The sequence below is a fragment of the Adiantum capillus-veneris genome, chromosome 8 (genome assembly GCF_014529385.1).
Source record: "Adiantum capillus-veneris isolate H3 chromosome 8, ASM1452938v2, whole genome shotgun sequence".
In the NCBI taxonomy this organism is placed as follows: domain Eukaryota; kingdom Viridiplantae; phylum Streptophyta; class Polypodiopsida; order Polypodiales; family Pteridaceae; genus Adiantum; species Adiantum capillus-veneris.
In genome coordinates this window covers 148,746,123-149,034,480 of record NC_140938.1, presented here as the reverse complement: position 1 = coordinate 149,034,480, position 288,358 = coordinate 148,746,123, and the positions used below count along the sequence as shown (strand labels likewise).

Sequence of the window (288,358 nt, the reverse complement as noted above, 5' to 3'; positions counted from 1 at the left end):
GTGTGCATTTCTCTGCAACCCTAATTCCAACAATTGGTATCAGAGCAGGTTACGTCCTCTCGAGCTTAGTCGCCAACTGCTCCAGCACACGCCTACTCACTTTCTCCAATTACAGTGAGGTTTGGCTCATTTTGGCCTCCGTTTCCACTACAGGCATGTATGCACATGCAATTTTGACATTTTGTGCAGAATTTTTGTCAGTGCCGATTTCTGCATAACAGGTGCCTTACAGTCTTCTATGGTTTGTGCTATATAGCAACGTTGTTCCCGCTTTGTTTCTCCTCTTTCTGGGAATTTTTCACATCAGGTGCAGCGTTGGAGAGGGGGAATGGGGGAACACGCCCAGCACAAACAAAAGGGCCTCTCTATAGCTCAGGGCACACACAGCACCCCAATCCACTTAGTGAGCACCTTCGACTCACAGAATTCACACTATCGCACACACGATCAAACACTGCTTGACGCACCGCAGCGTACATGCACTCAAATAGACCATCAATCAACCTTCACCCACAAAACGGCTGCAATCATCACCTACCCTTGCACACGTACCACCCTCTCTCTCTCTCTCTCTCTCTCTCTCTCTCTCTCTCTCTCTCTCTCTCTCTCTCTCTCTCTCTCTCTCTCTCTCTCTCTCTCTCTCTCTCTCTCTCTCTCTCTCTCTCTACACACACACTCATCGGGGGGGCGCACACGCCATCACACACCCGGCATCACATGCAACAGATCAGAGCAGGAGAAGGGGAGCGGAAGGAAATAGCACGATAAGAGACGCCCGCTTTCAATGGGGGGAACTCACTCTCTGCTCAAAAAAAACATTATAGCCGCACTCGGGTTCACAAAATACATAGGGGGAGGCGCCCTCTCGGCCCTTTGCAAACAAAAAACACTCTTGGCTCTTTTCCCTGTGGCTCCCAAGCCTCACGAGGTGACAAAAAGCCCTTCAAAATGATAAAAATGACTCTTTTATAGAAGGGGAGCACCTGTTTAGCCTCTTTCCGACACATGGCGGGATCTTTATCTCATTCTTTCACTCTTACTTGCTTTGCTCTGCTCGACTGTTGTGGGACCCTACCTTTACATGAAGGGGGGAGGGCAATAGCGATGTCGCTATTGCTCCCCTTCCTCTCTTTCAAAATTTTGGCCGCGGGACCACCCCCCCACATGGGCTACCACGTCATCAATCGGCTTTACAAGCGCCCAGCGCTCCTTCAGCCCCCGCGCCACTAGAGCATGGCGCCTCCGCCACTCTCCTCGTCCAAAACAACCGCGGGCGCGCCCACTGGCCGCCTTGCACCGCACGCAGAACCACCGCCACCATCGCCATAGCTGGAGCTCCAAGCTCCCCACGCTTTCTCGTATGCCACTGAGCTCTCACGGTGCAGCCCAAATAGCCCGAAGTCCGCTGCTCCTCCATCGCATGTGGGAATTCCAAGACTTCCATGTGGCAGCCCTCAATGCCAAGGGCTTCCAAGGCTCTAAAAAGCTTCACTTTACCTTTTTTTTAAAGAACTTTTTGGTTTTCCTTTACCCGGCTCTCATATTCTGCCTCCATACCAATTTGTCAAGCTGTAAAACTCGGCTCATAGAACAGGTCATTGACCTTGAAATCCCCTGCGCTCACTGCACTTTAAATTCTCCGGGTCCAAGATTCGAGCCCGCAAAAAAAGGAAAATTATCTGCCGATCTTTCACTAATGTCCCGGGCTCCCAACTTCATCTTCATGTATCTTGCCAACCGAATCTCCGATTGACGTGCAGTCGACTTCGGCTAACTCCGCATAACTCATACTTCCACTGAGAACCTTGACAAGGCTCAAAAAACGCCAGATGGCACATTTTTCAATGCGGTCAAGTGGGCTCAGACCCGGCCCCTTGAAAATCTCCAACTGGCCATATTTTGCTATCCAGAGCTCCGATTCGCAATCCGACAAGACAGGAATGCTCCACAACTCGAGCACTACACACATTTACACTGACATCAGCCCGGGCCACCTGTCCCCAGCTGCCCTGCCGTCGGGGATCTGCTACACATTTTACCTTTAAACCACAATATCTCGAGCACCGAGCCTCCGTTTGACGAGCCGTCTGGACTGGCTTGAAAAGCGCATTGAAGACCACATTCTAGGACACAAAACCCACATCTCGGGCACAGTAGGCCATCAACCTGCTTGGCTCTTTGCAGCACACCTTTGGCCTAAAAAACCACTTTGAACATACACCTCCGCTATCCTTGGGCTGCCTAGGACTTTGGTACCTGCTCTAGCCTTCTGCACTGCACTCAGCTGCTGCCCTTGCCTGGCATACACCATCTTCTAGCTTGGACCAACTTTAGCTGCGCCATCATTGCCCACCCCCTCGTTGAACATTTATGTTCAACCACACATGGCCTTATTGCACTAAAAAAACACCTCACAAACAGACTCACTGTACACTGCAAAACCACCATATGTACAAAGTTGTCACCTGCTACTCGCTGTCTTTGCTCATGCGGGTTGCCCAACCCCCTGCTTTACCTGTAATCACCCTCCTGGGTCGAACACTTTGCATTGGTCTTCTCCACCCACCTGCAACAACTTTGCATAGTGCCACACCAAGGCACATACCCAACTGCATAGCCAAACTGCCATCCACATGCTTCTACCACTCCAAGCACTCCTTGGCAAACTGTCCACTCACAAAACAACTCCTCCAAAAGCACCAAATAGAGCACCTTCGTGCTCACCATTCAAAGACCTTGATTAGCATTCCCTTCAACCACCACTCACAGATCTCTTTACAAAGCTTGGACACCACCTCGGAATCCGCATCACCTGTCATAGAGGGCACCCACTGCATAGGAAGCACCTCTAACTTTGACTCCACTTTGCCTTTCTCACCTGCCATGAACTCAATTCCAGCATCGTCGAGCTCCTCCTCGTCAACTGGCCCTTCAAGGTCAATAAGCACCGCTTGCTTGTCGACTTCAACCACCTGCTCTTCTACTACTGCATCCTCAAGCTCTGCCAAGGAAGAAACAAACTCGTTCTCTACCGCATCCTCCTCGTTCTCTTCCATAGGTACCGCTGCTCTGACCCTTTTGGCAAAACTTTGCACCTGCTGCACCACCATGGCATACTCTACTGCTACCTTCATCAACATGGCCATTAGCATGGCACTACACACCAATTTTACCTGCTCTTCACCACATGTAGGGCTAAATTGCTCCACTTGGTCTCCACTAAGCACTTCGGCTTGCACTTCCTGCTGCTCCACGCACATATTCACTGCTTCTCCACTCACATGTAGGAGGTCGAACTCATCATACCTGGATTGGGATGACTCGGTCTCCCAACTCGTATCTGCGTCCATAGAGCTACTCTCACTCGACCCAGTCTCCACTTCGGTTTCAATCTTAGGAACTTCCTCTAGCTTCACCATTTCAACCTCGTCTACAAACCGTACTCCTTGCTCTTTACTACACTTCAATGGAGCTTCAACAGCTACACTTGAATTTGACAGCACTTCCTTTGCCCACTCTGGAACCACCTTCACTTCCTCCACAATTGGAGCCGCTCTAGCCGGCATCTTCGGCATAGGAACCATCATGTCTCTTTGCAGCCAAAGGACTATTGGTTCTTCTCGCACCTGTACTTCGCTTTGCACCACCTGTGGCTCGGCTACCACCACCTCACACTGCTTTGGCATCACAGCACTTTGTAAACACCGCTTAGCTTCTCGCTTCTTCAAAATCTTCTTGGTTCGCACTTTTGCTAGAGCTACCACCTCTTCATACGACATTGGTTCATCTAACTCCACCTTATCTCATACTTCCTCATGCAAGCAATCCATGAACTTACACAACTTCAAAAAACTGGCATTTTTTGCAGCAGTTACCTTGATTAATTTTCCCCAAAGGGCTTCGAACTCCCACTCGAACGCTTGAAAATCTCCCTCCAAGCTTTGCTTCAAACTGTCCAGCTTCCGCTTTACTTCATCTAGCTACGCATCCGCTACGAATCTGCTTCGAAAAGCCGCCTCCAGGGCTTCGCAATCTGCTTTTTCTTCTTCACCAAGGCTATCGAACCATAGCTTTGCCTTACCACGAACTAGGAGCGGGAACACCTGTACCGCACCATCTCCTCTCGATAAACCGCTTTCCAACACGAACAACCCATAGTCTTGAAGCCAAGTTTCCACATCTTCAACCCCAGTGAAAATGGGAAATCCCGCCCAAGCCATCACTAGCAGCACCTGCTCTTCAAAGGTCGCACCTTTGGCATCACAAAAATCACCTCTTTGACTTCAACTAGGAGCATCAGCATACTCCTCAGTGGGGGCACCAGAAGATGGAGAGGGGGAATGGGGGAACACGCCCAGCACAAACAAAAGGGCCTCTCTATAGCAGGGCACACACAACACCCCAATCCACTTAGTGAGCACCTTTGACTCACAGAATTCACACTATCGCACACACGATCAAACACAGCTTGACGCACCACAGCATACACGCACTCAAATAAACCATCAATCAACCTTCACCCACAAAACGGCTGCAATCATCGCCTACCCTTGCACATGTACCACCCTCTCTCTCTCTCTCTCTCTCTCTCTCTCTCTCTCTCTCTCTCTCTCTCTCTCTCTCTCTCTCTCTCTCTCTCTCTCTCTCTCTCTCTCAGTGCGGCCGTTTTTTGACCTAGTAGACAGCAGTACACTCTTTTGATCATAACTTCTTCATCCGAACTCCGATTTGGGTGATCTATAGCCTCAATCGAAGAGCACAAAGTCCTCTACGCATTGATGTAAAGACAGAAATTTTCAGAGTTATGGAAGGCGTTTCTGTAGCAGCATTTCCGAAGTGAACAGGTTCAACAAAATTGATTCTCATCTCCTATTTTACATACAATGTCTTCCGGCACTCGCAAGGGTTCTTCTTCTTCAACAAGGTCCACAACCATTGTGGAAAATGATCCAAAATCTCTTAAGTGTGGAGATAGCAACACAACCACCCAACCAACGACATCGGAAACCATGATCATGGCGTACTTGGTATCATTGCAAGAGACCGTAAACAAACAAGGCGAAGACTTACGAGCACTTGCAATGGAGAATGGCACACTAAGGGTACTTGTGGTTGAGAATGAGAATCTCAAGAGGACACTTGAGATGCAAACAACACGTTTGATGCAACTTGAAGAGGAAGTCAAGGAATGTAAACGCTCTCTTGTGGACTTGAATGCTTTGAAGGAGCGGATGAGCAAAGTAGAGCATGACCATGTATTGAAAGAGGAGAAATTTGACACTATGAGCCGGGATGTATGCGACATGAAAAATGTATGCACAAACAAGTCTTGGGCTGATGTATGTGGTAGCAATGTGGTTTCTAATTCCTCACTCATGCAAGTTATGGTTCGAACAAAGAATGTTGAGAATGTAGATGTGGAGGAGTTGAAGGAACGGGAGCGACGTTCCAAGAACATTGTTATTCGTGGAATTCCCGAAGAGAAGTTAGAGACACCTCCTTCTCTTGCCATTGTTATTGAAGATTTCTTCAAAACCCACTTTGGCATGTCCGGAGTTATGGTCTATGGAGCACATAGAGTGGGGAAGCAAAGAGCTCCTCGCTCGGGAGAACGGCCAATTGTATGCACCATGCCGGATGAGACCAAACGAAAGATTATCCTTGATAATAGTTGGATCTATTTGAGGAATACAAAATGTTTTGTATGTGAAGATCGCACTATTAAGCAACAAAATATGCGTCGCAAGGCATATGAGGAAAAGAATAATAAAAACAAGGAAATCTCTCATGAAGAAAATGTCCCCAAGGAGGAGGCAAGTCTCTCAAGCAAATAGGGATGCGTGACCTATGAGACCGAGTTACAATTGAAAATATGCTTTTGGAATTGTAATGGATACCCATGGAATGCGGGGGTTGGCATTGATGAACTAACAAGCAAAGCCGATGTTGTACTTCTTGTTGAAACTTGGGAGCATGATACACAAAGGATTAACGGCTTGGAGGATTACAATGTACATTCATTGATGTGGTCAAAGAATCTCAAGCAACGAAGAGGACAAGGAGGGTTAGCATGTATGGTTAAGAAAGGATTGGAAGATTTTGTATCAATTGTGAAAGATGACAAGTACAAACGTTATGTATGGCTGAAAATTATGACACCAAAAAGAGCACCCATTTTTGTAGCCGGTTGCTACATTCCTCATCATGATTCTCCGTTTTATGCTTGCATGGATAGAGATCAACCATTTTCTGATTTGGAAGAGGACATTGCTTATTTCAAAGGTGAAGGTGATGTTATTGTATTTGGGGATATGAATGCTCGCACAAAAACATTGCAACATGATACTCAACAATTTGATATGCCATACATTTCAAGGGAGTTGGAGGAAGTTCACTTGTATGATCGTACTTCAATGGATGAGAAAGAGCCGGATCACTATGGAAAGTTACTTTTACACATGTGTAATAGCACGGGTATGCTCATTGCCAATGGTGTATCTTAGTGGAGTGGAACCAATGGATTTACATGTAGAAGACATAATGGGGATAGTGTGATTGACTATATGCTACTCTCTGAAGCCATCATGTATCGCATAAAGAGTTTTATGTTTGGTCAATGGACCCCGGAATCCGACCATCGCACCTTATGTATTGACCTTTCATGTGGAGAAGCAACTAAGCACGATAATCTCAGCCAAAGGAAAGAGAAGTTATCACTATGTATGGATTTCAAACGGGCACCAATGTACATTGAAATGGTTGAGCAAAAATTATGGATGACAAAGCTTCAATGTGATGCACCATTGGAAACTAAATGGGAAGCTTTCAAGAAAGCTATTTGTTCTTGTGCGGAAGAATGCTTTGCCATAAAGCATCTCCATGGTATCAACAAATATAGATCACGCAAAAGGTGGTTTGATAAAGAATGTCAAGATGCTCGAAAGTCCTTGATAAAGCTTGATGCAACTATGGACAAAGACAACTATCAAAGTCATTTGCATACATACAAGGCATTGATTCAAAAGAAGAGAAGAAGATGGGAAGTAAAGCAACAAGAATTTCAAGTCCAAGAAAAGGCACATGCATGTGGAAGATTTTGGAGAAACTTGAGAGGCAAGCGGGTTGAGAATTTTGGTAACTTGAGTCTAGTGGATATGTACACACATTGTAGGCAATTATATGAGCAAGAAAATACTGAAAAAATGCCATTTTATGGTTCACTCCCATGTATGCCGTCTTTTTTTACTATTGAGGATGTATGCGGTGGGCTTCAAAAGATGGCCACTCGCAAAGTGGGAGATCTTCAAGGTATCAAGCCGGAGATGATCAAATGGACGGGAGATTTTACCCATGAGTGGATGTGTGATATGTTCAACCTTGCACTTCAACATGGTATGCCTTATGATTGGAGTACTAATTGGGTTAAGCCTTTGCATAAAGGAGGGGATGTAAAGAATGTAAGCAACTATCGGACTATAATGATTGGGTCTCTTATGGCAAAGTTATTTGGGTGAATAATGGAGATGAAATTGAGTGATTGGGCTGAAGAGAATGACAAGCGTGCAAAGGGACAAGCGGGTTTTCGTCGATGCCATAGCACCATTGATCATCTTGTCACTCTTCGTGTTCTCATGGAGGAAAGTCGGTTGAAAGGCAAGCGATTGTATTGTTGTTTTGTGGACTTTAAGAAAGCCTTTGATATGATTCCACGTAACAATTTGTGGAGAAGGATGGAAGAACTCCAAGTGCCAAGTGAGTTTATGCTTGCGGTTTCTCGAATCTATGAGAAGGTGATTTGTCAATTGCGCATGGGAAGAGAAATTTCAGAAATTTTTGTAAGCACTATTGGGGTTAAACAAGGATGTCCATTGTCACCAACTCTCTTTGGTCTATGCATCGATCAATTGGAACCGTATGGTACTTGACTTTATGCAAGAAGAAGGCATTGAAGAGGTCACTATTTGCAATGCGGTAATCATGCTTTTGTTGTATGCGGATGATGTAGTGCTTCTAGCACACACTTTAGAAGATGCACAAAAGCTTATGGTTGTCCTTGAGAACTTTTGCTTGCATAGTGGGCTGATTGTAAATGAATCCAAAACAAAGGTTATGCTTGTGAAAACCAACCATAAGAAGAAGCCATGCATTGTGTACAACAACGAGAAACTTGAAGTTGTTGAGAGCTTTAAGTACCTTGGCCTTGAGGTTCCATCCAATCACAAGTGGCATGAATGTGCTATGCGTCGTTTGGAAGCGGGAAAGAGAGCATATTATGCATTTGAGAACATGTGTAATGCGGGAAACATCAAGTGTTGGGTTCTCAAGAAGTATCTTTTTGATCCATTGGTGACACCGGTTCTTCTTTATGGAGTTGAAGTGTGGGGTGGGAGCATCTCAAAGTCTACTTGGAAAGAGTTTGAGAATGTCCAAAAGCGTTTTCTTACAAACTTTCTCCAAGTTAAGACACAAATTACACCATATATGCTCCTACTTCTTGAGTCGGGATCTCTTCCAATTGAGGTTATGGGCATGGAAAGGGTTGTGGAGTACATGATAAAGATGCGTCAAAACCCCTCACATCGACTTCCTACAATTGCATGGGAAGCAAGCAAAAAAGTTCAAAAGACGCATAAAAGCAAGATCTTGAGCACGGGATGGATGCAAGACATAAAGAAGTGGTTTGGGAGATGGGATGCATTACACTTGCTACATGATGCTTCAATTGACTCTCAAGTGAATGAAGCTTTTCTACAACGCCAATGTATTACGGCTTGGGAGAAATCCGGTGGGTCACGCTTCATACATTACACCACCTATATTGCCCCCAACTACAAAACCATGTTCTTCGCTGAGAGAGGAAACCGTACTCGCACTTACATGCTTGAGCCTATTCCCTTGTCCGCGATACGCTCTATCGCAGCAATTCGGCTTAGCTCCCATTTCCTTCGATGCGAGATAGGGCGTTGGGGCAATGGAGAAGAGTCAAACCTCCGAGGACGATAATAAAATCTATCTATCTATCTATCTCTCTCTCTCTCTTTACACACACACTCATCGGGGGGGCGCACACGCCATCACACACCCGGCATCACATGCAACAGAGCAAAGCAGGAGAAGGGGAGGGGAAGGAAATATCACGACAAGAGACGCCCGCTTTCAATGGGGGGAACTCACTCTCTGCTCAAAAAAAACACTATAGCCGCACTTGGCTTCACAAAATACATAGGGGGAGGCGCCCTCTCGGCCCTCTGCAAACAAAAAACACTCTTGGCTCTTTTCCTTGTGGCTCCCAAGCCTAACGAGGCGACAAAAAGCCCTTCAAAATGATAAAAATGACTCTTTTATAGAAGGGGAGCACCCTTTCTTACCATGTTTGGCCTCTTTCCGACACATGGCGGGATTTATCTCATTCTCTCACTCTTACTCGCTTTGCTCTGCTCGACTACTGTGGGACCCTACCTTTACATGAGGGGGGGAGGGCAATAGCGATGTCGCTATTGCTCCCCTTCCTCTCTTTCAAAATTTTGGCCGCGGGACCACCCCGGCACATGGGCTCCCACGTCATCAATCGGCTTCACAAGCGCCCAGCGCTCCTTCAACCCCCGCGCCACCAGAGCATGGCGCCTCCGCCACTCTCCTCGTCCAAAACAACCGCAGGCACGCCCACTGGCCGACTCGCGCCGCACGCAGAACCACCGCCACCATCGCCATAGCTGGTGCTCCAAGCTCCCCACGCTTTCTCGTATGCCACTGAGCTCTCACGGTGCAGCCCAAATAGCCCGACGTCCGCTGCTCCTCCATCGCATGTGGGAATTCCCAGACTGCCATGTGGAAGCCCTCAATGCCAAGGCCTTCCAAGGCTCTAAAAAGCTTCACTTTACCTTTTTTTTAAAGAACGTTTTGGTTTTCCTTTACCCGGCTCTCATATTCTGCCTCCATACCAATTTGTCAAGCTGTAAAACTCGGCTCATAGAACAAGTCATTGACCTTGAAATCCCCTGCGCTCACCGCACTTTAAATTCTCCGGGTCCAAGATTCGAGCCCGCAAAAAAAGGAAAATTATCTGCCGATCTTTCACTACTGTCCCGGGCTCCCAACTTCATCTTCATGTATCTGGCCAACCGAATCTCCAATTGACGTGCAGTCGACTTCGGCTAACTCCACATAACTCGTACTTCCACTGAGAACCTTGACAAGGCTCAAAAAACGCCAAATGGCACATTTTTCAATGCGGTCAAGTGGGCTCAGACCCGGCCCCTTGAAAATCTTCAACTGGCCATATCTTGCTATCCAGAGCTCCGATTCGCAATCCGACAAGACAGGAATGCTCCACAACTCGAGCACTACACACATTTACACTGACATCAGCCCGGGCCACTTGTCCCCAGCTGCCCTGCCGTCGGGGATCTGCTACACATTTTACCTTTAAACCACAATATCTTGAGCACCGAGCCTCCGTTTGACGAGCCGTCTGGACTGGCTTGAAAAGCGCATTGAAGACCACATTCTAGGACACAAAACCCACATCTCGGGCACAGTAGGCCATCAACCTGCTTGGCTCTTTGCAGCACACCTTTGGCCTAAAAAACCACTTTGAACATACACCTCCGCTATCCTTGGGCTGCCTAGGGCTTTGGTACCTGCCCTAGCCTTCTGCACTGCACTTAGCTGCTACCCTTGCCTGGAATAGACCATCTTCTAGCTTGGACCAACTTTAGCTGCGCCAGCGTTTACCATGGCTGACAACAACACATATTTGTTCAAGATGTATGTTGTTTATGACAGGTTGGATGGGGACAATTACCCTATGTGGGCTTACATGATGCAACATATTCTTGTGTCAAAGGGCGTCTGGAATATTGTGCAGGGCATTGATGTATGTCCTGGTTCTGAGGATGCAAGCGATGTTGAGGATGTTGCAGGTCTTCCTGCAAGGATTGCTGCTATTACATTTGTTTTTCCTACAGTAGAACAATCTGGTTGGGATGTAAAGGATGCGCAGGCTCATGCATTGATTGGGTTGTCTGTGAAGTGCACCATTGTTCCTCACATTCGTTCAGTAAAATCTACAAAACAGGCTTGGGATATATTGGCTAGTCTTTATGCAAATCGCAATGAGGCTAAAATTGCTTTGCTGAGTAAAGAGTTGGAGTCGAAGATTATACATGAGGAAGATGATATGGACACTTTCCTTGCTGGTGTCAAGGATATCAATGAGCAACTTATTTCTGCAGGTGAAGTCATTCCAGACAGTTCCCTTGTGCAGACTGTTCTTGATGCCTTGCCAGATTCCTACCAGACTTTTGCTAGTACTTGGAGACTTATGACCCAAGGAAATCCTGAAGTTATCAAGTTTGAATCATTGTGCACATTGCTGTTGCAAGAGTCACTTTCTAGAAAAAATAGGACTAGGTAGCGTGCAGTTGAACAGGCTTTTATTGCTTCTCAAAGAAAGGGTGGTAACAGCAATGCAGCCACTTCTTATGGTTTTGCTGTGAGTGGCAAAACTTCTGTTCCTAATGCTTCTACTTGCAGCAATTCGTTTGGAAAATTGGGGATAATGGCAAAAAGAAAATGTGTTGCCATTATTGTAAAGCTAATGATCACTTGATCAAGACGTGTCCTAAGTTGAATGCCAAAGAGGCTAAGAAGAAATAGGGTGGTTCCACTACAAATGCTGGTTCAACTACAAATATAGCCATTGTTGAGTCTTTTGTGAGAGGAGACTGTGTTTTTGATGTTGATGCAGAATGGGCTTTTAGCGCAGAGTGCACTTACAATCCTGATGTCCATGATGAATGCTTGTCAGTTGCTGCAAATTCACATATGTGGTATTTTGACAGTGGTGCTACCAAGCACATTACCTCACATCGTGAATTGTTCACCTCTCTCGAGTCTGTCCCTCATGGGAATTTAGTCACTTGTGCCAACAACGCCTCTTATCCGGTTCAGGGAGTTGGAAAGATTGTGCTTACTCCTACTAATGGCAGTTCTTTCACACTTGTTGATGCACTTTATGTACCTGGGATCAAAAAGAATCTCTTGTTTGTATCCGCACATGCTAGACTTTGACTTGTAGTCAAATTTGTGGATGACAGATGTACAATTCATGATCTCACTTTTGGTGATGAAATTGTTGCATTTGGCCTTTTGTGCCGAGGGCTATATAAGCTCACTTTGTATGACAAGTGTGGACAAAATTTTGCAAATGCAGTTGCAGATTCAAGGGCTATTTCAAATGCAAAACATTGGCATGCACATTTTGGTCATCTGAATTTTGCCAGTTTGATGCGTTTGCAAAAATCTGATATGGTTTCTTCTTTGCCGCCTCTTGAAGCACCTGTCAAACATGTTTGTGAAGGCTATATTCTGGGTAAAATGCAGCATTCTAAGTTTCCAAAGGATGGTTCAGTTAGGGCTACATGCAAGTTGCAGCTTGTGCATAGTAATGTTTGTGGGCCCATGCAAACTCCGTCCTTGGTCAATTACTTGTACTTTGTGACTTTCATTGATGATTACTCTAGGCATGCATGGGTATTTCCGCTTAAAGCGAAGTCCGAAGTTTTTATGTGCTTCAAACAATTTTTCGTTATGGCTGAAAATGTCTCAAAATGTATTATGGGCACCCTCCGTTCCGATCGAGGGGGGGAGTATATGTCTCATGAATACAATGCATTTTTTGCTAGTCGTGGGATAAAACACCAATGTACAGTGCCTTATACACCTCAACAAAATGGTGTTGCTGAGAGGAAAAACAAGTCACTTACGGAAATGGCACGATGTGTGGTCAAAATTCAAGCTTTGCTGCATTCTTTTTGGCTTGAGGCCATCATGTGTGCTACTTATGTACTAAACAGGTGTCCTACAAAAGCTTTGCAATCTATTACTCCATATGAAGCATGGCATGATAGAAAGCCTTCTATTGAGCACATGCATGTTTTTGGCTGTTTGGCATATGCTTTGGTGCCAACAAAACAGTGCAAAAAATTGGATGATAAGGCTGTCAAATGTATTTTTGTTGGTTATAGTGATGAAAGCAAAGGTTACAGGTTGTATCATCCACAAACAAAGCGTATTCTGGTTTCACAAGATGTAGTGTTTGTGGAAGATTCTGTTCAGCCCTTGCTGTCATGTACTAGAGACAGTAATGTAAGCTCACGGGACATTTATTACACTTTGTTGCCTCTTTTCGGTGGTGGAAATACGAATGTCCCCCCCGATGAGGCAAATGTAAGCCGGATGGTGAGATCGATCGCCATAAGGCTCGACTTGTTGCAAAGGGTTATGCACAGCAAAAAGGCATAGATTATGAAGAGACTTTTTCTCCCACTTGTCGTATGACTACTGTGCATTTTCTATGTGCATTGGCATCTCATTTTGGTTGGGATGTACATCAATCAGACATTTTTACTTCTTTCTTGAATGGTGACATATTTGAGGAAGTTTATGTAACGTAGCCTCGCGGTTTTGTCATAAAAGGACAAGAGGACAAAGTGTGCAGATGTAACAATGCTTTGTATGGGTTGAATAAATCCCCTCATGCTTGGTATAAGAAAGCTGACACTCATTTGGTCAAACGAGGCTTTCGTAACAGTCCAACAGAAAGCACATTGTATGTAAAGCGTGAGGGTGATGTACTTCTCATTGTGGTTCTTTATGTTGATAATTTGCTGATCACTGGACCAAATGAGAGACATATTGCTAAATTTAAGACTGATTTGAATGCTACTTTCAAGATGAAAGAATTGGGGTTGTTGCATCATTACTTGGGTATACAGTTTAAGCAGTGTGATGGTGGTATTGCCTTGTGTCAGAAAAGTTACATAGAGACATTGCTATGTAAGTTTGGACTTGAGGATTGCAAACCTATTTCCACTCTCATGGAAACAGGTTTGAAGTTGATTCTACATGATGCTAGCGATCCTGCTGATGTCACTCTTTATCAAATTGTTGTTGGCTGCCTCATTTATGTATGCAACACGCAGCCGGATATTCAGTTTGCAGTCTCACAGGTCAGCAGATTTATGCATAGCCCAGACTCTAAGCATTGGCAGACTGTTGAGAGGATTTTTTGCTACCTTAGTGGCACTTTACATATTGGCTTGTTTTATCCCAAGGGGGGATCATTACCGCCAGACTTACATGCTTTTCGGTCTCAGATTGGGGTGGTTGTTTTGACATGCGAGTGTCCACAAGTGGTTTTTGTTTCATGCTTGGCAGTTCATGTATATCATGGTTGAGCAAGAAGCAACCTACTGTGGCCACTTTGAGTTGTGAGGCTGAGTATAGGGCAGTCTTCACAGCTACGGTTGAGTGTGTATGTCTCAACGCCTTATGGCTGATTTGGGTGTTGGACAAGACACTACCAACACTATCTACACTAACAGTCAGAGCGCATTGGCACTTGCAAGGAACCCAGTTTTTCATGCTCGCACAAAGCACATTGGGGTGCATTACCACTATGTGAGGGAGAGGCTCTTAGTAGGAGAGATCAGCTTGGCTTATGTGCCAACACAGGACAACCTTGCAGATATTTTCACAAAGGCATTGTCTTGTGAGAAGCTTGAAGCTTTCCGCAAAGCTTTGGATTTACTCCCCTTTGTGGACTGATCATGTCCTCAGGGCATGGAACTTCCCTATACTCATGTGCCAGCTCTCATTCACCGCATCACTCCAAGGGGGATTTGTTACCATATACATGTGGTAGTGATGTGTGTGAACACACTAGGACCGTCGGGGCATTTTTTCCCTCTTTAGGAGGTTAATTCCCCCGAGCATTGTATATACGCCCTTCACTCTAGGGCTATCTATCTTTCCATTTGCACACCAAGTAACATACTCTCCTTTGTGTGCCTTGAGCTTCCTTTGTCTTCTCCAAGCTGTGTGTGTTTCTCTGTAACCCTAATTCCAACTATATATGTTGTTGTATGCGACCATCTTTGTACTAGACATTGTAGATCCTCCCCTTCACATTAACCTTAACAAGATATGGCATGTATCTTTGGATAGAAACAAAGGAGTTTCAAGTTTAAAGAAATCTAGCACAAAATCATCCAGGCAAAGCAACCAGTTTTGTTGTATTTGATTCTACACAAGGCTATCTGGATCGAGATTAAGATCAAGAGAGTTGGTAAGAGCAATGGAGTGTGTGCAAGATGCAACCATTCCATTGAAGGTATTCCCCATTTGTTCCTGAATTGCTTAACGAACTCCCCAATTCTCAGACCCCCACTACAAGAGGTTGTGTGCACTTGTGACGCTATTAGCGACATATATACATTGGGTTTTTATACTCCCCGGTGTCGCTACGAGCGTCGCTACGGGAACATCGCTATGAGCGTCGCTATAATGTGTTGGAATTAGGGTTGCAGAGAAACACACACAGCTTGGAGAAGACGAAGGAAGCTCAAGGCACACAATAGAGAGTGTGTTACTTAGTGTGCAATGGAAAGATAGATAGCCCTAGAGTGATGGGCGTATATACAATGCACGGGGGAAAAAACCTCCTAAAGAGGGAAAAAATGCCCCGGCGGTCCTAGTGTGTTCACACACATCACTACCACATGTATATGGTAACAAATCCCCCCTGGAGTGATGCGGTGAACGAGAGCTGGCACATGAGTAAAGGGAAGTGCCATGCCCTGAGGACAGGATCAGTCCACAAAGGGGAGTAAGCCCAAAGCTTTGCGGAAAGCTTCAAGCTTCTCACGAGACAATGCCTTTGTGAAAAGATCTGCAAGGTTGTCCTGTGTTGGCACATAAGCCAAGCTGATCTCTCCTGCTGAGAGCCTCTCCCTGACATAGTGGTAATGCACCTCAATGTGCTTTGTGCGAGCATGAAAAACTGGGTTCCTCGCAACTGCCAATGCGCTCTGACTGTCAGTGTAGATAGTGTTGGCAGTGTCCTGTCCAACACCCAAGTCAGCCATAAGGCGTCTGAGCCATACACACTCAACCGTAGCTGTGAAGACTGCCCTGTACTCAGCCTCACAACTCGAAGTGGCCACAGTAGGTTGCTTCTTGCTCAACCATGATATACATGAACTGCCAAGCATGAAACAAAAACCACTTGTGGACACTCGCGTGTCAAAACAACCAGCCCAATCTGAGTCCGAAAAAGCATGTAAGTCTGGCGGCAATGATCCCCCCTTGGGATAAAACAAGCCAAGATGTAAAGTGCCACTAAGGTAGCGGAAAATCCTCTTGACAGCCTGCCAATGCTTAGACCCTGGGCTATGCATAAATCTGCTGACCTGCGAGACTGCAAACTGAATATCTGGCCTCGTGTTGCATACATAAATGAGGCAGCCAACAGCAATTTGGTAAAGAGTGACATCAGCAGGATCGCCAGCATCATGTAGACTCAACTTCAAACCTGTTTCCATGGGAGTGGCAATAGGTTTGCAATCCTCAAGTCCAAACTTACATAGCAATGTCTCTATGTAACTTTTCTGACACAAGGCAATACCACCATCACACTGCTTAAACTGTATACCCAAGTAATGATGCAACAGCCCCAAATCTTTCATCTTGAAAGTAGCATTCAAATCAGCCTTAAATTCAGCAATATGTCTCTCATTTGGTCCAGTGATCAGCAAATCATCAACATAAAGAACCACAATGAGAAATACATCATCCTCACGCTTTACATACAATGTGCTTTCTGTTGGACTGTTACGAAAGCCTCGTTTAACCAAATGAGTGTCAGCTTTCTCATACCAAGCACGAGGAGATTGCTTCAACCCATACAAAGCCTTCTTACATTTGCACACTTTGTCCTCTTGTCCTTTTATGACAAAACCGCGAGGCTGCGTTACATAAACTTCCTCAAATATGTCACCATTCAAGAAAGCAGTAACAATGTCTGATTGATGTACATCCCAACCAAAATGAGCTGCCAATGCACATAGAAAACGCACAGTAGTCATACGACAAGTGGGAGCAAAAGTCTCTTCATAATCTATGCCTTTTTGTTGTGCATAACCCTTTGCAACAAGTCGAGCCTTATGGCGATCGATCTCACCATCCGGCTTGCGTTTCAACTTGTAAACCCACTTCGTACCAATGGCCTTTTTGCCAGGAGGCAAATCACATAAAGTCCATGTGTCATTCTCTATAAGTGCATTATATTCTGATTTCATGGCAGCAATCCAATTTTCTGAATTCTGTGCTTCATCAAAAGACAGAGGCTCCTCAACATCATGTAAACTAGACACAGCCAAAGCATAACAATCTGATGCATAAGATGCATGGCGAGAGCCTGAACGAGTACGACTAGATAAAGGTGCATCCAATTTACTGTCACGCAAAGTGTGCACCAACCATTTTGGCATACCTCTAGCCTGCTCATTTTCAGCCCTTTCCTCATCAAGTACATCATGTACATCTGCATCAGTAATAGGCTGTTCTAAAACATTTTCAGAAACCCCCATAGGCTGTACATTTGCCTCATTGGAACTTACATTCGTATTTCCACCACTGAAAAGAGGCAACAAAGTGTCATAAATGTCCTGTGAGCTTACATTACTGTCTCTAGTACATGACAGCAAGGGTTGAACAGAGTCTTCCACAAACACTACATCCCGTGAAACCAAAATACGTTTTGTTTGCGGATGATACAACCTGTAACCTTTGCTTTCAGCACTATAACCAACAAAAATACATTTGACAGCCTTATCATCCAATTTTCTGCACTGCACTTGTGGCACCAAAGCATATGCCAAACAGCCAAAAACACGCATGTGCTCAATAGAAGGTTTTCTATCATGCCATGCTTCATATGGAGTAATAGACTGCAAAGCTTTCGTAGGACACCTGTTAAGTACATAAGTGGCACACATGATGGCCTCAAGCCAAAAAGAATGCGGCAAAGCTTGACTTTTGACCATACATCGTGCCATTTCCGTTAGTGACCTGTTTTTCCTCTCAGCAACACCATTTTGCTGAGGTGTATAAGGCACTGTACATTGGTGTTTTATCCCACGACTAGCCAGAAATGCATTAAATTCATGAGACATATACTCCCCCCCTCGATCGGAACGGAGGGTGCCCATAGTACATTTTGAGACATTTTCAGCCATAGCCAAAAATTATTTGAAGCACATAAAAACTTCGGACTTTGCTTTAAGTGGAAATACCCATGCATGCCTGGAGTAATCATCAATGAAAGTCACGAAGTACAGGTAATTGCCCAAGGACGGAGTTTGCATGGGCCCACAAACATCACTATGCACAAGCTGCAACCTGCATGTGGCCCTAACTGAACCATCCTTTGGAAACTTAGAACGCTGCATTTTACCAGAACGAGGACGTACATCAATGCCCTGCACAATGTTCCAGACACCTTTTGACACAAGAACGTGTTGCATCATATAAGCCCACATAGGGTAGTTGTCCCCATCCAACCTGTCCTCAGCAGCAAACATCTTGAACACATCTGTGTTGTTGTTGTCAGCCATGGTAAATGCTGCACCTGATGTGAAAACTGCCCGAAAATAGGAGAAATGGAGCGGGAACAACTTGTGCTATATAGCACAAACCGTAGAAGACTATAAGGCACCTGTTATGCAGAAAACGGCACTGACAGAAAATCTGCACAAAATGACGAAATAACCTGTGCAGTACTGCCCGTAGTGGAAACGGAGGCCGAAATGAGCCCAAATCAAAATTCTGAGCAGACCAAGCTCTTCGAGCTCTCCCAAAATATTTGTCGACTTGCGAACGCTTGCCAAAGCTCACTGAAATCGGAGAAAGTGAGCAGGCGTGTGCTGGAGCAGCTGGCGACTAAGCTCGGGAGGACGTGACCTGCTCTGATACCAATTGTTGGAATTAGGGTTGCAGAGAAACACACACATCTTGGAGAAGACGAAGGAAGCTCAAGGCACACAATAGAGAGTGTGTTACTTAGTGTGCAATGGAAAGATAGATAGCCCTAGAGTGATGGGCGTATATACAATGCACGGGGGAAAAAACCTCCTAAAGAGGGAAAAAATGCCCCGGCGGTCCTAGTGTGTTCACACACATCACTACCACATGTATATGGTAACATAATGGTCGCTATATGCGTCTCTATATTTGTCGTTATATAGCGACGCCTATAGCAACGATCATAGCAACGTTTACAGGACACCGATAGCAACGTTTATAGAAACATAGCAGAACCTGATATAGCGACGGTCAAAGCGACGTCCGAGAGAAAACAAATTGGTGGTAGGGCATTCACCCATCAACCATATTGAATGTTTCATTAATTTATTCACTTTTGAAAGAAAGTGCAAGCTTAGATATAGACCCAAAGTACTCACCCACAAGACAATATAACCATTACCTCCATCATCCATAATATTGTTTTCATAATAAAGATACAAAACTAACAAAACTAAATTGATGAAAGTAAATCAATGACAATTGTACACACCATAGGCAAAATCACTTGATTGTTAAACTTTGCAAATGTAATAGTTACAACATCATTGTCATTATTGAAAAAATATACATGGTTTTCAAAAAGACGTATAAACGTCATCTCATGATACATATGCTATGACAAAAGAAAACTAATGGTATCTAGCTACGGCTAAACTAACGTCGTCTAACCAGACGTCTCATCGCGTCCAAGCGGCGTATATGTCGGATTCAGCAAAAAAAAAAACATAACATAGCTTTCTGTAAGTATAAACATATAGCGACGTTTATAAGACAATACAAAAAATAGAAAACAGTAAACCCTAATACTAACCATGCCACCGCGAGAACTCAAAATGTCCATCAGGGCGTTTAGACAATGATCGTACTCACTACGTTTGTAGCCTTGAGAAAGCATAAACTGGTGGAACTTATGGTACCATGCCCTCAGTGATTGTTGTAAGCCATAAAGACTCTTTAACAACTGGCATACCAAATCGTCCTTGCCTTTCTCAACAAACCCTTCTGGCTGCTGGATGTAAATTTCCACATCTAAATCACCATGCAAGAATGTTTTCTTGACATCCATTTGGTGCAACACCAAATCCAATATGGCAACCAATGCAAGAAAGCATCTCAATGTAGTCATCTTGACCACTGGAGAGAAGACTTCATCAAAGTCAATGCCTTGTTCTTGCTTAAAGCCCTTGGCAACAAGCCTTGCTTTGTACTTTGGCTGACTATCATGAGCGGTGATCTTATACCTCTAAAGCCATTTACAAGGTAGAGCCTTTTTGCCCTGTGGTAATTTTACTAGCTTCCATGTCTGGTTTTTATGCAGAGCTGTCATCTCTAACTGCATGGCCAACTGCCATTCTTTCGACTCAACCACTTGTAATGCTTCCTTGTAACGAGATGGTTCTCCGCAATCTGTGAGCATGACATAATTTAGAGATGGCACATAACGATCAGGTGGTTTGGAGACACATTCTCACCACAACTGATTCTGCCTCTCTAGCCATTATAGCCTGTTCCTGAGCCTGACCATGTTGTCTTGGTGGGCTAGCACTAGGTCCATCTTCCTTGAAGACAACTCTTCTGATCTCCTCTATCTTCTCTGGCTTAGCGTGAAACTTGGCTTTTTTGAAATGCATATCATTGCTACGAATAAGTTTTCTAGACTCAGGATCCCAAAGCGAGTAACCCATCTCGCCTGATTCTCCGTAGCCAAGAAATATACACTTCTTGCTCTTTGGTTCTAACTTATTCCTGAACTCCTTAGGAATATGGCTATAAGCTTCACAACCAAAGACTCTGAGATGCTTATACGAAGGTGCCTTGCCTGTCCATAGCATCTTGGCCACTACACTCTTATCCAGAACCCTACTAGGAGACCTATTGATCAAATGGACTGCTGTAGCCACTGCTTCCGCCCAAAATCCATGAGGCAACTCAGCATTTGACAACATGCTTCTGAACTTCTCTTGTATGGTCCTATTCATACGTTCTGCAACTCCATTTTGTGAAGGATTGTATGGTGCAGTAAGTTCCCGCTTTACCCTTTTGCTTTATAAAACTCTTGAAAAGCTTTGGAAACGTACTCTCCACCATTGTTAGTTCTCAAGCACTTCAGCTTCTGACCACTCTGATTCTCCACAAGCTGCAAGAATGTCTTAAAGACCTTGAGCACCTCATCCTTGTGCTTCAAGAAGTAAACCCTAACTTTGCGATAATAGTCATCTATGAATGTACAAAAGTACACTGCTCCCCCTAGTGATAAACTAGGCATTTGTCTGCATAGATCACTGTGCACAAGAGCTAACCGTTCGTCCCTACGATTCCTCTTTGATCTGTGTGGTTCCTGTGTTTGCTTACCATAAACACAATGCTCACAAAACTCGAAATCTTGAAATGAAAAGCCATGCAAATAACCATAATGAGAAAGTATTTCCATTCCTCTTTTTGACATATGTCCCAGCCTACGATGCCACAGTGACACACTTGGCTGCTCAAGCACATTAATTACATGGTTTTTAACCTCTGAAACATGTAAAGTGTACAGAGTTTCTGACATGATGCCATCAGCTACAGTCATCGAACCTTTGGAGATATATCTTCCAAGCTTTGTTCCCAAAGACTGTCACATAACCCGCATCATCCAACTTCCCTGTACTGATCAAGCTCTTTCGGATTGCTGGAACATGTCTGACATTCTTGAGCCATAAAGAAGAGCCATTCTGAAACTTCAACTGCACATCTCCCACTCCAAGTATGTCACAAACCTACTCATTGCCAATTCTGACATAATCTTTAGTAGTCACATATAATGTAAACCACTCTTTGTGTGGAGAAACATGTAAAGATGCCCCTTAGTCGATAATCCAATCACTCCTAGCATATCCATCCTCTGCAGTTACAAAAACAGAATAAAGATTGCTTGTGAGAAAGATGTCACCAGCTGCAATACCAGAATCACTGTCTGAACCAGATCCTATTACATTCACCTCTTCAATCTTCACTGAACTCTTCTTTTCATCTTGCTCAAAACTCTTTGTTTTGCCTTTTTCTTGTTTCCACTTCGTATAGTCTCTCTTCATGTGACTCTTCTTGCCACAATGGTAGCATTCTATGTCATCCTTTGACTTCGAGTCACGAGACTTACTTCGTTTTTGTGCTTCTTACCCTTCTTCTCTTTAGATTGTTGTCTCCCTCGAACCACCAAAGCACTATTGCCTTTGCCTTTGTCAATGTTCTTCCTGTTCACTTCCTCTGTGAGAAAGCTGCCTTCTACATTGGCACTTGTAAAACCTTCTGGCACGACAGAATTACTTAACGTTGTACGAAAAGTATCCCAACTATTTGGGAAAGTGATTAAGAGAAACATAGCCTTCACTGAATCTGGAAAGACTATCTCGTGTGCTGTTAACTGGCTAAAAAAGGTGTGAAATTCATTGAGATGATTTAACATGGCTATCCCTTCCTTCATCTTCAAATCCACCAATTTCTTGAGCCAGTAAATCTGAGAAGCAGCACTTTGTTTCTCGTACTTACCACATAGCTTTTGCCATATGCCATACGTTGTAGTCTCTTCTGCTACGTTGAAGTTAACATTTTCTGCCAGTGTCAGCATGATTGTGGAACAAGCTAACTCGTCAAGCTCTTCCCACTTATCTTCAGCCATACCTTCTGGTCTCTCCCCTTTGAGCTTCAGTGGATTCACTTGTTTTTTCTGCACCAAAACCTGTCAAATCTACTTCTTCCAGAATGGAAAGTTTGTGCCATCCAGCTTCTTTATGTTGTAAAGAGTCTCACTCTGAGAAGATGCCATATCTGCCAAACTGTTTACTTCTGGGAAAAATCCGACAGAGTTTCCCCTGTAAACTGGCCTCTGTACACAGTAAACAAGCTGTAAACAACAAGCTGAACACCTTTCCTCAGGAACTGTCAGTATTTTGGAAAACTTTTGACAGAGTCTCCCCTATAAACTGAGCTCTGAGAACCAAAAGATAGCTCAAAAACAATCATAAATAGCTGACCAGTGACAAATCTGAAAATCTATGTAATATGTTGTCCTGTAAGCATACACTATCTCCTATCTGGGCGATCACAGAACCTATATGTGTCTCAAGACTGAACCCTGAACAATGCCTCAACGGCCCGACGCATAAGATGCAATACAGTTTCTACACAAAGTCATATATCCTATGGGATAAAAGTCACCGACGAGGATGCGTGTAGAGGGGAACTCCAGCAACCTAATCCACCTCACACTGGGTAACCCAGCCCCCAGTGCTTGGCTTCAAAAACCTCACACACGACCCTCACAGATGACTCAACAAATTGCCTAGAACTAGCATAAATCTTACAATAGACCAATCATTGTCCTATGACCGCTGCAGCGGTCTATCTGCTAGCGTGACTCACAACTAGCATACCCACAATTGCAATACATCAATCTGCAATACATGCCAGTGGTGTCAAGCCGTCGTATGGCCACACCTCCCCTAGAACCTGGCAAGCACAAGAAGTAGCAATGCAGACTGCAATATATATATCTGATGATATATATGTGTACGTGGTCTATAGATGATGCTTTGAAGATGACTGAGTGATGTATGACGATGCCGATATCGATGCCGACCACCTCCTGCTTGCCAATCTACACAAGACGGATTTCTTTGCGGGGCTGAAATCTATCTTCTGTTGTAGTGCTCAGAACGAAATTCTGAGGGCATAAACGGCTTCGAAAGGGGGGTAAACCAGGAGGTCACCTAATGGAAATGCTCCCGGAACGCCGAGTGTAAATTTTCGAGCTCTGAATCCAGAATCTGCCTGAAAAGTGCGCACGCGCGCGATTACGCAAATATGCACTGAACTTGGCTCTGATACCAATCGAAGTCTCGAAACGGAGCGTGGATCGAATCACACACACACACACACACACACACAGATACACAGAGAGCTTACACAGTTTGCAGAGAATTCTGTTTGAAGGGTTATCTCGCAAAACCTTATTATCCACAAAAGTATAAGTGAGTATATACAAAGAGTTAGTATTAAGTGAGTTAGGCGGCCGGCCGGCCATATCCGTATAAGAGGCCACTTGGTCTTTAATCCCAACAGTTATAGTTCCAAAAAAACTGGGGGGACTTACACTTTTTCTGGGGCATGGCCATACTTTTGGGGTGGTGAACGTTCAACTTAACATTCTACAAAGAAAGGGACTAGTTTACAAACTTCAATAGGAGAATATGAGGGTCTTAATATTACTTCACTCAGTGTTTGAGTTTTGCAAAAAAACAAAAAGAATAACAAGTAAAAGGGTCACGATGGCTTTCTAAGATAATAAGAAAGTGGGACTTACACTTTTTTTGGGGTGTGGCCCTACTCACAAACTTTTTGGGGTGGAGATCGTTCAACTTGACATTCTACAAAGAAAGGGACTAGTTCACAAACTTCAATAGGATAATATGAGGGTCTTAATATTACTTCACTCACGCCTTTGAGTTTTGCAAAAAACAAAAAGGATAACAAGTGAAAGGGTCACGATGGCTTTCTAAAGTAATAAGAAAGTGATAAAAGCATTAGGTTGAGTTCAACTGGAATCAGTATTCGAAAAAGGATTGCCTCAGCTTAGCTTTGAGCCAGTTGAAAATCAAAACTAGGCGGTTGCAAACCATGGTATAGGGAAGAAAAACCGGTGAAATATGTGAGTAAACATTTTAAAAGTCATGCAAATTTAAAAAATTTACTAGTATTTTCAGTTTGCTTTTTTGGCCGACGGCCAAAAAAAAGACTTTCTCAAATATTGACTAGAATTAGGTTATAGAATGTAAGAAAAGTAAAAAATGTGAGGGTATGAAATGAAATGTGAAATAAAAAGAACTCATCAATATATACACATGTGTGTACACGCGTGCGCGCGCATCTATAGAATTTACTAGAACTAGAATGTGACCCGCACGTTGTTGCGGTCAAGGAAATATGGCATGTATTCTCATAGGGCTATCTTATGTTCCAATTAGAACACTATCAATACTCTCTTTCTACATTTATAGTCTATTGTATTTCTAAAAATGATGCATGACACAACCTCTTGATAGATTTTAACAAACATGAATAAATGTAAGATACTGCAAAGCATTCTTTAAAACCAAGCTTGGGAACTTCTCATAAACATTATCTTTCATGAGGTGCTAGCCTTTGTTCAACAAACTTAGGAGTGCTCTCCTTCTATTCGGGTGGGTAGAGAGAGAGAGAGAGAGAGAGAGAGAGAGTCCTCCTTTTGGTCTATCTGTAAGATGATGCAAAGCATACTTTAAAACCAAGCTTGGGAGCTTCTCATAAACATTATCTTTCATGAGGTGCTAGCCTTTGTTCAACAAACTTAGAAGTGCTCTCCTTGTATTGGGGTGGGTAGAAAGAGAGAGAGAGAGAGAGAGAGAGAGAGAGAGAGAGAGAGGAAGTGTCCTACTTTTGGTCTATCTTGATCTAGCAATGCTACCAAACTTGATGATAGAGATTAGATAAGTTAGCATGGCGTGAAGAGATGAATGCTAAGAGAAATCAATGTGAATAAAACTTTTTTTGAAAACAGAGTGGGTTCTAGAATCGGTTTCAATGATAGGAACACAATTGGATTCAATGTCTCTACTCCACTCTCTTACTTGCTTTCTTGGTCTACCTAGGGTTGACAAAAGTGCTACCAATTCAAGAAGTACAAAGTGGGTAAGCTAGCAAGTTGTTAAAGATGAGGACCAATGACTACTATATTGTGTAAGAAAAGATTTGGGCTCATAGTTTCCAATGTACCAAGAAAGTCTCAAGTTTCAAAGAGATTTTTTGGCTTTCTATTAATATTAAGAATGTGATTGACCCTTCCATCTATGTTTCTCTCTAGATATGGTTTAAATCATCTCCTAATCACAATAATGCATAAGCAACTTAATACAATAAGATTCGCACTATTTGTTCATTTACACTTTCACGTCATTTGCATCTTTTAATGTGATAGAACTGAGATTAGAATAAGGTTGCTTGTTGGGGTATAAAGCCCAATGTGGTCGCCCAGGTAAGTGGACGGGCCGCCAGGTATGTACACATATTCTTTTGTAAAAACCTAATAAGAACTCACAATGCTCTACACATTACAGTAGAGCGAGTTCACCATATCGTCGTGCTCTTCTTCTCGCACTCTCTCTCGTGTTGCACTTCCGCTCGTACTCCTTCAACTGGTATCAGAGCTCAGATCGAGGCTCGGGGGTAGCATTTGCAGGTAGCCAAAGTCACCTGCTCAGATTGGAGTGAAATTCGACAGGCAAAGACACGGCCCCAAATCCTATGGGCGAGCCCGAAGGGCTCGGTGTTCTCAGAATTTCATTCTAAGGTCATCTCGGCCACCGTTCGGCTTCGACAAAGTTCTGCGCAGGCCATTTTCGACTACGTGGTCTCAGCGGATGCAGATTCGACTCTGCAAATTTGGGGTTTCGGCCTACCACTGCAGGTGCTAAGGATATCGGCCTCCCAGAGTGTTGATTTGTGGTTTTCTACACATCGAAGGACGGCTCACAGTTCTTGGAAGCGTGTCACATACGACACGGGCGCATCTACACACAGACTGTAGGCGACATCCACTAGTTCATCAGGTAGCTTGTGTTTGCTGCTTGATATTCCAGATTTCATCCTGACATTGCAGGTACTTCCACATGGGATGTATTTTCAGAGATGATGTATGTGTGTTGAGGGTTTGCTGGGTGTGAGTCATGCAGCAAACAACCGCCGCAGCGGTTACAGCATATAGTGGGAAATTTGTGGATGTATGACATTGTGGGAAGTCTATGTATTGTCAGATTTATTGCAGCCTTTTGTTGAGGGTCGAGTGAGGTTTTATTGAGCTGGGGGATTCTCGAATGTTGAGATCCTTTCGGTGATACAGGTTTGGAGCGATCCCTCGAGCACCCTTAGATAGGCAGCTAGGATGTATTGACTGTGAGTTAGACAGTTGGAATTGCATCTTTTCTTTACTGCCATTGAGGCATTATCGCAGTCTATGCTTACAGGACAGTGACAGGACAGTGAGAGACAGTACAGGTGCAGGACAGGTTTACCCGTAGCTTATAGTGTTAGAGAGACTGTTTTTTGAGCTGTTTTTTTGGTCTGTTTTTTAGTACACCAGAGCCATCTTACAAAGGAGACTCTGCCAAAATTTCTGCAGAATCTGAAGCTTTCTTGGTTCATTTGACAGGTTGATATTGGTTCAGAGGTCAGTTTACAGGGGAAACTCTGCCGAATTTTTCCCAGGAAAGTAAACTACTGTGAAGCATAGCTATGGCTGGATCACAGGACACTGCTCTTTACAATATCAAGAAGCTGGATGGAACCAATTTCCCATTGTGGAAGAAGCAGATTTGGCACGTGTTGGTACAAAAGAAGCAGATAAAACCTATCAAGCTCAAGGGGATAAAACCACAAGATATGGACGAAGATGAATGGAGCGAAATGGATGAATTGGCACTTTCTATCATTATGCTGACTTTGGCAGAAAGCGTTTACTTCAATGTAGCAGACGAGATGTCGGCTTATGAAGCATGGACAAAGCTGAGTGATCTTTATGAAAAGCAGAGTGCAGCTTCACAGGTATACTAGCTTAAGAAGCTTGTTGACTTGAAGATGAAAGAAGGGACACCTATGTCCAATCATCTGAATGAATTCAACACCATCTACAGTCAGTTGTCAGCTCAAGGTGTCAATTTTGATGAACCTGTTAGATCTATGTTCCTGTTGATTACATTGTCGGAAAGTTGGGACACTTTTCGCACAGCTTTGAGTAATTCTGCACCTCCAGATGGTTTGAACATAGCAGGTGTAGAAGGAAGTCTGCTTACTGAAGAAACCAATAGAAAGACAATGGACAAAGGCAAAGGAACAGCCTTAGTTGTCAGGGGAAGGACCAAAGAAAAGTACAAAGGTGGAAAGAGGAATCAGTCTCGTAGCAAGTCCCACAGTGCTAAAGGCAAGAGTGACATAGAATGCTACCATTGTGGCAAAAAGGGTCACATGAAAAGAGACTGCAGAGAATGGAAAGTAGAAAAAGGCAAAGAGAAAGCTGAAGACCATGGTGAGAAGAACAAGTCCTCAGTGAAGATTCAAGAAATAAATGTGACAAACACTGTTGCAGAGGATGACAATCTAGTGTCATGAGACATCTACTTCTTGAAGAATACAATGGACTCAGCTCTTCTTACAGCATCTGATGAAAATGCACTGAGTGACTGGATTATAGACTCAAAGGCATAACTTCATGTGTCTCCAAACAAGGAGTGGTTTACCTCTTATGTGACCACTAAAGATCATGTTCGGCTAGGCAATGGGCAGACATGTGAGATCTTAGGTGTTGGAGATGTTCAATTGAAGTTTCAAAATGGCTCTTCTTTCACGCTGAAGAATGTGAGACATGTTCCCGCAATTACAAAGAGCTTGATCAGGACAGGTTTGCTTGATGATGCTGGCTACGTCACCACTTTTGGACAAAACATGTGGAAGATATCCAAGGGTTCGATGACAGTAGCACATGGAGTAAAGTTTGGAGGACTTTACATGATTTATGTATCAAATGTCTCTACAAATGTAATCAATGTAACCGAGCAGCCGAACGTTTCTTTGTGGCATAGCCGGTTAGGACATATGTCCAAGAAGGGAATGGAAATCTTGTCTCGTTCTGGTTATTTGCCTGGCTTTTCATTTAATGATTTTGAATTCTGTGAACATTGTCTGTATGGTAAGCAAACACAGCAGCCACATAAGCGTAGAAGCAGTAGAAGAGATACACATTTGGCACTTGTTCATAGTGATTTGTGTGGACCTATGCCTAACCTATCTCTAGGGGGAGCTTCTTACTTTATGACATTTATAGATGATTACTCGAGTAAAGTATGGGTTTACTTTCTCAAGCACAAGAATGAAGCGTTTAGTGTTTTCAAAACGTTTGTGACACTTGTGGAGAATCAGAGTGGCAAGAAGCTTAAATGCTTACGCACTGACAATGGTGGAGAGTATGTTTCAAAGGCCTTTCAGGACTTTTGTGAGTCAAAAGGTATAAAACATGAACTTACTGCTCCTTACAATCCTCCTCAAAATGGTGTTGCTGAGAGGATGAATAGGACCATACAAGAGAAGGTCATAAGTATGTTGTCTAATGAACAACTGCCAAATGGGTTTTGGGCTGAAGCTGTATCAACAGCTGTTCATCTTATAAATAGATCTCCTAGCAAGGTTTGCAGAAGGATTCAGTGCCAGAGGTGGTATGGTCAGGCAAAATTCCCTCATACAAGCATCTCAGAGTCTTTGGCTGTGAGGCATATACTCACGTCCCAAAGGAATTTAGGAACAAACTTGAGCCAAAGAGTAGAAAGCATCTTTCTAGGCTATGGTAATTCTGGTGAGATGGGGTACAGACTTTGGGATCCCGAATCCAGAAAGGTTATCCGCAGCAATGATGTTCACTTTAAGGAATCCAAATATCATTCTAAACCAGAGAGGGTTGAGGAGATTAGAAGAGTTGTCTTCTAAGAAGATGGACCTGCATGTGCAAGACAAAATGTCAGGGCTCAAGAGGAGCAAGGACAGGATAGATTGGAACCACAGGTTGTGGCTGAGCCTGAGCCACCTATTTTGTGTAGATCTGGACGTGTCACGCGACCTCCTGATTGGTTTTTTCCATCTATGAACTATGTCATGCTGACTGATTGCAATGAGCCTTCATGTTACAAGGAAGCAGTGCAAATGAAGGACTCCGGGAATTGGCAATTGGCCATGCAGTCAGAGATGACAACTCTACATAAAAACCAGACATGGAAGCTAGTTGAATTACCACAGGGCAAAAATGCTCTCCCTTGTAAATGGGTTTACAGGTATAAGATCACCGCTCATGATAGTCAGCCAAAGTACAAAGCAAGGCTTGTTGCCAAGGGCTTTAAGCAAGAACAAGGCATTGACTTTGATGAAGTCTTCTCTCTAGTGGTCAAGATGACTACATTGAGATGCTTTCTTGCATTGGTTGCCATATTGGATTTGGTGTTGCACCAAATGGATGTCAAGACAACATTCTTGCATGGTGATTTAGATGTGGAAATTTACATCCATCAGCCAGAAGGGTTTGTTGAGAAAGGCAAGGAAGATTTGGTATGCCAGTTGTTAAAGAGTCTTTATGGCTTAAAACAATCACCGAGGGCATGGTACCATAAGTTCCACCAGTTTATGCTTTCTCGAGGCTACAAACGTAGTGAGTACGATCACTGTCTATATACAAAGAAGGCTAAGGATGGCAGTTGGCTGATCCTTATTTTGTATGTGGATGACATGTTGATTGTTGGCAAGCACTTGGAAGAAATTTCAGCTTTGAAGTCAAAGATGGCAAAATCGTTTGACATGAAAGACATGGGTGAGGCAAGTCATATACTTGGTATGCGCATTGAGAGAGACAGATCAAAGAAGTTGATTTGGTTATCTCAAACAGAGTATATTGACAAGGTTTTGCAACGTTTCAATATGGAGAAGGGAAAGGCATTGAGTGTTCCATTGCCACCATATGTGAAACTTAGCAAACAAGATTTTCCTATGTCTGAGGAAGAACAGGCTGAAATGGATAAGATTCCATATGCGTCTGCAGTGGGTAGTTTGATGTATGCAATGATTGCTACTTGCCCAGACATTGCATTTGCAGTGGGAGTAGTAAGTCGATACATGTCAAGCCCAGGAAAGAAACATTGGGAGGCAGTGAAAGGAATATTGAGATACCTGAAATCTATAAAGAGTATGCGTATATGCTATGGGAGTCAGGAGCTAACTGTAAAGGTTTTTACAGACTCAGATTATGCAAGTGACTTAGACAATCGAAGGTCTACGTCAGGGTATGTCTTTACATTGGCTGGTGGAGCAGTATCATGGTGTTCTAGATTACAAGATTGTGTTACTCAGTCTACTACAGAGGTTGAATATGTTGCAGCATCAGGGGCATGCAAAGAATCAATTTGGCTTAATCGACTAGTAACAGATTTGGGAATCAAAGAAGAGATGCCTGTGTTATATTGTGATATTCAAAGTGCTATACAATTGGCTCGCAATCCAGTTTATCACTCAAAGCAAAAGCATGTGGATGTGAAGTATCATTTCATCAGGGAAATGCTTGAGGATAAGCAACTTCAGCTTGTCAAGGTTCACACCATAGAAAATCTTGCTGATCTACTTACAAAAGGACTTCCCTTAGAGAGCTTTGCGCATTTTCGCAAGCAATTAGGTGTAGGGTAGTACATCACTTCTCTACATCTCTTCTATAGTAGCTTGTATAGTAGCTTCTCTCACACTTAAAGTACCACATTGGACTTTAAGTGGGAGGTTGTTGGGGTATAAAGCCAAATGTGGTCGCCCAGGTAAGTGGGCGGGCCGCCAGGTATGTACACATATTATTTTGTAAAACCCTAATAAGAACTCACAATGCTCTACACATTGCAGGAGAGCGAGTTCACCATATCGTCATGCTATTCTTCTCGCACTCTCTCTCGTGTCGCACTTCCGCTCATACTCCTTCATTTCTTAGTTGTTTATTTATGTAAGAGTTTTGGCCATTATGTTAAATTGAAGGATGTGGTGCAATAGGAAGTGGATGACTTGAAATCATGCATGCCATTGATCTTTCTCTCCCTCTCTCCCCAAATTACAAAAGCATTTTCCTCTTTGTGAGAGCATATTGTATTCAACCATTTACATGCTTGAAACTATTCCCTTATGCACAATCTATTCATATCAACCATTTGGCTTAGCTCCTTAGCTCTAGCTCCCTTACATGTGAGACCAAACATTGAGGCAATGTAGGAGAGCATCTTTTTGTATGCACATTATATCCTTTGAAAATTTGAGAGTACGAATATCAAACCCTTCTTTAGTGTTTGACATCAATAAAGAAGTTTTATAATATTCTAACATCATAGAAAAAACCTCAAATTATTTCAAAGATTTGAAGCATCTAATAAAATTGGAATGATATAGAAATGATACACATTAGTCTCTCTCTCTCTCTCTCTCTCTCTCTCTCACACACACACACACACACACAATGTGTGCTTGAGTTCAAGACTCTATTAATAGATACTAGTATGTGACCCGTGTGTTGCTGCGGCCAAAGAGACATCTCCTCTATTTTTGTAGGCCTATATTATCTTCCAAGTGGAACACTGTCAATATTCTCTTCCTGCATGTATAGTCTATTGCATTTCTAAAAGTGATGCATGACACAATCTCTTGATAGATTCTAACAACAATGAATGTAAGATGTTGCAAAGCATTCTTTGATACCAAGCTTGGGAGCTTCTCATAGACATTATTTTTCATGAGGTGCTAACGCTTGTTCAACAAATTCAAAAGTGTTGTACTTCTATTGGGGTAGTGAGAGAGATAGATGGATGGATTATCGTCCACGGAGGTCAGATATGACCTATGGGACCAAGACAAAACATTACATCTATTCTTTTTTGAGGTGAGGGCGTTGGATACATATCAGTTAGGGACTGAGGGTCCATCAAGGGGGAAGGAGGATGAGATCAAGAGAAGAACCCTAAGGAGGGTCATGTGGAGGGGCGACTGGCTTGCGAGTTCGAAACTCCTGAATGATGGCTTTACCACCGTGGTAGTCGCCCATTTATCTTGCCTACGTGCGTCATGCACCTTTTTGAGCTCGCTTGCTTTTTGCTTGAGTTGGTTTGTAGTCAATTCCTTGGCAATCCAGAGCTTTATCCCCTTGAGATGGTGGGATTGGCGTAGCAGCCTTGTCCGTTCTTCTTTGGTTTTGAAAGTGAGGATACATTGGCCAAGTGGTATATGCCTATGCGTGTCGTTGATCCAGGAGATAGTATCGGGCTCGATGTTGATTGGTTGAAGGGTGTCATTAAGCTTGGTGATGGCTTCTTCAAGGGTGTCCTCCTCGGTGCACCACGGTGAAGAGAGTCCTCCAATTCTGATCTTGAGGGCAAGGGAATCTTGTAGCCGGCATTCTTGTAGAGCTGCTTGGATTTCGATGTCCATCTTCTTATGTGCTGCCCCATTTGCTTCTTGTTGAGCCGCCTTGACAGTCTCATTGAGGGAAGCTTCAACTTCGTGTTTCTTTGCAAGTAGAGTTGTGTTCTCCTTTGTCGCCTCCTCGAGCTTATTCAAGCGTTGTTTGAGTGCATCGTTCTCTGAAACAAGTGCTTGGATCTGAGCCTCGAGGGCTGTGATCCTCGCGTCTTGGCAAGCGATGAGGTCTTTCCCGGGTGCAGCTACCACCACAGCAAGAAATCTCTTGCGTGTGCTAGGGGTCGGCGTGTTGAAGGAAGACATGGCTCGGTGGGTAGATCTTTAAGTGTTGTGTGGGCAGTGCATAGACCCTAGAATTTTGGCTCTCTGTACCCCCGTGAGGTGTTGTGCTTGTGGTTTTTCAAATGAAGAGAGTCGCTCACTGCCCTTGCGTTGGGGCCACTCACTGTGTAACCAAGCCCCGAGTAGACATTGTTGATGCAGCTAGTAAAGAGAGAAAAAAGAGAGGAAAGAGAGGAAAAATAGCCTCTATCGACAGAAATGGCGGGCTCTGTGCCGACAACAGGATTGCGAAGTAGGTGAGCACACTGTCGCATGCCTGGTTCGTAGTGGGCTGTGTTGTGTAGGGCAGGGCTAGGCTCGGACGCCCTCCCACAGGACTGGCTGGGCTGCGCTGTGTGGGGCAAGGTTGGGCTCGGACGCCCTCCCACAGGGCTACCCCTCACCCAGGAGAGAGAGAGAGAGAGAGAGAGAGAGAGAGAGAGAGAGAGAGAGAGAGAGAGAGAGAGAGAGAGAGAGAGAGAGAGAGAGAGAGAGAGAGAGAGAGTCCTTTTGGTCTTTCTTCGTCCAGCAATGCTATGAAACTTGATTATACAGATTAGATAAGTGAAACATGGTGTGAAGACCAAAAAAGCTACTAAAACTTCTTTTGAGAATGGAGTGGGTTCTGGCATTGGTTTTAACAATAGGAATACAATTGAATTAAATTTCTCTACTCTAGCTTCTATCCTTGCATCTTTCTTTTGATCAAGGCTTGGTAGTAGTGCACATCATAATCTCCTACATAGTAAGAAGGACGTCTTTCCCTTGGTCTACCTAGGGTTGAGAAAAGTGATACCAAGTCGAGAAGAACACACTCGATAGCCAAGAAGTTTTTAAACACGAAGGCCATAACTGCTACACTGTTTAATCACAAAACTTTTCATGTCTAAGAGTACAGTTGTGAAAAGATTAGGGCTCATAGTTTCCAATATACCAATAAAGCTTCAAATTTTAAAGAGATGAGTATGGTAATGGCTTACATCATCACCTAATCACAACAATGCAGAAGCAGCTTAGTACGATAAGGTGCATACTATATGTTCATGTACACTTTCACATCATTTGCATCTGAAATAAAAATAACTTCGTGTAGTTGTTTATTTTTGTAGGAGTTTTGGCCATTATGCTAAACTACAGGATGTGGTTCAAAATTGAGATTGTGACCTAAAATCATGCATTTCATTAATCTCTATCTCCCTCTCCCCAAATTACAAAAGCATGTTTCTCTTTGAGAGAGCAGATTGTATTCAACCATTTACATGCTTGGGACTCTCTCTTACGCACAATCTCTACCATACCAACCATTTAGCTTAGCTCCTTGGCTTAACTCCTACTCTCTTAAATGTGAGACTGGACATTGAGGCAATGTAGGAGAGCCTCCTTTTGTATACACATTATATCCCTTTAAAATTTGAGAGTATGAGTATTATACCCTACTTTAGTGCTCATCTTTTGATCACATCAAATTTCTTTTCTGACAATTTAGCATGGACCATTGCCTACATTTCTTTCTCTCCCAAAACCTCCATGGATTATATTTTTCATCTTCAACCATGCTACATGTTGAATTTAGTCCCATAGGTCAATCTAATATTTAAGGATGCAATGGCAAGTCTCTCTCTCTCTCTCTCTCTCTCTCTCTCTCTCTCTCTCTCTGTCTCTCTCTCTCTCTCTCTCTCTCTCTCTCTCTCTCTCAAATAATAGGTCTTGAGTTCAACTCTCCTTGTCAAATAGACCTTTAAGGTCTCTTGGCATAGTTTCCTACAACAATTCCCTCTTCTTCTTCTTCTTCTTCTTCTTCTTCTTCTTCTCTCTCTCTCTCTCTCTCCCTCTCCCTCTCTCTCTCTCTCTCTCTCTCAAAACTCATTTGATAGTATGTCTCCCTCGATTATTTATTGTGGTAATGTGTGTGTGTGTGTGTGTGTGTGTGTTTTAATTAAGCTATGGAATAAGATAACTCCTTGTGAGTAGTGTTTGGAGAAGGTTTACCTAAGCTTAGCCATTAAGATTTTAGATTAACCAATTGCAAACCGAATTAAAAGGAAGCAAAGTGAGTAAAAATAGTCCAAATGCTATAAAATTGGCGATTTTAGAGACTATTAGTACTTTTGGTGTGCATCTTAATTGAAAGGAGATGGGCATTGTAGATACATCAATAAAATGAAGGCCATTTTGGCTACAAAGAGCAAATGCCAAAAGGTTCTTGAGGGATTGAGAGAGAGAGAGGGAGAGAGGGAGGGAGGGAGGGAGGGAGAGGCACATCGCCTAGTCAAGGGGACACACACGGGGTCACTGCTATTTGTTGATACGCTAGACTATCAACATCTTCTCTCGATGACACGATGCATAGGTAGTGAGGGCGAGCTTTTTGAAATGGGGCCTCTAAACCCAAACCAATGGGCCTACCCTCACAAAATGTTCGTAAAGAGGTACGCACACTACTTGGGGCACCACCTTCTTTTGGGAGTGGAGAAGGAAACCAATCATAATAACACTTGCACTCACCCACTCAAGCAACACACTTTGAAAACCCCCTTACTCTATATACACTTTGGACATTTGAACACCATCAACGATTATGCAACCCAATGCCGTGCATTAAATGAAATATGCAATTTGTGGAATAGCATTCACCTTCTCCCCATAAGAATACCCATAATACATCCAAACTCCTCCTCTCTCAAGCACTCATCAAAAAATCATGGGCACAAGACTTGCCTCTCAAACACACAAGAGAATCACTTACAAACTAACACACTTTGCATAGAGAGCTCATCTCCATCTATGCAATGCCGTGACACAAATAAAATCACCATGAGAGGTAGCCACATGCATTTGTAATGAAGAAAAAGAGAGTTAGAGTGAGAAATTTCTTTAGACCAATTGAATAAGTGTGGAGAAACAAACCAATGGTAAATTGAGAATAGAACACTTACTTGATTTCTCGCACACCTTTTAAGGGGAGGACAGACGCTGGCTAACCATCACGAATTGCGACACTTGAAAGTTTTGAAGATGACTTAATGATCACTAACATAACCATGAGAGAGATCATGATGTATTTACAAGTTATTGAGGTGCTACAAATGATTTATTGGGTTGAAGGAGTAAGAGATTGTAGAATAGAAAGAGTGGAGGATAGAGTTGCACTTCCTCCAAAGAGGATGGTTAGGAGGGAGGATGTGAAAGAGGGAGAGTTGGGGTTTTCTCTACTATTGATCAAGAAACAACATGAAGTTGAAAATATAGGTGTGTGTCATTGAGTCTCTCCAAGGGGGCTATTTATAGTTGTGTAGGAGTGGGATTATGCTACACTTAATTAGGGTGAGTGATTAGCTCTAATTAAGTGTCCTTTGACCACTCATTGAATATTGGACATAAAAGGGACTATTTTTTCACCAAAAATATCATTTTAGACCATGAAGGCTCCATAGGGGTGCATAATGTAGGTGGGCCCCACCATGAGGCCCTACGGGTGGCTCCAGCAGGGTATCTCAACTTCTTTTGAGAATGTTTCACCCATCAACCATATTGAATGTTTCATTAATTTATTCACTTTTGAAAGAAAGTGCAAGCTTAGATATAGACCCAAAGTACTCACCCACCAGACAATGTAACCATTAACTCCATCATCCATAATATTGTTTGCATAATAAAGATACAAAACTAAATTGATGAAAGTAAATCAATGACAATTGTACACACCATAGGCAAAATCACTTGATTGTTAAACTTTGCAAATGTAATAGTTACAACATCATTGTCATTATTGAAAAAATATACATGGTTTTCAAAAAGACGTATAAACGTCATCTCATGATACATAAGACAGCTTTCTGTAAGTATAAACATATAGCGACGTTTATAACACAATACAACAAATAGAAAACAGTAAACCCTAATACTAACCATGCCACCGCGAGAACTCAAAATGTCCATCAGGGCGTTTAAGCCCTTCCTGCCTGCTTACTCGCGCTCGTACGGTGTGGGGTCACATCCTGTCATCGACCACTGTCAAAACATACAAAGAATCCATTATGTTAGAATTTAAAAACCCCTTAACCCTAAACTATCAAACCTAAAGAGCAATGCGAAAACACTTACAAAATCGGCCTCAAATAATGCCCACCCGCCGCTCCCCACGTGGTGCGAGCTCCCTGCCTCTACTCGCGCTTTGGCTGCCTCCTTTTGTTGCTTCCACTTGTCGGGATTCTCACACACTGCTTTCTTCGCATTCTTCCAATCTTCTTTGGCCATCCAATTTGGTTTGTTCCACCCATGCTTAATTGCTTTTTGCACTTCATGAGAACGCTTGTGTTTGTAGTATTCGCGCATTTGAACCTTCATCGGGTCTTCATTGAAGCAGTCATCCCGTGTTGGAATGAGAAACTCGTCATGAAGCATACTAATGACTCTGTCTTTTAAATCACTTGGTACTTCACTCCAGGTGTTTAGTATGTAGTGTCTAAACACCTGAGAGCAAAGACCGTATGGGCGACATCACCTTCTTGCCTTCATCATCCAAGATGATGCCGCCGTTGAAGTCGATAGAGTAAGGCAAGCCCTCTCGCCGGTGACACATGAACCTGGGTGTCCCGGCAGGGGTCTCTAGCGGTGTGTCGACGGGGGTACAGACGTCAGGTGTCTCCACTGGAGTCTGGGCCCCGAAGCGAGGAGTGTCGAGACTGGAGTGACTCCTGGAGGAGTAGCTAGTGGTGTGTAGCCACTAGGAACATCCATCAGCCGCACAAAACCTGGTGTCAATGGCGATGCCGTGGCTGGTGTCGGGGCGGGCAAAGAAGGAGAGGGTAAAGAGCCTCAACGTAAATCTAAATCTAACCTAATCTTAAACGATAAAAAGAGGAAAACGGTATAACCTTTCTATCACCCAAGTGTGGTAGATTGGTTATGCCATTTCCCTCTTGAATAACAGGTCTTGAGTTCAACTCCTCGTCGACTAGATCTTTAAGGTCTCTTGGGATAGTTTCCTACGATGTTAAAACTTTCTTCTTCTCGGGTGTGTGTGTGTGTGGGCGTGTGTGCGTGCCAATGAAAAGAGGAAAATGGTATAACCTTTCTATCACCCAAGTGTGGTAGATTGGTTATGCCATTTCCCTCTTGAATAACAGGTCTTGAGTTCAACTCCTCGTCGGCTAGATCTTTAAGGTCTCTTGTGATAGTTTCCTACGATGTTAAATTAAACTCTCTTCTTCTTGGGTGTGCGTGTGTGGGTGTGTGTGCGCGCTAATAAAAGGAGTAAAATGGTATAACCTTTCTATCACCCAAGTGTGGTAGATTGGTTATGCCATTTCCCTCTTGAATAACAGGTCTTGAGTTCAACTCCTCGTCGACTAGATCTTTAAGGTCTCTTGGGATAGTTTCCTACGCCGTTAAAACTCTCTTCTTCTTCTTCTCTTCTCTCTCTCTCTCTCTCTCTCTCTCTCTCACTCTCTCAATGTGTGTGTGTATGAATTCTTTGTTTATGCATGTGTGTGTGTGTTTTGTTTATGCATGTGCTCTCTCTCTCTCTCTCTCTCTCTCTCTCTCTCTCTCTCTCTCTCTCTCTCTCTCTCTCTCTCTCTCTCTCTCTCTCTCTCTCTTTCAAAAACACAATGTGTGTGTGTGTGTGTGTGTGTGTGAGAGAGAGAGAGAGAGACAGAGATTGAGAGAGAGAGAAAGAGGGGAAGGGAACATGAGAGAGAGGAGAGCGAAGGAGCATACCTGGCTCTCCTTTCTCTCCTCGTGTATGTGTGTGTGTGTGTGTGTGTGTGTGTGTGTGTGTGTGGAGAAGAGAGAGAGAGAGAGAGAGAGAGAGAGAGAGAGAGAGAGAGAGAGAGAGAGAGGGAGAGCGTGGGTTACCTTTGCTTGCTTGAGCCCCAAAAACTCAAATCTGAGATCTGAGCTTTCGGATGCTCTCAGTTATTTTTTTACCCCTGTCGACGTCACTATAGGCATCGCTATGAGTGTCGTTAGTTTACTTGTAACTTAGCAACGCCCATAGCGATGCCGTGGGTTTTCACTTTTGAGCGTCGCACTGCGAGCGTCGCTAATATTAAGTACCTCTTGTAGTGTCCTTTACAAAACCTTAGGATTTGTGTCTAACTGGAAGCAACTGTTATTAGGAGACTCTGTTTCCATCCTTATATAATTTTGAAATAGATGTAGGGCTGAGTTTCTTTGGGTTATTTGGGTTTTTAGAAACTCCTCCTTGTGTATTAGTGCTTACCAGACCCTTACTATTTTTTGGATGCCATGTGCAAGATGCTTCTCTCAAGCTTGACAAGATTAGGATATATAGAAACAAAATGGCAGTGATCAAAGATTCTTTACAATACCACAACTTGTTGGACCTTAATGCACAATAGAACCTGATGGCACTCTGGACATGACACATGAATGGTTGTAGGAGATGTCTGATGAGGTTCATGATCTAGCTAGGAAGTTTGAAGTGGCCTACTTTGTATCTCAGCTCCAAGCTGAAATTGATAATTTGTAGTATGTTCGCTTTTGGCCCTTGTGATTCTACCCACAGTATGGTTGCTAGTGGACCATGTGTTCCTATCCATAGTTCCTCAAAGGTTCTTTCCCTTGTATTTATCTTTTTGCCCCCTCCTTGGGTGATCTGATGTAAATTTTGGCTCTCTTATAAATTCAGATGCTTACTTGGGTTTGTTTTTTTAATTATAAAATTTTAGATGAGATGCGCGACGTTCTAGTACATCTAAAAGTGATTTTCTTTCACACCCCTTCATTAAAGGAAGCTATACCTCTTTCATCTTGTCCTTGTTTTCTCAACATTCTTGTCACTGAAACTCACCGCTTCATCTCCATGATGTCATCAACAGAATCACTCGTCTTTCATCTTTTTTATATATACTTAACAATCACGCAACCTTATAACCAGTCACCCCTAGAACTTGTCTAGAATGATTGATTCATGCTCTTGCCTTTCATCCTTTCTTTTTTATATACTTAACAATCACACAACCTTGTAACCAGTCACCCCTAGAACTTTCCTAGAATGATTGACTCATGCTCTTGCCCAATCTCTCTCATCTCCTCATTATCTCACTAACATGAACAATACCCCTATCCATAGACTTCTCAACATAAAGCAACTTTCTTAACTACTTTTTCGTGCTTCAATGTTACCCATCTCACTAATTACAATCTTGACCCATAGAGTTTAAAATTTATGTCTCCAATACCATAGTCTCCAACATCCCACAGCAAAGATGACTCAACTTTGACTAAGTTATTCCCTGATTGTGGACTCTACTTTCAACTAACACTAGGTTGGTAATGGGACACTTTTATGTCCTGGGACACTTTTATGTTCTGTTAAGTGACCATTTTCCTTGAATTATGTCAAGAGTTTCAAAATGGATTTTGAGGTGCTATCTGTCTAGAAAGTTGTCTCATGAGCTGAAAAAAACTCAACATTTTTTTGGAATATCAATTCCATCTTTAACCTTGTCCTTGCACAACATTTCACAACCTAAACTGTGTGAAAAAACGGGTCCTGTTTTTGGCTTTTTTCAACTTTTTGCAACTATACCACTCTAGAATTCATGTTTGTGAGGTCTATAATGCTAGAGAACTATCTTTAGTAGTCCTCAACATGTCCTGATGCTTCTAGGGAGAAATAAATGTTAAAGTTGTAACCAAATTACAAAAATTGTCAAATCCTGTTTTTTAGCCAATTTTAGCTCTTCTATGATTTTTTTGGTGGCTTTCATGATATCCAAATGTAGTTTTTATTTTCTATGTTGCATATTGTAACATAAAGCTAATATTCCTTGAGTTTTGGGGCACCTAATACCCTATTTTTCATAGTATACAACGATGGTTGATTTTTCCAATTACAGAAGAAAACGAAACATTCTAGTATATCAAGTATAGCTTTTTCAATATTGTTAGTTTCTTGTGACAACTACATGCATTTTGTAGGTAGTAACCATATCTAGTCTTAAGGATCAAATTTGGCTAGATACTGAATACTTTCTATGGGATTCTACAACTCATAATGTTGAACCCAGTTTTTTCATGTTTGCTGTATTTAGCACTTCATCTTTGTCCCCAAGATTCCCCCTGGTAAGAGATGTATTATTCTTTGACATGCTCCATGGCTCCTTATGAACCTAAAGGACAATACGAAACTAAGAAAACATGCATATATTATTTGTATTGAGCGTGGCTATAGAAACTTTGATGATAGGTCTGCAGAATGGTAAAAATTCAACTTTTTGTACCTATTTCTTTCGGCAAAACAAAAAATAGTGAGTGAGAAGCAATCATATGTTCTGATCACCAACCCATTGAAGTTAACTAGGGAATTTATCTCAAGCCCTACAAAAATTCCTAATCTTATTTTTATGCAACAAAACATAAGAAATGACTGTTTTGATGAAAATGTACTGGTCCATCAACTTTGGAGGCTTGGTGTGACCAAAAGATGAGAAATTTTTACAAGTTTCTTATTTTTTCCATGTGTAGTAGGCCTTGAACTATAAGCTCATGAAAGGATTTTACAAAATGAGTGGATCTACTATGGTTTTGGAGGTTTTTTTCAAAACCCTGAAAGGACACTTTTATGTCCTGTTAGATTACCAACCTAGTGCTAAGCTAGAACCCAAAATGGCAAGCCTTATCTGCAATCTCTTGTTGCCTCTACTCTGATGCAACATTTCCTCCCAACAACAAATGCACAGAAGGAGAAAAAGATGCCAACCTTATTTTTAGACACTAAGAAGAAAATTTGAAATGTGTGTCCATTAAAACACACAGCAACCCACTCAAATACCAATGATATACAATTACAAATTATTCCAAAAAGGATGTAACCTTAATTTTAGACATCAAAAAGATATTTTGGATTGAGTATCTATTCAAACACATAGGAACCCATTGGAATAATCCAAAGAGCAATTATGCATACTTACAAAATAAATCAAATGTCAGAAAAAGTGGCGCAAGCCAGGATACTCCAATGGGCTAGTCAATTGATGGATGATAACAACTTCATACCCTGTGTAATAACCTTTGTGATATTTGTATGTCCAGTAGTCCATAAAAATAAATCGAACTTGCTAGGTATAAAAAGTAGTGTACAAAGAAAATGCAAAACACGAAAGAATAAACAATGCATATTCTTGTGACACATACCAAATACATGTTCAGCCCATACCTTCACGAGTCAAATAAGTCTCACCTTACAAAATCAAAGAAGGTCCAAGCATTAGAAAAAAATGCAAATTCAAGACAAAAGAAAGAAATAACATTAAGGTGAAAATTCATTATGGCCTGCATAAGGCTATCGAGAGGAATATAATAATAAGAGACTTCTGTATGAGAGATAAAGTGAGAAAATGACACTAACATTTTAAAACATTTGTTATCACAATAGAATATTACCTCTTCTAGAAAAAAGTGTAACGATGAACTATTTAGACCACAATATATTCTAAAAGCATTATAAAGTAATGATCGAAAAAACACTTGATGCATTACAAGAAATTGAAAAAAAAAACAAAGTGAAAGAGGATGGGAAAGATTGTGTGTGGCACAATACCCAATGCCCTTCTTTAAAGAGGCCCGCTTTAAATTGGGAGGTAAACAAATGTCTGACATGGGCTTGCAAAGGATAGTAAAAAAAGAAGTTTGTCAACATTAGTTTACAATTTTTCACTAATCAGCAAGCTTTATCCAATGGTCCACAATTTCACACAAAATGAAATGCTTTACTAAGGACTTACATAGCCCAAAAAATAAAGGCGAGAATATGTTTACTTTTGAATAGTAGTGGGCATTGTTCAACCTCACTAAAGTGATATTGCTTTCTATTCCTATAGAATTTCAACTTCAAAAAGAGTACTCAATGTCAATAGCTAGTGGGATTGCAATCCATCACCACCATAAGGATTCAGTGTGTTCACTTTGCCAAGGTTTCTTACCCACATGACCATAGCATGGGCCTTTACATTTAATTTTGAGTTAGATAGCACACAGTAGATCTTGTCCCTATAACTCTTTTTTAGTTCATATGAAAGCACGATAATTGTTAAACACAAAAGTTTTCTTTCAACATAGTATGTTCACCGGCCAAATGAAAGGTTCTAAGCTTTAGGGTGGAGATAAAACTCAAAAGAAAATAATCTACCCTCATTGAAAAACCTAGTAAGTTATATATCCAATGGCTAACTGGAAGAAAGCATATAGAGGGAGGAAGTTATTGAAATCGCAGAACGGAGCGTGGATCGACTCACACACACACACACACACACACACACACACACACACACACACACACACACACACACACACACACACACACACACAGATACACAGAGAGCTTACACAGTACGCAGAAAATTTTGTTTGAGGATTATCTCCCAAAACCTTATTATCCACAAAAGTATAAGTGAGTATATACAAAGAGTTAGTAATAAGTGAGTTAGGCGGGCGGCCCGCCATATCCATATAAGAGGCCACTTGGGCTTTAATCCCAACAACCGCCCACTTAAAGTCCAATGTGGCACTTTAAGTAACTGAAAATCTATGAATATAAATGTACAAAGATTTACATGGCTGCCATCTATCCAATGCCCAATAACTCACGGCAATGCACAAAGCCCTCTCCTGGAAGTCCCTTTGTGAGTAGATCAGCAGGATTGTCCTTGGTGTGGATCTTCAGCAGTTGTATCTGCTTGTCTTCAAGTACTTCCCTAATGAAGTGATATTTCACATCAATATGCTTAGTCTTCGAATGGAACACTGGATTCTTTGCCAATTGTATAGCACTTTCACTATCACAATATAACTCTGGCATATCTACTTTGATTCCCAAGTCTGCTACCAATCTACCAAGCCAAATAGCTTCTTTGCATGCCTCATTTGCTGCAACATACTCAGCTTCTGTAGTAGACAATGTAACACAATCTTGTAATCGAGATCGCCATGATATGGCACCTCCAGCCAATGTAAAGACATAGCCTGATGTAGATCTCCTCTTATCCAAGTCTCCTGCATAATCTGAGTCAGTGTATCCTCTGACACTCAAATCCTGACTACCATAGCATATGCGCATACTCTTTGTATGTTTTAAGTATCTCATGATACCTTTCACTACCTCCCAATGTTTCTTGCCGGGATTTGACATATATCTGCTAACCACTCCCACTGCAAATGCAATATCCGGACGTGTAGCAATCATTGCATACATCAAACTACCCACTGCAGACGCATATGGAATCTTATCCATTTCAGCCTTTTCTTCCTCAGACACAGGACAATCTTGTTTGCTAAGTTTCACATGGTGGTAATGGAACACTCAATGCCTTTCCCTTCTCCATATTGAAACATTGCAAAACCTTGTCAATATACTCTGTTTGAGATAACCAAATCAGCTTCTTTGATTTGTCTCTCTCAATGCGCATACCAAGTATATGACTTACCTCACCCATGTCTTTCATGTCAAACGATTTTTCCATCTTTGACTTCAAAGCTGAAATTTCTTCCAAGTGTTTGCCAGAAAAATCAACATGTCATCCACATACAAAATAACGATCAGCCAACTGCCATCCTTAGCCTTCTTTGTATATAGACAGTGATCGTACTCACTACGTTTGTAGCCTCGAGAAAGCATAAACTGGTGGAACTTATGGTACCATGCCCTCGGTGATTGTTTTAAGCCATAAAGACTCTTTAACAACTGGCATACCAAATCTTCCTTGCCTTTCTCAACAAACCCTTCTGGCTGATGGATGTAAATTTCCACATCTAAATCACCATGCAAGAATGTTGTCTTGACATCCATTTGGTGCAACACCAAATCCAATATGGCAACCAATGCAAGAAAGCATCTCAATGTAGTCATCTTGACCACTAGAGAGAAGACTTCATCAAAGTCAATGCCTTGTTCTTGCTTAAAGCCCTTGGCAACAAGCCTTGCTTTGTACTTTGGCTGACTATCATGAGCAGTGATCTTATACTTGTAAAGCCATTTACAAGGTAGAGCCTTTTTGCCCTGTGGTAATTTAACTAGCTTCCATGTCTGGTTTTTATGCAGAGCTGTCATCTCTGACTGCATGGCCAACTGCCATTTTTTCGAGTTAACCACTTGTAATGCTTCCTTGTAACAAGATGGTTCTCCACAATCTGTGAGCATGACATAATTTAGAGATGGCACATAACGATCAGGTGGTTTGGAGACACGCTCAGAACGTCTCACCACAACTGATTCTGCCTCTCTAGCCAGTATAGGCTGTTGCTGAGCCTGACCATGCTGTCTTGATGTGCTAGCACTAGGTCCATCTTCCCTGAAGACAACTCTTCTGATCTCCTCTGTCTTCTCTGGCTTAGCGTGAAACTTGGCTTCATTGAAATGCATATCATTGCTACAAATAAGTTTTCTAGACTCAGGATCCCAAAGCCAGTAACCCATCTCGCCCGATTCTCCGTAGCGAAGAAATATACACTTCTTGCTCTTTGGTTCTAACTTATTCCTGAACTCCTTAGGAATATGTCTATAAGCTTCACAACCAAAGACTTTGAGATGCTTATACGAAGGTGCCTTGCCTGTCCATAGCATCTTGGCCACTGCACTCTTATCCAGAACCCTACTAGGAGACCTATTGATCAAATGGACTGCTGTAGCCACTGCTTCCGCCCAAAATCCATGAGGCAACTCAGCATTTGACAACATGCTTCTGAACTTCTCTTGTATGGTCCTATTCATACGTTCTGCAACTCCATTTTGTGAAGGATTGTATGGTGCAGTAAGTTCCCGCTTTATCCCTTTTGCTTCATAAAACTCTTGAAAAGCTTTGGAAACGTACTCTCCACCATTGTTAGTTCTCAAGCACTTCAGCTTCTGACCACTCTGATTCTCCACAAGCTGCAAGAATGTCTTAAAGACCTTGAGCACCTCATCCTTATGCTTCAAGAAGTAAACCCATACTTTGCGAGAATAGTCATCTATGAATGTACAAAAGTACACTGCTCCCCCTAGTGACAAACTAGGCATTGGTCCCCATAGATCACTGTGCACAAGAGCTAACCGTTCGTCCCTACAATTCCTCTTTGATCTGTGTGGTTCCTGTGTTTGCTTACCATAAACACAATGCTCACAAAACTCGAAATCTTGAAATGAAAAGCCATGCAAATAACCATAATGAGAAAGTATTTCCATTCCTCTTTTTGACATATGTCCCAGCCTACGATGCCACAGTGACACACTTGGCTGCTCAAGCACATTAATTACATGGTTTTTAACCTCTGAAACATGTAAAGTGTACAGAGTTTCTGACATGATGCCATCTGCTACAGTCATCGAACCTTTGGAGATATATCTTCCAAGCTTTGTTCCCAAAGACTGTCACATAACCCGCATCATCCAACTTCCCTGTACTGATCAAGCTCTTTCGGATTGCTGGAACATGTCTGACATTCTTGAGCCATAAAGAAGAGCCATTCTGAAACTTCAACTGCACATCTCCCACTCCAAGTATGTCACAAACCTACTCATTGCCAATTCTGACATAATCTTTAGTAGTCACATATAATGTAAACCACTCTTTGTGTGGAGAAACATGTAAAGATGCCCCTTAGTCAATAATCCAATCACTCATAGCATATCCATCCTCTACAGTTAAGAAAACAGAATCAAGATTTCTTGTGAGGAAGATGTCAACAACTGCTATACCAGAATCACTGTCTGAACCATATCCTGTGACATTCACCTCTTCAATCTTCACTGAACTCTTCTTTTCATCTTGCTCAGAACTCTTTGTTTTGCCTTTTTCTTGTTTCCACTTCGTATAGTCTCTCTTCATGTGACTCTTCTTGCCACAATGGTAGCATTCTATGTCATCCTTTGACTTCGAGTCACGAGACTTACTTCGGTTTTGTGCCTTCTCACCCTTCTTCTCTTTAGACTGTTGTCTCCCTCGAACGACCAAATCACTATTGCCTTTGCCTTTGTCAATGTTCTTCGTGTTCACTTCCTCTCTGTGAGCAAGCTGCCTTCTACATTGGCACTTGTAAGACCTTCTGGCGCGACAGAATTACTTAACGTTGTACGAAAAGTATCCCAACTGTCTGGCAAAGTGATTAAGAGAAACATAGCCTTCACTAAATCTGGAAAGACTATCTCGTGTGTTGTTAACTCGCTAAAAATTGTGTGAAATTCATTGAGATGATTTGACATGGCTGTCCCTTCCTTCATCTTCAAATCCACCAATTTCTTGAGCTAGTAAATCTGAGAAGCAGCACTTTGTTTCTCGTACATACCACATAACTTTTGCCATACCCCATACGCTGTAGTCTCTTCTGCTACGTTGAAGTAAACATTTTCTGCCAGTGTCAGCATGATTGTGGAACAAGCTAACTCGTCAAGCTCTTCCCACTCATCTTCAGCCATACCTTCTGGTCTCTCCCCTTTGAGCTTCAGTGGCTTCACTTGTTTTTTCTACATCAAAACCTTCAAAATCTGCTTCTTCCATAATGGAAAATATCTGCCATCCGACTTCTTTATGTTGTAAAGAGTCTCACTCTGAGAAGATGCCATATCTGCCAAACTGTTTACTTCTGGGAAAAATCCGGCAGAGTTTCCCCTGTAAACTGGCCTCTGTACACAGTAAACAAGCTGTAAACAACAAGTTGAACACCTTTCCTCAGGAACTGTCAGTATTTTGGAAAACTTTTGATAGAGTCTCCTCTATAAACTGAGCTCTGAGAACCAAAAGATAGCTCAAAAACAATCATAAATAGCTGACCAGTGACAAATCTGAAAATCTCTGTAATATGTTGTCCTGTAAGCATACACTATCTCCTGTCTGGGCGATCATAGAACCTATATCTTTCTCAAGACTAAACCCTTAACAATGCCTCAACGGCCTGACGCATAAGATGCAATCCAGTTTCTACACAAAGTCATATATCCTATGGGATAAAAGTCACCGACGAGGATGCGTGTAGAGGGGAACTCCATCAATCTAATCCACCTCACACTGGGTAACCCAGCCCCCAGTGCTTGGCTTCAAAAACCTCACACACGACCCTCACAGATGGCTCAGCAAACTGCCTAGAACTAGCATACATCCTACAATAGACCAATCATTGTCCTATGACCGCTGCAGCGGTCTGTCTGCTAGCGTGACTCACAACTAGCAGACCCACAATTGCAGTACATCAATCTGCAATACATGCCAGTGGTGTCAAGCCGTCGTATGGCCACACCTCCCCTGGAACCTGGCAAGCATAAGAAGTAGCAATGCAGACTGCAATATATATATCTGATGATATATATGTGTACGTGGTCTATAGATGATGCTTTGAAGACGACTGAGTGATGTATGTCGATGCCGATATCGATGCCGACCACCTCCTGCTTGCCAATCTACACAAGACGGATTTCTTTGCGGCTGAAATCTATCTTCTGCTATAGTGCTCAGAACGAAATTCTGAGGGCATAAACGGCTTCGAAAGGGGGGTAAAACATCAGGTTACCTGATGGAAACGCTCCCGGAACGTCGAGTGTGAATTTTCGAGCTCCGGATCCAAAATCTGCCTAAAAAGTGCGCACGGACACGATTACGCAAATACGCACTGAACTTGGCTCTGATACCAATTGAAGTCGCGGAACAGAGCGTGGATCGACTCACACACACACACACACACACACACACACACACACACACACACACACACACACACACACACACACACACACAGAGATACACAGAGAGCTTACATAGTACGCAGAGAATTCTGTTTGAAGGGTTATCTCCCAAAACCTTATTATCCACAAAAGTATAAGTGAGTATATACAAAGAGTTAGTAATAAGTGAGTTAGGCGGGCAGCCGGCCATATCCGTTTAAGAGGCCACTTGGGCTTTAATCCCAACAGTTATAGTTCCAAAAAAACTGGGGGGACTTACACTTTTTTTGGGGCGTGGCCATACTTTTGGGGTGGTGAACGTTCAACTTGACATTCTACAGAGAAAGGGACTAGTTTACAAACTTCAATAGGATAATATGAGGGTCTTAATATTACTTCACTCAGTGTTTGAGTTTTGCAAAAAACAAAAAGGATAACAAGTAAAAGGGTCACGATGGCTTTCTAAGATAATAAGAAAGTGGGACTTACTTTTTTTTTGGGGTGTGGCCCTACTCACAAACTTTTTGGGGTGGTGAACGTTCAACTTGACATTCTACAAAGAAAGGGACTAGTTCACAAACTTCAATAGGATAATATGAGGGTCTTAATATTACTTCACTCACGCCTTTGAGTTTTGCAAAAAACAAAAAGGATAACAAGTGAAAGGGTCACGATGGCTTTCTAAAGTAATAAGAAAGTGATAAAAGCATTAGGTTGAGTTCAACTGGAATCAGTATTCGAAAAAGGATTGCCTCAGCTTAGCATTGAGCCAGTTGAAAATCAAAACTAGGCGGTTGCAAACCATGGTATAGGGAAGAAAAACCGGTGAAATATGTGAGTAAACATTTTAAAAGTCATGCAAATTTAAAAATTTTACTAGTATTTTTAGTTTGCTTTTTTGGCCGACGGCCAAAAAAAAGACTTTCTCAAATATTGACTAGAATTGGTTATAGAATGTAAGAAAAGTAAAAAATGTGAGGCTCTGAAATGAAATGTGAAATAAAAAGAACCATCAATATATACACATGTGTGTACACACGTGCGTGCGCACATCTATAGAATTTACTAGAACTAGTATGTGACCCGCACGTTGTTGCGGCCAAGGAAATATGGCATGTATTCTCATAGGGCTATCTTATGTTCCAATTAGAACAATATCAATACTCTCTTTCTACATGTATAGTCTATTGTATTTCTAAAAATGATGCATGACACAACCTCTTGATAGATTTTAACAAACATGAATAAATGTAAGATACTGCAAAGCATTCTTTAAAACCAAGCTTGGGAACTTCTCATAAACATTATCTTTCATGAGGTGCCAGCCTTTGTTCAACAAACTTAGGAGTGCTCTCCTTCTATTCGGGTGGGTAGAGAGAGAGAGAGAGAGAGAGTCCTCCTTTTTCTCTATCTGTAAGATGATGCAAAGCATACTTTAAAACCAAGCTTGGGAGCTTCTCATAAACATTATCTTTCATGAGGTGCTAGCCTTTTTTCAACAAACTTAGAAGTGCTCTCCTTGTATTGGGGTGGGTAGAAAGAGAGAGAGAGAGAGAGGGAGGAAGTGTCCTACTTTTGGTCTATCTTGATCTAGCAATGCTTCCAAACTTGATGATAGAAATTAGATAAGTTAGCATGGCGTGAAGAGATGAATGCTAAGAGAAATCAATGTGAATAAAACTTTTTTTGAAAACAGAGTGGGTTTTAGAATCGGTTTCAATGATAGGAACACAATTGGATTCAATGTCTCTACTCCACTCTCTTACTTGCTTCCTTGGTCTACCTAGGGTTGACAAAAGTGCTACCAAGTCAAGCAGTACAAAGTGGGTAAGCTAGAAAGTTGTTAAAGATGAGGACCAATGACTACTATATTGTGTAAGAAAAGATTAGGGCTCACAGTTTCCAATGTACCAAGAAAGTCTCAAGTTTCAAAGAGATTTTTTGTCTTTCTATTAATATTAAGAATGTAATTGACCCTTCCATCTATGTTTCTCTCTAGATTTGGTTTAATTCATCGCCTAATCACAATAATGCATAAGCAACTTAATACAATAAGATTCACACTATTTGTTCATTTACACTTTCACGTCATTTGCATCGTTTAATGTGATAGAACTGAGAGTAGAATAAGGTTGCTTAGTTGTTTATTTATGTAAGAGTTTTGGCCATTATGTTAAATTGAAGGATGTGGTGCAATAGGAAGTGGATGACTTGAAATCATGCATGCCATTGATCTTTCTCTCCCTCTCTGCCCGAATTACAAAAGCATTTTCCTCTTTGTGAGAGCATATTGTATTCAACCATTGACATGCTTGAAACTATTCCCTTATGCACATTCTATTCATATCAACCATTTGGCTTAGCTCCTTAGGTCTTGCTCCCTTACATGTGAGACCAAACATTGAGGCAATGTAGGAGAGCATCTTTTTGTATGCACATTATATCCTTTGAAAATTTGAGAGTACGAATATCAAACCCTTCTTTAGTATTTGACATCAATAAAGAAGTTTTATAATATTCTAACATCATAGAAAAAACCTCAAATTATTTCAAAGATTTGAAGCATCTAATAAAATTGGAATGATATAGAAATGATACACATTAGTCTGTTTGTCTCTCTCTCTCTCTATCTCTCTCTCTCTCTCTCTCTCTCTCTCTCTCTCTCTCTCTCTCTCTCTCTCTCTCTCTCACACACACACACACACACACACACAATGTGTGCTTGAGTTCAAGACTCTATTAATAGATACTAGTATGTGACCCGCGTGTTGCTGCGGCCAAACAGACATCGCCTCTATTTTTGTAGGATTATCTTATCTTCCAAGTGGAACACTGTCAATATTCTCTTCCTACATGTATAGTCTATTGCATTTCTAAAAGTGATGCATGACACAATCTCTTGATAGATTCTAACAACAATGAATGTAAGATGTTGCAAAGCATTCTTTGATACCAAGCTTGGGAGCTTCTCATAGACATTATTTTTCATGAGGTGCTAACGCTTGTTCAACAAATTTAGAAGTGTTGTACTTCTATTGGGGTAGGGAGGTCAGATATGACCTATGGGACCAAGATAAAACATTACATCTATTCTTTTTTGAGGTGAGGGCGTTGGATACATATCAGTTAGGGACTGAGGGTCCATCAAGGGGGAAGGAGGATGAGATCAAGAGAAGAACCTTAAGGGGGGTCAAGTGGAGGGGGGGCTGGCTTGGGAGTTCGAAACTCCTGAATGATGGCTTTACCACCGCGGTAGTCGCCCATTTATCTTGCTTACGTGCGTCATGCACCAGCTCGCTTGCTTGTTGCTTGAGTTGGTTTGTAGTCAATTCCTTGGCAATCCAGAGCTTTATCCCCTTGAGATGGTGGGATTGGCATAGCAGCCTTGTCCATTCTTCTTTGGTTTCGAAAGTGAGGATACATTGGCCAAGTGGTATATGCCTATGCGAGTCGTTCATCCAGGAGACAATATCGGGCTCGATGTTGATTGGTTGAAGGGTGTCATTAAGCTTGGTGATGGCTTCTTCAAGGCTGTCCTCCTCGGTGCACCAGGGTGAAGAGAGTCCTACAATTCTGATCTTGAGGGCAAGGGAATCTTGTAGCCGGCATTCTTGTAGAGCTGCTTGGATTTCGATGTCCATCTTCTTATGTGCTACCGCATTTGCTTCTTGTTGAGCCGCCTTGACAGTCTCATTGAGGGAAGCTTCAACTTCGTGTTTCTTTGCAAGTAGAGTTGTGTTCTCCTTTGTCGCCTCCTCGAGCTTATTCAAGCATTGTTTGAGTGCATCATTCTCTGAAAAAAGTGCTTGGATCTGAGCCTCGAGGGCTGTGATCCTCACGTCTTGGCGAGCGACGAGGTATTTCCCGGGTGCAGCTGCCACCACAACAAGAAAGCTCTTGCGTGTGCTAGGGGTCGGCGTGTTGAAGGAAGACATGGCTTGGTGGGTAGATCTTTAAGTGCTGTGTGGGCAGTGCATAGACCCTAGAATTTTGGCTCTCTATACACCCGTGAGGTGTTGTGCTTGTGGTTTTTCAAATCAAGAGAGTCGCTCACTGGCCTTGTGTTGGGGCCGCTCACTGTGTAACCAAGCCCCGAGTAGACATTGTTAATGCAGCTCGTAAAGAGAGAAAAAAGAGAGGAAAGAGAGGAAAAACTTCCTCTGTCGACAGAAATGGCGGGCTCTGTGCCGACAACAGATTTGCGAAGTAGGTGAGCACACTGTCGCATGCCTGGTTCGTAGTGGGCTGCGTTGTGTAGGGCAGGGCTAGGCTCGGACGCCCTCCCATAGGACTGGCTGGGCTGCGCTGTGTGGGGCAAGGTTGGGCTCGGACGCCCTCCCACAGGACTACCCCTCACCCAGGAGAGAGAGAGAGAGAGAGAGAGAGAGAGAGAGAGAGAGAGAGAGAGAGAGAGAGAGAGAGAGAGTCCTTTTGGTCTTTCTTCGTCCAGCAATGCTATGAAACTTGATTATACAGATTAGATAAGTGAAACATGGTGTGAAGACACAAAAGCTACTAAAACTTCTTTTGAGAATGGAGTGGGTTCTGGCATTGGTTTTAACAATAGGAATACAATTGAATTAAATTTCTCTGCTCTAGCTTCTATCCTTGCATCTTTCTTTTGATCAAGGCTTGGTAGTAGTGCACATCATAATCTCCTACATAGTAAGAAGGACGTCTTTCCCTTGGTCTACCTAGGGTTGAGAAAAGTGATACCAAGTCGAGAAGAACACACTCGATAGCCAGGAAGTTTTTAAACACGAAGGCCATAACTGCTACACTGTTTAATCACAAAACTTTTCATGTCTAAGAGTACAGTTGTGAAAAGATTAGGGCTCATAGTTTCCAATATACCAATAAAGCTTCAAATTTTAAAGAGATGAGTATGGTAATGGCTTACATCATCACCTAATCACAACAATTCAGAAGCAGCTTAGTACGATAAGGTGCATACTATATGTTCATGTACACTTTCACATCATTTGCATCTGAAATAAAAATAACTTCGTGTAGTTGTTTATTTTTGTAGGAGTTTCGGCCATTATGCTAAACTATAGGATGTGGTTCAAAATTGAGATTGTGACCTAAAATCATGCATTTCATTAATCTCTATCTCCCTCTCCCCAAATTACAAAAGCATGTTTCTCTTTGAGAGAGCAGATTGTATTCAACCATTTACATGCTTGGGACTCTCTCTTACGCACAATCTCTACCATACCAACCATTTAGCTTAGCTCCTTGGCTTAACTCCTACTCTCTTAAATGTGAGACCGGACATTGAGGCAATGTAGGAGAGCCTCATTTTGTATACACATTATATCCCTTTAAAATTTGAGAGTATGAGTATTATACCCTACTTTAGTGCTCATCTTTTGATCACATCAAATTTCTTTTCTGACAATTTAGCATGGACCATTGCCTACATTTCTTTCTCTCCCAAAACCTCCATGGATTATATTTGTCAGTATCTATAATCTTCAACCATGCTACATGCTGAATTTAGTCCCATAGGTCAATCTAATATTTAAGGATGCAATGGCAAGTCTCTCTCTCTCTCTCTCTCTCTCTCTCTCTCTCTCTCTCTCTCTCTCTTTGAGGTCATTTTCTAAGATATTAAAAGTCCCACCCCCTTTCCCTCCTTCGGAAAGTATGTGTGCATGTAAGTGACTACATTCAAGAATTAAGACTTGTTCTTTATGTTTCTTATGTATTTCTTCTCCTCTCTCTCTCTCTCTCTCTCTCTCTCTCTCTCTCTCTCTCTCTCTCAAATAATAGGTCTTGAGTTCAACTCTCCTTGTTAGATAGACCTTTAAGGTCTCTTGGCATAGTTTCCTACAACAATTCCCTCTTCTTCTTCTTCTTCTTCTTCTTCTTCTTCTTCTTCTTCTTCTCTCTCTCTCTCTCTCTCTCTCTCTCTCTCTCTCTCTCTCAAAACTCATTTGATAGTATGTCTCCCTCGATTATTTATTGTGGTAATGTTGTGTGTGTGTGTGTGTGTTAATTAAGCTATGGAATAGGATAACTCCTTGTGAGTAGTGTTTGGAGAAGGTTTACCTAAGCTTAGCCATTAAGATTTTAGATTAACCAATTCCAAACCGAATTAAAAGGAAGCAAAGTGAGTAAAAATAGTCCAAAATGCTATAAAATTGGCGATTTTAGAGACTATTAGTACTTTTGGTGTGCATCTTAATTGAAAGGAGATGGGGGCATTGTAGATACATCAATAAAATGAAGGCCATTTTGGCTACAAAGGGCAAATGCCAAAAGGTTCTTGAGGGATTGAGAGAGAGAGAGAGAGAGGGAGGGAGGGAGGGAGGGAGAGGCACATCACCTAGTCAAGGGGACACACACAGGGCCACTGCTGTTTGTTGATACGCTAGACTATCAACATCTTCTCTCGATAACACGATGCATAGGTAGAAGGGGACGGTTATGTGTGGAGAAGTCAAGAGTTTAGGAAACTTTTCATTTCAATAAAGAATTTATAGAATATTATAACCTCATAGAAACAATAACAAATTATTTTAAAGATTTGAAGCATTTAATAAAATTGAAATGATACAAAGATGACATGCATAAGTTGAGATCTCTCTCTCGCACGCACACACACACACACATATATATGTGTGTGTGTGTGTGTGTGTGAGAGAGAGAGAGAGAGATAGAGAGAGAGAGAGAGGCCTCTTGCTATTGTTCCAATACAATACCCCCCTCCCCTCGCACCCCCAAAAACTCTCTCTCTCTCTCTCTCTCTCTCTCTCTCTCTCTCTTTGATTTTTTATGAGCACCCTTGCATGCCAAAATTTAGAGAATTTATAAACTTTTAAGCATAACCCATAGTTTAACTCTTGAAAATAAAAATGACAAAATATCTCAAAATTGGTAAAAGCCCCCTCAATTGGGCAATCTCTCTCCCCGTTTGGGGTGACAATGTGAGTGTTTGTTTTTGTCAGGTATTTTATCTATTTTCTACGGGTGAAAAAAGTTAGCTACTCTTTTGAAAATACACTATAATGCCAAGAAAACCATAATATCTTGGATATTGAAGGGTTTTAAGGGTGCCCTTTGTGAGACAGAGTCCCTATGAGCTCGAAAGTAAAATCTCTCTCTGTCTCTCTCTCTCTCTCTCTCTCTCTCTCTCTCTCTCTCTCACACACACACACACACACAGGCAATGTGATGGTCTCTCTCTCTCTCTCTCTCTCTCTCTCTCTCTCTCTCATGGCCAATAATGTGAATAAGGTCCCCTTTATTTGCATACACATCCTCAAAGTGAGACAACCCCAAGTCGATGCTAATCGAGTTTTTTTTTCAAACTCTTTAAAGCAATACAACCTTTCAAATTTTTTTATAATATCAATATTGATTTTGAAAAAAAAAACCCTTGAAAAAATAAAGCCAAATATATTTTCCAAATTTAAATTCTCATTAAATAAAAAAATTTCTACTAAAAGTATTCCTTTTTTGTTATGTGAATTTAAATTGTAACATTTCTTCTCTGTAGAGTACAAAGTCATTTGACTTTAGAGTCTTAAAAGCTAAAGCTTGTCTTTCTTGCAATGTTACCCTTCACTTTTGCATTTTCAATCTTACCCTTTACTTTTGCATGTTATAGCTTGTCATTTCTTACAATGTTACCCTTCACTTTTACATTTTGAGTCTTACCCTTTACTTTTGCATTTTATAGCATATGTTTGTAAGACTTTCTATCAAGTGAGCCAGTGCAATGTTACCCTTCACTTTTGCATTTTCAATCTTACCCTTTACTTTTGCATGTTATAGCTTGTCATTTCTTACAATGTTACCCTTCACTTTTACATTTTGAGTCTTACCCTTTACTTTTGCATTTTATAGCATATGTTTGTAAGACTTTCTATCAAGTGAGCCACTGCAATGTTACCCTTCACTTTTGCATTTTCAATCTTACCCTTTACTTTTGCATGTTATAGCTTGTCATTTCTTACAATGTTACCCTTCACTTTTACATTTTGAGTCTTACCTTTTACTTTTGCATTTTATAGCATATGTTTGTAAGACTTTCTATCAAGTGAGCCACCGAGTGACATGTGGATAGCCTCTCTTTCCTTGAAAATTTTAAGCTGCATTATATATAGTATAGATTTCATTGAAATTATGGTTGTTTTTAAGCACACGCACACACATACATATGCATGTGTCTATGTATACAAATAAATAAATAAAATTGGAATGATATAGAAATGATACACATAAGTCTCTCTCTCTCTCTCTCTCTCTCTCTCTCTCTCTCACACACACACACACACACAATGTGTGCTTGAGTACAAGACTCTATGAATAGATATTTCATTAAATTATGGTTGTTTATAAGACGTAAGCTCTCTCCCTGTATATATATATGTGTGTGTGTGTGTGTGTGTGTGTGTACATACATACATACGTATGTATACAAATGCATATTATATCTAAAACTAATGAAGCAATTTATCTCCAAAACCTACACAACCAGCTCAAATTCTAGTTTTAGCTTCTTGTATTCGAAGATAATCAATTTTCTTATGAAAAACTACAAATTTTTTTATCGTTGGAGAAACTTAATCTCACAAGCAAGGGTATTTTGGGAATTTTGAAAAATTTGAAAATCTATGACAAAATATTTGGGGCATTTTTGGGCTTTTTGAAAACTGAAGGATATTTTGGAAATTTCCACAAATTAGAGGGGTATTTTGGTAGTTTTTCCTACACACACACACACACACACATAAATATATACATATGCATGTGTCTATGTGTGTGTGTGTATACATATGAATGTATGTATATATATGTGTGTGTGTATATAAATATATATTATGCATGAATCAAAGATTTGCCACATAGGTTTTGAGATCTCTTGCTATTGTTCTAGTACAGTAACTATGACATTCAAAATTTCTATGCCCCCCCCAGCAACAAAACCTCTCTCTCTCTCTCTCTCTCTCTCTCTCTATATATATATATATATATATATTCGCTTTTGTGGAAGACTCGTGCAACTTTTAGTGTCTTTTTAAATTGTTCCTACACCCTTGAATATTTTTCTATGTCTTTCTCTCTCCCTACTTCTCCTTGACACATCATTCATTGGGTGCTCAAAAATAGTCCTCTCTCTCTCTCTCTCTCCCTCTGTGTGTGTGTGTGTGTGTGTGTGTGTGTGTGTGTGTGTGTGTGTGTGTGTGTGTGTGCGCGCGCGCAAGAAGCACGCACAGTAGGGAAATGGGCAGTCTATCGAGGAGGTAAAGCCATCATCCACGAGTTTCAAACTCCCAAGCCGGCTCCCTCCTCACTTTCCCCTTCTTAGTTTTGTTCATTTTAACTTTCCTTTTGACACCTCTTTGGACCCTCTGTCCTTAACTGAGATGTATCTCACGATCCTCCTGTTTAGAAGAACTCCTTTGTAAGGTTTGGATTTTGGTCACAAGGAATATAGATACACAACAATGACCATGATGAAAGCATGGCAGGATGCTACCATTCCACTAGAAGCTCAAAACAGGTTCGCTTTATGGATGTTGAGGATGATGATGCTATATATTGAAGTCATTATGCAAGGAGCCATTGGGCAAGAGCCACCATAGAAAACTTGGTCAAGGTGGGAGATTTACATGATCCCTATGTAGCTTTGATTGATCATGGCTCTAAAATCAACCTCATGTCCAGAAGTCTCTACACGAAAGAGAAGTGGCCAGCTGACAAAGATCCTGGATGGATGATGAGAGATACAAACAACTCCTTAGGGGATCTATATGGAGCTTGCCCTAATGTCAAAGTAGCTATAGGATATGTAAAGGATGAGAAAAATTTCTTTGTGCAGAAGATGTCTACCTACCCACTTATCTTGATAGAGAAACCATTCATCATAGGTGTATGGATGGAGACAAAGGTGACGGATGATGGATCGGCTTACGCAAGGATAAAAAGTAAAGACGGTAAGAAAGTTGTGCAATTCCTCACTGTGTATGTAAACCATGAAAGAGAGTGACAATAGCTTGCATGAGAGTCCTTTTCCAAAGGCAACTAAAGAATTTAAAGATAACAAGGAAATGAGGGGGTTCTGGCCAAGTACCATTGTAAAGCTAGAGTGTGCATAGTGGTACAAAGGATAACAAGCTCTCACATGATCCAGCTACGCGTGAAATTTTCCCACATGTTTTCTTGGGTTGACAAGGAATGGATTAATATGCTTCACAAAACTTGAAGGAATGAAGAAAAGTACTCGACAATATGTACATAATACACAAATAAGCTTTAAGAATATTCAGCTGCTAGAGGATAGTGAATACATTATAGGTGTCTTTGAACAACATTTGTAGATACAATAGGTGATCTTAAATTCATAATGGTCTCTAGTGACCAGGAGAAACTGCGGGTTATTGAAGTCTATACTTTGGATATGTATAAGGTGATCAAGGCTTTTGCGGAGAAGGAACACAACTATCAAGAACCTAAAGTGCATGTGGAAACAAAGGACAAGATCGTGGCAAAGAAGGTGAAACAGGGGTGAAACCAATGGCCTTACCTCTACCTTTAGATTGCAGGGAAAAGATAGAGGAGGCTTCTTTGTGGCCAAGTCTGAGGGATCCAAAGCAGATTGGCCACAAGTTTACACAAGAATAATTGAAAGAGCTTCAAAAGGGATGTGGTGAGTTTTTAACACCTATTGAGAAGAAGTGCTTTGAAGACATGATTTCGAGACATGGTAAGGCTTTGTCATCTAAGCCAAGTGAGATAGGATGTGTAGACCCAAGTATTGTTGGACCTATGGTGATCTTCACTGTACCTCATGCACCTTGGAACTTGCGACCAATTCTAGTTCCCAAATATCATTTGCCAAAGTTGATTGATCTACTTAATGAAAAGATTAAAATGGGCATCTTGGATCCTTCTTGCGCTCCATATTTAAACAGATGGTTCATCGTGCCAAAGAAGAATGGGGCCTTGCGCTTCATCCAAGGCATGCAACTAGTAAACAAGGTTACAATCAAGAATGTAGGAACAAGGTCGATTGTGGATAAATTAGTAGAAGCATTTGTAGGAAGAGCAATATACTCTTCGCGATATTTGTACTCAGGGTATGATCAGTTCCAAATAGCAATAAAAAGTACGGATCTAACCACCATGAAGACACCCTTGGGTTTGGTAAGGATGTGTGCCTTACTGCAAGGAGCAACCACCTTGGTTGCGCATATGATGAATGGCATGAACAAAGTCTTACGTGACTTCATTCCCCCGATTACTATGCCCTTTCTAGATGATGTACCAATTAAAGGATGCAACATAAAAGGCAAAGATGAGGCTCTAGATTCCAAGGGGTGCCACAAATTTGTGGCAAATCATATAGATGATTGTGATAGGTTACTATCCAGGTTAGAGGAAGGCAACCTTACCTTGTCAGGAACAAAGTCTGTGTTTAGAGTAAAAGAAGTACTTATTGTAGGGCATATGTGTGGTCCCTATGGTAGAAGACCTTGTCCTAAAAGGTTGATGCAATTCAAAGAATGAAGGAAATATATGTAAGTTTCACTAAGATACGGAGATTCTCAGGTGCATGTGTCTTCTGTGTCATGGCTTCCACATTATGCGCATGTAGCTGATCCTCTATATCAATTGCTAATAAAGAACCACAATTTTGAATGGGGAGACGTATATGTAAAAGCTATGAGGAAGTTAAAGGAGTTATTAAGTGTGCGTCAACTTTGAAAAAGGTGGATTATGCATGTGGAAGGCCTATCATTGTGATAGTGGACACAAGTCCTACAGAGATGGGCAACATGGCAAAATGATGAAGAGGGGCACAAGTATGTGGTGAGATTTGGAGCTAAAGTTTTGAATACTCGCCAAAAAAATTATCCACAGGTGAAGAGGGAACTGCGGGCATAGTTACAACTCTAAAAGGTGATAAGGAATATTTGATTGGATCAAGTGTAATTGTGGAAACTGTGCTTACCTCTTCTTAGAATGATCACAAGATGTTCAATTCCTGAAATTGCTATGTTGCATCGGATTGCATACATCAAGTCCTTGAACCCAAATTCAAGCGTATTGTAGGGAAAGACAATCCAATTGCGGATATTCTCTCCAGGGAAAGGTATGAATATGAGGAAGAGATTGATGATGTAGGGACAAAGTTCTACACCATATCTCATGCTAAAGGTAACCATGTTTGTTGTGCAAGTTCACTACAAAGGTTTGAAGAGGATATATATGAAGGAGAATGGTTGCTCATAGGCCATATTTGAGTACCTTGACAAAGCAAGATGATTGGATCGAGCAAGAATTCAAGAGGATACACAAAAAAGCATATGGATACTTCTTACAGGATGATTACTTGTGGTGGAAGCAACCCAAACAGAGGAATGGGATGCCATTGAGGGTTATTTGTGATAAAAACACGCTACAAAAGCCCATTAAGGAGTTTCATGAAAGTTTATGAGTAGGACATCATGGCGTGTGGGCTACTTTTGCCAAGGTCAAAGAAAGTATGTATAACGATGTATCCGTGTCTAAAGAGTTTTGTGCTACATGCAAAATGTACGTCATCAAGATGGATTACATCCTACTTATCCAATTGCCATGCATTACAAGTGGGTGGTAGATTTGGCCGAATACCTTGACAAAGCAAGATGATTGGACCGAACAAGAATTCAAGAGGATACACAAAAAAGCATATGGATACTTCTTACAATATGGTTACTGGTGGAAGCATCCCAAACAGAGGAATGGGATTCCATTGTGGGTTATTTGTGATAAAAACACGCAACAAAAGCTCATTATGGAGTTTCATGGAAGTTTATGGGTAGGACATCATGGCGTATGGGCTACTTTTGCCAAGGTCAAAGAAAGATATGGGTGGAAAGGTATGTATATAAGGATGTATCCTTGTCCGTAGAGTTTTGTGTTACATGCCAAATGTACTCAAATGTACGTGATCAAGATGGATTACATCCTACATATCTATTGGCTATGCTTTACAAGTGGGTGATAGATTTGGTCACAATTCCTTTAGGGATTTGGAAAATGAGATACTTGGTGCTTGCGCGAGAGGACTTGTCTAATCAAGTTGAAGGAAGGGCATTAAGAATAGTAAACTTATAGAACTAGTATGCAGGTTACTCTTAGAAGATGTGATTTTGTAGATATGGATGTCTTGGAAAGATAATTGTAGATAGGAATATTTTTCTTCTTTTCTCTTCCAATACTTATTTTTCTTTGTGCCTAGTACTTAAAGGTCTCTTGTCTTGTTTACCTATGTTAGCTCACTTCCAAAAAAAATTAGTGTTTCTTATTGAGCCTGAACAATTATGGGAAATTCTTCTTTCTCTAAGAATTGAGCCTTTGCTTGGTTTCTCTATGAGCCAAGAAGATTTATATACACAACTCTTCCCAAATGCTAGTCAGAATATATAAATCATTGTGAGTACTAAACTTCAATTCCAAAGGACAATTTGAAGCATGTTTGGGCCACAAAAATTAGCTACCATCAACACATCCTTATCCCCTTTTATCCTACCTATAATTAGATATGAATTGAGCTTTCATGTCTTCATTTTTGTCTTGTTTTAAGTAAGGGATTTTGTATATATGTGTGTGCAAGAGAGCTAAGCTCCCATGGCTGCACTCAATTTTTTTATCTTTAACTACTAAGTCTCAACATGTCAAAGCATCTTCCAAGTCCTTGCAAATTCTCGCAGCCAGAGGCGTCATGGTTTCCTGGCAAGAACACCCACTTTCTGACAACGTTTGTCCGTTTTAATTCGTTTAGGACCATTTCACTCCACTTAGAGCTAGCCACTTATGGTTAGTGTCTTTTGGTTTGGGCACTAATAGATGGCCGTGTTTGGATGGTTAGGGTAGGTCATGTAAAGCCGCTTTGGTTTGGCCACTCCAAATTGGGTTAGAATAGCATTTGGTCATTTTAGTTTGCTTAGTGCTAGTTGCTTGGGGTTAGCGGCTTTTGGTTTGACCGCTAATAATTAGGCGTTTTTGGACGATTAGGGTAGGTTGTGTAAAGCCGCTTAGGTTAGACCGCTCTAAATCAGATTAGGACAACATTTGGCCATTTCAATTCACTTAGGGCTAGCCGCTTAGGGTTAGTGGCTTTTGGTTTGGCCGCTAATAGATGGTTGTATTTGGACAGTTAAGGTAGGATGTGTAAAGCCGCTTAGGTTTGGCTACTCCAAATTGGGTTAGGGTAAAATTTGGCCATTTCAATTTTCTTAGGGCTAGCTTCTTAGGGATAGTGGCTTAGGGTTTGACCGCTAATAGATGGCCATGTTTGGATGGTTAGGGTAGGTTGTGCAAACCTGCATAGGTTAGAGTTGCGTTTGGCCATTTTAGTTTGCTTAGGGCTAGCCGCTTAGGGTTAGCGGCTGCATAAAGTCACTTACGTTTCGGTCTGTTTAGAGTTAAATGCTTAGGGCTAGCACGACGTTCGCTTTAGCCGGTCAGAGTTGGCCTTGTAAAGGTGCTTAGGGCTAGCTTTGCTTCCCATTTCCATGAACATAGGGTAAATTCCTTTGCTTAAAGATACCAAGATCCAAAGTAAAAGGTGATAAGAAACAAAATTTATAAAATTCCATTGCCATGAGCATCTTACTAGAAATTTGTCATCTTACCTTCACAAAATTGGATGACAATGTATGAAAAGCGCTACAAAATGATGTGGAGATCAAGCATACAATATTAATAACAAGGATCGTGTACTAGGGAAATTCGGTGGGCAAGAGAGTAAAGAGAAGTGAGTGCAAGATCGATCTTATAGAATAAGTTTACAAAGTTAAGGCGTGGGGCCTTCGGTTGTGAGAGGTGTGTGTGTGTGTGTGTGTGTGTGAGAGAGAGAGAGAGAGAGAGAGAGAGAGAGAGAGAGAGAGAGCAACAGACACAGATAGCTCCAATAATCACCATGATCATAAATAAACCTTGATTAAAGCTTAATCAAAAACCAAGTGGACCGTTAACAACACCATAACTCGAATTACATAAGGATTAAGGAGTTTACGCTCCTTGCAAAAAGACCAAGCAAACTTATCAACAAGATTAACAACTTAAGCTGATGATGATAGTGTTGATGATGATGGAGCTCTTCTCTGCGGTGCTCCTTTCTCTTCAATTGCCTATTTACCCTTGTGCCCTAGATGCCCTTGGCACTTGTCCATCGAGGCCAAGGTTAAGAGTGAGGAGTAATCCTCTTTGCTTAATTTCTTCTCTCTTGTTAAGGTCAAGAGAGAGGGAACATGAGCTCGAAGCCGAGCTTAGTCGAGAGAGGGAGAAAGATCTCTCGCCTTCGTCGAGAGAGGGAGAGAGTTCTCCTCGCATTGCCTTCTCCTACCTTTTCTCCTTTACTGCTCAACCCTAACTCCTCATGCAACAATTCCCCTTCTTCTTCTTGTTCATTTTTTCACCCTATTTTTAGGCTATTTTTCACTTTGGTTGTCACGCCACCGTGACAAGGCGAATGAAACCAAGGTGATGACATGGTAGCTTAGGGAGTTGAGCAGCACCAAATACGGCAGGAGTAATGCGGAACTAGGGTGCCTTGGTGAGTTGAGCGATTTTTGTTGCATCAATGAGCATTATCGAGAACCACAAGACCCTCTATGAAGCTTTTCCTTCTCCCCTATGCCTCTGCTCGGTTCAATGCCATCCCTTTCTCTATTTTTCCCTTTTCCACACCCATTAACCATTTTACATTGTGTGGGCACCCATTAGGCCTTAACCCCCTAGTCCTTTGGGCGGCCATCGTTATAAGACCGCTTGCCATCAAGGTGTAAGCATAAGTGATTGCATTTAGTGGAATGCCTTTCCTTTGCATTTGGTTTGAAAGATCCAAAGCTTCCTTGCCATAGCTAGTTTGGGCATAGCTTGCAATTGACGTGTTCCAAGAGACCACATTTTCAAGAAATAGCTCATCAAGAACTTCATGTGTGTTTGTAAGAGCACCACATTTTACATATCAACCAAGTCAATACTAAAACACCGTATTGGGCATATTTCTCAGCAAAAAGAATTGCCAAAGAACGATTCTTTGGCCTAGATCCAATACCAAGCCATCCAAACTCTCTTGCCATTGCCCTATTTGGCATGTATATAGACCAAACCAGTGTTGAAGTCAAGTCCACGAGCATACCCAGCTATCAGTGCACTACAAGAGATGACATTCCGTACCAAAATATCCTCAAGCTCTCTTTAGCTTTCTGAAGTACACCCATTATGCACATTTACTAACCAAGTCAATGCATATTAGGCATACTTATTGGCTAAAGCATTGTTGATCCTCACATTAGGCATATTGCATATCTCGATCAAAGCATTTCCAAATACATTATTTGTTATACATATCAATCAAGGTATTTCAAAGCACCGTATTTGGCATACATATGAACATTGAGCTTGCTTGTTTTAAAGCCTTGATCACTGCTCAATAAACATATAGTCTTCAAATAAGCTTAATCTACATCCTTTTGTTCTTTTTCCTATAATGGAAGCGGAGCGGCACAACAACGTTATCAATCTCATGGTCAAGAGAGAATAGGTCAAATCTTGGATATTGATATTGCTCCAATCTCAACACAAACTCAATAGAGGAGGCGAATATCAAATGAAACACTACCGATGGAGTCTACCCCATCAACCGTCGATGCTACTTTTCAAGAAGTTGAGATGGAATAGATGCTTGATGTATTCTTTGACATGGAACCCATCATTGAAAGCCAATGAGGAGAAAGCACCAGCAGTCAAGGCTCTACTACCTCTCAACCTCAATCATCCCATCCACAATGACACCATGAGAATGACAAAGAGGAAGGAGAGATACTGAAAAGACTTGCCCACATGTGCTTTACAACGATGCCCAAATTTGTGCTCTTTGTACAACTTTGGCAATGCTTAACCTACAATCTATTTATGGATGGTCCGACACGAGTGTTACAGAGCTTTTTAGATAAATATATGTATGTCATACTAATTTACCTAAAAAGCCCAAGTTCTTGTTTAAATTGTTTAAATGGATTTGACAGATTGCTCAACGAGCAGATTTTACCAGAAGGCAAACACATGCCCCTTACTTGACCTGCCGCCAAATAGCTGCTTACGAGCTTGGGGATGTATTATAATAAAATCCATGCATGTCTTGATGATTGCGTAGTCTTTTGAAATGAGTACAAGTATTTGGAACAATGTCCTAAATGTGGATCAAATAGGTATAGAGAGGACACACAAGGGAAATTTGTCCCTGCAAATATTCAACGACACTTTCCAATCATTCCAAGGATAAAGAGTATGTTCAGGTGGAAGTCTATAGCAACTTTGATGACATGGCATCAAAACACTAGATCGACAAATAATGTGATGCAGGTGCCTACTAATTCTCTTGCATGGAAGCACATAGAAGAATGATGGCCTACATTTAAAGAAGAACCTGTTGTGTGCATTTTGGTTTGGCGATGGACGGAGTAAACCCATTTGGAATTTGGAGTTCCTCATTGAGCACATGGGCTATTTGCTTGGTGAACTATAATCTTTCACCATGGTTGGCTATCAAGAAGGGCCATTTGCTATTGTCATTGATTGTTCCAGGGAATTACAAGGTAAAGAACATGGATCTTTATCTGGCACCACTTATAGTAGAGCTTCAAATCTTGTGTACAAGTATTGATGTGGTTGACATGTCCCAACTGATCGATCGATGCATGACCATGTGAAAGGAATTCTCATGTGGACCGTGCACAATTGGCCAGGATTTGGTGAGTGTGCAAGTAACTACTTTAAAACCCATATCTATTTTCATTCTATAAGTGGTGCTACTTCAATGCTTGATCTTTTTTTGTTCTTTCTTTTTGGTTTAAAGATTTGAGCTACTCATGAAACCATGCATGTCCGCTATGCAATCCTTGAATTGGCTTTCGTTGCTATGATTATTTGGGCAAGATAGTGTTCGAGGAGCATGGATGATTTTTTCCTGAAGGTCATGAGTTGCGTGGACCAAATATATACAAACACAATATGCACCCATTGAAGGCAAGTGACTAGAAGAACATGTGGCAAGAATCAAGAGAGTTTATGCCGCCTGGAATGAAAAGACTCTCTATTTTTCATGACCTGCCATAATGGAGTGGCTTGCTTATCAATCATTTGCTCGACCCAATGCATATTTTTGAATATGTGGGGGAGATAATGTGGAAGATAATTACTAGAAAAAGGCATAGCAAGGCACAAAGAGACGACTTGCAAGCCATGGGACAAATGCCAGAGATGTGGCCTTGACTGTCTCCATCAAACTTCTTGCGCAACCTCTACATCCACCCTCTTTTGTCTTTGTGTGTCACAATGTACAAAGATGAGGGAAACTCCACCCTTGGGTTATCGTTGAGGCACACATAACTCTTCAAGATCTTGGAATGTCTTCATGATTGACATTGGGAATAGCTGTGTAAATATGCTCTACTGCCTTTTCATTGTTTTACCTCTACTTCTCGATCAACGACTGTGTATTGTTACATCACATGACCAAAATGATGGCTCCTCCTTGCAGTTCACACGTAGCAGCATGTGACCATTGCGTTAGCATGCCATCATGATCTTTCATGCTGTTTATTTACGCACCCTTTGTTGTGTAGCCTTTTACAATATACTTGTGCAATGGTAATGCAAATGAGGTAGCAAGCTTGTAGCCCATATATGTTACGTGGCCACTAAAAATAACATAAATAGTCAAATAAACGCATCATGATCTACCAGCCCCTATGCTACCACCATTGATAGTTATGGCTCCAATACATCTAGACAACAAACAACTTTTCCACCACCTTGGATGGAATGAAACACCTTTGATCCTTTCTTGCAATCTCTACTAACATTTGTCCCAAAAAGGCCATAATCTACATCTCCATTTAGACAACAAAGAACTTGCATCTCCCCTTCAATGGAGCAACACACCTTGATATTGTATTTCTTGCTCATTGGATACTCCCTCCCATTACCATAAACCTTTCTTTCTCAACTCTTCCAAATTCACCTACATTGGCCTAGCAGCTAATCCCTTCCACCACAACTCTACAATTATAGCACCTATATAATAGGATTTCTCACCTTGGTCAAAAATTGAAATAATAGTGTATAACAAGGTATTAGTACCTTTCATTCCGAATATATATACATATATCTACACACGCGCGCGCGCGCACACACACACACACACACACACACACACACACACACACACACACACACACACACACACACACACAGAGTATGTTAAACATGGAGAAAAATAAAGCATACTTTATAAATTTCAAAGGTACACCGTGGTAGACAGGCTGAAACTTCCTTGGCATACACCCTTCTTTTCTGCCAAAAATAATGCCAACAAAAAGACTATTCCCCACAGTTGGCCATATTTTAAAAGCAAAAACTAGTTAGCAAATGGGGATTTATGTCAAAATATGGGGCCCAATTTACCCCCAATATTTTGTCATGAATTCCCAAAATGCCCCTCAAATTTCTCAAAATTTCCAAAATACCCTTAGTTGTGAGATTAAATTCCTCCAAAGGTGAAAAAAATTGTAGCTTTTCATAATAAGATTGATTGTCTATTAATAGAAGATGCTAATAGGCCCTAGAGGGTAGACGTGCGACGTCGGCAGATGGAGACAACAGAAGACGCCGCCATTGTCTGGGAGAACCCGAATACACCCATCACCACTCTGGACTTCATTCTTCACGATGGTGAGCTCTCTCTGTATCCTTCATCTAGACGAGCCCCTCTAAGCGAAAACGTGAGCAAATTCAGGTCCAAAAATTGTCCAAGCGAAGCTCATTATCTTTCTAGAATCCATGTAAATCATCGAGAAATGCTATCATGTATTTGCACACAACTTCTGCAGCTGAAGGGAAATTTGAATCCGTGAAATGCAAGATTATTGTGATTGTTAATTCATGGTTGGGGTGTTGTTGCTAGGCAGGTTTGCGATAACCATAATTCTCAAGAGAAAGAACTGTGAGGGTGGTCAAGCGATGACAATACATGTTCTGTCTATTTATTATGCTTTATCGATGCCCAAAATTCATAAGAGTACTTCCCGGCTTTGGCTGTAATAGACTAATGTATACCTAGCCCTTTCTCTTCTTTCGCCCATTTCCACCTTCATCTGATTGAGATGGTTGGCTTGGACGTTCATTGGCTTGTCTTTGGCAAATCTTTGACTTTCAAGTTTTGTTCTTTCAACAGATTGTTGTTGCTGCATAAACACAGCAAAGGCTTGAAACATTCGCATTGTGGCCGGATCAAACTGCATCCCTTGTTGCTCTTGTTGCTTCATACGTTTGAAGCTTTGTGTTCAGACCTTCAATCTAGCTTTTGACCCTCATCCTAGCCTATTTCGCGTGGGTTCACTTGAAACTATGTCAAGAAGTATGTAGTGGGGCTAGGAAAGCGTCGGGTCTTTGACTGCGAGAGTTCAGAGCAAAATCAAGTGAATCATAGACCCTTCGAAGTTAAAGACACACTTGGAAAGAGAAAAACTCTTGCCATAAAAGCCTCACTCTAGAAAAGAACCAAGAACAACTCAAAACTCTTGTGTGTGTGTTGATTTGGTATAGCCTTGCCCCCAATTGCATAGATATAATGCTCTTGTGCCCTGTTAAAAACTCTAATTTTTTACTTCAATTCCTTGTCAAGACCATTCCATGGAAGCTTATATATTTCATTAGACAAGTCCAAATGCTTATTTAAAGAGAGAAAATTCTAATTGGTTACCTCATAGCCTCGCACACGGGGTAGCAACAACGCGGGACTGCACTAGCACCTTTCCTTGAAACTGCCGTTGCTCCTTTGTTAGATTTTTGGCTCTACAAGTACCCCCTAGCTTGAGCAACAATGGCGACGTTGATGTCTCCTTTTGTGCCATTTTTTTTCCCTTTTTTGTCCGTAAAAATCCCTAATGACGAGCTAGGATTAATCCCTAAATTTATGGAAACATTCCTTGGGTTCAAATTACATGCTAAACCTCCATTTTTCACTTGGCAAGCACTTTGGATACATCTTTTACGGTTACACAGCATGAAACTTGCTATTTTGGACGGGATTGCCCACATTGGACTTTCAAGGTAAGACAAGCGTGCCACTTCAAAACACTTGACATTTGTACATTCCCACACCAAGTTAAGCATGTTTTAAAAGGAGAAAGCTTGCTATGATGCCACTACCATGGTTATGACGCCCTGGTAAGGTATGTACACGATAACAACCGCAACATCCATTTTCGCATGTATCACACTATGTGCATTATAGCACTTGCTCCCACATATCAAAAACATTAAGAGTGAGATAGATATTTATTTTCACATTATGCACATACTGCGGTACGACGTCACTAACTATCTTGCAAACACTATATATATTTGCATTGCAGCCCACATATCCGCTAGGTATTGCGCAATCTCGTGGACTTTTTATAGGACATATTTAACTTTGCAAAGACATCCAACAACACTTTTGGCCGTCATGATGGGGTGACCGAACAATTGGGGGTGCTCCTTGTTAAAGTTATGACATCTCAAGTGAACTGCCCAATGTGATCTCAATATTTATTTTGGCTTTTAGGTATTTATTCTACTTGTTTGTCAAATTCTAGGTAGGGCAATTTACTGAGGTGGGTATATATACAACCCATTACCGCCCATTGTATTAAGTATCAATTCATTGCCAAGGTTGGTTGGTTCAGCAATCTCTATCTCTCTCTCTCTCTCTCTCTCTATCTCTCTCTCTCTCTCTCTCGTGTTTTCTCCCCTTTTGTCTCTATGCTACCGCATCTTCTACTTTGACATGGTATTAGAGCTTCATGCTCCCTGAGCAAGGTGAGAGAATAAGCACGCTTTGAAGAAGAGAAGCGGCCTGGATAGCTAAAGAATTGGTGTCCCTATTGGCGTTCGTGCTTGCGTTTTGAAGTGCAATGCTAGCACCGACACCCACTGCCTCCTTGAATGGCGTTTTGAGAAGCTTTACATAAGGCCTGCGTTTTTGGTCACTCACATTGGTCACTTTGCTCCCTGCGACAACGTTTTGACATGCCACCTGCAGCGCTAGGTGCTGACGACCACCAGGTGTGGAAAGTTTTGGCAGTGTTTTGATAGGCGACAATCCTGGAGGGCTACTGTGTTGGCATTTTCTGTGCGCCTTGGTAGAGCTTTGGATTAAGTGCTATGGTTGAGCTTTGGGCAGTGCCAATGTGCCATGTTTGTCCCGATGGGGATGCTCCCACGATGGCAACAGTCATTGAGCCTCTTTGGATAGCAACTTGGAAGCTCCCCATTGTTTGTTCGCGTGCACCCTCAACAACCACGACTTGAATGACCAACACCAACACACGACTGTGGAAAATAGATCGACTACCATCCAATTAGCGGCCTATGCTCGACAAAGGTTCCCATGGAAACCGTTGCTTTGTTTGGCTCGAGAATGTGAAGTCAAAAGCAAATGCACGAGTTCGCTAGAGGACAAAGGCAACTGCAAGCTTGATAAGGACGGCCAAACCTATACTCAGTTAGCTACCTCGATACCCACGAGGTGCGACAACCGTTGCTATAAATGTGACAAAAGATGCTTTGTTTGGCTCGGGAATTTGAAGCCAAAGACAAGCAAGAACTCACAAAAGGACAAAAGCAAAGGCAAGCTTAACAAAGGTAACGGTGATAAAGAATTGACAAAGGAAATCAACGTGGCACACGTAATGGCGACCATAGTGGCCACGACGCTAGATTTCTAGTCAGTTGGTGGTTGCCGCCACTAGCTCCAGTCAGAAAGACGCTTGTGAGTGGCAGAGGGGCAAACAATGCTCTCTATAAATAGTTTGGACCCTTGTGTTGGAGTTCAAGTTATCGGTGTTTGAACCTATGGGTCGGAGTTCAAGGCACATGCATGTGGCAGGGAACCAATCATACGTATCTAAAACACTATGGATGAGTACACCAACCCATTGTTGTTGGCTAGATTATGGATAAGACGTGTTCCAAATTTCATTAGCTTGGAGTATTTGGACGTGATGTGTTCACAATTCACGAATGGGGATGTAAGGTGCAGCGGAAGTGAATGTTGAACTTTGCTCAAGATGAGTGCTCCGAACTGTGCTCAAGGGTTCCTTTTACTTACGGAAGGGAGGTGACTCGCCTCGGTTGTCTGGAGTCCCACAACCTCTCCCAAAAGGCTGCCAAGAACTCAGCTGTGAGACCCTCCTCCTGCCAATGAGGTGCTGCAGAGGGGCGGGCCTCTCTGTGCTGCTAGTATGTGACGTCCAGTCGAACAGTGTACTGAAAGAACGGGACATCTGGGTGGTTTGCAGAAGAGAAAGGGTCCCTCCAAAGCCACTCTCGAGGATCCCATTGTACTCGTGCTAGTGGACAACACTCCCAAGCCCACAGTCTCCAGTGTCCAGTCTTAGTAGCTGCTGGGTTGACACAAGTCCTCCCACAGATGCCCACCACTCGGATCCTCTGAAAACAACACTTTGCCACCTGTGGGGCCTCTACTGCAACTCACTGTAAGCGTCCCTCACCCTGTAGCTCGAAGAAAAGGGATGGAACAGTCTCTGAGCAGGCCCAGACTGAGATGAGAACCTCCAGTCGTGTGAAGGATCCCATCCTCTTGAAGGATCCCATCCTCTTGGGTGCTACGGGCTCGAGAGGTGTGAGCCACTCAGCTGGAACTGCCTTTGAGATGTCTTAGCACATGCTCTGCACCTCTCTCATGCCCATGTAGCTGGAAACCCTGCACCTCTTTTGACAAGCCTGAAAACTCTAACCAGTCACCTAAAGAGCGCGCTGGACCCGCTGCCATGGGACCCCAGGAAACATGAGGCCGACTACCAACCAAGTGGCCTCTTTGAGTGCTAACCATGGGGTTCCAAACAAGGGGTTGTCGTAGGTGCTCCTTTGTGCAAGTAGGCTGTCTCGCTGCTCCAGGCCTCGCCGCAAGTGCTCCCAAGATCGAAGCAAACTCACAGCGAAGCGGTCTTCCAGTCTCCTGCTCAAACCAACTATGCGCATCTTTGTGAAGATCCATCTGGTCAAAGGTCGCCAGGGGCGTCCAGCCTGAGGCACCCTAGCACGAAGCCATTGTAGCAAGAACTCCTTCTAGGGCTCCTTACCTGGAAGAAGTCCTCTGACTATGAACTTCCCAAGAAGGGCTCTGCTCTGCTGTGCTGTGCTGGGTCAATGATCCCAAGCCCTCCCTGTGAACAAGGAAGAGTGATGACCTGCCAAGCCACTTTGGCTCGGGCTATCTGAGTGTCACGTCCTGACCAAAGGAAGTTCCTGATCAGCCTCTCTACCTGGCTGATACAAGAACTCGAGAAGATCCAGCAAGAAGTGATGTACCACATAGTCGCCAACACCACCTGGTTGGCCACTATTACTCTGCCAGCCAAAGAAAGTCGTGCTGAGCTCCAGTGTAACAACTTCTTCCTAATAGACAGGAGGAGGGGAGCAATCTGCTGCTCGGGAGACAAGTCCAAACCAACCTGACAGCCCAAGTACCGAACTGCAATCCCTGGGGGAATCCACCTAAAACCCTCTCCTGGCATCCAATCGGGCACAGGAGCACTACCAACTGAGAAAGCCACTGTCTTTTTCCAGTTGATCAGTGCGCCAGATGCACAACAAAAGGTCTGCTCACACCTGTGAAGGTTGGCCTCCTGGCCATCTAAGTATAAGGCTGAGTCGTCGGCAAATTCAACGTCCAGTAGCTCATGTCCCCGAATAGGGAGTGCTAAGCCCCGTAGACCAGCCTGTTGCGCCACCAAAAACCTGCTCATTGCCTCCGCATAGAACAGAAAGAGGAAGGGGGCAAGAGGACAGCCCTGTCTGACCGAACGTGTGAGCATGAAGCAATCACCTCTACTGTTAGGTGCAGCGGAATGATTGTTTGCGCTTTACTCAAGATGAGTGCTCCAAACTGTGCTCAAGTTTCCTTTTGTTCTTATTGAAGGTAGAGCCTTCCGTTCTTAATGAGAGAATGCTATGATCACAAACAAAGTGAATGGACACTGTGCGTGCAAGTGTATGAGACTGAGAGATAGAGAGAGAAGAGAGATACGACACCAGAGACGTAAAACCCTCCTCCGAAGGCCCCAGTCTCGTCTGCGAGAGTGGTCTACTTATGATTGCACAATCTGGTACAAATGGTATGCATGAGACTGATGCAAGTCTAGGCTATGTCGACGATGACGACGGTGATGAGGAAGTCGACCTAAGGGCTGAAATCTGCAATCTTTCTACTGCTGTCCAAAAATGCTATGGGCTGAAATTTGCTACGGGTCCAAAAACGCTGATTTTTGGGGCTGTTTCTGTTGTTCTTTGTCGCTGAAATTCAACAGGTTTAGGGCTGAAAACCGAGGTTCCTAAAGGCTGAAAACTGATGGTCTTTCCGGGTTGAATCTGCCACTTCTTTGGGCTGATCTTGTAGGTCTTCTGATGCTGAAAATCGCTATGGAAAACGCTGCATATGCTGGGATCTGCAAACGCTGGATTTGGGACCAAAAACGCTAGAGATGTTGATGACAAAAACGCTAGGTCAGTCGGTTTCTGCTGGCGATTCCTTGTTGATGCAAACGCTAGGTATGCTGGGGGTTCTGGCGATGGTGTGATGATGCAAAACGCCAGGCTTGATGCTTCTGTCGAAAACTCTAAGGGAGGTTCTGTTTCTTCTTGCTTGGTGGGGGAAACTGCCAAGGTCTTGATGAGAAGTTGCCTGCTGAGCTTGGCTCCTGTTGCCTCTTCTGCCATTTAGTGCTAGTTTAGGTTTGCTTATATACAAACTTACTCAATTTGCCCTACCTACTTTCCAACAAAAGTCACTTAAAAATAGTAAGTGAAAAATGTCAAAAATAGGTAAAATATACTAAATGCATTGGAAAATTCCCCTAACTAATGGATTCTGATGGGAATGCTTATGATCATGCTGTGTGCAACTAGAGGATATGCATCTACACTAAGTGATTGGGCATGCACGGTCTACGAATAGACTCACAAAAGTGCCAGAGCACTTCTAATCTAGACTGACTGGATTGACTGAACCCTGATCATGCTGTAGCTTGTCCACGGACACATAGGGTTGGATGTGTCATGTGACATCCCATCCTTTTCAAAGTGAGGTACTCGTACCGAACTGTATGGCGTCGAGGGAGATCGCCAATAGCATCCGAAATCTTGGAAGGGACTCTTCGCCGGCCCACTCTGATGCGTGGGTCGTGCGGTACTTGAACTTCATAAAGGTCTGTAGCGCTTGCTTCTTTGGGCCGCGCCGAAAGCGACACAAAGTCTTCTGTGGCTCCTTCAATGCTTCGACTTCGTCGAGAGTCATGCTTCTTTCTTCTTCAAGAATCTATGGCTGAAAATTCCTGAAACCATTTCCAACACAAAACCATGAACATACCTATTCCATGTAAAGTGAATGGAAAAAATCTTGTCGTCCTAAAAGACTGTGCATGCAATGTAGATGAACAAATAGACAGAGTGCCAAACTGTTCGCCACACACACGCAAACAATGAGATCGAATCTTTCTCTTAGGATCTAGAGCAATCAACTGTGGCAATTCACACTGGAAATGCCCATGCTTGGTGCTCATACTTTCATGTGCTCGTAATACGACTATGTCGTGCCAAGGAAGAGACAGGGAACGTGACTTTCTTCAATGCATACTTTTCAGCTTTTCATGAACAATCTGCGCACATTCGTGCTCATTCATGAGTGAAACGTGCTCAACGTACAATATGTCATGCCTAGTAAAAGGGATCACATAAAGACGCTGACTAAAATACAGGAAACGATCACAAATGAAACACTCGAACAATGCGTGCGTATCAATCATGCGAACACATAATACTTCCTTTGAGGTTTCTTTGGACCTAGGCTCGAGAGTCAAGATCACTTCTTCTTGAATGATCGAATCGTCCTGTGGGGGTTCTTTGGACCTTGGATCGAAAGCCAAGATCGGTTCTTCGTGATTGATCGAATCTACAACGAGGTTAACTTCGCTAGAAAAAGCATCCACTAATACATTATCCTTGTGAACAATCACATCATCTTCATGCAACTCATCATGCTTGTGACAAATCACATCTTGATCATGCAAATCATCATGCTTGTCATTGTCATCCAAGTCATCATGCAAATCATTGGCATCCAAATCATCATGCTTATCATTGTTATTCAAATTATCATGCAAATCATTGTCAATCAAATCATCATCATGCTTCACACAATCATGCAAATCCTTTGTATCTTGCTTTGGAGAAGAAGAGACTGAGAGAGTCTCCGTCTCCTGAATCTCTTGCATCTGAGCGGGCACTTGAGAAAAGAGTCGCAAGAACTCTTGATTGTGTTGCTCGCGTTGTTTTTGTCTTGCCTTTCTTTCTGCTTTGTCTTCTGCGTGCTTGCGATCCATTTTTGCCTTTATTTTTGCGTATCTGCGATTCTTTTCTGCTATTCTTTCTGCATTTCTTGCTTCGTGTTCTAAGCTCCTTTCCATAAACATCAGCTCCAACTCCTCCATAGGAGTTAGCGTAATCCTTGACGTAGATGGGAAAGGGGGAGGGTCGGAAAAACCTCCTGGTTGGGAAAATTCTTCTTCACCTCTCTCATGCTCATCACTTCCAAGTGAAGTATCCATTCCGCTTCGAGTGATGACCATCCTGAAGTCGTTGGTTCTTGTGGTCTTGGGTTCTTAAGTCCACGAGGAACTTGGGTTCTTGGGGGTCTTGGTTCTGAAGTCCACGAGGAACTTGGGTTCTTGGGTTCTTGGGGGTCGTGGGTCTTGAGGTTTTCTTTCGCTTGCTCTTCTCTTCACCCGAGTTCTACTCCTTTCTACGGGCGCACCCCTTGGCAGCCTTGCGCTCACACCAAGGTTGCTTTTTCCCACCTCACGTCAATTGGCCGGCCGCTAAGTGCACGGTCCGCTCTCAATGAGTGAAAAGAAACACAAAGGGAGGTTGGACAAGCCCTACTTTCTTGGGATTCCTGTCACTCTTCAAAAACACGATTAGGAATCGACACACCCAAGCGAACTTGGGTTCGCCTTAACAAGATTTTTTTTTTTTTGATTCTTGTGGTTCTTTCCTTTAGTGATATAGAACACTGCCAAAGCTCTGATACCAATGTTAGGTGCAGGGAATGATTGTTTACGCTTTGCTCAAGATGAGTGCTCCGAACTGTGCTCAAGGTTCCGTTCTTATGGAAGGTAGAGCCTTCCGTTCTTAATGAGAGAATGCTATGATCACAAACAAAGTGAATGGACACTGTGCGTGCAAGTGTATGGGACTGAGAGATACGACACCAGATGTCACAAAAAATACGGAAGCGTAAACTGACGTTTAATTGCACTTCAAATACTCAAGAGAATTAGAGGGAGAGAGAAAACTTAACACTCCATTGGGGACCAGAAGATGGGCTGGTCCCCCCCCCATAAAGAGAATATCTTTATTACTAAGGGAGAATCTTTACAAGCACAGGAACGGGGCATACGCCCGTCCTCTATTCTTTCTTCTGTTCTGTTTTGACTATTGACTCAGAAAGTTTTACCACTTTCTTTCTGCTTAGGGGATTTCCCCTCTTCTTCGAGACTGGTTGGAAGCTCTCGAAAAGAGAGTCTATCTTCCAAAACAGCTCATCGGAAGCTCTCACAGAGGAGAGTCCATCTTCCGTTATGTGTTGCCTTCATGCTCATTCATTCATGCATCGAACACAAAAGAGAAACAAGCAAAATACACACGCACATGCTTGCTGTAATTTTCTGCACATAACCTGAAATTCTTACCTGTGCACACCCCTACGCCGAAACAGAGGTCTTCTTCGCGATGGAATCGCGCCAAACTTGATGTAGACTTAGGATAAGGAGAGAGAAGAGAATTTCTATGGCTGATCTGCTGAAAACAGCCCTAATCGAGGTGATTAGGGGTTGAAAACAGAGAGTTATAGCAGCCGCACTCTGCTAAGAGAGCGTCTACGGCAGCTTCTCGCGATGAAACTTCACCAGAAGGTGTCTATGACTGTGAGATCCCTTGGTCTTGACAATGGGAGCATAAGGCTACCACATATGTCGCAAGGGGCTGCTCTCAAGCTTCAATAGAGGGCTCCACCGCGTAGAGCACGCTCACATTTGGGGGGGTAGGTGCACTGCCAGCCTGAAAAGGGGGGAGGGGGGGCTCCTAAATAGCCATCAGGGAGGAGGGGCGCTAGGAAGAGAGAGAGGGTGAGAGTGAGAGTGAAAGAGAGTTAGTTTGCATTGGTAAGTGTGCCACTTGGCACACTTACTTTAAAAACTTAAAAACCATTCAACTTTTGACTTTAAAAAATTCTAGCTCATTAATTAAAAATGTGCAACTAACTAACAAATGCTACCAATGATTCTTTTATGAGAACACCAAAGGTCCGTCGGCGCAATGCCGCACTGGCACTGCACCGCCTTTACCTGTTCACACTTGTCCGGCCGCCTGCCCGGGCACGGACCGTTAAATTTAATTTAACGAAACTTATCCTAAGGCTTTATTAGCTTTATTAGCCTTAGGGTCACTGTTCTAAGGACCCCATCTCATTCATGTGCTTGTACTGACGCGCGTATTTTTCCTTAGCCTAAAATATGAGGCTACTGCTTACCCCTTTCTGAAGACCCGATGTCCCAATCACTAGGGCTTCAGGGTAATTTCTGCTAAGGTCTCTCTGAGGTGTTGTGGCCCGCATTTAGGCTCACCTGAGGCCTTAGAACTGCTAGGTCTATTCTGGTGTACACACAACTAATTAGATGATTCTGTTCTCGTAAATAAATTAATTATTTACAAAGTCTGACTTAGTTACATCCCTCTTGGTTCTAAACAGTTGAGGTAAACAGTTGACCTCAACTGTAGAGCGTCAACATAACTGTGCAAGATGTCAGGGTAGTCCTTAAGATCGGACTCAGTCATCCACTTTGCATCTAAAGGAGTGTAATTCTTGAACTTGACTAAATACTTTCGATGTAGACTCCCCGACTTGAGTTGTCTCTCCGAGTGGTGTATTATGTGTTCAAGTTGAAGGATTTCCTCAGTCTCTTCGACTTCTGGAGTATCTTCTTGTACGGGCGCCACTGGAGGAGGTCCAACATATGGTCGGAGGAGACTGACATGAAAAGCATTGTGGATGCGCCAGTTAGAAGACAAATCCAATTTGAAAGTCACATCATTGACTTTATCTGTAATTTTGAAAGGGCCGTAAAATCTATGGGAAAGTTTGACAACTTTCCCTCTGCCGACTCGCTTTTTCAATCTAGCTTTCTCAAACCGAAGCAGGACATATTGTCCTTTTTCAAGATTGAGATTCCTTCTGTGCTTGTCTGCTTTTCTCTTCTGTTGCTCTTGAGTACGAAGAATCGCTTGCTTTACTTGTTGATGGGCAATATCAATATTGCGCACAAATTCATCTGCGGCGAAGATGTTTTCTTTGGTCACCATAATAGGAAGTAAGAGTGGCTTCCCATAAATAATTTCGAAAGGGGCTTTACCAGTTGAGGAATGTATGGTATTATTATACGCAAACTCAACTATTGGTAAGTACTGTTCCCATTCAGATTGTCGTTCTGAAACATAGCACTTGAGGAGATCTAAAACAGTGGCATTAGCGATTTCGCTTTGACCATCTGTTTGAGAATGATAAGCTGATGAAAAATCAAGCTTAGTTCCCAAGTTTTCGAACAATGCTTGCCAAAATAGACTAGTCATGCGGGGATCTCTGTCGCTCACAATAGTCTTTGGCAATCCATGGTGTTTAAAAATCTGAGCTAGAAATATTCTAGCCATGTGATCAGCTTTGATCGTCTTCTTTACTGGAAGAAAATGGGCTTGCTTACTGAATCTGTCTACTATAGTCCAGATTGCATCATTTCCATTCTTGGATCGAGGAAGATCCGTAATAAAATCCATGGCAATACTTTCCCATGGCGTGTTAGGCACAGGGAGCGACTGAAGCTTGCCATAAACTTTATGTCTGTCATATTTTACCTTTTGGCAGACTAAACACTCACGTACATGTTTTTCAATATCCGCACGGAGTGTTGGCCAAAAGAAATACCTTTCGAGGGCACTAGTGGTGGAAGCAATTCCCTGATGCCCGGCATAAGGAGAATTATGTGCTTCATCCATCACCTTTTGTCGTAAGGGCTGAGCTATGCATATTGCTTGTTGACGATAGAGTGTATTATCCCTGATAGAATAAGGTGGCTTTGAGTGACCAGCTTGAAGATCTGCCCAAATTGTGGCGAAGTCTGGATCTTGAGGATACATCTCGCTGAGAGATTCTAGTTCCTCATGATAAATTGTTGTTAGTGCATTGATCTTTGGACGCCTGGAGAGAGCATCTGCAACTGCATTCTTTGTTCCAAAAGTGTGTAAAATCTGAAAATGAAACATTGAAAGAAAGTTGGCCCATCTCATCTTCTTTTCTGATAACTTTCTCTGTGTGAGAAAGTAGCCAAGACTTTGATGATCTGTCTTGATAATAAAATCAGCTTCTAATAGATAGTGTCACCAGCGTGTGACTACTATCTATCCTTTTTGTTGATTTCTTTCTTATTATCTATTTACTTTCACTTTTTGGAAACACCCCTCGGGAAATCTAACTGCCCTGCATTGCATAGCTAGTGTGGAACTGTCCAGAGGGAGTCCAGGCCTGAGGGCAAGAGAGCACTAAGGTTGGACAAGGACTATGGTTAGCCAAGTGGGGTCATTGACTAGCCAAAGTGGAATCCTTTGCTACAGAGGCTACATTTCAGTTCTGGATGTGGCCGCAGTGTACAAAGAGGGTCGGATGACCTAGAAAGATACAATGGCAGCATCTCCTAAAATTTAGGGAACTGCTATTTTGGGACCTGAAAATGTCTTCGCGTCATTACGTGCAGTTTGACATGGGGATCATTTTGTTACTCTGTGGCCAAGTCAACAGAGGCTGCAGGTGAGATATTTTTAGACCCGAGGGTCTAAAGCGGGAAAATGCACAAATGAGTGACACTTGGCACTTTGAGGCCAGTTTACTACTTATAGAGAAGGCAAAAACGTGATTTATAGTTGGGAGGCTCATTTTGCAACTCTCTGTCACAGGTTAAGAGCTATGGAGTGCTTGCTTTCCCTCTTATGCACAGTGCGGTGCCAGGAGTGATGCCCTGCACGCTACGCACTGCCCTCTCTCTCCCCTTTGGCAGTATGTTATGCCCCTCTAGTGGGCTCTTCATTTGACCAATGTACAGTTGTGTGGGTTCATGCGCGATTGCCGAGGCAAGAGCCTCTTGCACAGGTACTGGATTAGCTAGCGGCTAATCCCCCCGCAGGTACAGGTGAATTCGGAGAGGTTTCACGCCAGAAATCTCGTCCGATTCAAAGGGCAAGTAGCCCTACAGGTGCGGGAGCTCGAGGACTTGCTAGGGATGCGACCGGCACGCGGAACGGAGCCCGAAACAGTGAATTACAGCCTGCTGTGTATTTTTGCAGGTTTAGGGTTTTGGCCCTAAACGGACCCTAATACCCCCAGGAGGTTAGGGGACGCAAGGGGACCGCTGTACAGGTGATCTGGCGCATTTTTCAGGGCTGAAAACAGAGAATTCAGCGTGCTGCAGATTCTCGCCAGGTTTTGCAAAGTGCCCGTATGCGTCGGGAAAGTCAATCAATGCGTGGGAATACTGACCGTGAAGGGTTCTAGTACAGTTATGCTGCCGAAATCGGGCTGGAACAGTGGAAATTCAGCCGAGTTTGTGCGGGGCAGCTTGTAGGAACCACAGCGTTTATTCCCTCTTTTGAACAATAAAGAAATACCGAAAGGGGCGCCTAAGTTAGGGGCCAATCTGGTGTCTGTCTACTCATACAGGTGCAATCTAGCAGCCTGTATCCCTCTCCCCTTTGTTGTGTCTTGAAAGTACAGGTAAAATAGACGACTAATAATGGGTGAAAGCTAAATCAAGGTTTAAAGTAAAGTCTACCGCCCTTTTTGGATTGAACAGGCCGGTTTCATGGTTCCATCGACGGGATTAAATCACTTTTTCCCATAGAAGTGAGCCTTGGTCAGTTTTGGGCTTGAAGACACAGGGGATCATAGACCAGACACAGGGAATTGCAATTATGGCTGACAGACCAGATGATGTGACTGAAGAGGTTTCCTCTTCACAGGGTCAACAGACACATGAAGTGGGTGAGTCCTCAAGACCACCACAGACTGATGATGATATATTCAGGACCCAGTTGGCTACTGCTGTGGCTATGTTTACACAAGTAATGCAGAATCCGAGGTTTTTAGCCTTTCTGCAACCTCCGGTTCCGTCTCAGCAAGTTGGGTCACTGGATCATATTCAAAAGCCTGTTAAGGCTTGAACACAGGTGATTCATACCGCACAGTCAATGGAAACACCTGTACACTTGACGGAGAACATGCAGTCTCCACAACGTATGCCTAAGGTGCAAGAACAGGTGGCTGAGATGCCAGTTTTTCAAGCTGTACCAATTCAGCCCGCCACCTTTCAGCAGCCTATAACTGGTTCTAATGGGCAGGGAAGCAACCTACAGGCTATGCAACAGGTCTTCCCACCACCTTCAGTACACCCTGGCTATTTTGGAGGTGGATCCGTATTCCAAAGCATGGCTGGTCATGCACCTGGAAATCAGTTTTATACGCCAGGAACAGTGTTTGCGGGTGCTCAAACGATGATGCCTAACCCCATGTACAGTGTCATGGGTATGCAACCAGGGTTTCAAAGCACTCAGGGACAATTTGGGATGCCACAAGCAAATTTTGGTATGGCTGGAATTACAAATCAGCAGCCAAATATGGCGTTTCCAAGTCAAGTTAATAGCGGCCAAGGAACACAGATGAACCCTAATAGTGTTCCCATGTTTCAGTCACTTCCATATGACAATTTAACGCCGCTGGAGAGGCCAACTCCGTACAAAGAAGGTGGCAAAGGTGTGTCATTCACGACCTTTACAGGGTTTGATGACAGGAAGAAGGCTCTTTCATTCCTCCAGCAGTTTGACAAGGCCTATGCAGGGGGAAACTTTACAGAGGCTTCAAAGGTCCGCAAGGCAGCCACTTTCTTGACAGGGAATGCGGGACAATGGTGGACAACTTTATTGCTTCAAGGGCAAGCTCCGTCCACATGGATTTACTTCAAGCAGATTTTTGCAGCAGCATGGTTATCTGATGACTTTGAAGCAGATGTCATGACAGAATGGCACCAGCTAAATGCTGCCACTTGCAGAAATCTGGATGATTACAATCGGAAGTTTTGGAAAGCTCTACTTCCAGTAACTTCCTATAGGTTTGTGCCATTGACAGAACAGATTGAAAAATACTGTTGTGGCCTACCCAAAGGATTGAGAAAATACTGCACAAAGACCAAAGTCACTACTTTGACGCAGCTCATCGAGGTAGCAAACACTGGCAATGGTTTGCTCAAGGGAGAAGATTGTGAATTTAACACTGGCGTCAAGGCAGGATCAGGCAAGAAAAATTCAGCCAAGAAGCACGTTCCCAATGAGGCTCCTAAAGGGACTCAGGAGTCGGCCAACACAGGGAAAGACAAAGCTACGGCTGAATCAGAAAAAGGACCAGCAAAGAAATGGAAAAGACGTTTTCCTCGCAAGTCAGAAGAGCAAAAGAAGGTTCTGAGGACAGAGAACAAATGCTTTATATGTGAGCAGCCTGGCCACATTGCTTACAACTGTCCTACAAAGAAAAGGCCAGCTGATTCTGAAGACAAGAAAGGAAAGAAGCCCATGGCTGGTCTAGTGCCAGATATGGTGGGCGACAAGCCAAATTCAGATGCAAGTGAGCTTTGCAGAGCATGGGGAAAGGTTAGGGATCAAACAGTGCTTATCTTCTTTGATCCAGGTGCCAAAGCCAACTTCATTTCCCCAGAATTGGCTTCAAAGTTGGGAATCAGACCTGAAGAGATGGGGTATACAGCAGAGGCAGGTTTGGCATGTCCTGGCCATACAGAGGCTGTGACACCCATCATTGGAAAGTTGCGTCTACATATCCAGTCCTATGTAGATGCTGAAGAATTTTACATCATGCCACTGGACGGATGTGATGTGTTGTTAGGTATTCCTTGGTTGTTTCGTGTACAGGGAATCATGGATGCCTACAACAAAAAGATCACTGTACAGAGCAAGGGAAAGACTCACATTCTGGATGTAAAGCTTAAAGGGGAGTCTATTCCTACTGTATCAGCTTCTGCTATTACTTCTGTAATGAAAAAGCATCTTTCTGCGTACTTGGTTTTTGCACGTGAAGTGTCAGATTGTGATGAATCAAATTTATCTGTGCTAGATAAAGAAAGGTCAATGTTTTTACAACAGTATAGTGACTGTTTTTCCGATTCATTACCGTCTCAATTACCGCCAGAGAGACCCGAGGACCATGCGATAGATTTGGTGCCAGGCTGTAGCCCACCAAATAAGCCTCCGTACAGGGTTAGTGCGGCTCAGCAGAAAGAGATAATGGGCCAAGTACAGGAGTTGTTAGAAAAGGGGCTGATTCAGCCCAGTTCATCTCCATTCTGTTCTCCAGTGTTGTTGGTGCAGAAAAAGGATGGCTCATGGCGTATGTGCATCGACTACCGTGCACTGAACAAGAATACCATCAAGAATAGGTTCCCTATACCTAGAATTGATGATATTATGGACAAATTAGAAGGAGCAGCTATGTTTAGCAGGATAGATCTAAAGAGTGGGTATCATCAGATCCGCATTAGATCAGAGGATGTGCACAAGACTGCTTTTAGAACGACGTTTGGCCTTTACGAATTTTTAGTGATGCCCTTTGGTCTCACAAATGCTCCTGCTACGTTTAATAGGATGATGGACAGAATTTTCCGTCCACACCAGCAGTTTGTTGGTACATTCTTTGATGACATGATAGTCTACTCAAAGAATGAAGAGGAGCATAGGCATCACTTGGCCATTGTGTTCAAAGAGCTACGCAGTCATAGGTTGCTCATCAATGCAAAGAAAAGTGAGTTTTTTCTGGAAGAGATTCACTTTCTGGGACACATTGTCTCAAAGGATGGTGTCAGAATGGATCATGCAAAAGTCGAAGCGATCAAGTCATGGCCAAATTTGAAGACGGTGCATGATGTCCGAAGCTTTTTGGGACTATGCTCCTATTACAGAAGGTTTATCCGAAATTTCGCTGAGATTGCTTCACCTTTACATGCTCTTCAAAAGAAGGCAGTCACCTTTAGATGGACACAAAAAGAGATTTCAGCTTTTAATCTCTTAAAGGAAAAGATGACTTCAGATCCAGTCATTGTGTTGCCAGATCTTAGGAAGTCATTTGTGGTCCAGTGTGATGCCTGCGGTAGTAGCATTGGTGCTGTGCTAATGCAAGATGGCAGGGTAGTAGCCTATGAGAGCAGAATTTTGCAAGGGCCAGAGATGACCATGCAGGTCTATGAGAAAGAATTACTGGCTGTGATTCATGCGCTCTTAAGTTGGAAACACTACCTGCTAGGTGCAGACTTTGTTGTCCAAACGGACCATCAGACCTTGCGATACTTCTTGACACAGACAAAGTTATCTGAGAAGCATATGCGATGGGCAAATATCTTGTCCATGTTCCATTTTCAGATTGTGCATGTGGAAGGCAAGAAGAACGTTGTGGCTGATGCCTTGTCAAGGAAGCCACAAATTTCAGCTGTGTCGATTCCTTATCATCATGAACTTGATGATATGAGAGAACAGTATGCAAATGATGAAGATTTTGCAAGGGTCTTCGAGCAGCTAATGGATGGACAACGTCATGAACACTATCTTCTCAAAGACGGGTTCATGATGATGCATGGCAGATTGTGTGTCACAAAGCCATTGCGACGCAAAGTTATGGAAGAGAGTCATGTCCCACCGTATGCAGGGCATCGTGGTATCGATGCTACAGTTAAAGCGGTAGAGACATTCTTCTATTGGCCTACATTGAGAAGAGATGTGGATGCCTTTGTGCGAGAATGCCTAATATGCCAAAAGGTCAAGTTTGACAGGCAAAAGGCACCAGGGTTATTGCAACCACTACCTATTCCAGATAAACCATGGGAGATTCACAATGCGTTTCATGTGAGTCTTCTCAGACCCTATGTGGGTGATGTGCCAGAAGATATGCCAGCTGAAGATCAGCCGGAAGTCGAGGAACTTGACGAGATCTTGGTCCCTGAACAGATTTTGGCACACAAAGAAAGGAAAGTGAAAGGCAAGGTTACTAGGCGTTACTTGGTAAAGTTCAGAAACTATCCACCAATGGATGCTAAGTGGATGGAAGAAGGTGAACTTGCAGAGTCACCAACTGTGTTATCACTTTACCTGGAAGCCTTCGATTTGCAACCTACCTTGACCCCTTGAGTTTCAAAGCTACATGGATTGTCAGTGTGACAATGGCTTCTGAAACAAATGATGTACAAGGTATTTAAAGTGAGCTCAAATGAAATACCTGTTACATGAATGTTAGAGCTGTACAGATTGTCAGTTTGGCAATTGCTCTTATGGAATGTCCAAAAGTTTGATTAGTGCTATAGAAGTGAGTATTTCTTGTCAGTTTGTCAAGGATACAGTGATTGCTTCTATTGAAGAGTACATGTGTAACTGCATTCTTAAACTGTCGGTTTGGGTATGCTCGAAAGTGTTACGGGATCCAACGTGTACTATAAGACAGTGGCAAAATGTGCAGCTACCATTTTGTCATTGGAAAGTTAGTGACTCAAAGCAATGGCAGAGTGCGCAGCTACCACTATGTCATTGGGACAGGGTTCACACGCAGGCAATACATGAGTCGACGAGGTGTTGAATACACTAGGGTTGACAATGAGCATGTATGTGTCGTACATGTGTCGACAGGTGTTGAATACATCAATGTTGACTAGGAGCTTGTACGACATAGATACAAACGAGGACGTTTGAGATTTCAAGAGGGGGGTATGTCACCAGCGTGTGACTACTATCTATCCTTTTTGTTGATTTCTTTCTTATTATCTATTTACTTTCACTTTTTGGAAACACCCCTCGGGAAATCTAACTGCCCTGCATTGCATAGCTAGTGTGGAACTGTCCAGAGGGAGTCCAGGCCTGAGGGCAAGAGAGCACTAAGGTTGGACAAGGACTATGGTTAGCCAAGTGGGGTCATTGACTAGCCAAAGTGGAATCCTTTGCTACAGAGGCTACATTTCAGTTCTGGATGTGGCCGCAGTGTACAAAGAGGGTCGGATGACCTAGAAAGATACAATGGCAGCATCTCCTAAAATTTAGGGAACTGCTATTTTGGGACCTGAAAATGTCTTCGCGTCATTACGTGCAGTTTGACATGGGGATCATTTTGTTACTCTGTGGCCAAGTCAACAGAGGCTGCAGGTGAGATATTTTTAGACCCGAGGGTCTAAAGCGGGAAAATGCACAAATGAGTGACACTTGGCACTTTGAGGCCAGTTTACTACTTATAGAGAAGGCAAAAACGTGATTTATAGTTGGGAGGCTCATTTTGCAACTCTCTGTCACAGGTTAAGAGCTATGGAGTGCTTGCTTTCCCTCTTATGCACAGTGCGGTGCCAGGAGTGATGCCCTGCACGCTACGCACTGCCCTCTCTCTCCCCTTTGGCAGTATGTTATGCCCCTCTAGTGGGCTCTTCATTTGACCAATGTACAGTTGTGTGGGTTCATGCGCGATTGCCGAGGCAAGAGCCTCTTGCACAGGTACTGGATTAGCTAGCGGCTAATCCCCCCGCAGGTACAGGTGAATTCGGAGAGGTTTCACGCCAGAAATCTCGTCCGATTCAAAGGGCAAGTAGCCCTACAGGTGCGGGAGCTCGAGGACTTGCTAGGGATGCGACCGGCACGCGGAACGGAGCCCGAAACAGTGAATTACAGCCTGCTGTGTATTTTTGCAGGTTTAGGGTTTTGGCCCTAAACGGACCCTAATACCCCCAGGAGGTTAGGGGACGCAAGGGGACCGCTGTACAGGTGATCTGGCGCATTTTTCAGGGCTGAAAACAGAGAATTCAGCGTGCTGCAGATTCTCGCCAGGTTTTGCAAAGTGCCCGTATGCGTCGGGAAAGTCAATCAATGCGTGGGAATACTGACCGTGAAGGGTTCTAGTACAGTTATGCTGCCGAAATCGGGCTGGAACAGTGGAAATTCAGCCGAGTTTGTGCGGGGCAGCTTGTAGGAACCACAGCGTTTATTCCCTCTTTTGAACAATAAAGAAATACCGAAAGGGGCGCCTAAGTTAGGGGCCAATCTGGTGTCTGTCTACTCATACAGGTGCAATCTAGCAGCCTGTATCCCTCTCCCCTTTGTTGTGTCTTGAAAGTACAGGTAAAATAGACGACTAATAATGGGTGAAAGCTAAATCAAGGTTTAAAGTAAAGTCTACCGCCCTTTTTGGATTGAACAGGCCGGTTTCAGATAGTGTTTCCAAATGGAAAGAGCATGAATTACTGCCATTAGCTCTTTTTCGTATATGGAGGCATGCAACTTTGCATCTTTAAGGCGCCGACTTTCATAGGCTATCGCGTGACCCTCTTGGTTCAAAACTGCTCCTACACAATCTCCAGATGCATCGCAGTATACTTGGAAAGGTTTGCGAAGATCAAGGACGGTGAGAACAGGTCCGTGACTGAGTAGATACTTAAGCTTTTCGAAAGCTTGTTTTTGTCCATACCCCCAATGGAATGGAATCCGCTTCTTTGTCAGGTCATGGAGGGGACCTGCTATCGTGGCAAAAGCTCGAATGAAACGCCGATAATAAGAACAGAGGCCAAGGAAACTTCGTACATCATGTACTGTAGTTGGCGTAGGCCATTCTACAACTGCTTGAATCTTATCAGGGTCCATTCTCACCTGGTTGTGAGATACTATATGGCCCAAATAGTGGATTTCTTTTAGAAAGAACTCACTCTTCTTAGCATTCACAAATAATTTGTGTTTGCGTAATTCTTCAAACACTAAGGCGAGATGCTTATAGTGTTCGTCTTCCGTCTCTGAGAAGATTAAGACGTCATCAAAGAAAACGCCTGTAAAGCTTCTGTATGAGTGGAAGATTCTATCCATCATTCTGTTGAATGTAGCTGGTGCATTAGTGAGCCCAAAAGGCATCACTAGAAATTCATACAACCCGAAGGTTGTTCTAAATGAAGTCTTATGCATATCCTGAGGAGCTATGCGGATTTGATGATAACCGCTCTTCAAGTCTATACGACTAAAGACACTGGCTCCTTGTAACTTATCAAGAATGTCGTCAATCCGAGGGATTGGAAATCGATTCTTGATTGTGATCTTGTTTAGAGATCTATAGTGTATGCACATGCGGAATGTGCCATCCTTTTTCTGTACTAGCAAGACAGGTGAACAATATGGAGAAGTACTAAGCCTTATTAAGCCCTTCTCCAAAAGTTCGTTAACCTGCTTGAAAATTTCCTCTTGCTGCATTAGACTAACTCGATAAGGGGGCTGATTTGGAGGAGAACTTCGTGGGATCAAATCAATTGTATGATCCTCAGGTCGCGAAGGTGGGAGTTCATTTGGAAGTTCATCTGCAAAACAATCTTTATATCTTTCTATTAACTTAAGTCTTTTTTGCTCTAAAGAGGAAGAAAGTTGTGAAACAGACACATCTCTCTCTCTTGCAAAAATCAAGTACGCTGAAACACACTTTTTCATTTCTTTCTTGATGGCAATGTGATTGGCGATAGGAATATGCCAATCACCTGAATCTGCAAGTACAAGATACTCCTTTCCTTTATGAGCAAAAGATAAGGTTTTGTGAACATAGTCAGGAATGGGATGCATCTTGTAGTGCCAAGGCATTCCGAAGATAACATCGCATCCTTCAAGTGAAGCTAGTAAGAAAGACTCTTGATCCTTGTAGTCGTCGACCTTTAGATTCAACTTCCCTATGATTGGAGTAGAGTTTGAGTTATGCCCTTTGAAAGCAGATTGCGCTTGAATAGAGACTCCAAAACGATTGGGCTGCAAGTTCAGGTCGTCAGCTAGCTTGGTAGAGATGAAGTTGTCTGTACTATCAGGGTCAAACAAAATAAGAGCCCGCTGGTTGTTGATACTACCCCATGCTTTGAGAAGAGCTCTTTCTTTTCCATCCTTGGTTGTATTTCCCTGTACATCTGGGACTTCATTGGAAGAGGGTGGTTGTGGAGGTTTGGTTGGACAGTCACCCTTCATATCACCAACTTGTCCGCACTTGAAGCATCTTCCTTCACTAATGTAGGTTCGCAACTCAGCAGGAGAGAGATATTTCCCTTTCTTGGGCTGATTTGGCTTTGCTTCTGCTTCAGAGGCGGTTCTTTTCTTCTTTTGAGAAGAAGTAGAAGAGGTAGGCTGCTCATGGAGAGCCTTTTGCTTGGCATGGTAAGTGCTTTGCTCCATCTTCCTGGGAGTACCCTTGTCATGTATTCCATCAGCTATGCGGGCTGATTCCATAAGTATCTGCAAGTTACCTCGAGGGTAAAGCTTCATAGCCTTTTGCAAGGCTTCATGCAAACCTGCTTCAAACTTGCGCATCTTCTCCGAATCGTCAATTTTCTTGAAAGGAGTGACTTTCAAGAGAACGTCCCAAAACCTATCCACATAGCGTGGAACAGTTTCGTTCTCTGACTGTGAAAGTCGATCCCATTCTTTCTTTACCTCTTCCTCATAGTCTGGAGGAAGGAACTGTGCGTAGAACTCCTTCTTGAAGGCAGTCCAATCTTGGGGTTTGCGATCTTCCAGGATAAGGGTTAACCACCAATTGCTGGCGGTGCCTTTCAGGTACAAACTGACATGGCGAAGCTTGGATCTTTCCTTGAAATTCCCTTCTGCAAATGCAACTTCAAATTGGCGGATGAAAGCCAAAGCTTTGTCATTATCACGCTGTCCATTGTAGGTGTCGAATTTCACATCTTTATCTCTCGACTTGAATGTTTTCTGCCTATGGTGTTTCTTCTTATGGTGCTCCTTCTTTCTATGCTTAGACTCCTTGTGGACAGGAGTCCTTTCCCTTGAATGCACTTCTTGCTGCGAAGGATCGTCGAGAAACATGTCTTCCGGAGCAACTATGTCATCCAGATCCTTCATGAATGAGAACTGAGGGGAATCAGGGGGATCCTGCTCTTGAACTTTTGGATTAAACCGCACATGACGTTCTGGAGGTTTCTTCTGCCTCTCGTGCATGCGGGAGGTTCCAATCAAAGGATCTTTCCTTGATTGTGGCGCCTTTGGGTTCTGCGGGATTTCTCCCGACCCCATCGGCATTTTCTCCTTCCCTTTTTCAAGAGTATGGAGAATCTTTTGGACTTCTGGATGGGAGAGAGCTTTCTGCAACTCTTCCACCTGCTGTTGAAGGAGAGAGAACTCTATCTCGCGTCCTCCCATTTCTGCAGTCTGCCAAGAGTCGTCAATCCCTTTAGGAAGAGAGAGAGGACCTTGCTCTGATACCACTGTCACAAAAAATACGGAAGCGTAAACTGACGTTTAATTGCACTTCAAATACTCAAGAGAATTAGAGGGAGAGAGAAAACTTAACACTCCATTGGGGACCAGAAGATGGGCTGGTCCCCCCTCATAAAGAGAATATCTTTATTACTAAGGGAGAATCTTTACAAGCACAAGAACGGGGCATACGCCCGTCCTCTATTCTTTCTTCTGTTCTGTTCTGACTACTGACTGAGAAAGTGTTTCCACTTTCTTTCTGCTTAGGGGATTTCCCCTCTTCTGCGAGACTGGTTGGAAGCTCTCGAAAAGAGAGTCTATCTTCCAAAACAGCTCATCGGAAGCTCTCACAGAGGAGAGTCCATCTTCCGTTATGTGTTGCCTTCATGCTCATTCATTCATGCATCGAACACAAAAGAGAAACAAGCAAAATGCACACGCACATGCTTGCTGTAATTTTCTGCACATAACCTGAAATTCTTACCTGTGCACACCCCTACGCCGAAACAGAGGTCTTCTTCGCGATGGAATCGCGCCAAACTTGATGTAGACTTAGGATAAGGAGAGAGAAGAGAATTTCTATGGCTGATCTGCTGAAAACAGCCCTAATCGAGGTGATTAGGGGCTGAAAACAGAGAATTATAGCAGCCGCACTCTGCTAAGAGAGCGTCTACGGCAGCTTCTCGCGATGAAACTTCACCAGAAGGTGTCTATGACTGTGAGATCCCTTGGTCTTGACAATGGGAGCATAAGGCTACCACATATGTCGCAAGGGGCTGCTCTCAAGCTTCAATGGAGGGCTCCACCGCGTAGAGCACGCTCACATTTGGGGGGGTAGGTGCACTGCCAGCCTTGAAAATGGGGGAGGGGGGGCTCCTATATAGCCATTAGGGAGAGGGGACGCTAGGAAGAGAGAGAGAGGGTGAGAGTGAGAGTGAAAGAGAGTTAGTTTGCATTGGTAAGTGTGCCACTTGGCACACTTACTTTAAAAACTTAAAAACCATTCAACTTTTGACTTTAAAAACTTCTAGCTCATTAATTAAAAATGTGCAACTAACTAACAAATGCTACCAATGATTCTTTTATGAGAACACCAAAGGTCCGCCGGCGCAATGCCGCACTGGCACTGCACCGCCTTTACCTGTTCACACTTGTCCGGCCGCCTGCCCGGGCACGGACCGTTAAATTTAATTTAACGAAACTTATCCTAAGGCTTTATTAGCTTTATTAGCCTTAGGGTCACTGTTCTAAGGACCCCATCTCATTCATGTGCTTGTACTGACGCGCGTATTTTTCCTGAGCCTAAAATATGAGGCTACTGCTTACCCCTTTCTGAAGACCCGATTTCCTAATCACTAGGGCTTCAGGGTAATTTCTGCTAAGGTCCCTCTGAGGTGTTGTGGCCCGCATTTAGGCTCACCTGAGGCCTTAGAACTGCTAGGTTGTACACACAACTAATTAGATGATTCTGTTCTCGTAAATAAATTAATTATTTACAAAGTCTGACTTAGTTACACCAGAGACGTTGTAAAACCCACCTCCAAAGGCCCTTCTGTAACAGACTTGGACACTCTAAGTCAAAAATCAATCGCGACAGCACCAAATAACCACTTCAAAACAATTCACAGATCACAATAGATTTGCACTGGCCCGACGGAGTTCTGTGCCTAGAGATATTGGCCCCAAAGACTGGTGCCCCTTTCGGTATTTCTTTTTATATTAATCAGTTCAAAGTACAAGAGAGTGGCTAGGGTTTCACTCTCAGACTCTGCGTCCAGATGCTCTGAGAAGTGAAGCCCTCACCACTTATTTAAAAATACAAGGTTTTCCCAAAAGCAGAGCCCCAAAAGCTTTTAAAAATAAAAAGCATCAGTTCTCTCTCTCTCTCTTAGAGAGTCTCTTTTTTTAAAAAAAAAAGCAAGTTCTCTCTCTTCCTCATGGCGTAGAGAAAAAGCAAGATTCACATCGCTCGTAATTAAAAAAAAAAAAAACTTTTTTTTCCAGCCTCCGCGATTTCCGGAAATTAGGCTTTTTGGTAGAAATTAGGGTTTGCAAGAATTTTATGGTTTCTGGCAAAAATTAGGGTTTCTGTTGTCCGCCATGTCATCACTTTGTGACATACCCCCCTCTTGAAAGCATTGTAATCGACTGCGATTACGCCTGCAAAACCGACAAAAGCCATAAAGCAGACACTGACTGTTAGTACCTACGTACTAGGAACACACATCTAGCACATGTACGCAATCGACAGTCACATCACACGACATCACCAGACATCACAGGACATCACATGACATTGAACATTCATTCGGATCTTAGACCATGATTTATCGGCAATGTAGCTAGCAATCACATCTAGGTCCAATCGGGACCTCATCGATGTCCGATTGACTAACCCCTATTGCAACCATGTCTATTCGAGATCAATCAGACCAAAATGCTGCAGTCATTTCGTCTATCAGTTCCTTCACTCACAAGAAGTCAAGAACAAATCAGTATCATAATCAGGAATTCCATTTCATAAGGTCATCCAGCAGAATACTGTCAGCTCTCAGTATCCCTGAAGCTCAAAGAGACATCAGTGACTTTAGTATCAAAATCGAGGCATCTGTTGACAAAGGAGCGGAGTGACTCACCTCTTGTGCATCCCACTGCACCAGATCTCCGGCCAAGCTGAATTCTGGGTTCCGTTTGGAGTAGACTATGCTAAACCAAAACATCGAGGTAAAGTTTCACAATCCGAGGAGTATCTGCTAGGTCCTCCTCCTCCATCCACTTCGCATCAAATGCAGGAAAGTTCTTGAACTTAACCAAGAACCACCTTTGGACTTTACCTTTCTTCGTATCGTTATGTGCCAATATCTGTTCAGGAACAAAGATCTCCTCGTTTTCTTCCACTTCGGGTTGCTCATTAGGCTCCCCATCATCAGGCACATCACCCTTAATAGGTTTCAAGAGACTCACATGCAATGCATTGTGAATCCTCCAAGTATCTGGCAGTTTCAATCGGAAGGAGACATCATTTATCTTGTCAGTGATCTGGAAAGGTCCGTAGTATTGGATACTAAGCTTTGGAAAAAGCCTCTCCTTTCCCTTTTTCTTTCGTAGGCGTGCCTTCTCAAAAGTAAGAGCACCCAATCATCCTCCTTCAGTTTCAAGTCGCGACGATGGCGATCTGCTGCCTTTTTCTGTCGTTCTTGAGACTCCTGCAAAGTCTCGCGAACCTTGGCAAAAGCCGTATCCAAATCTTGCGAATATTCATCCGCTTCAAATATCTAATCTTTCGTGCTCAGGAAGGAATGGGCGCCCAGGTCATGGGTGCCCGCCCACTGTTACCCTATACTTATAGTGAGTATACTGTATAGGGGGAGCTGCCACTTCACAGTCTCCCCACCCACATTGTGTATCTCCTTCTCTCTCTCACTCTCCGTCTGTGGTGCTCCCCGATCCCCTTCAATTGGTATCAGAGCTATGGTGACCGCGAAGAGCACGACGGCTTAAAGAGCTTCGAGGCGATAGCTCGCTCGCTCTCGACGGTAGAGAGATTAAGAAATCTTGGAAGCTTTGTGAGAATGCAATGGGAGCTTGTGAGCTCAGTTGAGAGTGATGTATGCTCTTGTGGAAGCTCAGAAAGGAGTGTGGAAGATTGTGTGTAAGGTGCTGCCCTAAAACTGCGTGCGCAGCAGCACTGTTTTCAGATTCGTTTTTCTCATTGTAGAATGCAGATTTGAGAATTCTGTCTCCGATGCCCATCCGTTTCGACGTGGTCTACAACTTTGCAGAAGAAACTTTTTGCAAATTCCTCACCGTTTTGCTGATATTCAGCTCAGACTGACTATATACAGAAATTCCAGATTTTCTGTTGTCGCATTGTGTGCGAGTTTGATGCACTTTCGGAAGCACGGGAGATGCTTGATGTTGAGTGCATAAATTCTGAGCTGAAGATGCAATTGCAGCTTGTGTTAAGCTTGTGGTTTGAGGGTTTTTTGGTAGACTTGGGCAACGAAGTGCGGAGGCGTTTACACACCACCGAAGCGGTCTCTTGAGAGACGCAGTTTTTTGGAGCACACAGGTGGAGCTTCTTTCACTGGTTTTCACAAGATACTTTGGCAGTGATTTTGTGCTTGGATTCATGGTCTTTGCGGATGGTTTGCATATGGTTATGGCACATGGTTGATGCCCATTATACATGCATTTTGACGAGCACTTTCAAGTGCCGGTGAGCTCTCTTGAGAGCATTGTTTTCGCATTGATCAAGTTTCCGGATTGCAAATCTTTTGGCGTTTGCTTATGCGCGGTCACTCCGTTGATGTATGTTGAGTGTAGTTTGATGCGCATTGATTGCTCATTGTATTGAGCTTGCAGGACAATGGTTATTTTGTGTTGATAGCCATTGTGCGTCAAAACTCTGGCGAAATTTTCCCAGGAGTTTTATGCGTATCATTTATGTGATCTAGGTATAGATTGCGGGTTGCACTCAGCATTTGCGTGCGGTGTTCTCTGCAGGTGGGAGATTTGTGCGTGTGTATGCATTGATACCGCACAGTGTGGGCTTGGTGATTAGCTCACAGATTGCAGTGTGATACTAGAGCATGCGAGGCTTGTATTGACATTGCGGGAGCTCTATTTTGGAGTGTGTATCACAGGTTTTACATTGTGTTTCTGGCCATATTGGTATACAGTTTTCAGGTGTTGTTGGTGAGGTGGTTTTGCTTTCTAGCGTGCTACATTGTGCTCATGGCAGAGACAGGTGATCGATCAGATTGTGACCTCTCACAGATGCGCATGTTTGATGGGTCAGATTTTGCGGCATGGAGAGAGTGTATGCTTGATGCATTGACACAGCGAGGGTTGCATTGACCATTGAGTGGTGATGTAAGTAGACCTTCAAACATGTCTGACGATCAGTGGCAGGAGCTAGAGGAGATGGCACTATCTACACTCTCTTTGCACCTTGCAGAATCTGTATATGCTCTTGTTATGCATGAGACTACTACGAGAGCACTTTGGCGCAGATTACATGATATGTATGATAGATCCGAGTCATCACGGACTCGTGTGAGACATGTACATTCACGAGCACGCCGACAGGTGACATGTTGGTATTGTGGTCATTCTGGACACGTTAGACGGCGTTGTTTTCGTCGTATGCGACATCGTAGGAGACATGGCAGTCTCAGAGATGTATGTAGTGATGCCATGGACTCAGTTGCTTTGACAGTTGAGGCACATGTAGTGTCGGAGTATACTAGTGACGGGGATGTCACTTTTACCTCGAGCTATGTACGAGATGCTATACATGTGGATAGTGCACTCCCTTCGCAGTGGTTGCTAGACGCAGATGCTATGTTTCATGTCACGCCGCATCGTGCATGGTTTTGTAGCTATTCTAGCGGGGTGCTTGGCAATGTACGTTTGACCGATGGATCGGTATATGCGATAGCAGGTGCAGGAGATGTGAGACTGTCATTACCGAGTGGTGCATCTTACTTGTTACGACATGTGCGCTATGTACCAGATTTGACAGTGAGTTTGATCTCGATTGGTCAGCTTAGAGATAGTGGATGTCAGATTTCGCTACGAGAGCGAGATTTTGTGATGCATTTGGGCTCGCTAGTGATTGCGAGAGGTGCCAGGAGTGGTACAGGTTACCCATTGCATGTGGATCACGAGAGAGACGGTGTTGTCTCTGTGATCATGCAGCCAGGTAGAGAGCGAGAGAGCAGGCGAGTCTCTTTTGCTTGTGGGTTGCAGGACGCTTTGCATGGAGTGCAGAGCAGTGACCTTGTTGTGCAGGTTGCGTCTACGGATGCACAGGTAGAGCGGGACAGCTCTAGTGAGTCACAGCAGGATGAGTCATCAGAGGTGATGACAGAGATGACTCACATGGATGCTGAGATGTCGGCTATTGTGGAGTCATTTCTTGATATGCTTATGCCAGAGCTTGATGCAGATTCAGGACAGATGGATACTCTTGGTACACATGTGATATGTGGTGGGCACGAGGAGTCACTCCAAAGCTCGGAGTCAGAGTGCCATGGTCTCTATGATAGGGGACAAGATTACCATGAGTTGAGTTCTGAGTTGGAGGTGGCAGAGGTTGCCAAGGTTGCATCAACATTCGGTGTCCTCATGTACGAGATGTTGATCTCGAGGCCCGACATAAGAGCTACAGTGGGAGCATTTGCAGCAGGGTTGATTAGTTGTTCGATGACTGATCTCGGCATAGAGCATAGGGGAGGTTTGCAGGAGTGCATGAGCTCTTGTAGACTCTTTGCAGAGCTTGGAGCTAGCTCTGTGTGGCTTCCGCAGCGGGATGTTTGTCTATCAGTAGAGCCGGATGCACTAGCTCATCGAGAGTCAGTGGGCATAGGTTGAGAGAATATCTCACCTTCTATTAGTTGTACACTAGTAAATCTTGCTTAAAGGCACATTGGCCTTTAAGTGGGAGGTTGTTGGGGTTAAGGCCTATGTGCCTTGACCGGTCGCCCAGGTCATGGGCGCCCGCCCACTGTTACCCTATACTTATAGTGAGTATATTGTATAGGGGGAGCTGCCACTTCACAGTCTCCCCACCCACATTGTGTGTGTCTCCTTCTCTCTCTCACTCTCCGTCTGTGGTGCTCCCCGATCCCCTTCACAGGGAGAAGAGGCGGCGGGAGCAGGAGACGGGGGAGAGGATGATGAGGAGGGGGGGATCTCTAGGGGGGGGAGGGACTGTCGAGGGTGAAGCTAAGGTGGGGATTGGAGCAGGGACCTCATCCTGCTCAAGAGGACTGAAACGGTTCCCCGTGGGAACCTACTACTGCTGGGCAGGCGCCTGAGGACCACTCTTAAGTGCCAGGCTGTCGCTGTGGCCCCTGTCGTCGTTGACCACGGACCTTCTGCTATCCCTCTTCCGTTGGAGGCCCAGGCTCAGAGGGTGGCTCTGCATGTGTGCACTGTCTCTGTCTGTGGCTTTTGGCTAGCCCTTGCAGGCTGTGGCTGAGTCTGTGGTGTAGGTCGAGGCCTCCTCCATGGATAGGCCTTCGCAAGATGGCCCATCTCTCGACAAATGAAGCACTGGTTCGGGAGGCCCGAATACTCCACGCTCTGTCTAAACCAACCCTCACTCACCCGAGGTAGAAGAATGACCTTCGGGAGCATGTGAGTGTCCCTAACCAGAACGCGAACTGAGGAAATGCCAGCCGCCTTGGCAGCTACTGAGGCTGCCGTGCGAGGTGTCTCCAGGACAGTCCTTATCGCTGAGCCTATCTTGGACAAAAGTGGTAGGTACTCCCTCCGCAAACCAGGAAAGCAGACGGAGATGGGGATGTCTGCCTTCTCTACCAGAATATCCGAAGCAGGGTCAAAACCATGTCTCCACTATTGAAAGTGGGCTCGAGCTGCTTGGATGGTCAATGGACTCATGGCGATGACCTTGGACGCCATCTCGGAGGTCTCAAACTCGATGTGATAGTAGCCTCGTCAGTGTATTTGTACGTCCAAGATCTTGCCCACCTCTGCGAGAAGGCGGGCCTGGAGAAGGTCACGCAGCTCTCCTCTGCTAGGTTGGGTGCTGAGAATCGTGCAGATGACAGAAGTCGCTTGCAAGCGCTCTACCTTTGCGGCTAGGCTCGCTTGCTGTGTCGGTGAAAGAGCAAGTCGAATGGTGGACTCAGCAAGGTCGGGCGAGGGGGCTTCGGATGAGTCCCTCTGTGGCGGAGCTGGAGCATCCATTTGTGTCTGCTGCTGCTGTGGGTGGAGAAGAAACGGAGAAGAGTCGGAAAGAGTAGTTCCTCTGCAACAAACCCTGACGATTACTGCCTAGAAATGCAGCATTGTCTGAGCCAGTCGAAAGAACACCTTCGGGGAGAGAAAGGCTGAAAGCGAAATGAGTGGCAAGGGAGGGGGGTGGGGCTGGAAAAAGCAGCGGGTGAGGGCAGCGGGCGGGGGCAGATGCGGGGGCGTGCTGGCTGAAAACTGATGCTACCACCAGCGAGAAGCGCACGGTAGCAACAGCCCACGCGTAGCAGGGGAGGGGGCGCGAAGGCTGCAGGCAATTGCAATTGTGGGGGGGGGGGGGGCAGCAGCCAGCCAGTCAATCGGCGGTCATTCAAGCATCCGATAGAGTGAAGTTCAGCCACCACTACCAGAGGTTCATTCGGAAGTTTGCTCAAGGGTTCCCTCTACTTACGGAAGGGAGAGCCTTCCGTTCCTTTAGTGAGAGAGTGCAATGCACACAAACAAAGTGAATGGACACTGTGCGTGAAGGTGCATGAGACTGGGAGATAGAGAGAGAAGAGAATACGACACCAGAGACGTTGTAAAACCCTCCTCCGAAGGCCCCACTCTCGATGACGAGAGCGGTCTACTAATCTCTACAAAGCTTTGGACTTGCTGACGATGTCGACGACGATGAGGACGACGACGAGACGGGCTGAAATCTGAGAATGCTAAGGACTGAAATCTGAAAGTCTTTATCTGTTGAATTTTGACTCTATGTCGATGACGACGCGCTGAAAACGCAGATGCTGAAATCTGCGTTTTCCGGGCTGAATCTGCAAACTATGCGGGATCTGACCGTGCGGCGAGGATCTGCTGCGGGAAGGTGAGATCTGCGAGGTTCGGGGTTCTACTGCGGTGTTTGACTGCTGAAAACTGAAAACACTGGTGTTCTTGATGTCCTTGTTGCGATGAATCTGCAAAAAGCTGAAGTGTGATGCAGATGCAAAAACGCTAGGGCTGATCTTTGTCTTCTGCTGCTGCCGGTGCTTTGTAATGCAAAACGCTAGGCTGATCTGATGGGGTTCTGTCGCCAGGATGATGCATAAGCAAAAACGCTGGCTGATCTGAGTCCTTGTCCAAAAATGCTAGGTCATCTGCAGTGATGCAAAAACGCTAGGCCTCTTGGGTTCTGCTCAAAAGTTTCCTGTTGAGCGAGTGCTCCTATTGCCTCTTCTGCCAGAAAGTGCTAGCGCTAGGTTTCTACTTATACAAACTTAGCAAAATTACCCTACCTACTTTTCAACAAAAGTCACTTAAAAATAATAAGTGAAAAATGTCAAAAATAGGAAAAATAGGTCTGTGCACTGTAAAAATGCTCCTGATGGGTTCTGACTGAAATCTGATGGTCATGCTGTGTGCAACCAGAGGATATGCATCTAATTTAAGTTTCTGGACATGCACGGTCTGCGAATAGACTCACAAAAGTGCCAGATCACTTCCTATTCTAGACTGACTTGACTGAACTGAACCCTGATCATCCTGTAGCTTGTCCACGGACACATAGGGTTGGATGTGTCACGTGACAACAAATTAGTTATCAATGCCAAAAAGAGTGAATTTTTCTTGCCGAAGATACACTTTTTGGGACACATCGTCTCAGTAGCAGGAGTAGAGATGGACCCAGTCAAGATAGACACTATACGTGATTGGCTAGATTTGAAGAATGTTCATGACTTAGAAAGGAGTCCCTTTCTCGTGGGGACCGACAGAGGTAATTGCCTTTCAGACTCTTAAAGAAAATATGACTACTGGACCAGTGTTTTTTTTTTTCCTAGAAAAAGATCCTTCTATTAGTTAATGAAACTGCCCATAGGGCTACAACCTCCTCTACAAGAGAGGACTACAACAATCATGATGGGGAGACTCCCAATGAAAAAACAACATATGTACAATGAGGCTTTATCAGGGGATGGGAGGAGGGAAGAGCCACACAGGTGGACAGTAGTGCCATCTAAGCACACTGTGATCCATTGTGAAAAATGGCCCAGGACGCCAAAGTCGAAGGAAAGCCTCTCTGCGCTCCCTCATGCGGTCGGGACTGCCCTAGAGTCTCTTGAATTGTCCTCTGAGAGTATGGACCAACTCAAGCAAAAGGTCCCGAACAGTCTCTACTGGTGGTACAGGGCGAGCCTCGAAGATGCGGAAGCAACGGGCCTGCCAGATGAACTGTCCTCTGAGAGTCTCAAGCCAAAGGTCCCGAACAGTCTCTGCTGGTGGTACAGGGCGAGCCTCGAAGATGCGGAAGCAACGGGTCTGCCAGAGTGTCAGGCCACTGATGAGCTCTCAACACACCTCTCTCACTGCACCACTCCTGTGGAGTAAGCTCTGTGGCAGGCTGGAGTGTAGGTCGCCCCCCCTGCATCACTATCATCCTGCTGGTGGATGATAGCTCAAACTGAAGTGCCGGGCCCATGAGAGTGGACCAAGCAGCTGCCCCCCAAGTGTACTGCCGAGCCGTGGAAAGAGCGGGCATCAGCCGAAGAACACGCAGCCACACCTGCTGTGCCAAGGGACAGTCCCAAAGACAGTGACACTAACTCTCCACCAGCTAGTCACAAGCTGTGCATGCGGACGAGAGACCACTTTGCACAAGCCAGCTCCCAATTGCTGTAGCTCTGTGTGCGACCGGCCACTGAAACAAAGTGACTCGCCTCGGTAGTCTGGAGCCCCACAACCTCTCCCAAAAAGCTGCCAAGAACTCAGCTGTGAGACCCTCCTCCTACCAATGAGGTGCTGTAGCACGGCGAGCCTCTCTTTGTGCTACCAGTATGTGACGTCCCAGTCGAACAGTGTACTGAAAGAAAGGGACACGTGGGTGGTCTGCAGAAGAGACGGGGTCCCTCCAAAGCCACTCTCCAAGATCCCATTGTACTGGTGCCAGTGGACAACACTCCCAAGCCCACAATCTCCAATGTACAGTCTCAAGAGCAGCTGGGTCGGGATCGATGACACAACTCCTTCCACAGAGGCCCACCACTCGGATCCTCTGAAAACAACAATCTGCCACCTGGCGCGGCCTCTACTGCAACTCGCTGTAAGCGTCCCTCACCCTGTAGCTTGAAAAACAGGGAAGGAACAGTCTCTGAGCAAGCCCAAACAGAGATGAGAACCTTCAGTCGCGTGAAGGCTCCCAACCATCTGGGCGCTGCTGACTCGAGAGGTGTGAGCCACTCAGCTGGTACTACCTCTGAGATGTCCTGGCACATGCTCTGCACCCCTCTCATGCCCTGTAGTAGCTGAAGGCCTTGTAGCTCCTCTGACAGGCCTGAAAATTGTAACCAGTCACCTAAAGAGCATGCTGGACCCGCTGCCATGGCACCCCAGGAAACATGAGGCCGACTACCAACAAGTGACCTGTCTGAGTGCAACCCATGGGGTTCCAAACAAGGGGCTTCGCAAACGCTCCTCCGTGCACGTAGGTTGACGTTGCTGCAGGCCTCGCTGTAGGTGCTCCTAAGATCGAAGAAACCCCACAGCGAAGCGATTCTCCAGTCTCCCGCTCAAACCAACTCTGCGTATCTTTGTGAAGATCCATCTGGGGGAAGGTTGCCAGGGGCCTCCTGCCTGAGGCACCCTAGCACGAAGCCGCTGTAACAAGAACTCCTTCCAGGGCTCCTCACCTGGAAGAACACCTCGGACGATGAACTTCCCCAGAAGGGCTCTTCTCTGCTGTGCTGGGTCTATGATCCCGATTCCCTAGCCCTCCCTGTGAACAAGGAAGAGTGATGACCTGCCAAGCCACTTTGGCCCGAGTTGTCAGTGTGTCCTGCTTGACCAAAGGAAATTCCTGCTCAGCCACTCTACCTGGCTGATACAAGAACTCGAGAAGATCCAGCAAGAAGTGATGTACCACATAGTAGCCAACAACACTGGTTGGCCACTACAACTCTGCCAACCAAAAAGTCGTGCGGAGCTCCAATGTAGCAACTTCCTCCTGATAGACAGGAGGAGGGAAGCAATCTGCTGCTCGGGAGACAAGTCCAAACCAACCTGACAGCCCAAGTACCGAACTGTAGTCCCTGGGGGAATCCACCTGAAACCCTCACCTGGCATCCAATCGGGCACAGGAGCACTACTAACCGAGAAAGCCACTGTCTTTCTCCAGTTGATCAGTGTGCCAGATGCACAACAGAAGGTCTCAAGAGCCTGCTCACACTTGTGAAGGTTGGCCTCTTGGCCATCCAAGTACAAGGTTGAGTCGTCAACAAACTCAGCGTCCAGTAGTTCATCCCCCCGAATAGGGAGTGCTAAGCCGCGTAAACCAACCTGCCGCGACACCAAAAACCTGCTCATCGCCTCAGCATAGAATAGAAAGAGGAAGGGGGCAAGAGGGCAGCCTTGTCTAACCGAACGTGTGAGCATGAAACGATCACCTCTACCTCCTGACAAAAGTACGTGACTGTATGCCTGTCTGTACAAAGCTAACACCCCTCTGATCCAAGCATCTGAGAAGCCCATCCTACGTAGAGTGCCCTCCAGAAAGTCCCAATCAACTTTGTCGTAGGCCTTCTCAAAATCGATAAGAAGAATCACCAGATCCTCTCCATGGAGCCGCGCTAAGGCAGAAGCCTCCCAAAAAGTGAAGATGTTGTCAAGGATACTGCACTCCTTGACAAAACCTGTCTGAGTCCCATGTATAAGGCTCTCTAGAAGTGGCTGGATCCTCAAACTCAGAGCCTTGGCAAGAATTTTGTAGGCTGAGTTAAGGATGGTGATGGGGCCCCACTGTCGAATCTCATCCAAGGAACCACCCTCCTTGGGAATGAGGTAGATCAGACCCTCACTCAAGCTGTCAGGCATCTCTCCTGTGTGCAAGATGTATTGGAAAGCACTACAGAGATCTGGACCAAGCAAGTCCCGGTACTCCAAGAAAAAACTGGGAGTCAAGCCATCCTCACGTGGACAGCTACCACGGGGAGTGCACTAAGAGCCGTGTGCAACTCCTCAAGTTGAAGTGGCAACTGAAGCCTCTAACGCATCTCCTCAGTCACAAGACAAGGCATCTGTGCCCACACCTGCTCCCTGCATGCATCCTGACGCTCTGACTGAGGCTCTGGCGACAATAACTCATGGTAAAAGTCTGTAGCAATTCCACGCATGTCTTGTGGCTCAGAAGCAACTGACCCATCTCGCCTTCTCAACTGACTGACCTTGGCATGCACATGCCTAGGTTCCATTGCCTCGAAGAAAGCACCAATCACTCTGTCACCCACGTGTGTCCACTGAGATGCCTGTCAATGGTGAAAGCAAACTCATGGCGCCGCTCCTCTGTGCTAACAAGCTCCTGGCGAGCTTGCTGTAGTTGCTCCTCTAAGTAAGGACTGTCTGGATGCTGCTCTTGCATCCTCTGCAAGGAAGCAACGCCCCGTCTGAGACGTTGCTCCTCTCTCGCTGCAGCCAGGTGAGCCAAAGACTCTTGGAGAAAGAAACCACTTATCTGAGCTAGTCCTGAGGCCACTTTGTCAGTAGGGGAATTCTGCCTATCCAAGCTCTCTGTCCAGAGAGCCTCTACTCGCTCTCTGAGTGCAAAGTCCAGCAAGACCCTCTCAGGGATGCGAAGCATCGTGCTCCCCTTCCTCTGCGTGTCTCCACTGTGAGGATCATTGGTGCATGGTCCGAGAAGGAAGTCCCTGCTAGAATGCCAACTGTCCCACTCATTGAAATGGTCACTAGTGTAGAAGCGATCGATCCGCGATAGATTCACTCCTCCCGCTCTGCGGTCCGAACGAGAGAAGGCTAGGCTGTCTCGGGGCCTCACAAAACAAGAGTGCTGCCACGCATCCGAGACCCTTATGAGTCATACAAAACCTCTCCCATGCTGCCCGCTCAACTCCATGTACAGTAGCATGGCTACCACCAATCCTGTTAGAAGGGTCCTCCAACATGTTGAAGTCCCCCCCTATCCACCAGTGTTCTGCCTGCGGCAGAGGCTCAACTATCTGTGACCAAAACACTGCTCGTGCACTCGCCACATTGGGCGCATAGATGTTCAGGAAGCCCACAAGGCAACCCTGAACCTGCATAGTGATCCACTGAGCCTTGCCTGGCACAATAATCCCTCTGCCCACAATGGCCTGCTGCAAAGAATCCGCAATAGTCATACATACCCCACCCTGGATGCCTCCAGGTCCAAAAGCAGCTGACCAAAAAGTATCATATCGACCACGCAAGAGCTGACCACCACATCTAATGTGGCTCTCACACAGATGGTGCTCCTGTAGCATAAGGAGATCAATCTCTCCTCCCACAAGGCAGCGTTGAAGCTCCTTACGCAGTCGGCCCCGCTGACGCTGAAACTAGGGTCCACCAAGTCCTTGCACGTTCCATGAGACGATCCTCATGGGGAGCGAGAGAGAATAGATGCTGCCGCAGCAGCTAAACGTGCTATCTTGGAGGCTGGCTTGGATGGGGAGTAATCCGCATCCGAGCGTCCTCTAGATAGGCGTGACTGCAACGAGTGCCTGGCCCAAGCCCAAGTAGAGCGAGCCGTACGTAAAGCAATCTCCTCTGTCCAGGAGTCCTCATGAATGTGTACATAGCATGGCAAGCACTGCGTATCGGCAAAGAAGTAGACCACAATGTGTCTACATCCTGCTGTATCTAGAGGGGTCACCGGAAACTTGGCCAGTGGCCACAAAGTCTGAAGCATGTCTGTAACTCTTAGTTCTCCCATATGGTGAGAGAACTCTAGGACCTGTGTGTGTAACCACCCCAACACTGAGTCGAGAGTCCACTCAGTCTGGTCCCTGCCGCAAAGGGGAAAAGAGAAGCCAACCGCAGAGTCCAAGGCCTCTATCCCCCTAGCTACAAGGAACAAAACATGGACCTTGAAGTAGGTTGCCTCTTGGTTTGCTGAGGGGTCGTTGAGAAAACGAGTAAAGTCGTAGTCGAAGAAGTCCCATGGGCGCCGAATGTCGATGCTCGTCAGACCACGAGGGATAGTTGCAAGGGGGTCGCAAGAAAGGCTGTCCCTCTCTCGCTAAGCGACTCGTGGCAAAGGCGCTGCCAAGAGATCTCCTAGCAATCGGAGATGGCCTTGCCCCTGGGTCGACTGTGGAACTGGAGCGGGAGGGGAGGGAGTAGGAGCAGGGGGAAGAGATGGAGAGGAGGGGCGGGGGGGAGCGGCAGAGGTAGAGGGGCGGGGTGGGGGGAAGAGGCGGCGAGAGCAGGAGGTGGGGGGGAGGATGATGATGAGGGGGGGGGGGGGGGGGGGGGGGGGGGGAGGGGCTGTCGAGGGTGAAGCTGAGGTGGAGGTTGGAGCAGGGACCTCATCCTGCTCAAGAGGACCGAAACGGTTCCCCGTGGGACCCACTGCTGCTGGGTCGGCGCCTGAGGACCACTCATAGTGCCCGGCTGTCGCTGTGGCCCCTGCCGTCCTCGACCACGGACCTTCTGCCATCCCTCCTCCACTGGAGCCCCAGGCTCGGTGGGTGGCTCTGCATGTGTGCAATGTGCCTCTGCCTGTGGCTCCTTGCCAGCCCTTGCAGGCTGGGGTTGAGTCTGTGGTGTAGGTCGAGGCCTCCTTCGTGGACAGGCCTTCGCAAGATGGGCCATCTGCCGACAAATGAAGCACTGGTTCGGGAGGCCTCGAATACTCCATGCTTTGTCTAAACCAACCTCCACTCACCCGAGGCAGAAGAATGACCTTCGGGAGCATGTGAGTGTCGCTGACCAGAACGCGAACTGAGAGGATGCCGGCTGCCTTGGCAGCTACTGAGGTTGCCGTGCGAGGTGTCTCCAGGATAGTCCCAATCCCTGAGCCTATCGTGGACAAAGTGGTAAGTACTCCCTCCGCAAACCAAGAAAGCAGACGGAGATGGGGATGTGTGGCTCCTCTACCAGAACATCCGAAGCAGGGTCAAAACCATGTCTCCACTGTCGAAAGTGGGCTCAAGCTGCTCGGATGGTCAATGGACTCATGGCGATGACCTTGGACGCCATCTTGGAGGTCTCAAACTCGATCAAATAGTAGCCTCGTCCGAGTATCTGTACGTCCAAGATCTTGTCCACCTCTGCGAGAAGGCGGACTTGGAGAAGGTCACGCAGCTCTCCTTTGCTGGGTCGGGTACCGAGAATCTTGCAGATGACAGAAGTCGCCTGCAAGCGCTCTACCTCTGTGGCTAGGCTCGCTTGCTCTGTCGGTGAAAGAGCAAGTCGAATGGTGGGCTCAGCGGGTCGGGCGAGGGGGCTTCGGAAGAGTCCCTCTGCGGCGGAGTTGGAGCCTCCATCTGTGTCTGCTGCTGAGTCGAAGAAGGCGAGAAGGATGCGAAGCTCCCAGAAGGCTGTGGGGACAGACTCCTGCAAGGGAGGGGAGGGAGTGAGATGACGGGGAGGGGTAGCGGGAAATGAAGGGAAGGGAAAGGGGTAGCGCGAACAGGGCGGGAGGGGGCAGTGTGGGAGGGGCATCGTGGCGGGCAGGGGGACAACAGGGGAGGAGGTAGCGGGAGAGTGTGGGAGGGGGCAGCGTGGCGGGGCGAGGAGGCAGCGAGGCGGGAGAGGGGGCAGCGGGACAGCGGAGGAGGAGGAGGCAGTGGGAGAGTTTTGGAGGGGGCAGCGTGGCGGGTAGGGGGACAGCGGGGGAGGAGTCAGCGAGGCGGGACGATAGAGGAGGGCAGTGAGGCAGGGGGGTGGTGGTGTCTGGGCTGGGCTGGCGAGAGCGGGCAAGCAGGCGAGGTGCGGGAGCAGCAGCAACGAGCGTCATGCCTTTTGTAACTGCTAATCAGTTCGACTACTGGAGGAGTGTTGACTTTGCTGGACTTGCAAAAGTCATTTTAAGTATATTGTGATGCTTGTGGTCGTAGTCTCGGAGCGGTCTTAATGCAAGAAGGCCATGTGATTGCCTACGAAAGCCTATTGTTTTCAAGGCCAGAATTGACAACACAGATTTATGAGAAACAGCTTTTGGCAGTGATCCATGCTCTTACTCAATGGCGACATTACTTACTCGGAGCCGATTTCACGGTCTTCATGTTAAAGTTTAGGCCCAATGTGATCCCAATGTTGAACTGCCCAATGTGATCCCATTATTTAGTTTGGCTTCTAGGTATTTATTTTACTTATTTGTCAAAGTCTTGGGTAGGGCATTTTACTGGGATTGCTATATAAGCAACCCCTTGCCTCGATTGTATACATATTCAGTTATTCATTGCCAAGGTTGATTGGTTCAGGAGACTCTCTCTCCCTCTCTCTCTCTCTCTCTCTCTCTCTCTCTCTCTCTCTCTCCCTCTCGTGCTCACAACCCTTGGTCCCTACGCTTCCGCATCGTCGACTTTGACATGGTATCAGAGCCAAGTGTAGCTCTCACGTGAAGAGCTTTGGTGGAGGAGCGGTCTTGCAGAGGAGGAGAAGAAGTGGGAAGTCCCCCTTTGCTGGTCGTTGGCATCCCTAACAGCCCTTAGCATTTCAAAACGCTGGGTGTTTTGCTTCGTCATCGGCGTCGGACTTCTCATCCCCATCACCTGCTGGTTTTTCCCCTTTGTAGCCCACAAGTCCCTTTCCCTCCCGCGTTTTAAAACGTTGCCCAAAAGGTGGCCACGACACTGCTGTCTTATCTCTAACAAACTGCTGACGTGTCAAAGCCCTGAAGAAGGGAGCCAACTTGCAGATGTCGGCCGAAGGGCCTAAACCCTAAGAAGAACAAGTAACAGAAGAAGAAGTTCTACCAACTTATGGGGACCCTGTTTGATGGGACCCCAAGTGACATAAAGGATTAAAATAAAGCAGGACCCACACACACACACACACACACACACACACACACACACACACACACACACACACACACACATACACATAAACTGATGACGTGGTAGATTTCCGAAAATTGCGCTGACATGATGACGTAGCTGGCTGTATGGATTTCCGCGTTTTGTGCTGGTTGATGATGTGGCAGGCTGTACGGATTTCCGTAAATTGCGATGGCAGCTTTTTGGCTTTGCTTTTGGACCAAATGCTTTTGGGTTTGAAAGCTTTTTACTTTAAACTGCTTCTGGGGTCTAGGGCCTTTAAATATGAGGTTAGGGCTCATTCTCTGGCATGCTTCCTAGCGAAGGTGCAGAGTTTGGAGTACCGGCTTGTATAGTGTTGATGCAATATAAAGAAATACCGAAAGGGGCGCCAAGGTTTGGGGCCTATACTCTCTGGGGTGGAATTTCGCCACTCCGTGTCGTGTTGTCTCCTTCTTTCAGTTCAGTTGTTATTGAAGTGCTAAAAGTCTGTTCAGTTTGTTCTTTTCTATTGGCACGTGGTGTCCGCCTTGTGATAGTGGTATTAGAGCATCAGGCGTGCTTTTCTCAAAGCATACCGGTCCCACAGAAGAGCAGACAGAGCTTTATTCGAGGTATCTTCGCCCTCCAACCCGGACTTATTAGCCACTCCACCCTTACTTCATCGCGCATCGGGCACGCTCTTGTCTTCACCGCTCATGTCTTATAGGGCATAAGCCATTAAAGATCACTTGCAAGAGAAGGATCCAAGATTTGTCTCGAGCTGCTGTTTTTCTCAGAGACAGTACCATGCAAATGTCTATAGCTACCAAGCCGCACACTTCCAAGGACTCGGCAAGCTTTTGAGAAAAATTCTTTGCCCGAAGTTATATGGTTTCTGACATCTTCCTTCAGAGTGCAACTTCTGGCAGAGTGGGGTATCCTTAAATGCTTGCCATGGAAACCCTAGCAGATTATAACTTGAATTTCTCGACATCTCTAAGTAGATGTCTCTTCACGAGCAGATGACCTTGGAGGTCCAGTAGTGCGATTGCTATCTTGGGGCTACCATCGCCGCCAAAGAAACACTATCTGTCCAAGAGCTAATGGCCCATGCTGTGCTCGGCTACGACCTTATGGAATGAACCTAACCCTAATTTTCGGTGCAGGTTCCAGGATGGAAAGCCAGTCGACTTTTTGAGCTTGGCTAATGTCGAGATTGCTTTTTAAGTTTGAAATCTGTTTGAGAACTTGTGGTGATCCTGTTCGTTTTTTTTATAGAAAAAGATCCTTCTATTAGTTAATGAAATTGCTCATAGGGCTACAACCTCTTCTACAAGAGAGGGCTACAACAATCATAAAGGGGAGACGCTCCAAATGAAAAAACAACATATGTACAATGAGCTAGATCAAGAGATGGGAGGAGGGAAGAGCCACACAGGTAGACGGTAGTGCCATCTGAGCACACCCTCGACCTTGGTGAAAAAAGGCCCAGGACGCCAGAGTCGAAGGAAAGCCTCTCTACGCTCCTGCATGTGGTCGGAACTGCCCTGGAGTCTCTCGAACTGTCCTCTGAGAGTGTGGACCAACTCTAGCCAAAGATCCCGAACAGTCTCTGCTGGTGGTACAAGGCAAGCCTCGAAGATGTGGAAGCAACGGGCCCGCCAAATGAACCAGAGTGTCAGGCCACTGATGAGCTCCCAACACTCCTCTCTTTCACTGCACCACTTCTGTGGAGTAATGTTAGGTGCAACAGAATGATTGTTTGTGCTTTGCTCAAGATGAGTGCTCCGAACTGTGCTCAAGGTTCCTTTTAGTTCTTATGGAAGGGAGAGCCTTCCGTTCTTAATGGAAGTGCTATGATCACGAACAAAGTGAATGGACAATGTGCCTGCAAGTGTATGAGACTAAGAGATAGAGAGAAAAGAGAGATACGACACCAGAGACGTTGTAAAACCCTCCTCCGAAGGCCCCACTCTCGTCGGCGAGAGTGGTCTACTTTTTGATTGCACAAGTGGTACAATGCGTATGCAATGGACTGATGCAACTTGGACTATGCCGATGACGACGACGGTGATGACGACGACGACTTGATGGCTGAAATCTGAGATCTTCTAACTGCTGAATTTCGGGACTGTTTCGGTGGCTGAAAATGACTGGTTTTGGCTGCGTTTCTATGGGCTGAAATTGGGGGGACTTCTGCTACCAATTAGGGCTGATCTGTTGCTATTTCATCTGCTGAAAATCTGCGTTTTTATGGCTGATGTCGAGGGCTGGAAACGCTTGCCTGTTGCAGATTTGCTGCTGCGTTTTATGGCTGAAAACGCTGGGGTCAAAAACGCTAATGGGCTGACCTTGTTGGCGACCAAAAACGCTGAGAATTGGGGACTGCTGTAGGTGTACAAAAACGCTAATGAGGCTGACTTCTGGCGATGGCTGCTGATGGGAAAAACGCCAAGGATGGAGAGATATGGCGCTAGGTCTTGGATCTTGCTGAGAGAGGGAGGGAACACCTGTTGCTTGGAAAAGCCTGCTGTGCTCCTTGCTCATCTGCCCTATTGTGCTAACTTGGGTTTGCTTATATATTAACTCAGCAAAATTGCCCTACCTACTTTTGTTGGAAAGTCACGTAAAATTAATAAGTGAAAAATACCAAAAATAGGGAAAATAGGCTAAATGCACTGGAAAATTCCCCTAACTGAATCTGATGGATTCTGAAGGGAATACTGATGATCATTCTGTGTGCAACCAGAGGATATGCATCTATGCTAAGTGACTGGGCATGCACGGTTTATGAATAGACTCACAAAAGTGCCAGATCATTGCTAATCTAGATTGATTGGACTGACTGAATCTGTTATGCTGTAGCTTGTCCACAGACACATAGGGTTGGATGTGTCACGTGACATCCCCTCCTTTTCAAAGTGAGGTACTGGTACCGAACTGTATGGCGTCGAGGGAGATCGTGAATAGCGTCCGGAATCCTCGAAGGGACTCTTCGCCGGCCCACTCTGATTTGTGGGTCGCGCGGTACTTGAACTTCATAAAGGTCTGCAACGCTTGCTTCTCTAGGCCGCGCCGAAAGCGACACAAAGTCTTTGCTTCAACTTTGTATAGAGACCTGCTTCTTTTGTCTCCAAGAATCTCCATGGCTGAAAATTCCTGAAACCTTCTTCAACGCAAAACCATGAACATACCCATTCCATGTTAAGTGAAGGAAAATAATCTTGTCTTCTCTAAAGACTGTGTATGCAATGTAGATGAACATAGAGACGGAGTGACAACCCGTTCATCAAACACATGCAAACAATGAGGTCGAATCTTTTCTGTTTGATCGAAATCAATCAACTGTGGCAAATCACAATGGAAATGCCCATGCTTGGTGCTCATACTATCATGTGCTCGTTCAGAATCTGTGTCATGCCAAGGAAGAGACATGGAATGTGACTTCCTTACATACATACTTTTTAGCTTTTCATGAAAAATCCGCATACATTCGTGCTCATCGATGAGAGAAACGTGCTCAACATACAATATGTCATGCCTAATAAAAGCGATCATATAAAGATGCTGACTAAAATACAGGAAACGGTCACGAATGAAACACTTGAATAATGCGTGCGTATGAATCATGCGAACACAAAATACTGCCTGTGAGGGTTCTTTGGACCTAGGCTCGAGAGCCAAGATCGGTTCTTCCTGAATGATCGAATCGTCTTGTGGGGGTTCTTGGGACCTCGACACGAAAGCCAAGATCTGTTCTTCGTGATTGATTGAATCTACAACGAGGTTAGCTTCGCTAGAAAAAGCATCAACTAACACATGATCCTTCTTGTGAACAATCACATCATCTTCATGCAACTCATCATGCTTGTGAGAAATCACATCTTGAACATGCAAATCATCATGCAAATCATTGTCAATCAAATCATCATTATGCTTCACACAATCATGCAAATTGTGTATGTCATGTTTTGGAGAAAAAGAGATTGAGAGACTCTTCTTCTCCTGAATCCTTTCAATCTTGTTCTGCATATTAGCAACGAGAGATGGAGAATGAGCAATGTCCTCTCCATGAATGACAGTAGGAGAATCACTTTTGGCATTGAGAGTTAGTGTTAGTCATAAAATCCATGAGAGCGTCATTATCACGAAACCATCGAATGCCCAAAATCATATCACATCCTGAGAGAGGAGAAACAACAAATCTTCTAGTGAAGGCAGTCTGTTGAATCGCAAACAACACATCAAGACACTCCTCCGTGATGAGAGCGTCCATACCGGGACAAAAGCCAGAGACCTCGATAGGAGATCTCGGATTAACTTCGAGGCGGGCTCTCTCAACAAGAGAGGAACTGATCACATCATGCATGCTACCTGGGTCAAACAATATGACAAAACGGTACCCCGACGTACGACCATAACATTTAATGAGAGAATCATCAATGGGAGGGTCCTGAGAAACTTGGGGCACACTCGTGTTATCGTTCATTGCATTGACAGAGGAAGTGGGTGCTGTGGGTTCTTTAGATCCATTCGATTCAAGCTTAGGACATGTTCTGTTTATGTGACCCTTAATGTGACAATGAAAACAACGACCTTCCTTAGAATAAGTGCTTTGTTCTTCCGACGTGATGTATCCTCCTACAATTCCTTGTGCTACCTTTTCATCTGGAGTAAGCTTAGGTTTAGCAATTGTGTTAGCCTTACCCTTAGATTCATTGGAAGAATTCTTTGATGAGAGACTGTTGGAAGATTGGTTTGAAGAGTTATCGCTCTTACCATTCTTACCGTTCTTACCGTTCTGAGGGTTCTGAGAAGTCTGCGAGGCACTTGTGGAAGTCTTGTTCTCCTTAGGCTTTCCCTTGTTGTGCTTCATCTCCTGAGCGAGAGCAATCGCTACCGCCTTGTTGAGATCGATTGGATCGAGCACCTCGACATCGTACTTGATATGCTCGTCCAATCCAAAGAGAAAAGCCTCTTTGCGCTTATCATTCGATTTTTGTAATTGAGTGCCTAGCTACAAAACACGATTAGAAAAAGACATGACTGGCATACCATTTTGCTTAACAGAGCGCCAATCGTCCTTCAATCGTGCGAGGTACCGAGGTGGCATAAACCGTGCCTTGAGCTTGTCTTGGAAATCAGCCCAATTGAAGGAAAGGGGCGTGAAATCGTCCGCTGCCTCTAGGTGCACGGCTAGCTGTGTCTCTTGCCATGGGTGGTACCAATTGATAGCATCACTGGCAAGGTACATAGCCGCCATCAAAACTTTGCTATTTCCTGTTTTCTTAGTTGTCTCGCAAAATAAGCATTAAATTGATTCAATTAAGAATGAATAACCGTAGCATCCATCTTATCGTCATACTTACTGAAAGTCAACTTCTTTGTGACTGGATGGTTGGAATCCGCATTGTGGCTTGCACCACTTGAGGAACTCCCACGGTCTTTGGGTGGTTCGGTCTTCGAGGCTAGCACTCTGGAAATAAATTCTTGAGTGCGTAGCTCCCTTTGAACTTCACGCTCGGCCTTCAAGGCCGCGCTTTGTGCTGCCGCTTCCTCCTTTCGTAGTTCTTTTCTTTCTTTTCTTGCGTCGCGTCGCATTCTAAAGCAATGCGATTTTCTTCTTGTTGTGCGGCAAATCTTGCGTTTCTTTCGTCGCGCTCGCAGTCCTTGGCTTCTTGTTCATGGTCCTTTGCTGCTTGTTCTGCGGCAATTCTTGCAATTCTGTTGTCGCGCTCACGGTCCCTAGCTTCTTGTTGTTCTGCTTTGCTTGCGAGTTGTGCCAATGCAACTCGATTCGTTTCTTGTTGTTGTGCCATCATGTCCAACATCGACCTGACCATCATCTCCATAGGAGTGAGTACAACTCGTGGCGTAGATGGCGAAGGGGGAGGGTGGAAAAAGTCTCCTGGTGGGGAAAAATCTTCTCCGCCTCTCTCATGCTCATCACCTGTATGTGAAGTATCCATTCCGCTTCGGGTGACGACCATGCACTATGATCTTTGGTTCTTAAGTCCACGAGGAACTTGGGTTCTTGGGGGTCTTGGTTCTTGGGTTCTTGAGGATCTTGAGGTTCTTGAGGTTTTCTTTCGCTTGCAAATCGCATTTGAGAAGGATCTTCTCTTCACCCGAGTTCTACTCTTTTCCGCGGGCACATCCCTTGGCGGCCTTGCGCTCACACCAAGGTTGCTTTTTCCTACCTCACGTCGATTGGCCGGCCACTAAGTGCACGGTCCGCTCTCAATGAGTGAAAAGAGACACAAGGGGAGGCTGGACAAGCCCTTCTTTCATGGGATTCCTGTCACTCTTCAACAAAACAAGATTAGGAATCGAAACGCCCAAGCGAACTTGGGTTCGTGCGACCTCAACAAGCAAAAAAAATTCTTGTGGTTCTTTCCTTGAGTGATACAGAACTCTGCCAAAGCTCTGATATCAATGTTAGGTGCAGCGGAATGATTGTTTGCGCTTTGCTCAAGATGAGTGCTCCGAACTGTGCTCAAGGTTCCTTTTAGCTCTTATGGAAGGGAGAGCCTTCCGTTCTTAATGAGAGAATGCTATGATCAGAAACAAAGTGAATGGACAATGTGCGTGCAAGTGTATGAGATTGAGAGATAGAGAGAGAAGAGAGGTACGACACCAGAGACATTGTAAAACCCTCCTCCGAAGGCCCCCCTCTCGTTGGCGAGAGTGGTCTACTTTTTGATTGCACAAGTGGTACAATGCGTATGCAATGGACTGATGCAACTTGGACTATGCTGATGACGACGATGGTGACGACGACGACGACTTGATGGCTCAAATCTGAGATCTTCTAACTGTTGAATTTCGGGACTGTTTCGGTGGCTGAAAATGACTGTTTTTGGCTGCGTTTCTATGGGCTGAAATTGGGGGGACTTCTGCTACCAATTAGGGCTGATCTGCTGCTATTTCATATGCTGAAAATCTGCGTTTTTATGGCTGATGTTGAGGGCTGGAAATGCTTGCCTGTTGCAGATCTGCTGCTGCTGCGTTTTATGGCTGAAAACGCTGGGGTCAAAAACGCTAATGAGCTGACCTTGTTGGCGACCAAAAACGCTGAGAATTGGGGGCTGCTGTAGGTGTACGAAAACGCTAATGAGGCTGACTTCTGGCGATGGCTGCTGATGGGAAAAACGCCAAGGATGGAGAGATATGGCGCTAGGTCTTGGATCTTGCTGAGAGAGGGAGGGAACACCTGTTGCTTGGAAAAGCCTGTTGTGCTCCTTGCTCATCTGCCCTATTGTGCTAACTTGGGTTTGCTTATATATTAACTTAGCAAATTTGCCCTACCTACTTTTGTTGGAAAGTCACTTAAAAATAACAAGTGAAAAATACCAAAAATAGAAAAAATAGGTTAAATGCACTGGAAAATTCCCCTAACTGAATCTGATGGATTTTGAAGGGAATACTGATGATCATGCTGTGTGCAACCGGAGGATATGCATCTATGCTAAGTGACTGGGCATGCACGGTTTACGAATAGACTCACAAAAGTGCCAGATCATTGCTAATCTAGATTGATTGGACTGACTGAACCCTGTTATGCTGTAGCTTGTCCACGGACACATAGGGTTGGGTGTGTCACGTGACAAGTAAGCTGTGTAGCAGGCTGGAGTGTAGGTCTACCCCCTTGCATCACTATGATCCTGCTGGTGGAAGATAGCTCAAACTGAAGTGCCGGGCCTGTTAGAGTGGACCAAGCAGCTGCCCCCCAAGTGTACTGCCTAGCAGTGGAAAGAGCTGGCATCAAGGACACGAAGCCACACCTGCTATGCCAGAGGACAGTCCCAGAGACAATGACGCTGACTCTCCACAAGATGGTCGAAAGTTGCACATGCGGCCGAGAGACCACTATGTACAAGCCACCAACTGCTGTAGCTCTGTGTGCAACCAGCCAGTGGAACAAAGTGACTCGCCTCGGCTGTCTGGAGTCCCACAACGTCTCCCAAAAAGCTGTCAAGAACTCAGCTGAGAGACCTCCTCTTGCCAATGAGGTGCTGCAGCAAGACGAGCCTCTCTCTGCGCCGCCAGTATGTACGTCCAAGCCGAACAATGTACTGAAAGAAAGGGACACCTGGATGGTCTGTAGAGGAGAAGGGGTCCCTTCACAACCACTCTCCAGGATCCCACTGTACTCGTGCTAGTGGACAGCTCTCCCAAGCCCACAGTCTCTAGTGGCTAGTCTCAAGAGTTGTTGGGTCGGGATCTATGACACAAGTCCTCCCACAGATGCCAACCACGCGAATCCTCTGAAAATAGCACTGCCACCTGCGGGGCCTCAACTGCAACTCGGTGTAAGCGTCCCTCGCCCTGTAGCTCGAAAAACAGGGAGGGTACAGTCTCTGAGCAAGCTTGAATTGAAATGAGAAGCTCTAGTCGCGTGAAGGCTCCTATCCACTTGGGCGCTGCTGACTCGAGAGGTGTGAGCCACTCAGCTGGTACTGCCTTTGAGATGTCCTGACACATGCTCTGCACCTCTCTCATGCCCTGTAGCTGAATGCCCTGAAGCTCCTCTGACAAGCCTGAAAACTGCAACCAGTCACCTAGAGAGCGTGCTGGGCCCTCTGCCATGGGACCCTAGGAAACATGAGGCCGACTATCAACCAAGTGGCCTCTCTGAGTGCTAACCATGGGGTTCCAAACAAGAGGTTGTCTCAGGCGCTCCTCCGTGCAAGTAGGCTGGCGCTGCTCCAGGCCTCGTCGCAGTTGCTCCCAGGAACGGAGCAGACTCATAGCGAAGCAGTCCTCTAGTCTCTTGCTTAGGCCAACTCTATGCATCTCTGTGAAAATCCATCGAGTCGAGGGTCGCCATGAGCCTCCAGCCTGAGGCACCCTAGCACGAAGCCGCTGAAGCAAGAACTCCTTCCAGGGCTCCTCACCCGGAAGAAGTCCTCTGATGATGAACTTCCCAAGAAGGGCTCTGCTCTGCTGTGTTGGGTCTATGATTCCCAACCCCCCCTGAGAACAAGGAAGAGTGATGACCTGCCATGCCACTTTCGTCCGGGCTATCTGAGTGTCAACGCCCTGATCAAAGGAAGTTCCTGATCAGCCTCTCAACTTGGCTAATACAAGAACTCGAGTAGATCCAATAAGAACTGATGTACCACATAGTAGCCAACAACACCTGGTTGGCCACTACAACTCTGCCTGCCAAAGATAGTCGTGCGGAGCTCCAATGTAACAGCTTCCTCCTGATAGACAAGAGGAGGGGAGCAATCTGCTGCTTGGGAGACAACAACCTGACAGCCCAAGTACCGAACTGCAGTCCCTGGGGGAATCCACCTGAAACCCTTCCCTGGCGTCCAATCTGGTGTAGGAGCACTACCAACCGAGGAAGCCACAGTCTTTCTCCAGTTGATCAGTGCGCCAGATGCACAACAGAAAGTCTCAAGAGCCTGCCCACACTTGTGTAGGTTGGCCTCCTGGCCATCCAAGTACAAGGCTGAGTCGTCTGCAAACTCAGCGTCCAGTAGCTCATCTCTCCGAATAGGGAGCGCTAAGTCACGTAAGCCAACTTGCTGTGAAACCAAAAACCTGCTCATCGCCTTAGCATAGAACAGAAAGAGGAAAGGGGCAAGAGGGCAGCCCTGTCTGACCGATCGTGTGAGCATCAAGCGATCACCTCTACCTCCTGCTAAAAGCACCTGACTGTGTGCCCGTCTGTACAAAGCTGTCACTCCTCGGATCCTAGCATCTGAGAAGCCCATCCTGCGTAGAGTGCCCTCCAAAAAATCCCAGTCAACTCTGTCGTAAGCCTTTTTCAAAATCGAGAAGAAGAATCACCAAATCCTCTCCACGGAGCCACGCGAGGACAGAGCCTCCCAAAAAGTAAAGATGTTGTAAAGGATACTACGCTCCTTGACAAAACCTATCTGAGTCCCATGAATACGGCTCTCTAGCAGTGGCTGAATCCTCAAACTCAGAGCCTTGGCAAGAATTTTGTAGGCTGAGTTGAGGATGGTGCTGGGGTGCCACTGTTGAATCTCATCCAAGGAGCCATCCTCCTTGGGAATGAGGTAAATCATGCCCTCACTCATGCTGTCAAGCATCTCACCTGTGTGCAAAATGTATTGAAAAGCACTACAAAGATCTGAGCCAAGCAAGTCCCAGTACTCCAAGAAGAAGCTCGGGGTCAAGCCATCCTCACCAGGACAGCTACCACGAGGGAGTGCATTAAGAGCCGTGTGCAACTCCTCTATCTGAAGAGGCAGCTCAAGCCTCTGTCGCATCTCCTCACTCACAAGACAAGGCATCTGTGCCCACACCTGATCTCTGCATGCATCCTGACGCTCTAACTGAGGCTCTGCAGACAGTAGATCACGGTAAAAGTCAGTAGCAACTGCACGCATGTCCTCTGGCTCGGAAGCAACTGACCCGTCGGGCCTCCTCAACTGCGTGACCTTGGCATGCGTATGCCGAGGTCCCATTGCCTCAAAGAAAGCACCTGTCACTCTGTCACCCACTTGGGTCCACTGAGATGCCTGACGATTGAAAGCAAACTCATGGCGCCTCTCCTCTGTGTTAACGAGCTCTTGGCGAGCCTGCTATAACTGCTCCTCCAACCAAGGACTGTTTGGATGCTGCTCCTGCATCCTCTGCAAGGAAGCAACGCCCCGTCGGAGGCGCTGCTCCTCTCTTGCGGCAGTCAGGCGAGCCGCAGACTCCTGAAGAAAGAGTCGACTAAGCTGAGCAAGTCCTGAGGCCACTCTGTCAGCAGGAGAGTCCTGTACGTCTAAGCTCTCTGTCCAAAGAGCCTCCACTCGCTCTCCGAGCGCAGAGTCCAGCAAGACCCTCTCTGGGATGTGTAGCATCGTGCTCCCCCTCCTTAGCCTATCAGTCACTGCGAGGATCACTGGTGCATGGTCCGAAAAGGAAGTCCTAGCCAAAATGCCAACAGTCCCTCCCAAGTCACAGAAGTGATCGCTAGTGTAGAAGCGATCTATCCGGGATAGATTCGCTCCTCCCACTCGACGGTCCGAACGAGAGAAGGCCAGGCTGTCAGGTGGCCTCAAAAAGCTAGAATTCTGCCACACATCTGAAACCCGCAAAGTCATACATAACCTCTCCCAAGCCGCCAACTCCTCTTTATGTATAGTAGTGTGGCTACCTCCAACCATGTCAGTTGGGTCCTCCAACATGTTGAAATCTCCCCCAATGCACCAATGCTCTGGCTGCGGCAAAGACTCTGTAATGTGGGCCCAAAACTCTGCACGTGCGCTCACCACATTGGGCGCATAGATGTTTAGGAAGCCGAACAGGCAACCCTAAACCTGCATAGTAATCCACTGAGCCCTGCTTGGCACAATAATCCCTCTGCCCACAATGGCCTGCTGGAAAGAGTCCGCAATGGTCATACATACCCCACCCTAGATGCCTCCAGGTCCAAAAGCAGCTGACCAAAAAGTCTCATAGCGACCACGCAAAATCTGACCACAATGCCGAATGCGGCTCTCACAAAGATGATGCTCCTGCAGCATAAGAATGTCAATCTCACCACCCACAAGGCATCTCTATAGCTCCCGACGCAGCCAACCCCTCTGTCGCTGAAACTGGGACCCTCCTAATCCCTGCACATTCCATGATATGATCCTCATGGAGTCAGTGAGAGAAAACAGATGCTACAACAGCAGCCAACCTCGCTATCTTTGAGGCCGGTTGGGATGGGGAGTAATCCGCATCCGAACGACCTCTAGACAAGCGTGCAAGAAGTGAGTGTCCCGCCCAGGCCCAAGCCGAGCGTGCACCCCGAAGGGCTGCATCCTCTGTCCAAGAATCCTCATGCACAAAAACATAACACGGAGGGCACTGAGTGTCAGCAAACAAGTGCACCACAATGTGCCTGCAACCCGCTGCATCTGGAGGTGTCACGCCTGAACTTGGCAAGAGGCCAAAGTGTCTCCACCAGATCTGTCACTGCTAAGTCCTCTGTGTGATGCGAGAACTCAATAGCCTGGGTCTGGAGCCAGTCCAGGACTGTGTGCTGGGTCCACTCCGTGGTATCCCTACCACACAACAGAAAGGAGAAACTGTGTGCAGGGCCACTGCCTCTAGCTGCAAGAAAGAGGACATGGACTCGAAAGCTGGCCTCCTCCAAGTCGGAAGAGGAATCACCCAGAAACCGAGTGAAGCTATAATTGAAGAAATCCCAACGTTTGCGAATGTCGAAGCTGGTCAGATCTCTGGGGATCGTTGCAAAGAGAGAAGTGAACACCAAAAAAGGCGGCCTGAGGTGGGGCTGTCCCTCACGAGCCACACGGCTCATAGCGAAAGCACTACCAAGAGAACGCCTCGCGGTAGAAGCGTGGCCAGTACCCTGTGTCTGAGAAGGAGTGGCGGAGGGGTCCCGAGACGAGGCTGTGGGCCCCATCGAGGAGAGGGGAGGGGCGGGGGCGAAGGTGGAGGTGGGGGGGGAGAGGAGGCAGGGCGGCAACGGCTGAGGGAGGAGGCGGCGGTGGTGGAGGAACAGAAGTGGACGGGGCCTCCTCAGGCAGGTCTTGCTGAAGGGGGTCGAAACGATTCCCAGTCGGAACCCAGTGCTGCTGAGCTGCAATAGGTCGGCCACCAGGAGGAGTAGTGGGGTGAGCTCTCCCGTCACGACGGCGGCGAGGCACCTGCTGCCAACCATCAGTTGGCTGGTCACTGGTTTCTGTCGAAGTACCAGCCTGTGTATCCTGTGTACCTGGCTGCTTGGCATGCTCAGCCTTGGGCGGCTGCGCATGCGCTGTGGGTCGAGGTCTCCTGCGAGGACAAGCCTTTGCCATATGGCCCATCTGTCTGCAAATGAAACACTGGTTCGGGAGACCTGAATACTCCACACTTTGTCTGATCCATCCCCCACTCACCCTAGGCAGCAGTACCACCTTAGGGAGGGAGTGTCACGAACGAGAACCCGCACAGTAGGTAGACCTGCGGCCTTGGCCACAATTGAAGCTACCGTGCGTGGAGACTCCAAAACTGTCCCGAACATGGAACCAATCCAAGGTAGGAGGGGATGATACTCTCGCCTCAGGCCTGGGAAGAAAATCGAAATCGGCAGGTCTGCCTCCTCCTGGAGCACATTTGTAGTAGGGTCAAAACCGTGATGCCAACGTCGGAAGTAAGCTCGAGCTATTCTGATGCTGAGCGGGCTCATTGAAATCACCTTGGTCGTCATATCTGCAGACTCGAACTCGACCTGGTAGTACCCTCTCCCGAGGAGTTGGACATCTGTGATCTTGCCCACATTGGAGAGACGGGCCTGCAGTAAATCCCGAACTTCGCTCCGTTTGGGCTGAGTGCCAATGATTTTATAGATAACCGAAGTGGCTTGCAAGCGCTTCACTTCGGCCATCATGCTTGCTTGCTCTTCTCGCGAAAGAGCAAGTCGAAGGGTTGGCTCCGCGGTGTCGGACCAGGGGGCTTCTGTGGAGTCCCGCTGAGGTGGAGCAGAGGCCGGCATTCTGTGTCTGCTGTTGGAAGGATAGGGTCGCTGGTGTCGAGGTGTATGCTAGCAAGCTGAAAAAACGGCCTACAGGTAGGTAGAAGGCGAAAAAAGGGGGGGAAACAGGGGGCGGGGAGGGAGAAGGGGGTTGAGGCCAAGGGGCGGGCAGGTGTAGCGACGACAACGAAGGTGCGAGGGTTGGCTATACCAATGCAAGCAACGCGCTGGAGGGTTGGACATCGGCGGGCAGGGAAATGCGCAGCGCGAGGGAGGAGGGGGGAGGCGTGAGCGATGGTGAGGGGGACAGTTTACAGTTGCGCGCGCGGGGGGGGGGGCAACAGCGAGCTCGTTTCTTCTTGAAGGGAGTTGGTTAGGACATATGCAACATCTCGAGTGATGCAAAAAAAAAATTGTTTGGAATTTGTTTGAAATGGATTGTATCTGTTTTGAACCTGTCTTGGTGCCGATTTGAATTGTTTGACTCTGGTTTTAATATTGGTTTCAATGATTGGTGATTTTTACTCCCGGGTGGAGTAGTGAGAAATGATGTTTGAGAATGCTTGTTCATACTCATGGCCCGGATCCTTGTGGTTATTTGCGGGGGGAGTATTGAATGATTGGAAAGTGTAGTTTTTACTCATGGCCCGGACCCTTGTGGTTGTTTACGGGGGGAGTATTGTTGTTGTTTTTACTCACGGCCCGGACCTATATGGTTATTTACGGGGGGAGTATTAAGAAGTCTGAGAAGTGGTTACTCTTAGCACCTCCAAACGACGCAAGCTGCGGTCTGGGGGGCGTTTTTGTTTGTAAAAGGCCTCTATATCTCATGGCCCGGAACTTTTTAGGCTATTTGCGGGAGGAGTGATGAGGGAGTTGTTGAACAGCTCATGGCCTAGACCTGGATGGTTATTTGCGGGGAGTGTTCATTAGCGGTTTTATGTTTCTATGTCGTAACATGCATATGCGAGCATTTGTGTTGCATTGTGATGTGCCAACCACTGAATATTCCTAATTGGATGAGATTGCTTGGGTATGTAATTTTAGTGCATCAAGACACTCGTGGAAGATCAGTATGGTCTGGGTGTGATGGCTAATTTTACTACGCCAGAATATCGAGAGTTCCGATCTGGACGAAAGGAGAAGCTAACTCCTTGATCAAAAGAGCCGAAAGGAGAAGCTAACTCCTTGATCAAAAGAGCAGAAAGGAGAAGCTAACTCCTGAAAAAAAAGAGCAAACTGATTGTCCCTCGAAAATTTTTGAGCTAACTTGAGTTGTTTTGCAGATATGCTGTAATCGCGGACGATTATTCTCTTTCAAGAAGGGGAGATGTAACAAACTACTGACGTGTCAAAGCCTTGAAGAAGGGAGCCAACTTGCAGTTGACGGCCGAAGGGCCTAAACCCTAAGAAGAACAAGTAATAGAAGAAGAAGTTCTACCAACTTATGGGGATCCCGTTTGATGGGGCCCCAAGTGACATAAAGGATTAAAATAAAGCAGGATCCATACACACACACAAACTGATGACGTGGCAGATTTTTGAAAATTGCGCTGACATGATGACGTGGCAGGCTGTATGGATTTCTGCGTTTTGCGCTGGCTGATGACGTGGCAGGCTGTACGGATTTTTGTAAATTGCGATGGCAGCTTTTTGGCTTTGCTTTTGGACCAGATGCTTTTGAGTTTGAAAGCTTTTTACTGTAAACTGCTTTTGGGGCCTAGGGCCTTTAAATATGAGGTTAGGGCTCATTCTCTGGCATGCTTTTTAGCAAAGGTGCAGAGTCTGGAGTACTGGCTTGTACTGTGTTGATGCAATATAAAGAAATACCGAAAGGGGTGCCAAGGTTTGGGGCCAATACTCTCTGGGGTGGAATTTCGCCACTCCGTGTCGCGTGTCGTCTCTTTCCTTCAGTTCAATTGTTATTGAAGTGTTAAAAGTCTGTTCAGTCTGTTCTTTTCTATTGGCACGTGGTGCCCCCCTTTGTGATATTATCCCCAGGCGGTGCCCCCTCCCGTTGCATTCTAAAATGCCCGGCTGGCAGCTCCCTCTCTCTTGGCGAGTGTCGATTGCCTTGTCCCCTGCAAGAGCGTTCCAAAACGTTGTGCCTTTCCCTTGTGACAGCGGCTTGGGCGACAACATCTTTATTTCTAGCGTTTTGAAACACACTGCTTCTTGGTGGCTCTCCCTTGGTGACAACCCTTCGCGCCCTTATGTCCCTGCTTTGACTCAATTACAACGAGGCATACAACATTGCTCAGTAAAGTTAAATAGAGGGCATTGGAGGCGCATTAGTGATCGGTTTTTTGGGAGCAGCCTGGTGCAAAATCATGCGATCCCTTTTTGAAGTACTTTAAGGAGCGAAGCGCATTTCTCTTGGAGACTCTTTTGAAGAAGTTTTGTGAGCTTTTGGAGCAACTAGGGAGAAGTGCCCATTGGAGTGGCTTGCAAAAGGCCTTGAATGTGTTTTGGCATGGCTTAATAGGAGAGCATTTTGAAGTGGTGAAACAGCTTGGGATTAGTGCAAAGGAGTGGAATTGCTTGGGGATTTCGGTGCGGCTTGGAGAAATTGTGCGGCACTTTGAGTGTGAGGAGTACCAGTTTCTGGATCTTGCAACTTCAAAATGGCCTCCCTTTGCTTGAGTACCCACGACGACATCAACCAAGAGAAACAAGTGGCTATGGATAACGTATCATCAACCGTCCATTTAACGGCCTATGCAACGGCACAGTTCTCAAGGAACCCGACAAATTGTTTGGCTGGAGTTTGTGAAGTCAAAAAGCGAATGGAGGAGTTCGCTAGAGGACAACGACAAAGGTCAGTTGGACAAGGATGGCAGTACCAATACTCACTTAGCTACCGTGGTAGCCACGAGGTACGATCACAGTAGTCATGGTTGTGGTTCGACGCTTTGTTTGGCTTTGGAGTTTGAAGCCAAAGGCAAAAGCTGGAACTTACAGGAAGAGAAGGATAAAGGCAAGCTGGATAGAGATTACGGTAATAAAGATTTGACAGAGGAGATCGGCATGGCACTCGTGACGGTGGCCAAAGTGGCCTTGACGTCAGATTGCTAGTCAAATGACACGTGTCACCACTAGCTTCAGCCAGAGAGACTTGTGAGTGGCAGAGAGGGGTAAGCAATGTTCCCTATAATTAATTTGGACCCTTGTGTTGGAGTTCAAGTTCTTGGTGTTTGGACCCGTAGGTTGGAGTTCAATGCACATGCATCTTGTGGCGTCTGTCGACCATAGACCACGCGGGGGAGTGGGTGTGCGAGTGCCAGCGCGAAGGCAAGGAGCGTGGGCGTGAGAAAAAACCTTCAAGGATCCCAATACCGAGAACGAGCTGCCTGATGGCTGAAAACTCTGGCTGGGTGTTATTTGTTTCAATGTAAGGCTCTTTTAACGGTTTCACATGAGGGTTTAATTCTTTTGGGTAATTTTTGGGGTAGGCCAGCCAAGTTTGGCCGGCCACTTTGGGTTTTAATAAATTTGGGGGGTTTGTTTATAATTCTTGCGCTACTGGTTATATACGTAAATTAAAACTCCAGCGATTGATGAAGGGGCAGCCAGCGATGTGAAAAGGCGCACGCAGCCCAGGCAGTCCAAGGAACTGCAACCCAGCAGTGCAACGCTTTGGGAAGAGGGTGCACGAAGGGACTTGCTGCCGGGGATGGGGTACGCACTGTGAAGGGGCAGCAGCCAGTGAAGGGGTGCAAGTGAAAAGGTGTTGGGCCAAACATACACCGATGCCAAGAGGCACGAACCAAGGGTGGTGTCTATTCACATGAAGGGACACGGCCCAGCTGCGAAAGGACACATCCTAATGAAGAGGTTCCCGAATCGGACTCCAACACAAAAACCCAGCACACTCTGTGGGTACGCCGCACACACACATCCATGTTTTGTTTGTTATTTGTATAATTGGAACACAAAAATTCATGTTACCTCATGCTCGTATGCACTTCTGTACCACCTTTCTTTTGCTTCCATGCAACTCCGGGAAGGAGCGGCGGGGGTGAGAGACTCACAACCTTCGGGTCTCGGAAAAAAAATTGCTCTGATACCACTGTGAGGATTAGTGGTGCTAAAATTATAATTAAGACGAAAACTTCATACTTAAGATCAAACTAAGACTCAAGAGATTGAATGTGTGTTCGATTGATTGAATGAATGCTTGAAAACTGAGTACATAGGCTCCTTATATAGGAGACGAAGAGACACAAATGAAAAGACACGTGTCTCATGGTGAAGAGACGCGACCTTAGACGTAAAGACCCATCCTTTCGGCGAAGAGTTGCAACCATTGGACAAAGAGTCGCAATTGTAGTGCGAAGGGGTGTGACCAGTCGTCGAAGGAGTGTGGCTTTTGGCGAAGAGGCATGTCTCTTGAGCGAAAGGTCATGACCATCCAAGCGTAGGGGTTCTCCTTGGCATGGCACTTTGCATATCTGCAACTAGGAGTAGATGTTATACTGCAACATAGTTACAATCGTGACACCATCAATCACTTCCGTTGCACATTATAGGACCAGGAAGGTGGAGTGAGCAATCTGCAAATGTAAAGAGAGGATTTCGTGGACAAGGATATCTTCTACAATACTCCGAGGTCGAATAGTACCTCGCTTGTATACCATCCAACCACTACCCCCGGAAGACGTTCGAGAAGTAACATGTTCTCTGTTGAAAATAAATCCCCTCAACTCAACCAACTCACGAGTCGCACAACCAATATTTGCAGAAGGTACTGTTGGTGACCGCTCCAAGAGAATGCATCAAAACTGAGGGTAAAGGCATAAACTATTGGTGTCCAGATCATTTTCCAACTTAAGTGCTCCAACCTTAAGGAAAGAGTCGGAAACTTGCACCTCCGGTCACATACGACATGCAAGAATCTCCAAGATGCTACCAGAAGTCCAAAGAATAGGACAACCAAGGCTATTGAGAAATCATTTGTCCGATGACGAAGAACCAAAGAACTGCACCAACCAACATATGCAAGATGCGAACGCGACAGGACTGCACTAGACCACCTGTAGGAACTCTGCTTCCTCCCACACACAGAGAGGTGAAAGTGTTAAGTATTGGCTTCAAAATTTTTCCTTTAGCTTGAACATTCACGCCACAGTGACTGATGTGGCAATTTGAAGCCTTTTCATACCTTTTTTGACCCAGTTTTGGCCAATTTTGACCCTCAATGGGCATTTTTCGCGGGAAAAACCCCAAATGGACTCCAAAATTCACCAAAGTTTGTATGCTTGATCCTTGATACCCAAAGCACTTTTCCACGTCCCCACATTCCATTTTTGACCACTTCTAGAGCGGTGCACGCATCACCGCAAATCAAGCACCATAAATAGACAGTTACTGCATGTGTCAAACTTCTTGGGCGGTATGAGAGTGCCCACACTTCCCACTTGCATTATTCACATTCTAAAAAGCTCAAACGCATTCCCTAGAGCCAAAAGAAGCCACCAAGAACCATATCCAAGGCCCTGATACCCTATCTAGGCATGGACGTGTGCCCGCCTTGTCACGTGACACATCCAACCCCAAGTGCCGATACAGACAAGAGATTCTTCTTGATCCCAAGTACATAAAGAGCATCAACAAGTGTGAAAGAACTGCCATTTGCAGCAGTAAGCACAATCTTTCCAACTCCCTGAACCGGATAAGAGGCATTGTTGGCACAAGTGACTGAATTTCCATGAGGGACAGACTCGAGAGAGGTAAACAATTCACGATGTGAGGTAATGTGCTTTGTAGCACCACTGTCGAAATACCACACATGTGAATCTGCAACATCTGATAAGCATGCATCATGGACAGCAGGATTGTAAGTGCACTCTGCGCTAAAAGCCCATTCTACATCAACATCAACAACACAGTCTCCTTTTACAGAAGACGCAACAATGGCTGCATTTGTAGTGGAACCAGCATTTGTAGTGGAACCACGAGCATTTGTAGTGAAACCACGCTCTTTCTTCTTAGCCTCTTTGGCCTTCAACTTAGGACACGACTTGATCAAGTGATCGTTAGCTTTACAATAATGGCAACGCATCTTCTTTTTGCCCTTATCACCAGAATTGCCAAACGAAGTGCTGCCAGCAGAAGCATTAGGAACAGAAGTTTTGCCACTCGTAGCAGAACCATAAGAAGTGGCTGCATTACTAATACCACCCTTTCTTTGAGAAGCAACAAAAGCCTGTTCAACTGCACGCTGCCTAGTTCTGTTTTTGTTGGAAAGTGACTCTTGCAACAGCAATGTGTATAAATGTATCAAACTTGACAACTTCTGGATTTCCTTGGGTCATAAGTCTCCAAGTAATAGCAAAAGTCTGGTAAGAATCTGGTAAGGCATCAAGAACAGTTTGCACAAGGAAACTGTCTGAAATGACTTCACCTGCAGAAATAAGTTGCTCATTAATATCCTTGACACCAACAAGAAAAGTGTCCATATCATCTTCCTCATGCATAATCTTCGACTCCAGCTCTTTACGCAGCAAAGCAATTTTAGCCTCATTGCGGCTTGCATAAAGACCAACCAAAATATTCCAAGCCTGTTTTGCAGATTTTGCTGAACGGATGTGAGGAACAATGGTGCGCTTCACAGACAACGTATCAATGCATGAGCCTGCGCATCCTTTACATCCCAACGAGCTTGTTCTGCCGTAGGCAAAACAACTCTAATAGCAACAATCCTTCCAGCAAGACCTGCAACATCCTCAACATCGCCTACATCCTCAGAACGAGGACGTACATCAATGTTCCAGACGTCCTTTGACACAAGAACATGTTGCATCATATAAGCCCACATAGGGTGGTTGTCCCCATCCAACCTGTCCTCACCAACAAACATCTTGAACACATCTTTGTTGTTGTCAGCCATGGTAAATGCTGCACCTGATGTGAAAACTGTCAGAAAATAGGAGAAACGGAGCGGGAACAACACGTGCTATATAGCACAAACCGTAGAAGACTATGAGACACCTGTTATGCAGAAAACGACACTGACAAAAATTCTGCACAAAATGATGAAATAGCCTGTGCAATATTGCCTGTAGTGGAAACGGAGGCCGAAATGAGCCCGAATAAAAAATGTGAACGCTTGCCAAAGCTCACTGAAATCGGAGAAAGTTAGTAGGCGTGTGCTGGAGCAGCTGGCGACTAAGCCCGGGAGGATGCAACCTGCTTTGATACCAATTGTTGGAATTAGGGTTGCAAAGAAACGCACAGCTTGGAGAGGACGAAGGAAGCTCAAGGCACACAATAGAGAGTGTGTTACTTAGTGTGCAATAGAAAGATAGATAGCCCTAGAGTGATGGGCGTATATACAATGCTCGGGGAAAAAAACCTCCTAAAGAGGGAAAAAATACCCCGGCGGTCGTAGTGTGTTCACACACATCACTACCACATGTATATGGTAACAATGACAAGCATGATGATTTGCATGATCAAGATGTGATTTCTCACAAGCATGATGATTTGCACGAAGATGATGTGATTGTTCACCAGGATGATGGTTTAGTTGATGCTTTTTCTAGCGAAGCTAACCTCGTTACAGATTCGATCAATCACGAAGAACCGATCTTGGCTTTCGAGTCAAGGTCCAAAGAACCCCCACAGAAAGATTCGATAGGTCTCGAAGAACCGATCTTGGCTCTCGAGCCTAGGTCCAAAGAACCCTCACAGGAAGTTTTATGTGTTCGCATGATTAGTTAGCACACATTGTACGAGTGTTTCATTCGTGATCATTTCCTGTATTTTAGTCAGCGCCTTTATGTGATCCCTTTTCCTAGGCATGACATATTGTACGTTGAGCACGTTTCACTCATGAATGAGCACGGATGTATGCGGATGGTTCATGAAAAGTTGAAAAGTATGCATTCAAGGAAGTCGCATTCCATGTCTCTTCCTTGGCACGACACAGTCGTAGAAAGAGCACATGAAAGTATGAGCACCAAGCATGCGCATTTCCGTTGTGAATTGCCAGAGTTGATTGATTTGGATCAGAAAGACAAGATTTGATCTCATTGTTTGCGTGTGTGTGGTGGACGGTTTAGCACTCCGTCTCTTTGTTTATCTACATTGCATGCACAATCTTTGAGAAAGACAAGATTTTTTTCACTCACTTTACATGGAATGGGTGTATTCATGTTTTTGTGTTGGAAATGGTTTTAGGAATTTTCAGCCATGGAGATGCTTGACGAAGAAAGAAGCATGACTCTAGACGAAGTTGAAGCATTGAAGGAGCCACAGAAGACTTTGTGTCGCTTTCGGTGCCGCCCAAAGAAGCAAGCGTTGCAGACCTTTATGAAGTTCAAGTACCGCACGACCCACACATCAGAGTGGGCCGGCGAAGAGTCCCTTTCAGGGTTCCGGATGCTATTGGTGATCTCCCTCGACGCCATACAGTTCGGTACTAGTACCTCACTTTGAAAAGGAGGGGATGTCACGTGTCATATCGAACCCTATGTGTCCGTGGACAAGCTATAGCATGACAAGGGTTCAGTCAGTCCAGTCAATCTAGCTTAAGTAGTGTTCTGGCACTTTTGTGAGTGTTCGCAGACCGTGCATGCCCAGGCACTTAGAGTGGATGCATATCCTCCGGTTGCACACAACATGATCATCAGCATTACCATCAGAATCCAACAGAATCCATCAGGAGCATTTTCCAGTGCATTTAACCTATTTTCCGTATTTTTGACTTTTTCACTTATTATGTGACTTTTGTTGGGAACTGAGTAGGGCAATTTGGGTAAAGATAATATATAAACAAACCTAAGCTAGCAGTATTTGGCAGAAGAGCAAGGAGAACACAGGCCACAGGCAGCATGTTCCCCCTCTTTCTCTCAAGCAAGACCCTTTCCCTCTTGGTGGCGTTTTTCCTCCAAGCAAGACTCCCATCTCCCTGGCGTTTTTCATCAAAGCTTCATCGCCATAGACTCTAGCGTTTTCAGCATCAGAAAACCAGCATCAGAAAACCAGCGTTTTTAGCCTAAAAAAACCAGCGTTTTCAGCCATCGTCGTCAAGTCCAAGCATTGTAGAGATTTATGCAATCATAAGTAGACCGCTCTCGCCATAGAGAGTGGGGCCCTTGGAGGAGGGTTTGACAGCATCTTTGGTATCGTATTCTCTTCTCTCTCTATCTCTCAGTCTCAGCACCCTCATGCACAGTGTCCATTCACTTTGTTTGTGTCCATTGCACTCTCTCATTGTGTCCATTGCACTCTCTCACTAAAGGAACAGAAGGCTCCCCCTTCCGTAAGTAAAAGGAACCTTGAGCACAATTCAGAGCACTCATCTTGAGCAAAGTTCAACATTCACTTCCGCTGCACCTTACACAACTGCTTGCACACGAACTTGACTATTCACAATGTGTACACGTTGCATCTTTTTTAAAACTTGAAACCACTTTGCAAAGCTCCCAAATGCATGTATTTACATCCTTTTATACATATGCCCATGCATATACATGCTACTTTGTACACGCCAAAAGCGGTCTATCAATGAGTCCTGTGTAGAACTGTCAGAATCTGGGCGAAACTTAAGTTTCTTTGCCTTTTTCTTGCCCTTTCCGTAGCTTAACTTTTTGCTTCGCTTTTTCCCTTTCCCGTCTTCTTTGCTCGAGTCAGAAGAGCTAGAAGAACTGTAAGAAGGAGAAGAAGAAGAAGAAGAAGAAGAAGAAGAAGAAGAAACTGGATACTCCTTTAAATCTGACACGCTTCTTCTGCTTTCTTGCCGAGGCAAAAGTAGATTGATGACCCAAATAACCCGGGAAGTCAGTTCTTTTCTTCTGCCTTTTGTCGTGCTTTTTGGCTTTGTTGTTCGCATAAAAAAGCTGAGTAATCCGTGTATCAATCACCTCTTTCAATTCTTGCTCTGTAAACATCCTTGGAGTAGGAGGTTTCTTGAGTTCCGGTTTGAGGGGTGGCTCTGTGGCTTTCTGCCACTGGGTGTGTAGTTCGTCGAAGGATGTCTAAGTCAAAATTTAGCAAATTTCGGATCCTTCGCAAGGTTGATCATCATCTTTGTCGCGTTTTCAACCAATTGTCGATGTTCCATCTCTTCAATCTCCTCCTGAGTAGGCCGAGGCGGGCCGTACTCTTCGTGAGAATCTTCTTCGTGATCTCTTCCCACATCCCTAGATGCAGAAGAAGTTGACTGTTCATTGTTGGAATCCATTAGTGCCGTGAGAAAAGGATCGGATTTCCCGGTAGAAGAGAAATCGGCCGCGCTCTGATACCATTGTAACAAATTTAGACACTCCAAGTCAAGATTCTACTGCGCCACAACAAAGATTCACTTCAAAACAGTTCACAGTTTACAATTGTTTCGAACGGCCCGACGGAGTTCCGTGCGTAGAGATGTTGGCCCCAAAGACTGGTGCCCCTTTCGGTATTTCTTTTTGTATTAATCTATGTTCAAAGTACAAGAGAGTGGGAGGATTCTCACTCTCAGACTCTGCATCCAGATGCTCTGAGTTGTGAGGGCCCTGCCCACTAATTTATAGATTACAAGGGATGCCCAAAAGCAGAGCCCCAAAAGCAGTCTCTTTTAAAAGCTCCTTAAAATAAAGCAACTGGGCCAAAAGCTGCCAATTGCAGCCCCCCGCGCTAAAGAAAAATTCCGTACAGCCTGCGTAAAATGCGGAAATCCGTACGCTTTTTCCATGTCAGTAGGTCAGTGGAATTTGTGTCGCAAATCACGTAACTGCCACTTCAGCAGTGCAACGGGTTTTCCGGAAATCTGCCACGTGTTAGTGCCGCCAGATCTGCTGTCCGCTAAGTGAGTGTATCCGGGCTGCCACGTCACTGGTTTGTGATGACAGGTGGAGGTGTGGGAGGGGGAGGAGGCCGGGGAGGCGGAGCAGTAGCGTCTGAGGGAGGAGGAGGTGGAGGCGGAGGAACTGAAGTGGACAGAGCCTCCTTAGGCGGGTCGTGCTGAAGGGGGTCAAAACGGTTCCCAGTCGGAACCCAGTGTTGCTGAGCTGTTCAAGGTCAGCCACCAGCGGGAGCAGTGGGGCGAGCCCGTCCCTGTCGCGGCGGCGGCCAGACACTTGCTGCCAACCGTCAGCTGTCTGATCCCTGGTCTTAGTCAAGGTACCAGCTTGTGCGTCCTCTGTATCTGGCTGCTGGGCATGCTCAGCCTTGGGAGGCTACTAATGCGCTGTGGGGTCGAGGTCTCCTGCAACGATAGGCCTTTGCCAAATGGCCCATCTGTCTGCAAATAAAACATTGATTCAGGAGACCCAAATACTCCATTCTCTGTCTGATCCATCCTCCACTCACCCGAGGCAGCAGTACCACCCCGGGGAGGGAGTGTGTCTCGAACAAGAACCCGCACAGTAGCTAAACCTGTGGGCTTGGCCACAACTGAAGCTGCAGTGCGCGGAGACTCCAGATTGTCCTGAACATGGAACCAATCCTGGGGATATGAGAGAGGTACTCTTGCCTCAGGCCTCGGAAACAGACCGAGATCGGCAAGTCAGCCTCCTCCTCAAGCACATCTGTAGTAGGGTCAAAACCATGATGCCATCGTCTGAAGTAAGCTCGAGCTGCCCGGATGCCGAGTGGGCTCATCGAAATCACCTTGTCCGTCATCTCTGGAGACTCGAACTCTATCTGGTAGTACCCTCTCGCGAGGATCTGGACATCGGTGATCTTGTCCACATCGGAGAGAAGGCGGGCCTGAAGTAGATCCCGAACCTCGCTCTGACTGGGCCGAGTGCCTATGATCATGTGTCTGCTGCTGAATCGAGAAGGGCAATGGTGACACGAAACTCCGAGTAGGCTGAAAAAACAACTTCCTGCGAGCTGAGAAGTGGGTTTGGGCGGGGGGGGGGGGGGGGGGGGGGGGGGGGGGATGTAAGCGGGTGGGCTGCGCATTGGGGGCACTGCACGCAGAGCAGGCAGCGGGCTGGGCAGGGCAGCGCGAGGGAGGATGGGCGGGAGAGAGCGATGGCGAGAGGGGGGATGTAGGTGCGTGGGAGGGGAGGAGAGCGAGGGTAGTAGCGAGCTCTTCTGGTGGTTTACTAGTTTGTTTTGGAGTATACAATGATGAATTGCAAATTGTATGTGAAGGAACTTCATCCGAACTCAGAGTGAAACTGCTGTTGATCTTCGTTTGTCTAAACACATCTCGAGAGAATATCACCCCACTCTCAAAGTGAATCGGGAACAATCACCAAGAGAAAGGAACACACATCAATACTGAGACTGCAGCTAACACGGCAAGATCAAGAGGCCCTGCACCCCGCACCCAAGCTCTACAAGAGAAGAACAAGGTGCTATAGAAAGCTACCAAATAGGTTGTCAATCTTGTCCGCTACACATGGACTGCTCGAACTGTATGAAGTAATCCACGGAAACTGACTCTTGCTCCACGTCCCCCTGTGAAGGGATCGCACTTGGACCATGGATAATTGTCATAACTCTCCAATAGCCTCTACCTGTGTACCTAGATTTCCCAAGGTAGGTAAATCCGAAAGGAAATATACTTGTGGAACCTGGAACCAAAACTGGGAGAACCAAGAATACCGTCTCCCCATTGAAAACAATGCCGACTAACTGTAAATGGTTCCTAGCCAAGAAGGATCATTATCCACCTATACGAAACAACATGCCAGTCTAAGGATAAGGAAAGTTGGTGTGTCTTGAGTGGTACAGTCTCCAGGGATCAATCTGGTAGACAAGGTATAGGAAATATTGCTCGGATGCACTGGGAAGAGCAACCGTCACACCACAAATGCGAAAGACGAAGTCTGTAATAGACTTGGACACTCCAAGCCGAGTATCTACTTTAACACACGTGAGAAAAATGAAAGAACTAAACAAAACTGAGAGCTAGACGACACGGCACGGCAGAGTTCCGCACCCAGAGAGACTGGCCCCAAACACTGGCGCTCCTCCTTGGTATTTCTTTACTATTATGGTTCAAAGTACAATGTCCAAGGGTCCTCTTCTCCGAGCAGTGCTCCCAAGCTAATGTGCGGGAGAGAGACCCTCGGAACTTATTTATAGGCCTTGGGCCTTCCAAAAGCAGTTTACTTGTTGCGGCTGTTTGTAGCCATACCCATCCATCTTCAATTGCCACTTTTGCCAGATAACCCTCTGAGATGCCGCAGTGGTAGTTGAAGTAGAGTCCTTTATGTCTTCCTTAAAAGAGCACTGCTGGTCTTTGAACTGTCTCGCTGCAGCTCAGAATTGATCTTTCGTTGATGGACTTTGAGCTGTAATGGGGAACTCTTGTGGCTCAAGCTATAAGGGTTCCAGAACGAGAGGATCCTCTCACTCTTGGCTGTGTCTAGTTGTAGCCGAATTTTTGCTGTTGTTCTTGGTGAACTTGTAGAGTTTCTGGGATCCTTGTGGGAGTTAATAGGATGTTCCCTTTCAGCTAGGGCAATCATTCCTCTATCAGATTTTTGTAACATCTGGACTATCCAACCAACCATCACATGGATGGTAAATTTACAACCATCAAGTCAATAATAACTTCTGAAAACAAGTTTAAACTAAGAAAAGGTGTTAAACAATCTGAGAGTAAGGGGCTGGATGGGAATACATTGTAATTGTGGGGCAGAACAAATATAATAATAACTGAGAAAAACAGGTAGAGATTTTGGCCTTTTTCGGATGTTAACATTAGTTCTGTTTTATTATCAATCCTCACCTTGATTTATACTTCAGGACTGACCTAATTTGGATTATCTTTTCAGGAATTCGATTTGTAAGGCCTTATTTTTTTGAGTTTATTGCTCATGTGAGTAAATTTGTCAGGTGTTTGAAGGTCTATCTGATTCCTCAATGGTGATAACTCAAGGCACATTATCTGTTGAGTGTAGGTGAAGGAAAGATGGGACATGAAAACTGTTACCAATTTGTTTGCTGAAGAGTTCAGGCAGCGTCCATTAGAGTACTATGTATGTTCCATTCTCCCATTGGTCCCTTGCTTCAATTCACTCTTGGACACTATAAGCGTTTCCTTTTCACTAGATATACACCTGAATTTTTGGAAATCACCTGAAGCTTGCAATAGCACCAACAAGAATCCGAGTATTGGATGTGCTCCTTTTCCAAACCATCCTCCACAGTAAAATCAATGTAAATTACGGAAGGTGCTCTTTACTAGTAGCCAAGCACACTCTCGTTCTTGACGTGTCATACCAAAGAGATTCTGCCCACACTCTTAACAAATTGAAGAGTCTTCTTTTTTCTTTGCTCAATAGCAACAAACTGGAACAGCTTTACTTCCAACAAGCCTTGGAGAGTTTACTTCTGGATGTTACTTTAACATAGATTTTCTCTCAAATCTCTATGTTAACGAACATTTTCGGTTCTCATTAACAGATTGAAGCAGTGGATGTGGGCCGCATACTTGTGAACGGGAAGAAGGTGACGAGGGATCATGTTGTGCGGGCCTCACAAACATTAAGTCATTTTGTTCATAGGTAAGTTGAGTTTGCGTTTGTAATTGGTGAAGGTTTAACAAGACGCACTTAAACAATGTAGTCTACGGGTATGCACAATTATTACACGGGTGGGATGAGCATCAAAAAGCCATAGTTTATGTGTTTGTGCATGAGGATCAAAGCAAAGTAGCTCACTTGCAGAGCTTTAAATTACCAACAACCATTCCAGCTTTCTAAAAGCTGAATCGCTTCTCTTGACAATGTAAATTAAGTTTTTTCCCCAGCTGGATCTGTGTCAACAAGGGTTTTTACCAAGTGTAGGCATGAGCCACCTGTGATGGGGGAGACGGTGGAGATTCTTGAACTAACTACTGACGTAGTTACTGTATGGAAACCTTCTTCTGTTCCTGTAAGTTCTTGATACTCAAACAGGTTTTCGGAAAAGAGTCAACGATAAGCTGATTCTCCTTTCATCTCTGTTGCGTGTGTCTGTTTAGGTTCATGCGTGCGGACAATATCGAAAGAATACAGTACTGGGGATACTGGAAGCAGAATATAACCTAAGACCTCTTTACCGTATCCTTCTTTCATCTCTCGAATGGTTGCCTCCTCTTGTGAGTGCTCCCATGTTCAGTGTTTCTAGTGGTGTTTAGGTACAGTTATCCTAACTTTGTCATCAGCAATTCATCGACTTGATCGTCTGGTGTCTGGGCTTCTAATATTGGCCAGAAATGCTCACACTGCTGATCAGTTCCGCCAAGAGGTCAGTACCTAATGTAGATGACTGCCTGGAGTTTATCTCTGTTTAGTAGTTTGCCTGCCCTTTTGGCCTACTGAAGGTGTTGGAAATTGTGTTCCAAAGGCAGTTTGGAGGAGTAATGGAGAACTATCTCAATGTAACAAGGGTTTAACTTTTATGAAGTTGATGAACCCTTAACATCAGGATTTGCAAATTATAACTCTTACTCTTAGAGTTTGCCAGAATTATTACATGCTTCAACCGCTCATGCTTTTCCATATTGTATATCATCTACTGAACCTCAGAGATTTACTGGATAGTCACAGGGAATGTCCAGTTTTGTGGTCCCCGTTGTCTGTTCTGAGTTCTCTTTGCACGTTCCGCTCGCCATTTCATGAGACAATTGTGAGTATGCCATCACAAGGAATGGCTATTCGTTCCCATTCCAGTCCACGTTTCTTGTTTCCACTATTCTATTCACAAGGAATGGCTATTCTTTCCTGTTCCAGTTCTAGGTTTCCTGTTCCCATTTTGCATTTATGTCACTATGATTTACTGGCCTTTCAAATATTGATACACAATTGGTTCAATTACTGCTACAATATTGGGTACAATTGAATAGTCTGACAAGCTAGCTGAAACCGGGCTGTGGGGCGGTAGGCATCGGCTTTCACCCGAAATTCCTTACTTTAGACACACACACAGAGCACTTTGCAAAGAGAACCTGCGACAGGAATTAACACTTCAGCACACACATGGCTCGAAAGCTAGAATGCTTTGAGCAGACGCCGGCAACCTGTAGGCCCCAAAATTGGCGCCCCTTTCGGTATTTCTTTATTCTTTAGGAGGGTAAATTACAAAGAAGAGTCCTGGGAATCATTTATCTGTATCAAGCTAGATACCACTTGTTTTGGCCAAATTTCGATAGCATAACAGTCTCAAAACTTGCGCGAAACCAATTCCCCTGCTGGAACTCTCTTCCACTGGCATAAACCCTCTGATTCCTGCCCAAAAACAGTAAATTCAGCATGTTGTATTTACTGTTTTTTGCCCTGTTTTCAGCCCCAAACAGTCCCCTAACTATCCTCTGCCACTGGGGCACTATTCCCAATAGTTCTGGTGTACGTATGGCTGAAAAACAGTCAATTTTCTGCGCATACTCAGTGCTGAATTTTCACCTGTATGGAGAGGTTATGACCCTCACCGGTGCCTGCTAGCTACCCTTGTTCCTGCTCAAGGAGGCTCTTGCCTCAACACAAAAGCATGAACCCACACAGATGTATATCAGTCAAATGTAGAGCCCTCTTGTGGGGCATCACATAACTGCACGTAGGGGAGAGAGAGAGCAGTGTGTAGTGTGCAGCGCATCACTCCTAGCACCACACTGTACATGGGAGGGAAAGAAAGCACTCCATAGCTCTTAACCTGTGTGACAGGCTCTCAATGAAGCAGCCTCCTAGCATAAATCGAGCGCCCTCTCTTCTGCCCTTGACTTGTAATGCATCTGTGAACAAATAGATGCTAAAGAGGAAAGATTTCCATGGCTGCCAAAACCTGCGTATCGCTGAAAACGCAGCAAACAGCCTTGTAAACACGCATCTGATGCCTTCCAATGTTGAAAATGAGCTCCTTGGTCCTAGATAAAGTCATGGGAAGCTCAAAAATGGAGAGAAATGGCTGAAAATCATAGTTATCAACCTCCAAAACTGCTCCAAAAAGTCAGTCACGAGTTCTGTTCTCCCAGACTTGGTAAATTGACCAAAAAGTGCCTTTTGTCACTCATACATTCAATTTTCCCGCATTGGACTTCCTGCGTAAAAATCTCTCAACTGGTGCATCAGTTGACTTTGCAGCAGGGTAATAAAATGTTCCCCCGGTCATACCAAAGGTAATGACGCGAACACATTTCACGGCCCAAAATAGCAGTTCCCTAATTTTTAGGAGACGCTTCCGTTGGGCTCCCACTGGTCATTTGACCATCTATCCTCATTGGGACCATATCCAAAAGTGCAATGTGGCCCAACTGTCGGATACTTTCTGTTGGTGATCCCACCTTGACTTTATGCCTTTATTGAGTTCACTTCCTCGTATCCACCAACTTGCTAAGTGCGACGGGGGGACCTATATGATCTTGATCTGAGCCTAGACATCCTTTTACTTTACGAATTCTAGTGCCGAACAACTTCCCATCTGCGGGTGAAACCACCGTTCACAGTGGCCATACAATGTCCGACCATTTGCAACTTCAAAAAGAGGGTCTCAAAAATTAAACAAAAATCATTGGAAAGAAACCAACAACTAAGGTTAGCAGTTGCCACGTCCTCGTGACATACCCCCCTCTTGAAATCGCAAACGTCCTCGATTGCATACCATAAATACATGCCATAGATGATCTTGTGTGGTAAACACCCTTTTATCATCTCATGTATCCGCAAGAAAGACTGTCAAAACATATGTACAAATGACTTAATGAGACCTTCATACTTTTGTCAAACTGTACACTGCTGTTGCACTTAATCCATGAGTATATTTGATGTGCTAGCTCTATCATTACCCCTCCTTTGCAGACATTGGATTGGGGCATACGTAGGCTGTAACCCAAAGGCCTCAAGGTAAAGCTACAATATATTTGGTGACTCTGACAGTTCATGCTCTTCCATCCACTTTGCATCCATAGGTGGATAGTTCTTAAACTTCACCACATAGCATCTTGCAACCTGTCCCTTAACTTTTACGTGTGCAAAAGGCTCTTGCCTCTGCAAACGAACATAATTCCACAACCTGATGTACCAGCAAGCTCAAATTTCAAGATGATTTACCTGCGTCATAGAATCCAAGCAATTGCCTCAGAGAATAGGCGAGCAACGTGTCACCTGACAGACCCACATCACTCCCGCAACAAATCCAGTGGCCAATCTACCACCGTGAGACCTCTCCCTAGCTCATCTTGGTTCATAGTTGCAAACCCTAGAAACGCATCAGAAAATCAGCCCTAATTTGACTACTTTTATGGCAAGGCGAATATGCGGAATTTCCTGTCTGTCCTGTGAAGAGGAACCCTCTTCCATAATGCCCTTCCCTTTGTCGGCCATAGTGTAATCCCGCGTTCCTGTACTCCGTGTCTTTACCCAAAACAACCGAGGCTCACTCTTTGAGGAAAAAGTGATTGATATCCCGGCGATGAAACCATGAAACCGGCCCGTGGGGCGGTAAGCGTTCGCTTTCACCCGAAACTCCTTACTTTAGACACACACACAGAGCACTTTGCAAAGAGAACCTGCGACGAGAATTAACACTTCAGCACACACATGGCTCGAAAGCTAGAATTCTTCGAACTGACGCCGACAACCTGTAGGCCCCAAAATTGGCGCCTCTTTCGGTATTTCTTTATTCTTTAGGAGGGTAAATTACAAAGAAGAGTCCTGGGAATCCTTTATCTGTATCAAGCTAGATACCACTTGTTTTGGCCAAATTTCGACAGCATAACAGTCCCAAAACTTGCGTGAAACCAATTCTCCTGCTGGAACTCTCTTCCATTGGCATAAACCCTCTGATTCCTGCCCAAAAACAGTAAATTCAGCATGCTGTATTTACTGGTTTTTGCCCTGTTTTCAGCCCCAAACAGTCCCCTAACTGTCCTCTGCCAGTGGGACACTATTCCCAATAGTTCTGGTGTCCGTATGGTTGAAAAACAAACAATTTTCTGCGCATACACAGCGCTGAATTTGCACCTGTACGGAGAGGTTATGACCCTCACCGGTGCCTGCTTTGGAGTAACAGCTAGCTACCCCTGTTCTTGCTCAAGGAGGCTCTTTCCTCAGCACAAAAGCATGAACCCACACTGCTGTACATCAATCAAATGAAGAGCCCTCTTGTGAGGCATCACATAACTGCACGTAGAGGAGAGAGAGAGCAGTGTGTAGTGTGTAGGGCATCACTCCTAGCACCACACTGTACATGGGAGGAAAAGAAAGCACTCCATAGCTCTTAACCTATGTGAACACAGGCTCTCAATGAAGCAGCCTCCCAGCATAAATCGAGTGCCCTCTCTTGTGCCCTTGACCTGTAATGCATCTGTGAACAAATAGATGCTAAAGAGGAAAGATTTCCATGGCTGCCAAAACCTGCGTATCGCTGAAAACGCAGCAAACAGCCTTGTAAACACGCATCTGATGCCTTCCAATGCTGAAAATGAGCTCCTTGGTCCTAGATAAAGTCACGGGAAGCTCAAAAATGGAGAGAAATGGCTGAAAATCACAGTTATCAACCTCCAAAACTGCTCCAAAAAGTCAGTTACGAGTTTTGTTCTCGCAGACTTGGTAAATTGACCAAAAAGTGCCACTTGGCACTCATACATGCAATTTCTCCGCATTGGACTTCCTGCTTAAAAATCTCTCAACTGGTGCATCAGTTGACTTTGCAGCAGAGTAATAAAATGTTCCCCTGGTCATACTGAAGGTAATGACGCGAACATATTTCACGGCCCAAAATAGCAGTTTCCTAATTTTTAGGAGATGCTTCCGTTGGGCTCCCACTGGTCATTTGACCATCTATCCTCATTGGGACCGCATCCAAAAGTACAATGTGGCCCAACTGTCGGATAGTTTCTGTTTGTGATCCCACCTTGACTTTATGCCTTTATTGAGTTCACTTCCTAGTATCCACCAACTTGCTAAGTGCGACGGGGGGACCTACATGATCTTGAACTGAGCCTAGACATCCTTTTACTTTACGAATTCCAGTGCCGACCAACTTCCCGTCTGTGGGTGAAACCACCGTTCACATTGGCCATACAATGTCCAACCATTTGCAACTTAAAAAAGAGGGTCTCAAAAATTAAACAAAAATCATTGGAAAGAAACCAACAACTAAGGTTAGCAGTTGCCATGTCCTCGTGACACTAGCTGTTGGAAATTCGTGACTGACCACCCTACTGAATACATGAGGTAATGTCGTTGCTAGTATCTCACAAGGACGCGCAAAATGATCTGCTACTAAGCAGCTATGGTTCTGGGATCTCCCATTCTTCAATCTCCATTGGTCTTTTTCGCCTTTTTCTCTGTGAAGGAACTGCGATGTGTTGACTAGAGGACATAAGCTCCTGATCTAGAAGCATGGCAGCTTATTCGTGCTGAACATCAAGTGTGGTATGGTAGCTGGCTCTCGTAAAACCTCCTCCATGCCTTATTACTATCTTGTCCGCAAACAACTTGTACATCTTTGGCTTTAGTCCGGCCAAGTACTTTGGTTCTTACTTCCTGACAAGAATGTTGTTGGACGAGGAGAAGAGAAATTGGTGAAGTATGGCAAGTGTCAAGGAATATAAATGCTTCGAGTTGTTTAGAGAAACTTGAGGAGTTGATTCAGCGTAAACAGGAATTGCCAGTGATGACGAACGAGTTGGTTCAAAATATGCAGAGTACTGATTTGACACAAGGAGAAAGAAGGGAGTTTTTAACAAAGTTGGACAAGTTTCCAAATCTTTTTATCACTTCATATCAAGAAATAAGGGGTTTTGTTGGAGATCTTGTGAAGATTGAATTAGTTGAAGGGGCAAAGCCAATAAGACAGAAATTAAGAAGGATGGGTAAGGAGCAAATGAATACTTTAAAGGAAGAAGTGAATAAGCTTTTGGATGCAGGGTTCATAGTGCCAGTTGATAATGTTGAATGGGTGAGCCTTGTAGTGGTCACTCCAAAGAAAGATGGGTGTTGGAGAGTTTGCGTTGATTATAAGTTGTTAAATGCAGTGACCAAGAAAGATCTTTATCCTTTACCTTTCATTGATCAACTTTTAGATACAGTGGATGGCTTTGAAAGATATAGTGTCTGTGATGGTTATTTAGGATATTTTCAGCTTATCCTTCTTGCTCTTGAAGACCGGAAAAAGACTACTTTTATTACTCCATGGGGTTGTTTCTGCTTTTGTTGCCTTCCTTTTAGGTTAACAAATGGACCTGGAGCTTTTGAAAGAAAAGTGGATTGGGTCCTTATCCCGTTTCTCGGGAAGTTTGTTAAAGGATTTATAGATGATTTTTGTGTATACAGTTCAAGGAAAGAGCACATTCAGAAGCTTGAAATGACTTTTGCAAGGTATAATGAATGTGGGGGTCAGTTGAACCCTAAGAAGTGTCATTTGGCGCAGCCAAGGGTGAAGCTTCTTGGACGTGTGATTTCAGAAATGGGATAGAAGCAGATCCAAAGAAAGTGGAAGCTTTGTTATTGCCGTCATCTCCAAAGGATACAAGATAGTTGGCCACTTTCATATAAAAGGTTAAATATCTGTCTCGATTCATATCTTTGGCATTAAAGTTATTGTATCCATTGCAACAAGCGGTTAAGAATGATCCAATGGAGTGGATACGTGACTATGAAGATGTTTTTGACAGAGTCAAAGAAGTTTTGAGTACACTACCCATTATGCAAGCTCCTGACTGGGAAAAGGAGTTTTATGTCAACCCATCAGTGGGAGATGATGCCATTAGGGCCATGTTGTTGCAAAGGGGGAAGGAATTTCAGTATATGAAGCTTGTTCATTATGCTAGCAGAGTGAAGACTCCTCATAAAAGAGGTTACTCTGAAATTGAATTGGTGATGACCAATATGGTTTATGCTTGCGGACGATTCAGACATTACTTGTTGCAAAAGTCGTTCACTTTTTTCACCAGTTATTTATTGCTTCCTCAATTGTTTAATAATCCGAATATATAAAAAACAATGATGAAATGGGTTATTGAACTTTAGGAGTTTCAGTTCACCTTTTTGATAGAAGAGAGTACTCGGACTATCCTGGTAGATTTACTCACTTATAAGGAGACTCCTGTTTTGGTTAAGGAAGAGGTGGTGCAAAGGAAGAAGGTCGAAACTCTTGTCATATCCATTCCAGCGGGATGTTAACCATTGGTGTAAGTCTTGTTTATCTTGTCAGAAATTGGGGAAAAGAATTTTCAAGCCTGAAGAGAATTCTAGCTGATGTGTTTGAAAAATGGGGTCTTGATGCTATTGGACCCTTGCCCATGACTAGCAAAATAAATTTTTACATTCTGATAGTAGTGGAATATTTGTCGTGTTGGGCAAAAGCCAAAGCTGCCAAACAGATTACTAGTAAGGAAATGGGAAACTTCGTATATGAATATATATGTTGCAAATTTGGTGTGCCACTACAACTACTTTTTGATAGAGGACTGGGATTTAGAGGAGAGTTGTTTGATTTTCTATGCAAAAAGCTCAATATACAACACATTTACAATTCTCCTTATTATCCACAATGCAATGGTCTCAATGAGAGGTTCAATGGAGAGTTGATGAAAATCTTGACAAAGATGACCCAGACACATTGGAAAACTTGGGATTCATAGTTGCCATATGCATTATGGGCCTATAGAACTGCTATCAAAACGAGCACATGGTTTTCTCCTTATCATTTGGTCTATGGCAAAGAAGCATTATTGCCAATTGAAGTGGAAATTCTTGCACTCAAAATTGTTGTATTGGGAGATGAAGAGCAAAAGATACTTGGCAGAAAAGGTTATTGGAATTACAATGTTTGTAATTGGACAGAGTTTTGGCTTTAAGCTACTACGAGGGATGTTAGGTGCAGCAGAATGATTGTTTGCGCTTTGCTCAAGATGAGTGCTCCGAAGTGTGCTCAAGGGTTCCTTTTAGTTCTTATGGAAGGGAGAGCCTTCCGTTCTTAATGGAAAGTGCTATGATCACGAACAAAGTGAATGGACAATGTGCGTGCAAGTGTATGAGACTGAGAGATAGACAGAGAAGAGAGATACGACACCAGAGACGTTGTAAAACCCTCCTCCGAAAGCCCCACTCTCGTCAGCGAGAGTGATCTACTTATGATTGCACAATCTGGTACAAATGAATGCAAGTGATTGATGCAAGTCTAGGCTATGTCGATGATGACGATGGTGATGATGAAGTCGACCTAAGGGCTGAAATCTGCAATCTTTCTACTGCTGGCCAAAAACGCTAGGGGCTGAAATCTGCGAATGTTCTATTTGCTGAATTCTGACTCTATGTCGGTGACGATGTTGATGACGACGATGTGACGATGACGCGCTGAAAACGCAGATGCTGAAATCTGCGTTTTCCGGGCTGAAACTGTAAACCTTGCGGAAACTGACCGTGCTGCGAGGAATTGTTGCGGGAAGGTGAGATGTGCGAGGTTCGGGACTTGATCGGCGATGTGTGACTGCTGAAAACTGAAAACGCTGATCCTAGGGCTGATTCTGTCGCGATAGATCTGCAAAACGCTGAGGTTGCTGGTAGATGCAAAAACGCTAGGGCTGAAAATCTGTGTTTTGTCGTCGGGATTCTGCAGATGCAAAAACGCTAGGCTGATCTGCTGTGGTCTTGTCGTCGTGGCTCTGCAAATGCAAAACGCTGGCTCATCTGCGGTGTCTTGTCCAAAAACGCTAGCCAAGATGCTGTGGAGCAAAAACGCTAGAAGTCCTTGGGGTCCTGCTGAGAAGGTGCCTGTTGAGCATGTGCTCCTGCTGCCTGCTAGAAAGTGCTAACTCGGGTTGCTTATATATTAACTTAGCAAAATTGCCCTACCTACTTTTTTTGGAAAGTCACTTAAAAATAATAAGTGAAAAATACCAAAAATAGGGAAAATAGGCTAAATGCACTGGAAAATTTCCCTGACTGAATTTGATGGATTCTGAAGGGAATATTGATGATCATGCTGTGTACAACCAGAGGATATGCATCTATGCTAAGTGACTGGGCATGCACGGTCTACGAATAGACTCACAAAAGTGCCAGATCACTTCTAATCTAGACTTGACTGGACTGACTGAACCCTGATCATGCTGTAGCTTGTCCACGGACACATAGGGTTGGATGTGTCACGTGACAAGGGAGTATCAAAGAAAGCTTATAAGGCTAATGAATGTGTGAAGGATAAGGGAATTGAAAAGGGTGATCTTGTGTTGTGATACAATAGTAAGCTGAACAATACTTTCCGGAAAAAAATTCAAATAAAATGGGAAGGTCCTTTTACTGTTGTGAACAAGTTTGACAATGGGACATATCGATTGGCAGATTTGGGTGGTGCATAGCATAAATACCGTATTAATGGTTACAGATTGAAAAAATATGTGGTACGTTTGATGACAATTGTGATAGATGAGATGTTATCAATAAAGGAAGACAGTGTGAAGACATTCGAGGATGTGAATGAGGTTTCTGGGGATGAGCTTCAACAATTGTTCACCCTAGAAACCTCTGCTTGTCATGAATGATCAAGAAGGTTAAGGGGAGGTTGGCAAGCTATGTCAGGCATTTTTTGGATGAGCATAAAGCTGGTAGATTGTGCCAAAAAGCTTGTGTAGCGGAGATAATGTGTCGTGCCCTCTATAGTGGGTGCTCGTAAATGCAATGTGCGTGATATCTCACTCCGTAGAATGAAAACACAGAAGACAAAGAACAATAGAGCAAGAATAACAGAGAAACAACAGTACGACTCAGCAAATCATGAACATCACGAACATGGACAAACTCAAAGAAACTGATATAGACTCTGGCATGCCAACACACTCAGCTCCAGCCCTGATCTCATAGGTATAGTGAGGGTGTCGAGGCTGAATTGTGCAGGGATGGTGCAGACGTGTTGTGTACAACTCTGATGAGAGACTCTAGATGAGTGACCACAGAAAAGTCAACGATGATGCGTCTCGACGATTGGAACCAACCACTCATATGTATCTCCTAAGAGCCACCAACAGTTGGCAGATTTCCCAATCCAACTAAGCCTATCTCCTAACTCAGGTGGAGATTTGGCCGGTGTCCACTGGACCACCATCCGTAACACTTGCCACATGTCACTTCCCCGACGAAAGTTCGTCTAGTGTGAACTCAAGCCCAACTGCAACTAACTGCTTGTCCCATGCCAGTGACACTGTAGCCCTGCCACAGGTTGCCCACCATAGGACCACTCACCGTCTCGGTGAGATAGAACAGTTAGACTAGAGAGAACAGTGAAACACCAAGACTCTGACTGAAGAAGGTGATGTTTGGAGAAGATTTTGAGTTCCTAGGAGGAAGTACCAATGAAGCAATGCCGATAACTGAAGACTGAACAATTCATGCACATCACTGATTCTCGTAGAAAATTCATTTTGGGCTTCTCTGTATACATGGACTTCACTCTAGAGGGCAAGGGGTAGGTAGGGGAGGGGGTTGGGCTAGATAGGGGTGAGAGGAGAGGGAAGGGGTCTAGATAGGGGTGAGGGGGAGGGGGTGGGTAGGGGCGAGGGGGTTGGGCTAGATAGGGGCGAGGGGGACTAGATATGGGCGAGCGAGAGAGGGTAGGGGCGAGAGGGGGAGTGGGTAGGTGCGAGGAGAGAGGAAGGGGGTGAGTAGGGACGAGGGGGGTGAGGGTAGGGGCGAGGGGGGGTGCGTAGGGGGTGAGTGATAGTCGGTAGGGGCGAGAGGGGGTGGGTAGGGGCGAGGGGGGTGGATAGCGGGTCAGTGATAGTGGGTAGAGGCGAGGGGGGTGAGGGTAGGGGCGAGAGGGGGGTGGGTAGGGGGCGAGAGGGGGAGGGAGGGTGGGTAGGGGCGAAGGGGAAAAAGGGTGGGTAGGGGCGAGGGGATAGGGGGTAGGGGCGAGGGGGGATAGGGGTAGAGAAGGTGGCGAGAAGCGAGGTGATTGGGGGAGGTATTGCAAAGGGTGCACATAGAGCATAGGGCTTCTGGTTGAGAAGCGGAAGCTGATATTGTCCCGTGTGGGAAAGAAATACTTTTTGTGGTATACCAATGCCAGACTGAGCAGAATTTAGACCGAGTAAAAGATAGCCATACACACACTTGACTTCCTAGAATTTTGACACCCAGCGCTTTCAAAACCATCTGCTATTAATGAGGTTAATCTTATCTGATATGACACAGACTGCAGCAATTGTGATTGACTACTCTTTATGGGGTGTTGAGAGGGCACTGCTGAAGATTTCACTGTAGGTTTGGTGGAGGGTAGTATAGCAGACACCCATGATAACTTTGACTTGGTCGAAGAGTCAGACATGGACGAGGTTGAGTTGAAGGCTTTTACGGCCTCTGTGACCTCTAAACTGGCGGCTAGGCCGGGTGGCACATTTGCTGCTGCTAGCTCAGGGGGACTTACTAGGCTCAGTTACAATGGAAACTTTGGAGGAGAATGCCTCTTTAGGTAGAGATTGAAGAGATACCCCATAATAAGGCATAGACTTGGTAGCTTCTAGAATCTAACCACTCCAGCAGATCTTCATCTGACTTGTCAGGTGGAGTAGGCTGATCTAGCTGAGGCTTGGTTTCCATTGACAAAGAACTATACTGCATTACAGGATCCCTGCCTCCTTCTAGGCGAATGGGTTGCATTGGGGAGCCAGGATTATGTATCCACATTGCGTCATTTCCCCAATCATGCAATGCTTTAGTATGTCGTAGACATGGTCTACCGATGAGCAAGGGAAATTCTCCCTCAACCTGGGGAAGACGAACCACAACAATATCTAAGTTAAAGGTGAAGTCTTGTACGTGCAGAGGCACGATGTCCACTATGCCCATTTGGTAGACTGTGTTGGTCGGCCAATGTAATTGTGAAGGGAGGAGGGCAAGTAGGCTGTAGACCTAGAGCTAACATAATGAACTTGGGCATCACGTTGATGCCAGATCCATCATCCACTATCACTCCTGAATTGCCGCCCCAAGACGGACACGGTGAGACGAGAGCTTCTATAATCAGTGAGGGGAGCAGAGGGATGGGATATCACATAGGACTTTGATGGTTGCACTGGGAGGTGCCCGCCACTAGGACCTGCTCCGGGGTAAAGTGATTGAATAACTGCAAGGGTGTCACTTCTAAAACTCGCATCTAGCCATAGCATGTCATAGAGGGACACTTGTTGGAAGGTGTTTTTCAAGATTGTCTCTGCTGTAAGCTTTTCTTGTTCTACCAGTGGTTTCTCTGGTGCCTTGATCTTTTGTTGATCGGAAACTGCTTCCAAGAAGGCTTCATCAATATCTAAGAGCAAAGATTTGGATTCTTGCTTGTCACTGGGTGATGGCTTGTCAACAGTTGAAGGCAGGGTATCCACTGCTAGGAGAATGTGTGGGGGAGTTGAACGTGCTGGAATGCTAAGACCGAGAGCTGCTCTCTGGGCCTGAGTGAGGATGCCTGTTGCCTCCTCTATCAACTGCAGCTTATCTTGAGGGGTAACCACATGGGTAGAAGGGGACGGCTGGGGAATGGTGCTAACTGCTATCAAATTGAGCTTGGGAAAGGTAAACTCATTCTGGCTGTTACTTGGGTTCGAAGCAGTGGATGCACGAAGTTTAGGGCAATCCTTACTGTAGTGATCGTTCGTTTCAGGGCAATGACGGCAAGGAGGGGACCCTTCGGGCAGGGGGCATTTGCTTTGGTAATGACCATTAGCAACCAGAGACTTGGTTTTGGTCACGAGTTCTGCAAAAGTCTCATTTGGCTCGAGCATTAGATTGGCTAACTCATCCAGAACCTTCTCTTGTTAGTCCCCTATCCTGAAAGCTTCACAGAACTGTCGTCGTAACGTGACCCAAGTTGTAAAGTGGTTCTCTACAAACTGATTGCTTGTACATGAAGACCTTTACCTCACACTGGTCCGGACTCCACTAGACCATGGTGATTGACTAGACCTCTTGGTTAGACTTGGACGAGAGAGGACAAGACGCAGCCTAGTAACTAGGACGAGAAAATAGACAAGCAGGTCTAGAACGAGAGACTAGACAAGCAGGTCTAGATGAGCAGGTTGAAAACTAAGCAGGTCGAGGGAAAACTAGACAGAGCCAAGCTGAGGCAGGCTCAAACCAGTGGCTCCTCGACTCGACTTTCGACGGAGTGAGACTTCAGTTGAGGTCCCACCGGGCGTGCCAAAAGTGAGAGCACTTGTAGCGGAGATAATGTGTCGTGCCCTCTATAGTGGGTGCCCCTCAGTGCAATGTGCGTGATATCTCACTCCACATAATGAAAACACAGAAGACAAAGAACAAAAGAGCAAGAACAACAGAGCAACAACAATACGACTCAGCAGATCATGAACAACACGAACATCAACAAACTCAAAGAAACCGATACACACTTTGGCATGGCAGCACACTCAGCTCCAACGTAGATCTGTGTGTGATATCTCACTCCACAGAATGAAAACACAGAACACAAAGAACAATAGAGCAAGAACAACATAGCAACAACAGTACAACTCAGCAGATCATGAACAGCACGAATATCGACAAACTCAAAGGGATCTCATAGGTACAGTGGGGGTGTTGAGGCTCAATTGTGTAAGGATGGTGCATACTTGTTGTGTACAACTCTAATGAGAGACTCTAGATGACTGACCACACAAAGGTAGATGATGATGCGTCCCGACGACTGGAACCAACCACTCATGTGTATCTCCTAAGAGCCACCCACAGCTGACAGATATCCCAATCCAGCTAAGCCTATCTCCTAACTGAGGTGGTGGTGATCTGGCCACTGTGTCCACTAGACCACCATCCGTAAACTTGCCACGTGTCACAGCCCAGGCGAGAGTTTGCTCAGTGTGAACTCAAGCCCAACTGCAACTAATTGCTTGTCCCATGCCAGTGACACTCTAGCCCTCCTACAACTTGCTAACTACCCTCATGGATATATGTGTACATAGTTTTGTAAGTCTTGGGAGTGACCATATAAAAATTCATGTACAAAGGTTTGGTTTTGCCGGGCATGTGTACTAGTGTTTTGGGTTTTGAGTCCCCAAGACATGTTTTTCAATTAATATTTTCAACCGTGCTTTATAACTCGTGAATCCGACTTGTACATCATGAGTTACGAAGTGGGCGGTCTTGGCTGAGAAAGTGATTGCAGATGCATGAGACAAAGGCAACTGGCCAACTTGATGATTTGAATTAGAAATGCTGAGATTTGAAATTTCTAGAAGTAGCCGAGGTGATGGGCTCCAAGCTGTACTTTAGGGTGTGTCATTTGTGATCGGAGCGGCAAGTTATTCTTTTGGAAAGTTGTGTGGGAAGTTCTCTCACTTGGAGGAGGAGCTGGAAATCAACTTGGGCATGAGGGAGTTGGGAGGATTGTGGAGGAAGTTGCCATGTGGGAGGGGATTTATCCCACATGGGAAGGAGTAAGGAGAGGATGGGGGTATATAGGGCAAGTGAGGAGCTCCCTTTGTTTGAATCAATGGGTGAGGAGCTTTGGGGAGAGAGCTCATGGACTCGAAGGAGAGGGGGGTGCCTTTTTCGAGCTCTTCACACTGCCTGCCCAAGCGCTTCTTGTAAGACACTCCAAGTCAAGAATCAATCATGACAGCACCAAATAACCACTTCAAAACAATTCACAGATCACAATAGATTTGCACTGGCCCGGCGGAGTTCCGTGCCTAGAGATATTGGCCCCAAAGACTGGCGTCCCTTTCGGTATTTCTTTTTATATTAATCAGATCAAAGTACAAGAGAGTGGCTAGGGTTTCACTCTCAGACTGTGCGTCCAGATGCTCTGAGAAGTGAAGCCCTCACCACTTATTTAAAGATACAGGGGATGCCCCAAAAGCTTTTAAAAATAAAAAGCATCAGTTCTCTCTCTCTCTCTCTCTCTCTCTCTCTCTCTCTCTCTCTCTCTCTCTCTCTCTCTCTCTCTCTCTCTCTCTCTCTCTCTCTCTCTCTCTCTCTTAGAGAGTCTTTTCTCTGTTCTTATAAAAAAAAGCAAAATTCGCGTCGCTCATCATTCAATTTAATATATTTTTTCCAGCCTCCGCAATTTCCGGAAATTAGGGTTTCTGGCAGAAATTAGGGTTTGCAAGAATTTTAGGGTTTCTGCCGTCCGCCACGTCATCACTTTGTGACATACCCCCCTCTTGAAAGCATTGTAATCGACCGCGATTACGTCTGCAAAACCGACAAAAGCCATAAACCGTCTTAGCAGACATTGACTGTTAGTACCTACGTACTAGGAACACACATCTAGCACATGTACAAAATCGACAGTCACATCACACGACATCACAGGACATCACCAGACATCACAGGACATAACATGACATTCAACATTCATTCGGATCTTAGACGATGATTTATCGGCAATGTAGCTAGCAATCACATCTAGGTCCAATCGGGACCTCATTGATGTCCGATTAAAACCTCTATTGCAACCATGTCTATTCGAGATCAATCAGACCAAAATGCTGCAGTCATTTCGTCTATCAGTTCCTGCACTCACAAGAAGTCAAGAACAAATCAGTATCATAATCAGGAATTCCATTTCATAAAGTCATCCAACAGAATACTGTCAGCTCTCAGTATCCCTGAAGCTCAGAGAGACATCAATGACTTTAGTATCAAAATCAAGGCATCTGTTGACAAAGGAGCGGAGTGACTCCCCTCTTGTGCTTCCCACTGCACCAGATCTCCGGCCAAGCTGAATTCTGGGTTCCGTTTGGAGTAGACTATGCTAAACCAAAACATCAAGGTAAAGTTTCACAATCCGAGGAGTATCTGCTAGGTCCTCCTCCTCCATCCACTTCGCATCAAATGCAGGAAAGTTCTTGAACTTAACCAAGAACCGCCTTCGGACTTTACCTTTCTTCGTATCGTTATGGGCCAAAATCTCTTCAAGAACAAGGATCTCCTCGTTTTCTTCCACTTCGGGTTGCTCATCAAGCTCCCCATTATCAGGCACATTGTCACCAGCCAATGGAAATTCCATTTTTGTTTATTCTCTTTCTTTGGGGAATTTCGTTGGTTTTACCTTTTGGAAACATCCCTCTGGAAATCTACCTGCCCTGCATTGCATAGCCAGTGTGGAATTGTTCAGAGAGAGCCCATGCATGAGGGCTGAAGAGCACTAAGGTTGGACAAGGACTATGGTTAGCCAAAGTGGGGTCATTGGCCAGCCGAAGCGGAATCCTTTGCTACATAGGCTACATTTCAGTTCTGGGTGTGGCTGCAATGTACAAAGAGGGTCAGATGACCTAGAAGAATGTAATGGCAGAAACTCCTAAATTTTAGGGATTGCTATTTTTGGACGGCAAAATGTCTTCGCGTCATTACGTGCAGTTTGACATGGGGATCATTTTGTTACTCTGTGGCCAAGTCAACAGAGGCTGCAGGTGAGATATTTTTAGACCCGAGGGTCTAAAGCGGGAAAATGCACAAATGAGTGACACTTGGCACTCTGAGGCCAGTTTACTACTTAAAGAGAAGGCAACAACGTGATTTTCAGCTCTGAGCTCGTTTTTGAGTGCTGTCACAGGTGGGAGAACTTCAATGGAGTGCTGGCTTACCCTCTATGTACGGTGAGGTGCAGGATGTCATTACTTGCACACCTCTCACTGCTCTCTCTCTCCCCTATTCTTTATGGTTATGCCCCTCTAGTGGGCTCATCAGATTGACCAATGTACAGTTGTGTGGGTTCATGCGCGATTGCCGAGGCAAGAGCCTCTTGCACAGATATTGGATTAGCTAGCGGCTAATCCCCCGTAGGCACAGGTGATTCAGAGAGGTTTCACGTGCGAAATCTCATCCGATTCAAAGGGCAAGTAGCCCTATAGGTGCGGGAGCTCGAGGACTTGCTACGGATGCGACCGGCACGTGAAACAGAGCCCGAAACAGTGAATTACAGCCTGCTGTGTATTTTTGCAGGTTTAGGGTTTTGTCCCTAAACGGACCCTAATACCCCCAAGAGGTTCGGGGACGCGAGGGGACCGTTGTACAAGTGATCTGGCGCATTTTCGGGGCAGAAAACAGAGAATTCAGCGTGCTGCAGATTCTCGCCAGGTTTTGCAAAGTGTCTGTATGCGTCGGGAAAGTCATCTAATGCGTGGGAATACTGACTGTGAAGGGTCCTAGTACAGTTATGTTGCCGAAATCGGGAGAAAACAGTTGAAATTCAGCCAAGGTTGTGCGGGGCAGCTTGTAGGGAACCACAACTTTTATTCCCTCTGTTGAAGAATAAAGAAATACTGAAAGGGGCGCCTATTTAGGGGCCAATCTAGTGTGTGACTCGCATACAGATGCATTCTAGCATCTGTATCCCATTCCCCTCTCTTGTGTCATTATAGCACAGGTAGAATAGACGACTAATAATGGATGAAAGCTAAATCAAGGTTTGAAGTAAAGTCTACCGCCCTTTTTGAAGTTAACAGGCCGGTTACATGGTTCCATCGACGGGATTAAATCACTTTTTCCTCAAAAAGTGAGCGTTGGTTAGTTTGGGTTAAAGACACAAAGAGAGTTTGGGATGACCTTGAAACCATAGATAGTTTGAAAGTAGATCGAGTGGATTTACAGGTGAGAAAGGCTACGAGAGTCTTTCTTTGGATACAGGTGAGAAAGGCTACGAGTCTTTCTTTGGATTTACAGGTGAGAAAGGCTACGAGAGTCTTTCTTTGGATACAGGTGAGAAAGGCTATGAGTCTTTCTTTGGATACAGGATGGATGGCAACAAGGAAGAGGGTTCCTCTTCAGAGGATAGACAGCCTATTCCAACTGCACATGAAATTGGCGAGAGTTCAGGCCAAGCAGAGAAAGCTTTGCAGGTTGTTACTGCTGTGACCATGTTCAAGCAGTTGATGGAGAATCCAAGATTTATGGAGTTCATACAATCTTCATCAATAGCACATAAAGTTCAAGGTAGTTTTGGCATGCCAGGAATAGTGTTTAGGGGTATGCAAGGCATGGTGCCCAACCCCACGTATGCAAACATTGGTTTGCACCCAGGATTTCAGGGCACACATGGTCAGTTTGGGGTGTCACAAGGCAACTTGGGTATGGTTGGTTTTTCAATCCCATTAGTGAATATGACACCTGGACATCAACATGTTACTGGCCAGGGAGTACAGATGGCTCCCACATGTGTACCCATTATGCAAACTGTCTCTTTTGACAACTTGGAGTCAATGGATAAGCTAAAGCCATACAAAGAAGATGATCAGTGAGTCCATTGACACATTCAATGGCTTTGATGAGAGGACAACGGTTTTCTCTTTCCTCGAACAGTTTGACAAAGCATTTGTTGGAAGGAGCATTTAAAGTCAGGAAAGCTGCCACTTTCCAGAAAAAAAAAATGCAAGTCAATGGTGGAATACACTGTTGTTACAAGGACAGACTCCTTCCACTTCTCGTGTAAATCAAAGGGCAAGTAGTCCTACTGATGCAGAAGATCAATGGCTACGAATTGGTGCGATTGGCACGCAAAACAGAGCCTGAAAGAAGAAAATACAACTTGCTGTATTTTTCTGCAGATTTAGGGTTTTGATCCTATTTGATGCCTTCTTGTCCCAAGAGCTTCGGGGAAGCTAGAGGACAGTAATACAAGTGATCTGAAGCATTTTAGGAGCTAAAAACAGAGAATTCAGCGTGCTGAATTTCGAGGACCGGTTTGCAAAAGTGCTCTATTATGCGTGGATAATCACTTGGATATGTGGATTTTTGGTTGTGAAGGTTTCTACTACAGTTATGCTCCAAAATGGGGTCAAAAAGAGAATTCTTAGCCCAATAAAAGTGATAGCATAAGGATAGATCACAGGTTAATCTCCAAAGATCAAGATGAAGAGCAGAGAAAGATTGTTTTCGATGCTCAGTATGTAAATCAGTGATATTGCATAAAGGCTGAAATTGCCCTGAGAGTTGGAAGATTCACAATGCGTTTCACGTGAGTCTTCTCAGACCCTATGTGGGTGATGTGCCAGAAGATATGCCAGCTAAAGATCAGCCGGAAGTCGAGGAACTTGACGAGATCTTGGTCTCGGAACAGATTTTGGCACATAAAGAAAGAAACGAAAAGGCAATGTTGCAAGGTGCTGTTTGGTAAAGTTCAAAAGCTATTCACCTCTGGATGTCAAGTGGATGGAAAAAAGTGAACTTGCAGAGTCACTAAAAGTATGGGAACTTAAAACCTTGGTTTGCAACCTACCTTGACCCCTTGAGATTCAGAGCTACATGGATTGTCAGTGTGACAATGGCTTCTGAAAGAAATGATGTACATATTACTTACAGTGAGCTCAAATGAAGTGCATGTTACATGAATGTTAGAGCTGTACAGATTGTCAGTTTGGCAATTGCTCTTATGGAATGTCCAAAAGTTTGTTTAGTGCTATAGAAGTGAGTATTTCTTGTCAGTTTGTCAAGGGTACAACAATTATTTCTATTGAAGAGTGCATGTGTAACTGCATTCTTAAACTGTCGGTTTGGGTATGCTCGAAAGGTTACTGGATCCAATGTGTACTAAAAGACAATGGCAAAATGTGACGCTTCCATTTTGTCATTGGAAAGTTATGGACTCAAAGCAATGGTAGAGTGTGACGCCTCCACTATGTCATTGGGACAGGGTTCACACGCAGGCAATACATGTGTCAACGAGGTGTTGATTGTGATCATGTATGTGTCGTACATGTGTCGACACGGTGTCCGGACATCCGAGTGCTGACTGTAAGCATGTACGACATAGGTGCAAACGAGGACGTTTGAGATTTCAGGAGGACGGTATGTCATGAGCCAATGGCAATTCCATTTTTGTTTATTTTCTCTTTCTTTGGGGAATTTCGTTTGTTTTACCTTTTGGAAACACCCCTCTGGAAATCTAACTGCCCTGCATTGCATAGCCAGTGTGGAACTGTTCAGAGAGAGTCCGTGCCTGAGGGCTAAAGAGCACCAAGGTTGGACAAGGACTATGGTTAGCCAAAGTGGGGTCATTGGCCAGCCGAAGCGGAATCCTTTGCTACATAGGCTACATTTCAGTTCTGGGTGTGGCTGCAATGTACAAAGAGGGTCAGATGACCTAGAAAAATGTAATGGCAGAAACTCCTAAATTTTAGGGATTGCTATTTTTGGACGGCAAAATGTCTTCGCGTCATTACGTGCAGTTTGACATGGGGATCATTTTGTTACTCTGTGGCCAAGTCAACAGAGGTTGCAGGTGAGATATTTTTAGACCCGAGGGTCTAAAGCGGGAAAATGCACAAATGAGTGACACTTGGCACTCTGAGGCCAGTTTACTACTTAAAGAGAAGGCAAAAACGTGATTTTCAGCTCTGAGCTCGTTTTTGAGTGCTGTCACAGGTGGGAGAACTTTAATGGAGTGCTGGTTTACCCTCTATGTACAGTGAGGTGCAGGATGTCATGACTTGCACACCTCTCACTGCTCTCTCTCTCCCCTATTCTTTATGGTTATGCCCCTCTAGTGGGCTCAACAGATTGACCAATGTACAGTTGTGTGGGTTCATGCGCGATTGCTGAGGCAAGAGCCTCTTGCACAAGTACTGGATTAGCTAGCGGCTAATCCCCCGCAGGTACAGGTGATTCGGAGAGGTTTCACATGCGAAATCTTGTCCGATTCAAAGGGCAAGTAGCCCTGCAGGTGTGAGCTCGAGGACTTGCTACTGATGCGACCGGCACACGAAACGGAGCCCGAAACAGTGAATTACAGCCTGCTGTGTATTTTTGCAGGTTTAGGGTTTTGGCCCTAAATGGACCCTAATACCCCCAGGAGGTTCGGGGACGCGAGGGGATCGCTGTACAATTGATCTGGCGAATTTTCGGGGCAGAAAACAGAGAATTCAGCGTGCTGCAGATTCTTGCCAGGTTTTACAAAGTGTCCATATGCATCGGGAAAGTCATCTAATGCGTGGGAATACTGACTGTGAAGGGTCCTAGTACAGTTATGTTGTCGAAATCGGGCCAAAACAGTTGAAATTCAGCCAAGGTTGTGCGGGGCAGCTTGTAGGGAACCACAACTTTTATTCCCTCTGTTGAAGAATGAAGAAATACCGAAAGGGGCGCCTATTTACGGGCCAATCTAGTGTGTGACTTGCATACAGATGCATTCCAGCATCTGTATCCCATTCCCCTGTCTTGTGTCATTATAGCACAGGTAGAATAGACGACTAATAATGGGTGAAAGCTAAATCAAGGTTTGAAGTAAAGTCTACCGCCCTTTTTGAAGTTAACTGGCCGGTTACACACATCACCCTTAACAGGTTTCAAGAGATTCACATGCAATGCATTGTGAATCCTCCAAGTATCTGGCAATTGCAATCGGAAGGAGACATCATTTATCTTGTAAGTGATCTGGAAAGGTCTGTAGTATCGCATACTAAGCTTTGGAAAAAGCCTCTCAATTCCCTTTTTCTTTCGTAGGCGTGCCTTCTCAAAACGTAAGAGCACTTAATCATCCTCCTTCAATTTCAAGTCGCGACGATGGCAATCCGCTGCCTTTTTCTGTCGTTCTTGAGACTCCTGCAAAGTCTTGCGAACCTTGGCAAAAGCCGTATCCAAATCTCGCGAATATTCATCCGCTTGCAGTATCTAATCTTTCGTGCTTAGGAAGGATGGAACCTTCGCAGCACTTTCAACAATCTCACATGGCGTCTTCCCCGTCGAAGAGTGTATCGTGTTATTGTAGGCATATTCCACCAAAGGTAAGTTCTTTTCCCATTGAGTCTTCTGATCCGAGATACAAGACTTCAATAAATCTAAAACCACTGAATTGGCAATCTCAAATTGCCAGTCAGTCTGCAAGTGGAACGATGACGAGAACTGCAACCGCGTGCCAATGTTCTCTCAAATTGCCTTCCAAAACAAACTCATAAATCAGGGGTCTTTGTCGAAGACAATCGTCTCAGACGTGCCATGTAATTGGAAAATCGTCGTGATCATTCTGTGTAATCGAGAGGTCAAAAATGAAATCCAGTTCAATACTTTCCTAGGGGCGGGTGGGTATGGGTAAAGGGTGTAACAATCCCTGTGCCTTATGCCTGTCCAACTTGACCTTCTGGCATACTGCCCACAACTCTTCCACGTCCTTTTTGAGTCACGGCCAAAAGAAGTATCTCTCTACCCCTTTCATGGTGGTAGCAATGCCGTGGTGACCCGTAAAAGGTGGACAGTGGCATTCAGTCATAACCTTTTCCCTCAACGGCTGTGTAACGCACAACATAGTCTTTTTCATCAAGTAGCCTTTCCGAAGGGAGTATCCAGCTACTGTCTCCCCATCCCGTATCCGTGTGAAAATATCTGCAAAATCTGTATTTGTGGCATACTGATTGACCATATCCTCGAAGCTCCTATGATGTATCGCGGAAATAGCCAGAACCAACGGTTTCCGAGACAAAGCATCTGCCACCACATTCTTCTGTCCCTGCATATGGACAATCTGGAAGTGGAACTGTGACAAGATGTTCGCCCACCGCATCTGCTTTTCCGAAAGCTGCTTCTGTGACAAGAAGTGGCGCAAACTCTGATGGTTTGTAAAGACAGTAAAATCCGCTCCGAGTAGGTAATGCCGCCATTGAGTAAGAGCATGGATAACTGCCAAAAGCTCTTTCTCATAAATCTGTGTTGTCATCTCCGGCCTAGAGAACAAACGGCTCTCGTAAGCTATGACATGGCGTTCTTGCATCAAGACCGTACCCAGACTACGACCACAAGCATCACAATATACTTCAAATGACTTCTGCAAGTCCGACAAAGTGAAAATAGGTCCCGTAGTCAATGTTTCTTTCAATGTTTGAAAGGCAGTCAGTCACCTCTGTGGGTCCCCACGAAAAAGGTACTCCTTTTTGTGTCAAGGTATGCAAAGAGGAAGCAACCTCTGCAAACTTTCGTATGAACCGCCTGTAGTACGAACACAGTCCCAAGAAGCTTCTAACTTCATGGACATTCCTCAAATCGGGCCAATCACGGATAGTCTCTATCTTGGCCGGGTCCATTTGCACTCTTGCTACTGACACAATGTGTCGCAAAAAGTGTATCTCTGGTAAGAAAATTCACTTTTCTTTGCATTAATCACTAATGTGTGATCTCGTAATGCCTGAAAGACTTGAAGCAGATGATCTTTGTGTTCTTCCTCCGAAAGTGCCAACAAATAGCCTATACTCTCGAAAAATTCTGTCCATCATCTGGTTAAATGTCGCAGGAACATTGGTTAAGCCAAAAGGCATCATCAAAAACTCAAATAACCCAAAAGTCGTCCGAAAAGTTGTCTTGTAGACATCCCCTGGCGCTATCCTGATCTGATGATATCCACTCTTCAAGTCAATCCTGCTAAAGCACAAGGATCCTTGTAACCTGTCGAGTATATCATCGATCCTAGGAATCGGAAATCTGTTCTTGATGGTGATTTCGTTGAGAGTGCTATAATCCATGCACATTCTCGAAGATCCGTCTTTCTTGAAAACCAACAACACTGGAGAGCAATACGGTGAAGTACTAGGTTGGACAAGACCCTTTTCCAAGAGGTCTTTCATTGGTTCATAATCTTTTCATTCTGTACTCGGCTCACACGGTAAGGTGGCCGATTCGGTGGCGTGCTTCTAGGTATGAGATTAATGGTTTGATCTTTAGGCCCTCTGAAAAGCAATCGGCATGAGTGTGGAGAAAAATCTTGGCGTTCTTTTGATCAGGTCAAAACATATTCAACCTTTATCCATCGTTCAGTTCTCTCCCAAAAGAAAGAGTAAGAAATTGAAGTTCATCAAGTACAATCTCTAAGCCCTTCATTTATCAAAGTCGCTTTCTCAGCCCTGTAGTCAACCACGGCGTAGTTCTTGTGGTACCAAGGGATCCTGAGTAGAACGTCACTCACGTGCCCTGAACACCCCTGTCATTGCAAACGAAGTTTGCCAATGCTCGGGGCAATGGCAACATCCCATCCGGGTGCCAGTCGAACTACCTCCGCCTGTGGCGTCAGTCTGTCGGGCGTAATTCCAAATCGAGCCGCCAATTCCAAGTGAAAAGATGTTGGCCTTGGCTCCTTCAAAAGCGCTTCCTGATCCTTCACTTTGCCCAAAAAGCGGCAAAGTTTAGTTGTGGTGCAGGTCCCATGCCATGTGGTACCAGTTTTGGTTTTCTATCTGCCTTTTCTGCCACATTCCTCAGCTGCTCTCGAACTCTCAGGCCTGTCGTCGTCTTATCATTCTAATCTTTCTGTGCCTTTTTAGGGCACTTCGCGGAGATCTTTCCATGTTCTCCATATCCAAAGCACTTCCCCTCTCTAATGAAGGGAGCTCTCTCCTCAGGAGTAAGCTTGGGTCGTGCATCCTTTTTCTCTGGGTTGCTCTTTTTCTTTCTACTTTCATTCCTAGAAGTCTGTTCGGCTCGTTGTGTCATGGCCTTATCTGTGGGGTAGGTCAAACTGCCAGAGTGAATGGCAAAGCCCTGCTTCGCATGACTCATCAACTCCTGAATAGAAGTTGACTTCTATTCCAAGCAGTGATCTCGGATCTTTGTAGGTAGACCCAAGGTAAACCGCTCAATCTGTTCTTTGAAGGAGATCTTCTTGAATGAAGAGGCGGGTAGAAAAGAGCTCCAGAATCTTTCACAGTAAGCATTGATTGTATCTTTCTTGGTGATCCGAAGATGGTTCCAAGCAACTTGTATATCTCATTCATATTCTTGCGTCAACCAAGAAGAAATAAAAAGCTTCTTAAATTTCAGCCATTTAACTGGCGCACTCTTGTTTAAAAGAAGCGTGGACCACCAAGTACGAGCATTCTTCTTAAAATAAGAGGCAGCTCTCCGAATCTTGGAGTGCTCTGAATAGCGTCCTGCCGCGAAAGCGATGTCAAACTGCTGTATAAAAGAAAGCCTTCGAAGCATCTGAGTATCCTGAAAAAGTATCAAACTTGATCGAGTGGCCACCTTCCTTAAACTTTGGGACTTTCTTGATTTTATCTTCGAGAAGGTCATACTGGTTGGCTTTGTAAAAATTCTTCTTGTTCGCATAAAAGTTTCCGTTGTCAGAGTCTGAACTGTTCGTAGACGAGTCCTCTGTAGAAGTGTCACTCACTGGGCGAGACTTAGACTTCCTTTCCTTTTTCTTGTCCTTTGCGAAGCGTTGTTTCTTGCTTCGCTTTTTGCTTTTCGTGTCTTCTTCGCTTGAGTTTGAAGAGCTAGAAGAACTGTCAGAAGAAGAAGAAGAAGAACTGGGTAGGTCTTCAAACTTGACGCGCTTTTTCAATTTCTTTGCCTTGTCAAATGTCGACCGACGACCAAAATATCCCGGGATGTCAATGCCTTTCTTTTGCTTTTTGCCGTGCTTTTTGCCTTTCTTTTGCACGTCGAGAAGCTGAGCAATCTGTGCATCAACCACGTTCTCCAGTTCCTTCTCCGTATATTTCTTGGAGGGAGAAGGTTTCTTGAGAGCGGGTTTCGGGAGTGGTGTTGTGGTTCTTTGCCACTCCATCTGTACCTCTTCCAAAGAGGTCTGGTTCATATATTTTGCCATCTTCGGGTCCTTGGCAAAATTGAGCATCATCTTTGTTGCATCATCAATCAATTTTCGACGCTCCATCTCTTGCTGCTCCGTTGGAGTAGGCCTAGGCGGGCCATACTCCGTGCTGGAATCTTCGTTGTGATCCCTGCCCACATCTCCAGATGCAGAGAGAGTCGATTGATCATTGCCTGAAGCCATAGGCCTGAAGCCATAGGTGCCGCGGAAAAAAATTTCGGGGATCGGATTTCCCGTAGAAGAGAAATCGGCCGTGCTCTGATACCACTGTAACAGACTTGGACACTCCAAGTCAAGAATCAATCGCGACAGCACCAAATAACCACTTCAAAACAATTCACAGATCACAATATATTTGCACTGACCCGGCGGAGTTCCGTGCCTAGAGATATTGGCCCCAAAGACTGGCGCCCCTATGGGTATTTCTTTTTGTATTAATCAAATCAAAGTACAAGAGAGGCTAGGGTTTCACTCTCAGACTCTGCGTCCAGATGCTCTGAGAAGTGAAGCCCTCACCACTTATTTAAAGATACAAGGGATGCCCAAAAGCAGAGCCTTAAAAGCTTTTAAAATAAAAAAGCATCAGTTCTCTCTCTTAAAGAGTCTTTTCTGTGTTTTTATAAAAAAAAGCAAAATTCGCGTCGCTCATCATTTAATTTATTTATTTTTTTCAGCCTCCACGATTTTCGGAAATTAGGGTTTCTGGCAGAAATTAGGGTTTGCAAGAATTTTAGGGTTTCTGGCAGAAATTAGGGTTTCTGCTGTCCGCCACGTCATCACTTTTTGACACTTCCTCCCCTTTTCGGTCCTCTAGACAAGCGTCCACCCCTTCTCTTGAGCACAAAGGCACCGACTTGGCTCCAAGCTTTACCAAAAAAGGCTCAAAATAAACCAATGAAATGAAAACCCCAAAAGGCCATGTTGGTTGAGCAGAGAGAGAAGAAAGGTTTGATTAAAGCGGATAAGAGAAGCCCCATTTTAATAGCTGCAACACCTGCACACTTTCCAGAGAGCTCATTTTTTGAGCAAGACAGAGCAGCCCCCAACTTCAGATGGCCATATCTCTCTCATTTTTCCTCTGTTTTTAGTCTATGGATACTCTACAGACATCTACTTGAGACGAGCTACGTCATGATATCCTTGGTTTGTCCTAATTCCAAGTGTGCTTCATGCTAGAAGGGTTCTTCATAAATCTTTACAGGTGCTGATCACGAGTGGTTTCGACGGTGCAAAAGTTCCTCCTTCAGACGGTGTGACTTGTACAAGGCCATAGAGACACTCGTTTTCCTTGTCGTTTTCACGCTAACAACTTCAGCAATGTTAGCAAAAATTACGGAAATCCGTACAGCTGCCAGGTCAGCATGCTAACGTGAAATCTGGGATTCTGTACAGCTTTTCCACGTCATTAGTTCCCCCACACAATTCTTCTTCTGCTTCTACTAGGGTTTAGGCCCCTCGGCCGAGATCTGCAAGTTGGCTCAGTTCTTGAGTGGCTTGACACGTTAGCAATTTGTAACATCCCCCCTTCTTGAAAGAGAGTAATCGTTCGCGATTACAGCATATCTGCAAAACAACTCAAGTTAGCTCAAAAATTTTCCGAGGGACATTCGGAGGGACAATCCGTTTGCTTTCTTGTTAAGGAGTTGGCTTCTCCTTTCGGCTCCTTTGATTAGGAGTTCGCTTCTTCTTTCGTCCAGATTGGAACTGTTGATATTCCGGCGTAGTAAAATTAGTCAGCACACCCAGACCGCACTGATCTTCCATGGGTGTCTTGATGCACTACAATTACATACTCGTGAAATCTCATCCAATTAGGAATATTCATTGGTTGGCACGTCACAATGCAACACAAATGCACACATATGCATGTTATAGACACAACAAACAGCTCCGCTGAGCACTCTCCCGAGACAAACAGTTTGCGGTATGAAGATACTCAATGACTACCTCGTCACTCCCCCTGCAAATAACCTAAAAAAGGTCCGGGCCATGAGTTCAGAGGACTCGTAGAACGAAACACTCCCCAGACCGTGGCGTGTCGGTTGGAAGTTCAAGCATACAACCAAACGCTCCCCAGACATCCCGTTTGCATCGTTCCGAGGTTTTCTAGCATACATCAAAACGCTCCCTAGACATCCTGTTTGCGTCGTTCCGAGGTTTTCAAGCATACGACGGAACGCCCCCTAGACATCCCGCTTGCGTCGTTCCGAGGTTCCAAAACAACATTTCTCACTACTCCACCCGGGAGTAAAATCACCAAGCTTTGAAACCAGTATTAAAACCAGAGTCAAACAATTCAAATCAGCACCAAGACAAGTTTTAAACAGATAGCATCCATTTCAAACAAAGTTCAAACAATACTTTCTCAAATAATGTTTAAAAGTATCTAACCATAAAACAACTAGAGAGTTCATTCAGGCCTTTGTTCGGACAACTGAACTTTGAGGATGACTAGCTTGCCCTTCTGTGTCACGATGATGGTTCGATTCCGAACCTGGAGAGTCGCATCATTCTTGTCGTGCGAGGGCATGTTCAAGAGAACGTCACAATTGCCCAACTTCATAATGTGGAAATCGGCTTTTCCATGATAATCTTGGATAGTCACTGGAAGAGCACCAATGAGCGGTACCACTTTTTGAGTTTGCCCCGTGGTTAGCTCAGCGTCAATTTCTTCACCCTCTGCAGCATATTCGAAGTGCATCTGCTTCAAGAATTCTGGATGGATGAAGTTCGCTGTGGCTCCGGGGTCAAAGAAAATAAGGGCTTTGAAGCCATTTACTTTGCTCGTCACAATTCATTTGTACTTTCAAGGCGTATGCCATAGATATTAGGGACTAGTCAAATAGTGGGTCTAGCTCTCTTGGCTAACGGTGGCCCCATAGTTACCGGGGAACGCGTTCCCTAGGCCTTGGAATGGCGGAACGCCGTTTTCTCTCCCTTTGCCAAGCCGGAAGGTCCCGGATATTTGCCGGTCCGGGTGACCACCTGATACCGAAACGGCCTTGGAACGGCCAACTCGCAAAAATGGGGAGAAATAGGCAGTTTTTTGCAAATTTCTAGTGAACATTAGGTTTTTTTTGAAGTGTGCAAGGACTCAAAAATTAAAATGCACCCCCTCACACTCATTCCCTTCTCAAGCATTATTTGGGTGTTTTTTATGCCTCCCGTTCCGCGTCGTTCCCGTTCCGGATCCCTGGCCGTTTCCCCGTTCCGCAGGGGTCCCCGTCGCCTTTCCCGTTCCGCGTTCCGAGTAACTTTGGGTGTCCCTAAGGATCGTTTTGTCGTGGGAGTAGAAGGTTGCTCTGAAGATGTCGAGGCTCGCTTAGGACATGTAGTAAATGTATGTCCTGTTTGAAAACATCCAAAGCATTGGCCTTCTTGTAAAAAGGTTTCTCGTTGTTGTGTCAGACGAGGCGTTTGAGGTTGGGTATCACAAGACTCTCGGGAATTTGCTCGTTGTTGTCGAGAGTTGTGGTTAGTGGTTGGAGGTTCTTCTGTGGTAAACTCCAACCTTCCCTTCATGAGTTTGTAGCTGACCGCGCATGGTCCATAAGCTCTTGCATGGTGGAGACTTGCTTGGAGAGACAAAGCATTTTCAAGTTGCCCCACTCTGCCAAAATCCGGACTTCAAACATAGAAGTCATGTAACTACGTGCAAAAACTCTTGAAAGCTTGCCAGGTCCTTGGACATACAGTTGTGTCGTGCTTAAACTCCACCATTGCATAACATTATCTTTAAGAAATCCCGCTGCTCGAGAAATCTTGGATTCTTCTGTATGTTCCCCGAAGCATAGATGTTGTCGAATTGTTGTAGGAACTGCAATGCTTTCTTCCAATCTTTCACCCCGGAAAAACTAAAAGTGAAAAATTTGACTATCGTGTCGCCATCCGTAAAATCTTTGGGTTGGTTAGGCGCGTATCCCGGGTACGGATAATAAGGGTATCCTTATGGGCTCCAACCATTGTAGCCTAGTGGTGGGGGAGGTGGGGGCAATGGTGATGGCAAAGGAGGTTGCACTCGATCAAGGTCAGATGGCTGCACCATATTTCTGAAGACTCCCCCGATTGGAAGAGACCGCTGAGAAGGTTTCTGGTTGGAAGCTCTCGTACTTTCTGGTGCCGTGAAAGGGTGGTCGTAATGTGTGTGCTAGTCTCCACCCAACCGTGCTATCTTATAGCCTCCCCCTAGCGTACACACTGTCTGGCCGTGCCGGTGGCCTTGCTCGTAGGACCCATGTCCTTACATTACCCCCCCCTTGGAGAATCGTTTTCGTCCTCGAAAAAGAACGTAGGAAAACGTTTCTTAAGTGCGGAGACATTCTCCCATGTAGAACCTTCTTCAGGTCTATCTAGCCATTTTACCAACATCTGTGGTCTGACATGATGTCTGGTGCAAAGCTCATGAGAATCCAAAATGTTTTCGGGCTCATGAGGAATGCTTGGCGGTTCGATAAGGCCAACTAACACACCTGTGTCAATGACATTATCATTTTGTCTTAGCTGTTTTCGTAAACGGCTGACATGAAAAACAGGATGAACTCGTGAGTGCCTGAAAGAGCTAACTTATAGGCTACTTGACATATACGTTTGCGAATGGTAAATGGTCCACAATAGCGTGGTGAAAGTTTAGCAACTTTTCCCATCTTCAGACTTTCTGAATGCTCCGGAACTTTGAGGAAAACCTTGTCTCCTTCTTCGAAAGTAGCAAGACGACGATGCTCATTTGCGTACTTCTTATATCGATCTTGAGCTTGCTTAACATTTTGTCGAGCAACTCGAAGCATGTCAAAATGGTCTTGGAGAAAATCCTTCGCTTGTATCTTCTGCTTAGCCAAACCCATCGTAACGGGTGATCTAGGTTGAAATCCATATAAAAGCATAAATGGACTAAACCCTGTAGTCACATACTTTGAACTATTATAAGCAAATTCCAATATAGGTAAGTAGTCTTCCCAATTGGTTTACTTCTTGCTAAGGTACGCTCATAGCATATCCTCTATCACTTAATTAACTCTTTCGGTTTGACCATCCGTTTCTGGACGGTCAGCCGTACTTAGATTAAATTTAGTTTCCAAACACAGCTCTCCAGGAGTGATTATCGAACTTTCAATCTCTGTCACTAATGATACTAGCTGAAGGACCGTAGAGTTTGTATATATGCTCTATAAATAGCCGTGCTAATTCCTGTGTCTTAATTGTAGTCTTAGTGGGAATGAGTCGACCCATCTTTGTGAGATGGTCTACAATTACCCAAATGGCATCATGGCCACGATTTATATAGGTAGTCCTACTACAAAATTCATAGAGATACTCTCCCATTTACCTTGTGGAATCTCTAAAGGATGTAAAAGGCCACCTACCTTGAGGCGCTGTAAGGTGCAGCGGAATACCGTAGTCTTAGTGGGAATGAGTCGACCCATCTTTGTGAGATGGTCTACAATTACCCAAATGGCATCATGGCCATGATTTATATAGGTAGTCCTACTACAAAATTCATAGAGATGCTCTCCCACTTACCTTGTGGAATCTCTAAAGGATGTAAAAGGCCACCTACCTTGAGGCACTGTAAGGTGCAGCGGAATGAATGTTGAACTTTGCTCAAGATGAGTGCTCCAAACTGTGCTCAAGGTTCCTTTTTCTTATGGAAGGGAGAGCCTTCCGTTCTTAATGAGAGAGTGCAATGGACACAAACAAAGTGAATGGACACTGTGAATGGACATGCATGAGGCTGAGAGATAGAGAGAGAAGAGAATATGACACCGGGAAGTTGTAAAACCCTCCTCCGAAGGCCCCACTCTCTATGGCGAGAGCGGTCTACTTATGATTGCACATATCTCTACAATGCTTGGACTTGTCGACGACGACGACGACGATGAGACGGGCTGAAATCTGAGAATGCTAATCGCTGAAGTTTGCAAATCTTTATCTGCTGAATTTTGACTCTATGTCGGTGACGATGTCGATGGCGACGATTCGACGACGATGCTCTGAAAAGGCAGATGCTCAAATCTGCGTTGTCCGGGCTGAAACTGCAAACTTCGCGGGATCTGACCGTGCGGCGAGGATCTGCTGCGGAAAGGTGAGATCTGCGTGGTTCGGGACTTCTTCTGCAAATGCTAAGGACTGAAAACTGATAACGCTGGTGTTTCTTGATGTTCCATCGCGGTGAAACTGCAAAACTCTATGCTGATGCGAAAACGCTAGGGCTGAAAATGGTCCTGCTACTGCCACTCGTCTTGCAAAGGCAAAACGCTAGGCTTCTTGGTGGTCTTGCTGCTGGCGGGGCTGATCTGCTGTGCACAAAATGCCAGGTTGCCTGTGGATGAAAACGCTAGGTCCTTGCAGATGCAAAAACGCTAGCCTTGCTGATGTGTGGGGTCTTGCTGAGAAGGTGCCTGTTGAAGACACTGGTTTCTGTTGCCTCTTCTGCCTGAAAGTGCTAGCGCTAGGTTTGCTTATATACAAACTTAGCAAAATTGCCCTACCTACTTTCCAACAAAAGTCAATAAATAATAAGTGAAAAATGGCAAAAATAGGGAAAATAGGTCTATGCACTGTAAAAATGCTCCTGATGTGTTCTGATGGGAATCTTATGATCATGCTGTGTGCAACCAGAGGATATGCATCTAATCTAAGTGTCTAGACATGCACGGTCTGCGAACAGACTCACAAAAGTGCCGGATCACTTCCTATTCTATACTAACTTGATTGATCTGAACCCTAGTCATGCTGTAGCTTGTCCACGGACACATAGGGTTGGATATGTCACGTGACAGGCGCTCTGCCTTATCAACTTGGCACTGTTGGCAGTTTAGTACGTACTCTTGAACATCATGATGTAAGCCCGGCCAACAAAATTGCCGTCGAACTAAGCATACGTCTTACGAATACCTGGATGACCAGCACTTGGACTATCGTGACACTCAAATAAGATTTGACGCCTAGTGTCTGAGTCCTGTGGCACACATACTCTACCTTTGTGGAGTAAGTAGGGGATACCCAGCTGGAAAAAAACAAAAAATCTTCTATTAGGTGAAAAAAGAAAAGGGAAGGGTGAGGAAGAGATTTTGGAAATTGTATTCTCCCTCACACATGTGCGGCCTGCCATGCGTATCATGCCATGCCCTCTCTCTCTCTCTCTCTCTCTCTCTCTCTCTCTCTGTGAGAAACCCTTCTTTCTCTCATATGCGCACGCTGTGCTACAGGCGCACGCTCTCGCTCTCTCTCTCTCTCTCTCTCAGGTCGAGGAGAGTATAAAGGAATTTCCTTTTCTCTCTCTCATCTTGCTCTCTGATTGTGTGCAAGAGGGTTGTCTTGGGTTGAGTATGAGGCCCTTCTCTCTCTATTTCATTTCATCTCATCTAAGCCCCGTTGCCCATCTTATGTAACCTACGAGAGACAGGGAGAGAATGGTCACGAGCCTGCACATGAGAGAGAATAGGATGGGCTCGTGACCAGCTAAGAGAGAGAGAGAGAGAGAGAGAGAGAGAGAGAGAGAGAGAGAGAGAGAGAGAGAGAGAGAGAGAGAGAGAGAGAGAGAGAGAGAGAGAGAGAGAGAGAGAGAGAGATCCTTGCTCTTTGCTGCAAAAGAACGCGCAGAGAGAGAAGAAGCCACAGGGTGTTGGCGGGGGAGGCTGGGAATAGAGAGCATGGCGAGATGGGGGTATGCACAGGCGGGTAGGAATGTGGGGGGGGGGGGGGGGGGGGGGGGGGAGGTATTGACGAGAGGGGAGGGGGAGGGATGCACAAGGCGGGGAAAAATCTTTCACAGTAATGGATTTTTTTAGTAGTCTTCCAGTAGGAGTAGGCCCAGCCAATTTCTAGCCATGCCTAAAAATATTTGAAGTTCCTCAACCGTGTTGGGATGTGGCCATCGAAGAATGGCAGCGACCTTGTGTCCATCTTGATGCCAGAATAAGAGATCACATGACCGAGGTAATGTATCTCTGTATTAAAGAAATCGCACTTGCTTTGCTTAGCATACAGCGCGTGAGCTCGTAGTTGTTCAAACACTAATCATAAGTGTTCTATGTGTTCATCTTTAGTCATACTGTAAATGAGAATGTCATTAAGGAAAACCACAATAAATTTTCCAAGATAGGGACGTAAGACACTATCCATGAGTGTCATAAATGTAGCTGGAGCATTGGTTAGGCCAAAAGGCATAACCAAAAATTCAAAATGCCCGAACCGTGGTTTAAAGGCAGTTTTGGAGATATCTTGCACTAGGATACGCACCTTGTGGTATCCTGAACGAAGATCTATCTTTGTATAGTATCTTGCCCCGTGGAGTTGATCAAACAACTCATCCACTCGAGGCAGAGGATACTTGTTCTTGATGGTTACCGCATTTAATTCGCAATAATCTACGCACATGCGCATAGTACCATCTTTCTTTTTTACCAATAGAATTGATGATGCCCAAGGCGAAGTGCTAGGTCTAATGAAACCACGAGCGAGGTAGTCAGCCAACTGACTCTCTACCTCCTTGGCTTTTTTAGCACTCATACGATAAGGTGGTAAACCCGGTGGTAAATCACTTGAAAACACATCACTATACTCCGTGAGTAAGTGAGTTAGCTTTTACCGTGCAAAAGGAGAAAGTAAACTAGAGTTATGCTGGGATGGAGAATCTTGTAATTCCTGTAATGCTTGTTTTACAACAGTTGCACGTTGCTCTATAGAATTAAAATTGAGAGCACTGTGCTCGTTAGATTTGTTAACACTTCGTTTATTAGTAGAATTCATTGCACTTTGCATACCATTAGAATTCATTGCTCTTTGCATACCATTACTAGACTTCATTGCACTTTGCATACCATTACTGGAATTTACGGCACTTTGCTCTTGAGAATTCACAAGACTTGGAGACAAGCGGTAACACAAAAAGACTTCATCTATTAAATCTGCTTTCTACAAAATGGAAAGCTCGGTTGTACATACAAGAGGTGCAGATGGTATATTTTTCTCACCAAGCAAAAGCACATGTTTACCATTGGCCATAAAGGATAAGGAGTTGTGTTCATAACTAGTGTGCAATGTGTTTCCCAAACCATGCACACTGGTTAAAACTACATAAGCACGGTCCATGTTCATAACTAGGAAGTCAAGGGTCATCGTATGATCTTGAACAATAAGCTCAACCCCTTGAACTACTGTGTCCCATACTTCTTTATCATTCCCAGACATCTGCTCCACCACATACTTGTGAAAGCACGGATTCTGTGTAAGCTTCAATTTCTTGACTAGCTTATAGTTCTTCAAGAAGTTATGAGTTGGTTCAAGAAGTTATGAGTTGCACCATCATCCAATAAAATACGAACACGTTGTCCGTAAATAGTGCCATGCATGCGAATCAAATCATGGGGGCCAAAGGTAGGCTGCCACATTGAAGCAAGCACACAACACTTGTGCTTTTCTTCCATATGAAGAACCTCTACAACACAATATTTAGGAGATGAATCTAATGTGAGGCGTTGCACTGTGTACATGGTCTTTTCTTTGCCTTGCAAAAGTGGACAATCTTTCTTGTTATGTTGGTCCGAAAGACATCTAAAACACAAATTGTGTTTCTCTGCACGCTCAAAATCAGCAGTGTTGAGAAACCCACTTGGAGTATCTCATGATTGCTTAGGCTTCTTAGCTTCTTGTGGACATGAAGAGGTAGATTGTCTCTTATTCCTCTTGGAACGTGTGGAGATCTTCCTCGCCATTGGCTCTTAGCCACATTGCTCTTAGCAAAAGTATTCTTAGAGTAGGGAACATTTCCTTTCCTCTCTTGGTCATCATCATATCGTTGGGCATGACTGTTGGCTTCTGCCAAAGTTTGGGTGTTGACATGAAGACGATAGTCTTTGTCAAGACCCCTATTAAAACCCCGTATCTTTTGAAATTCATCTAGACCTTTTAGTTTTAATATGATTTCCCGATACTTCGAAAGGTACAGTATGAGAGAGAGACCAGACATGTGGCATGCATCCCATGCTAACCAAATCTTATCTTCTTCATTAGAGTCCAAAAACTCTTTGGAGAAAGAAGCTTGAAATGCAGCCTAAGACGGAGGACGAGTATCTATTGGAAATGTCATCCACCACTTATAGGCCTAGCCTTAAAGAGAGTTGTTTCCATAGCCGTCTTTATATCCGGGGTGTGTCTCAATCGATGAATATCACTCCATTTGTGTAAGAACGTATTGACCGCATCCTTGTTGCGATCACGCTCTTCCACGTGAAACTCAGGAATGGTGATATTCTTAAGTAATGCATTGCTACCTTCTGCATCTTCTGCAGCACTTGTCTCTTGAACTCCTTGAGTCGTGCGAGCTTGGTTCCCTTGAACCGTGCCACTTGTGGCTCCTTGAGTCGTCTGTGAATTCATAAATTTCACAAGTAACTCCGTAAGATTGGTAACATTTGCATTAAGTGCAGAGAGGTTGCGTTCAAGTACGCTTTGGCGATTTTCCAAAGTCTTGAAAGCAACCATATCTACAAGGCCATGATCTCTTAGATCATCGTCATCATGCATATTAGTGTCAACGTACCTGTGGTACTTTGATTTTGATCTACGTGCTCAAAATCAAACGTGTGTGTAGGTGGGATATCCTCATTGGCCATGGTAAACACACACTAATGCAAAGGGAGGAAAAAAAACCGACAACTTGTATCTTGTGAAATTGAAGTCTTTGTGTTTTGTATGCCCCGTGATTTTCGTTGCATGCGAACCTCGCCTTGCAGGAATTTGAGCGCTTCACTTGTCGTTCGTTGTAAGAACACCTTTGTTGATTCTTCACAAAAACCCGTCGTTTTTGTGATGGCTTTTGTTCACTATGAAGCTACCTCCTTGAGGAAAAAAGAATTTTTGGAGGAAAACTTGCCTTCCTCCAAAAAGTGAAAAGGAGGGGTAAAGCTACTTCCTTGAGGTTTGAAGCTTTCCCTTTCCTTCTCGTTTTCCTTTCAACACAAGTATGCTATCTTTCCTTGTTATACACAACAAGGGTCATTAGCTTGATGGTAAAGTGTTGGCCTCTTACCCTCATGGGGTGGGTTCAACCCTCCTTCATGCAAGGGTTAAGCGGGCCTTCCTACGCGCGCAGCCAATGGCGCCAACAGAAGCCTTCGGAGCCTCGGTGCCGTCGAGTTGCCGGTCGAGTTTGCCTTGGTCGCCCGCCTTAGTCGTCCGCTTTGGAGGGCGTAGATGAGGCGGCCGCGGTCGGCTGTCGCTGTCTGTCCATGCGCGCTGCGCACAGGAAAGTGTGTCTGTCTTCTCTTTGCTGCACAACAGAGACGTCGTTGTCTGCGGAACGTGTGAGAAGCAGCGCGTCGCATGCACATGCAACCCGCTTTTCCCCTCCAAAAATAGCTCGGATACAAGTGAAAGGGCGGTGGTAATACGTGTGCTAGTCTCCACCCAACCGTGCTATCTTATAGCCTTCCCCTAGCATATACACTATCCGGCTGTGCCGGTGGCCTTGCCCGTAGGACCCATGTCCTTACATGCCGGAGGAGGAGGTACCACCTGGGGCATCAAAGGGGGTAACATGTAGTTCAAATATTGTTGAAAACTTTGTAGCATCGGAAGATTCTACAAAGGATGCCATGAAAGAATGTCGTGAAGGTTATCAAAAGAAACTGCAAATATTTTGTTGAATCCATGAACGCCATTTCTTGGGTTTTGTATGGCTTATGCCGTGTAAGACAAAGCGGTTAAGACGGAAGCGTGTCCGATGCGCGATGAACCAAGGGTGAGATACTTCAAGTAAAATTTTGAAGATACTTTTAGTTTGCTCTGCCTGCTTTGTTGTAGGACCGATATGCTTTCAGAAAAGCACACGCTTGATGCTGTGATACCACTGTCACAACACGGGCACCACACGCCAACGGAAAAGAATAGACTGAACAGACTTTAGCACTTTAATAACAACTGAAATTGAAAGAGAGAGAGCACACGCGACACATAGTGACAAAATTCCACCCCAAAGAGAATCGGTGTAACAAACTTGGACACCCCAAGTCGAGATCCTACCGCGACACAACAGAGATTCACTTCAAACTTATTCACAGTTCTCAATGAAGTTGACACGGCCTGTCGTAGTTCTGTGCCAAGAGGTATTGGCCCTCAAGACTGGTGTCCCTTTTGGTATTTATTTTTATATTAATCTTTGAGCAAAGTACAATGAGCTCGCGGGTGCTCACTTACTTCGACTCTGCGTCCTAATGCCCTGAGAAGTGAGGCCTTTGGTCGTATTTATTCTTACAAGGGATGCCCCAAAAACAAAGCCCCAAAAATCTTAAACTCAAAATCTTCTCAAAATTAAAGCATAATGCCCAAAAGCTGGCTAGCGTAATTTACGGGCGTTTGTACATTGCCACGTCAGCATGACAGCAGAAAAGGTGGAGATCTGTATAGCTTGCCACGTTAGCCTATCGACGCAATTTCCGGAGATTTGCCACATCATCTGCCCAACGTGTTTTACGGGCTGCTCCCACGTCAACAGGGACTCTGTGTGTGTATCAGGGGGCCTGCCACGTCACCAGTTTGTGACATACGCCCCTCTTAAAAGAATTATAATCGCCCTTGATTACACCTGCAAAACAGACAGGCTATAAACTGTCTTAGTAGACACTGACTATTAGTACCGACGCACTAGACACGACACATCTACCACTTGTACAAAACGACACACATCACAGGACATCACAGGACGTCACAGAACAAATCACATACAAATTCATTCCAAATCTCAGACCATGATTAATCGGCAATGTATTTAGTAATTGATCTAGAGATTTATGAGACCGAAATGCTGCAATATTTAGTCTTTCAGTTCCTGCACTCAAACAAGTCAAGTACAAATCAATCATTTTCATTTGCGGGATTTTCTAGTTCATAAAGTCATACATCAGAATACTGTCAACCCATCACTATCCTTGAAACCCAAAGGGGGACATTAGTGACTCTATTCAGAATCGGGGTAATCTGTTGACAAAGGAGCGGAGTAACTCCCCTCTTGTGCAAACCCGTTGCACTAGATTCACCCATGCTGAAGTCGGGGTTCTATTGGAGTAGACTATGCTAAACCGAATGCTTCAAGGTAAAGTTTCACAATCTGAGGAGTATCTGCTAGGTCCTCCTCCTCCATCCACTTCGCATCCAATGTGGAAAGTTCCTGAATTTAACCAAGAACCGCCTTATTACTTTACCTTTTATCTTTCTATCTTTATGTGCCAATATCTGTTCTCGAACGAGTATCTCCTTGCTTTCCTCCACTACGGGTTGCTCATCTGGCTCCCCATCATCGGACACATCGCCTTTAAAAGGTTTCAAGAGACTCACATGAAAAGCGTTGTGAATTCTCGAAGTATCGGGCAACTTTAGTCCATAAAGGAGATGTCATTTATCTTTTCTTTTATCTGGAAAGGTCCATAGTTTCTCATGCTAAGCTTTGGAAAAAGCCGCTCCTTTCCCTTTTTCTTTCTTCGGCATCCCTTCTCAAAACGTAAGAGCACCCAATCATTCTTCTTTAATTTCAAATCGTGACGATGTCGATCTGCTGCCTTTTTGTGTCTTTAGTGAGATTTCTCTAAAGCCTCACGGACCTTGGCAAAAGCAGTGTCCAAGTCCCTTGTGTACTGGTCGGCTTCAAAAATCTTCTCTTCCGTACTAAGGAAGGGTGGAACCTTTGGAGCAGCTTCAATGAACTCATATGGCGCCTCCCCCGTCAAAGAGTGGATCGTGTTGTTGTAGGAGTCTTCTGATAAAAAATAAAAGACTTCAAATCTAGTACGGCTGAATTTGCAATCTCATATTGCCTATCTGTCTACAGGTGGAAAGATGACGAGAACCGCAACCGTGTGCCAATGTTCTCCCAAATAATCTTCCAAAACAAACTCGTGAATCGGGGATCTCTGTCAGAGACTATTGTCTCAACCATGCTATGTAGTCGAAAAATCTATGTAGTGAACAGTTTCGCTAAATGATCCGGCTTGTCTGTTTTCTTCACTAGAATGAAGTGAGCTTGCTAAATCTATCGATGACAGTCCAAATGCCATCATGCCTACTCTGTGTCTGCGGGAGATTAAAAATGAACAGGGGCGGGTGGGAATGGGTAAAGGCTGTAACAATCCCTGTGCTTTATGCCTGTCAAACTTGACCTTTTGGCATACCAAGCAGCTGCGTACATAGTAGTCCACGTCTTTCTTGAGTCTCGGCCAAAAAAATTAACGCTCCACACCTTTCAAGGCGGTGTCGATGCCGCGGTGACTCGTAAAAGGTGCACAATGGCACTCATTCAAAATCTTTTCTCTCAACGACTATGTGACACATAATATCGTTTTCTTCATCAAGTAGCCATCTTGTAAGGAATATCATCGTTTTCTTCATCAAGTAGCCATCTTGTAAGGAATATCCTGCTATTATCTCCTTATTCTGTATTCAAGTGAATACATCCGAAAAATTCGGATCTGTGGTGTAGTGATCAACCATGTCCTTGAAGCTTCTATGACAAATTGCGGAAATAGCTAAGACTAACGGCTTCTGAGACTAAGCGTTGTTAGCGTGAAAACACTTGAAGGAAAAGGAGGACCTCTATAGCCTTGCACACACCACACCGTCGGAAGAAAACACCATAAAGCTGCGGAAAACACCTATGTCGAACACTTCTTAAGTCGGGCGAGAAACAGCTCTAACCCGAACCATGTTTAAAATTGCGAAAAAACCAAGACGATAAAGATGACGTTCGTGTCGTGTAGACCTCCGTAGAGTATTCATATGCTTGATTCCGACAACAAACGAGAGAGTTACAAAGCTTTTGAAGTAGGCGTATCTCTCAAAAGCTCCAAAAAGGCTAGTCTCTGCACGCAAAAAAGATGTGCAAGTAATTGCAGCTATTAAGAGGGGATTTTTTTGGCTCTTATCCCAAGGGATTTTCTCTCTCCTCTTAGCCGACATCATTTTCCCCTTTGAGCACCTTTTAATTGCTTTATTTTAGGCCTTTTTTGGGTGAAAAATGAGATGTCGGCCACTTTTTGACCAAGGCAAGTAGCGAAGGGAGATGTCGAGTGGACCAAAAAGGTGGCCAGGCGCTTGGACAACAGTGGGAACTGAAAAAGGGCGCCCCCTCTCTCCCCCAACAGCCACCACGAGCCCTCATTAACAAGGCAAGGAGGCTTCATTTGCTCCTTTGATACACCCTTAGGGGGTACCCACTCCCCCCCTTATATCCTCCAATTTCCACTTGCTCCCCCCCATGTGGGATTACTCCATTGCCACTTGGCACCATCCTCCCACCTCCCCACTTAAGCTAATAAATTTTTTGTTTTGCTCACTACACTGAGCAAACTTGGCCTAGGCGTGGCGGGTGACTCCGAGCACCGAATGCGACGTTGTAAAGCCGGCCGGCTTGGAGCTTATCACTTCGGCTATTTCGAGAAATCCTTGGCCACACTTTTTCTAATTAAATCCATCAAATCAGCCCACTTGCCTTTCCTCGCATGCATCCGCACCCATTTTCTAAGTAAGAAACCGCCCACTTCCAAAGCATGTAACTTATGATGTATGAGTCCGATTCACCGGCTATCAAGCATGATTGAAAGTATTCATTGAAAACCACCTACCTTTTAAGAGTTCGACTAACCCAAAACTCTTGCAAAGGACTAAGCAGAACCAAGCCTTTATACATAATTTTTACAAGAGCATTTTGAAAGCTCAAAGAATTATGTACATCTATGTAGTCGAGGCTAGTGAGCAAGCTTTTTAGCATGGATTAGTGACTTTATCTTCATCCAAAAAATGCCTGACATAGCTTGCCAACCCCCCAGATTGCTTGATCATTCATGACAAGCAGAGGTGTCTAGGGTGAACAACTGTTGTATCTCAATCCGAGAAACCTCATCCATATTTGCAGATGTTTCCACACTGTCTCCTTCTATTGACATCATTTCATCAGTCACAACTGTCATCAAACGTGCCAGGTATTTCTTCAATCTATAACCATTGACACGATATTTATGCTGTGCACCATTTAAGTCTGCCAAATGATATGTGCCATTTTCAAATTTGTTTACAACCGTAAACGGACCTTCCATTTGATTTGAAATTTCTTCTGAAAGGTATTGTCCAATTTACTATTGTATCGCAACACCAAATCGCCCTCCTCATTTTTTTAATCTTTCATGCACTCATTGGATTTTAGCTGAGGCTTCCTTGACACTTCCTCATAGTAGCTCAAAGCTAAAACTCTATCCAACTGCAAGCATTGTAAATCCAATAACCTTTTCTGCCATGCATTTGTTGGCTCCTCATTTTCCAATGACAACAACTTGAGAGCAGGAATTTCCACTTCAATTGGCAATAAAGCTTCCTTGCCATAAACCAAGTGGTAAGGGGAAAATCCTGTGCTCCTTTTGATAGCAGTTCTGTAGGCCCATAATGCACAAGGCAATTTTGAATCCCAAGTCTTCCCATGTGTCTGAGTCATCTTTGTCAAGATCTTTACCAACCCTCCATTGAACCTTTCATTAAGACCATTGCATTGTGGGTACTAGGGAGAACTGTACCTATGTTGTATATTGAGCTTTCTGCATAAGAAATCAAACAACTCTCCTCTAAATCCTGGTCCTCTGGTGGTATCGATCGCTCCTGAGATTGGCTCGCTGCTGCTCACACCTCTCCCCCCTTGCGCCATCGCCCTCCCTCACTCCCTCGCGCTGCTCTCCCGCTTGTCCACCTCGCGCTGCCCCCTTCCCCTCGCGCTACCCCTGCTACTGTCCACTGCACTGGCAGCCCGCTGCCCAGCTCAGCTAGCTCTCCCTGCCGCCCCCCCCCCCCCCCCCCCGCGCTACCCCCCGTTGCTGCCTGCTGCCCAGCCAGCCCGAAGCAGTTCCCGCAGTCAACCACGCCAGCCCGTCCCCTCCCATTGTCCGCCCCCCTTGCTTGCTTTTTACCGTTAGCTTTCTCCCTCTCCATTCTTGCTTGACGGGTGTCGCCAGCACCATTGACGTGCTCGGTCCAGCAGGTCTTCCCCCCCTTTTTTCGTCGACGATCCTCCGCCTTTTCTTTATCAGTAGCAGACACAGATGGCGGCTCATGCTCCACCGCAGAGGGACTCCAATGAAGCCCCCTGGCCCGACCCCGCTGAGCCCACCATTCGACTTGCTCTTACGCCGGCAGAGCAAGCGAGCCTTGCCACAGAGGTAGAACGCTTGCAGGCGACTTCTGTCATCTGCAAGGTTCTCGGCACTCGTCCCAGCAGAGGAGAGCTGCGAGACCTTCTCCAGGCCCGCCTCCTCGCAGAGGTGGGCAAGATCTTGGATGTCCAGATTCTCGGACGGGGGTACTACCAGATTGAGTTCGAGACTTCCGAGATGGCCTCCAAGGTCATAGCTATGAGTCCATTGGCCATCCGAGCATCACGCGCCCACTTTCGACAGTGGCGACATGGTTTTGACCCGTCTTCGGATGTGCTAGTAGAGGAGGCGGACATCCCCATCTCAGTCTGCTTTCCGGGTTTACGGAGGGAGTACCTTCCACTTCTCTCCAGGATTGGCTCCGCCATCGGAACTGTCCTGGAGACACCTGGTACGGCAGCTGGCATCCCTTCAGTTCGAGTTTTGGTCAGTGATACCCACACGCTCCCGAAGGTCATCCTTCTGCCTCGGGTGAGTGGGGGTTGGTTTAGACAGAGTGTGGAGTACTCGAGTCTCCCGAACCAGTGCTTCATTTGCAGACAGATGGGCCACCTAGCGAAGGCCTGTCCACGGAGGAGACCACGACCCGCACCCCAGCCTCAGCCCCAGCCTGCCAAGGCTGGGCCGCAGCCACAGCCAGCGACACAGAGCACAAATTCAGCACCACCCTCCGAGCCTGGGGCTCCAGCGGAGGAGGGGTGGCAGCAGGCCCGTGGCCGTCGACGCCAGGGGCCACAGCGACAGCCTGGCACTCAGAGTGGCCCCCAGGTGCCTATTCAGCAGCAGTGGGTTCCCACGGGGAACCGCTTTGGTCCTCTTGAGCAGGAGGAGCCCCCTACGCCAGCCACCACCTCCGCTTCACCCTCGCCAGCCGCTCCGCCTTCCGATCTCCCCTCCTCCTCCTCATGCCCTCCCCCGCCCTATGCTACCGCTCACTCCCCACCTCGCCCCCCCCCCCCCCCCCCATGTCTCTACCACCCCACCCCGCTTCTCCTCTCCCCCGCCCCCCCCAGCCCCTTCTCCCCCTCCTCCTGCTTCAGTACCACAGTCGGCTCAGGAGACTGGACCCTTGCCGGCGGCCAGGAGATCTCTTGGCAGCGCCTTCGCCACGAGTCGCCTAGCGAGAGAGGGTCAGCCCTTCATGCGGCCCCCACTGCAGATTCAGACTTCTCCTCTTGCAGCTATCCCTCGTGGGTTGACGATCTTTGACCTCCGACGCCGCTGGGATTTCTTCGATTACGGGTTTACTCGTTTTCTTGGCGATTCCGCAGCAGACCACGAGGCAGCCTGCTTCAGAGTCCACGCTTTGTTCCTCGCCGCTAGGGGGACAGAGGCCTTGGACTCAGCAGTTGGTTTCTCCTTCCCCCTATGTGGCAGGACTGAGACAGAGTGGTCCCTCGACTCAGTGGTGGGATGGTTGCATACACAGGTTCTCGAGTTCTCTCACCACATGGGAGAACTTGGCATTACAGATTTGCTGCAGACTTTGTGGCCACTGGCCAAGTTTGCGGTGACACCCCCAGATTCTGCAGGATGTAGACACATTGTGGTGTACTTTTTTGCTGATACGCAGTGTCTGCCTTGCTATGTATTCATTCATGAGGACTCCTGGACAGAGGAGGTTGCTTTACGCACGGCTCGCTCTACTTGGGCTTGGACCAGGCACTCACTGCAGTCTCGCCTATCTAGAGGACGCTCGGATGCGGATTACTCCCCATCCAAGCCTGCTTCGAAGATAGCTCGTCTTGCTGCTGCGGCAGCATCTGTTCTCTCTCGCTCCCCACGAGGATCGTCTCGTGGAACGTGCAGGGACTAGGTGGGCCCCAGTTTCAGCGACAGCGGGGCCGATTGCGTCAGGAGCTTCAGCGTTGCCTTGTGGGAGGGGAGATTGATCTCCTTATGCTTCAGGAGCACCATTTGTCTGAGAGCCGCATTCGGCGATGTGGTCAGATTTTGCGTGGACGCTATGATACCTTTTGGTCAGCTGCTTTTGGACCTGGAGGCATCCAGGGTGGGGTATGTATGACTATTGCGGACTCATTACAGCAGGCCATTGTGGGCAGAGGGATTATTGTACTAGGCAGGGCTCAGTGGATTACTATGCAGGTTCAGGGTAGCCTTGTGGGTTTCCTGAACATCTATGCGCCCAATGTGGCGAGTGCTCGTGCAGAGTTTTGGTCACAGATTGTTGAGTCTTTGCCACAGGTTGACCAGTGGTGTGTAGGAGGGGACTTCAACATGTTGGAGGACCCTTCTGACAGGATCGGAGGCAGCCATGCTACTTTGCATGGAGTCGAGTTAGCAGCTTGGGAGAGGTTTTGTATGACGTTGAGGGTCTCGGATACATGGCAGCATTCTGGCTTTGTGAGGCCTCCAGAGAGTCTTGCCTTCTCTAGATCGGACCGCAGAGTGGGAGGAGTGAATCTATCGCGCATAGATCGCTTCTACACTAGTGACCACTTCAGTGACTTGGGGGGATCGGTGGGCATCCTGGCAGGGACATCCTTCTCGGACCTTGCACCAGTGATCCTCACAGTGGCAGACAGGCAGAGGAGTGGGAGCACGATGCTTCGCATCCCAGAGCGGGTCTTGTTGGACTCAGCACTCAAAGAGAGGGTTGAGGCTCTATGGACAGAGGGCATGGACAGCCAGGCTCCACCTGCAGACAGAGTGGCCTCAGGCCTAGCTCAGCTTAGCCACTTCTTTCTCCAGGAGTCTTTGGCTCGACGGGCTGCAGCGAGAGAGGAGTAGCAGCCTCTCAGACGAGGCATTGCTGCACTACAGAGGATGCAGGAGCAGCATCCAGACAGTCCATGGTTGGAGGAGCAGCTACAGCAGGCTCGACAGGAGCTTGCTTGCACAGAGGAGAGGCGCCATGAGTTTGCCTTCCACTGACAGGCATCTCAGTGGACTCAGGTGGGTGACAGAGTGACAGGTGTCTTTTTTGAGACAGTGGGACCTCGGCACTCGCATGCCAAGGTCAATCAGTTGAGGAGACCCGATGGGTCAGTTGTTTGTGAGCCAGAGGATATGCGTGCAGTTGCTACTGACTTTTACCGTGAGCTACTGTCGGCTGAGCCCGAGTCAGAGAGACAGGATGCATGCAGGGAGCAGGTCTGGGCACAGATGCCTTGTCTTGTGACTGAGGAGATGCGGAAGAGACTTGAGTTACCTCTTCAGCTTGAGGAGCTGCACACGGCCCTTAGGGCCCTCCCTCGTGGTAACTGTCCAGGTGAGGATGGGCTGACTTTCACCTTCTTCTTGGAGTACTGGGACCTGCTTGGCCCAGATCTTTGTAGTGCCTTCCGGTACATTCTACACACTGGAGTGATGCCGGATAGCATGAGTGAGGGCCTGATTTACCTCATTCCAAAGGAGGGTGGCTCCTTGGATGAGATTCGACAGTGGCGTCCCATCACCATTCTCAACTCAGCCTACAAAATTCTTGCCAAGGCTCTGAGTTTGAGGATTCAGCCACTTTTAGAGAGCCTTATACATGGGACTCAGACAGGTTTTGTCAAGGAACGCAGTATCCTTGACAACATCTTCACTTTTTGGGAGGCTTCTGCCCTTGCACGGCTACGTGGGGAGGACCTTGTGATTCTTCTTCTCGATTTTGAGAAGGCATACGACAGAGTTGACTGGGACTTTCTAGAGGGCACGCTTCGTAGGATGGGTTTCTCAGAGGCTTGGATCAGAGGGGTGTCAGCTTTGTACAGGCAGGCCCACAGTCAGGTTCTTTTGGCAGGAGGTAGAAGTGAGCGCTTCATGCTCACACGATCGGTCAGACAGGGTTGTCCTCTTGCCCCCTTTCTCTTTCTGTTCTATGCGGAGGCGATGAGCAGGTTTTTGGTGTCACAGCAGGTTGGTTTGAGGGGCTTAGCACTCCCTATATGGGGAGATGAGCTTCTGGACGATGAGTTTGCCGACGACTCAGCCTTGTACTTAGAGGGCTAGGAGGCCAATTTACACAGATGTGGGCAGGCCTTGGAGACCTTCTGCTGTGCATCGGGCGCACTGATCAACTGGAGAAAGACAGTGGCTTTCTCAGTTGGTAGTGCTCCTGTGCCAGATTGGATGCCAGGAGAGGGTTTCAGGTGGATTCCTCCAGGGACTGCAGTTCGGTACTTGGGTTGTCAGGTTGGTTTGGATTTGTCCCCCGAGCAGCAGATTGCTCCTCTTCTCCTGTCCATAAGGAGAAAGCTGTTACATTGGAGCTCAGCACGACTTTCGCTGGCTGGTAGAGTAGTAGTTGCCAACCAGGTGTTGTTGGCGACTATGTGGTACATCACTTCTTGCTGGATCTTCTCGAGTTCTTGCATCAGCCAGGTAGAGAGGTTGATCAGGAACTTCCTTTGGTCTGGTCGCGACACTCAGATTGCCCGAGCCAAGGTGGCTTGGTCGGTCATCACACTTCCTTGTTCTCAGGGAGGGCTTGGGATCATTGATCCAGCACAGCAGAGCAGAGCCCTTCTTGGGAAGTTCGTCGTCAGAGGACTTCTTCCAGGCGAGGAGCCCTGGAAGGAGTTCTTGTTGCAGAGGCTTCGTGCTAGGGTGCCTCAGTCAGGAGGCCCTTGGCAACCTTCGACCAGATGGATTTTTTTAGAGTTGCGCCGAGTTGGTTTGAGCAGGAGACTGGAAGGCCGATTCGCTGTGAGTTTGCTTCGTTCTTGGGAGCTATTGCAGCGTGGCCTAGAGCAGCGGCAGCCGACGTGCACGGAGGAGCGCCTACGGCAGCCCCTCGTCTGGAACCCCATGGTTAGCACTCAGAGAGGCCACTTGGTTGGGAGTAGGCCTCAGGTTTCTTGGGGTCCCATGGCAGCAGGTCCAGCGCGCTCTCTAGGTGACTGGCTAGAGTTCACAGGTTTGTCAGAGGAGGTGCAGGTTGTCCAGCTACAGGGCATGAGAGGGGTTCAGAGCATGTGTCAGGACATCTCAGAGTCAGTTCCAGCTGATTGGCTCACGTCTCTCGAGCCAGTAGCACCCCGGTGGATGGGAGCCTTCACACGACTGGAGGTTCTCATTTCAGTCAGGGCTTGCTCAGAGACTGTCCCAGCCTTGTTCTTCGAGCTTCAGGCTGGGGGACGATTACAGAGAGTTGCAGTAGAGGCCCCGCAGGTAGCAGAGTGTTGTTTCCAGAGGATCCGAGTTGTGGGCATCTGTGGGAGGACTTGCGTCATAGACCCTGACCCAGCAGCTCTTGAGACAGGACACTGGAGGCTATGGGCTTGGGAGTGCTGTCCACTGGCACGAGTACAATGGGATCCTGGTGAGTGGCTATGGAGGGACCCATTCTCTTCTGCAGACCGCCCAGGAGTCCCTTTCTTTCAGTACACTGTTCGGCTTGGACGTCATATACTTGCAGCACAGAGAGAGGCCCGCCCCGCTGCAGCATGTCATTGGCAGGAGGAGGGTCTCACAGTTGAGTTCTTGGCAGCTTTTTGGCAGAGGCTGTGGGACTCCAGACAGCCGAGGCGCGTCACCTTGTTCCAGTGGTTGGTTGCACACAGAGCCACAGCAGTAGGGAGCTGGCTTGTACATTGTGGTCTCTCGGCCGCATGTATAGCCTGTGACCAGTTGGTGGAGAGTCAGTGACACTGTCTTTGGGACTGCCCCTCGGCCCAGCAGGTGTGGCTACGAGTTCTTCGGCTGATGCCTGCCCTCTCCACGGCTCGACAGTACACTTGGGGGGCGGCGGCTTGGTCCACACTCACGGGCCCAGCACGTCAGTTTGAGCTATCTTCCACCAGCAGGATGATAGTGATACAAGGGGGTCGACCTACACTCCAGCCTGCTACAGACCTTACTCCACAGGAGTGGAGCAGTGAGAGAGCGGAGTGTTGGGAGCTCATCAACGGCCTAGCTCTCTGGTTCATCTGGCGGGCCCGTTGTTTCCGCATCTTTGAGGCTCGCCCTGTACCACCGGCGGAGACTGTTCGTGACTTTTGGCTAGAGCTGATCCACACTCTCATAGGACAGCTTGAGGGACTACAGGGCAGCTCCGACCGCATGCGGGAGCGCCGCGAGGCTTTCCTTCGTCTCTGGCGCCCTGGGCCGTTTTACTCCATGGTCCAGGGGGTGCTCAGATGGCACTATTGTCCACCTGTGTGGCTTTTCCCTCCTCCCATCTCTTGATTTAGCCCCATTGTATATATGCTGTTTTTTCATTGGGAGAGTCTCCCCATCATGTTTGTTGTAGCCCTCTCTTGCAGAGGTGGATGTAGCCCTATGGGCAGCTTTCATTAATTAATAGAAGGATCTTTTTCTCGAAAAAAAAAAATCCTGGTCCTCTATCAGAAAGTAACTCTAGTGGCACACCAAATTTGCAACATATGTACTCATAAACAAATTTTTCCATCTCTTTACTGGTAATCTATTTGACAGCCTTGGCTTCTACCCATCGTGACAAATAATCCACTGCGGTCAAGATGTAAGCATTTCTTTTGCTAGTCATAGGTAAGGGTTCAATAGCATCGAGACCCCATTTCTCAAACACATCAAAAGCCAGAATTGTCTTCCGCAATTCAAGCTTCAAAATTCTCTTTTCCATCCTCTGACAAGGTAAACACGACTTGCACTAATGATTAACATCCCGTTGAATACTCGGCCATATATAACCTTCTTGCAAGATCTCATGCGACATGATCTTCATAGCAGAATGGTCTCCACAAGACCCCTCATGATTTTCTTCCAGAATTTTGTAAATTTCTTCTTTCCAAGGTACACGACACAAAACCAAATCACGTCCTTTCATGTAAAGCACATCATCAAGCATTTTATATTTCGTGGCTTTTCTTATAAACACATACTTTTTAGAAGACGGTAAACCTTCAGGTAGAACACTTGTCAATAGAAAGTCCACTTCCTTTGATAAGATTTCCCTCCCATGATATAAAGGGGCATCCGCCTTTACCACAAACACACAAGTGTCATCTCTTGGGCAGTGTCGTGAGCTTCTTCATTTAGAGACCTTTCAACATGCTGCAAACTCCATGCTTCAAGCTTTTTGAGCAACACTTTCACTCTGAAGCATAAATTTTTCAGTTTAGGGTTTTTATTCTTCCATACTCCCAACACTTGCTTCACAACTACCAAAGCATCTCCTTTGATTTGCAAGCGACTAATTCCCAATTGTAAGCGAATATGCAAACCACCTTCAAGAGCCATGTATTCTGCTAGTTTTAACCCTTGCTTCCTCATAAGCATTAGGGATGGCAAGAGTCCCGATTTCCTTCTTTCGCACCACCTTTTCTTTACCCAAAACCGGAGTATCTTTATAAGTGAGAAGATCTGCCAGGGTAGCCCGAGTGCTTTCCTCTACCAAAAAGGTGAACTGAAACTCTTGAAGCTCAATAATCCATTTCATCAGTGTTTTTGATATATTTGAATTATTGAACAGCTGCGGAAGCAATGAATAGCTGGTGAGGAAAGTGAATGACTTTTGCAGCAAGTAGTGTCTGAATCGTCTGCAAGCATAAACCATATTGGTCATCACCAATTCAATTTCCGAAAAATCCCTTTCATGAGTAGTCTTTACTCTGCTAGCATAATGAACAGGCTTCATATATTGAGATTCCTTTCCCCTTTGCAATAACATATCCCCGATAGCATCATCTCCCAGTGATGGGTTAACATAAAACTCCTTTTCCCAATCAGAAGACTGCATAATGGGGAGCGTACTCAAAACCTCTTTAACTCTATCAAAAACCTCGTCACAGTCATGAGACCATTCCAAGGAATCATTCTTGACTGTTTGCTGCATTGGATATAATAGTTGCGATGCCAAAGGTATGAAGCGAGACAAATATTTAACTTTTTGTATGAAAGTGGCCAACTGTCTGGTATTTTTTGGAGATGACAGTAATAGCAAAGCCTCCACTTTCTTTGGATCTGCTTCGATCCCATTTTCTGAAATAACATGCCCAAGAAGCTTCACCCGTGGCTGTGCCAAATGACATTTTTTAGGGTTTAGCTAATCCCCGCATTCATCATACCTTGCAAAAGTCATTTCAAGTTTTTGAACATGCTCTTTTCTTAAACTGTACACAGAAATCATCTATGAATCCTTTGACAAACTTCCCAAGGAACGGGGTAAGGACCCAATCTACTTTTCTTTCAAAGGCTCCTGGCCATTTGTCAACCCAAAAGGAAGGCAACAAAAGCAGAAACAACCCCATGGCATGATAAAAGTAGTTTCCGGTCTTCAGGAGCAAGGCCTTATAAGGTGAAAGTATCCTGAATACCCATCACAGACACTGTAAGCCATTGCATCTAACAATTGATCAATAAAAGGCAAAGGGTAAGGATCTTTCTTGGTCTCCGCATTTAGTGACTTGTAATCAACACAAACTCTCCAACGCCCATCTTTTCTTGGGGTGACTACTACAGGGCTCACCCATTCAGCATTATCCACTGGCACAATGAACCCTGCATCCAAAAGCTTATCCACTTCTTCCTTTAGAGCATTCATTTGTTCCTTACCCATCCTTCTTAGTTTCTGCCGCATTGGCTTTGCCCCTTCAACTAGCTCGATCTTCACAGGATCCCCAACAAAACCCCTTATTTCCTGATATGAGGTAATGAAAAGATTTGGAAACCTGTCTAACATTGCTAAGTACTCCTTTCTTTCTCCTTGTGTCAGTTCAATACTCATCATATTTTGGATCAACTCTTTCTTCTCTAGCAGTTCTTGTTTAGGTTGCATTTACTCTTCAAGTTACTCTAAACGGCTTGAAGCATTTATGTTTCCTGATATTTGCAACACTTCACTAATTTCTTTCTGCTCCTCATCCAACAACAAGAATGACACCTCACCCTCATCAGTGAAACTCAAGCAGTGCTACTTTCTGAGTCTTCAGAACTATCATCATTGGTAGTTTTAGACTCCTCATCTTTAAGTGCCATAGGTTGTTTGGTAGTCATATCAAACGCTCTCTTTTCACCCTCCTTGTCATGCACCCCGATTGTGCCCTTGCGCCAATCTTGCACGACACCAGCAGCTCTCAACCAAGGTTGTCCTAGAATGAGAGGAAAGGCTCGCAGACCAGCTGGCATAACATGCAAGTTTACCATAACCTTCACGTTAAAGACTTCTACTTTTAAATTCTTGATCATTCCCAAACATTTCACTTTGTCATGGTTTGCTAGTCGAATCCAAAACGTAGAGCTTCCGCATGTAATGAGACCCAATCTCTCAACTCATGACTATGTGATCACACAAACTTGAGCACCTCTTATCAATGTAGGCTTCTCCCATGCCCACACCTTTGTGCCAAGCATTCACCACAAGACATATGTCGGGTAACTCTCCCACATACAACACTTTGACTTGTCCATGCTTTGGCTCTTTCTCGGGATTCACTAACGCCTTCCACTGCCTTTTAAGTTTGGGCACCATATTCATTAACTGTCCAAAAGTACAATCTACTTTTCTCCTAATCAGGTCTTTCTTTAAACTGTAAGCTGTCTGGCCTTCTCCCAACGGTAAATATACCACTTTAAATCGTCTACGAGGCTTTCTCTTCCTCTTGGCTTTCACATCTTCACCCTCTTTCTCCTTCCCTTTCTTTCTGCTAGGCCCTGGTGCTGCATAGCCTTCCCTCTCTCTTTTGCCTAGTGGTAGCACATCTGCTTCTTTCTTTTCGACTTGCACAACACCCACATGACCACCCGAAGTTGAGGGCTGATTTTCCTTTCCAGTACCTTGATCTCCTGGTATAGCCAATGCATAATCATTAGCTCTATTAGGAATCTGCTGAGGAAGTGGGAACATATCCCCTCCTATCCTTGCTGGCTTTGTACAATAAGTGCTAATATGACCAAGTTCACCAAGTCCACAACCAGCATTCGCATTAGGCTGAGCTTCACACGCTTGAGCCATTCCCATACCACGTCCACGACCACGACCACCTCCACCACCAAGAACACTAAGTCGTAATTCTTGCATCATGGTCATCATGTCTTGCACATTTCGTTGTAACTGTTCAGTACTAGCATCCCTTTGAGCAGGTTGGTCTCCAACTTCTGCCTGATTCTCCTCCTTTTGGCTACCATTATTTTGCTCTGGGACCGCTTTCTCGTATTCATTAAGCCTTTGAGCTTTCTACTCTTTCTCTCTGGCAATGGCGACTGCCTCCTTGAAGATGACAGGTCTTTCTAGCTCAACTTTGAACTTCAGACTTTCTTTTAGGTTTGCCACAAAGCGGTCCTTCTTTAACATGGATGGGGGAATCTCGTTTTCCAAAGCTGGGGTCCATTTATCCTATAAACGGGTGAACTGCATGACAAAATCATCAACACTTTGATTAGCCCTCTGAGTGTACCCCAAAATTTGATGCAAACTTCATCAAGTACTTCGATGGATCGATATTGTGCCAGGAAAGCTTGCTTCACACGATTGTTGTTCAAAACCACCCCTAGGTTTTGTGCCTGCATCAACTCCTCAAAATTGTGTAACCAAACCTTTGCCTCATCCTGTAAGCTATATTGCAGTAGCTGCAACAATATAGCTTGGTCTAGTATATTGCGCAGTAAGCAATTGACTTCCAACTTTTCAATAAACATATGTGTATTTTCATTAGGCAATCCATGAAATTGTGGGAACTCGTCTGCCATGTTTGATTGCCACAAAAACACTTACATGTGACCTCGAAAACTCAAGGGATGTCGATGGATCGCTCGAGTATCTAATCCACCTCACACCGGGTAACCCGGTCCTCAGTGCTCAGCTTCACAAAACCTCACAACCCTCTAAAGGCTGCAATCCAATTATACGACCGCCTCAAGTGCTGTCCACAATTTGCACATACATAGGCGGTTGTCCATAAGGACCCACATCCCTTTTACATTCACTGCCTCCAGAATAGACATATTTCACAATAATTGGAGCATAGGAGCACTTGCTCCTCAGTGGGGGCACCAAAACGATGTTAGCGTGCAAACAAGAAGAAAAACGAGAATCTCTATAGTCTTGCACACACCACACCGTCGGAAGGAAACACCATAAAGCTGCGGAAAACACCTATGTCGAAGACTTGTAAAGTCGAGCGAGAAACAGCCCTAACCCAAATCATGATTAAAATTGCGAAAAATCGAGACCATAAAGATGAAGCTCGTGTTGTGTAGACCTTCGTAGAGTATCCATATGCTTGATTCCGACAACAGACAAGAGAGTTACAAGCTTTTGAAGTTGGGGTATCTTTTAGAAGCTCCAAAAAGGCTAGTCTCTGTAAGCAAAAAAGATGTGCAGAGAATTGCAGCTATTTAAAAGGGGATTTTTTTGGCTCTTATCCCAAGGGATTTTCTCTCTCCTCTTAGCTGACATCATTTCCCTCTCTAGGCACCTTTTAATTGGTCCATTTTAGGCCTTTTTTGGGTGAAAAGTGAGTTGTCAACCACTTTTTGACTAAGGCAAGTGGGGAAGGGAGATGTCCAGTGGACCAAAAAGGTGGCGAGGCGCTTGGACAACAGTGGGAACTGAAAAAGGGCGCCCCCTCTCTCCCCCAACAGCCATGAGCCCTTATTAACAAGGCAAGGAGGCTTCATTTGCTCCTTTGGTACACCCTTAGGAGGTACCTACTCCCCGTCTTATATCCTCCAATTTCCACTTGCTCCCCCCCATGTGGGATTACTCCATTGCCACTTGGCACCATCCTCCCACCTCCCCACTTAAGCTAATAAATTTTCTGTTTTGCTCTCTACACCGAGCAAACTTGGCCTAGGCGTGGCGGGTGACTCCGAGCACCGAATGCGACGCTGTAAAGCCCGTCGGCTTGGAGCTTATCACTTCGGCTATTTCGAGAAATCCTTGGCCACACTTTTTCTAATTAAATCCATCAAATCAGCCCACTTGCCTTTCCTCGCATGCATCCGAACCCATTTTCTAAGTAAGAAACCGCCCACTTCCAAAGCATGTAACTTATGATGTATGAGTCCGATTCACCGGCTATCAAGTATGATTGAAAGTACTCATTGAAAACCACCTACCTTTTAAGAGTTCGACTAACCCAAAACTCTTGCAAAGGACTAAGTAGAACCAAGCCTTTATACATAATTTTTACAAGAGCATTTTGAAAGCTTAAAGCATTATGTACATCTATGTACTCGAGGCTAGTGAGCAAGCTTTTTAGCATGGATTAGTGACTTCATCTTCATCCAAAAAATGCCTGAAAACGTCTGCCACCAAGTTCTTCTGTCCCTGAACATGGATAATCTGGAAGTGAAACTGTGACAAGATGTGAGCCCAGTGCATCTGCTTTTCCGAAAGCTGGTTCTTTGACAAGAAGTAGCGTAAACCCTTATGATCAGTGAAGACCGTGAAATCGGCCCCGAGTAGGTAATATCGTCACTGAGTAAGAGCATGGATCACTTCCAAAATCTCTTTCTCATAAATCTCTGCTGTCAATTCCGGCGTTAAAAACAATCGGCTTTCATAGGCAATCACTTGGCCTTCTTGCATTAAGACCATTCCTAGACTACGACCACAAGCATCAAAATATACTTGGAATGGCTTTTGCAAGTCGGACGAAGCCAACATTGGTCCGATAGTCAATTTCTCTTTCAGTGTGTGAAACGTAGTCACCTCTGTGGGTCCCCACGAGGAAGGGACTCCTTTCGGTGTGAGAATGTCCAATGGGGAAGATACCTGTGCAAACTTTTGAATGAACCGGCTGCGGTAGTAAGAACACAAGCCGAAGAGGCTTTCAACTTCATGAACTCTCTTTAAATCTGGCCAATCGGGAATAGTCTCAATCTTATCCTGTGTCTGGGAAATGTTATGATCTACCAGCTGATTCCCTTTATCCTTTCTTTCCTTGTGCCCTGGGACCTGTGGGTAGCATCTTTCGCTATCCCTGTCCATTGGCACGTCAGAGTCAATCTTTAGAACTCTAAGATGCACTATCATTTGATTGCGCTTTCTGTGGAATCCTTTGATGAACTTGCATCTGGTTCTCTTAGTTCGTCGGAACCCTCTGATTCTCCAGAATCCTGTGATGAGTTATCATATGGTTCTCTTGATTCATTCTCTTCACTGGCAGACTCTTGCCTTTTTGAGGTGGATACTATCTTGCCGTTGGCATAAGTCAATGAGATGGCATGCATTCCAAATCGTTGCTTAGTCATGTCCCATAAGTCTCTGAATGGAGTCAGACTTCTGGTTTAAAGCATAGTTTTGAATCTCTTTAGCAAACCACAACAAAACCGGTCAATCTGGTCTTTCAAAGCAATCTTCCAAAATGAAGACACTGGCAAACAAGTATCCCAAAATCTCTGGCAGTAGTCATCCAATATATCTTTCTCAGTCATTTTCAAGTGATGCCAAGTCGTGATGACATTCATTCGCATCGTTCCTTTGAAGTAATGTGCCGCCTGTCGTTCCCTAGAATGTTCTAAGAGCCACTCTCCAAAGAAGGCGACGTCAAACTGTATATGGCCGGGTCTATCTGTACCCTTTCTACTGAGACAATGTGTCTCAAGAAATGTATCTCAGGCAAGAAAAACTCGCTCTTTTTTTTCACATTTATAAGCAACTTAGGCTTCCTCAGTGTCTGGAAAACCCACAAATAATTGGAATTCTGTGAAAATCCAAGAAGTCGTCCTGAGAGCTGTCTTGTAGACGTCTCCAGGAGCAATACAGATCTGATAGTAATCACTCTTCATATCAATTCGATAAGTAGAATTCTTAAGTTTGTCGAGTATATCTCGATCCTCGTAATGTGGAAATCTGTTTTGGTTCATTGTTTCTTTATCTTGGCCTCGACTATTTCTGTAAGGTGGCGGTTTGGTGGTATACTACCACGAATCAATCATGTGATGTTCACGACGTAAAGGAGGTAACGTGCTTTGTACGCCTCTAGAGAAATAGTTAGCCTCTATTGTAGAAAAATCTTGTCGTTTCTTCTCGAGGTCAAACATATTCGACCTTCATTCATCATTCAATTCTCTCAAGAAAAATCGAGTAAAGAAACTGAATTTCATCAAGTACAATTTCTTTGGCCTTCATTTGTCAAAGTCGCTTTCTCAGCCCGATAGTCAACCACGGCGTTGTTCTTGTGGTACCAAGGGATTTCTAGGAGGAAGTCTCAACCTTCCAAGGGCATTACGTAGAAGTCATCGTGCCTTAAATACCCTTGACATTGCAAATGAAGTTTGCCAATGATTTGTGTAATGGCAACATCCTGTCCGGGTGCTGCTAGAACTGCCTCAGCTTGTGGCCTGAGCGTGTCAGACGTAATTCCAAGTCAAGCCGCCAATTTAAGAAGTTGGCCTTAGCTCCTCCATCAAAGAAAAATGAGGGCTTCTTGATCTTTCACTTTGCCCCAAGGGCAGCAAACTTTCGTTCGTCTGATTCGGTTCGGGCCCCACTCAATGTGGTACAAGTTTTGCCTTCATCTTTCCTTTTCTTCCGCACTCAGTTGCTGCTCTCTAACTCTCAAGTTTATCTTATGGTGGTCCTTTGAGTTCTGGTCCATCTCTTTCTACGTGTACAGGTTCCGCTTTTCTGCACTCGTCTGTTCTTTCGGCTTTCCTCCCTACTTGAGAGGAGAAGCAATGGCTACATGCCATCTTTAGTAAATCTCATCAATCGGGTAATTCTTTAGGTGTCTCGCCAATCTCGGGTCCCTGGAGTACTTAATCAATTTGTTCACACATATGCCAATCTGCAGTTTACGTTTGTACTCCATTCCGGTAAACTTGTCCATCAATTTTTTTTGCGCCCAAATCTTCATTCTTTTCTTTAGTTTCCGCGCCGGATTTCAACTTTTCTTTGGCTTTCCATTGAGAGGTGTCATCTCTGTCAGATTCTTCACGAGAACCCATGTGTAATCTGGGACTCTTTATGGCTTTATGCCCTGTAGGACAGAGCGATGTAGACGGGAGCACGCCCGATGCGTGATGTATGAAGAGTGGGAGACGCTAATAAGTCTGGGGTCCGGACACGAAGATTCTTTCACAAAAGTTTGCGTGTGCTGCAAAAGGATCGGATGCTCCGACAATAAAGTCGACACGGCCCGGCGTATTTCCGTGCCAAGAGGTATTGGCCCAAAGATTGGCGCCCCTTATTTATTCTTATATTAACCTTTGAGCAAAGTGTAATGAGCTCGCGGGTGCTCACTGTGAGACTCTGCGTCGTGATGCCCTTGGGCGTATTTATTCTTACAAGGGATGCCCCAAAAGCAGAGCCCAAAAATCTTAAGCTCAAAATCTTCTCATCTCAAAAGCTTCTCAAAATTAAAGCATAATGCTCAAAAGCTGGCCAATGTAATTTACGAGCGTCCGTACACTGCCACGTCAACCGAAAAGGCGGAGATCCGTACAGCTTGCCACGTCGGCCTGTCGACGCGATTTCCACAATCTGCCGCGTTATCTGCCCAGCGCGTTTCACGGGCTGCTGCAGAGGCTGTATGTGTGTATCCGAGGGCCTACCACGTCATGAGTTTGTGACAATTGGCCCCAAACCTTGGTGCCCCTTTCGGTATTTCTTTATATTGCATCAACAGAGTACAAGCCGGTACTCCATGCTTTGCACCTTCTCCCAGAAGTGTGTTAGAGAATGAGCCCTAGCCTCATATTTAAAGGCCCTTGGCCATTAAAAGCGGTTTACATGAAAAGCTTTAAACTCAAAAGCAACAGATCAAAAAGTGTCAAAAGCTGCCAGCGCGTTTTGTGGAAATCCTTATAGTGGCCACGTCATTAGCGTAAAACGCGGAAATCCGTACAACTGCCATGTCAGCACTATCAACGGAAATCACGGAAATCCTTGCAGTTGCTAGGTCAGCATGCCAACGTGAAATCCGGGATTCCGTACAGCTGTGCCTTGTCATCAGTTCCTCACGCAATGCTTCTTTTGCTTCTTCTAGGGTTTAGGCCCCTTGGCCGGGATTTGCAAGTCGCCTCCGTTCTTCAGTTGATTGACACATCAGTGATTTGTGACAGTATGTCCTGTTTCGGTCTCATAGGTCACAATGGCCTCTAAGAAACACCAATGCACTCTTCTCCTTTTTCTTATAATTGGACTTTTCATTCCATGATTGACTTTTCTCTTTTTATCTTGGACTGAATTTGAATTTTTGCAGATTGAAGGTGGGAAAATAAGCAAGTCCTATATTGCCAAGGTGAAAGGCGTTTTCCCTGCTGAGGAGGTATGGGATTTGTGTACTTATTACTACTCGGGAGGTATGGGCTTTTGGTTGGGGTGAGTTCATAAATGCATTCAGAGAGATGCCTTTGGATCTAATAAGAGGTGGTTTATTTTACCTAGGTAACATTGAATGCTTCAGTAGTGTATGATGCTAGAGAAGGAAGAAGTATGGTCAAGGTAATTTGGACTATCAATACGCTAGCACATTTTAAGGGTTTTTAACATTTGCACTTGAAACACTGTTTCTAATGTTAGAAGCTCTTTGTGAAGCTGGGTACAGTGACTCATGAGACCCCCTTGCACAAAATAAAAGCCTTCTCAATGGTGTTAAAAAGTCACTTTATTGATGGGAAGCTTGTTTGTCGAGGACAATGCTTGCATTAGCAAGCCAGGTTTGCGGGGTACTATAGGTAGGAGTGATGATTATGCAGAAGGACAGATACAGAAATATAAGTCTTTGAATTGCCAGTGCTTTGTCTTTACTATGTTCTAGAAAAGCTCATGCCAGGCTGGAAAATGTGTCAAGTTGGTAGTGCCGGACATGTAGCAACTAGACTTCAGGTCATTCCAGAACCTGCCAGTATCTAGAAGCTATCTTTATTGTTGCATAATGCTCTATGCGGGAAGGTGGTATGTCCATAAAAGATGTTCATGTGAACTCAATTTCACGTGGTTGTTCATTGGATTTGAATGCTTCTTGTGATGCATGTAATTCTTTTGGTGACTTGGTTATGCAAAGCACATCCTGCCATGGATCAAGGAAGTTGCAAAGAAAGTAAGGATGATCTGATTGAGGATGACGAAGGCTATTCTTCTGCTGAGGATGTTGTGCCTCAAAGAAATTTTCAAAGATCCAAATGGGGGGAACACTTGTTCTACCAACATACAAAATTCTGATGTTGATACTTCAATATGTGCTTCTTATGCTTGTGATTTCATGGATGAGATGTGCTTTATAGGCTCTTGTTCACAGGGGGTACAAGTCGATATGTAGCCTCTTACTCCAACTAATGAGTGGAACAATTATGATGATGACTTGGAGAGAGAGGTGAATGTTATCTTTGTAAAGCACACTGAGTTTTATGAGGTTGAGGCTCAACAATACTTGAAAGGTGTGAAAGAAATATGGCCAATCTGCGTGCTACATGTGATGAGGATCTGTTGGAGCATGGGATATGTTCTATAGAGGGTTCATTTGACGTATATATATATCTATATATATATATATATATATATATATATATATATATATATATATATATGTATATATATATCTGTGTGTGTGTGTGTGTGTGTGTGTGTATACACTTTTAAAAAAAAATGTCAAATTGAATTACCAATGGGAAACTGTCACGAGGACGTGGCAGTTATTAACCATGTCACAGAGATGTGGCAACTGCTAACTTTGGTTGTTGGTTTCTTTCCAATGGGGTTTATTTTATTTGTTTTGAGACCCTCTTTTTGAAGTAGCAAACGGTCGGACATTGTATGGCCAATGTGAACGGTAGATTCACCCGCAGACGGGAAGTGGTCGGCACTGGAATTCGTATGGTAAGAGGATGTCTAGGCTCAGAGCAAGATCATATAGGTCCCCCCGTCGCACTTAGCAAGTTGGTGGATACTAGGAAGTGAACTCAATTAAGGCGTAAAGTCAAGGTGGGACTTCCAACAAAAAGTATCCGACAGTTGGGCCACATTGCACTTTTGGATGCGGTCCCAATGAGGATAGGTGGTCAGAAGACCAGTGGGAGCCCAACGGAAGCACCTCCTAAAATTTAGGGAACTGCTATTTTGGGCCGTGAAATGTGTTCGCGTCATTACCTCCGGTATGACTAGGGGAACATTTTATAACTCTGCCGCGAAGTCAACTGGGCAACCGGTCAGGATATTTTTAAGCGGCGAACCCGAAACGGGAAAATGCTTGAAAATGCGCCAAGTGTCACATTTTGGTGAACTTTCCTCTTGCAGAAAAATGGGCGCTGATTTTTATGCTGGGAGAGGCCTCATTTGCAACCTGTCACAGGTTAAGAGCTATGGAGTGCTTTCTTTCCCTCTCATGTACAGTGTGGTGCTAGGAGTGATGCCCTGCACACTACACACTGCTCTCTCTCTCCTCTACGTGCAGTTATGTGATGCCCCACAAGAGGGCTACTCATTTGACTGATGTACAGTTGTGTGGGTTCATGCTTTTGTGCTGAGGCAAGAGCCTCCTTGAGCAGGAACAGGGGTAGCTAAGGAACAGGGGTAGCTAACTGCTACTCCAAAGCAGGCACTGGTGAGGGTCATAACCTCACCGTACAGGTGCAAAATCAGCGCTGTGTATGCGCTGTAATTTGACTGTTTTTCAGCCATACGGACGCCAGGATCATTGGGAATCGTGCCCCACTGGCAAAGGACAGTTAGGGGACTGTTTGGGGCTGAAAACAGGGCAAAAACCAGTAAATACAGCGTGCTGAATTTACTGTTTTTGGACAGGAATCAGAGGGTATACGACAGTGCAAGCGAGTTCCAGCAGGGGAATTGGTTTCGCGCAAGTTTTGGAGCTGTTATGCTGCCGAAATTTGGCCAAATCAAATGGTATCTAGGTGGATACATGTGAAGGATTCCCAGGACCTTACCTTGTAATTTACCCTCCTAAAGAATAAAGAAATACCGAAAGGGGCGCCAATTTTGGGGCCTACAGGTTGTCGGCATCTGCTCGGAGCATTCCAGCTTCCGAGCCGTGTGTGTATTCAAGTGTTAACTCCCGTCGCAGGTTCTCTTTGCAAAGTGCTCTGTGTGTGTGTTTAAAGTAAAGAATTTCGGGTGAAAGCCAACGCCTACCGCCCTACGGGCCGGTTTCATGGTTCCATTGCCGGGATATCAATCACTTTTTCCTCAAAGAATGAGCCTGGATTGTTCAGGGTAAAGACACAGTGCAAGAACGCGGGGATTACACTATTGCCGACAAGGGGAAGGGAATTATGGAAGAGGGTTCCTCTCCAAAGGACAGGCAGGAGATTCCTATGGTTTTTGAGATTGGCGAGAGCTCACGACCACGTCAGTCTGTACCTACTGTCAACGTGAATGTCCCTCCAGTAGTACAGGGCTTTATGACAGGGCAACTTGAGGATGATGCATTTAAGACTCAGTTAGTTGCCGCGGTGAATGTCTTTTCGCAGCAGGTGTAGAATCCGAGGTTTATGGAATTCTTGCAAGCGCCACCAGTGCAACAACGAAATAGGCAACCTACGCCGCGTACGGAGCTTGTTGAAGCTCAAGCCCAGGTACTTCATAAGGCGCAGGAGGAAAGGGAACACTCGCATGTTGCGGAGTCGGGGGCTCCAAAGCAGGTTCCTCCCGTGCTTGAACAGGTGGCTAGAACGCCTATTCCACAGGTTATGCCAGTTCAGCCCGCCACCTTTCAAAGCCAGCATGTTGTCTTGAATGGACAGGGAGCTGGATACCAGGCTATGCACTCAGTTTTTCCACCACCCACGGTACATCCTGGGTATTTCGGGGGTGGATCAGTGTTCCAAAGTATGGCTGGTTATGCGTCTGGAAGTCAGCCGTACATGCCAGGAACAGTGTTCGGGGGTATGCAAGGCATCATGCCAAACCCCATGTATGGTACTATCGGCATGCAGCAAGGTTTCCACGGCAACCAGGGCCAGTTTGGGGTGCCACAGGGTCATTTTGGCATGGCTGGTTTTTCTGGACAGCAGCCAGATATCGCACCTCTGACGCAAAATGTGAATGGCCAACATGTGCCGATCATGCCTAGTACAGTGCCCATGTTGCAGACCATTCCGTATGACAACTTGGGGGCACTAGAGAAGCCGAAGGCTTACAAAGAAGGTGGTGCAGCGGTAAAGTTCAGTACCTTCAGTGGTTTCGAGGACAAGACCAAGGCACTCACTTTCCTCCACCAGTTTGATACAGCTTATGCGGGAGGGAATTTTACAGAGGCCTCGAAGGTCAGGAAAGCTGCCACTTTCTTAAAGGACAATGCGCTTACATGGTGGACGACATTGTTAATGCAAGGACAGGCACCCGCCACTTGGGTTTACTTCAAGCAAATGTTTGCATCTGCTTGGCTATCAAATGAATTTGAAGCCGATGTCTTGACAGATTGGCACCAGCTTACGGCAGCTTCGTGCAAGAGCTTGCTGGAGTACAATAGGAGGTTTTGTAAAGCATTACTCTCAGTGACCTCCTACAGATTTGTGCTATTGACAGAGCAGATAGAGAAGTATTGTTGTGGGTTGCCTAAAGGGCTTCGCGATTACTGTACAAAGAATAGAGTGGCTACCCTTACTCAGCTTATGGAAGTTGCGAACACTGGTCTTGCCCTGTTGAAAGGAGAGGACAGTGGATTTCCGAGCAGTGATAAAGGAGGGCAGCAAAAGAAAAATTCAGCGAAGAAGCCCTTTGTGAAGACGGCTCCTGATGCGTCACAGGGGTCAGAAAAGGCCACCAAGGACAAGGATTCAGCTGGGACTTCTGGAGCGCAGGCAAAGAAACAAAAAAGGAAGCCTTTTCTGCGCAAGTCGCTCGAGGAAAAGAAGGTCCTAATGGCTGAGAACAAATGCTTTATATGCGAGCAACCTGGTCATATTTCTATCAATTGTCCACAAAGGAAAAGGCCAGCTGACTCAGAGGATAAAGAAGACCAGAAAGGCAAGAAGCCAAAACCCACGGCAGGTTTAGTGCCAGACATGGTGGGTGACAGGCCCAGCACAGATGCCAGTGAGTTATGCAGGGCATGGGGTAAAGTTAGAGATCAGACGGCACTCATCTTCTTTGATCCAGGTGCCAAAGCCAACTTTATCTCACTAGAGTTAGCTATGAAGCTCGGCATCAAAGCTGAAGAGATGGGGTACACAGCAGAGGCAGGGTTGGCATGTCCTGGCCACTCAGAGTGTGTTACTCCCATCATTGGAAAACTGCGTCTGCATATTCAGTCGTATGTGGACACTGAAGAGTTCTACATCATGCCGCTGGAAGGTTGTGACGCCTTGTTGGGGATCCCGTGGATGTTCCGAGTGCATGGAGTCTTGGATGCCTACAACAAAAAGATCACTGTACAGCATAGGGGCAAAACTCACATCTTGGATGTAAAGCTTAAAGGAGAGTCAGTCCCTATTGTATCTGCTTCTGCTATCACTTCTGTAATAAAGAATCATCTTTCTGTGTACTTGATTTTTGCACGTGATGTCTCAGATAGGGATCAGTCAAATTTATCTGTGTTAGATAAAGAAAGGTCAGCATTTTTGCAAAAGTTTAATGACTGTTTTTCTGATTCATTACCGTCGCAATTGCCGCCAGAGAGACCTGAGGACCATCGGATAGATTTGGTGCCAGGGTGTAGCCCACCAAATAGACCCCCCTACAGGGTTAGTACGGCGCAGCAGAAAGAGATTATGGGCCAGGTTGAGGAGTTATTAGAGAAGGGGCTGATTCAGCCTAGTTCTTCACCCTTTTGCTCCCCAGTGCTCCTAGTGCAGAAGAAGGATGGCTCATGGCGCATGTGTATTGATTACCGTGCGTTGAATAAGAATACCATCAAGAATAGGTTTCCTATTCCTCGCATTGATGATATTCTCGATCGTTTAGAGGGTGCTGCAATTTTCAGCAGGATAGACCTGAAGAGTGGGTACCATCAGATTCGTATAAGCCCAGAGGATGTGCACAAGACTGCGTTTAGAACGACATTTGGTCTTTATGAGTTTCTAGTGATGCCGTTTGGGCTAACAAATGCTCCTGCCACGTTCAATAGAATGATGGACCGGATTTTCCGCTCGCATCAACAGTTTGTTGGAACATTCTTCGATGACATGATTGTGTATTCGAAGAATGAAGAGGAGCATAGGCGTCACTTGACCATTGTGTTCGAAGAGCTGCGCAGTCACAGGTTACTTGTCAATCCTAAGAAAAGTGAATTCTTCCTCGAAGAGATCCACTTTCTGGGCCACATAGTCTCAAAGGATGGTGTTAGAATGGATCCCGCAAAGGTCGAAGCTATCAAGACATGGCCAGACTTGAAGACTGTGCACGATGTCAGAAGCTTCTTGGGATTGTGTTCCTACTATAGAAGGTTTATCAGAAATTTTGCAGAGATAGCATCGCCTCTTCACGGATTGCAAAAGAAAGAGGTCACTTTCAGATGGACCCAAAAAGAGATTTCAGCTTTTAGTCTCTTAAAGGAAAAGTTGACTTCAGATCCAGTTATTGTTCTGCCAGATCTCAGGAAGTCATTTGTGGTCCAGTGTGACGCGTGTGGCAGTAGCATCGAAGCAGTGCTAATGCAAGATGGATGGGTAGTAGCCTATGAAAGCCGAATTTTGCAAGGGCCAGAGAGGACTATGCAAGTCTATGAGAAAGAGCTCTTGGCCGTGATTCATGCGCTTTCTAGCTGGAAGCACTACCTCTTAGGTGCTGATTTTGTTGTCCAAACAGATCATCAGACCTTGCGATACTTCTTGACACAGTCAAAGTTATCCGAAAAGCATATGCGATGGGCAAACATTCTTTCCATGTTCCACTTCCAGATTATGCATGTGGAAGGCAAGAAGAATGTTGTGGCTGATGCGTTATCAAGAAAGCCACAAATTTCAGCTGTGTCAATTCCTTATCATCACGAGTTAGATGACATGAAGGAACAATATACTGCTGATGAAGATTTTGCAAGGATCTTTGAACAGTTACAAGAGGGGCAACATCACGAGCACTACCTCCTCAGAGATGGTTTTATGATGATGCATGGCAGACTTTGTGTCACTAGGCCACTGCGACATAAGGTCATGGAAGAGAGTCATGTCCCACCGTATGCAGGGCATCGTGGCATTGATGCGACAGTTAAGGCGGTAGAGACATTCTTCTATTGGCCTACCTTGAGGAGAGATGTGGATGCCTTTGTGCGAGCATGCATAGTTTGCCAAAAGGTCAAGTTTGACAGGCAAAAGGCACCAGGGTTGTTACAACCACTGCCGATTCCGGATAAGCCATGGGAAAGCATTGCTATGGACTTTATCTTTGATCTTCCAAGGACGCCAACAGGGAATGATGGTGTATGGACCATTATCTGCAGGTTCAGTAAGCAGGCCCATTTTATCCCTATCAGGAAGAAGATAAAATCTGATCAGATGGCACGCTTGTTCATGTACAATGTGTTTAAGTACCATTGTATGCCACAATCGATTATCAGTGATCGTGATCCTCGCATGACCAGTTTGTTCTGGAGAGGATTGTTTGAGAACATGGGTACTACGCTCAAGTTCTCGTCTTCGTTTCATCCACAAACTGATGGACAGTCAGAAGAGGCCAATTCTACTGTCTTAGATCTGCTGAAATGCTATGTGTCAGATAATAAGGGCAAGTGGGAACAGTATTTGCCTATGCTTGAGTATGCGTACAATAATACGGTGCATTCGTCTACTGGCAAAGCACCTTTTGAGATTGTTGAAGGCGGCAAAAAGGTTCCTCCCATTTTGCACACCAAGGACAGGATCTTTGAGGCAGATCGATATGTTGAGAACATGGATGAGATGTATAAGAAGATTAAAGTTGCCTTGGAGAAGACTCAGGCAAAACAGAAAAAGGCTGCTGATCGTCACCGTCATGAATTGCTACTATCACCTGGTGATTGGGTTCTCTTAAGATTCGAAAAGGCAAGGTTAAAGAAGATGAAGGGCAAGGAACGGCTGTTTCCTAAGCTGAGCATGCGATACTATGGGCCTTTTCAAGTGCTTGACAAGATCAGCGATGTGGCTTACAGACTGAAATTGCCTGATGCGTGGAAGATTCATAATGCGTTTCACGTGAGTCTTCTAAGACCCTTCGTGGGTGATGTGCCAGAAGATATGCCAGTTGAGGATCAGCCAGAAGTTGAGGAACTTGATGAGATCCTGGTACCTGAGCAAGTTTTGGCACATAAGGACAGAAAAGTTAAGGGACAAGTTGCAAGACGCTATTTGGTGAAGTTCAAGAACTATCCGCCTATGGATGCAAAGTGGATGAAAGAGCATGAACTCTCAGAGTCACCAAATGTATTGCAGCTTTACCTTGAAGCCTTTGGGTTACAGCCTACTTATGCCCCAACCCAACGTGTGCAAAGGAGGGGTTATGATAGAGCTAGTACATCAAATGTAACATATAAATTCAGTGCCATAGATGGAAATGGCAAAAGTATGAAGGCCTCATTAAGTCATTTGTATCTATGTATGTTACGACCTTTCTTGCAGATACATGCGATGATAAAAGAGTGTTAATAGCACAAGATCATCAGTGGCGTGTATTTATGGTATGCAATCGAGGACGTTTGCGATTTCAAGAGGGGGGTATGTCACGAGGACGTGGCAGTTATTAACCATGTCACAGAGATGTGGCAACTGCTAACCTTGGTTGTTGGTTTCTTTCCAATGGGGTTTATTTTATTTGTTTTGAGACCCTCTTTTTGAAGTAGCAAACGGTCGGACATTGTATGGCCAATGTGAACGGTAGATTCACCTGCAGACGGGAAGTGGTCGGCACTGGAATTCGTATGGTAAGAGGATGTCTAGGCTCAGAGCAAGATCATATAGGTCCCCTCGTCGCACTTAGCAAGTTGGTGGATACTAGGAAGTGAACTCAATTAAGGCGTAAAGTCAAGGTGGGACTTCCAACAAAAAGTATCCGACAGTTGGGCCACATTGCACTTTTGGATGCGGTCCCAATGAGGATAGGTGGTCAGAAGACCAGTGGGAGCCCAACGGAAGCATCTCCTAAAATTTAGGGAACTTCTATTTTGGGCCGTGAAATGTGTTCGCGTCATTACCTCCGGTATGACTAGGGAAACATTTTATAACTCTGCCGCGAAGTCAACTGGGCAACCGGTCAGGATACTTTTAAGCGGCGAACCCGAAACGGGAAAATGCTTGAAAATGCGCCAAGTGTCACATTTTGGTGAACTTTCCTCTTGCAGAAAAATGGGCGCTGATTTTTATGCTGGGAGAGGCCTTATTTGCAACCTGTCACAGGTTAAGAGCTATGGAGTGCTTTCTTTCCCTCTCATGTACAGTGTGGTGCTAGGAGTGATGCCCTGCACACTACACACTGCTCTCTCTCTCCTCTACGTGCAGTTATGTGATGCCCCACAAGAGGGCTACTCATTTGACTGATGTACAGTTGTGTGGGTTCATGCTTTTGTGCTGAGGCAAGAGCCTCCTTGAGCAGGAACAGGGGTAGCTAACTGCTATTCCAAAGCAGGCATTGGTGAGGGTCATAACCTCACCGTACAGGTGCAAAATCAGCGCTGTGTATGCGCTGTAATTTGACTGTTTTTCAGCCATACGGACGCCAAGATCATTGGGAATCGTGCCCCACTGGCAAAGGACAGTTAGGGGACTGTTTGGGGCTGAAAACAGGGCAAAAACCAGTAAATACAGCGTGCTGAATTTACTGTTTTTGGACAGGAATCAGAGGGTATACGACAGTGCAAGCGAGTTCTAACAGGGGAATTGGTTTCGCGCAAGTTTTGGGGTTGTTATGCTGTCGAAATTTGGCCAAATCAAATGGTATCTAGGTGGATACACGTGAAGGATTCCCAGGACCTTACCTTGTAATTTACCCTCCTAAAGAATAAAGAAATACCGAAAGGGGCGCCAATTTTTGGGCCTACAGGTTGTCGGCGTCTGCTCGGAGCATTCTAGCTTCCGAGCCGTGTGTGTATTCAAGTGTTAACTCCCGTCGCAGGTTCTCTTTGCAAAGTGCTCTGTGTGTATGTTTAAAGTAAAGAATTTCGGGTGAAAGCCAACGCCTACCGCCCTACGGGCCTTTTTCAGAAACCTCAAGACGAGGAAAACCATGAAAAATACTACAAACAGGAAATAAAAATGAGTCAAAGAAGAGCTCGAAATGGCTAACGGGAAGCTCGTCCAAGTTATAGGCAACTCGGAGAGACTGTCGGAGTGATGTCTTGAAGAAGGAAACGTACTCCACTTGAATCTGCTGAAACATGAGGGAATTATGTGCTCTCCACACCGTCCAAAGCACCCAGAATCTGACCCAGCCAAAAAAGTATGCATACGGCCGAGCAAAGGCGAAGTAACTCCAAAGATCCAGAAAGATCTACCGAAATGCATGCCAGGGAAACGTGTGCGAAGAGCAGCAGAGATGCAATCCACAAACTGGAGCGTACGAGGACAAGACCACAATAAATTGGAATGTTCTCAACGGCTGCACCACATCAAACACATCGCGAAGAGGCCAATCTTCTAGATCGCAAAAAATTGCCAATTGGGAGAACCCCAACGATGCATCTCCATATAAATAGTCGCTCCTTCACAGACTTCGCATGCCACACTCTCATGACTTAACTCCGCCACCATGTAACACTCTTGTTCATATTCCTTACCTTATTGAGGAGGGCATGTCACATAAGAGGCGGATCTATTGTAGCTATGTGGATTTCTGTAAAGCATTTGACACACTGCCCAAAGCCAGACTGATGTACGAATTCAGGAGATGGGGGTACAATATAGGTCAATAGTGAGGCATGTACGCACTCTAGAGGACATATGTGCTCTGGTTCACTCCACTATGGAGGTGAAGCAAGGCTGCCCGCTATCTCCTACGCTATTTGGTATTATGTGAAATGAGGTTTCTGACTACTTGAGAGGAATGGTGATAGAGGAGCACAGCGGCAAGGACATGGATCCCATTAATGTTATATGCTAATAATAGTGTGCTGATTTTTGACTCTCCAAGGGGATGCAGCGTCTCTTGGATGCTTTACATGCGTTTGTGCACGATAGTGGATTGTCTGTCAACCTTTGAAAAACCAAGGTTCTGGTGTTTAACACCATACCGTAGTGGGTGAGAAGGTTAGCACTCGCATTTACCTAGGGTTATGAGAGAGTGAAGTATATATATGCATACACCTACCTTGGGGTAGTCTTCAGTGGGCTAGTGTTTTCATTGAGGAGAGCAACAGAGACTAGACTAACCAGAGCTTATGCAGCCTTTGTAGGATCGGAGAGGACGTGTTTGCAAGTCCAGCTTCAGAAACCTCGAACAAAGCTCTCGCTTTTTGACACTCTGGTGGCTTCCGCTATGCTTTACAGAGTTCAAATATGGGGACCGTCAGTGGATCACCATAGCAGATGCAATAACACTGATGGATGGAGATATATGGAGATGTATGGAGAGGCCTTCGGTTTCTATGATTTCGCGGATGATGACAGCCAAGAGTTCAAATATGGGGACCGTCAGTGGACCACCATAGCAGATGCAGTAACACTGATGAATGGAGATATATGGAGATGTATGGAGAGGCCTTTGGTTTCTATGATTTCCCGGATGATGACAGCCAAGAGTTCAAATATGGGGACCGTCAGTGGACCACCATAGCAGATGCAGTAACACTGATGGATGGAGATATATGGAGATGTATGGAGAGGCCTTTGGTTTCTATGATTTAGCGGATGATGACAGCCAAGGCCTCATTACCACATGAAATTATTTGAGCAGAGCTAGTTGCCTCTCCCCTTGTGCTCGAGGCACCTACTAGATCAGTCTCCTCTATGCACAGCTCATGGGACCTCCCAAGAGACAGATATGCCCGGCTAGCCCTTATCCTTCCTGATAGCTAGCGCTGTAGGGGGATACAACATGATGGTATGGACAAATGACATTGGAGTTTCAGCTACATGGTTTCAGCACGGATAGATTGGACTCAATTCGGCTAGATACCAAGAGGCCATGGATACAATTGACACAGGAGTTGGGCACAAAGATGGCTTTCTATAGAGAGCATCTTCTCCAACTCATGGGGGAGGGCTTTGTGAATAGGCCCACATACATGGATACATACTTATCTCATGGGATATGATGTGCTATTGGCCAGATACGCACATCTTCACATCAGCTTCAGGTTGAGATTGACAAATACAAAGGAGTGTCCTCAAAGGCCAGGATATGCGGCTTATGCCATATGGAGCCAGAGTCAAAGCTACACTACATTTGTCAGTGCCCGGTGTACTATGAGATACGCTGCCGCTTTCATTGCCTATTCAGAGAGGGTTTTGGACCACTTTCTAGATTCATGAGATACGAGGACCAGAGATGTTTTGAATTGTTTTTACTCGAGCTGCAAAGACATAGAGAGAGCCTCTTGAGGAGATAGAGAGAGCTAGTCTCAGAGGCAAATTACAAATTTCTTTAGACCGGCCACTCGCAGCCAAAAGAGAAACTGTCACAGCAAAGCTTAGATCTCACCCTACACGAGAGGACGAATGCGGGGGGCCTTGCATCATCGATAGAGGTTGCAGCAAAGGGTTCGGATGATTCTAGCTCAACATGCAAGACGCCCGATTGGCTCGCTGCTGCTGCTCACGCGTGCTCTTGCCATCGCCTTCAACTCCCCTTCGCGCTCCCATGCTCGCCTCAGCCCCACGCTGCCCTGAGCTTCCAGCCCTTTGCGTGCGTTGCCTGAATTGACCGCCCCTCCCCCCGCCGCCCCCTGCACGCTGGCCGCATTCCTCCACCCCCACCTCGTGTCTATGTCGGAGCTGGTTCACACCGGCACCGACTCACTTCGTTCGCTCCGAGGCTTTCGACTCCCCGTCATTCGCCTTTGCAGCAGCGAACACAGATGGAGGATTCTGCTCCGCCACAGAGGGACTCCACTGCAGCCCCCTCGCCCGACCCCGTAGAATCCACCATCCGACTTGCTCTCTTGCCAATAGAGAAAGCGAGCTTGAGGCAGAGGTGGCGCGCCTTCCGGCCACCCCTGTTATCTGCAAGATTCTCGGCCCTAGACCCAACAGCAAAGGGGAGGTGCGCGATCTCCTTCAGGCCCACCTTCTCGCAGAGGTGGGCAAGATCCTCGATGTTCAACTTCTCGAACGTGGCTACTACCAGATAGAGTTTGAGACTCCCGAGATGGCGTCCAAGGTCATTGCGATGAGCCCCTAAGCCATCCGAGCAGTTCGAGCACACTTTCGACAGTGGCGCCACGGTTTCCACCCAGCTACCAACTTTCTTGTCGAGGAGGCAGACCTGCCCATCTGAGTCTGCTTCTCTGGCTTGCGGAGGAGTACCTTATGCTCCTTTCCAAGATAGGCTCAGCGATTAGGATTGTCTTGGAGACACCTCGCACGATAGCCTTTGTAGTTGCCAAGGCGGCCGGAATCCCCACAATACGTGTTCTGGTTCGGGACACCCACATTCTCCCGAAGGTCATCCTACTACCTCGGGTGAGTGGAGGTTGGTTTCGTTAGAGCATGGAGTATTCGGGCCTCCCGATTTAGTGTTTTATTTGTCGTCAGATTGGCCATCTTGTGAAGTCCTCTCCATGGAGGAGACCTCGACCTGCACCACAGGCTCATCCCCAGCCTTTAATGGCTGGCCAGCAGCAGCAAACAAAGTCACAGGGTATGCAGGCAGAGCCACCCTCCGAGCGTGGGGCTCAAGTGGAGGAGGGCTAACAGCAGGTTCGTGGTCGACATCGACAGGGGCCACCACGCCAGCCTAGCACTCAGAATGGTCCGCATGCTCCAGTCCAGCAAAAGTTGGTTCCCACAGGGAACGGATTCGACCCTCCTCAACAGGACGAGGTCCTTGCTCCACCCTCCACCTCAGCCTCACCTCTCAGAGCCCCTCCCCCCGCTCGAGTTCCCCTCCGCCCCTAACCCCCCGGCCTTCTCCCTCCGCCTCTCCACCTCGCCCTCCTCCCTCTGCCGCTCCCCTTCGCCCCCCCCTCTCCTCTTTCTCCCACCAGCCTCCCTGCTCCCACATCTCCTCCCGCTCCTGCCCTGTAGCCGTCCTAGGGGGTAGGACCATCCTCGGTTGCTAGGAGATCTTTTGGCAACACTTTTGCCACGAGTCGCTTGGGGAGAGAGGGCCAGCCTTTCTTGCGAACCCCCCTTCTGGTGCAGACGTCCCCCTTTGTAGCAGTTCCTTGTGGACTGACGAGCTTCGACATTCGTTGTTGTTGGGATTTCTTTACCTATGACTTTACACGGTTTCTCGGCGAGCCCTCACCAGACTTTGAGGCAGTTTGCTTCAGAGTTCATGTATTGTTCCTTGTAGCTAGAATGATAGAGGCCCTCGACTCAATGATTGGCTTCTCGTTTTCCCTATGCGGTCCTGAGTGGACTTTAGACTTTATGTTGTAGTGTTGCAGGCACAAGCCCTCGAGTTCTCTCATCACATGGTAGACCTAGGGGTTACAAACTTGGTTCAGACTTTGTGGCCGTTGGCCAAGTTTTCAGTGACACCTCCAGACTCAACAAGATGTAAACACATTGTGGTTGACTTCTTTGCTGACACGCAAATCCCGCCATGCTATGTACACATACATGAGGACTCCTCGACAGAGGAGGTTGCCTTGCACTCAACTTATTCTTGCGCTTGGGCTAGACACTCTTTGCAGTGACGCCTATCTCGGGAATGCTCGGATGCGTACTACTACGGTTAGCTGCTGGTGGGCCTGAGATTCAGTGCCAAAGGGGCCGACTGTGTCGGGAGCTTTAGCGATGCCTTGTGGGAGGAGAGATTGACCTTCTTATGCTACAGGAGCATCAACTGTGTGAGAGCCGCATTAGACGCTGTGGTCACCTTTGGGGTGGGCGGTATGAGACATTTTAGTCAGCTGCATTTGGACCTGGTGGCATCTAGGGAGGGGTATGTATGACTATTGTGGACTCTTGGCAGCAGGCCATTGTGGACAGAGGGATTATTTTGCCTGGCAGGGCGCTGTGGATCACAATCGAGGTTCAGGGTTGCCTCTTAGGCTTCCTCAACATCTATGCGTCTAATGTGGCGAGTGCACGTGCAGAGTTTTGGTCTCACATTGTAGAGTCTCTGCAGCAAGCAAAGCAATGGTGCATTGGGGGTGACTTCAACATGTTGGAGGATCCCTCTGACAGGATTGGAGGTAGCCATACTACTGCGTATGGAGTTGAGCGGGCAGCTTGGGAGAGGTTATGTATGACTCTGCGGGTTTTAGATGTGTCCCAACATTCTAGCTTTGTGAGGCCTCCAGACAGCGTGGCCTTCTCTCGTTCGGCCCGCAGAGTGGGAGGAGTGAATCTATCGCGGATAGATCGCTTCTACTCTAGTGACCACTTCTGTGACTTGGATGGGACAGTTTGCATTTTGGTTGGGACTTCTTTTTCGGACCATGCACCAGTGATCCTCACAGTGACAGATAGACAGAGGAGGGGGAGCACGATGCTACGCATCTTTGAGAGGGTCTTGCTGGACTCTGCGCTCAGAGAGCGAGTGGTGGCTCTTTGGACGGAGGGCTTAGACATGCAGGACTCTCCTGCTGACTGAGTGGCCTATGGACTTGCTTAGCTTAGTTGGCTATTTCTTCGAGAGTCTATGCCCCCCCCCCCCCCCTGACTGCAGCGAGAGGGGAAGAGCTGCGTGTCCGACGGGGCTTGCCTCCTTGCAGATGATGCAGGAGCAGCATCCAGACAGTTTCTGGTTGGAGAAGCAGTTGCAGTAGGCTCGCCAGCATAGAGGAGAGGCGCCCTGAGTTTGCTTTCCATCAACAAGCATCTCAGTGGACCCAGGTGGGTGACAGGGGCTTTCTTTGAGACAGTGGGACCCCGACATGCGCATGCCTGGGTCAGCCAATTGAGGAGGCCTGACGAGTCAGTTGCTTCAGAGCCAGAGAACATGCGTGCAGTTGCTAGTGACTTTTACCGTGACCTGTTGTCAGCAAAGCCTCAGTCAGAGCGTCAGGATGCATGCAAAGAGCAGGTTTGGGCACAGATGCCTTGTCTTGTGTGACTAAGGAGATGCGCCAGAGGCTTGACTAGAGGATCTCCACTCAGCCCTCAGAGCACTTCCCCGTGGTAGTTGTCTAGGTGAGGATGGTTTGACTCCTAGCGTTTTCTTAGAATACTAGGACTTGCTTGGCTTAGCTCTCTGCAGCGCTTTTCTACATCCTACACACAAGAGAGATGCCTGACAGCATGAGTGAGGGCCTGCTTTACCTCTTTCCCAAGGAGGGTGGCTCCTTGGATGAGATTTGACAGTGGCGGCCTATCACTATCCTGAACTCAGCCTACAAAATTCTTGCCAAGGCTCTGAGTTCGAGGATTCAGCCCATTGCTAGAGAGCATTATACATGGGACACACACAGGTTTTGTCAAGGAGCGTAGTATCCTTGACAACATCTTTACTTTTTGGGTGGCATCTGCCTTCGCGCACCTCCGTGGTGAGGATCTGGTGATACTTCTTCTCGATTTTGACATGGCCTACGATAGAGTTGACTCGGACTTTTTGGAGAGCACTCTATGCAGGATGGGCTTCTCAGATGCTTGGATCAGAGCTGTGTCAGCTCTTTACAGATGGGCACACAGTCAGGTTCTTTTGGCAGGGTAGAGGTGATCATTTCATGCTCACATGTTTTGGTTAGACAGGGCTGCCCTCTTGCCCCCTTCTTCTTTCTGTTCTATGCTGAGGCGATGAACATATTTTTGGTTTCACACAGCAGGTTGGTCTACGTGTCTTAGGGCTCCCTATTCGGGGCGAGGAGCTACTAGATGCTGAGTTTGCAGACGAGTGTGCTTTGTACTTGGAGGGCCAGGAGGCCAACCCTCACAGGTGTGAGCAAGCTCTTGAGAGTTATTGTTGTGCATCAGGCGCACTGATCAACTGGAGAAAGACATTGGCTTTCTCGGTTAGTAGTGCTCCTACTGTCAGGTGAGGGTTTCAGATTGATTCCCCTAGGGACTGCAGTTCCATATTTGGGTTGTCAAGTTGGCTTGGACTTGTCTCGTGAGCAACAAATTGCTCCTCTCTTCGTGTCCATCAGGAGGAAGCTCTTACCTTGGAGCTCCGCATGACTTTCTCTGGTAGGCAGAGTTGTAGTGGCCAACCACGTGTTGTTTGCTACTATGTGGTACATCACACCTTGTTGGATCTTTTCGAGTTCCTGCATCAGCCAGGTAGAGAGGTTGATGAGGAATTTCCTTTGGCTAGGGCGCGACACTCAGATAGCCCGGGCCAAAGTGGCATGGCAGGTCATCACTCTACCTTGTTCTCAGGGGGGGTTGGGGATCATAGACCCAACACAGTAGAATAGAGCCCTATTTGGGAAGTTTGTTGTCAGAGGATTGCTTCTAGGGGAAGAGCCCTGGTTGAAGGAGTTTTTGCTTCAGCGGCTTAGTGCTGGAGTGCCTCAGGCTGGAGGCCTTTGGAGACCTTTGACCAGATGGATTTTCACAGAGATGCGTAGAGTTGGCTTGAGCAGGAGACTGGAGGACTTTTTGCTGTGAGTTTGCTCCGCTCCTAGGAGCAGCTGCGGAAAGGCCTGGAGCAGCACGAGCCTACTTGCACGGAGGAGCGCTTGAGATAGCCCCTTGTTTGGAACCCCATGGTTAGCACTCAGAGAGGCCACTTGGTTGGTAGTAGGCCTCATGTTTCCTGGGGTCGCATGGCAGAGGATCCAGCACACAGACTACAGTTCTCAGGCTTGTTAGAGGAGCTTCAACGCATCCACCCACATGCATGTGAGGGGTGCAGAGCATGTGTTAGGACATCACAGAGGCAGTACTAGCTGAGTGGCTCACATCTCTCGAGTGAGCAGCGCCCAGATGGATGGGGGCCTTCACGCGACTGGAGGTCCTCATCGTAGTTCGGCCTTGATCAGAGACTGTACCCTCCCTGTTTTTCGAGCTACAGGGTGAGGGTTGTTTACACCGAGTTTCAGTAGAGGCCCAACAGGTGGCAGAGTGCTGTTTTCAGAGGATCCGAGTTGTGGGCATCTGTGGGAATACTTTTGTCATAGATTCTGACCTAGCAGCTCTTGAGATTGGCCATTGGAAGCTGTGGGCCTGGGAGAGTTGTTCATTGGTACGAGTGCTATGGGATCGTGGACAGTGGTTTTGGAGGGACCCTTTCGCCTCAGCCAACCATCCAGGTGTCCCTTTCTTTCAATACACTGTTTGACTAGGAGGTCACAAACGGGAGCGCATAACAATATAAAATACATTCGGATGAATAGGATTTATCACTTATTACTGAGTGAGAATTTCGACACTGTACTGGGGACCAAAAGATCGGCTGGTCCCCCCCCTCGTAATAGTATCTTTATTACTGAGGAGAAGTCTACACAAGCACTTGAACCGAACGTATTACCGCGTTCATTCTAGAATAAGACTTGATGGTTCCCAAAAGCCTTAGCTTCCGATTCCTAGGGCAAAACCCTATTCCAAGGAACTTCTGTTCCTTATTCCAAATTCTTGAGAACCAAGGTGGATCTCACCTTGCAGAATCAGGGCATGACATCCCTGCAACTCTCATTTCCAACTCTGTTTCCAGAGTCCTCTTCCTGCAGAACAACTTTGCTTTCCTGGACACCAAGTCCTTACTTGGGAATCCCAACTTCCGGATCACAACTTGAGAGACTACCTCTCTCCGATCCGTGGATCTACTTCCCAAACTCAAGTACGAAAGCCTTGGGCTGATTTGGCCCTAGTTCCTCAGAGCGCTTTTCTCCTGCAGAGGCTCATGCCTTCCTCTGCTCCTACTCCCTCACGAAAAGGAAGTACACCTGCATCAAATACTCAAAGATCATAACATGAAAATCGTTACCTTCAAAATATTGATGCTCGAAACGCAACTTGGTTCTCGAAAAGCAATTCCCCAGAAGAGATCTCTACATAGAAAATCCTCTCTTCCAATCCTACACACAAAAGAGGTGTGTTCGCGGGTTCCTTCTCTTAAATCAGCCCCGTCTATGACTTTTATGGGCTGAAAACAGAGAAAAACAGCAGCTTGTCACGATGGAAACACGCTCCATAGGCACTTCTTCGCGAGGGAACTCGCGCACTGGGTCTCGGCGACATCGGGTACACTTGGGACAGTCATGGGCATCACCGGCAAACGTCTTCTTTGCGGGTGAACTCTGCAGCAACATCGCCTCCTTGCAGAAGGTGATCCTCTCTCTAAGTGAGGGCCTATTATGCTTTAATAGCTCGTGGCCACGGCAGGAATAGCTGCTTGCGTAGAGATCGCGGCCCTTTTTTTTGTTTTTTTTTTTGCGTTGTTCTGCCAGAAGAAGAGAGAGAGAAAACACTGGCTGATCTGTTGCCTTATGTATCAGATGGCTGCCCACTTATTAAGTGGGCGGCCGGCATATTTTAAAAGTAGTCTGAATCTGCCCAAAAACTCAATAAAACCTTTTAAGTTAGAATGCTTTCAGAGCACTTCCCAGGCGTCCCTGGATGCAATCACATGCACAGTTGCAATGCGGACATAGACTTCCTCGCGGGAAAGCATTTGCTTTCCCGGAAAGCAATCCCGCTTTCTCAGAAAGCATTCATTTTTCCTCAAAGTTTCATTTGAACCCATTTTCATTCAAGGGCTTGCTTTTCCTCGTGCACAATACCAACACTGTTCGGAATTTCCTCTTGACTATGGATATCCCCTTTCTGATGCACCCGTCACCCACCTTGTGACGCATCAGGAATACCTATCACCCAGTCCTTTCCTACCGAACTTACGGTACAATCTCCTTCGCGATGCTCTGTCACCCATGCTATGACGCATCAGAGATTTCCGTTCTCGGATAATCGGATACTTCCGATGCTCCGTGTCACCTATCCAATGTGACGCATCAGAAGTACCTGTTCCAGGTAGCCTTACAAATATTTCCGTTCTCAGTGCTCGTGTCATTAATCTGAATGACAGACTAGGAATTCGTTGTACTCGGATGTCTCCAGTGAGAAAAATCCTCTCACTTAAATTCCAGTAATTCATTTAGAATTATTCTTGCTTGGTGTTCGAAGCGAGAAAACCCTCTCACTTATAAATCCAATAATTCATTTAGAATTATTTTTATGTGAGATAAAGCCAATTTAGCAACATCCCTCTCACTTATAAACAATTGTCCTCAACTGTAGAGTTCCAACTGAACTGCCGAGGAGAAACATGAAAAATTCCATATCTTGCTCAATGGTGAGTTGGGCTAGTCCTTTCTCAAAAGAGAACCTAAAAATTAAATTAAACAGAAATTCAAAAATTCAATACTTACCTTACTGGTTCATGTCACGTGACACATCCAACCCTATGTGTCCATGGACAAGCTACACAATAACAAGGTTTCCGTCAGTCTAGATTAGAAGTGATCTGGCACTTTTGTGAGTCTATTCGTAGACCGTGCATGCCCAATCACTTAGTATAGATGCATATCCTCTGGTTGCACACACCATGATCATCAGTATTCCCATCTGAATCCATCAGTTCTGTCAAGAGAATTTTCCAGTGCATTTAGCCTATTTTCCCTATTTTTGACATTTTTCACTTATTAATTTAAGTGACTTTCCAACAAAAGTAGGTAGGGCAATTTGAGTAAGAAAATATATAGGCAAACCAAGGCTAGCCGTAAAAAGCAGATGAGCAAGGAGAACAGCAGGCTTCGGCGCCGACAGGTTACCCCCTCTCTCAGCAAGACTCTCCGAGATATCCTTGGCGTTTTCCCTCACCCAAGACCTAGCGTTTTGCACCATCGCCAACAGACCACCCTTGCCTTGGCGTTTTCAGCAAATGCTTGACCGCAGTACTCCCCTTTGAACATAGCGTTTTCATCATCATCAGAAGGCTGCAATTACCTAGCGTTTTCAGCCTTGACCAGCAGCACCAAACCCCAGCGTTTTCAGCATCAGATCGCATCAGATAGGCAGCGTTTTCAGCCCTCAAAAACAGCAGCACATCAGCGTTTTTATCAGGCTACTGCAGCATTTATCAGCAGCATAAAAGCAGCCTCGAAATCAGCGTTGCAACTCGCAGCAGATTTCAGCCTTGAGCGTTTTTGGACAGCAGTCAGAAGATTGCATATTTCAACCCTTAGGTCAGTGTCGCCATTCCCGTCGTCGTCACCGACATAGCCTCGAGTTGCATCAGTCCATGCATCATCATTGTACCCATTTGTGCAATCAAGCATAGACCACTCTCACCAACGAGAGTGGGGCCTTTGGAGGAGGGTTTTACGACGTCTCTGGTGTCGTATCTCTCTTCTCTCTATCGCTCAGTCTCATACACTTGCACACACAGTGTCCACTCACTTTGTTCGTGATCATAGCACACTCCATTAAGAACGGAAGACTCTCCCTTCCATAAGAACTAAAAGGAACCTTGAGCAAATATGGATCACTCATCTTGAGAAAGAACAACATTCATTCCGCTGCACCTAACATTGGTATCAGAGTTTTGCAGTGTTGTGTATCACTCTAGGAAAGAATCACAAGAACCTCATAATTTTTTTTTGCTTGTTGAGGTCGCATGTAACCCAAGTCCTGTTGGGCGTGTCGATTCCTAATCGTGTTTTTGAAGAGTGGCAGGAATCCGAGGAAAGAAGGGCTTGTCCAGCCTCCCCTTGTGCCTCTTTTCACTCATTGAGAGCGGACCGTGCGCTTAGCGGCCGGCCAATCGATGGGAGGTGGGAAAAAGCAACCTTGGTGTGAGCGCAAGGCCGCGAAGGGGTGCACCCACGGAAAGGAGTAGAACTCGGGTGAAGAGAAGATCCTTCTCAAACACGGTTTGCAAGTGAAAGGAAACCTCAAGAATCTCAAGACCCTCAAGAACCTAAGAATCCAAGAACCCAAGACTAGGCCTAGTGCGTGGTCATCACCCGAAGCGGAATGGATACTTCGCATACAGGTGGTGAGCATGAGAGAGGCGAAGAAGAATTTTCCCCACCAGGAGGTTTTTCCGACCCTCCCCCTTCCCCATCTATGTCAAGGATTGCACTAACTCCTATGGAGGCTTTGGACCAGATGTTTTTGGAAAGGAAATTACAACGCGAAGCAAGACATGCAGAAAGAATGACAGAAATGGAACGCAGACACGCAGAAAGAAAAGCAGAAATGGAGCACAAACACCAAGAAAGAATTGCAGCCGTCGTCAAAGGAAAGAGCGACCAACACATGAAAGAGTTCTTGCGACTCGTTTCTCAAGCTCAGGCACAGATGCAAGAGACTCGGGAAAAGGAGACTCTCTTAGTCTCTTCTTCTCCCAAGCATGACACACAGGATTTGCATGATTGTGAGAAACATGATGAATTGAATGATAATGATATGCATGATGATTTGGATGATGATGATGAGCATGATGAGTTGGATGACATTGACAAGCATGATGATTTGCCTGAAGACGATGTGATTGTTCACAAGGATGATGTGTTAGTGGATGCTTTTTCTAGCGAAGCTAACCTCGTTGTAGATTTGATCAATCACGAAGAACCGATCTTGGCTTTCGAGTCGAGGTCCAAAGAACCCCCACAGGACAATTTGATCATTCAAGAAGAACCGATCTTGGCTCTCGAGCCTAGGTCCAAAGAACCATCACAGGAAGTATTGTGTTCGCATGATTGATATGCACGCATTGTTCGAGTGTTTCATTCGTGATCGTTTCTTGTATTTTAGTCACCTTCGTTATGTGATCCCTTTTCCTAGGCATGACATATTGTACGTTGAGCACGTTTCACTCATGAATAAGCACGGATGTATGCGGATTGTTCATGAAAAGCTGAAAAGTATGCATTCAAGGAAGTCACCTTTCCTGTCTCTTCCTTGGCATGACACATTCGTAGAACGAGCACATGACAGTGTGAGCACCAAGCATGGGCATTTCCGTTGTGAATTGCCACAGTTGATTGCTCTAGATCAAAAGAAAAAGATTCGATCTCATTGTTTGCGTGTGTGTGGTGAATAGTTTGGCACTCTGTCTATTGGTTCATCTACATTGCATGCACAGTCTTTGATGAAGACAAGATTTTTTCCATTCACTTTACATGGAATGGGTATGTTCATGGTTTTGTGTTGGATATGGTTTCATGAATTTTCAGCCATGGAGATTCTTGAAGAAGAAAGAAGCACGACTCTTGACGAAGTTGAAGCACAGAAGGAGCCACAGAAGACTTTGTGTCGCTTTCGGCGCGGCCCAAAGAAGCAAGCGTTGCAGACCTTTATGAAGTTGAAGTACCGTACGACCCACACATCAGAGTGTGCCGGCGAAGAGTCCCTTCTAGGATTCCGGATACTATTGGCGATCTCCCTCGATGCCATACAGTTCGGTACCAGTACCTCACTTTGAAAAAAAGGGGATGTCACGTGACACATCCAACCCTATGTGTCCGTGGACAAGCTACACCATAACAGAGTTTCTGTCGGTCCAGTCGGTCTAGATTAGAAGTGATCTGGCACTTTTGTGAGTCTATTCGTAGACCGTGCATGGCCAATCACTTAGTATAGATGCATATCCTCTGGTTGCACACAGCACGATCATCAGTATTCCCATCAGAATCCATCAGATTCCATCAGGGGAACATTTAGCCTATTTTCCCTATTTTTGACATTTTTCACTTATTAATTTAAGTGACTTTCCAACAAAAGTAGGTAGGGCAATTTGAGTAAGAAAATATATAAGCAAACCAAGGCTAGCCGCAAAAAGCAGATGAGCAAGGAGAACAGCAGGCTTCGGCGCCGACAGGTTACCCCCTCTCTCAGCAAGACTCTCCGAGATATCCTTGGCGTTTTCCCTCACCCAAGACCTAGCGTTTTGCACCATCGCCAACAGACCACCCTTGCCTTGGCGTTTTCAGCAAATGCTTGACCGCAGTACTCCCCTTTGAACATAGCGTTTTCATCATCATCAGAAGGCTGCAATTACCTAGCGTTTTCAGCCTTGACCAGCAGCACCAAACCCCAGCGTTTTCAGCATCAGATCGCATCAGATAGGCAGCGTTTTCATCCCTCAAAAACAGCAGCACATCAGCGTTTTTATCAGGCTACTGCAGCATTTTTCAGCAGCATAAAAGCAGCCTCGAAATCAGCGTTGCAACTCGCAGCAGATTTCAGCCTTGAGCGTTTTTGGACAGCAGTCAGAAGATTGCATATTTCAACCCTTAGGTCAGTGTCGCCATTCCCGTCGTCGTCACCGACATAGCCTCGAGTTGCATCAGTCCATGCATCATCATTGTACCCATTTGTGCAATCAAGCATAGACCACTCTCACCAACGAGCGTGGGGCCTTCGGAGGAGGGTTTTACGTCTTTGGTGTCGTATCTCTCTTCTCTCTATCTCTCAGTCTCATACACTTGCACGCACAGTGTCCACTCACTTTGTTCGTGACCATAGCACACTCCATTAAGAACGGAAGGCTCTCTATTCCATAAGAACTAAAAGGAACCTTGAGCAAATATGGATCACTCATCTTGAGAAAGAACAACATTCATTCCGCTGCACCCTACAATTCATGTCCTTCCTCTAGTATCTCGAGGATATCCTTCACCAATCATCAAACTTACGAGCCATGTAAGAACTTGTCATTCGCATCTTTCCAACAATCAGAAGTTTCCTCATCCGAGAATCTGTTAATGCAGTCCTACCATCTCAATCCTGGGAAGAATAATCCTCCTAGAAATCAATCTAGGTATCTGTTCTTGCGCGTAACGCTGCGCTGTTAGTCGAGAGGGTATTATCAGAGTTACCCGGAACGCGGAACGAGAACGGCAACTGGCGTCCCTGCGGAACGGGGGAATGGGAATGGGCCCGGAACGGGAACGGCGCGGAACAGGAGGCTAAAAAATCACCCAAATATTTTTTTTAATAACGTTATTTGTTTGAATACAAGTAGTACTAGAGTCCTTTGACTCTAATATCCACAAAAAACATGATTCGAAGACCATTTAACCTTATTATGACTTGATTGGGATGTGCGGCGCCCAAATTACATAGCACATATACAACAATGAGCAAACACAATGCCCATACACAATGCTCTCAAATAGTTGCAAGAGTAGTAGTCAGAGATAACACTTTGGAATTAATTATGGCTCACATAGTAAGAAGTCTCAAGGGCCGCCAGCGGCCAAGGTGCTACAAAAGAACCAAAGGGGGGCAAACTAGACTCCAGTGACCACAATACCAAAAGACTGAAGGTGACAAATACCATAAAGATGCTAGTAGCTACAAATGGCAAAGAGGGCAAGGCTCAAGCAGCCATACAAAAAGGTAAGGATAAATGGAAAAGACTCAAGACTCAAGAGCCACTAGCCTGAGAGGCCTCCTAATCCGTAGTAGCCGGCTGTAAATCATGGACATCCTCCCATTCCTCATCATCGAGGTCTAGGTCCGGCTCGATCTCAGCCACAGATGAAGTACCCGGTGTTGGTGGATGTGCATCTCCACCTGCCTGAGGAGCCTCTTGCTCCATCTCCCACTGTGTAAAAGGATCTGTCTGTTTGTCTCTACTCTTGCAAAGCATTTTCAAATTTGCGCTAACGAAGACAAGATCATTAGGCTTCTCCACTCCAAGCCGATTCTTCTTCTTGGAAGCAATGTGGCTAAAGGTACTCCACAATTGCTCCAAGCATGAGGTACTAACTGACTGGCTGAGAATACGGATCGCCAATCTCTGAAGCTCAGGGCCATCATAGCCATAGTCCTTCCACCATAGCACTGAACCTATCTGCCTGCGATTAATCTGAGCATCTAGACTGCCAAATGACCCCCGCATCTCTCTGTACTGTCTCAACTGATCTCTGACAATGCGTCGCCCATCTCTGTCTAGAACCATCTTGTTTAAGATCTCTGTGAATTGGTTCATGACTTCCCTATCTGTCTCTTGCCCTGCACCTTGGAACTCTGGGTCCACCATGTACGCTGCCCCGTGTAAAGGAGAGGCATATGAATTCCACCTCAAGCTGCAAAGCGCATGGATCTCCTCATATCGCTCTGCGTTCGGCTCAAGTTGTGCAAGCTGCTCAATCATGCGGTCCATTGTCTCATAAATCTTGCCAATGCAAGGATCCATGCCATCTAGAACTCGAAGCAAATGAACCACCGGTTTTACCTGTTAGCCTAGACCCCTGAGCTCCTTCCAGAACTCAAGATGCTCTGCCTTATCCTTGCACAAAATCCCTGCAACTGTCTTTGCATAGGGGGAGGTGGTGAACTCATCACTGATGAAGACCTGTCGGACCGCATTTTGACTTTTAGACAGCCTGCGCACAAGAAGAAAGTTGAATGCGAAGCGGGTGTCTGAATACTTTAGAAGCACTTTGCTGCCCGACCTGTTGAGGTACTCACTCCGAACCAAGTTGTGATTGTTGATGAAAGTAACAATCTTCACTGCATCAGCAATGACTGGAGCAATCCAGTCTAGCTTGCCGATGTCTTTTAGAAGGTTGTTCAAGCAGTGTGCCATGCAAAAGCACATTGTCACATGCGGATAGTGGCCCTCTATTATAGCTGCTGCTGCCCTGTTTGATGCCTCCCCAGGGCCCATCTGTGACAAAGGCCACCACGTGTTGCTCACCGATGGTTTCTATGGCCGCTGTCCACTCTGCAGAGAAGACATCGGCGGACTTGCCACTCTCAGTGGCATCATGAGAGTGCACAAAGTACATCTCTCTACTCGAGTATGCGACGAGACCATGGATAGATCTCTTCCTTGTATCGCTCCACCCGTCGGCAATGAGGGAAACTCCATGTTTTGCCTAAAGACGCTGAATATTGAGGGTTGCTTCTCCACGATAGCCTTCTCTCGATCGAGCAAAGTCGTTCGGAGAGCCTCTGAAGATGGCGGCACATAGCCAGTGCCATACTCTCCTATCCGTTGCGCCATGGCTTTCCAATACTCCGACCTATTTCGATCAAACATAGAAGAGGTTAGTATCAAAAAGGTGGAAACGACGATAACGGAAGAAATAAGAGAGAAGATTGATAAATCATAAAACAGAGGATGCTTCATTGTCTCCATTGATTCAGGATGTTTGGACACGGACTAATTCTGCAGATCCCGCATCCCATCTGGCTACATGCATCATTGCATCTTCCTAGGCTTCCAGATAGACAGTTGTAGAGCGAAGACGACACCTGGTTCGTAGGGAACATGAGTTGTAGGACCGTTTGAGTTGCATACAGTGGTAGCTCGAGGAGTTTCTAGGAGACGAGTTCCTAGGGGAGTGTGAGGTTGACACTAGAGAGATACTTAGTCACATCGAGATTGAGAAATCCGAATTTGCCTATCAGGCTTCGGTCTTGGCATGGATATATAAAGCGGATAGGTTGAATAAGGATTTCTTCACACACTTTCGGGAGCGTCCCAAGGGGACTTATATTAGAGCCTTACGAGATTTTGGAGACAGGTTAGAGGCAGATCTTGATGAGGTCCTTGACATAGATTTTGATTATTTGAACATTTGTTTACTGCTGATAAGCTGACTGATGATATTTTGCATGCCAGAGAAGAGGTTTTGTCTAATGTATAGTGTGTGGTTACAGAGAATGTGCAACACTTTACTAGCCCCCTTCTCTATGTAGGAGATGCATGATGCAATGGTTGGCCTAGATGGGGCCTCTCGTCTAGGAGAGGATGGTTTGAATAGATAGTTTTCCTTGCATTTTTGGGATGCAATCAGCTCCTTAATGCTTTGAGGCTTATAGCACATATTTGACTTAGGAGAGATGCTTGTCTCTATGTGTTCATGACTTATTTCTCTTATACCGAAAGGAGGTGACGCATCGCCCCTCCGACAGTAGAAACCAATCACCCTCATGTCTTGTGTGTATAAGATGTTTGCTCAGATGATCGGTATGTGCTTGAATCCCTTACGAGGCGTTGGACTGGGCTCATCAAATAGAGCAGCCTATAGCATTGATACGTCTTGATTTTGAGAAGGCTTATGATAGAGTAGATTGGAGTTTCTTAGAGGGCACTATTCAGAGGACGGGTTTCCCCTTTTAGTGGATGGCATTATATATGTTTTTCACTGCTGAAAATGGGCGTTGGCTGGCTAACTGGTATTTTTTTCAAACTCAAAATCTGCCGTTTATGGCCGTTAGGGCCGTTCCGGCCGTTCCGATCTTTCCGTTCCGGTGACAGATTCCAGCCGGAACGCCTGTCCGTTCCGACGCGTTCCGAAAAAACTCAGCCGGCCGGAACGCCGTTCCGGCGTTCCAAGTCCTCAAACTGCCGTTCCCTGGTAACTCTGGGTATTATAGCTCGTGTGTCCTCCCACATAGGGAATGCCCAAATCATAGAGTATTAATGTCGATGTCTTTCTTTCACAAATAGAGTCTACGATCACCTTAAAGAAGGTTCTTGTTCCGAGGCGTTGCTCAACGTCGGCGGATGGTTCTAATTCGTAGATTCCTTGTGCACGGTGGCACTTCTTTCCAATTTTTTCCTCTTGCGAGTTATTAACACCAGCAGTGTTTTCCCGACGCCCATTAGCGTCTCTTCTGTAGAGCGGATAACGTGTCGTGCTCTCTACAGTGGGTGGTCCTCAGTGCAATGTGCGTGACAATCTCACTCAAACAGACTGAATCTCCCTCAAACGGATGAACAGAAAGGAAACAATAAACGTCAACAGAGCTCTCAAAGACACAACAGCATACCAAAAGATATGACTCGACTATCTCAAAGATTGATACAGACTATGGCGTGGCAACACACTCAGCTCCAGCCCAGGACTCTCAGGTACAAATGGGGGTGTTGAGGCTCAGATGTGCTGGGATGGTGCAGACGTGCTCTGTGTAAAGACCCACTCTAGACGACTACTACTTACATAGATAATGCCACTGGCCCAAAACGACTACTCATATGTACAATCATCATGAGCCACCAATGGCTCATAAAGAACATCATCTAAGTCTATCCCCACTGGGTGGCAGTGGTGACCTGGCCACAATGTCCACTAGACCACCCTACCACGTGTCTGCCCAAGTGTGAACTGACCAGACCAAAGACCAACTGACCAAAGCCCAACTGTAAACTATTGTCATATGAAAGTGAAAGTGACACTGTAGCAGGCTACAGGTTGCCCGCCACAAGTCCGCTGCCCGTCCCAGAGAGCGGAACTGATGAACTTGAAATATCGGCAATCTACTGTTGGTGGTCGGATGATGGAGAAGGAGGTGGAGGAGGCTGATAGTATGTTGGGTAAGGAGATGGAGGCCAAGTGTATGGTGAGGGGTAGTGTCCATGAGGAGGAGGGTACATCGAGTATGGAGCAGCAGGTTGCGTCATGTGAGACGGTTGCGGTTGAGTAGGTGGAGCTAGTGGAAACCCAAGAAAAGACTGCGCAGGCTGCGAGGGTGGAACAGGTTGTTGGAATCCCGGGAAGCCGTAGAAGTGCTGAGGATAGGATGGAGACTGGGAGGGGGAGGCCACAGAGGGACCCTGAAATTGTGATGAGACCGATCCTGTTGGTTTACACTCCATTTTGGTAGGATTTGCCTTCTCTGCTATTTGAGAATCCCCTGAATGTGCTTTGGAAACGTCCGCCTGTGTCGGTACCTGTGTTGCCATAGCAGGAACTTGCTGAGAAACTTGGTTTGTAGTTGTAGAAGTAGCTGGAACTGCCTGTGAAATGGCTACAGCTTGGTATTTTGCGCAAGGACATAGTGTATGTACCACCGGAGAGAGGTCCTCAACTGTTGCGGTCATATCATTTGCCTCTTTTAACTGTTTTTGCTGAGTGTGGACAATATGTTTGAGGTCCACTACCTGTTGAGTTAAGATTCTTATACGATCTTGAGCTGTAGCAATGAAATTGTCCCTATCCATCGCTCGTTGAAGATGCGTTTGCACTTCCCTTGTCATACCGTCATAGCAAGCGCGATGCATACTGTTGGTACCTTGCAATGAGAGGGCTGCATTGATAATCGTCGAAATGGCTCTTTTGTCTGCCTCTAAAAGTCTGTCGGCTTGAGGCGCAAAAGTATCATACATGTCATGCTTGTCAGATGTCGGCGCCCCAGAGCTAGATGCCCCTGCAGTATCCTTCAGTGCCCCAACAGTAAGAGTAGCACGTGGTGCTGGCGACACAACTGGAGGTTGTGTTTTAGTGACTGCAACACTACTCACAAGAGGTGGTGTGAAAGTGGAGGTGGCCACCGAAGTAGACATACGCACTGCTGGTGTTGTAGTATGAACGTCCGAGATTTTGACCTGTGATTCTGAGAAAGGTAGTGTTGCCAGATGCTCATATGAATCTTTTTGTACCTTTGCCCTCTTGCGCAAGATGCCTTTCCCTTTGGCCATTTTGGAATGTTCTTGATCTTTTGGATCATCTTGAAGGGTGAGAACTGCTTTTGCATCCGTCTCTTGCTGCATAATCTGTACTACCCAATACATAATAGGCGCTGCATAGCAATTGAACCTTTCCGCTTTGCCTTTTCGCTGAGTCCAAAAACGCTTTGCCCTGTCCTGTAGCGCTTTAAACAACAAATTGTGGAATGGGTATGGCAGGCAGTGGTAGAGACAAAAAAGAGCATCGCATATTGCTGGAGAACCTAGAGAAGATGGAACCCCTGTTCTTTCAGGTGCTCGCAGTAAAAAATAATATTGTAACACTTAATACAATTGCTGACTCCTATGATAGTCTGGATGTGAGTCCAGTAAAAGTTCCTGACAAGCATTTGCCGTTTCTTCTTGTGAGAGATTCGAGAAGGTTTTTGTTGCGGGCAGAGGTGCCAGCACAATCAATATTCCCATAGCGTGTCTGATATCCTCCGCTGTAAGTGCAGTATCAATCAGCTTTGGAAAAGTTAGCAAGAGGGAACATAGCTTGGCAGTAGAGATATTGGCAGACAAATCGGTCTGAGCCAAATTTTGAAGACCCAAGTGTACTAGTTGTTTCTGAGAGAACACCTCCTTGAGTGCTGGATTCGGAGCCTGTAGGTGATATATCATTATTAAAGGTACCTTGGAGAGGGCACGAGACGGGCGAGGCACCTGGAGAGTGGTGACTCTGTCAGCAGTGACTGACTGTGGTGAATCTTCCTCTTAAGATTCCTCTGAAATCTGCTCTGAACTAGGAGTATAGTCTGGTTTACTGTCAGAGCTATCCCCAGATGCAGAGGACTCTTCCTCTGATTGCAGATGCTTTTCCCTATTTCGAGTACGAACCATCTTACTAAACTGTGCGGGGACTTCCAATGGAGGCACCGGAGGCACTTGGCGCTGCTGGAAACTGTGCACCGGAGGCACTGGGCGCAGGGAACTGTGAAGACTCTTGGCGCTTCCGATATGAAGAAGTGGAGACTGAAAACTTTTGAATTGAGGCTAAAGTAGCTTTTCAGTTTTTTAAAAGCCGCTTTTTAGGGTTTTTTTGCTTTTGCGCAATCCAGGCGAGGACCCAGGCCGAGAGTGGGCAGGGCGATGACCAAGGCCAAGAGTGGGCGAGAGCCAGGAACAGGGAGGCATAGGGGCTAGGGCGAGGGAAAAGGGAAGGGCGAGGGGGAAAGAGGCTAGGGCGAGGGCGAGGGGGAAAGGCGAGGAGTGGGAGGGTTTAGGCGAGGGCGAGGGCGAGGGGTGGGAGGGTTTAGGTGAGGGCGAGAGGGTGAGGGGGAAAGGGTGAGGGCGAGGGGATGGGAGAGGGCGAGGGCGAGGGGGAAAGGGCGAGGAGGGGGTGGGAGGGTTTAGGCGAGGGCGAGAGGGTGAGGGGAAAGGGTGAGGGGCGAGGGGATGGGAGAGGGCGAGGGCGAGGGGGTGGGAGGGTTTAGGTGAGGGCGAGAGGGTGAGGGGGAAAGGGCGAGAGGCGAGGGGATGGGAGAGGGCGAGGGGGTGGGAGGGTTTAGGCGAGGGCGAGAGGGTGAGGGGGGGCGAGGGCGAGGGGGAAAGGGTTAGGCGAGGGAGAGAGGGCGAGGGCGAGGGGAAAAGGTCTAGCGCGTGGGAGAGAGGGTGAGGGGGGGCAAGGGCGAGGGGGAAAGGGCTAGGGTTAGGGGCGAGGGGGCTTGCAAACTTGTATAAATTTAGGGCCTACCCACTTAGCTCAGTTGCAGAAGTCGTTTCTCTTGAGTAGCAAACCGAGCACCAGAGTTTCTCTTCAGTAGCAAACCGAGCACCAGAGTTTCTCTTCAGTAGCAAACTGAGCACCACCAAAGGCTGCCTTCAATTTGCAACTGCCACCACACACCTTATTTATGAAGATGCATACGGAGGAGATGTGAAAGTTAGGCGAGGGAGAGGGAAGGGAAAAGGGAAGGATTAGGGGAGGCTAGGGTCTAGGGAGAGGAAGGTAATGGGTAGGTTTAGGGCTAGGGGAGTTACTTGAGAGGAGAGACAAGGTGAGGGTAGAAAAAACAGTTAGCTCTAACGCATCGGAAACTATCCGAGAGACCTTAAAGATTTAGCTAGACCAAAAGAATAGCAAACATTGATAAAACCGAGTTACCAGCAAGAATCAGCAATTCCAGATAAAACGCAGATAAAACGCGGAGTATCATCCTACATAAATACCCCACTCAGTATTTATTGCTTTATGCATCTCCAAGAACTGAGATAACTTGAGAGCAAAATCTGAGAAAAGGAACTTATTCAGATTGAGGAGATTAGGTTATGTCCAAGAAAGACAAAGATTGAAGACAGAGAGAGTGAAGGATAGAGTTGATCAAATCCAGAATCAAACCTATGAGCTTAACAGAGTCTGCAGAAGCATAGCTGCCTAAGGAGAGGGTCTACGAGAGAGAAGATAAAACGGAACAGTAAGATGGGGAAGATAGTGATTCTGAAGCTATTTAAAGGTTCAGGAGATTGCGAAGCTCAACACTTGATTTGACTGTCACGCGGTTAGACCCTTGAGCGTCTTCTCAAGCATGATAGCATTTGATCCGAGATCCATTGACTAAAGGCAACGTAACTCCTTCGAGAGTGGCTAATTGTATAGCGCCGTGGGGTAGAATCTCCATCACCTTGTATGGTCCTTGCCATGTTGGGACCAACTTCTTTGCTTTTTTCAGAAACTTGGCCTGAGAAAGTAGCACCAATGCTCCTTGCGTTATTTGCGGCTTCGTGAGATAGCGATCATGCCAGGCTTTACGACGAAGCTGCTCTGCTTCTAGAGCTAGTGAAGCCAAACCTCGGCTTTCCTCCAAAAGGAAAAGACGAGAGACAGATGTCGACCCCAAATTTCCATTGGCACGAAGACTCCCGACTCGCGGGGATCCTGAGTTGAATTCGAAAGGTGCTATCGCTTCCAAACCGAAAGCCAATTGAAATGGGGTGTGATTGGTTGTGGCTTTGAAAGAAGTTCGATATGCCCAAAGTGTACCGTGGATAGCTTGAGCCCAAGTCGAGGGATGAAGATGACATGCTTTCCGAAGGAGTGCTATCAGAACCTTATTAGTGCTCTCTGCCTGCCCGTTTGCTCTAGGGTAATAGGAACAAGATTTTCTGTGAAAAATCTTATAGTTGGCCAGCAAGGTAGAAATTGTTTCATTCACAAAGTGACTACCCCTGTCATCACTGGTGATTTCCAAGGGACATCCAAACCTGCACAAAATATTTTCGTAGAGAAATTTGGCTACCGTAGTGCCAGTGCAGTCCGTTGTTGCAAGTACCTCTGCCCACTTTGTTGCGTAGTCAGTAGCCACCAAAAGATACTTTTGATTGCCGGGTTGGGCAGAGGGAGTAATTGGGTCTACAAAATCTATGCTCCATCTCTCAAAGGGTTCCCATGCCATAGAGACCTGTAGAGGACGGTTTGATTGTTTGCTTGGTTTAGGGAAAATATAGGGCCACCATAAGCCACACTGGAGAATCTTCTGTGCAGTAATATGGCCAGGGTAATGGCCACCAGTGGGACGACTATGGGCATCCTCTAAAATATACTCGACTTCATGAGGGAAGACACACCGCCTCAAAACACCATCCTGCCCTGATTTGTATAGTTGGCCCTCAATGAGAGTGAAAGGCCTAGACTTCAGCAATAGGCGTCTCTTCTGCAGGGGAGAAGCATTCTCTGGGTAGAGGCCAGTAGAAAGCAGATGCAAAACATCACCGTACCATTCCAGAGTGGTATCCACCTTAAAGAGATTGCTATCAGGAAAGTCGTCAGCAACCCCTGTTGCTTCTTCACTAGTGTGAACGCGAGAAAGGTGGTCGGCAAGGACTTGATGTTTGCCGGGCCTGAGTACCACTTCGAAATCGAACTCTTGAAATAAGAGTAGCCATCGCCATACTCTACCTGCAACCTGCGGCTTGTTGAGCAGATATCGCAGGGCATGGTGATCAGTAATAACTGTGAAGTCGACCCCTAAGTAGTGCCGAAATTTTTGCAGAGCATACACAATAGCTAAACCTTCCCTTTCTGTGGTGCTATAGTTGCACTCTGCCTTGGTGAGTAGGTGACTTGCATAGTGAACAGGGCGATCGAGGTTATACTCCTTACTAGGTTGAGTCAGCATCGCACCCACAGCCAGTTGACTGGCATGTGTATGCACATGAACGGTTAGAGACCAATCGGGAGCTACTAAGATAGGCGCTTCAGTGAGGCGTTTTTTAAGGTATGCAAAACCTTCAGCCTCTGCTTTTGACCATTGAAAGGAAACAACAGCACTGGTTAAGCGGGTCAGGGGTTGAGCCACCTGTGCATACATGCGTATAAACCTGCGATGATACCCTGTGTGGCCTACAAAGCTCTGTACCCCTTTTGGGTTGATGGGAGTTGGTAACTTTAAGATTGCCACAATCTTCTCTGGGTTAAGCGCTCAACCTTTAGCAGAAACCACATGGCCCAGAAGTGTGCCTTCAGTAACCAAAAAATGACATTTGTTAGGATTTAGCTTTAGGCGTGCCTCTCTGCACATGAGGAAGACAACAGAGAGCTGAGCGAGGTGTTCCTCTAGGTTTTCCACTAGGGTTGAACATTGAGCACCTAAGAAGGTCGAAAAATCGTCCATGAAGATGCGTAGATGATCCGTAAGCAGAGGACAAAAGATGAGATATACCTTCCTATTGAAAGGTGGGGCATTTTTCAACCCAAAAGACATTCGAGTGTATATAAAAATCATAGTTACCCGGAACGCGGAACGGGAACGGCGACGGGATCCCCCGCGGAATGGGGGAACGGTGAGGGGTCCGGAACGGGAACGGCGCGGAACGGGAGGCATAAAAACACCCAAATAATGCAATTTTAAGCTCTGTGTGATTCAAATATAGTAGTGTCAGAGTCCTTTGACTCTTATACTCACAGAAAACTTGATTTTAAGACCATTCAACCTTACTATGGCCAACGTATGTCGTATAGGCTTGAGAGCTTGAGGGGGGAGGGACGCGGAGAGAGAGAGAGAGAGAGAGAGAGAGAGAGAGAGAGAGAGAGAGAGAGAGAGAGAGAGAGAGAGAGAGAGAGAGAGAGAGAGAGAGAGAGAGAGAGAGAGCTTAAAAGTGGGAGACTCGACTCTCGAGAGAGCTGGAGAGAGAGGGGGAGAGGGAGAGAGCCTTGCCGACTAACAAGGCTAGAGCTTGAGAGTCAAGACTCGAGACTCGAGAGGGTAGAGCTTGAGCTTTCACCCTTGAGAGCTTGTGTGCACTGTGAAGGTAAGGGGTGGGGGGAAGGGCATTTAAGAAGGGGGAGCCTCACAAGATAAAGCTCAAAAATCTGAAAATCTGCCATTCCCAGCCGTTCCGGGCCGTTCCGGTACCAAAAACCCCTGCGGAACGTCTGGCCGTTCCGGGCCATGAAGACCCTCCGGAACGCCGTTCCGGCGTTCCCAACCCATAGGGAGGCGTTCCCTGGTAACACTGATAAAAATACCCAGGGAGTCACAAAGGCCGTTTTCAGCTGATCACTTGGATGGATGCCCAACTGATTGTATCCACTAAACCCATCCATGAAACTGTACAATACATGCCCTGCTACATCTTCGAGCACACGCTCAGTGAAAGGTGTTGGGAAACCATTTGGGATAGTTACCTTATTCAGAGCACGGTAATCGATGCACACACGGATTTTGGTTGATTGCTTCTTAGGCGCTATCACCATGGGTGATAACCACTCAGAGTGCTCCACAGGTACTATGATCCCTACCTCTTGCATTTTTTCTAACTCTGCCTTGACCGCCTCAACATACTTCGGGTTGAGCTTGTAAGCTCGGGCTCTTACAGGCTTAACCCCTTCAACCAGAGGGATAGTGTGGACACCCAATTCTGGTGGAATCCCCTCTAAATCCTTGTAGGACCAAACAAAAACATCTTTAAAAGAGTGTATGAAAGAGACTACCTGATTTAGTAATGCGGGATGTTCCTATAACCAAGATGCTAACAATACGTGCTGAGGGTGGTCAGGATCTCCCAGGTTGACTGCTCTGACCGAGTCCGGGGTTGTAGCTGGAGAGGGTGCTTCTGAAGATGAGAGGTGAGCTGCCTCTTGGATCTTCAAGACATCATGTGCATGTGTTTGATCGATTGGAAACTCTGTATACTCTTCTTGTAACCATCCCTGTGGGAGCTCCTCGAAGGGTAAATCTTCAGATACAGACGACATGACAGAGTGCTTTTGAAGGGGGTCTGACTTGGGAGATGCTCCAGGAAGGGAGAAATCTTTGGCTAGTGCATGCAGAGGAGATTTCTTCCTCCTTCGGTGATGTGTTATAGGTTCCCCAAGACCGAGGGCTTCCATCGGCGGGTCATTCGACGCATGAGAATTTGGGGCTGACACACTTACTTCTTGGACTGTTGTACTGTCTGCTGTAGGACTTTGGACATCAGTGTCCTCCTGAGGATTTTGAAGAGAGAGTGTTACTGGCGGCATAGGTAAGTTTTGAGTAGAGACCATGTAGCATGGCATCGAAGTGGTAGCTTCCAACCACTGTAGCAGGTCCTCGTCAGACCCGTCAGGTGGGATGGGTTGCTCAGTGTCGGGGTTGGACTGTACTGTCAATGAGCTGTGCTGAGCCACTGGATCCATCCCTCCTTCAAGCCGGATTGGTTGCATTTGGGATCCGGGAGTGTGTATCCACATGGCGTCGTTTCCCCAATCATGAAGTGCCTTAGTATGCCGCAACCATGGTCTACCAATCAGCAAGGGAAATCCTCCCTCCACCTGAGGAAGACTGACCTCCACAAAATCCAAGCTAAATGTGAAGTCTTGTACCTTCAAAGGCACCTTCTCTACTATGCCCACAGGATAGACTGTCCTCTGGTCTACCAATGTAACAGTGAACGGAGCAGGGCGAGTAGGCTGCAGACCTAAGGCTGTCATGGTAAATTCAGGCATTAGATTGATTCCAGATCCACCATCCACTATGACGCCTGAGAATGACTGCCCAAGAATAGATACAGTAAGACATGGACTTTTATAGTCGGTGAGGGGAGCAGCTAGATAGGAAATCATGTAGGACTCCAGGGGCTGCACAGGTAGGTGCCCGCCACTAGGCCCTGTACCAGGGTACAAAGATTGAATTATTGAGAGGGTGTCACTTCTAAGAGTTGCATCTAGCCGAAGCATCTCATAAAGAGATACTTGCTGGAAGGTGTTCTTCAAGATTGCTTCCGCAGTGGGCCTAGCTTCTACAACGTGGGCCTCCTCGGAAACTTTGACCTGTTGCAAGTCAGCTATTGCTGCCAGGAAAGCTCCATCAATGTCCGAAATCATGGAGATTGGCCTATTCTTTGCACCATTTACGGGTGTGACATTTTGAACAGGTGGCGGAAGTGTTGGACCTGATGGTCCAGTTGGCAAACTTAAACCCAGGTCTGCTCTTTGTGCTCGAGTGAGCACCCCAGTAGGCTCTGCTGCTTGTTGTGGCTGAACTGTATGTGTAGCAGGTGCTGGCTGAGGGGTGGTGTTCACTGTGATTAGATTGATTTTCGGGAATGTAAACTCTTGCTGATTTTGATTTGGGCCTGAAGATAAGGATGCCCTTTGTTTGGGACAATCTTTACTGTAGTGGTCCTTAGACTCCGGACAATGTCTGCAAGGAGTAGACCCTTCAGGTAAATGACACTTACTTTGGTAATGCCCATATTCACCGCATCTATAGCATAGGATTGGCCGATTTGATAGACGAAACGGGGAACGAGGTGGTCGTTGCTCTTGTTGTTGCATGGTGTTGGAGGCTGAGGTGTAGAAACTTTGGGGAACTGAGGGAGTACTGGCATGATAAAAATTGTGGGGTGCAAAGTTGTTGTGCATACCTTGTTGCATAGGGGGTGTTGTCAGCAGAGGAGGCAACGGGTTTTGATGGCCGTAGGGTGAGACCATGTTGGATGCAGGTGCTAGCGCTTGTTGGAGAGGACCTAGATTTTGTTGTATTTGCCGCAATCCTTTGATATAGTAACAATCCTTATCTTCGTGCCCAGATTTTTCGCAGAAGTGGCAATAAGCCCGAAGGGGACAGTCCTGTGGAGGATGTCCAGGAGAGCGACAAGAGCTGCACCATACCATAGCTTTGGTCTCCTGTTGAGACCGAAGCTCTTCTAGTTCTCTTTTGATTTGATCGAAAGCCTCCAGGTGCGATGGTTTCTCTTGTCTCAGAGAGATTGATTCCTCTTCTTGGAGGGCTCGTTGTAGTTTGAGGGCTTCGAGTTCCCTGCTCAAGGAAGTCAAAGGATCAGCAGGACTTCCTTCGGAGAACACAGAGGGAGTATCTATGTGAGGAGAGTTGTTGAACAGCTTCCTAGCCCCCTCTATTCTAGTAGCAGCTGCGATGAATTCCTCCAGAGTGGCGTCAGGTCGAAGGCTCTCCCGGAGTTTTTGCTGAGAGATTTTTGGAAGCGCCTTCTCCACCCACTTCTTAACCATGAATTCACTGGGTTGCTGGGGAAGCTTGGCAACCAGGAAGCTTGGCGCCTTCTCCACCCACTTCTTAACCATGAATTCACCATGTTGGCCAACTCATCCAACACTTTCTCTTGGTAGTCGCCCGGCCTGAAAGCTGCACAGAACTGTTGTCTTAAGTCTGCCCAAGTTGCAAAATGATTCTCTGCAAACTGGTTGTACCATTTGTTTGCTAAGCCGTCCAAGGTGGAAGGAAAAGTACCAGATAAGCATCTTCCCTGTTAAGCCCACGTCCTCTACAGAGAGATACGAACCTCCGTGCATGGTCGTCCGCATCTTCCGAGGAGAGTCCTTTGAAGGTGGGGAACTTGATGTTTACCTTGGCCAACACGCTAGCCAACGCCTCCATGGCCCCTTGTTGCAGCAGAATAGGAGACAGCTTTATTGGAGAAGGTGATCTGGAAGATGTGGAACCTGATGAAGGAATGGAAAATGAAGGAATGGGAGATGAAGGAATGGGGGATGGCGTATGTGGAGGTAAGGTTGATGAGGTTAATGGACTTCTACTAGATACCACCGGGCGTCTTCTGTTATAGTGCTTCAGAGGGCTCAGTAGTGCGCTTTGACGCTCAACTGACCGCCTTGTATGTGTCATGCAATGAACAGTGAAGAGCACAGGTTTAACACAGAACAAGTGATGATATGACTAGACCACCTTGCCCAGGATCAGTACTAGACCACCTAGCTGGCAGAACGAGGAGGGTCAGACCAGGGCGAGGACTAGTAGACCAGGGTCCAAGACCAAGGAGCAGGGCGAGGACTAGACCAGGATCCAAGACCAAGGACCAGGGCGAGGACTAGACCGGGATCCAAGACCAAGGACCAAGGACGAGGACTAGGACGAGGACGAGGACCAGGACTTGGACCAGGGCGAGAGAGGACCAGACCAGACTTGCAAACTATCTACACAGTGTTAGCTTCACGATTCTATCCCCACAAGAGTAAGACTTCCTTTGAGGTCCCACCGTGATCGCCAAAATGAGAGCACCTATAGCGCGGATAACGTGTCGTGCTCTCTAGAGTGGGTGGTCCTCAGTGCAATGTGCGTGACAATCTCACTCAAACAGACTAAATCTCCCTCAAACGGATGAACAGAAAGGAAACAATAGATGTCAATAGAGCTCTCAAAGACACATTAGCAGACCAAAACATATGACTCGACTATCTCAAAGACTGATACAGACTCTGGCGTGGCAGCACACTCAGCTCCAGCCCAGGACTCTCAGGTACAAATGGGGGTGTCGAGGCTCAGATGTGCCGGGATGGTGCAGACGTGCTCTGTGTAAAGACCCACTCTAGACGACTACTACGTACAAAGATAATGCCACAGGTCCAAAACGACTACTCATATGTACAATCATCAAGAGCCACCAACGGCTCATAAAGAACATCATCTAAGTCTATACCCACTGGGTGGCGGTGGTGACCTGGCCATGAGTCCACTAGACCACCTTGCCACGTGTCTGCCCAAGTGTGAACCGACCAGACCATAGACCAACTGACCAAAGCCCAACTGTAAACTATTGTCATATGAAAGTGAAAGTGACATTGTAGCAGGCTACATCTTCCTTGCAAAATCATCAAAAAAATGATTCACCTTGCAAGCATCAATGACGACTTGCAAAATCTTAGGCAGATGAAATTCTAGCCATACCATTGCGTGAACATAAGTTCAAACTCGGTCCACTTAAGGGCGAACCCGCTTTAGATCTCAATGATATTCTCCCATATGTGGTTAAGATAGTTCTTACCATTTTAAAACGGTTGGCGAATTATATCTTACGAACATAATAGTTCGAATTTATTTCAGCAGCGTGTAAATGCTACTTGACCTTTTCATGGAGAAACATATACCGCAACCAAAAGTTGCTACTGTAATGGTAAAAGCACATAGCGTACTCAATGATCAACGATCGTTAGAAAACCTCTTCTCCGTAGAGAAACTCAAATTTCTTCTACCGAACACACCTCAAATAGAGATTCTCGTGTCGGAATATCCTTGCGCGCAAAAAGGCGCTCAAGAGAGTATAAGAAACTCTCGTCCAATTCCTGAAAAGGAAGTTGGGTCATCTCATTCTATTCAGCAGAAAAAAAAATTCGACTGATAGATGACCCACCTTGGCATAGGTCTGCATCTTCATGTGTTATCCATGTATCCAAAGGTGTACATAGTTCTTAAGCTATGTTAGAGTTTTGGTGAACCTGGGAAATTACCTTCCCTTCATAAGATCCTTAGAGCGATGACGCTCAACCTGACAATCCCTTGGCTCGATCTAAGAGCAAAACCCGCTCGTCAAATAATATATGATTTCAATCCTTGGATTCCTCGAGCACAAGCCGTCATCGTCGCTTGTTCCTTTTCTCGTAAAGAGAGTGTTCATTCACTTGTGTGAAAAGAACTACCATGTCTTCCCTTACCGGGTAGGGAGTGTTGGTTCATAAGGTACTTAAGCTTAGTGAAAGCTTTTTCTTTTTTTGCTTGAAAGCTCAGAATGGTTCCTTCATAATTTCCTACCCGCAATAGCAGGTAATCTGTTCGAGAATTACCGGATACCAGATCAATCATGGACCTTCCGGATGGTTAAGCAAAGCAATTCATCGTATAAAACAATGTTCTGACTCAACCGTACCTACTCTCATAAACACTCGAGAGTGATTGTCCTGGTTAGACACGTGCGTATCTCGTTCATAAAAGCAATATTCAGTTTTAAAATCCCTCAAAGATTTAACTTTAATCAAAGACCTGTCCTCTCACTTAAAGTTCAAGGGTCTTTTGTTCAAAAGCTCAGGAGTTAGATTGAATTCCCTTACTCACCTTCGAGACTCGGGGCATGACATCCTTGCAACTCTCTTTTCCAACTCTGTTTCCAGAGTCCTCTTCCCGCAGAACAACTCTGCTTTCCCAAACACGAAGTCCTTACTTGGGAATCCCAACTTCCGGATCACAACTTGAGAGACTACCTCCCTCCGAACCGTGGATCTACTTCCCAAACTCGGGTACGAAACCCTTGGGCTGATCTGGCTCTAGTTTCTCAGAGTGCTTTTCTCTTGCAGAGGCTCGTGCCTTCCTCTGCTCCTACTCCATCACGAAAAGGAAGTATACCTGCAATCAAATACTTAGAGATCATAACATGAAAATCATTACCTTCAAAATCTCGACACTTGAAACGCAACTCGGTTCTCGAAAAGCAATTCCCCGGAAGAGATCTCTACATAGAAAATCCTCTCTTCCAATCCTACACACAAAAGAGGTGTGTTCTCGGGTTCCTTCTCGTAAATCATCCCCGTCTACGACGTTTATGGGCTGTCAACAGAGAAAAACAGCAGCTTGTCGCGATGGAAACACGCTCCGTAGGCACTTTCTTTGCGAGGGAACTCGCGCATTGGGTCTTGGCGACATCGGGTACACTTGGGACAGTCATGGGCATCACCGGTAAACGTCTTCTTTGCGGGTGAACTCTGCAGCAGCATCTCCTCCTTGCAAAAACTGATCCTCTCCCTGAGTGAGGGCCTATGATGCTTTTATAGCTCTTGGCCACGGCACGAATAGCTGCTCGCGTAGAGAATGCGGCCGTTTTTCTTGTTTTTTTTTTTTTTTTTTGCGTTGTTCTGCCTGAAAAAGAGAGAGAAAACGTTGGCTGATCTGGTGCCTTATTTATCAGATGACTGCCCACTTATTAAGTGGGCGGCGGGCATATTTTGAAAATAGTATGAATCTACCCAAAATCTCAATAAAACCTTATAAGTTAAAAACAATGCTTTCACAACACTTCCCAGGCATCCCTGGATTCAATCACATGCACAGTTGCAATGCAAACATAGACTTCCTCGCAGGAAAGCATCTCCTTTCTCGAAAAGCAATCCCGCTTTCTCAGAAACCATCCGTTTTTCCTCAAAATTTCCTCTAAACCCATCTTCATTCAAGTGCTTGCTTTGCCTTGTGCACAATACCAACACAGTTTGGAATTTCCTCCTGACTATGGATATCCCCTTTCCAATGCACCCGTCACCTACCTGTGACGCATCAGGAATACCCATCACCTAGTCCTTTCCTACCAAACTCACGGTACAATCTCCTTCGCGATGCTCTATGTTACCATCCTATGACGCATCAGAGATGTGCGTTCCCGGATGGTCGGATACTTCTTCCGATGCTCCCTGTCACCCATCCGATGTAACGCATCAGAAGTACATGTTCCTGGTGGCCTTACAAATATTCCCGTTCTCAGTGCTTCTGTAATTACTTGAATGACGCACTAGGAATACGTTGTACTTGGATGTCTCCAGTGAGAAAAACAGTCTCACTTAAAATTCCAGTAATTCATTTAGAATTATTTTTCCTTGGTGTTCCAAGAGAGAAAACCCTCTCATTTATAAATCCAATAATTCATTTAGAATTAATTTTATGTCAGATAAAGCCAATTTAGCAACAGTCTGACAACTGAGTTCTTGTTAGCTTTTTTGGGCGAGGTTGTAGGACGCCAGGCAGCCACGGCGAGTCACTTTGTTCCAGTGGCTGGTTGCACATAGAGTTATAGCAGTGGGGAGATGGCTTGTACATAGTGGTCTCTCAGAAGCATGCGTAGCTTGTGACCATCCTTTGGAGAGTCAGCGTCATTGTCTTTGGGACTGTCCTATGGCACAGCATGTTTGGCTTTGTGTCCTTCGGCTGATGCCAGCTCTTTCCACATCACGATGGGCCCGGCACTACAATTTGAGCTATCCTCCACCAATAGGATGATAGTGATGCAAGGCGGTCAACCTACACTCCAGCCTGCTACAGAGCGTATTCCACAGGAGTGGTGCAGTGAGAGAGAGGAGTGTTGGGAGCTCGTCTGCGGCCTGACACTCTGGTTCATCTGGCGGGCCCGTTGCTTCAGCATCTTTGAGGCTCGCCCTGTACCACCAACATAGACAGATCGAGATCTTTGGCTAGAGCTGATCCATACTCTCAAGGGACAGTTCGAGAAACTCCACGGCATCTCCGATCACATGCGGGAGCGTAGAGAGGCTTTCCTTCAATCCTGGTGCCCTGGGCCTTTCTTCACCATGGTCCAGGGTGTGCTCAGATGGCACTACCGTCCATCTGTGTGGATTTACCCTCCTCCCATCTCCTGATTTAGCCTCATTGTACATATGCTGTTTTTTTATTGGGAGAGTCTCCCCTTATGCTTGTTGTAGCCCTCTCTAATTGAGGTGGTTGTAGCCCTATGGGCAGTTTCATTAACTAATAGAAGAATCTTTTTCTCGAGAAAAAAAAAAACATGCAAGATGCCCAATTAGAGTATTGACCATGGAGGATATTAATGAGATCTGCCATCAAACGGTGAGGGATATCCTGTAACTTTGATGATCATACACCCCGCCCATTATCCACTCACCTCTGTTGAGATTATATGGCTCATTGTATCAGCCCTCCCTCATTATATCAACTCTTACTCATACCCTACACAATTCCATTTAGCTGCTCACTTCTGACAGTTTAGGATATTACAACAGTTTTAGTACCTCTCAATACCCCAGAGTCTTTCTTAGTAGTCAAACATTGTATGAGACTCATCACTCTGTAACTTTTTGGCCTCATAGGTCACCTTGGCCTGTTGAATACATTAATATATCATTTTATTTCATTCTCTATGCCTCTACGGCATAGATTCTCAGAAGATGTAACCAAATTATATTGGATATGTCCTTAAGGTCAAGATAATATAATCTTTCTTTCATGGACTTCTTTCAGAGATGTGCTCCTCGCTCCAATGCCACTCATCGATATTTTAAGGGGTCACAGTACCGCATGTAGGGATTGTTCAAGCCCGTAGACGCCCCATAGGACTAGGATAATAGTCTGTGAGTGTACATCACAGGGCCATTTGGGAGAGTTGACTACGACATGAACAAATCAGGCAGAGGGAGATCGAGCGAGCTTTCTTAGATCCTGCTACTATGCTGCAGGGAATCTTCATCCCCTACCTACCTATGTAGGCCTTACTAGACCCTCTAATTTAGCTAGCTAGTCTTTTGCATGTCATGGTGTACTCCCCTGCACAAATAGTTTCACATCCATTAGAGTTAGAAATCCACATCCCCATACGAATGTATACACACCACCATTTCAGCCTATTTTAGTTTGTAGTGTATTTATTTTCAGCACTCTTATCCTTTTTTTTTGGATACCCAAAGGGCATACACATGTACATTGTTTTGTCTCATAGCGCACCAACTTCGACATGTCTTGGATAAGATCTTGTGGAGTATTTATGGTGGCATTCTTTGTTATTCTATCACCCTGGTTTCCAATGTTTCTAGGACACAAATAGCTGGCTTAGAGGATGCTTCATCGTCTCCATTGATTCAGGATGTTTGGACACGGACTAATTTTGCAGATCCCGCATCCCATCTGGCTACATGCATCATTGCATCTTCCTAGGCTTCCAGATAGACAGCTGTAGAGCGAAGACGACACCTGTTTCGTAGGGAACATGAGTTGTAGGACCATTTGAGTTGCATACGGTGGTAGCTCGAGGAGTTTCTAGGAGACGAGTTCCTAGGGGAGTGTGAGGTTGACACTAGAGAGATACTTAGCCACATCGAGATTGAGAAATCCGAATTTGCCTATCATGCTTCGGTCTTGGCATGGATATATAAAGCGGATAGGTTGAATAAGGATTTCTTCACACACTTTCGGGAGCGTCCCAAGGGGACTTATATTAGAGCCTTACGAGATTTTGGAGACAGGTTAGAGGCAGATCTTGATGAGGTCCTTGACATAGATTTTGATTATTTGAACATTTGTTTATTGCTGATAAGCTGACTGATGATATTTTGCATGCCAGAGAAGAGGTTTTGTCTAATGTATAGTGTGTGGTTACAGAGAATGTGCAACACTTTACTAGCCCCCTTCTCTATGTAGGAGATGCATGATGCAATGGTTGGCCTAGATGGGGCCTCTCGTCTAGGAGAGGATGGTTTGAATAGACAGTTTTCCTTGCATTTTTGGGATGCAATCAGCTCCGTAATGCTTTGAGGCTTATAGCACATATTTGACTTAGGAGAGATGCTTGTCTCTATGTGTTCATGACTTATTTCTCTTATACCGAAAGGAGGTGACGCATCGCCCCTCCGACAGTGGAAACCAATCACCCTCATGTCTTGTGTGTATAAGATGTTTGCTCGGATGATCGGTATGTGCTGGAAGCCCTTACGAGGCGTTGGACTGGGCTCATCAAATAGAGCAGCCTATAGCATTGATACGTCTTGATTTTGAGAAGGCTTATGATAGAGTAGATTGGAGTTTCTTAGAGGGCACTATTCAGAGGACAGGTTTCCCCTTGTAGTGGATGAGAGGTGTATCTGGATTGTACCGTATTGCTTCCAGCGTTGTCATGATCAGAGGCCCCATTGGATGGTGCTTTGTTGTGTCTCATAATTCATTTAGCTCATCAACTTTTGTATGTTTTTTGCTAAGGCCATGTCTCTCTTCTTGTGCCATAAGACCCTACAATTGAGAAGTCTTACTATGCCTTCATGTGACTCGCCAGATTTGTTTGATCAAGATTTTGTAGATAACACTATGCTCTCTGTATGCTATGACACACCCACCTTGGACAGTCTACAAGATGCTCTTGCTACCTTTTGCTTGGCCAATGGTCCTCATCAATTGGCACAAGTCTTTTGGTTTTCTTGTAGGGATGGATGAGGATTGTCAGTAGGGTGCACGGAATAATTTCACTTGGCTACCTAGAAGACAGACTTATAGATATTTGGGTTTCCATGTTGGCTTTCATGTGCCAACTGAGCAGCAATTTGCATCCGTACTACAGTCTGTCATGAAGAAACTTTTCCATTGATCATCCTTGCATTTTCTTTGGTTGGTAAATCCCTTTTATTTATTCAGGTTCTTCTTGCGACGGCTTGGCTCACCACATCGTGCATGACTCTTCACTTTGACATCATGGCACGCTTGAAACGCCTTGTACACAACTTTTTGTGGGGTCACCTAGATGGATCTACTAACACTCGACCAGGAGTCCTTTGGGACACAATCATTTTTCCTAGAGTGGAGGGAGGATTAGGGATTATTGGTCCAAAGGTGGAGAGCAAGGAATTGCTAGCCAAGCATATATTACGCGAATTGTTTCCAGGTGGCAAGGGTTGAGCTTTGGAAAGTGTTTCTGCACCATGCTTTGTCACATACCTCTCCTCGTGTTGGATCGATGGATATTGCTAGTGTTTGCACCCAACCATAAGATTCATCTTCACAGATGCTCCTTTGGGTACATCGCATATTTCACCACTTATGTGCTGCTTGCTGAGGATTTGAAAGGAATTACGTCTTGCTTTGGTTTGACACCCGCCTTCTCTTGTTGAGGAGGTAGCGAGGCAACCACTTGCATGGAATGCATTTGTGATTTGATTCGGCTGGGCATTAGCTAGGCAAGAGGAATCACATTGTTTGGGCTAGATAGTGTCGTGTCTCTCTGCTTCCACGATATGAAACAAAGTTAAAAAATGAAGATCTTGCTTGATTGAAGTGCATATGTTAACTGTGCAGTGATGTGACACAATGATGTATGAGATAATATCATAGCAGGTGTGCACGCCCAAGTGTGGGGGTTTGATACTTACAAGAAAGGGTTGTATGAGAAATGCCTCTAAGAGCATGCAAGGCAAGTTGGGTAGTTGGAGGCCATGTGGTCAGTGATAGAAAGGAACATGGGTGAGAGACTTAATGTACTGCATGAGGGCCAAACAGACCTATTCCGTAAAAATTTTACAAAAGTCATTTTCTGTTAAAAAAACCGCTCGCTAGGGACAAGGAAAACGCAGTTTTGAGCATTTTTATGTTTCACCTTCATAGACCAATTCCACACCGATTGGGAGATATCAAAGTTTTCATACTCTGTTGTTTTTCAGGAGAGGTGCAAGAAGAAACAGGAGAAGAGGAAGGGCAAAGGGGAAGCAGAGAAAGAGGGAGGTTTATTCTTCTTCCTGGATCAGCTTTCTCTCTTAGATTTTTTGCAAGGAGAGCGATGTGAAGTGCATAGAAGGAAGGTTGAAGACGAAGCAGAAAAGAGGGAACTATGGGTTGTTGATTGTTAATATTTTCCTCAGGATTGGAATTAAGAGCAGACAAAGGGAGTTTACTTGTTCGATGGCTTGGGGAAAGGAAGGGTGAGCTCGACAATGGCCGATGTTTGAGGTAAGCACCAGTCTACGTTCATTGAGGGGCTCGAGTGTATGTGGCAATGAGGGCCTGGACATTCATCGAGAAGACCCCAAGATTGTACTTGATTGGAAGCCAAGCAGCGGTTCTGATTGATTGTCAATGTTGGAGCTTATGTTTAAGGATTTACCTAGAGTTGTTGATCATCTTTATGATTATTATAGGTCAATTCGACCATATTGTGTATGGTTTGTTTTAGATTCATTAAATTCAATGTTGGATTGGCTCTTGCTACATGTTTTACATTGTATGCTGCTATTAATCTTATGCTACTTACTAAATCTATGTTATCTCCTCGAAATCAGTCTCTAATGGAATTTTTGCTCTCATATTAACTCTCTAGTATCTCCTGCTACAATATATACACTCATTTTTGTTTCTGCTTCTCTCCTCTTTCAACTCTCTCACAGCCAGAAGCCCGACGCTTTCTTCGTCAACCCTGGAGAACCGTGTACTCTAACAATATATACACTTATTTCTGTTTCTGCTTCTTTCGTCTCTCAACTCTCTCACAACTAGAAGCCCGACGCTTTCTCGGTCGACTCTCGAGAGCGCATTCCGACATCTTTGGTGAACCCGACGTGAAATTGACAGGGGTGAGAGGTACAGATGGAGAAGCTAAAACAACTGATGACTTTTATTGAAGAGCTAAATTCCAAAGGGTGTGATGAAAGCTTAGCACTTTCAAATTTTTCAAAGATGGTCCAATTGCTTCAAGGATATCTACTCGAAGTGGAAGTCATGAAGACGAAAAGGCAAATTGATGATGCAGTGGAGATGGCACATGATGCCATATATTACTAGTGTGGTGTTTTTCAAGGACATGATCCAAAGGGTTTCCTTGTATGCTATGAAGCGGAGATGAAGAGTCAAGGGGTTCGAGAAGATCGGATGGTTGCAGCTTTTGCAGAAATTGTAAGTTTTGAGTTTAAAGATCAGGTTTGGGATCTAGCAAAAACATACGCCAGACAGTGGGACTATTTTACAGATGGATTTATTCATGGAATCTCGAGAATTAAGGACTTGGAAATGAAGCAGATTACTGGGCAAAGTCAATTTACTTTCTCTAAAGGTCATGGGGATTTGATGCAGGTACTAAACTATGAAGAATTCTAGAAACAAGTTTGTGCAAACTTAGCAACAGAGCAAGATGCTTGGGGAGATGTTGCACAGATTGAAGGGCGAGAAATTGAAGTCAATGCAGGCTGTCTAGAGATGTCTTAAGCTAGTGGCTGCGAAGTTAGCGACCAATATGAAGTTGTTAAGAAAGTTGCAGGTTGTTCAGTAATCGAGTGACAAAGGGATACCATGTGTGTGGATTATATGAAGGTGTGTAAAGAGTCTTTGAGTTTAAAAGAAGATGCTTATCATGATATGGAAACTCCACTGAATATCATGAATGTATCATCGGATACATATGAACAAGAGCAAGAGTCTATGTGTATTGTGGAGGAAGTGCATACATGTGATGATATTGTGGAACAGGATGCTGAACATGATGACGATGGCATCATTGATACTTTCCTATGTGGCTTACATGTATATGGTTCAATATGTGGTGATACCCTTTATGCCTATTTAGAGGGGGTGCAAGTTTTACAGAGGGAGGATGGGCTTCCAATAGGCACATGTATTTTTGAAGAAGACAAAGAAGAGGACTTATGCATGGATAAGTCTATGTGTGAGTGATGCTCCAAACTTTACAGATGTAGAGAATGTTGATGAGCTTCCATGTGTTGAAGTTGTTGATGTGGGAACGGGATGCAAGCAAGCACATGAGGATCCCAAAGATAGAGGGGGTGAAGAGGGTATGTTGGATCGTCTATCAAGGTGGCAAGACAACCAAGTGTTTTAAAATATTCTTGCTAGATTTTTCTGAGGATATGCACGGTATAGGTCTTTTATGGTATTTTCCTTGCTAGTCGTGTCAGGGATTTTATGATTGCCAGCGAAAGGGAGTAGTTGCTCTTGTATGCATGCTAGAAGACAAATTCTCTTACCAATCACCAATAGGGTTTGGGTACTTCCTCTTCTGACAAATTTTTCTATTTTGCAACGAATATAGGTGCTATGTACTCAGCATGAGGTTCAAACCAAGTGGATTCACGAAATTCTGCAAGCAGATTCAACATGGATGTATGCTATTGGGGCCGAGCTATGGTGTTTTGTTGTGTAAGTCTGCAAAATTCACGTATGTTATGGGTCTTTGCAACCACATATGCCGGATGGGTTTTGAAGCTCTAATGTTTGGATAGTTTCTTCTTATTCCATTTGATCCAGGTGGGTATGATGATGCCTTCAGGTTATAGCAGGTCATCTCCAGGTGCTCTAAAGCAAGGGATTCATTGGGTGAAGGGCGTGAATACTTGGTTGACTACTATATGTTGAACATTGCATACAATCTTGGAGGACTTATGAAGCCAAAGACTATTCCAACCCAATTGGCTCATGCTGGAGGATGTAGAGGTTCAGAGGGTGTGGATGTCGTGTCGCTCCGCTTCCACAATATGAAACAAGGTTAGAAAATGAAGATCTTACTTCATTGAAGTGTATATGTCAATTGTGCAATGATGGGACATGATGATGGATGCCAGAATATCATAGGAGGTGTGCAAGCCCAAGTGTAGGGATTTGATGCTTACATGAAAAGGTTGTGTGGGAAATGCCTCTAAAAACATGCAAGGCAAGTTGGGTAGTTGGAGGCCATGTGGTGAGTGATAGAAAGGAAAGTGGGTGAGAGACTAAATGTACTGCATGAAAAAGACTAAAAAGTCCTATTTTGTAAAAAATTTTCTAAAGCCGTTTTTTGTATAAAAGGGCCCACGACGGACAAGGAGAACGTCGTTTTACAGCTTTTTTGTGTTTCACGCACATAGATCAATTCTGCACCTATTGGGAGATATTAGAGTTTTTGTACTCTGTTGTTTTCAAGAGAGGTGCAGGAAGAAACATGAGAAGAGGAAGGGCAAAGGAGAAGCAGAGGAAGAGGGAGGTTTATTGTTCTTCTTGGATCAGCTCTCTCTCTTAGATTTTGTCAAGGAGAGCGATGTGAAGTGAGGAGAAGGAACGGTGAAGACGAAGCCAAAAAGAGGGAACCATGGGTTGCTAATTACTAATGTTTTCCTCAGGATTGGGATTAAGAGCAGACAAAGGGAGTTTACTTCTTCGATGACTTTGGGAAAGGAAGGGTGAGCTCGATAGCAGACGGTCGGACAACGATGTTTGAGGTAAGCAACATTCTACGTTCATTGAGGGGCTTTGAGTGTATGCGGCTATGAGGGCCTCGACATGCATCGAGAAGCCGCCAAGATTGTGATTGATCGGAAGCCAAGCAGCGGTTCTGATTAATTGTCATTGTTGGAGCTTATGTTTAATGATTTACCGAAAGTTGTTGAACATCTTAGTGATTATTATAGGTCAATTCGACCATACTGTGTATAGTTTGTTTCCGATTCATTAAATTCAATGTTGGATGGTGCTCCTGCTACATGTTTCAGATTGTATGCTGCTATTAATCTTATGCTACTTAGTAAATCTATGTTATCTCCTCCAAATCAGCCTCTAATGGCACTTATTCTCTCATATTAACTCTGAGTATCTCCTGCTACGATGTACACACTTATTTCTGTTTCTGTTTCTGTTCCCCTCTGTCTCAACTCTCTCACAGCTAGAAGCTCGGTGCTTCTTGGTCAACCGTGGAGAATTGTGCACTCCGTCAATGGAATGTCAGGCCAGCAGGCTCTTTACAGTGCTAGTGAGATGCTTCTTTGATTGGTGCACATCTTATTGGTGCTACCTACGGGATCCATAGGGGGGTTGGTTTCTCTATGACAGAGATAGATGAGACTATTGCACCTGACTGGCATGGCTATGTTGGGGGACATACTCTTGTACCGTCTCCCCGATTGTTGCTCAACAAGGGACTCTAGTCTCCAGTCTTGCTGAGACTGGCCATCATGGGCGTCACATCAGGCTCGAGTTTCATGGTGAGATTCCACCTGACTAGCAGTTGACTACCCATTGACAACCTGTTAGAGCGGTAAGCTTTTTCCAAAGGAGATCATGTGTTGAGCCTGTTTTCACTACTGAGGAGGTACCATTTTGGAGATTGTGGATTTGGTAGGGAAAACCCCTTGTTCAATTGGACTGGGATCCTGATGAGTGGCAATGGCCTTCATTGTGCAAGGATGGAGCCCCTCTGAATCTTTTTGTGATTATAGAGAATAGAGGTCTCTAGAGGCTATTGAGCCTCTCTAGAGGTTTGCACGTATGATCACTTATTAAGCAGCTTGGACTGCATGTGTCAATTAGTACCTGGCTGCTTGGTCCCGCTTAACAAACTTGCGCTGCCAATACAGTCACCATGGAAAACTTACCGCACCACGTAAGTGTAGGGGAGGTGTGTTTTTTTACAAGTTACATAAGCGTATAAGTAGGGGTAGGCCCCCAAAAATTTATCTCCCAAGCTTAAAAATAAGGGAGGGGGTATCATATTTATGGGGGAGGGGAGGGGAAAATGAGAGGAAGTTTTTGTGTTTCAAAATCATGGCTTCCCAAAATAGTCTTCCCTCAAACTTGTGAGTCAATAGCTACAAAGATACATGCAAGAACTAACATTGCTTTGTATCAATTGCTTGTTTTGTGATTATAGTTCATTTGTTAAGGGGATGAAAGCTATAAAGAGCTTGTACAGATAACAACTTTATAACAATGTTTTTTGAGTAATTTAGATGGGTCCAAATTGGACGAGTAGCTAGAGTGTAGGTTGAACGGAACAGAAGTGGTTCCTTTGTACGTTGCCAATCACTATGCTACATGCTCTTTGACTAGTTTTACTCAATTAGATCATGTGAGACTTGAATTTTATATTTAAGATAGGGGTATGATAGTTTTTTGCATTGATTATCGTGTAAGCGGGGTCATATTCCCTAATATGAGTCGTATATAGGGGTTTCATCAAAGTAGTCCGCTCGCAGATGGCGTCCCATTTAGTATATAGAGTAAATCTCCCTGGGCCATAACCTCATTGTTTTATCTACCTGTATGTGTCATAGGAGAGTCTACCAATGCCAACTTGCCTTGTACAAGACTTGCGTTTGGCCCTCTCTTAGAGTTGCGTGTAATTTGGGGCGTCTTGGCAAACCACTCAAGCCTCAAGGAGCCTGGGTAGAAATTCCACCAACCCATTGTCAACATCCACTTCGCTGTATCCCACGGTCCCTAGAGGCTAGGATCCAGGTTAGTCTCATGGGTGTTTAATTAACTAATAGAAGGATCCATAGTTTTTTCCATACTCATATAGTAAATTTCACAATACATTCATACTTTGCGTATGACATGATCCACCATACTTGCCCCATTTATGGATATTGAGAAGATAAGAATTTAACATTGGTGGATGGCCAATTGTGTATGCAAGCTTTCCATAGGAAGAGTATCTAATTTAAAAATGGGAGCATTATTTTTTTTGTTCCAGTTGGTATTAACCTACGGAAATCCTTATGGTTTGAACCATGCTTTTTTCATACTTCCATACCTGTATGCGTATGCTGTATGGTTGCAGTATGAGAAAAGTATGGAATGATCTTTTTGTTTGGTGAAAAAGAAAAAGATGTCGATTGAGGTTCATGATTGCTGATGTTTCTTAGCAATCAAAACTTTTTGTTTTGAATAGGTAACAAACAAACTGGGATCAAAGTACCCAGTAGGAGGGGCTTTGCATCAAACCAATGAGAAGAGTGTGGGTGCAGCCAAAGATGCATGTACAAAGTTCAAAAGACTCTCTTCCAATGGAGAATATAGCATTGTGCAATGCATGCCCTTGACAGGCCGCACACATCAGGTTATCATAAGTAATCACGCTAATCGACTCACAGGCTATTGGATCTTTGGCATTTGCTGATGATGCTTGAATCTGCACTGGACTGTCTGATATACATGCATGTACATCTAGTGTTTGACTTTTCTGTTAAATCATGCAGATACGTGTACATCTGCAACACTTGGGTCATCCAATTGCCAATGATGATTTATATGCTAGTCACAATCCTCCTAAACGTACTGAGACTGGCACCAATGCTGAACGGGCAGCCAGATTGGAAGTTACCACAGCCCCATCTGAATCAAGTCTCAAGAGAAGAAGAATCAGTGAAGACAGCTTGTCCACTGTAAAGGAGGATTCCAGTCATTGTGTTTCTATGGCAGAAGACAGGTTGTCTTCAGATGATAACGTTGAAGATGCAGAAGAGTCAGCATTGAGTCAGAAAGCTAAACCAGATAATGTTTTTATGGCTGGAAATGAGGTCAATTTTGTGGTTGATTCATTGTGCACACACTGTCCAAATCTGTGGCCATCAGGGTACTGTTTTCTGATTCATCCTTAACATGTGAAGAGTTAAATAAATGTTGTTGAAAATAAAGATTAACTTTTCAGGTATGAAGGCAAGGAGCATGGGCTATGGTTGCATTGCAAAAGCTACTCAAGTGATCGCTGGAGTTATGAGTGCCCTCTTCCAAGCTGGGCCAAGGAATCTTTGTAGCTGGATAATTTGGACAAACATACTTCACAAGTGGCCTCTTGCTTGATTTATGGTGATTTCTTTGAAAGCGACATCCCTTCGCCCATGATCCATCTCTTGAGAGCCCCTACGAAGGAGCAGAAGCAATTTCACGTATCTTGCCCATGACACTTAAACCACTTGAGAAAAGTCTAAGAATGAATGTAGATGGAGTCACTCAGACCGGAAGCCGATTTCAGTTTTTCCCAAGGATTGGGTTTGTCCCATGCAGATTTGCCAACTAGTATCTGACACCCATATAGCAGGGATGCAGGGGCTCTCTGGATTCAAGTGGATTAGAGTGAAAAAGTTGGGAATTGTAGTTACTTTTTTTATTATTTCCATTTATCAAATCTTAGTAGAACTAACCTTTTCTTGCATCCTTTCGCATGGGGTCTTGGCTTATGCAGCGTATGCTCATCTTATACATTGTCCTGTAATGTTTGGCAAGAATTAGACATCCACTTGAGGTGCTGTCAAACTCGAGCACAAATGTAATATTTGGTAAGGGGTCATATGATGCGTTACCAACCTTCAAAAGATGGGTTAGTAAGGCCTTGATTATGATTGCAAGGGCTAGGGTATTTTGCTGAAGGGAGACTGGAAAGGGGGATGATTGTCAAGAGTTTGGTTGTTTATTGGACCCAAAGGTTTCCTTGATCTGATGGAAAGCTAAAATGCTTGGTTTCTCTTGAAATCGTTTGTTCATTCTAGTTCTCTTTCAACAAGATGCATATGTTGTGAATTTCGCAAGTGAAGTCAACCATTTAGTCTTTTGAAACTAGCTCAGCTTGAAATTTTCGATAGTAGAATACTGACACATGTACAAGAATATGACATCCTTGTCTTCTCTAACTCGAAAGTGGGCCACATGATGTTAGAGAAGATGACATGACATGTTAGAGAAGACATGTTAGAATATGACATCCTTGTCTTCATGTATGAGAATGTGGACCATGATGGTTGAGAGCTTGTGTCTTGTGGAACAGGATGTGCCCACCGCTGGCAAGGCCAACAGGCTTTGAACTGTTTTAAGAAAATGCTGCATGAGGGCATTTGTCCAAATGTAGTGAACTATGAGTGTGGTGGGTGGTGCTCTCGTTGATATGTATGCTAAGTGTGGTGCTCATACCTAGGCACAAAGTCTCACAGAGAAGCTCTTTGTCGCAATGTTGTCTCTTGGAGTGCATTGATCAAAGGATATGGTCATAGGGGGCAAGGCCAACGGCCTTTAGAGTGTTTTGGAATATGCAGCATGAGGGACAGTGCGTATGAGGTAATGAAGTGTGCTAACATGAAAGAAATCAAGCGCAGGATAGAGAGAAAATCCATGACCAGATCAAGCATCAAGGGACGATCGTGCAAGATTTGGTGCTGCAAATAGAGGACACAGTGGGAACAGGAAGCCAAGTCGCATAGGCATGTGGATTGCTGAGCCAGTGCTAGTAGACCTTCAAGCAGCAAAGGTATGAAATCTCTTTTTGTGCGAGGCTGAGGGCCTTGGATTGCTGTTGGGCTTGAGCCCTTTTGATGCATGCAATTTGTTTGAGAGAGACCAGCCCTTCGGGATATCACAAGTAGTGCTTGGGCTTCTTCGTGCGGGATCGTGATTTCATGCACATAGGCTAAGGCCCCTTTTGGTCTCATGTATGCGAATGTGGAGCCGTGATGGTTGAGAGCTTGTGTCAATGTTGTCTCGTTGAATGCTTTGACAACAGGATAGGGCCAGCATGGGCAACGCCAACCGGCTTTAGCCTTCTTTAAGAAAATGCTTCATGAGGGCATTTGTCCAAATGTAGTGAACTATGTGTGCATGCTATTGTGGTGGGTGGTTCTCTTATTGGTATGTATGCTAATTGTGGTGCTTACCCAAGCACAATGGCTTTGTCAGAATGTTGTCTTTTGGAGTGCATTAATCAAAGGATATGGCCATACGGGGCAAGGGCAACAGCCTTTAGGGTTTTTTGGAATATGCACCATGAGGGCATTTATCCAGATGCACTATTGTATGTTTGCATCTTGAAAGGATGTGCTATGATTGGACCCATTGACGAGATGGACCACCTCTCATTGATCTTGTGGCAATGATGTCTCATGGAATGCATTGACAACTGCCTATGTGCTAGGCCAACAGGTGACTGTTTTGGAAAATGCTGCATTGAGGGCATTTGTCCAAATGCAGTGAACTATTAGTGCATGATATTGTGGTGGGGGGTGCTCTCGTTCATATGTATGCTAGGTGTGGTGCTCATACCTAAACACAAAGTCTCACAGAGAAGCCCCTTTGGCGCAATGTCGTCTCTTGTAATGCATTGATCAAAGGATATTGTGGTGCTTATACCTAAGCACAAAGTCTCACTGAGAATCTCCTTTGACGCGATGTCGTCTCGTGTAATGCATTGATCAAAGGATATGGTTATAGGGGGGCAAGGCCAAAATATGCAACATGAGGTATTTATTCAAATGCACTAATGTATGTCTGCATCTTGAAAGCATGTGCTATGCTTGGACCCATTGTTGATGAGGCAAAGCAGACCTATGGTTGGACTCGTTGACAAGGGCATGCAGATCCATGATCAGGTCTCAGAGAAGGGGCCTAGGGCCTTGGATTTCCATTGGGCTTGAGCCCCTGTGATGCATCCGAGTTGTTTGAGAGGGAACAGTGCTAGTAGATCTTGGAGCATAAAAGGGCTGCGATCTATTGTAATGACAGGCCTAGGCTTATGCAAACCTCTGGATGCCGGGAGTAATTTTGTGCACTTAGAGCTTCCAACACATGCACATACTCTCAAACCACACACTCCGGCTGTCTGAGCATATAATTGCAATCTCCATTTGCCTTAGATTATGTAACACTTGCCATGTCCATATTTGACAAACCTACAAATTAACAATGGACAACATATATTGCAGTTCTCCTATCAAATACGTTCACCGGTTGAGGTGTTAACCACACTTGGCACACATGCACTAGTGGATTGCTTGTTTTTAGAGTATGCAATGAAAGTCTTACTCTATACGCAATTACCTATGCTTTCACCTTGATGGCAAGTTATGCCCAATAAGGCCAGAGTCATAAAGCTCTAAGTTGTCTTTATTAGATGCGAACTAAGGGCCTCTATCCAATGTGGTCAACTATTCTTTCTTGAAGTTTTGTGGCAAGGTGTTGACATGAGTAAACAAGGCGTTTGGGGGCAAACGTTGGCATTGTGATCAAAGGGAGGGTTGGCATCGCTGAAAATTTGAACAATGCGCACCATTTCTTTTTTTCGAGAGAAGTGCTAATAAAGTCCGATCGATTTATTAATGGGACGCGGTCGCAGGAATGCTTAAAAGTTAGGGCAACTCTTCCGCATCCACATTGTGAACACTTTCATGCAAGTTGAGTTAGAGTGTGGACCATATATACATGGTATTTATTGATAAACTTCAAATGGAAATGTGAGTTGGCTAGCAAGAATTATACTAAATTTCCCATTTGTATACTTTTATTTGAGTTTTCTATGGGCGGGTGGGGTGGGGTGGGGTGGGGTGGGGTGCGGTGGGAGGGGGGGCATGCAAACCAATCTCTATACTTCACATAGAAAAATTGCTTTGGTAGCTTCAATGCCTCTTCTTTTTCTTGTTGCGCTTTCTTCGTATCAAATTGAACTTTCCGCTCCGTCTCTATATTTGCCTCTTGTTTTTTTTCGTTGTGCTTTTCGTATCAAATTTGACTTTCCACTCTGTCTCTAGCAAGGTTCTCGTTGCTCGTGATTAGCATTCTACTTGGTCCGTGTCTCAATCGCAACTTCAGAAATGGGATGTAAATTGGGCTTCTATAGATGAAAATAATTAGGGTCAAGGACCTCCTATGGCTATGGGATAACACACTTGCATGCACATATATCAAAGCACATTATTAAAAGAAAGGTCTATGCATTGAGTTCCTCTCATGTATCTAGAGGTGCCAACGCGGTCCCATCCGTAATGAAGGCTACCGCCCCGTGACATACCATATCCTAAACCCTACGCTTCGCCTCTTAACTGTTTTTACAGAACTGTCTGAGCCATCTATTTACATGGCCTCCTAGTTCGTATGTTGGTTTTGGAAACTTCATTTAGAAAAGCTTTGATGACATAGCCCAAATACAGCTAGGTGCTTTTAAAGTCTCTGGAAGCAATAAAACTACCTTCTAAATGCCACCTTCAAAATAGGACTTTGGTTGTGTATTGAAATGCTTACAACATCTTCTAGATAGTTAGGCAAGCAATTTGAGCTGTAGAGTTTGCACACACGAGCCCTTTGTAGACAATGGAATTCACCAACAATCTTAATGCCTCTTGCCTTTTCCTCAGGGCATCATGAGGTAGCTAAAGCCTTTCTTATTGATCAATATCCATTTTTGGAGACAGACATTGCCATTGCCTTTCACTTCGGGGGGGGGGGGGGAAGAGAGAGAGAGAGAGAGAGAGAGAGAGAGAGAGAGAAGAAGAAGAAGAAGAAGAAGAGAGATTATAGACTAAAGAAAAGAAAAATAAAACATTTACAAATACCCCATTTGTAAATCCAAAGATAATAAATTTGTTTTTTTTAATCTTCAAACTATTTAGTCCAAAATCATCCGACAAGATTTTTTGACATGAAAAACACTATTGCACAAAGGCATAAGACTAACAAAGAATGCTATGCTGTGTAATCATCCATTCCATGTTTGAAGGTAGGAACATGTTTAATTGGACCTCTTGGCCGCATTTTTGTAAAAATAAACATAAATGATGTTTAGAAAGTAAGATATTCAGCACCGTGTGTACAACAAAAGCATCTCATCCAATAGATGCAAGCAAACACTATAGTCATCCATGCATTACCTAGTTTGTACATATCTACGAACAAGAACGCGTGATCAAAAAAATTGAGATATGAGCAAGGAAATGAAGGCATACATGCCCATATTGACCTCTTTGGACAGTAACATCAAGTGGAAATTGCCCAAGCATGTTTGCCAAGAGCACCTTATGTGCGAGTTTTTTGAACTCTTGCAAGATGCGAAACATACAAACCACGGTGACACAGATGCTCACCTATCAGACAGGCAAAATTATGTCATTTTTGTGCCTTCACTAGATATACAGAGTTAAAACTAGCTTTACCACGATGAGCTAGTGCATATTGTATCACAACAACCTAAGAATTACATGGGCATTGGCCTTTCTAATGGAACTATAATCCCATTGTACTTATCATAATTTGCAACTCTTTATAATTTGCAAGTGTGTGGCTACAAGAATGGGAGCCATGAGGGCAAGCACCTCCAACATACTGCTCACTGCCTACTGAAATTTGTCTCCGGTTTGCTCCAGATTTTCTCCACAACCCATAACCAAGTTTCGTTTTTGGTTTGTTTGGTCTTTAATGTCCACAGCACTGTTGTCTATGTTACTGACCTCCAAGGTGAAACGATAGCTCTTCTCAATAATTGAGAGCGCGGCCTTTGCAAAACAAGAGAAATGATGCATAACTTTGCAGACAGCTCCAACTCATTTCGTTGATGGCAACAACTCTTCCATGACTACCTCAGTCTGGTTTAAGGTACCTGTTTCACAAAAAATGCACACGTTGTCAGTGGAGAGCAGCCTACTTGTTTGAGCATGTATTTGTGACTGGATATGAAAGAGCTATATGAAATCTCAAACAATATACATTCAACAACAAGTGCTACTTCTCTTCTTGATGCGCCAAGATGAACAGGAGGTTCATGCTGCTGATGCTGGTTCTTGAAAAAGCCTTTTTGTTGTGGGATGAATGAGTGCATTCATCTTATTGAATTATGCAAAACAAGATACAAATTTTGAATCAAGTATTGATAGCACCAACGCAGAGAAGTTAGCTTCACAAAAGATGTAGGAAAGCAACAAAAAACTTCTATGGAGTAAAAATGGAGGTATACTAGAAATGACGTCCGTAAGGCGAGCAGAGACACACCTTGATGAGTTCCGAGAGGTTGCTGAGAGCGCAGATCTACTTGTAGCTTGTTGTTGCAAAGCTCTCTCTTTGGCTTGTAGGTGCTCCTAACTTCAACATTTGCATTTAGAGCTTGTTCGTGCACCAATTGTACATGTCAAAGAGCTCTGTGTCATGAAACACCACAATTGCAATGTTAGCATTCCATGGATCCTAAATTTACGGCATATATGTACATGGGGAAATTAGGAATACCTTGTCGAACAAGGCAATGCTGCAAATGCTTGATTCTTCTTGCACCATCAACTATTGTCTTCGCGTGTATCACCCAAACCAGCGACTCTTGTTTGGGGAGAGGTTCGCATGGCAGTGAGCAACAGTCTTAAAATATGGTCTTATAAACATCTAGTTCTGAAGCAGTTACTGTGAGCATGATGATAATTTGTGCTGCCTAAATGGTTTTGTAAGCAGCCAAGAGGCATGTATTTGCAAACAAGAAGTTGTTGAACTCCATTTCCACTAGATCATTTCTCCAAGAGTTCAAATGATTTTATTTTTTGCTTGAGAGGTTGGCTTTGCAACCTGCTTATTGGTCACCTTGATTGCAGACTGCAATGCACTCTCCCATGTGCCTACAAATGGAAATGATTATTTAGTCGATCCATGAACTTGAAAGTGCAAGCTTGGAAGAAAGCTAATTAGAAGTCTCACCGATGTGCCATTCCAGGTTTACAGTGTACTGTCTCATATAGTAAGGCCTTTCAGTATAGCGACACCTGCCAAAAGTTTTCGGAGAACAAGTCCGGAACATGAATGTAGCCATGTACATGCACGATGAAATGATTAAATTAGAACCAAGAAGGGAACCATGCAACCATGCTATGTGTCTTTCTTGCAATACTCTAGATGCGTAAGTGCGGAGCAAAGTGAACGTTACTTTGTGAGCTCGTTTTTGCAAGGAAAAATATCTGCATTTGTTTTTGCTCTCTTCTCTTTGAAGAACCTGCCAAAGGAAGAGAAATCCATGGTGTTATTATTATTCTGTGGGTAGTACCAACAACGAAGACTGAGCAAGACCACGACAAAGGAAATACGCGCCAAGCTCCAATTGTTCAAGTATGCACGTGCTGGGTAGTTTTTGCAAGTTGCTGGGTTTGTAGATTTGTGAAGAGGATGGTTCGACCAATTGACTTGCCTCTTTCTTTTTTAGAAGGTCATATTGAAGGAGCTAAGACGGATTTGAGTTTTTCAATTGAGCATTGGAAAAAGAGATTTTTAATTTGCTTTAGTCAACTTTTACAGCAAGAGATTGCTTGTCTAATAGAATGTATATAGCGTCATGGTCTGACCAGTACACTGGGAAATTGTTTGTTTCAGAAATAAAGCAAGATTTGGTCATCCAAATGTGATCAAGTAAAGATGCATATATAGTGGTTGGTAGCTTATTTCGAATGTGTAAACCACATCTCGACATTACGATTTGTAAAGCTAGTTGTTGACGATATTTTTTTAGCATGTCAACATTGAAGTCACCTATAATAATCAAGTTTTCATTCTGTGAGCATCTTGTCAATATCATGATGAGAGCAGCTAAAAAAGACTCGAATTTGTGAATATTTGGAGATCGGTATAGCATTATTAAATGTATGACAATTTTGCTACTGAACTGCATAGTGGTTTTGATAATTTCGTGGTCAGTGTCAATGTAAATATTTGTTGCATTAGTTAGGAAAGAAGATTTGTATGCAATAGTGGTATTATATTTGTTTGTGTAGTTATTCTTTTGAGCTTTGTATTTGCATTTAGTAAGTATGTGTGAAATGTATATACCTCTTGAAAACAAGCTATGTCACTCGTCAATGTTAGAGGATGAAGTTTGACATCTTCAAAGTACTTACATAATGACCTGATTTTTAGAGACATTATCAAAATGTTGTTTGGGCCGAGGTTTTTGAGTGACAGCATGGAAAATTTCCAACGCGCTTCTGAGGAGAGTCTGGAGGTCTCGTTCCTCACATCCTCATCTATAATGAAGTTTGAACTAGCTAAAGGATTTAAGAGAAATAGGTTTTCCGTGGTTCGAACTCCTGAGAGTGCAGTATATGTTGAACCATGCTTAGTACATTTGTCAGGCAAGAAGGCCAATTGATCAAGTGAGAGACCTTGAGAGCGGTGTATAGTTCTTGTTAAAGCTTGTTGAATTGGGAATAGAGTTGTGCAGACTCTGTTAACATTGCTTTTTCCTAGCTAAAACTCTTTCATTACGGAAAATATACATGTCCACGTAGAGCCAATGCCAGAGGTATACAGGTGTTTATTTTTGAATTGTGTTTCCTTGCCTACTTCTTTATTGTGGAATTTAATCCACATTACTAATTTTTAGTTTAGAGTTACAATAGTTTGGAAAAGTCCGTCTCCTCCGTTTACAAGCCTGTCATTTGTATCATAGTTTCCTGACATAGCTCAATCAACATTAACGGCTTTATGTTTAGTACATTGTGCAATCTAGCTGTTTCTTTTGCGTTGCTCAAGATTGTTAAAGTGGTTACAGGGGGCGTTTCTACCACAATAAGCGTAAATGTTGGCCCTTCTATGAGCTTGAATATAACGTTATTATGTTGTGTATAGAATAAATGGGGTATATGTATGTTATGCAACACCTTGTTGAAGCATATGTTATTCATCGTTTTGACATCGATGTTCGTTTTTTCATCCTGATTCAATTGAGAATATTCATGAAGTTGGTGTCACTTTGGCGCATAACTTTAGTCAGTTCATGTTGTTTAAAGTGTGCTTGCCATACATCGAACTCAAGTGATAAGAGTTTGCGAAGACTCATTTATCTCATATTGATTAAATCTCTGAAGAAAAGTACATGCACATATCCAAAAGGTACATGATGTTTGTGTTTAATTGTTTGGAGGCATTTGTTGATGTTTGAAAACATTCGTGCTCCCACTAATGAAATTTCGTCTATAAAAAGCAACTTCAGCTCCATATAGGCCTTGGTTAAGGTATCTAGTTGTGAGTCGGGAAGTCGTGTTAACATTTTTGGTTTACAAAGCCGAGTGAATTGTTGTTCCATCAATATTATATGCTGCTTTTCCTGTGTACGCAAGTTTGAGAATTTACGGCTTTAACGGGTTGCTGTGCTTATTACTATTGTAATATCTGGTAAGTTGTTTAGTGATTGTTTTTAGAAGAACTGTTTTCCCTATTCTAGCGCCTCCTGTTATAAAGGCGAAGATCTGTTTCTCTTGCTCATATCGTATTTTGTACATTATGTCATCGAAGAAAATCCGTTGCTCATAGTTTAACTAACGTATCTGTTTGTAATGTGTAGATGTGTCGGAGGTTACGCCAGGAGGAGTCAAGTACTCATAGGTTTGTATGTTTCTAGTGTTTGTAGCTGTACTAGCAAGTGAACCGAGTTCGACTATGAAAGGTTCTACATTTTCAGTGTTGGTGACTTTCACGAGGTGCTCGTTCTCGTTGTCGAAACTTGAACTATGGTTGCTTATTAGAGAGGCTGCTATTTCTGCAACATTATGCCATTACATACAGTTTCCTGAGCTTAATTGGTGCATGTTTTTTTTGTAAATTTCCAAAATTTGTTGCTTGTGCAACTCGCAAACACTTCGCCAAGTGTTGAGTTCGTTAAGGAAGTCGGCTTCATCTCCAGGAAAAGGCAAATGCAAAAGCAACATTTTCCTGTGGAAATTTTTGGGATCACGATTTTTATCGTATCTAATAGATCTAATCACTTTTTCTATTTTACGTCATATGGTTTTCATGATTGAATTCAACGGCAATGTCTGCTAACGTAGATGAATTAGTCAGTGGAAAGACTACATCAAAGTTCTGGTGTAAGACTTGCGGTCATAATTTTAGAAAAAAACGCTGGCATAGGATAAAAGAACATGTGTTCAAAATCCCTAGAAATGTGGAAACATGCAAAAACCCCCCAAGAGGTATTGCAAAAAAAATTCCAAGTGGGCGGTCAAGGAAAAGAGAGCACATCTTAAGGGCAAAAAAAAGCGTGGTCCCAAAATGATGGCTGCATCTATGGCTATGGACGTGGAGATGACACTTGAGAATGATCAGAACCCTCCCTCAACCGCTACTTATAATCAAGGACCTCATATTTCATTTTGGCATGTTGAAAACTGCTAATATAACATTTCATTTCATTTATCCCCCCCCCCCCCCCCCCCACCCACGCACGCTCGCCCTTGGCTATTTCCCTTTCTTCTTCCGAATCAAGTCGTGGGATTATTTCCCATGAAGAGAAGGTCGAAGTCAAATTCTAGCAAAACTTGGAAGTTGACGACAATATTGAATTGTAAATACACCTTTGTATCTCCTTGCGGTAGTTATTGGCTTGGTAGTGATAACCTCCTCATCATTGGTTTTTGGATAATATATTTGTTACTGGTCTTTAGTCTTGCAAAAAAGTTAGTCTCAAATGGTTAATCTAACTTTTTTATGGCCTTAGCTTAAGATGTGACTAATATGGTCTACCACTTTGAAGCAAGACAAATATCGATCCTCCCTGCCCCACAAATCATTCTACAATAACACCTTCGTTATCCGCTCAAAGTTGACTGCTCTCATTCTCTTTTACTAGTAGCCAATACCACTTTTTACATTATTATTTTTTTTGCCTTTTAAAATGTCAATGTCCTTACTATCCGATTGAATTGTTGTTGAATTGAATCGGCAATCACCTTTAGTAATTTGTCTTTGAGTAACACTTTTGCCGATACAGCTCACTTCAATGCTATCACATCACAAACCCCCATTCACTATGTTTTGGGTCTTAGTCTGTTAGTGCAACTCTCGCTAGTTTATACAGAAATTCTATTTGCAACACCCTCCTCATCCAACTTATGACTCTTTCAATTATAGCTCACTCCACAAAACGGACACACAGATACATACATTTCCAGATACAGAATATCCTCCAGGTTTGTCCCTCCAATACGTCAAACCTTTTTTTAATTTATTTATCGGCATTGTCTTGCCAGCTGTATACTCCACCGCTACTATGGCCAGGGCTGACTACTTGCACTATATGAAAATTTATATTGACATGATTATTCGTTAGCTATGGAGTTCCTCATTTGAGCTAGGGTGCTCTGGAATATCGAGCCACAGTTTGTAAGTGCTTTGCTACTAGAACATACTCTAATTTGGTGTCAATTATGTGGAAAATGTTTTATTTTTATGCCTTGCTTGTTCCATTGGTCGCAAGCACACAGATTCGTCAATTTAGGCAGTGTGTAAATATTTATCCTGTGCCGATTCACCAATTTAGGCAGCACACAACACACAACAGATTCAACACTTTACATAATATCCGTGCAGATTCACCGGTTTAGGCAGCACAAGTGCCGATTCTCCGATTTAGGCAGCACGTCGGGTGTAGATTCGCCGCTTTAGGCAACACCAATCACAAAATCATGCTGCAGTGGCTGGCCACCACTGTAATTAGTATGATTTTGTTACCCGCGACAACAAAATGAAGGTTATTTGGATTTGGATTTGCAATGGGTATATATTGGTAGATATTTGGATTTGGACTTGGATTGGAAATTGGTACATGATGCTTTTCTGTCATGATAGTATTTATGAAAGTGAACTTGAGATTGATGAGAATAGACTATTGAATGATGAGTGTGACTTATGATATTTTGATTTATCAGGGTATGTCATATACTACTTATTGTCGTGGTATGGCACACTAGAATAGGTAGTATGTGGATCACGACAGGCATAAGCTATCCTATTTAGTTTCATTAATTTTTTCTTTTTCTATGTGATATTTTTGGCACAAATTTCTAATCACTATCTTTGATAAGTATGGTTTGCAGATTCTTATATTTGCAAACTGAGGACAATTGCTTTCTAACAGAGAGGTATGTAATGGAATTGATACTTTTTTGTTTAGTGCAGCTAACATGTGGAAAAGGCTAAGGGTTATGCCAAAGGATCTTGAAAGTATATTATAATTTATAATTTATTTTTCAAGTGCTCTTTTATGAGCTATGGTCATTTATGACTAGCTGGTTAGTTTGTACTCACTTTGACCATTCAAGAAATCTATAAATCAAATACGTGCAAGAGGGGAATAGTCACTCTTGCACAGGGAGAGATTGCACCCAATGCATGTGTCTATTATTCTCCCTCTCCTCTTTTCTCTCTTGCCGTGCCGGCGTAGCACTCAGCTCTAGGAGGTGCGCCTGCATGTGCTCGCTTACTCTGTCTTGCTCTCTATCTCTCTCATGTTAGATTTGCTATGGCGCTTATGCGTAGACGCTTGTGTAGGTATTGAGATCTATTTATGTATTGTCTGTAGCGTGTTATTTTATGTAATGTGTAGGCCTTTTACGCTCCCGTCTGTAGTAATTTCCACCAAATAATAATCAAGTGACAATTTATTTTGTGCAACAATGCTATTGGTATTATGTATTGCGGATCAAAGTAGATTGGGATGATTGTCCCACTACCAGAGGCTTCGGCAAAGGACGCCCGATCGAGAAGATTCATGCCCAAGAAGTCAATTAAGAAGACCCTTCTTGCAAAAGGGGTTACACATATATGCTCAAAGAAACAACAGACATTGAGTAGCTCGCAACCCAAGGCATGGATTTGGTAAGTTAAGGAGAGACCCCAGCCATGCTGCAGGCTTGTATAGTGGAGCTAGAAAGAAAGTTGGCATGGTATGAGGCAAGATATGGACTTGTCATCGAAGAAGAGATAGGAAATGCTGGTCCAAGTGATTTATTTGGCAATTCAAAGTTTTGTGTATTTGATCTTTTAGGGGATCCAGCCCATGACCTAAATTAAATCTCCCAAATAATAATGATCTCTTTTTGTATCTTAAATCTAAAGATCTGTAACTAAAACCTCTTTTTGATATGTAAACCTCTATTTTTTGGAGCAAATGAACATGTTGGATGTTTTTGCAATTGTGTAAGTTTTTTTCTCTCTCCCTCCTTCTCTTGGACAATGATAGAGAGAGAGAGAGAGAGAGAGAGAGAGAGAGAGAGAGAGAGAGAGAGAAGATAGTTCTGTTATCGTCCTCGGAGGTCAAATATGACCTATGGGACCAAATGAACATGTCACATGGTGTGAGTGGAGGTCATAAGTGACTCTCGATGCTCAAAAATGGCTGAAATGAGCGTCGCAATAGAGAATCCACATCGTGGTTGGGAGAGGAAGGTATGTAGGGAGAGCTCATGGATGAATATATGGGGAAAAGAAGACCTAATGTGGTCAAAATCTAAGTACTCAAGTAGTGTGTGGTACTCACTCTCTCGCACTTGAAGAGGGCATAAGGTGCAAAGTCGATGAGACTCCTCGACAGTGCCCCAACGTCATGTATCGCAGCATAGAGAATGGGAGCTAAGACGAATGGAGGCGATGGTGCGGATCGCACTCAACGGGATGGGCTCAAGGATGTAGGGATGGGTTCGATTACCTTGTTCGGAGAAGAAGAGAGATTTGTAGTTTGGGGCAATGTGTGTGGTGTAATGGCTGAAGCGAGAATCTCCAGATCTCTACCAAGCCGTGATAAATTGGCCTTGTAAGAAGGCCTCATTGACTTGGGAGTCGATTAACGCATCCTTGACAAAGTGACATGCCTCCCATCTTCCGAACCATTTCTTGATGTCGAGCATCCACCCTAAACTTAGTATTTTTCTCTTGCATGTATTTTGGACCTTTTGACTTGCTTCATATGTAATTCTAGGAAGTCAATGCAAAGGGCTACGTTGTGTCTCATTAGAAACATTTTGAGCTCATTTTTGGGCCTTGTAAGAATTGTGGAGCTTTCAAAAAGTGGGGATCGGTAATGCATAGAGGTCATAGAGGTTCTTGCAATGCATATAAATATCCTCAAGAGTAAAGTCACCAAAGCTCTGAACACGCTTGCCTTTTAGATTTTTCCAAAACTTCCCACATGCATGTGCTTTCTCTTGCGCTAAAAGAAGTTGTTTTTTGACTTCCCACATTCTCCTCTTCTTTTGGACAAGTGCTTTGTATGTGTGTGAACATTCCAAGTAGACTTCCTTGTCTTTGCTTGCATCCAATCTTAGCAAGTGTTTTCGGGCTTGACTACATTCCATGTCAAACCATTTCTTATTGGTGGTACCCTTCTTAGACCTTTTGCAAGACATGTGTTTCATCGAAAAGCATTCCTTCACACAAGAGAAAATTACTTCTTTGAAAACTTTCCACTTGCATTCTAATGTTGGGCTCTCTTGATGCTCTATCATGCTTAACATTTGGTCCACCATATCAGCATATATAAGTGCTCGTTTGAAGTCTAGACGTAGGTAGAAATGATTCATATCATGATTGGAGGCTACATGCTCGGGCCGTTTACCACACTTGAGGTCAATACATAATATCCTATGATCCGATTCTGGATTCCATTCACCAAGTGTAAAGCTTTGTATGCATTCTAGCATGGCTTCCGAGAATAACATATAGTCAATCACGCTATCACCATTGTGCTTTCTACATGTAAAGTCATTAGTGCCTTGCCATCGAGATACACCATTTGCAATGAGCATTCCGGTACTATTGCACATATGTAGAAGCGACTTTCCATAGTGATCCAATTCTTTTGCATCATTAGAACTTCGCTTATACATGTATGAGTCATCCATTCTTCTTGAGACATGTAGCATGTCAACTTGTTGTGTGTCGTGTTGTAACGTATTTGTGCGAGCATTCATGTCTTCAAAAAAAATAACTTCACCTTGATCCTTGTAATAAGCAATGTCTTCCTCTAGTTCAACAAAGGACTGATCTCTATCCATATCCAAGCAAGCATAAAAGTTGGAGTCATAGTGAGGAATGTAGCAACCAGCCACAAACATGACTTTACCATTTGGTGGGCTGATTTTCAGCCATAAGTAACGTTTATACTTATCTTCTTTAAAAGTGGAAACATCTTTTCAACCCTTTTTGGCCATACATGCTACGCTTCCTTGGCCTCTTCGTTGCTTTGCATTTTTCGTCCACATCAAAGAATGCACATCGTATTTGTCAAATCCAAGAATTCGTTGCGCATCATGCTCCAATGTTTCGACAAGAATTATCACATCGGAGTCATTGGTAAGCTCATCAATGCCAATTCCACACACTTTTGCATTAGAAAATAAATTGTGAATATAGTAAGATATATACCAGCAAGATATCGACTAGTTTTATCTTTTAGGGATGTGTCGATCGCTTGAAGAAAGATGGATTCTCTTGGACAAATCAACATCACATTGATCAATGGTTTCTTCTGACAATTTGTCCAATCATCTAGAGAAATTGTGAATCCATATTGTGGCACATAATCAAGAGACATGCGCTTTAAGATATTCTCTGAGGTAGCTTTCGCTTATCTAAATATTTTGTATGCATCTTATTATAATCTGGTATCACAAAACCCTTCTTCACTCTGCTTATTAAAGAATCTTTGAAGATAGGATTTCAAATGACATTAAAATAAATTCCACATGCAACAAATGATTGCATCCACTTAAGATGGAGTTCAAGCAGCCATTGTTTATCAAATGCCTTATGCAAAGTAGAACAACTTGGTGCAGGTTCTCCTTCATTCCATGCTTCACTTTGGCTTATGTTAGCAGAGCTTGCGGTGGGATTAGAGCTACAAGCCCCATTGGACGTCGTCTGAGAAAATGTGTGAGCCATCACTACAGAGCTTCATCAATGTGTGCCGCGGAAATGGGGATGCCTATGGGACCAACCGATACCATCCTTATGGATTTAATACAATGTTTACAATGTTTGGGTACAAAATAAAATAAATTGAAGTAAAATAAAGGCTAAAATCAACTGAATGTCTCTGAGGATGGTTCGGGCGCTGTCTTGTGAAAGTATTGCCACGGCACTGCAGAGCTTCGTCAATGTTCGCTTCTATACCCAGTGATACTGGGGGAGAACGAGTTTTGGGTGGTGCATGCAGGTGTGGTGGGTATGCATAGCCCACTGTTATGACCCTCTGCACCCAGGAAGAAGGTTGTTTGAAAGAGCTTGATCTTCTACTCTACCTCCAATTGTCTACTACAACTTCTAGAGCTTCAGAAAATTTCTCTGCAAGGCTCAAACTGAGTTTGATATTGGTCTTGGCTCTATGTGGGCTTGCTTATAGTAACTTTGTTGTAGTGTGCTTCATGTGCTCGAGTTGCATATTCCTACTCTCAATCATGCAAGTATCCACTATGAGAAGCTACAGGCTAAACTCATAGGTGTGCAGGCTATATATGAGGCAATTTTTTTTCAGATCAACAGTGTAGTTGATCGTGTGTATCTTATGCAAATGTCGTCATGCCAGCTCCATGACTGATTTGGAGAAGTCCAGTTGTTTGGTTGATCGTATGTGGCATCAGCTCCTCCTGAAGTTGAGGCTAAGCTGTTTACGATAGGCAGCTAGTGGTGGCTGACTTTGGTGCAGGTAGCTAAGCTGGGAAAGGAGGAGAGAGAGAGAGAGAGAGAGAGAGAGAGAGAGAGAGAGAGAGAGAGACAGAGAGGTCGGCGCTGCTGCATGGGGGGGTGGTTGGTGGGTTTGTGGAGACCATACAATGATCGCCATTGGTTGGCTGAGAGAAAAAGGAGAGAAGTCAACTGAAGAGTTGGTTGATAGAGAGAGAGAGAGAGAGAGGTTGACGTCCCCGAGAGAGAGAATCTCCCACTGCACGGCTTGTGTGAGCCTGTGAGGGAGGGAGGGGTTTATTGGTGTGTGTAGTCGTCAGTCGCCAGTTGACAATGAGAGAGAGTGAATGTTGGTGGCAGCTAAACAGTCAAAAGAGAGATCGAAATTGAAAAATGCACTACATGGGTGGTTGGTTGGCGGCCGGGGAGAGAGAGAGAGAGAGAGAGAGAGAGAGAGAGAGAGAGAGAGAGAGAGAGAGAGAGAGAGAGAGAGAGAGAGAGAGAGAGAGAGAGAGAGAGAGAGAGAGAGAGAGAGAGAGAGAGAGAGAGAGAGAGAGAGAGAGATCACCCACTATGCATGTAGTCTAGACAGAGATAGAGGGAGAGAGGTTGCAGTCAGACTCGATGGAGGGGGTGGTTGCCATTGCATGAAAATTAATGGGTGTTGGTACTGTGTAGCAAACGAAGGGAGAGAGGAAAAAGGGTTAAAGAAGTGGTGCATGTCGAGAGGTTCACTGTGGTTGGAGTAAAAAATAAATAAATTTTTTTGTGGCGCTTGAGCTATTGAGGAGTGTGGCCATTGTTCGGTGACACCGTAGCACGGGTGGCGGGGCTATTTGGTAGAAGGCATTACCGATACCTCATAAACGGGTGTTGTTGTACTAGTTACAGTATTCGGCAAAAACCCCTTTTGTTCCCTCATTGCCCCACTTGCCAGTATAGAGCCGCCCCATGCTCCTTTCGCCGGTCCTTTGGCGATTGAATGTGGCCGGCAATGTCATGCCACAGCTGCTTACAAAATTCTAAAGATAATCTTCTTGTTTATAGTCTCTGGCAATTGTTTCCCTTGTGTGCTGGTCTGGTCGTCAGGATCCCCTCTCAAGAAAAGGGTTTTTGTTGTCTTGGGTCTGATTCCTATTTTGTTTTGGATTAAACAACCTTCTTCTTATGGCCTCTACTTCTCAATGCTTGCGGGTTCTATCTCGCTAATGCTCATTTTAAAGGATATGAAGCATTTTAAAGATCATTTGAAATTGCTTGCTATGCTAAATTCCATCACTCAAAATTGTTATCTATGCTAATTTGGACCCTCCTCCTCCTTCTGCTTCTTCTTCCAATTCTTCTTCTTCTTTTTCCTACTATAACACTACAGTTGTCTAATCCAAGCAATAATTAGTTACTGAATCTAAGTCTCGATCCTTATACTCTTCTATTATTATTATCGACAAAGTAGCAAAGTGCAGTTTCTCACAAGATGTTTCAATGACACCCAATTTGTCGTGCCAAAAAGAAACAAAAAGAGGAAAATAAATAGGTAGAAAGAAAGAAAAAAAACTAAGCTTTGATTGTTGTAGACAAAGATTTCCATAGCCATGTGAGCATAGCCTCGGCTCTGATACCACTGCTGCAAACCATAGCGCGGAAGGCCTACAAAATACATAAAATAATACGCTACAAACCATAAATCAATAGATCTAGATACCTGCACAAGCGTGTATATGTAAGCACCATAGAAAATCTGACGTGAGAGAGGCATAGAGACAGAGTAAGGGAGCACGTGCAGGTGCACCTCCTAGAGCAAAGTGCTACGTCGGCACGGCGAGAGATAAAAGAGGAGAGGGAGAAGAATAGACACATGCGTTGGGTGCAATCTCCCCACGGTCAAGAGTGACCATTTACCTCTTGCACATATTTGATTTATAGATTTCTTGAATGGTCAAAATGAGTACAAACTGGCCGGTCAGTCATAAATGACCAAATCTCATAAAGGAGCACTTGAATAATAAATTATAATATATAATATCCTTTCGAGATCCTTTTGCATAACCCTTAGCCTTTTCCACGTGTCAGCTATAGTAAACAATAAAATAGCAACTCCATTACAGAAAATCTGTATACCTGGATAAAGATTGGAACAGAGAAAGAGGCAATGACAACTTAGACGATGAGCATGATAATAGAGAAAGAGACGATGAAAAATGGATTAAAGCCGATATTAATGGAAATTTTACCACTCTTAATGGACATGGGGATGGCACTCACGAGCATAGCATGGTGAAAACCATAACGTTTAATGAGCAATGGTGTATACGTTGTCGAGAAATTTGCGGTCTTGCCAGGAAAGCACCGGGCTTATGGCTGTGAGAGTTTGTGAGAGAACTCCAAAAAACTATATGAAGGAGTTAAACCATAGATGCCATGAAGACTAGGGTTTGGAAGGAAGTGCAATCAATGAAGTCCCACTTTTTCTCTCTTGCACTCACACACACAAAGAAAGAACACAAAAGAGAGTGTCAAAACAATACAAAGATGAAAACATCAAGGCTATGGTCATATCGTATCATGGGTAATATGAAAGGGTTAATAGATGAGTTAATGGCATTCAATCTTGGCTGACCAAATAGGCTATGAATTGTTCTTTGGAATTGTAGTTTTGTGCTTACCATAATATATATATTTTGTCTAGTGATTGGGATTAATTGTGTGTACAAATCCTCTTGGTTCATAGCAAGATAACTACGCTTACGTCAAAAGAAAAGTTATAGTCTATGAGAGGTAGTATAATGGGATCCGGTGATAGAAGTATTTCATTGAGCCTTTCTGGGCCAAAGAGAAACACTATACGTTGTTGAAAGTTTATTTTACGGCTAATCCATACGTTAATTCTAATAGATCGTACAGAGTGAAAGTGATAGAAATGATCATCATGTGGGTTATTCATCTAGGATAGTATGTGAAAAATGTAGATATGAGAGAAGTGAAGAGATGAGAAATTTCCCTCCCAAGCCCCATTCTTGCCCGTAGGCAATAAGGATACTGCGGGGAGAGATGTACCTGTAGCAAAGAGAACCTAAAATTTATAGAGAGGATGAATTACTAAGAGTGAGAGAGATAGGTTTGGTTAAGGAGATGAGATTAGATATATATATATATGTTGGATTAGAGATGAAAAAGAAAACAACAAGAAATCAAGAAAACATCAATGTAGAACACATCTTACTTGACAAACCCTTCGGCATCATTATTGATGGAGAGAGAAGAAGAGTGGATAATTCCACTTTGATTGATACACCAAGTGCAAGACCTTGTTTGATTAGCGTTGACCTTCCAAGGTTAGCTTGTTGCAAGAATGGCTAGTCTTCTTCTAGGAGAAAGTGTAGGCTTAGGCTTATGTTAATGACTAAGTACAATTCGACATTACTACTCACTCCCTCATGAATTCCTCTCATCAATGTCTTGAATGCTTGAGTTCATTTTCAAGGAAGAAGAGGTCCCCTTTTATAGGTGAAGGGAACCCCCAAGGGTTTACACAAGAAGAGAGGAGCCAGTGTGAATAGAAACTGGAAAAGTTGGAAATGAGCTTTCCTTGCATGATGTGGGCAGACTTGGGTCCAGTATTTTGATCATATCTCCTCAACCGTGGCTCCAAATAAAAAAGTAGAAATATGGACAGAAACTGCAGCTCATTAGCTACGATTTTCATTTTAAAATGGTTTTCCAATTCGGATTGGAACCTTGTGTAAAAAAATTATGAAAATAGGGTCCATTTCTAGCAGCAAAAGTCTTCCTATGGTCCCCTTAACCTAGACTTTCATTTGATGCCAAAGGACACCTCATGCCATATGAAAGCATGAAATTGCTCCTTGACAAAGCTTTGTAATCATGATTACAATAATGCATTAAAATAAGTTTATCTTCTAAATCATGCCATCTAGTGTCCCACTAGGATTTGATTCCCCCCTAGTAGCTATTTAAAAAGAAATATAAGAAAAATACATAGAATATATATATATTGGAGTTTACCCTAGATATAGGAGCTAGGGTGTGAGATGATAATGAGATAGTAGAAATAAAGAATCAATGCTTTTTTGTCCCATGTTAAAGAGGCGGAGCTATTGACGCTTTTTCCATAGTATTTTCTGATGGTAAAGTAAGAATAAGTTACTCTTGAGAAAAATAATAGGATGAGATAGAAGGCGTATTATTATACTTAAATATGCATATGTACATTATAGAAAATATAACTATGTATCTAAAAAGTTACAAGATAACTCTTGTAGCATACATTCCCACTATGTACGTGTCACAGCACGACATCCATCTCCTCTAAACCTACACATCCTCCGGCATGTGCCAGCCACATGGTAACTTGTGAAAGCAATTGTATCCCCTGTCATCCCATGACCTCCTCCCGGATCATATGGGTAACTCAAAAACTTGCATTGTACTAAGCATTGAGATTCTCCGCATCTTTTAATTCCTTTCGGATCAGAAGGAATTGACGTTATATACATCTCTCTCCAAAAAATCTGTAACAAATCTCCATTATGCGCAAAATCTTCATAACAAAGAGACATAAGTTTCTCATCCTCCTCTTCAAAAAACACTTCTAGGCTTCCTGTAATATACTCGAAAGCTTTTTGAAACTGCACTTCAACCTTCTCACCAACCTGTAAATCCATATGTACCTCTTTCGCATAGAAGTTTGAATTTGCATCTTCATTCTCAAAAGAATCCTCTAGATAGCCTTTCTCAACATCGAGAGAAACCTCAGAAATATGCATGGTAAACCTCTTATCAATTCTCTCACCTTTTACCAAATACCTCTCTAGCTTTACATCATAAAACTTTGCATACCTCTCAAATATGGTGTCTAATTCCCTTTCCAAATCATCCTGGTAGGTATGCTTCCGGTCACTTGTAACCGACTGCTCAAAAACCTCCTTGGAGTTAGTCTCTGACACAATATATTCACCCCTTATTCCTTTTTGACCCATCCCTAAATTATCTTCAACTGAATCATGTCTCCACTCATCTAGGGAGAACCCTTCTTCATTACATGACTCTGGTGTCAGCATAGAGCTAGCATCCTCTTCTTGATTCAAGGCATCACCATTTATACCCTTCCTATCCATAGCAGATAGATGCTCACAAACCTGCTTGCAATTTATACCCTGTGACACAAGACCTAAATCCCTTTTATGCCTCAGATATTGTTTGCATACCTGCAGGCAACCGAAATTCTTAAAACCCTGTATAGTAGGCACTTTATGGCAAGCATCTTTATTTGCATCTTCACACAGATCAGAAATATCACCCCAATGACAGACCATATCCGAAGAGGTTTCTTGCTCTTCTACTCTATCCTCTGATGTCACTTCAACCTGTATAGCATTACCAAACATTTCTCTATCTTTGATTTGTGAATCTTGAAGATTCATAGCTTCATCCGCAAAACCCCAATCCTCATGCAGAGAATCTGCATTTGTCATTCCTGCAAACACGACTTCAAAAAGGTCATCATCACGAATAGGCAATCCAAAATCAGCGGCTGCTGAAGACTCCAAACTTTGCATAACACCTTCCTCTACCATGGAATTGTGAAAGCTTGCTGCATCTAGCTCTAAATAAGGCACAATTTCATGAGTCATCTGCATCACATCTTCTACCCCATATATACAAGACATACATATTACTCTGTCAATGCACTCCTCTTCTTCCACCTTGTCTAGATGAGGTACTTCACAATCCGCAATGCTACTAGCAGAGCTATACTCACAAAGGAAGACATTTTCAGTCACCCCCTCTAAATTAGCACTTTTGCAGCTAGGAATATCCATTTGGGTAGTACCACATGCATCAAACTCGCATAGGAAAGCATTGATAATGACATCTTTATCCTGGTATATGTCTTCAGCATAGGCATCCGACTCTTCTAAACTTGGTAAAAGTTCCTGGATCATCTCAAAAGTAGATTGTAGCACATCACTAATATAGCTGTCTTCCACCTATTTTTCCTTCACATCCTCTGTCAAAACCATAGCATCCTCATCCTTGTATATACACTCATGTGCATCTTCAAACGAATCAAAAGGAGTGTCCAAATCATCTATCATAGCCGACGAGTTTGCATCATCCTCTAAGTCGCTGTGAGCCGTTTCAGGCGCTTGGATAGCATCATGAGAGTCATTATCTTGAGATACGAAGGTTACAAGACCCAAACGTACATAAATAGCTTCCACTATGTCTGCTTTATGTGCATACAATAAATTTGCATCTTGCAAAAGATATGCATCTATTAATGCTTCTAAATTAGCCTGTATGGATGTGTTGACACTTGCATGGATTACAGGAGACACCAACTCTAGCTGGTCACATCCACTTCCACTCTGGTCCATCTCTTGGTCTTGATGTTCCAAGCATACCTGTGTTATAGCTGTAGAAAACTCACCCCAGTTGCTTGCATATACACTTGCATAGTCTTGAACTTGGTGCTTGAAATCATCACTCACAAGTTCAACAAATTCTGCAATCATCTAAGCTTATGGAATTGCTTGAAGCCTCATCTCTGTCACATAGCACTCAAGATATCCTTATGGATCATAGCCTTCGAATATATTAAGCTCATTATATATGGATTGCTTAGCACTTTCAATCGCTTTTTGAATCCGATCTTCTTCTTCAAGCCATTTGCATCTGTCTGCAAGCTCTTTCATTTCAGCATATAACCGCTCCACTTTGCTAGCCATCTTTATGTACTCTCCCCGGCTTGTTCACGTCGGGTTGACCAAAAATATGTCGAGAAATTTGCGGTCTTGCCAAGAAAGCACCGGGCTTATGGCTGCGAGATTTTGTGAGAGAACTCCAAAAAACTATATGAAGGAGTTAAACCATAGATGCCATGAAGACTAGGGTTTGGAAGGAAGTGCAATCAATGAAGTCCCACTTTTTCTCTCTTGCACTCACACACACAAAGAAAGAACACAAAAGAGAGTGTCAAAACAATACAAAGATGAAAACATCAAGGCTATGGTCATATCGTATCATGGGTAATATGAAAGGGTTAATAGATGAGTTAATAGCATTCAATCCAGGCTGACCAAATAGGCTATGAATTGTTCTTTGGAATTTTAGTTTTGTGCTTACCATAATATATATATATTTTTTCTAGTGATTGGGATTAATTGTGTGTACAAATCCTCTTGGTTCATAGCAAGATAACTACGCTTACATCAAAAGAAAAGTTATAGTCTATGAGAGGTAGTATAATGGGATCCGGTGATAGAAGTATTTCATTGAGCCTTTCTGGGCCAAAGAGAAACACTATACGTTGTTGAAAGTTTATTTTACGGCTAATCCATACGTTAATTCTAATAGATCGTACAGAGTGAAAGTGATAGAAATGATCATCATGTGGGTTATTGATCTAGGATAGTATGTGAGAAATGTAGATATGAGAGAAGTGAAGAGATGAGAAGTTTTCCTCCCAAGCCCTATTCTTGCCCGTAGGCAATAAGGATACTACGGGGAGAGATGTACCTGTAGCAAGGAGAACCTAAAATTTATAGAGAGGATGAATTACTAAGAGTGAGAGAGATAGGTTTGGTTAAGGAGATGAGATTAGATATATATATATATGTTGGATTAGAGATGAAAAATAAAACAACAAGAAATCAACAAAACATCAATGTAGAACACATCTTACTTGACAAACCCTTCGGCACCATTATTGATGGAGAGAGAAGAAGAGTGGATAATTCCACTTTGATTGATACACCAAGTGCAAGACCTTGTTTGATTAGAGTTGATCTTCCAAGGTTAGCTTGTTGCAAGAATGGCTAGTCTTCTTCTAGGAGAAAGTGTAGGCTTAGGCTTATGTTAATGACTAAGTACAATTTGACATTACTACTCACTCCCTCATGAATTCCTCTCATCAATGTCTTGAATGCTTGAGTTCATTTTCAAGGAAGAAGAGGTCCCCTTTTATAGGTGAAGGGAACCCCCAAGGGTTTACACAAGAAGAGAGGAGCCAGTGTGAATAGAAACTGGAAAAGTTGGAAATGAGCTTTCCTTGCATGATGTGGGCAAACTGGGGTCCAGTATTTTGATCATATCTCCTCAACCGTGGCTCCAAATAAAAAAGTAGAAATATGGGCAAAAATTTCCGCTCATTAGCTACGATTTTCATTTTAAAATCGTATTCCAATTTGGATTGGAACCTTGTGTAAAAAATTCATCAAAATGGGGTCCATTTCTGGCAGCAAAAGTCTTCCTGTGGTCCCCTTAGCCTAGACTTTCATTTGATTCCAAAGGACACCTCATGCCATATGAAAGCATGACATTGCTCCTTGAAAAAGCTTTGTAATCATGTTTGCAATAATGCATTAAGAAAAATACATAGAATATATATATATATTGGAGTTTACCCTAGATATAGGATCTAACTAGGGTGTGAGATGATAATGAGATAGTAGAAATAAAGAATCAATGCTTTTTGCCCCAAGTTAAAGAGGCGGAGCTATTGACGCTTTTTCCATAGTATTTTCTGATGGTAAAGTAAGAATAGGTTACTGTTGAGAAAAATAATAGGATGAGATAGAAGGCGTATTATTATAATTAAATATGCATATGTACATTATAGAAAATATAACTATGTATCTAAAAAGTTACAAGATAACTCTTGTAGCATGCATTCCCACTATGTACGTGTCACAACACGACAACGTGGCACAAGAGCTTGCCCTTGATATTAAAGATCTTGGATTTATGAAAGGCGTTTGCTGTGCCATGGAGGAAGAACTCAAAAAATATCATCATCCCTAAAATATAAATGAGCAAGAAAAGGTGCCGACTATATGAATGAACACTAGAGATAGGAGACAATCAGTGAGTGCAACACATAATTAGGCTATAGATTTCGATGAGCACTAGAAATTGGAGAAACATATCATCACCCAAACAAGAAAAATAATGTGAGGGAGAACCTCTTTTTGTGGTGTAGGATTGATATATCAAGACCAACAAGCCATTTCCAAATAGCAACTCTCGTTCTAGGATTATTATCGGGCCAAAGTATGTATAGGTGGTACCAAAAAGGGATGTCTTGGATAGTCCTTTGGTAGCACTTTTCAAGTCCCATCTTCATGTGTTACATGTAAAATAAACTAGCATGTTACATATCAATGGATATATTTTTTCATATTGAATCTAAAAGTGTAAAGATCGACAAGTGTTTTTTTTGGTGAAAATTTAATCGGTCAGCACCTTTTTAAAAGGATGCCACAAAAAAGTCCAAAAAGTGGTATCACCAATACATTATTTTATCCTATCATCATAAATTTATATTGGTTATGGCAGTATGATACTTTCTAGTGAGAGACATCAAAACATGGTGGCCAAAGAGGAGATGGATTTTTTTTAAATTTTACATTATCGCATATATTAATGTGTCTTTAATTGCTATTACTACATCTATCATTATCGCAAAATCTTTTGGACCTATAATATTCAAATTTGAATACGTCTGTGTATTTTACAATAAATATATTTATGGAGCATGATAATTTCCATTAAAAAATGGACAAAGGAAACAGTAGACATTTGATCATAGAAAATATTACATACATATGATTAACGTAAATTAGCATGCTTGATAAAGTTACACACACACACACACACACACACACACACACACACACACACACACACACACACACACACATAGAGAGAGAGAGAGAGAGAGAGAGAGAGAGAGAGAGAGAGAGAGAGAGAGAGAGAGAGAGAGAGAGAGAGAGAGAGAGAGAGAGCATCTCCCACTGCATGGCTTGTGTGAGCCTGTGAGGGACGGAGGGGTTTATTGGTGTGTGCAGTCGTCAGTCGCCAGTTGACAACATAAGAGAGTGAATGTTGGTGGCGGCTAATCAGTCAAAAGAGAGAGCGACATTGAAAAAATTCATGAGAGAGAGAGAGAGAGAGAGAGAGAGAGAGAGAGAGAGAGAGAGAGAGTAGTCATGTAATCACTTCTGCTTATTTTTTTCTCTCTCTAACATTGTATTTGCTAGTGCTATTCTTATGGAGCATTGCTCACACCTCAGTCTTAGTTTGTAGGTTAGTGCACTCTCTTTGCCTATGTGGACCCTCAAGGGGTTCACTATGTGTAAAACTACCATATCACGTGCGCTCAAGACATGTTTGTAAAACCCCTTATCTATGAATTTTGTTAAGAATATAATGTACCCTTTTCTTTTAAATCTGTAAGTTTTTTTCAAATTTGAGAAAATAATGCCCTTCTGTATATATATTTATGTAAGTTTCAAGAAATTTAAATACCCTTCTCTTGAACTCACGTGATAGGTTACATTTTTATTAGGTGACCTCCCTGGGTGTTTACCCTCCTGTCGCGTTGCACACACACACACACACACACACACACACACACACACACACACACACACACACACACACACTTACACACACACACACACACACACACACACACACACACACACACACACACACACACACACACACACACACACACACACACACACACACACACACACACACACACACACACACACACACACACACAGAAAGAGAGAGAGAGAGAGAGAGAGAGAGAGAGAGAGAGAGAGAGTTTAGACATCCGTCCTTCGATATGTTGATCCTCGTGACACACTTCAAGGGGGGTTTGGAATTTAGACGTTTTTTCCTTGGCTGTTGTTGACCTCCATGTCGCACTGCATGGAGTAGCTTAGGATGTGCAGTTAGATTTTGCATCTCTGGTTTTTGCTGACCACCAAGTTGCATTGCACGAAGGAATTAGCTATCTTACATCTTTTCTTCTTGATTGTTGCTGACCAGTGCATCGCACTGCAAGAAGATTTGGCTTAATAAACTCTTTGTTTTTGTATGTTGTTGACCACCATGCCGCATTGTAGACCCCTTTGATTGCATGTCCATTCAAACATACCAAAATTACAAAAAGAAGAGCAAGTGATGACCATAGTGTAAGAGATTGGGATTGGAACATGCTCATCACCTCCCACTCATGCCCTATATAGGCCCTTGGCCTTCTAAACATAGGGGACTTCTTGGCTGCATGTCCATCCTGGATCTTGGCCCCAGCCTGGTCCTACCCTTGGCATGACATTACTTCCCCCTTGGAGGAGTGCTTTCGTCCTCAAAAACAAAAGTGGTGATACACTAATGTTTTTCACAATGGCATCCTTCATGGATCCAACTACTCGCTTGACCAAAACACTGTTCAGTAGGAGGTTCAATGAAACCAAGAGTAACATCTTGTTTTCCATATTGTTGTCCATTTGTTGTCTTGTGTTATCGGGTCATATCCAAAATAGTGTGTAGAGTGCTTTTAGAACGCACATGAGCATGCGAAATGAGTTATCACAACAAATATGTACCCAAAATAGTACCTCTTTTCACTTTCATTGATAGTAACTGGCTAATGTAACTTATCAACAAAATATAATCATTGACTTCTTCTCTATTTTCATCAGTAAATAACCCCACCATAACTAGTGTTCAAGGTTGAGAACCTGACTTAATTATGAATGGACTAAAGTGAGTCACAAACATGCTTTACATTAATGTAAGCAAACTCCAACTAGAGCAATAAATGCTTGCTAATTGGATTCTTTGGTGCTAGCTTACACGCTTCACATATCTTTTAGCACAAGAATACACTTGTAACACTACAAGAGGTTATGTGCTCTTGTGACGCTGTTAGCGACGGAAATACACTGGGTTTTTATAACCCCCGGCGTCGCTAAAACCGTCGCTACGAGAGTGTCGCTATATGCATTGCTATAAGCGTCGCTATATAGAGACGCTCATAGCGACGCTTATAGCGACGGTCATAGCGACGGTTATAGCGACGTTTACACAGAAGACTATAGCGACGGTTATAGCAACGCCCGGGAGAATTTTTTTTTGGTGGCAGGGCATTCACCCATCAACCATATTGTACTTGATTCACTTTTAAAAAAAAGTGCAAGGGTAGATAATAGACCCAAAATAGTCACCCACAAGACGCATTGTTTGCAAACTTGACAATTGTACACATCATAGGCAAAATGAATTGATTGGCAAATGTAATAATGACAATTGTACAACATCATAGGCATAAAGAATTGATTGGCAAAAGGAACTGCGGTGACAAATGTAATAATATACATGGTTCAAAAAGATGTATAAAATCCGTCTCATGATACATAAGCTATGAGAAACCCTAAACTAACGCTATCTAGCTACGGCTAAACTGACGTCGTTTAGTCAGACGTCTCATCGCGTCCAAGCGGCGTATCTGTCGGATTCTGCAAAAAAAGACAATAAGACAGCTTTCAGTAAGTATAAACATATAACGACATTTATAAAACAATACAAAAAATAGAAAAGAGTAAACCCTAATACTAACCATGCCGCCGCGAGAACTGAGAATGTCCATCAGGGCGTTTAAGCCCTTCCTGCCTGTGTACTCGTGCTCGTACGGTGTGGGATCACGTCCTGTCATCGACCACTGTCAAAACATACAAAGATTTCATTATGTTAGAATTAAAAAACTCATAAACCCTAAACTATCGAACATAAAGAGCAATGCGAAAACACTTACAAAATCGGCCTCAAATGATGCCCATCCACCCCAAGTGGTGCGAGCTCCCTGCCTCTATTCGCGCTCTGGCTGCATCCTTTTGTTGCTTCCACTTGTCGGGATTCTCGCACGCTTCTTTCTTCGCATTCTTCCAATCTTCTTTGGCCAGCCAATCTGGCCTGTTCCACCCATTCTTGATTGCTTTTTGCACTTCGGAACGCTTGTGTTTGCAGTATTCGCGCATTCGAATCTTCAGCAGGTCTTCATTGAAGCGCTGATCCCGTGTTGGAACGGGAGATTCATCATGAAGTATGCTGATGACTCTGTTTTTTAAATCACTTGGTACTTCACTTCATTTGTTTAGTATGTAGTGTCTAAACAGCTGAGAGCAAAGACCACGCATGCGCGAGATCACCTTCTTGCCGTCATCATCCATGATGATGCCCCTGCTGAAGTCGACGGAGTAAGACAAGCCCTCTGGCCGGTGACGCGTGAACCTGGGTGTCCCGGCAGGGGTCTCTAGCGGCGTGTCGATGGGGGTACGGATGTCAGGTGTCTCCACCGACGTCTGGGCCGCAAAGCGAGGAGTGTCGAGTGGGGTGGCTCCTGGCGGAGTAGGTAGAGGTGTGTAGCTTCTAGGAACAGTCAGCCGTGCAAAACTTGGCGTAGATGGCGATGCTGTGGCTGGTGTGGGGGCGGGCAAAGAAGGGGAGGGTAAAGCGCCTCATCGAACACGAGGCAGTGTGGAGGCATCGGTGGTGGAATCCCCACAACAACCGCCATCTACGCCCTCAATGGCAACCGGTAAAATAAATTGTAAAGTATGTGCAGCAATGATATTAAAGTCCACATTTTATACAATGATATTAAAGTCCACTATGAACGTACCTGACACATTTTATGCCAATCGTGTGACTTCAAACCGGTAAGCTTTCCTTCTTTAGTAAAACACGTTCGGAGCGAGTGCATTACGCCAGTGGGGGTCCGCAAAGATCGAATGGTCTCTTTTGCTTTGCATTCTTGGGCTCCTGTGAAAATCCATGGTGCTTTAGGGAGTTTTATCGATCCATCAGACGCTATTTGCGGCCAATATTGCTCCATACGATCCACATTTCTAAGGTCAACTCTGGCTCCCAAAGTATCTTTCTTGCCGGTCAGATGGTCCCATAGTAGATTACCCACATTCTTGAATATGTGCATTGGATCGAGCAAGTGATTGATCATGAGTCGGGGCCAGTATGGTAACTCCTACCATAAAGATAGTCTCTTCATCCCTGGAGGCAATCCGTCATCGCACATCTCCTTCTGCTCTAACCATGCTTGTGCACACATCCTTGGTGGCTCTGTTCCCAAAAAGCCGTCGCGTAACACATGATTCTCTGGAAGATACGCTTGATGACCTTCGTAGATTTGCTTCTTCAGTGAGGGTGCCCTACGTGCATTCAGTCTAGGTCCACATGTAACACATGCTCTGTATCCGCTTGTTTGAAGCCTTGCATGTATACACATGATAATAGATCAACTATGGGAAAAAACAAGATTTACAGTGTCTGAGTGAGGAGTGTCAATAGATCACCTGAGCATTCTGCTAGCCCGGGATAGTCATGCATGGTCCACATTAGAATGCCTCTGATCAAAGCATTCCGTCGTCCTGTGTGTCGGCTCATATCCACCACCTCTATGCCAATCCACAATTATTGTAGCTCTTCCAATAGTGGACGAAGATACATATCCATATTCCCCACTTTATATCGCCCTGGCACAATCAAGCTTAGCCATAGGTGCCCCTTCTTCGTAGTCAACCACGGGGGAATGTTGTAGTTGACGATGACAACGGGCCATACACTGTAAGATGTTGATCTTTGACCAAATGGATTTACGCCATCCATAGCCAGGCCTAAGCGCAAATTTCGAGCTTCCCTGGCAAAATCCGACCATGTTCCATCTATATGTTTCCAGGCTGCGCAATCTGCAGGAAGTCGTAGCACACCATCCGAAGATTTATTCTCCTCATGCCATGATGCTAGGGCGGCCATGGACTTACATTCGAAGAAATGCTTGATACGAGGAAGCAGAGGAAAATGTCACAAAACCTTTTGTGGAATTTTTGTCCCGTGGAGATCTACTCGATATCTTTTGGAATCACATTTCGGACACTTCTCCATGTCTATGTATTCCTCTGTGAAAAGAATGCAGTCATTAGGACAAGAGTGGATAGAATTGTAATCCATCCCCAAGTTTCGCAAAATCTTTCTTGCTTCATCTCGGGAATCTGGCATCACATTGTCAGCTGGTAGTATGTGCTCTTTAAGCAATCTACACAACATAAAAATACGATACAGTCGTGTAAAAATCTAACAGATCATTATACATTTAGAGTTTTATTAAAGTAAACTAATTGTAATAGATCACCTGAAAAGCGCTGTGACGCTAGTGTCACTCCATCCAAACTTTGCCTGCATGTTGAGAAGAACCAGGAGTGCTTTCAATCTAGACATACGTGTTCCATTATACAATGGCGTATCGGCTTCACTTTTCATATCATCATAGATAAGACTTTCTGAATCCATGATCGTCTTGATCATTTCATCAATCTCGGGCTCAATCATTGCCTTGTTGGGAATGTGCTCTGCATGATCATCCCCCAAGCTGTCAGAGGCTACATCTTGTGGCCTCACATATGCTGCTTGACCAAAGCGCTTGTGAACACGTCTATTGGGTTGCAAGATTGCTGCTTGTTGTCCAGCGTCAGAGTCCGACGAGTTATAATTGGCAACAACTCGATCTATAATAGATGGATCGAACTCGCCAAATTCGCAAACGTGCTACAAAGAAACACGTCTTGTCCATCGCACAGCATGCTTGCATTGATTACAAGGACATAAGACCCTCGTTGAGAGATAGGTGTTTCGGTTGGACGGTCCCACATCCTCGTCACTACTCATAATGAGGATAAAAATCTTATAACCTGGACAACAAATTTAATATTCTATTGGCATTCTTCGTCTTATCTCTCTCTCTCTCTCTCTCTCTCTCTCTCTCTCTCTCTCTCTCTCTCTCTCTCTCTCTCTCTCTCTTTACCTCACATTCTCTAGTCATGTCCAATCCCCGCACACCTCGGTTCAGAGGTGCATGGAGATCAGAACCACCGGGTTATAATCTCGTCTTTATTGGTCAATACCTATATTTGTGGGTACAAGAAATCTACACACCCACGTCTACATGATACTGCATGTAGTGGACAAAACCCCTTTGCCTCTTCTCTAGCTGTAGCACTTCACAGCATCTTAACATCTTTTCACAGTAGATCTTTTCACTGTTCGTCTAACTCTAAACCCTAAACCGTAAGTAATTCTTGCGTGGACTCGATCTAACGTAAATAAGTGTAAATCTAAATAAACGTAAATCTAACTAAAAATAAACCTAAATCTAATTTAACGTAAGTTTACATCTAACCTAATCTTTAACGTCGTTTGGGATAGTTTCCTACGACGTTAAAACTCTCTTCTTCTTGTGTGTGTGTGTCGGTAAACCTAAATAAACCTAAGTCTAATCTAATATAACATAAATCTAAATCTAACGTAAATTATGTTATATTAAAAACAAAGAACTAAACTAACAGGGATTATAAGAACCTTAAAACTGATTTAACACATAATTTTTCACATAACTCGGCAAGAGTTGGCATTCTCATCACTAAAGATGTGAGAGTTAACTTCCGGCGGTGACACTGCCTCATCTCCATCCACATCTGAAGACAGCAATCGGCCCTTTAGACCGTTCTTGCTCTTGTTACTAACTGTGAAGTTGCTGTTGAATGACTAGAGGTTGTCTAGATGGTCATTGTGTCGGGGATGTAGTGACTCTTGCCGCCGTGAAGATCCACCTTCTTCCCTATCTTCTGAAGACATTTCACCAGTACTTTTGGATCGACGGAGCCCACCATGAGTGAAGGCAGCAATAACCTATATTCCATTGAGGGCTTTCTTCACCCGCTTCATGCAGGCATCGCAGTCTATGGAGACCTAAATCTAATCTAATATAACGTAAATCTAAATCTAGCGTAAATAAACGTAAATCTAGTTAAAAATAAACCTAAATCTAATTTAACGTAAGTCTACATCTAACCTAATCTTTAACGTCTTTTAGGATAGTTTCCTACGACGTTATAACTCTCTTCTTCTTGTGTGTGTGCGCGTGTGTGGATGTGTGTGCCAATAAAAAGAGATAAATGGTATAACCTTTCTATCACCCATGCCAAGTATGATAGATTGATTATGCCATTTCCCTCTTGAATAATAGGTCTTGAGTTCAACTCCTTGTCGGCTAGATCTTTAGGTCTTTTAATTTTAATTAGTTTCCTACGACGTTAAATTAGTTTCTCTCTCTTTCTCTCTCAATGTGTGTGCGTTTTTTTGGATCGTATGCATGTTTTCTCTCTCTTTTCCTCTCTCAATGTGTGCGTTTTTTGTTTATGCATGTTCTCTCTCTCTTTTCTTCTCTCAATGCGTGCGTTTTTTGTTTATGCATGCTCTCTCTCTCTTTTCCTCTCTCAATGTGTGTGTGCGTTTTTGTTTATGTTTGTACTCTCTCTCTCTCAAAAACACTATGTGTGTGTGAGAGAGAGAGAGAGAGGGAGAGAGAAAGAGGAGAAGGGAACATGAGAATGAGGAGAGGGAAGGAGCATACCTGGCTCTCCTTCCTCTCCTCGTGTGTGTGTGTGTGTGTGTGTGTGTGTGGAGAAGAAAAAGAGAGAGAGAGAGAGAGAGAGAGAGAGAGAGAGAGAGAGAGAGAGAGAGAGAGAGAGAGAGAGAGAGAGGGAGAGCGTTACATGCTCCTTGCTTGAGGGCGCCGAAAAACTCAGATCTGAGATCTGAGTTTTTGGGCGCGCTCGGTTATTTTTTTAGCCCAGCCGGCGTCGCTATGAGCGTCGCAAATTTACAAAGAAATTTGCGACGCTCATAGCGACGCCGGGAATTTTTTTTTAAAGCGTCGCTGTGTGAGTGTCGCTAATATGAATAGCCTCTTGTAGTGTAATCTGCCTATCCTCTTTGGATAACTGACAACACTTAGATGTGTTTCCCGACGGTTTATAGACAGTCTTCCAAAGTAACTAGTAAATCGGAATCACAATATCATACAGCATTGTTGAGGAATCAACAATGTCATCAATAACCATCTTGGTTAACTTGAAAGATCCACAAGCACGCAAACCGAGCCATGACCTCTATTGGTGATTGGTAGATCCAAAAGTAAGCTCATAGAGATACTATGCATAGAGTGCCAAATGATTCATAAGCAACTAATATGATGAATATGAACGCTGCTCCAAATTGGCCTTTGCTAAACACTAGGGCCCATTACACCTAGTGTGCATGCATTTAGCAGAAAGAGATCTGAACCTGCATATCCATTATCATATTGGCCAATACTTATGACGAATGTGATGCTCGTAGCATACATGAAAGGGGAGTGCAAATAGTTCTGAAAAGAAATTAAATACTTTCTATTGCAATCATTTGCAAGCCTTTGCTAAAACATTTGAACCATAATAGAATGGGAAACATAAGTCACTTCTAAGTACAAACAATGAAACTTTTTCATTAACAACACATAGCCTTGCTATAAGTATAAACAATCATCCATTAGAGTTGGTTAATAACACTTGTAACTTAACAAGTGGTTCTAAGTATCTGACAATTTTTGGCCACTAAAGTTTTTCTTGATACGTCGTTCTAAAAATGGTCTAGAAAACGGATTCGACGAGCACCTAGGGACTTTGTTGCGACATAACATTGACATGATAGGCGCTAGTGTCCAATGACCCATATTCTCCACATGTGGAATATGTCTCATGTAAGGATGTCTTAAAAAAGAACATCCTTCAAGTACAAAATGTACTTGTGTGTGGAGGTAATTGCAAACACTTTGGGACGTGAGTGAGAGGGACCCTCATTATCCTTACTCCACACTAGCTAGACCGAACTCCTTGAGTTCCTAGTCCATGTTGTATCCCATGTGACAACATGTGCCAAAACTGCATAATGCAGGAATGTATATTGGATAGTATGGTCCAAAATAGTTTTCTCTTACATGACCTTGTCATGTATCTTAAAGCACAAAATGGATGAGAACATAGAAGTTCGTACATGTCCAACTTGGAAAAGTAAACAAAAATATATTCAAAAAAGTGAAAATAGCCAAATCACATGTGTATCTGGAGGTTGAAATATATTGTTCACATATCTATACTCAAAGGCACCTGCCCAAATTTCCTACTTGCAAAGGCTTGGGAGTACTAATTGAAAATTAGTGAAATTCAAGTCCTATTGCACATTTAACCGCGGGTGTTACCTTTGCAATCAAAATCCCTGGGTGTTACCTTTCCTTGAAAGTGCAAGTGTGAAGGTTCCAAGAATTGACCATCACCAATTAATAAGTGATTTAGTAATCATGAGCTGGGTCTTACCCAAAAATTATACTTGTATAAACAGTCTTAGTGCTATGAAATAGGAGATTCTCTCAAGCTGGAATCATATTCACAACTGGATCTTTTCTCGACCCGCAAATCCATAATCTCGGGTTTTTGTGAATAGTCGTGCTGTCTAAAATTCTTGCTTCATCTATAAACCTTTTAGAGATAATCCTTTACAAGTTTAATACCTTCAAAAACTCAACATGATCTTCACACTTAAATTATGTCGTGATAAAATAATATCCAAAAACAAAAAAGTAACGGCAAGACTCTTGCTTGTCCATTAGAATTAGTGGGTACTCAACTGGATAGAACTGTTCGATCTTGAAAGAGATCACTGATGGATTACAAACAGATGGCTCTTAGCCATTCCAAACTAGATGGCTCTTAGCGCGCCCTTCAAAAACATATGACTCTTAGCCCTTCCTGCTACCATATTGACATATATAGATTTTAGTAAAATCATGCCTAATTTCACCTCTCTCGTAGAGAATTAGGAAGGAGAGAGAGAGAGAGAGAGAGAGAGAGAGAGAGAGAGAGAGAGAGAGAGAGAGAGAGAGAGAGAGAGAGAGAGAGAGAGAGAGATTTGAGCTGAGGGAAAAAACCCTTATTTGACTGTAGTGAATACCCCCTACGTATGCCTCTATACAAACAATGGTTGTGTGGTAGCTTATCCTATAAGCGTACAACAATGTACTTGTACCACGCTCTCGTAGAGAGAGGTACCATAAGCTCACATCTTGACCCACTTACCTTGTATGTGATCACGACTATAACAAGGTGCACATGTATGGTAATTTTCCTGTGAATAAACATAAACACAAAATGTTCTAAAACATCAATAACTAAGCTTATCCTTGACAAAGTAGCTAGTGCTATAGAGGGAGCGTATGCAATGATAGGCGCCGTATGTCCATCGTACTTAGTATGCCATGCATACATAGCAAAAATAAAATAAAAATCCATTGGATTCAATGACAGTCTCAACCATGTGAGCTTTTAGTATGCGTGCCTTGCACGATCACACTGGCATAGATACATCAAAATGCAACATTGCATAAATTGTGAGCTTATACCCACATAGTGCTAAAGATATGTGCAAGTATCTTTGATCTAAAACCAATTGAGAAGGTTGTGGCACATAAGAGAAGCCGTACTGCTTCACATGAAGTCGGGCAAAGCACTTTGCTTTGTAAGTGGTTTCTTATGGAGTGTGCCCAAGCACTTTTCTTTGCACAATAGAGAGACCTTTTGCAAAATAAAAAATAAAACATAGACAAAAACAAACATAGCTTGAAATTTACTAACCTTGTTGCCCACTTGTGGGGGTAGGTTTTTGGTAATTTGTAAGTAAGAAGCTCACTTGAATCTGGCTCATAGCCATATGTACTGCTCGAGTGAGCTAGCGCATGTGGCATATACACCCTCTTGTGACGTAAAGACATGCATAAATCTTGGCAACTTCCCCCAAGTTCGTATGCTAATAGCATATTCCAAAGTTTAGAAACGATTATGCCAAATGTTGAAAGGGAAGCCTTGCTTCACACAAGTATTCATGGAATTGTGGTGCTCATAGCAAATATATACTCTTGCCAATGTACAATGTCATAGCAAAAGAAAGTTGACCTCGTTCAACATCACAAATAGTCGACCTTGTCAAATTATGCAATGTATTGGAAAACACAAAAATACTTGCATGTACTTTGTAATTGCTTGGCTTAATTACTATTATCTCGAGGATTAGACGGAGCCTTGCCCCTGTGATATCTTAGAAAACTCATTGTATCACGCTTGCCGTCAAATCGGTGAATCATATCCTTGTCCGGGTGCATCATGGGCAAACAACTTGCTTAAAAGAGAAGCTCTAGAAACTTGCCTGATAGATTCTTTGAATTGCAATTAAGGGTCAGCCTTGCCGAATACTGTGCGTCTTTCATTAAGGCTATAAATAGGCCGTGCCGATTTGCATGATATTTTCAAGCACTACCGTGCTTTTAAATAAGATTATTTTGCACTCAAGCATTGCTTGAATGTGATTGGTTTGTGTGAGCAATGTGTTCAAAAACCAAAATATCATGCTTATGTGACTGAGCACAAGCCTTACTTGTGCCTCATAGAGTGTTGAAATTGCACAAGTATGAAAAAAGATCCATGACAATGCACATAGCTAGTGCTTGTCGTAGCCACATAGCATGAGAGTCATGAAAAAAAATACTTGTCAATACAATTAGACACCACTGCATACCTCATGTGTACACCTGCCAACTAGCCCTTGGCGTCCTAATAATTGAGTGAATCAACCTCCAAGAAGAAGAAGAACAAGTTATTCTACTGCTCGCATGCCTTGCATGTGAGTGCCTACGACCTTGATTCAAATCATCTTCAATTGATTAGCCCCATGGACACTTCTTCCTCGACTTTGAATGCATTTCCACTACTAGATTTTTCTAATTTGTGTGGCTTTTGTATTCTACAAAGCACTACTTTTTCCAAGA

General features: G+C 44.7%; 1 protein-coding gene across 6 annotated transcripts; it reads left to right on the top strand.

Annotated features, from left to right (window-relative positions):
* The first annotated feature begins 68,554 nt into the window (after nucleotides 1-68,554).
* On the top strand, nucleotides 68,555-253,868 carry LOC147453154 (Pseudouridine synthase family protein). Of its 6 annotated transcripts, none has more exons than XM_086518627.1 (12): nucleotides 68,566-68,689; nucleotides 136,054-136,097; nucleotides 136,180-136,257; nucleotides 136,685-136,785; nucleotides 137,068-137,155; nucleotides 137,244-137,322; nucleotides 137,427-137,509; nucleotides 195,990-196,055; nucleotides 196,175-196,231; nucleotides 249,497-249,664; nucleotides 249,804-250,180; nucleotides 250,264-253,868. In XM_086518627.1, exons 1-12 carry the CDS (start codon nucleotides 68,608-68,610, stop codon nucleotides 250,307-250,309), a joined length of 1,269 nt encoding a protein of 422 aa, XP_086374753.1. In that variant the 5' UTR covers nucleotides 68,566-68,607; the 3' UTR covers nucleotides 250,310-253,868. The 6 variants fall into 6 exon arrangements, with proteins under 6 accessions (XP_086374754.1, XP_086374756.1, XP_086374755.1 ...); XM_086518625.1 differs by having other exon boundaries at nucleotides 68,567-68,689; nucleotides 250,256-253,868; XM_086518628.1 differs by lacking the exon at nucleotides 136,054-136,097 and having other exon boundaries at nucleotides 68,555-68,689; nucleotides 250,256-253,868.
* The last annotated feature ends 34,490 nt before the right edge of the window (nucleotides 253,869-288,358 follow it).

Excerpts from the sequence above, each read along its gene's own strand:
- LOC147453154 (XM_086518625.1), top strand. The coding sequence starts at position 68,608 with ATGGAGACAACAGAAGACGCCGCCATTGTCTGGGAGAACCCGAATACA. Across the intron at positions 136,786-137,067 it reads TTAAGTCATTTTGTTCATAG|GCATGAGCCACCTGTGATGG; the intron begins GTAAGTTGAGTT and ends TACCAAGTGTAG. Across the intron at positions 137,510-195,989 it reads CTGATCAGTTCCGCCAAGAG|ATTGAAGGTGGGAAAATAAG; the intron begins GTCAGTACCTAA and ends GAATTTTTGCAG.